This window comes from Myotis nattereri (genome assembly GCF_964212035.1).
Source record: "Myotis nattereri genome assembly, chromosome: 2".
NCBI classification, from domain to species: domain Eukaryota; kingdom Metazoa; phylum Chordata; class Mammalia; order Chiroptera; family Vespertilionidae; genus Myotis; species Myotis nattereri.
In genome coordinates, this window is record NC_138076.1 from 88,762,964 (window position 1) to 89,051,321 (window position 288,358).

General features: G+C 42.3%; 4 protein-coding genes across 5 annotated transcripts; 1 reads left to right on the forward strand and 3 right to left on the reverse strand.

Annotated features, from left to right (window-relative positions):
- The first annotated feature begins 219 nt into the window (after positions 1-219).
- Positions 220-2,725, forward strand: ARL11 (ARF like GTPase 11). The gene is made up of 2 exons (XM_081115383.1): positions 220-446; positions 1,199-2,725. The coding sequence occupies exon 2, from the start codon at positions 1,217-1,219 to the stop codon at positions 1,763-1,765; it is 549 nt and encodes a 182-aa protein (XP_080971509.1). The 5' UTR covers positions 220-446; positions 1,199-1,216; the 3' UTR covers positions 1,766-2,725.
- Positions 2,726-20,971: 18,246 nt separating this feature from the next.
- Positions 20,972-38,606, reverse strand: EBPL (EBP like). Its single transcript, XM_081082806.1, has 4 exons — positions 38,435-38,606; positions 31,713-31,782; positions 23,036-23,174; positions 20,972-21,288 (listed from the first exon to the last, which is right to left on the reverse strand). Exons 1-4 carry the CDS (start codon positions 38,603-38,605, stop codon positions 21,048-21,050), a joined length of 621 nt encoding a protein of 206 aa, XP_080938932.1. The 5' UTR covers position 38,606; the 3' UTR covers positions 20,972-21,047.
- A 7,310-nt stretch (positions 38,607-45,916) lies between these two features.
- KPNA3 (karyopherin subunit alpha 3) lies at positions 45,917-156,804 on the reverse strand. The gene is made up of 17 exons (XM_081082791.1): positions 156,549-156,804; positions 93,638-93,682; positions 72,895-72,984; positions 72,682-72,711; positions 72,542-72,594; positions 72,315-72,410; positions 67,389-67,474; positions 65,098-65,184; positions 64,294-64,463; positions 63,059-63,103; positions 56,912-57,043; positions 55,488-55,616; positions 53,011-53,115; positions 52,842-52,913; positions 52,220-52,382; positions 49,515-49,609; positions 45,917-48,428 (listed from the first exon to the last, which is right to left on the reverse strand). Exons 1-17 carry the CDS (start codon positions 156,615-156,617, stop codon positions 48,330-48,332), a joined length of 1,566 nt encoding a protein of 521 aa, XP_080938917.1. The 5' UTR covers positions 156,618-156,804; the 3' UTR covers positions 45,917-48,329.
- Positions 156,805-235,003: 78,199 nt separating this feature from the next.
- Positions 235,004-261,999, reverse strand: SPRYD7 (SPRY domain containing 7). 2 transcript variants are annotated; one of them, XM_081082807.1, is made up of 5 exons: positions 261,696-261,999; positions 248,633-248,749; positions 246,952-247,118; positions 242,312-242,414; positions 235,004-235,901 (listed from the first exon to the last, which is right to left on the reverse strand). In XM_081082807.1, exons 1-5 carry the CDS (start codon positions 261,799-261,801, stop codon positions 235,804-235,806), a joined length of 591 nt encoding a protein of 196 aa, XP_080938933.1. In that variant the 5' UTR covers positions 261,802-261,999; the 3' UTR covers positions 235,004-235,803. The 2 variants fall into 2 exon arrangements, with proteins under 2 accessions (XP_080938933.1, XP_080938934.1); XM_081082808.1 differs by lacking the exon at positions 242,312-242,414 and having other exon boundaries at positions 235,048-235,901; positions 261,696-261,892.
- Positions 262,000-288,358: the final 26,359 nt, after the last annotated feature.

Genomic DNA, 288,358 nt, shown 5'->3' on the forward strand with positions numbered 1-288,358 from the left:
AGGCTGATGCTCAACCACTGAGCCACGCTAGCCGGGCTGAAGGAAAAACTCTGATTCTCAGACTTCTCCACTGAGGAGGTCACAGGATTATGAGAGGAAGAGCAGAAGAAAGTGGCTGGACTTGGGCACAGCTGTGACCGTGGCCCCTTCCTTCTGCAAGGAGTCCACGCTGCCGCAACACTGAGGTGGTGCTGGGCCTCGCTCAGGAAGGGCGGGAGCGCTGGGGTGTATTTGTGGCACATCCCCGGCGGCAGAACTGCTGGCAGCTCCAGAGCTGGCAGACGGGCTTCACAGCCCTCCCACCCCACAGCCACCTGGGAAAAGGAAGCAGAAAAAGGAGAAACAGCAACTTACCTCACAGCTCGATCTTGGGACATTACCGACGAGCAGCTGCGGGGGAGAAGACGCTGCCGGAGGAGCTGCGGCCTCCGGCTCACAGCACCGAGGTAACCGCAATTTTCATTCTTCTCCCTGGCACGAGGAACGAACAGGCTGTCTTATTTTCCTCCTCCAGGGGCAGCTGAAATATATTCCTCGGGTGAGGTGTCCCTTCACTGTCCCAGCCAAGGTTTACCCTGACTGAACTAGGATCAGGTCTTAGTCTTCAAATGTGTGATTTTTGAAAAAGGGAGTTGTGATAAACGGGAGAGGTAATTTACTTTGGTAAGACAGTGGAGGGAACCACTCTGCCCTGACTGATAAGGTTGTCCCCAGCCAACAGTATTATAAATAGCCCCTGTGTCCAGGACGCGGTGCTGGCCTGCGGGGTGTTCCAAAGGCAGCGAAGCCACCAGGAGCCGCTGTCCCCTTCACTCGTGCACTGAGCCCAAGGCCGCTCCCTTTCAGGGCTTAGGCTTACCAGGAGGAAACAGGCTAGCCGCACAGGCTACCAAGACTTGCAGACACCTTCCAGTCATTTCTGTTGAACTGGGCTTGTCTAACTGGGACTTTGTTTTGCCTCCCACATTCCTTGTCTCCCAGAGTCCTGAGCTCTCCTCTGAAGGAGGCTGCCCAGCTAGGGCCAGCTGAGGGTGACTCACACCCTCACTTCCTGGCCGTCAGAGCCCAGGCCTGTGTTTGAAACTGTCAAGACACTTCCTATTTTTGAAATAGAACCTCCTCTTCCACGTGCCTGCATGGATCTGTGTGTTCCTTCAGAAAAGAATGGCTGATGTGTGCACCTGGCCTTTCTCCCCAGAATCTGCCAGGGGCCACCATGGGCTCTGTGAAGTCCCGAGGTCACAAGGCGGAAGCGCAGGTGGTGATGATGGGCCTGGACTCAGCAGGCAAGACCACGCTCCTGTACAAACTGAAGGGCTACCAGTTGGTGGAGACCCTGCCCACCATTGGCTTCAATGTGGAGCCTCTGGAAGCCCCGGGGCATGTGTCTCTGACTCTCTGGGATGTCGGGGGGCAGGCCCAGCTCAGGGCCAGCTGGAAAAACTACCTGGAAGGAGCCGACGTCCTTGTGTATGTGCTGGATAGCACAGACAAAGCCCGCTTGCCCGAGGCAGGGGCTGAGCTCGCGGAAGTCTTGGACCGCCCCAGCATGGCCAGCGTCCCTTTCTTGGTGCTGGCCAACAAGCAGGAGATGCCTGGTGCTCTGCCTCTGCTGGAGATCAGAGACAAGCTGGGCTTGGAGAGGTTCCAGGGCCGCTGCTGGGAGCTCCGCGCCTGCAGTGCCCTCACCGGAGAGGGGCTGCCCCAGGCGCTGCAGAGCCTAGGGAGCCTCCTGAAATCCCGCAGCCACTGTGTTTCCTGGTGAGCACCGAGGGGCAGTGAGTGCAGAGAGCAAGAAGTCTTGACTCAGAGCAGCTTATCTTTGCTCATGGGAATTGGGAGAACCAGCTTATCCCTGAGAATTATAAGCTCAGTTTATCAAATAAGAAATCCTTCTATGCTTGGACAGGATTTTTTTTTCCCTTGGGACTTGGTGTCACTGTTGAAAATCAACTGTTTTTGAATCATGATACTCTAAAGAAAAAAAAATAATACCTTAATGCACTTCATTTAATAACTCATTGCCACCCTGGGCAGTGTCTGAACATTGACTGAACATTGTCCCATGCACCAAAAGGTTGCCAGTTTGACTCATGGCCAGGGCATATGCCAGGTTGTGGGTTCAGTCCCCAGCCAGAGTCTGTGTTGGAGGCAAGTGATGGATCTCTCTCTTTCTCTCCCTCTCCCTTCCTCTCTAAAAAAAAAAAAATCAATAAATCATATTTTTGAAAAACTCATTACCAAGTGTGAACTAAGCAATTGTAGTAACAGAGCAACAAGTAATAATTGTAATAATAGAGGATAATAATTAAGACCTAAATTCATGGGGGGGAAAAGGCGTTTCAAAATCAAATCATAATATCATCTAGACATGATCAAGATCTTATGAGTGATTTCCCTGGTGTCGCCGGGTATGTGCCATGATCACTCTGATCAGCCAGCATGAGCAGAATCGAGCAGGTGAGTCACATCTTGGGTTTAGAAGGGCACGGTGCTCGGCCCTGGGCAAGGGAGTTCCAGCCTTCCCAACGTGATCCTCTTCTCTGACCCTGACCCACTGTTCTCTGCCCTTTGGTCACCCTGTGCTGGTCTTTTTCTAAACCCTTCATGTTTTTCCTTCTTTTTTTTTTTTCTCCTCGTGGCACATATCTTTCCTTAAAAATAAGATTGATCAATGATTTCATTTATTTATTCATTTAATAAAAAATATGTAGAGCCTTGAATTTGTGGCAAAAAAAAAAAAAAAAGCACTGAGCTTTTAGCTATGAACCAAGCCCTCTAGGTGGGAGGTGTGTATTTTGAAGATCAGTATGACAGCAATCAGCCTCCTGCATGCCCCATACTAGCAAATACTTCCTATAATCTGAGGGTTTTTTATGGCACACAACTTACATTTGGTACCTGCTCTCATATTAAACAGCTCTAAAGGTTGGCGATTCCTTCCTACCCTGGCTAGCATCAGCCTCCTTGTGGCTCCTGGTGGTGGTTCTGCCCTCTCTGGAGTGACGCAGTATATATTGGCGCTCAATACCCCTCCAACATCTGGACCCTCTACGCAAAATCTCCCCTTCTAGTTTCAGGTTAGGCATGCCTCGTTCTTTCACTACTTGTCAATTGACGTGTTTCAAGATTTCCTATGCTAGTCACAGGAAAGTGCAAAGATGCAAAGACAAAGATGACAAGGCCTCAGGCATCATGGAGCTCTGGCTGGGGAAGCAGTGAAGACATAGCTTCCATAAAAATGTGAAGATAGAGATTCAATTCAGCAACTGTTTATTGAGCACTTTTGGGGGCCAGGTTCTCTGTTGAGCGCTTTACTAGTATGTAGATTATCTCTAATCCTCCCAATTCTGCAAAGTAGGTATAATTCCCATCTTACATGGTTAGAAACTGAGGGTCAGAGAGGTTGTGACTTTCTCGAGCTATTAAGCGACATACCTGGGACTTGAAACCAGATGTGTCTAGCTGTAATGATGCCTTCATTCTTTCACATCATGCTTCTAAAGGTTTAAGCTAAGGTTCACTTTCAGTCAGCAGATGTGATGAGGGAGCAGTCTAGTCAGAAGGAGGAGACTGCTTGGAAGCATGAGAGAAAGGGTAGGAAGATAAGTAAGCCAGAATGGCTGAAATAGCAGGTTGGAGTGATTATATTATAATAGGGAACAAAACAGGAAAAAATGTTTAGATTCAAGTTGGGGAAGGTATTAACTTTCATAATCAACTAGAGGCCCGGTGCACGAATTCATGCACCAGTGGGATCCCATGGTCTGGCCTGCGAGATCAGGCCAAAACCAGCTCTCTGACATCCCCCAAGGGGTCCTGGATTGTGAGAGGGTGCAGGCCAGGCCAAAGGACCTCATCAGTGCACAATTGGGGCTGGGGAGGGACACGGGAGATTGGCCAGCCCGGGAGGGACTGTGGGAGGGCTCCACGGCCAGACCCCAGCAGCAAGCTACCCTACTGGTCAGAGCGTCTGCCTCCTGGTGGTCAGTGCATGTCATAGCGAGTGGTTGAGCAGCCTTAGCATATTATTAGCATATTCCACTTTGATTGGTTGAATGAACAACTGGACACTTAGCATATTAGGCTTTTATTATATAGGATAATTTGGCTTTGGCCCAAGCCAGTTTGGCTCAGTGGATAAAGTGTCGGCCTGCAGACTGAAGGGTCCCAGGTTCGATTCCAGTCAAGGGCACATGCTCAGGTTGTGGACTCAATCCCCAGTAAGCGGCATGCAGGAGGCAGCCAATCAATGATTCTCTCTCATCATTGATGTTTCAATATCTCTCTCTCCCTTCCTCTCTGAAGTCAATAAAAATATATTTTAAAAAAAGAATTTGGCCCTAGCTGGTTTGACTCAGTGGAGAGAGCGTCAGCCTGTGGACTGAAGGGTCCCAGGTTCAATTCTAGTCAAGGGCACATGCCTGGGTTGTGGGCTTGATCCCCAGTAGAGGGCATGCAGGGGCAGCCAATCAATGATGCTCCCTCTCCCTTCCTCTCTGAAATCAATAAAAATATATTTAAAAAATTTATATAAAAAAAAAGAATTTGGCCCTGACCGGTTTGGCTCAGTGGATAGAGCAGCGGCCTGCGGACTCAGGGGTCCCAGGTTCGATTCTGGTCGAGGGCATGTACCTTGGTTGCGGGCACATCCCCAGGGTGGGGCGTGCAGGAGGCAGCTGATCGATGTTTCTCTCTCATCGATGTTTCTGACTCTCTATCCCTCTCCCCTCCTCTCTGTAAAAAATCAATAAAATATATTAAAAACAAAACAAAACAAAACAAAACAAAACAAAAAAAATTTGGCTTTGGCAAGTAAAATCATTGAACTTGGCATTTAGGAGGATAACTTAGGGGCAGTGTTGGGGTGGATTAAAGAGAAGAGGGGACAATGGGGATGGGAATGCAGGGAGATCATCTAAATGGCCATCATGTAACAGAGGAGAGGAGAAGAAGGGGGATGAGAACATTGAGAACCATTTTTAAGGGGAAAAGCTGAGAGAGGGAGAATTTGATGACAGTTCAAGAATTTGAGTCTAGATGGCAGGAAGGATTGGAATGATATGAAAAGGTGGACACAGGAGGAACAGGTTGGGATTAGAACACGGATCAGCACTACCAGGTTCTGCTTTTGAAATTCTGGGTATGAATATGTGCATGGCTTCTTTCAGATGGTTCCATTGTCTGCAGTCCTTGAGAACCAGCTGCACCTGCTGGTTCCCACTCCCGGAGGCTCATTTCCTCACATGAGCTGTCACTTTTTATTGTGAGCTCATTTTTAGTAGGATTTGTTTTTCCTGTGTGACTCTCATGTGCTCTGCTTTGAGACTGTTTCTATACAGAGTGGTTACGCATTATCTAGTAGGATCCTAGAGGCTTCAATTATTTAAACAAATTTTATGTTAATTTCTCTGCTTGGGAATTATGGGCCTCACAGGTAGTATAAATCTGGGCTCTGCACTCTTTCAGGGCACAGGCCTTAGGAATTCAATTTCTGACAGGTAATCTTTTTCTTTTGCACCCAAACTAGACCATTTGCTTCCTCATACTCCCCTGAGCTGGTGGGAAGTGTTTTCTAATCCCTTTCTAAGGAAGGGGCATCTCTTTGATGCTTTTGCTTTTCTGCTGAGCTCAGATTAAAAGCTTCTCTCCTGCCCCAACCGGATTGGCTCAGTGGATAGAGCATTGGCCTGCGGACTCGAGGATCCCGGGTTCGTTTCTGGTCAAGGGCATGTACCTTGGTTGCGGGCACATACCCAGTAGGGAGTGTGCAGGAGGCAGCTGATCGATGTTTCTTTCTCATCGATGTTTCTGGCTCTTTATCCCTCTCCCTTCCTCTCTGTAAAACATCAATAAAATATATTTTTTAAAAAATAAAAAAAGTAAAAGCTTCTCTTCTCCAAGCAAGGCTCAGGCCACAGGTCCCATTCCTTTTCAAGTGTTATTAACTCAGTTCAGTCCCTAGCACCTAAATTTGGCTCCTCTAAGATCCCCACGGACTCCAGGCTTCCAATTTACACCTAAGTGCTTCGGCTGTTGTTTCTCTCTTCATTTCTGCCACTGAGGACTTCCCTTTATTTAGTGCAGGGACAGCATACATGAAATAAATATTTATTTTGTGACAGTTTCCTCAACATTTCTGTGACTCCATAATGGGAAAGGGCCTATTTGCCATGTTGCAGACCGCCTGGTGAATTTTGATATGTGGCATGGAGCCTTCCTGCGGTCCTGGCAGGAGGTTGCTATGCTGAGATCTGTCCTTAGGAACATGTCCTAAAGGCAGGGAGACAAGAGGGTGAGCAGGGTGTCTTTTGAGTGATGTGCATACTCTTGACACCATTGGTCTGAATGGACATCCTATCACCGCAGCAGCCCCACCCTGCTATGGGCATTCTTCCCATCTCTTGATAATCCCCTGCTTTGGCCCAGCCTCCTTGCTGACACCAGCATGGACCAGGCTCTCGTCCAGCTCCAAGTGTGTACTTCTTGCTGGATGAGGCAGAGCGTACAAGGGAACCAGCAGGTAGCTCTGAGAGTGCTAACAGCCCCAAATCCTTGAAGGCAGGTGTCTCTAGTCAAAATAAGCCCCAGAAAGTCTCCTTCTATTATGCCCCTGGATAAGATTTGGGAAGAAGGACAACAAAGCAAAATATCATCAGACCCATGCCCAGTTAGGGTTGGCCACCATTCCCTGACAGTCCATCTTCTACTGGGGGAGAGTGAACATCAAATTAGTCACGTAGAATGACCCGTGGTGAGTTCCGGAAGGTGAAATATACAAGTCTCTGGGTGGAAGGTGGGGTTTGAGAGCCTCAGAGTCCAAGGGCAACTCTGACAGCCTTCCACCTCACTGCTTCTGAGATGTTTGGTTTTCACAGGATGCAAGTTTCCGTGGCCCCGTCCTGGGACTTCTGATGCCCCTACTTTTGTGCTCTGGCCCATCAAGCTTCCATGGGAGCTGGAGGTCCTTGTCGTGATAGTAGGGACCCCAACAGTGGCAGCCGTCCTCCAGGTCACACAAACTTATGGAAGCCTCCCTACACCCTTGCTGTTCCTTAGGCTTAGGATGTTTTCCTGTTCAAATTCTGTCCCCTATTACAGGACCTTCAGCTTTGCGCAGTGGCAGTATCCTAGCCAATGAGGTTTATCTGAGGTGTGATTATTGCTATTAAAAATAAATAAATAATAAATAAATAACCTTCAGATCCCACCTCTGCAGGAAGCTTTACCTGCACACTGAAGCCATGTTTATCCTCCCTCCGAACATCCATGCCTGAACTGGGACACTTCCACGTGTTGGTATGTGGTCTCCCCAGATATGGTGTAAATTCCAAGTGATGAGGCGTCATTCTTACATTCTTTGGGGTCTCTGCAAAGCCTGGAACAATATGAGATACTGAGAGTTACTCATTAAATACCTGGGTGAATAATGAAAACTGATTGAACTATTGAACTGGATGTGTGGCAGAGTCCCCAGATCCTCTGAACTGTCTAGAATAAAATTTTAAAAATGAGAACACCAAGAGGCTCATTGGATTGAGAGCCAAACTGGCAGCACAAACGTATACTTCAGGCATCTTCTGTAGTAAAAACAAAACAAAAAGCCATACATTCTCTTTCTAGAACATGGCACACTCAGAACTACCTTTTAGTTTGTATAGAAGGGGGGTGCTAAGTGGGGACTGAGTGCGGAAGGGCTGGCACAGGTGGGTAGAATATGGTGGGAGCCCTTGGAAAGGTTGAGCCCCAAGAGGGGGCCAAGGAGAACAGGTACAGGGCCCAGAGCCAGTGCCCGGAGGAGGGCAAAGGTGCTCTACTTAGCCAGGCGGTGGCCTGGTCTTGCCCGCTCCAGGGCTCCTGTCCTTATTTCTACTTCCAACCTGACACTGATGGATCTGGAGGGAGGGTGGGACCTCATCCTTTTTCAGAATCTTCCCTGAAGACCACAGGAGAGCTTGCCCTCCAGGGAGCAAAAGCGGCAACAGATCAAAGCTAGTACTTTCTTTTTTATAAAAAAAAATTTTTTTGAATTGATTTTTAGAGAGAGAAACATCAATGATAGAAGAATATCATTGATCGGCTGCCTCCTGCACGCCCCATACTGGGGATGGAGCCCACAACCCTGGCATGTGCCTGACCAGTAATCAAACAAGCGACCTCTTGGTTCCTGGGTCGACACTCAACCACTAAGCCACACCAGCCAGGCAAACCTAGCACTTTCTTTTCTTTTTTTTAAAAGGATAATTGAAACTATCATCTTTACATTTTTTTAAAAAAAGTTTTTATTGATTAGGGTATTACAAATGTGTCTTTATGCCCCCATTGTCCCCTCATGCCCCAGTCTTGCCAGCACCCTCACCCCCTGTTGTCTGCACCCATCGCTTATGCTCATATGCATGCATACAAGTCCTTTGGTCGATCTCTCCCCTTACCCCCACCCTCCCCTCCCTTCCCTCTGACGTTTGAGCATCTCATCGATGCTTCTCTGTCTCCAGATCTGTTTTTGTTCATCAGTTTATGTTGTTCATTATAATCCATAAATGAGTGAGATCATGTGATATTTGTCTTTCTCAGACTGACTTATTTCACTTAGCATAATGCTCTCCAGCTCCATCCAGCACTTTTGACGGGGAATTCCACTCTCCTATCTGCTGCCAACTAAATGAGAGGGCAGTCCTTGAAGACAGCTCCAGCCCTTGTCTCCCCAGTGAGGCAGGTCACAGCACTCCAGGAACATGGAAGTAGGAGGTGGGGGGCCAATGGAGTGGCTTCTGTCCTGCTCCTCTGCTCAGATACACATTTATGTGTACACACATATGTGTATTTCAGAGATGCAACACAAGGAACCTTAGGAAAAAATAAGTGGTGATTTCTGTCTTGTTTTCCAAAATGGTGCTCTCTTTTGTAAACACGGTGTAGAGAAAGAATTGTTCTACTTTGGAGAGCACTTCAATTCTTCAAATAAAAGGAGGCATCATGCATATAAATTGTCTCTGGATTATGACCATATCATTCTGCAATTTTGATTCTTCTTTTCTTTGAATTACTCCTTTGAATTTGAGGCTGAGTTTCTGTTTTCTGAGTCACTGATTTTGAATATTTTTCTCCTTCCCTCTCAATTAGAATCAATCTTTTGGTGAAAGTAGGAACCACGGGGAGTTCCTACTTCCTGTTGAAGATAAAGTTTTGCTTAGATCCTGCTGAGTTTTGATTTTCAGTTATTCATTCTCACAATTCTACACTCACTTCCTGGTGGGGTTGGGCTAGTTGTGTTCTTGAAAGTAGACCAGGCTCCATCCTCAACACGTGGGTGGGCCAGGACCTTGCCTTGCCTTCTGGCCTCAAGTTCCCCAGCCTCAGCCTCAGGAGGGGTGGTGAGGTCACCCTGAACAGGACTTGCACTTTCCTCAGAACCAACATGACTCACAAGGCTGGGGTGCCGCTCCCTTCCAGAAGCCCCAGCCCCGGCTTTCCTACAACTGTTGGGAAATCAACAGGAGTGACATGGTCGTGCATTCTGTGTCCCTTGTCCCAGAGCCTGGATCAAGATGGGACAGTTCCGAGTGAGCAGGAGGTGGAAATGCCCCCCTTTGCTGCCACCTCTTGGGCCTGTAAACACAAATACAAATTAAAAATAGGAGGCTTAGATAGAACCAGAGTGATAGAAGCATTGAACATACAGTCCAGCCTATGAAGGAAGGTGGGGGGTGAGGGGGTAAGAGGGGGTAAGAGATCAATCAAAGGACTTGTATGCATGCATATGAGCATAACCAATGGGCACAGACAAGGGGGGGAGGGGGCAGGGGGAAGGGAAGAGAAGGAGGTGAGGGCATGTGCGAGAGTGGGGGGTGGGGGTGGCCAGGGAGAGGTCAATGGGGGAAAAAGAAGACTTATGTAATACTTTAAACAATAAAGAATTTAAATAAAAAAATAATAAGAGGCTTAAGCCAGAGGGAAGGGGGGGGGGGGCAGGGGCTGGGTGGAGGTGAACAAAGGGGGAGAACTGGGGACATCTGTAATAGTGTCAACAAAATACATACATACATACATACATACATACATACATACATACATAAATAAAAATAAGAGGCTTGATTCTTTCTGTTGAAAATAAAGGAAGACATTTCTCCTCACTGCCTTTTCTTAGAGTATTTACTTAAAAAATCTGTAAGTTATTTTCTCTCTTTGAAATGTATGCAAATCTTTTCAAAAGCTAAATAATCCCTTTGCCAACTTTAGGACTTGGGAATGTCTTCGTCTTTGAAAAGTAATGACCAGTCTTTGCAGGAGAGCAGGAGCTGAGCTTGACAGCCTACCTCCTGTTATAAAGACACTGAGAAGTTTGTTTTTCTTTAGGTTAAAGCCAATTAGATAACACAGGGAGCCCCAGTTGCCAGGTGACTCTAGGACGAACTTTGCGTGAAATATGGTGCCGTCAGGACTAGTTAGTGTTTATTTTGAGAACTTAGGTAACAGTTATGTCTGCCTGGCTATAGAAAAGGGTGAGATTCCTTTCTGTCTTTGCAATCTTAGTGGATTCCCTGTGATGCACATCACATTCTGGCTTTATGCTTATCCTATCTAATAAAAGAGTAATGTGCAAATTAACCGCCACTCCCTCACTCCATCACAAAGATGGCAGCGGCCATGGAGCTGGAGTGAGCAGGAGGCTTGGGTTGCCCCCAGCGATGGAGGAAGCCAAGCTTCCCACCTGCCCTGGCCGGCCCTGAGCTCTGCTCAAGGCTACAAAGTTTCAATTATAGAAGTTAAATAAATCCCAGGTACCTGCTTCTAGCCCGTGGGCATGGCCAGCCTGAAAAGGGCCCTCAGCCCCTCATCCAGGCTGGCCAGGCATCCCACTGGGGACTCCCACCCTGAAGGGGCTTTGGCCAGACTGAAAATGGCCCTCAGCCCCTCACCCAGGCTGGCCAGACACTCCAGTGGGGACCCTCCACCCTGAAGAGGCTGTGTCCAGCCTGAAAACAGCCCTCAGCCCCTCACCCAGGCTTGCTGCACCCCCATGGGGTGAGGATCCCCACTGGGGGACTTGACCAGCCTGCAAACAGCCATCAGCCCCTCATCCGCCAGGCACCCCAGCGGGCCCCCCACCATGATCCGGAGACCCTTCAGGGCAAACCAGCCAGCCCCCACCCGTGCACCAGGCCTCTAGTCCTATATAATAAAAGGGTAATATGCAAATTGACCCTAACAGCAGAACAACTGGGAATGACTGGTCACTATGACACACACTGACCCCCAGGGGGCAGACGCTCAATACAGGAGATGCCCCCTGGTGGTCAGTGCACTCCCACAGGGCGAGCTCTGCTCAGCCATAAGCCAGGCTGATGGCTGCCAGTACTGCGGTGGTGGTGGGAGCCTCTCCCTCCTCCTCAGCAGCACTAAGGATGTCTGACTGCAGCTTAGGCCTGCTCCCTGCTGGCAAGTGGACATCCCCCAAGGTCTCCTGGGCTGCCAGAGGGATGTCTGACTGCCAGCTTAGACCCGATCCCCTGGGGAGCAGGCCTAAGCCAGCAGGTGGACATCCTCCAAGGGGTCCCAGACTTCGAGAGGGCACAGGCTGGGTTGAGGGATCCGCCCCCCACCCCCCCGGAGTGCACAAATTTTTGTGCACCAGGCCTCTAGTTCAATAATAAAACTGTTTTCTTTCTCTGTTACCATTGCAGTGAGGTGTTTTTTTTTGCCAGGGAGGGAGCTGGATATTTTTTTTATTTCCCCAACAGACACAATTGCCCTGTCTCCGTGAGCCTCAAGTTGCACCCATGATTAGTAACAATCATGTAATCAAGTTTGAATGCATCCTAGCTGGCTTTTAAGGGTGAGGAGGAAACTGGTCTTGCAAGGTGTGTCAGGCCATAAAACTGTGAACAATGCATTGCCCTGGGGTGTGGGGAGGAGACGGTCGTTATCGCTGGCCCCAGGACAGATCTTCAACACCTGGGGGCCTTCCTGTAAGCCCATGAAAGGGGGTGGAACCATATCTGCAAGACAAAGACCCCAGAAGGTTATAAAAAGTGAAGCCTCTGCGTGTTACTCACTCTGATTTGGAAATTATTCCCGGAGTCCACCAGTGTTAATAAACGGGTTCCCCCCTTTCTCTAGGAAGCGTGCTTGGTATTTCTTTGCTCTTCTGTAACAAGGGCACTTAATTATGAATGATGAATGCAGTTTAGTAGGGCCTGTAGCACTCCCTCCTGCAAGATTATGGAAACCTCTAAAAAAACAATACAAAAGTTCAATGAACCAAGAGCTAGTTCTTTGAAAAGATAAACAAGATTGATAAACCTTTACCCAGACTCATAAGAAACAAAGAGAGAGGACCCAAATAATCAAAGTCAGAAACAAAAGAGGTGAAATAACAACTGACACCACAGAAATACAAAGGACTGTAAGAAAATACTGTGAATAGCTATATGCCAACAAGCTGGACAACTGGATGAAATGGATAAATTCCTAGAAAAAAACAACCTTCCAAAAGAATAAGAAAACCCAAATAGGCCGATAACAACTGATGAAATTGAAGCAGCAATTAAAAAAACAAAGCAAAACTCCCAGCAAACAAAAGCCCTGATCCAGACAGCTTCACAGGGGAGTTTTATAAAATATTCAAAGAAGAACTAACACCTATCCTCCTCAAACTATTCCCCCAAAAAATCCAGGAGGAAGGAACACTTCCAAGCTCTTTTTATGAGGCCAGCACTACCCTAATTCCAAAACCAGATAAAGATACTGAAAAGAAAGAGAATTACAGGCCAATATCCCTGATGAACATTTTGGTTTCCATCAAGCCTTTCTTTGACAAACTTTTATTTTACAATTTCATATTGTTTATCTCAACTTTTCCCAACATATTTATCAGACCACTTGAACAAGTGGGATGGTGTTTTGAGGAACATCAGGTAGGGAAAAACTACATAACACAATTCAGTATTCATAAGATTAAAAACTAACCAGTAACCAATAAACAATTAAAATAGAATTTTTAAAAATAATTTTTAGAAAGCTACATTAATTAAGGCAATGTAGTATCAGCACAGGAATGGAATAGCCTAGAGAGTCCAGAAACAAACTTTCTCATATTTACGATAGCATCAAAATATTCTAATATTTACAACATCACCCCACTTGTTCAAGTGGTCTGATAAATATGTTGGGAAAAGTTGAGATAATTAGTTAATCTAGTTCTTTATTGCGGGACTTCTACAGTCTTTGATGTGCTAATTTAATATCCCTCAAACTTACTTGGCTACACTTACTAAATTTTCAACAAATATTGTAGTCAGATCTCAATTAGGATAAAAGTGTAGAAAACAGCAATTATTCTAGGTGTTTTAAGCAAGAATATTTATTTAATGCAGGGAATTAAGTGCCTACAGAAGTCACTGGGGACTGCAAGAGCAGGTGCTGGCTATGATTATAGAAATGCCTTCCAGATGACCACGGAATGGACCCTCCCAAGGGCGGCACTACCAATGAGGCCACCACTAGAGCTACTCAGCCCGCCAACTCTTTATTCCTACTGCTCCAACCACAACTGCTTGTCAATATCCAATAAGTTAAATACTTTGTGTTCATGCCAAAACCCTCACATTTCCATGACCTTACTTGTCACCACAAAACAGAAAAGACCGACAAAACAAAACAAAAATCCAGAAACAGTTTCACGCTCCAAATGTCTCTCAAGTACCTCTGAAAGGCAAAACCAATTTTGCACTCAGGACAACAATCTAGTTTTCTGCAGGATAAGAAGGAACCCTAGAAGGAGGGGGAACACAGACTGGCTTTCTGAGCAACAGTATGCACCGCAACTTATCAAGGGCCTGGTGTTAGGAGCCAGTCACTTTTCTAGGCAGAGAATACATGTGTGAGCTTAGTACCTAGTAAAAAAGGCAGGTGTTGAACAAGTTAGTGGGATACATGCTCCCCACCTCTGATGGAACTGCTATGAACATCTCCCAAAACTAGTGTTTTATGAAACACAATGTGGTAATGTTTCCCTCTTGGTAGTGAAGGTAAGTGATACATTTGTGCTTCAGTTCTATGAATGATGTGTCACATTCTGGCATGCATTTGGCATATTAACTTTACCCTCATCTTATTATTTCTCACTCTTATTTCCCCTGTGTTCCTAAGTCCTGATTTAATCCTATCTAATAATAGACAAACATGGTAATTGACTGTACCTTCACTGCGCCTTCCATTGGCTAATCAGCACGATATGCAAATTAACCACCAACAAAGATGGTGGATAATTTGCATACTGCAGGCAGGGCGGGACAGCGCCAGCTGCCAGTGCCAGCCGCCATCCATGCCCCCGTGTGCAACCCCAGAAGCCGCTTGCCTGCCACCTGTGATTGGATCCGGTCCCGGGCCGCAGGCACGCCAGCCCCAGAAGCCCCAGAAGCCGCCTGATATGGCAGTAACTCTATCAGTAAGCACTCCGAAAGTCAGTGGCATAAATGCACCAATTAAAAGACAGATTATGAGGGTGAATCGAAAACAAAACCCACTTTAAATATAAAGACACATATAGATTAAAAGTAAATGAATTAAGCTGCAGCCTGTTTTGCTCAGTGGATAGAGCATTAGCCCATGGACTGAAGGGTCCCAGGTTCGATTCCAGTCAAGGGCATGTACCTCAGTTGCTGGCTTGATCCCCAGTCCCTATCAGAGCATGTGCAGGAGGCAACCAATCAATGTGTCTCTCCCTTTCCCTTCACCCTCTCTAAAATTCAATGGAAAAATATCCTTGAGTGAAGATTAACAAAAACAAAGTAAATGGATTAAGTAACACCAAAGAGATTATAAGAAAAATATATTCCAAATTTTGTTAGTTGTATAATGGTTATGTTTAAATTATTAACATCTAAGAAATTGGGTGAAGGGTAGATATAATATGCTGTAGTATTTTACAGTTTTTTTATATGTATGAGATTATTTCAAATTAAAAAATTAAAAATTAATAAAATATTAATTGAAATGTATCTGCATTACATGAAAAATCTCCTAATTGCTTCTAGCATAATTTATTAAATTGCGCTAAAATTTACAAGGGTTCAATTAAAAAATATCTTTTTTTCTTTTTAATTTATTTTTTTTAAAATATATTTTATTGATTTTCCACAGAAGAAGGGAGAGGGGTAGAGAGTTAGAAACATCCATCCATATATTTTTTAAATATATTTTATTGATTTTCCACAGAGAAGAAGGGAGACGGGTAGAGAGATGGATCAGCTGCCTCCTGCATGCCCCCCAGTGGGGATGTGCCCACAACCAAGGCACATGCCCTTGACGGGAATCAAACCTGGGACCTTTCAGTCCGCAGGCTGACGCTCTATCCACTGAGCCAAACCGGTTTGGCTAAAAAAAATCTTAATTCTAAATGATATAATAGAAAATATATAATAGTGCAGTTACAAGCACTTATCTGAAAATAAAAATTTAAAGAAGTGAATTTAAAGAAGGGATTAGCCAAAGAAAATATATGCACAACCCATGGACACAGACAACAGTATGGTGATGGCCAGAGAGAAGTGGGGGGCAAGAGCTGGGTAGAGGGGGCCAAAGGGGGGAAATAGGGACATCCTATATAATAATAATAAAAGGCTAATATGCAAATTGACTGAATGGCAGAATGGCTGGTTGCTATGATGCCCCTGGTGGTCAGTGCACTTCCATATGGGGAGTGCCACTCAGCCTGAAGCTGGCTCATGGCTGGCCAGCACAGAGGTGGTGGCAGGAGCCTCTCCCACCTCCGTGGCAGCACTAAGAATGTCCAACTAACAGTTTAGGCCCGATCCTTTGGCGGCTTAAGCTTTTAGTTGGACATCCCCCGAGGGCTGACTGCAAGGATGTCTGATTGCAAGCTTAGGCCTGATCCCCCGGGGAGTGGGCCCAAGTCAACAGGTGGACATCCCCCAAGGGGTCCTGGACTGCAAATGGGCGCAGGCCGGGCTGAGGGACCCCCCGCCCTGAGTGCACAAATTTTTGTGCACCAGGCCTCTAGTTTTTATAATAATGCGCTATGTATTTTTTTGTTAATCCTCACCCAAGGCTATTTTTTCCATTGATTTTTTAGAGAGAATGAAAGGGAAGGGGAGAGACACACAGAGGGAAACATCGATGTGAGAGAGGCACATCAACTGGTTGCCTCTGGCATGTGTCCCGCCCAGGGTCAGGGATAGAGCCTACAGCAGTGATGGCGAAGCTATGACATGCGTGTCAGAGGTGACACGCGAACTCATTTTTTTTGTTTTTTTCTTTGTTAAATGGCATTTAAATATATAAAATAAATATCAAACATATAAGTCTTTGTTTTACTATGGTTGGAAATATCAAAAATTGCTATATGTGACACGGCACCAGAGTTAAGTTAGGGTTTTTCAAAATGCTGACACGCTGAGCTCAAAAGGTTTGCCATCACTGGCCTACAACCAAGGTACATGCCCTTGACCAGAACTGAACCTGTGATCCTTCAGTCCACAGGTCAAACCAAAATATATAATCCACTGAGCCAAACCAGCTGGGGCATGTATTTTTTTAATTGTAGACAGTATTACAAATGTCCCCCATTCCCCGATCTTGCCCCCTTGCACTCAACCCCTACCCACCCCAGGCCTTCATCACACTATTGTCTGTATCCATGGGCTATGCATATATGCATATGTTCTTTTGTTAATCTCTTCCCTTCCACCCCAACTTCTTCCCCTCTGAGACCTGTCATTCTGTTACATGCATCAGCAACAGATGCATGTTCATCAGTTTATTTTGTTCATTAGATTCCACATATAGTGAGATCAAGTGATATTTTATTTTATCTGACTGGATTATTTTGCTTAGCAGAATACTCCCCAGTCCCTTCCATGTTGTCTCAAAGGGTAAGAGATCCTTCTTTTTTATAGCTGCATAGTACTCTATTGTGTAAATATACACAGTTTTTTAATCCATTTATCTATCGATGGGCACTTGGGCTGTTTCTAGATCTTAGCTATTGTAAATAATGCTTCTATGAACATAGGGGTGCATATATATTTTCAGATTGGTGTTTCTGGCTTCTTAGGATATTGGAATCACTAGGTCAAATGGCAGTACAATGGGCAGAGGACCTGAATGGACACTTCTCCAAAGAGGACATACAAATGGCCAAGAGAACCCTTCTAGGGTTCCTTCTTATTTATTGCCATTTTTATTCTCTATGCCTCTGTTCCTTTCTCTCTTTCAATTTCTTCTTCTTACAGCAGTCCCTTTAATATTTCTTGCAATGCTGGTTTGGTGATAATAAACTCTTTTAGCCTTTTTCTGTCTGCAGAGCTCTTTATTTCACCTTCAATTTTGAATGATAGCCTTGCTGGATAGAGTAGTCTTGGTTTCAGATCCTTGCTTTTCATTACTTTGAATACTTCATGCCATTCCCTTTGGCCTGTAGTGTCCGTTGAGAAATCAGCTGACAGTCTAATGGGATCTGCGTTTTAGGTAACTGACTGCTCTCTCTCTTGCTGGCCGTAAGATTCTCCTGGTCTTTAACATGTGCCATTTTTATTATGATGTGTCTTGGTTCATCTTAATTGGGACTCTCTGTGCTTCCTGAACCTGTATGGCTTTTTCCTTCACCAGATTAGGGAAGTTTTCTGTCATTATTTCTTCAAACAGGTTCTCTATCCTTTGCTCACTTGTTCTCCCTCTGTTACTCCTATGATGCAGATGTTGTTATGTTTCATGCTGCCCCAAAGTTTCCTTAAATTATCCTTATGCTTTTAAATTATTTCTTCTCTTTGCTGCTCTGATTTTTTTTCTACACTGTTTTCTAATTTGCTGATTCAATCTTCAGCTTCCTCTTATTCTTTATGTCTTCCAGCTGTGCCATTCTTCATTTCTGATTGGTTGTTTTTCATGGTTTCTATGTCCCTTTTCATGCTGTTGGGTATTCTTAAAACTATTAATTTGAACTCTGTTTCTGATAAATTGCTTGCCTCTATTTCCTTTAGCTCTTTTTCTGGTGATTCCTCCTGTGCTTTCATTTGGGTCATGTTTCTTTGTCTCCCCATTGCTGTGTATTGGATAGGACTGCTATAACTCCCCATCTTGGTGTGGTGGCCTTCTGTAGTGGGTGTCTTGTGGGACCCAGTGGTGTAGTCTCCTTAATCTTCTGAGATGAGTACTCATGGAATGTCCCTTGTATGGGTTATGTGGGCCCTCCTGTTGTATTTGGGTCTTAATTGCTGTTGACACATTCAGGCTGGCTGACTGTGAGGCTCAACACTGACCACTCTGTGACAACTGTTATACAAGTGCTGACAGAACAAAACCAGGCAAAACAAGACCAAACTGAAAACAATGTGAAAACAAACAAACAAACACAAACACCACCAACAAAAACAACCACAAATAATAATAATAAATAGAATACTAAAAGACAAAAGAGCAAAAGAATTAGAGATGAAAAAAAAGAAACCAAAACGGAGAATATGAAAGAAGGAAGAGGAAAGAGAAAGAATACGAAGATAAAAAAGAAAACAATAACTACAATAATAATAATTTTAAAATTAATAATAATAAATAAAATATACAATAGGAACAGAAAAATAGGGAGAAAAAAACAAAGGTAAAAAATGAAAAAAGGAAAAAACCAGAGCATATGGAAAGAGAAATCAAAGACATGAAAGAAAAAGAAGAAAAAACTAAAGAAAATGAAATACAAAAGAAAAAAATAAAAAGTTAAAAAGATAAAATAATAAAAATAAGTGGAGTTAGTCTCCGCTGATTTGGGGGCTCACTGTGATTACCCTTTGGGTCTGCTATTTGTGGAACTCGCTGGATTTTACTCCAATGCTGTCTCAGTCTGGCCTCTTGGTGTGCGTGCCTGGGCCTCCCAGAGGTTCTCTGGTGCAAGCCAATGTGAGTTGCTGTCTCTTCCTGGCCCTTGGCAACCTGTCTGAAGCTCATCAGTGCAGCCCCAACTAGTCTGGTGGGCAGGGCTTCCATAGCCCAGAGGCTGGGTCTCCTTGGCGTCTCATACATTGAATGCCCCTGTGGCAGCTTCTCTCCCTTCTCCCACAGAACTGGGCTCTGCGGTGGTTTCCAAGACCTGGCCGGTTTGGTAAACAGACGTGCACTGCGGGTGGTGCCCATAGCTTGTAGCAGGGGGGAAGGGCACTTTCTCTCCTTCCTAGGACTGTACTGGCTGAACTCCCTGGGGAGCTCAGCTCGGTTCCCCCTAACGCAGCTGAAGGGCCCAGGACATGCCCGTCTATCTCCCAGTCCACAGCCCATTCCGGTTGCAATGCCTCAGCTCTGTTTGGCTTCCTGGTACCTCCTCGCTGCCACACCAAGTAGGAGGGGATGAAAAAATAAAATCAGCCTAGCATGGCACTCCAGTCTTTCAGCGTGTCTGACCCTCGCTCGGAGGGGCCTCCACCCAGTTTCCCACCGGCCAAATAGCAGAGTCCTTTGCACCCTCAGACCCAGTCGTAGGAGTACAAATTTTCAGCCCAGAGGCCTCCCCTTTGCCGGGTCGCAGAAGAATGGGGAAGGCCCAGCTGTTCTGCAGGTGGGGGTAGGTTTGCTACCCGTGTGCTCAAGTTGCGCAAGACTGATCGTCTTTCCCAAGCCACGGTGTCCAGGCCCCTTCCAGTTTGCCCAAAGTCCTCCCAGAGAGAAAAGGGCTGCTCAGATTCACTGCTGGGTGTACCAAATAGATCCCTCCGCCAGCCCCAATCTTTGCCACGTGGTCCCTCCCTCACACGTGAATTGCAAGGATCTTCCCAGGCTGATGTTATAAGAAAGAAATCCTTTGTTTCTTTCTGGGATGGTGTGGTCTGAGACTTCCAGGTGGACCGGACCGAATCCCCACTGATTCCCACTGCCCAATCTACATGGGCCCCCCTTTCCTTCTCTGTTGCTCTGGATTGGGGATCCCTGTGTAGGGCCGAGAATCCACCTCCCGGAGGATGGGGAGGTGGAGGTGGTGGTGGTGGTGGCTCTGCTGCTGCACCCACCCCCCCCCGCCCCGCCCTGCCTGCCCCACATTGCGGCCCCCCCCCCCGCCCCCCCTGCCTGCCCCACACTGCACAGGTGTGCGAGCTGGCTCACCCTCTCCATGTTTCCTCCTGTCCTTTCTCCACATTCCCTGCCTACAATATTTCAGACCAGCTACACTTCAGCTGTTTTTTTTTTTTTTAAGCCAAGTTTAGCTGCAAGACTGGTCTGATGTTGGGAGCAAGTGGACGGGCTGTACTATGTACTTTTGTAAGGTAACTCAAATCTTCCTTCTTGAAAATCAATCATTTGTCTATGTGAAACTCCAATGTCACTCATAAGGAGTTGGCCCCCTCACCAATTCGAACTGCTGTCATTTTTGTTGGCTTCACAAGTTTGATAAAATATAAATTAGAAGCATTTATTTCATTTCTGGTTTCATTTTGGAAACAAAGACTAATAAGATTAAAAGTTGAAGCAACAGCCGAAACTGGTTTGGCTCAGTGGATAGAGCGTCGGCCTGCGGACTGAAGGGTCCCAGGTTCGATTCCGGTCAAGGGCATGTACCTGGGTTGCGGGCATATCCCCAGTGGGATATGTGCAGGAGGCAGCTGATCGATGTTTCTCTCTCATCGATGTTTCTAACTCTCTGTCTCTCTCCCTTTCTCTCTGTAAAAAATCAATAAAATATATTTAAAAAAAAAGTTGAAGCAACAACATGTTCTTTGGAAAAAAATTAATATAACATGCTCTACAGTATTCTGTGATTATTGGCTTTATTAACATAGCACAATTAATCTTAGATATAAAAATGTATAATTAACTATGTGATTATGACAAGTTAAAATTTATTCTCTGTTCCCTATATTGCCATTTAACTGGAAAAATAAATCAACAATGAAATCTTGTCATCTTACAATCAATTTGAAGTCGGTTGTTCAGGAATAACAATATGAAAGAAATTGTAGACTGGCATGTATTAAACTTTATCAAAACAAAAAGGTTTAATCCAGTCTGGCTCATAAAGCTAGAAAATGTTTATGATTTTTGAAAATTCATTGGAACTTTTTCCCTAAGCTGGTTCCTTTGCGATACATTTTCTTGAGTTCTACCCACGACTGCCACAGCAACAGTCCTGGGACCAGAACCCACACACTATTGAAGAACACCAGGTAGACCCAAAAGTACAGCCGATTGTTGGTGTGCAGGTTGGGGCTTCCCATAAGCCACTCCGGGGAGAAGGTCATCCACCCGCCGTACAATTCACACACGCACAGAGTGATCTGTACGAAGTGCCTGTTAAAGAGAAAGAAACCAGGGATGAAACCGCCAGCTCGGCGCCCTGAGTGATGACAGCATCAACGCAGTCTCCCAGGACAGAAACCCTCTGAAGGTGGCCTTCAGCTTCCATGTGGTGCTCCTTTACAGGGCAAGTCAATCTGATCAATGAAGACCCGAGTTTTCCTTGAAGAAGCGGCACTGTCCTCTCTAGAAGACTATTCTCTGAGTTGAATAAGGTCTCTCGGGCATCCTCTTCTATTCTTAGGGGGATTTACTGAGACCTGGATGTGAATCTCTTTGTGAGCTACAATTTCACCTGTTGTAAAAGGGATAACAGTCCCTTTCTCAAATAACCTTTTGGAGACATATGAGATATGGTCCAGCCAGTGTGGCTCAGTGGTCCAGCATCGACCTGTGAACCAGGAGATCACGGTTCAATTCCCAATCAGGGCACATGCCTGGGTTGCAGGCTTGATCCCCAGTGTGGGGTACGCAGGAGGCAGCCAAGCAATGATTCTCTCTTATCATTGATGTTTCTATTTCTCTCTCCTTCTCCCTTCCTCTCTGAAATAATAAATATACATATATATTTTTTAAAATATGAGTATTATTAAAAAATGAGACATGTAGATAAAAGGCTGAGCACCTTGCCTGGCACAAAGTAAATACTCAACAATGCAGATATTACAAATGTTTGAAATAATAAACAAATGGGTGCATGTATTAAGTCTACAATCAAGACTCTGGAGTCAAAGACATGTCAAGGTACCGAGGAGAAATTTAATTTTTACTGCTGAGAATCCATGTAAAATTGGGTGGGGGAATAGTGGATTAAATGACCCTTGAGGTCTCTTTCAAATCTGAAATTTTATGATGAAGCTTTAAATAAATAAAACTTATTCAATACAAGATAGTAGAACACTGAATGTAACTGCACCTACCTGACATTGTTTCAGGGAATCATCCCCAGGTTAGCAATCTATTTACCCCAGGTCACTTTGTCCTTAAGGAGGAAAGGAAGGAAAAGGGAGGAAGGGTAGTTGAAAGTCTCAGAGTCTGACTGATGGATGGTGAGTCATCCACCTTACTCCTTCCTCTCCCCATGCTTCTGCCTTCCTCATATCCTCAATACCAGGGGTCCTCAAACTACGGCCCGCAGGCCATGTGTAAATACAAATATTGTATTTGTTCCCGTTTTGTTTTTTTACTTCAAAATAAGACATGTGCAGTGTGCATAAGAATTTGTTCATAGTTTTTTTTTAAACTATAGTCCGGCCCTCCAATGGTCTGAGGGACAGTGAACTGGCCCCCTGTTTAAAAAGTTTGAGGACCCCTGCACAATACCCTAGAAAGATTTCTTACTTATCTGGCATGTCTAACTCAGAATCACACAAGAGAATGTACTTTGTAGCAAGTGGAACAGGAGTTTTCTAGTGTGATTTGGGGGTGGGGGAGAGGATGGAAATACTACCCTTTTATCCTCCAGAATATCGGTGCAAATCATCCAGTGCTGTTAACACCAGGCTTGCCTATACACTGCCTAGGTTGTTACCTCAATCATATTTCTCAGATGTTTTATTTTGAACTGTTTGAAATGGTCCTACTGGCACCATGATCCTTATCTAATAAGAAACAATTTTTGTTTCTACTCTACTTTTTGTCTAACAAAGAAATGTGATCATAATCTCCTTCAAATGTCATGTAAGCACTGGGACTGCTAATGTTTCTCCTCTTTTCAGCAGGATAGGAGCAGAGCACTTACCTATAATATTTCTCTTTGACTATGGCGTACATGAGGACCAGTGCCAGAGACCCATCCAGGACAACAGTCAGAATTTCCACAGACACAATGGTTGGGTCAAAATTAACCCATCTTGCATCAGCTTTGCCATATTCTTTCCCTAAAAACAAAGCACACTTTGTTACTTATCCTTTTTATGACAGTCAATGGAAATGACCCTTTCCCCCCCCTTTAGGATGAGATAAAAGGAATAGCTACCATTCTCTCTGCATTCTTCAGAATTCCTTAGTGGAAGGCAAGAGAAGCCCTGAGACAAAATGCATTTGCCACCTAACACAAGTAACAATAACAATATTATGTTATACTAGAGGCCCGGTGCACAAAATCCGTGCACTGGGGGTGGGGGGTGGGGTCCCTCAGCCCGGCCTGTGCCCTCTCACAGTCTGGGACCCCTCGCTCCTTACCACCCACCTGCTTGCTGCTCCCTACCACTCAGCTCGCTGCTCCTTAGTGCTGCTGCGGAGGTTCCCGCCACCTCCACTGCACTCGCCAGCCATGAGCCCGGCTTCTGGCTGAGTGGTGCTCCCCCTGTGGGAGCACACTGACCACCAGGGGGCAGCTCCTACGTTGAGCATCTGCCCCCTGGTGGTCAGTTCATAGCGACCAGTCATTGCACCGTTTGGTCGATTTGCATATTAGGGTTTTATTATATAGGATTGGTAAAATAATTTAGTCTGCAAAGTGTTTTCACATGTGTGCCCTCTTCACCCCCCTTTCCATTATAAGTAGCAGAATTCTCTATTAATTCAACATAATCAGATTTTACAAAGACAATCCTATATAATAAAGAGGTAATATGCAAATTGACCATCACTCCAACACACAAGATGGCCACCACAAGATGGCCAGCAGGGGAGGGCGATCAGGCCTGCAGAGGAGGTCAGTTGGGGGTGATCAGGCCTGCAGAGGAGGTCAGTTGGGGGGGACCCAGGCCTGCAAGGGAGGGCAATTGGGGGCAATCAGGCCTGTAGGGGAGGACAGTTGGGGGAGACCCAGGCCTGCAGGGGTGGGCAATTGGGAGGGGCCAGGCCTGCAGGGGAGGGCAGTTGGGGGGACCAGGCCTTCAGGGGAGGAAAGTTGGGGGCGACCAGGCCTGCAGGTGAGGACAGTTAGGGGCAACCAGGCTGGCAGGGGAGTGGTTAGGGGGTAATCAGGCTGGCAGGTAGAAGCGGTTAGGAGCAATCAGGCAGGCACGCAGACGAGCGTTTGGGAGCCAGCAGTCCCGGACTGTGAGAGGGATCTCAGATTGGAGAGGGTGCAGGCTGGGCTGAGGGACACACCCCACCATGCACAAATTTCGTGCACCGGGCCTCTAGTCTTTGATACTTATCTTGTAAATACAATATAATTCCTTACTTTAAAATTTCAATATAAAGTCTGTAAGTATAATTTAAATATCGGAAAATTATTATTAAGGATATGTTTATTAATAATTAAAGGAAATTAAGTGCTGAAGTGGACAGAAGGAAAGGGAGGGGAATAATATAGCCTAGACTACAGAATGAATCCAAAATGGACAAAAGAGGCATTTCAGTTTGCTACAGGGACAGATTCACTAATAACTACCACCAAATCCTCAGTTGTGCAGATGGGGGAGTGGGCATGCCCTAAGAAATTTTCCAGATCCTTCTGTCAAGATGGTTCTTTAGAAATCACCATGAGGTGTGCAAGTCCTTAGAGTCGGACTGAGAGCCAGGCACAGGGTGAGGCCATACTCCCCTTCCTCCCTCCTTTCTTTTTTTACCTTCCTTCTTTCTTTCTCTCTTTCCCTCCCTCCTCCCTCTCCCTCCTTCTCCCCTCTGTTCCTCTCTCCTTTCTTGTCTCTCTCTCTCTCTCTCTCTCTCTCTCTCTCTCTCTCTCTAATATATTCTGGTCCTAAGATCTCAAATAATCAAAGTAAAAAAACCAAACGTTCCCACTTCTCTCCATTTAAATCTGTTCTCGCATTATTTAAAAAAGGTATGAATGGTCATGAAAGGTATGAATTAGCAGCATGTTCTGATTGGGCTGAGCTGCACAAAGCCCTAGCCCAGTGGTTCTCAACCTTCCTGATGCCGCGGCCCTGTCATACAGTTCCTCACGTTGTGGTGACCCCCAACCATAAAATTATTTTCGTTGCTACCTCATAACTGTAATTTTGCTACTGCTATGAATCGTAATGTAAATATCTGATATGCAGGATGTATTTTCATTGTTACAGATTGAACATAATTAAAGCATAGTGATTAATCACAAAAACAATATGTAATTATATATGTGTTTTCCGATGGTCTTAGGCGACCCCTGTGAAAGGGTCGTTCGACCCCCAAGGGACCAAAGGGGTCGCGACCCACAGATTGAGAACCGCTGCCCTAGTGTCTTACCGGCCAGAGTTAGGATCCATTGGGGGCCAGGGACAAAAGGGTTCTAATGAAGGGCTATTCTGAGAGAAGGGATGGCCAGTAAACAGGATTAGCTATTTAATGGAATAACACACAGACACAGTAGGCCAGGCAGAGCCTGCCAGCTTGTCCTCAGCCAACTGCCAGCTATGAACTAACTGGAAAACAACATAATAGTGAAAGCAAAAAATTTTCCTCTAAATTTAAACATATATACAATAGGCAAAATGTACCCTCTATGCATCCAAAAATCTAAGAAAACATCACAAGTAAAATGTCAATGCTTTAGGAACTAAGAGGTTAGTGGGTGTTTAGACATTCAGAAATATAACACCATTCATTCATTCTTTAATTCAACAAATCTTTTGGAGCACACGAGGGTTCTGTGCTAGCAACGACTAGGACACAACGTCTGCTGCAAGTGGCTCACATTTTAGTGAGGTCAGACCATGCAATGGGTGATGGTGACAGAGTATGGGGACATGGAGGAAGTGGCAGCTAAGCCAGACGCGGGAGGTGAGGTGTTTCGATCCCTCCCTCTCACCTTGTGGGCGAGGGAAGGATTCCCCGCTAGCGTCATGGGGACGACACAGTACACTACACACGACGCTGGGCAGGTGAGACTGGTGGCAGATTCTTAGCCACATGCACTCCCAGGCTGGGGAGGAGGGCACTGCGCCATGCGGGCCATGTGGGGCTGCACTTGGAAATGGAATGACAAGGAGGGGCTGGGAGAGGCCGACTGTGTGGTAACAAGAGGATGGGGTGACCTCTGGTCCCTGTGGCAGGAGGTGACTGCCCGTTTGAATAATTCCGAGGGCTGGCAGGGAACTGAAGCCCCACTACTCAGGGATGGTAGGCACTGTGCCTGGTCCCTGCCACATAGAAGGTCGTTTGGCTGAGGGACCTGATATGAGGAAGCAGGGTGGGGAAGGGACTTGCAGGTAGGCCATCTGGGCCCTCTGGATTTTACCAGATGTCAAGGCACACATGACACCGGACCTTCATTTCAGGCCTTACACCACACGGGGTGACTCCTGAACTGGGCGAAGGGGAAGGGTATGTCAGGGAGAAGCATGTGCAAAAGCCTGGAGCTGAGAGAACATGGTGTATCTAAACCTATATTTAATTCAGCAAAACTGAAGAATACTTCGGGAAGGGGGCGGAAGAAGGGGGGACCCAAGGTTAATGCTGAGAAGAAGGCAGGGGGTTGGACAGTAATAGCAGGCATTGCTACCTATCTGTCCCAGCATATCAAGCCTCTGGTATCTCATCATCTACTGCTTAATCTTAACCATGTCTTTGCTGGTTAATTACAGCATTAACAAGCCTAATGCTGTGATCATTATCACTTGCTTTGTGACTGACTGCCAGGTTTAGAGGGACGATGCACACGAAAGGCTGGAGTAGGTCTCCAGGACCCAAGCCACAGCCGTGCCCTTCCCACAGAGCGGAGGTTGGGAGGTGATGGGGCAGCAAAGACTTTCCAACTCCTCTGAGCTTCTTCTCAACAGGACCTCGAACTTGGCCTTTGTCCTTGGCCTTAGCCCAGTTTTAGCGAGAGCGGCAGAGTCAGTTTAGTAAAAGTCCCCCTTCTTGGTATCTCTTTTCCAGTTTTATTGAGATACGGTTGGCATACAGCACTGTAAAAGTGTAAGTGTACAGCATAATGACTTGACTTACATATATTGTGAGGTGATTAGCATCCCTCATCTCATATAGATTTAAAAAAAGAAAAAAATGATTTTTTGTTTTTTCCCTGTGATGAGAACTCTTAGGATTGATTTGCTGTCTTAACAACTTACAGCAGTGTTAACTATAGACATCGCATTGTACATTACATACTTAGTACTATTTAACTTGTAACTGGAAGTCTGTATCTTTTGATCACCTTCGTCCAATTCTCCCACCCTCTACCCCCTGCCCCTGGTAACCACAAATGTGATCTCTTTTCCTGTGAGTTTGGATTTGTTTGTTTGTTTTTTAGATTCCACGTAAAAGTGAGATCATACAGTATGTGTCTTTTTCTGTCTGACTTATTTCACTCAGCATAACTCCCTCAAGGTCCATCCACGTTGTCACAAACGGCAGGTTTTCCTTCTTCCTAAATGGCTGAGAAATATTCCATAGACACCACATTTTCTTGACCCACTCACCAGTGGTGAGCATTTAGGCTGCTTGCATGTCCTGGCTATTGTAAACAATGCTGCAATAAACATGGGGATGCAGACATCTGATCAAATTTCTTATCCCCCACCCTCTATATCTTCTCCCCCCGCCTGCCTTCAGCAAGAATCCTATTAGTGGGGCTACCATGAATCCTCCTAGGCTTGATGTTTCTTCTTAGTAATTTTCCATCCACTAACCCCACCTTGGCCATAAATCTCCACCTCTCCTTGCTGTATTTGGAGTTGAGCCTGATCTCTCTCCTAATGCAAAGCTCCCCCCCTCCCCACCCCGCCCCACGGTGGTCCCTCTTTTTTCTTTTTTTAGTGCTGATTTTATTATTTATTTATTTATTTATTTATTTATTTATTTATTTTATTGTTGAGATTATTACAGATGTCCCTCTTTTTTGCCCCCATAGCTCCCTTCTAGCCGGTTCCCACCCCACCCCAGGCCCTTGCCACCCTATTGTCTGTGTCCACAGGTAATGCATACATGCATATAAGATCTTTGTCTAATCTCTTCCCGCACCCCCACCCCCTTCCCTCTGAGAATAAACAATATGAACAGCAAAGTGACAACAAATACATATCAATAAACTGCTGAATCTAAAAATCAAATGAATAAAAAAATGATGAACAGAATAAACTGGTGAATGGAATAGAATCAGGGGCATGGAAATGGAACAGACGGATGGTCCCTCTTGAATAGTCTTTCTTGCCATTTTTTAACAAGTGTCATGAATAAGATTTTCTTTACAGCATCTACATAGTGTTAACAGCCCAGATCTACATTCTGCTGAATCAAAAGAGTCCACAGATCAACATGGGAGGCTTTCCCCCAGACCCTCTGAATCAGGATCTGTATTTTAAAAGTCTCAGGCAATTAGTGCTTTTTAAAGCCCAAGATGCACTACTTTATATAATACCTATTGGATTTTCACATTCTCCAGAATAAAGGCACCCCTATGAGATGAATTTTCACTTTTTATAGGTGAAAATGTAAATTGAAGATGACTGATAAAGACTGAGTTAGACTTTACATTTCATGGGATTGAGCCAAATCTGGGCTGTTCCCTTTCTCTGATGCCAGCCAGAGCAGCCAGAATGGGAGGACAAGGACAGGCCGGGGTCCTCCAGCCCCGGGGCTTCCCGGCAGTTTATCCCAGCTCACCCATCGAAAAGGTGCACAGCTACACTTTGCTCAGTGCTGGACCTGAAGGAGCTGGACTCCAGGCGTGGGGCTCAGGCTCCTTGAGCTACTACTACTGGCTGGGACCTGAGAGGCATCAAAGATGATCCTGCAAGAGGCAGCCAATCAATGATTCTCATCACTGATGTTTCTCTCTCTCTCTCCCTCTCCCTTCCTCTCTGAAATCGATGTTTGGCTTTAAGAAGCACTACCTGTGGCTCCATTATCTAGCAGAGTTTCCTAACACTAGTGATAAATAGTTGTTCCAACACAGATCCTGGCTGGGGGATATGATTTCAGAATCATAGAAGAAATGAGATAAACAGTGAGGTATTTCAGGCACAAAATCTGGAAGAAGTTATCCTGAGCAAGGCAGCTGCATGATAGTGGCAAAGGACCCTGTTGTCGCACAGCTCATGTATTTGTCAGTGTTGACATAGTACATGGGAGGTAGTCAGTATTAGCTCATTGAATGCTGACTAATAGTGAGCATGAGGAATATAAGAAAACTAGTTAATATCTCTGTAGAACAAGAAGATTTTTGGAAATTACCTATAAGACATATTTGAAAGTTGATATTAAAAGTGTAAAAAACACCCAGTTTAAATACTGCAAACTCTTCAACTTGCACTCACTATAAACATTTAAAATATACGTTTATTAAGATATAATTCAATGTGTAATACAATTTACCTATTTAAAGTGTGCAATTCACCCAGCATGGTGACTCAGTGGTTGAGCATCAACCTATGAATCAGGAGGTCACGGTCCGATTCCTGGTCAGGGCATATACCCGGGTTGTGGGCTTGATCCCGTGCAGGAGGCAGCCAATCAACGATTCTCATCATTGATGTGTGTGTGTGTCTCTCTCTCTCTCTCTCTCCTCCTTCCTCTCTGAAATAAAAATATATTTAAAAATAGAGTGTTACCTACAACAATCAAGGCTTAACTACAACAAGACTGTGCACAAAGACCACTAGGGGGTGCACCAAGAAAGCATAAAAAATGCGGAGACAAAGAAACAGGACACAAATGACAGAAATGGAGGAAAGCAAACTGCTGGATATTGAGTTCAAAACCACACTTTTAAGGTGTTTCAAGAACTGTCTAGAAGCCGCCGATAAACTTAGTAAGGCCCTCAAAAAGACTGGTGAGATCGCTGATAAATGTAGTGAGATCCTCAAGAAATCTAGTGAGACCCTCGATGTTGTGATAAAGGACCAACTAGAAATTAAGCATACACTGACTGAAATAGAGGATATTATACAGACTCCCAACAGCAGACCAGAGAATCGCAAGAATCAAGTCAATGATTTGAAATACGAAGAAGCAAAACACCCAACTGGAAAAGCAAAATGACAAAAGAATCCAAAAATACGAAGATAGTGTAAGGAGCATCTGGGACAGCTTCAAGCGTACCAACATCCGAATTATAGGGGTGCCAGAAGAAGAGAGAGAGCAAGATATTGAAAACCTATTTGAAGAAATAATGACAGAAAACTTCCCCTACCTGGTGAAAGAAATAGACTTACAAGTCCAACAAGCGCAGAGAACCCCAAACAAAAGGAATCCAAAGAGGACCACACCAAGACACATCATAATTAAAATGCCAAGAGCAAAAGACAAAGAGAGAATCTTAAAAGCAGCAAGAGAAAAACATTTAGTTACCTACAAGGGATACCCATACGACTGTCAGCTGATTTCTCAACAGAAACTTTGCAGGCCAGAAAGGAGTGGCAAGAAATATTCAAAGTGATGAATGCCAAGAACCTAAACCTTTACTTTATCCAGCAAAGCTATCATTCAGAATTGAAGGTCAGATAAAGAGCTTCACAGATAAGAAAAAGCTAAAGGAGTGCATCACCACCAAACCAGTATTATATGAAATGCTGAAGGTATCCTTTAAGAAGAGGAAGAAGAAGAAAAAGGTAAAGATACAAATTATGAACAACAAATATGCATCTATCAACAAGTGAATCTAAAAATCAAGGGAATACATAATCTGATAAACAGAATGAACTGGTGATTATAATAGAATCAGGGGCATAGAAAGGGAATGGACTGACTATTCTTGGGGGTGGGGAAAGGGGTGTGGGGGATTTGGGAAGAGACTGGACAAAAATCGTGCACCTATGGATGAGGACAGTGGGTGGGGAGTGAGGGCAGAGGGTGGGGTGGGAACTGGGAGGAGGGGAGTTATGGGGGGAAAAAAGAGGAACAAATGTAATAATCTGAACAATAAAGATTTAATTAAAAAAATATTCTTTTTAAATTAAAAAATAAAAATAAAAATAAAAATAAAAAGTGTACAATTAAATGGATTTTAGTAAATTCACAGATTTGAATCACCACAATCTAATTTTAGAGTATTTCATTACCCACCAGAAGAAATCTGTATCTTTTATCAGTCACTCTCCATTTCTCTCCAACATCCGTTCCCCACCCTCTCCTAGGAAGCCACTATTTATAATCTGTCTCCCATAGATTCACCTACTTTGGACATCTATAATAATAAAAGGGTAATATGCTAATTAGACCGGACGTCTTCCGGACATCATTCCGGATGTCCTTCCTGACGAAGCCGGGGTCGGAGGGAAGCCAGCCAGGGTCCCGGTGGCTGCGGGTGGACCGAGGGAAGCCAGACCAGGTTCCGGGTGCCTGCGGGCAGCCGGAGGAGGGAAGCAGCCCAGGTCCCGGGTGCCAGAGGGAAGCCAGTACCAGAGGGAAGCTGGTGCTGGCAGCCGGGGGAAGGAAGGCCTACTCTTGCACGAATTTTCATGCATTGGGCCTCTAGTTTTAAATAAATGGAATCATACAAGATGGGATACAGGTACTAATACAGTCACACTTGGAATAAATCTCCTCAAACATTTCAAAGGTAAATATTTGAAATTACTTACACAAGGAAGCAATGAAGCTATCAGAATCAGCAATGTTTCCCATGAAAGACAAGTAGACAAAAGAGCCTTCCTAGAGAGAAGAAAATAAAATAAAAAATGCTCTAATTTAGCATCACAACCCCAGGATGGCACCGCAAGTACATGGCACTGCCTGGGAGCATCCCTTCCCCTCCTCCCCCGGTTGGTACCTTCAGAGCACTACACTTACATAACCCCATGGGGTGTTATCCTGGAGTGAGGGTCCCTGACCTTGGAAATGGATGAATCCAAAGCTAATGTTCATATAATAAATGCTATTTGTCAATGATTGGCATTATAAAATAAGGGGTGTATTCTTTGGGGGAAAATAAGTTGAAATTTTTCCACAAGGAAAGAGCTTAAATGTTATGTTAAATAGGCTAAATTCTGGATTAGTCTAACAAATTTATTAAACTTTTGAGAAGTACCTCACAGCAGTTCATTTTGTCTCACTTCACAAAAAAGTCCAAGATCTCTCTTAGCAAAAATGGCATTCAAATACCTATATCATAGTTAAATTAGTTATTTTTCCTGCCTAAGGGCAGACTTAGGAACGTTTTAAATGCTTACAGGCTACATTTTAAATTTTAAGTAATGAAATATTTGCAATTACACCGAGCATTTCCCAATTGCTGATGTATTTCTTCGCACTAAAGTTTCAAAAACCAATAAACTAGAATTCACTGGGATATTTGATTGTCATGTTGCTTCTTGGAACAAATTCTGTTGCTGGTCAATACTACTACTTTTTTTCTCACTTCTTTTTACCAAAGCAATCACTTATATGACATTAAAATTGTGTCTCTGACTAATCCTTGCTCATTTCCAGTACCACTTCCCAGAGATTAGCACTTATAACCACTTCTGTCTGTAGTTCTGGGGATTATCTCCATAACTTACACTATTTCTTTCTTTTCTTTTTTGGTTAATCCTCACTGGAGGATTTTTCCAGCAATTTTTTGTTTTGTTTTTTGGTTATTCCTCATCTGAGGATTACAGGCGAGGTGATCACCCCAATAAGTCTAGTACCCATCTGTGAGAGAGACACATCAATTGGTTGCCTCCTGCATGCACCCTAACCGGGCCGGGGATCCAACCTGCAATCCAGGTACCTGCTCTTGCCTGGGATCAAACCCCTGACCCTTCTGTGCACAGGCCGACTCTAACCACTTAACAACACTGTTATTTCTTTAGGTATTATCTACAACTGCACATCCTGGAAAATTATGACTTAGTTTATATTGCTTCCCTTCCCTTCCCTATGCCTTCCAGTATTTGATAGTATAGTGAAGGAAAAAACTTCTTTCTACCTTCTTAGGCTCTGGAGCTGACATAAGAATCAACCCACATAAGACAGAATAACAGGAGAACAGCATGCAAATTTTATTTAATATTTTACCCCACAAAGCAGGACTTACTTCAGCAGAGCTCTGGTGCCTGCTGAGTCTGCCCCTGAGTGTGTTACTTGAGGAGGAGGTTGGGTGGTGGTGCTTTCACACGGTCTGAAGCTGTCCACAGGGTGTGCTGGCTTTGGGTCCTCCCAGGGCCAACCAGCATGAATTGCAAAGTGATCTGCAGATGGCTGCTACTTGTGCTGAGCTTGGAGGCGCCCAGGCGAGGCCAAGCTGTGAACCAAGGCTAGACAACTCAGTTTCTCCCCATATGTCTCTGCAGACGGCTGCGGCCCCAGCACTAGAGCTCAGAGGGAATGAGTCCAACTAAGTCTATACACAGGTTCTTTAAGAGGAAGTGCCTGAGACTCCAGCAGCGCTCTGTCTCGCTCAGCCTCAATCTCCCTGGTTTTTACAGCCAGAAGTTATGGTGACTTCTCTTCCTGGCACTGGAATCCTGGGATGGGGTCCTGGGATGGGGCTGGTATCCCTTGCACCTCAGGGATATCCCTCCCAATTTTTATCCACCACATGTGGGTGTGAAATGAGCCTGTTCCATATCTTCATCCCTCCTACCAGTCTCTGTCTGGCTTATTCTTTAATTCTCTAGTTCTAAGAGTTCTATTCGGCCAGATTTCAGGTGGTTCTGAAGGACGGTTATTGGAGGATGGGAATACTATGTTTACCTAAATCACCATCTTGCCCAGAAGTCCTAAATGTCTGTGTGTTTTCTTTTCTTTTCTTTTTTCCCACCTGTTCTATGGTATTTTTGTTATAGCAGCCCAAGCTGGCTGAGAGAGCAAGTGCTGGTGAGGATGTGGAACAACTGGAACCTCAAGTATTGTTGGTGGAAATGGAAAATTGTAGAGCCACTTTGGAAAACAATTTGGCAGTTCCTACTCTAGTTAAAGAATCCCACTCCTAGGCACTTACCCAGGATAAATAAATGTCCACAACAAAGATTTGTAAGCAAATACTCATAACAGCATAATTTATAACAGTAAAAAACTAGAAACAACCCAATTGCTGATGAACTGGAAAACAGAAAAATAAATTGGTATATATCCATATATCGGGATACTATTAAGTAAATTATGCTAAATAAAAGACTACATACTTTATAGTTTCATTTATATGAAATTCTAGAAACAGCATACCTTTAATAACAAGAAAGCAGATCAGTGTTTCTTGTCTTTGTTAACATTATCAATATTACATACATCAGCCAGATTCTAAACCTCATGATCATCTCCACTCCCAATGTATAAGCCATCACTTTGACTTACACAGTTCTCCCCTTGAGAGTCTCTTAGACGTAGCTTTCTTCCCCACGTTAACTTTCACCACACCTTAGAGCAGCTCTTTTTCATCTCACTCCTAAAATACTGCAATTGCTGATCTTTTTGCTCCTTTTAACTAGCTTTTCCAATCCACCCTGCACCATGTTGGGAGAGAATACTCCATAAATATACTCTACTCCTGCACTGTCTGGGGTCTCTGGGCACAGGCGTTTACACCAACTGAGGAGACATTATATGAGGAGACATTCCAGATTAGTAAAGCTTAGAGACCTCTCCTCCTAAAATATTCCAGGGCGATAGACGTAAAGATCTTGCCCCCTCCTCCCCAGAGAAGATCTGTTTACATTCTGGAGTAAAGGTCTTTCTCCAGAGAGAAGTATGAGCAGGTCACCAGCAGCTACGTAAGATGGGAGCCTAATTTGGGGTTCCTCCCCTGTCATGCACCCACTGTATGTGCAGGTACCATCTGGCCCGCCCTGCATTGCCCAGTGGTACTTGAAGAATTAATCTGGTTAACTTGTAAAAAGGTTGAAATCTCAGACCCTTTACAGTTTCTGATTTAACACATTACCACCAAATTATCTTTAGAAAGATCTGCTTTGGCCATACTACTCCCTTGGCTGAAACTCATCAACAGCTTCCTACTACAGAATAAAATTCAAAGTCTCACATATCATTCCAGGTCCCTTACCTGTTCCCCAAATTTATTCCGTAGGTAAACCCTGTGTTCTAGTCAATTTGGACTTCAAGGTCCTGCCCAAACACATGAATACACATCCGCCTTTATGCTGTGTCCACACCTAGAATGCTGTACTTAGGTTGCAGATGAGGAAAAAACCATGAAGCCCCAGTGCACGAAATGCCCACAGCAACCTTTGAGGAATAGTGAACCACACCATTGGTTTTTTATGTACTAGTTAGTATATCGTCATGGCTCTTACCAGTGTACTACTGGTGGGAAATTGGCCTGCCTTCACCCTAGGCCTACCCAACTTCCCTGAAGACCAGTGCAGTAGCCTGAGGTAACCACATTCTGATTGGACATCAGGGAGCTGAACTACCTCTGGGAACGCTGGGCTTGGAACTCTGGGGACAGGGGAGCTCTGCATTTGATGGCGGCCATTAATCCCAACATCTACCATTTGAGAAGTGAAGTTTACAGGGATAAGGAGAGAGAGCCCAGGCTCTAGTGTGAACAAGTGAATTGTGGCTTCAGCTTTCCACCAAGCTTTATATTCCAGTCTTAGCTCAGGCCACATTTCTGGGTCTTCTGGCAATAAGCTCCCAACCAAAGATAATACAGGTCTGCATTTTTTTGCAGGCCTCAACCACTTAATTCAAGTGCTTAATTCAATCTCTAGAATATGTGTACAAAGATGCTGGTTGAAGCACTGTGTGTAAGTAGCTAAATAAAAATATTCCTATTAAGCCCTAGCTGGTTTGGTTCAGTTGATAGAGCATCGGCCTGCAGACTGAAGGGTCCCAGGTTCGATTCCGGTCAAGGGCACATGCCCCGGGTTGTGGGCTTGGTCCCCAGTGGGGGTGTGCAGGAGGCAGCCAATCATGAGTCTCTTTCATCATTGATGTTTCTATCTCTCTCCCTCTCCTTTTCTCTCTGAAATCAATAAAAATATATTTTAAAAAATATGCCTATTAATATTAGCTGATTAACTTTTCATGTTTCCTCAACTATAAGATATAGCCCAATTTCAGAGATATAAGATATCAATAAATGGACCACAGTGGTTATGTCATTGATTGTTTTAATATGTTAAAAATGTGCATTTTAGAATTAAAGAATTAAGGCATGGTGCATCATAAAGCGGAACATTTTGTAGCTAGGACAGGTAATGGCACAAGGTAGGGTTGGGTAGGGGACATTTCCTTTGGAACAGGGAGGAGGAAAAACAGGGCAATGACTCCACACCTCAAGGTGCCGCAGGTGGAGACGTGTCTGGTGTTACCTGTAACAGTCTGTGCTTGAAAAGTAGACTAAATTTTAAGCTAGGTGGACATATGGGTATATGTTTTAGTATTTTAACACATTGTTTGCGGGTAGTTTTTATCGCGCGCTAGCAGGTGGCGCGGGCCATTTTTGCTAATTTTTTGTGCAAATGGCAATGTTCAGTAAAATTACGATAACTTTAGTTTACGTATTTATACGTTACCCGCATTCTACCGCTAGTCTATAAAAAACGTATTAATATGTGTCCCACGCTCTACTACCAGTCAACGTAAAACGTATAAGTAAAACGTATAAATACGTTTCCCGCATACAATGTGTTAATACATTTTTGTATGTCTAAAAGCCTATATAATAAAAGGGTAATATGCAAATGACTGAACCGCAGAACAACCAGTGCTATGATGTGCACTGACCACCAGGGGGCAGACATTCAACATAGGCGCTAACCCCTGTTGGTCAGTGCACTCCCACAGGGGGAGCGCTGCTCAGCCACAAGCTGGGCTGCAGCTCTAAGGATGTCTGACTAGCGGGCCTAAGCCATCAGTCCCCAAGGACTCCTGAACTGCTAAAGGGTGCAGGCTGGGCAGAGGGACCCCCCCTCCAGTGCACAAATGTTGTGCACTGAGCCTCTAGTATGTAATAATATTTTCTTCTCTCAGTGGGCCTAGCAACCTATTTTACTGCCCCTGTTCTTTGGAAGAATTTGTGTCCAATGACAGCTAAAAAGCCAATTCTATAAATAAAGGAGTTAAGGACAATATTCACTCTCTTAGCTCGACATGTTAACTATTAGGAAGAAGGAATTTCATCATTCCAGAAACACCTGATTTGTACACATATCCAACTAACATACAGACCTAGATGATTATTGAAAATTTTGCTTTCTATTTCTTTCTCAATACTATAGACCAACCATTTTCAATCTTTTTCATCTCATGGCACATATAAAATAATTACTAAAATTCTGTGGCACACCAAAAATATATATATTTTTGGCTGGCCTGACAAAAAATAGGTATAATTTTGATTCATTCACACCGGGTAGCTATTGTGTTGGATGTTGTCATGTTTTTATTTGATAACCTAAGGGGCAAGAGGTCAGTGCCCTTGACTAAACAGATTGCATGTTTTAAAAGTTCTTGTGGCACATGGGTTGAAAATCACTGCTATAGATGTTGGCTTCACATTAGCCACGGGCTTGCCTAGATTTACGCAAGGTCAAATTTGCAAAAAAGATATTTTGGCATAATTAAAATAACTTTAAGAAAAAGTGTGTGCATGGGGGAGGGGTATTTTAATAGAATTCCCTTAACTACAACCCTCCTGGCCATTTATAAAATGAGTTCAATTTTTAGGGGCACACTTCCTAAAGCCTGGTGTAATACAGAGTCTTTGCAGCCAGACTAAACAAACGCAGAACCACGCAAGCGTGTGGCATTGCAGTCACCTAACTTTGCAGGGCCTGATTTCTCCTCTGTAAAATGGGGACAATAATAACTGTTTTATGGGGTGTTGTAAAGATACAAAAATTTAATACACAGTATTATGCATGGCACACATTCGTCACCAATAAATGCCATTACTATTAAGGCACGTGGGGGGGGGGGGGGTCTGACACAGCGCTGTGCGCCCAAGTTCTCCAGCTCCCACTGGGGCACTGAAAAACTCAATTTTCAGTTCAACTTTTAGTGTAAGTTACGAAGTCGAGTAAGCCAAGACCCTGAGTAGCTTACACTCAAACTAATATAACAGAGCCCAGAAATCACTATTTTCAGGTTTTTATTTGGCTTTAAAAAAGGGGGGGGCACCCACTAAGGAAGCTGCGCTCTTTAGGGACTTGGGGACGCGGAGAGGTGCAGCCTCCGGCCAAGGCCAGGGCCACCGCGGCTCCCGGGCCTCCCGCGGCTCCGCAGACCTCCCGCCCCGGGATGGGGCTGCCCCCCCTCGTCCCCGTCCTTTTCGGGGACCCCCTGGGACGGCGGAGGGAGGCGCCCCTAGAGAGGCGCTGTCCGCTCGCGCTGCGGCGCCGGAGGCGACAGCACTTACCAGAGCGCCGTGCACCAGGGCGTCGGAGCAGAGCCAGGCGAGCGCCGCGCGGTCCGCCGCCCCCCGCCCGCGGCCCAGGCGCAGGCCCAGCGCGCAGCCCGCGGCCAGCAGCGCGGCGCACAGCAGCAGCGGGCCGCCCGCCGCGGTCCCCAGCCCCGACCCCACGCCCATGCTGCCTGCTAATGGGAGGGAGAGCCGAGAAAAGGGGGTGGGGGTGGCGGCGGGAGGCCGGGTCCCCCGATGGGGCGGAGCTTCTGGTCGGGGCGGGGGCGGGCCGAGGCTTCGCTTCCCGCCTGCTTCCTGGCTACCCAACCAGCTGAGCCTGAGGTTTTCTGGAGTCGGATCCTGCTCAAGGACTCCCATAACTGCCTGTCCAAACCTGTTCCCAGACCAAACCCAAAGGGCTGGAAATAGAGGGCTACACTTTTTGTTGTTGTTAATCCTCATCCCAGGATATTTTTTCATTGGTGTTTGGAGAGAATGGAAGGGAGGGGGAGAGACACACAGAGAGATACATCTATTTGTCTCAGACTGATTTGGTTGCCTCCTGCAGGAGCCTGTCCAGGGCCTGTGATGGAGTCTACAACCCAGGCACCTGCCCTTGACCGGAATGGAACCCGGGATCCTGCAGCCCGCGGGTGGATGCTTTATCCACTGAACCAAACTAGCCACACTTTTTTATGCAGTTTTATTTCTAACCAGGTTCAAAACCATAAGCTACAAAGTGAGGCTCAAATGAGTGTAAATTTTGCCAACAGACTGGGTAGAATTTTGGGGACAAAAGGTTCTAATTAGGCCCTTGCAAGTCTTGCAGGAGAGGTGATGGCCAAGGGAGTTTTCAGCCACCAGCCACCCATTTCTTTAAAATCCAGAAAAGCATTGAAAGTATGGGGGAGAGGAGCAATAGGTCAAATCAGCGTGGCACTAGATGCTTTCATCTCCGTTATCTAACATCCCAACAACTCTGGGAGATCATTGGTTTCCTATTTTACAGTATGAAAACAGGCCCAGGCAGGCCCAGGACTGAATCTCCATCATGTTAACCATCCTCTTTACTTTTGCTAACATCTTATTTTTCTTCTTTTTAAAATTTGCTCTTAACTGTTTTCCCTGCTCCTTTCCTTAGGCCTCTGCCATGTAGATACTTAACCCTGGATAAAGGAGTCAGAGTTTAAAAAGATTGCAACCCTTATTGACCATGCCTGTGTTTTTAATTTTGGGTAGCCAGGTGAAATACAGGATGCTCAGATAGATTTTAATTTTAGATTAAAAATGAATTACTTTTAAAGTATATCGTTGTACTAAAGTATCACTAGGGCACTTACGCTAAAAAGATTTGTTGTTTTAAAATGTGGTATATACACACAATGGAATATTATTCAGCCATAAAAAGGAATGAAATTCTGACACATGCTACTACATGGAAGTGCCTTGAGGACATTATGCTAAGTGAAATAAGCTAGTCACAAAAAAAGTCACACTTAATGAGGTATCTAAAGTAGTCACATTTCTAGAAAATAGAATGGTGATTGCCAGTGACTGGGGAGAAAGGTAATTGTTTAATGGCTATAGAGTTTCAGTTTTGCAAGATGAAAAGGTTCTGGAGTGTTGGTTCACAATGTAAAAATACTCAGCATACTGCACTGTACACTTAAAAATGGTTAAGATGGTAAATTTTTTGTTATGTGTGTTTTACCACAATCAAAAACATACTTCTGGGACTGAACACAAGTTCAGTAACTTTCTCCTCTAGTTACTCCCTATATCATTTTTTTATCTACACTAATAAAAGAGAAAGATGCAAATTGACCATACCTTTGTGACACCCACCAGCCAATCAGGAGTGATTATGCAAATTAACTCAACAAAGATGGTGGGTTAATTTGCATATGCAGGTGCCAAGTGGTTGGGGGGCAGGATGCTTGCGTCATTGCCATGGCAACAACGCAGGTGTTCCGCACCGCCCCAGCTGCTCAGAGCTTCTGAGCAGCTGAAGGCGGGAAGGCGGGAAGGCGGCTCCAGGCTGGAGCAAAGGTGGTGCTGGCAGCCAGGGGAAGGAACTCCCATTCTTGCATGAATCTTCGTGCATTGGGCCTCTAGTTTATTTATATTTTTAAAAAATATTTTTATTGATTTCAGAGAGGAAGGGAGAGGGAGAGATAGAAACATCAATGGTGAGAATCATTGATTAGCTGCCTCCTGCATGTCCCCCACTGGTGATCGAGTCCACAACCCAGGCATGTGCCCCCACTGGGAACCATGTGACCTCCTAGTTTATATAGCAGATAAAATCATCTTATTTATTTACACATTTATTGCTAGTCTCTTGCCATTAGAATATATGCCCCACAAGGCCAGGGGTTGAGTCTGGCTTGTTTACTGTTGTGTCCCTTGCATCTATTAGGTAACTGATGCCTGAAGGAGTATGGTCAATTCTGTTAACTTAGAAAACTTATGATCCCTTTTTTGTATATTCAACATCTTTCTCAACTGTATTTCCCCACCCACTACTCCATATCACCCTTTAGTGACTACCCTGCACTCCCCTTCAGAGTAAAATAAAAACCCAAGAAACTAATTAGATTTACTCTTTTCACATTCTGTTCTTGATCTTTAGTCCTTCCTACTCTAGTTTCCACCTTCTTTACTGCAGTGATGCAGCTGTAAGGTGACCAGTGACCTGCAACCTCACCCTCCACGACATCCCTATGGGATGTTGGAACTCCAGAGCAATTAGTCCCAAACCCTGTCCTCACTCCAAATGCTGAACCAAGACAGTCTCATCCTTACCCCCTGCTTTCATAACTACCAGAAATAGGCAGAGGATTCAAATGTCTAGCCTGGCCCTCTCTGAGCTCCAGACCAGTATTTCCAACTGCCCCACTTGAGTGTTACAAAAAAGCTTATGAATGAAATCGCTTCTATTCCCTGTGAGTCTCTCCCAGTGTTCCCTTTCTTATGCTACTTCCATTTATCCATTATGGCAATCCAGAAACCTATAAATCATCTTAGATACTTCCCTCTCCCCAAACTCCAGATCCAAGGCATTGTTAATTCCTGTCTGTTTAGTTGCCAAGTATCTCTTGATACCATTCGCTTTATGGACCAAGCTGTTCACCATCTCTTGCTTCAGTGCTTTACTCTCACTAATGTGATCTTTACACATCACTAAACACAGAGCACATTTCCTGTTCTTATCTTACCAGCTAGTGATTTTATTAAAGACAATTCTTCTATCATCACTCTTTTTAAATAATGTCTACCATTGCTCGTAGAATACCAAAATCCTTTATGTGACTTACCAGGCTGTGGGGGCTGACTGCTACTTACTCTTTAGCCCTCCCTTGCTCCCAGTAAGCCTCTCCATTATTTTTGCTGTAGTGATACTTGCTTTCTTTCATTTCCTGAACTCCCCATGGTGCTTCCTAGTTGGCCTTTGTACAGCCTGTCTCCTCTGCCAGAAAGCATTCCCAGTGACTGTGCCCACTGAACTGCTTTTTCTTCACCATCATCAGCTGTGTCATTCTGAGAAAACTTCTCTCTGCCTGGTAACAACCTTCACAGAATTGTTGAAAGGATTGGTTGGTACTTCTAAAGTGCCCATACCGGTGGCTGGCACTTAATAAGGGCTCACTGACAGTCTGATTATTAACTTCCTAACTAGGCCAGTTCCCCCTATTTTATAGCATTGTATTCCTTTTCCCCCCTAACATGTGTCATAACTCTCATTTGTGTCTGTAAGCATCTTGTGCCCTAGCGTAGTACCTGGCATGGGATATGGTGTTCAAGAAATACTTGAATGTTTCTACAGGTTTAGTCAAAATCATTATTTATAAAAGACTAAAGACATGGAAAGGATACAATTGATAAAAGAATCTGATGTTGTTTTTAGGAAAACTAGGCTAAAATCAGTATGACATTTATAACTTCTTATATTTAGGTTTGAAAGTGTAAATGCCTAACTACTGAGTGGTCAGAGAGTTGATGACAAACAGAGCCCAGGCTGACTTGATCACAAATCTAATTATGATGAAGCTGGTAAAATAACTGAAACACTCTCCTTCACATTAATTGAATTGTGTCCAGATAATGGAATATTCCCATCCATTGTACCCAGAAACTAGCCACATCACGCTCAGTTCTTAGGGTTGTTGGAATGCATGAAGCGGACAGGAAGAAGATCCAGGAATGACTTTAATCAGGATGGGGAAAGGCATGGGCGTTAAGGTTGAGGAAGAGAGCCGAAAAAAACCAATCTGTCTTCTGCTATCTGGGAACAGCAAAACATCTACTCTGAACCGTGAGTAGTTAATTTACAATGATGGCCATTTCAGAGCAGTGACTTTGTTCAATATTAAGAAGTCTTGGTAACAACTAAACCGATTCAACAAAGAACAGGCTCCCCTGGGGTGAGTGCCTCATCATTTGCTTCTCAGACTCCTGACTTGCTCCTGCAGGGATCTCTCCATAAGATGGCATGCCTCAAAAATCTGCTTTTATCTTGAAAATGTTATGCGAAATGTGTCCTTGACTCTGTAACTCTTAAACTTGTATCACCATAAAACTGTTTCACTTAGCATCAGGTAAGGTAACACTGCTGTCCCGTTAGTCTTGTGCCAAGTCTTCACACATTACTTAGAACAAGGCCCAATTTATTTTCAGGTACCAGTTTGAAAAAAACAAAATTACCCAACCAAGTGGATGGTAATTGGTTAGGGTAGAGAAGAGGGATGTTGTAGAAGAAATTCCTGCAGGAAACACATCCTTTATAGTCTGGCTCAGATATGGTACCTCTGCTTTTAATCTTATTTTATCTATCTATCTATCTATCTATCTATCTATCTATCATCTATTTATTTTTGTTAATCCTCACCAGGGGGTATTTTTTCCATTGGTTTTTAGAGAGAGTAGAAGGGAGGGGGAAGAGAGACAGAAACATTGAATGTAAGAGATACATCAATTGGTTGCCTCCCACACGTGCCCAACTAGGGCTTGGGACCGAGCCTATAACCCAGGTATGTGTGCTCTTGACAGGGAATCCAACCAGAGACCCTATAGTCCATGGACTGACGCACTAACCACTAAGAAAAACCAGCTAGGGCTGCTTTTATTTATTTATTTATTAAATATATTTTTATTGATTTCAGAGAGGAAGGCAGAGGGAGAGATAGAAACATCAATGGTGAGAATCAATGGTCGGCTTCCTCCTGCATGCCCCACACTGGGGACTGAGCCTGCAACCCGGGTATGTGACCTGACCGGGAATTGAACCGTGACCTACTGATTCACAGGTTGATGCTCAACCAAAGCTATTCCAGCCGGGCGGTTACGGTTGCATTTAATCATTTCAAATAAACTTACAAGTTTCCTGATGAAGCCAATCTCTCACAATGCTTCAAAAAATGTTTTTCCAAGTATGCTGTGATTTTTCTGGTCCTACTCAGCTTTCCCAGAGAACTTAAAGAACTTCAACTAAAAATGTCTGAAAACCACTGTTCCAAGACAGTGTTGGGAAGACTGTAGTCAATCAGCAGTCTTCACATGCCTTGTTTTTTAGCTACAGAATAAGTTTATGGGTAACTAGTTACCCCCTATTCCCATTTCTACCCCAAGTCCTTTGCAATAGATGAGGCTCAATACTACCAGGAGTTCCCACAGATGAGGGATTTGGGAAATATGGTTAGGGCTGGCCCTGATCTCTCTCTCTCTCTTTTTTTTTTTTAAATATATTTTATTGATTTTTTACAGAGAGGAAGGGAGAGAGATAGAAAGTTAGAAACATCGATGAGAGAGAAACATCGATCAGCCGCCTCCTGCACATCCCCCACTGGGGATATGCCCGCAACCCAGGTACATGCCCTTGACCGGAATCGAACCCGGGACCTTTCAGTCCGCAGGCCGATGCTCAATCCACTGAGCCAAACCGGTTTCGGCCCCTGATCTCTCTTGAAACTGAGAAGACAAGGCACATTTTTGTCTCCTCTCTCTGTCTTCTGCACCTGAGGAAAGATGGGACTGTTCATAATACAAAAAGGCATGACTTAGGCTGTCTAATTTGAGTGGAGTTTTGTACAGGAATTGTTTCAAGTTAATGGTTCACACCAAAGGCAATTTAGACCCCCAGGGGACATCTGGCAATGCCTGTAGACATTTTTGTTAAGAGTGGGGAGTGGAGAGGTGCTACCCGACATCTAGTCAGTAGAACCTAAGGATGCTGCTAAATATCTTATAATGCACAGGGCAGTCCCCCATAGCAAAGAATTAGCCAGCTTAAAATATCAGTAGTTCAGGGTTTGCGACACCCTGATTTAAGCCAGTTTGTTGAGACATTTCATGGGCAAATAAAAAAGACTAAGAATGTGAAAATATTGCAACCCCTTTCCCAAACACTTTCTCTTGATATTGTACTGAGCCCCATTATCTCTATTTATCTAAATCTATATATCCCCTTCTCTATATAATACTTTTCGAGACTCATTCTACCACTATTTTTTCAGCTAATAAAGTACAAGATTTACATGAAAAGTTCCTTTTAAACTTCAAATGAGTGATGGGTTACACAAAGTACTCCTTGGTTTATATGCCTTAAGACTTACAGCTTAATGTACAGAAATTATACTATACTTCCTTTCTCCAAATAGATTTAATTAAAACCCCCCAGTTCAACTAGGTTAAAAAATTCATAGCCATCACTATAAGACAACTGACATTCATAAATTTTCACCTGTAGTAATTAGATAATTAATCCCCTCAAAAGGACAACCCTTCTGAAGGAAATTATGGCAAATTCTATAGGAGTACTACAATCACATTTATTTACTTATACACTGCCTTCCTTCATAAATAATCTGAAGTTGCACTTTACAAAAGTAAAAATACTTGTATACGCACATTTTCGCTGTTCCTTTGTTCTTTTAATTAATCCAAAATTTCATTTAAAGATACCACCTATATTTTAACAGGTTAAAAATTTCAAATGATCTTTCTTTAAGTTATGGTATTTAAACCTGAGATATGTAGAGGAAGGCCATGTTAATGATGAAAGCAGAGACTGGAGTGAAGCAGCTATAAGCCCAAGAAGCCAACAACCACCAGAAGCCAGGAAAAGGCAAGGAAGGATCCTCCCTGGAGCCTAGAGAGAGCGAGCCCCAGCCATCACCTTGACTTCAAACTGCTAGCCTCCAGAACAGTGCAAACATAAGTTCTGGAGCCACCTTATTTGAGCTCCTTTGTTATGGCACCTTAGGAAATTAATAAAGATTTTGGTACTTATTTGTCACAAAATACTCTTAAATCTAGGATTGTTACTGGTCTTGTTTGTCACAGTTGAAAGGAGATAAAATACAATGAAAGAGTAAGTCATAATTCACCTCCACTGTGGTTGATGTTTGAAAAATAGTTCCAAATTTAATTTAACCATGCAGGAAACAGAACTAGAAAATGAAGATACTTTTAGAATAAGTTCTTCAATGTTTTATCGTATTTGATAGCAGCTTTTTTTTATTGGTTACAAAACCTAAGCCCATATACAAAATTAGGAACACATTTAGATGCCTCTTTTGAAAGAACAGTTTAGTCTTTTAACTGAGTTTAAAAAAAATAAAAACAATGCAATTTTTCAACACTGTTTTGAAAACTTAAAAGTGCAACAATATACTTAGCTTTCTTTATCAACGAAATGGCGCAATTCCAATTCAAAACTGATAAGGTCACAACAAACTGAATCAAGCAAATGCACACATACGTTGCACTACTTGATGCTAATGTTCACTTGTTAGTTTGCACTTAAAACACAAGAGGAAACAGGAATCGGCACAATGGAGGCCCAATTTAATCTCAATGTGTGCAAAATTTAAAAGGTAACTGTCAGTAAGTATGGAAAGTCCAGGAGAAACTAAACTGGAAAGGGGTACAATTCACAATATCAAGAAGATTTGGACTTTAAGGGTTTCACCGAAATTTGTGACCTTAACTAGCTTTGACTCTGTTATTTCCTACTTGTAGGGAACACCACACATTTTCAAAAATTTAGACTACAGTGTCTGAACAGGATGCAGTTACCATATGAAGCTTTAACTCAAAATTTGGATAAAGAAAAAAGGCACAATGAACTTCAACTCAATTTTATGTGCACAAGAGTTGAAAAGTCTGAGCCACCTTAAAGAGAAATTGATTTTAAAATTTATAAAACCTATAAATAATCAGAGGCGAAACCACTATATTAAAACAGATTCTCTAGCAAGTAAAAATCTTGCAGTTTAAACATACACTTGTATCCACTTTAGATACAAGACAAAATTCACTCTTTAAAGTGGCTCCACCTTGGCAGATACATATATTTGTAACGAATGCACGCCTGCTATGTGTTGCTTACCAGTGAAAACACCCCAGCTGGTTCACAAAGTCCTGATGGCATCTATTTCATCTTCCTCACAGTAAATATACACTCCCCCCCATTGGATAACTAAATTAGTTTAGGTTTTCTATCTCTTCACATCAATGCATTGAAAATCAATACCCAGTAAACAATAGCAATAAAACCATTTAGGTGACAGCACAAATTATTCAGTTTTAAAAATTTCAAATTCATATTTTTTCATTAATAATGGGGTCAAACAATTTACCAAAAGCAGTGACTGGTATAGTAATACCATATTTTCCATAAGTACTTAAAGATCACTGCAAATCAGGTTTATGTTAAATAACTGCAGATTATTCTTCTACACAGATCGTGTCTGAATCTTTTAATATGTGAATATGCTTAGAGTAAGATCTGAATTAACTTTCCCAATACTCAAAGAATGAAGTTTGATGACACTCCTTAATAGTTGCTGGTCTGTTGCCAACCACATTATCAAAAGCACGGGTTACTGAGTAAAAAATGTTTTAAGACTAAATTACAGTAAACATGAAAGCTCCACAGTTTAAACCCAAAACAAACCAACCATATTCAATCATCAACTGAAAATGAAAATATTAACTCCTGAAAGCTAAAAGCAAGATTTTCTTTTTTTAACACCACCAATGTGTACTTTAGACCTTTGTTTTTTTCTTTATAGTCAGGGACTCTTGCTTTCAACTTAAACAGAAGTTCAAGTCCATAACAGGTTGCAGCTCAGGTAAAATACCATGCACAGCATTTGATTACTTCAAAACAGCAGGAACACACAGGCTGAAGTAAGTGGTCAAATAGGGCTTGCTGTTCTCAAAAATTAGGTATAATGGCGAAAGCCATCCATAGCTAAAGTTCTTCCTCCAACCCTGGCTTCTGAGGCAGATAACAAACACATCAATTACTGGTAGATGAAGTACAGTTTTTCAAAACTTATCTGTTTAATCAATAATTTCTTTTTTTTAAGTTACTTTTTGTGTGTCAGTTCCACCAATGAAAATCATTTGGCTTGTACTTTAAAATCTATTTTTCCACATAAAGAATATGAAAATATGTTTGTGGAGGACAATGATGGAGGCTCAGATCAGGCTGCACCTCTTTAAAGTCTTCCAACGTGTATATACATCATACCAAAGTGTCTTGATCCACAGCGCACCATTTTCCAAAGGAATATCAAGTGGACAGCTGACGTGCCACCACTATGGAATATTCTAAACTGGAGATTGCAGTTGTCAGCGTGTGGCACCAGGGAACAGGGAATAATAGGGTAGTTGAAATTGTTAAGGAGAATTCTAAAACAGTTTAGGAAATCATGCATATGCATTTACAGTCCATGTGATAGTGACTTTTGGCAACTGCAAAGTGACTGAGACATGGCTTGCTTTAGAAGCATCAAAACGAAGAGGCATTTGTGTTTTGGAGCCTTTTGTTGTTCTTCTCATTTGGTAGCCATCTGGTGGTGCTTCATACTGAATGTGGGAAAGATGCTGCACTCAATTGAACTCAAAAATTAAATTCTTTTGTTTGAAGGTTGGCTGTCGGGTCAAAATTGTAAGTACCTCCTTGTGTTGCTTCAGGAATGAGGCTAGGATCTTCATCAATCTATAAAAAGCGAGAAAAAATCCCGATTATATTAAGATACTATACATTATGGTATAAGCAGAACTGATTTACTTCTTAAGAGAAAATTCTGTACAGATGTTTTAACCACCTAAAAATATTTATCAATAATATTATTAAGAACTTTAACAATATAAAACTGAACACATATTTAAAAATTGCCTTGCTCTTAAGTTCCCGTAGCTTTAGATTTATTGTACCTATCTAAACATACCTAATTTCTATAATTACTCTCTCTTCCCATTTAACAGATTACAAATGCAACAAGAACTGTTTTTACAAATTTACTATAATGAAGTTTCAGACACAGTATTTAGGAAAACAGATTGGTGGAAAATAATCATTAATTTTTTTAATTTAGAGTTTTATAAATAATTGGAAAAATACAACCTCAGGAGTATCTGATAGAAATATAGTATAACTTAATTCATAATAATAAAAGAAAAACTCTTAGTAAATTTATATATGTATTAGAGGCCCAGTGCACAGATTCATGCACACTGAGAGGAAATTAATTATAAGAAATATGTTAATATTGCTATTTGCCCTTTTTCTATAACAGAAGTGTCAGAGATGAAAGAAAATTAGTAAAATGTATACGAAAGTAATATATAAATTGATTAATAAACAATAACATGATATAACAACAAAGGCATGATATAAAAAAAATGATGATAAATTGATTAAACTACTTCTAATATCTCCGTTTACCACATTAAGAGTAAAAACACTTTCAGAGTGCTTGACTAATTTCCCTTGTGATGAAGTATTTATAACTTTAACTTTGTCACACACTTTTCAAACTTGAGAAAAAGCAACATATAACTGACCATATCTGAAAATGGGTTCAGGTAGGAATAGTCCTACTCTGTCTAGATTGGCGCCAGCGAGAGCTTTACTAGTATATGTATCGTACTTGCGCGAGTCAACGTTTATTTTTAAATTGCCAGTGAGCATCATATGTACTGGTTGGTTGGTCGGATGGACATACAGTCAGTCATTTAGCCTTTTATATATAGATAGGTTTTAACGTGCATGCAGACATACCATACTTTAATATATACTTACATCATCGCCAGAGAAATACTGATCTATGATTTCAAATGCTAATTTATATATGTCTTCATTTTCATGTTGCTGTAAAGCTTCAATTTTCTCCAAACCTACCCCCCCCAATTAAGCAGATAATAATTAAGCAGATGCAATAAAATTAACTGTGCTCATTTTAATCATGAAAATTCCTAAAGAATTCAGACCACTCTCCCACAGCCCCCCAAAGATAACAGTTTTTCTAAAAAACAGATAAAAACTTGAAGTGCTCTGGTTGGAGGACCAGTATCCCACTAATTTCTTCCTCTTTAGAAGCCCTTGAGGTACCCTGGTCCTTAAGGCAGGCAGTTATAAAAACATCTGAACACTCCATCTGATAGATGAGGCAGCTGTGGCACACAGATGTAAAAGCATTTACTTCAGGTTGTGTGGCATGTTAGTGCCAGAACCAGAACCAAGATCTTCCCGGATTGCTTTAATATAATCATACAGTCCCTTATAATAATTTTTATCTTTTTCTTTGTTTTCCAAATGTTACTACTTTTATATAACTACAAAAAATAAGTTTTCAGAAACTTAGGGATTAACCGAGAAAAATAAGAAATAAATCTTTAAATTTTGAAGTATTTTCTTTTAAAAAATGAATAGGGGCTTATATCCTATGGTCACAATGAACTTTGGAAATAATTTTTCAGAATAGTAACTGTACAAGGCCTTCATTTATATTCCCAATATATTTACTCCACATATCAGGTGCACAAATCTATAATGATTTTTTTTTTTAAGAGAGCAGGAGGAGGGGAGAGAGAGAAAGAGAAACATACATCGATTTGTTCTACTTATTTATGCATTCATTAGTTGATTCTTAAATGTGCCCCGATGAGGGATCGAATCTGCACCTTGACTTGCTAATTATGCTTTTATAACTACTAGAGACCTGGTGCACGAATTCATGCACAGGTAGGGTCCCTCAGCCTGGCTGGTGTTCGGGGCCTATTGTGGCCGATCAGGGCAGGCCAGCCAGGGGAGGGACCGCGGGAGGTTGGCCAGCTGCAGGTTGGCTGTGGGAGTGCACTGACCACCAGGGGGCAGCTCTTGCATTGAGCATCTGCCCCCTGGTGGTCAGTGCACATCACAGCTACCAGCCGGTTGTCCGGTCATAACAGGTGCTTAGGCTTTTATATATATAGATTATACTTCTATGACCACTGACAAGACTCCTTAATTTCTAGAATAATTTCTTCTTGTTATTAATAACTAGAGGCCCGGTGCACAAAATTTGTGCACTCGGGGGGGGGGGGGGAAATTCCTCAGCCCGGCCTGTGCCCTCTCGCAGTCTGGGAACCCTTGAGGTTGACCAGTTGCTGGCTTAGGCCTGCTCCCCGGGGGATTGGGCCTAAGCTGGGAATCAGGCATCCCTCTGGCAGCCCGGCAGCCCTCGGGGGATGCCCACTTGCCAGCAGGGAGCAGACCTAAGCTGCAGTTGGACATCCTTAGCGCTGCTGAGGAGGCGGGAGAGGGTCCCACCACTACCGCTGTACTGGCAGCCATCAGCCTGGCTTGTGGCTGAGCAGAGCTCCCTGCTGTGAGAGCACACTGACCACCAGAGGGCAGCTCCTGCATTGAGCATCTGCCCCCTGGTGGTCAGTGTGTGTCATAGTGACCAGTCATTCCCAGTCTTTCTGCTGTTAGGGTCAGTTTGCATATTACCCTTTTACTATATAGGATAGAGGCCTGGTGCACGGGTGGGGGCTGGCTGGTTTGTCCTAAATGGTGACCCGGATCAGGGTGGAGGTCCCGCTTGGGTGCCTGGCCAGCCTGGATGAGGGGATGATGGCTGTTTGCAGCTGGTCACAGCCCCTTCAGGGTGGGGGTCCCCACTGGGGTGCCTGGCCAGTCTGGGTGAGGGGCTGAGGGCTGTTTTCAGACTGGCGGGTGACTGAAGCTCCCAACCTCTTCTTTTTTTCTTTTTCTTTTTTTTATTTTTTATTCTGGGATTTATTTACCTTCTATGGCTGTCACTGGAACTGAGAGCCGGCTTTAGCTCTGAGGCTCGGCTCCAGCTCTGAGACCTCAGCTGCTGAAAGCAGGTATCTGGGTTTGCTTGGCTTCTATAATTGAAACACTGTTGCAACTCCAGCTCTGAAGCCCGGCTGGCTGAAAGCAGGTTTCTGGGGATGGTTTAGCTTCTATAATTGCAACATTGTTTCTTAGACTGCAGCTCAGAGGCCGGCAGTGGCAGGCGGGTAACCTTGGCTTCCTCCATCACTGGAGCAAGCAAGCCTCCTGTTCACTTCAGCTGCCTGGCTGCTGGCCACCATCTTGGTTGGCAGTTAATTTGCATATCTCGCTGATTAGCCAATGGGAAGGGTAGCGAAGTTACGGTTAATTACAATTACCATGTTTCTCTATTATTAGATAGGGTATTTCCAGTCTAATGTGTCAACACTGTGACTTTAAGAGGAGTATTTGTGTTTCCTCAAAAACAAGGTGAATCTCTAGGAAGGTTATGGAGTGACCATCACAACCAGTTTTTCCAGAGTATAAACTGTTTCCTGGAAAATCCTCTTGGAATGCTAATGTTGTGAATAAAGAACAGCAACATATTCCAATATGTAACAGCAATGTATCCTAAGTTTTCTTTCTAATTAGTTGTCTTTTAAGGAACTAATGTCTCAGAGTTCCATGGCTCAACTATTTTTCTTTAGTAAATCCACTCTTACCTCCACATTCTTCTATTATTTCAGCTATTGTGCTTGCTTCATCACCAGCCATTATCAGAATGTTTTTCAGACCATCTAGAACCACCTGAACAACTTGAGAATCTTTTACTGACAGTAAATTACAGAACGGTGGTATTACATTCTGCTGTACAAGGTACTCAACCTAGACATAAAAAAAGAAAAATATTTTTATTTACATAATTATCTTTTCCTCAAAAGAACACAGTACAGGGTTTATAAAAAATCAACAATTCTTTTTTATTTATTTTTTTGTTCTTTTAATTTTTTTTTTAATCCTCAACCAAGGATATTTTTCCATTGATTTTTAGAGAGAGAGAGAGTGGAAGAGAGAGGGAAAGACAGAGAAATATCAATGTGAGAGAAACACATCGATTGGTTGCCTCCTGCACAAGCCCTGACTAGAGCCCTGACAGGCCAGGGAGGAGCCTGCAACCAAGGTACATGCCCTTGACCGGAATCAAACCCAGGACCCTTCAGTCCACAGGCCGATGCTCTATCCACTGAGCCAAACTGGTTAGGGCCAATCAATAATTCTTAATCATGATACAGCAGTATACTTTCCAGTATTAACAATCATAACAGTTAGTTTCTCAAAACTCACTTGATCTTTTCTGCCACTTATTGTTAAGTTGCTAATTGCCCAAGCAGCTTCTTTTTGTGTTCCAAAGTCCCCCTGAAGATTAAAAAAGAAATGATAAAATGAATTTTTTATTAAAAACGTCTTGGTTATAAGATATTAACATACATGATGAACTCATAGTATGACTGACCTTAGCAAGCTGATGAATAATCATAGGGATTAATCCAGCATCTATTACAGCTTGAACTTGTTGTTGGTTGCCTGCTGTTATGTTGGAAAGGAACCACACTGCTTCCTATAGTTGAATAAAATACAGGGCATCTTTATTTGAAAAATTGTATCTTTAATGTGTTTATATTGTTATTTTAATGTAGTTTACATACATAAGAAAATCACCTGTGTTGCATAAAGGGGAAAGCATCTAAAAGTGATTAGGTTATACAGAATCTCCCAATTTAAATAAGGCATAAGGAAATTTCTATTAATAATATTTGGGCCCCATTACCTAGCATTTATCCATTCAATAAAACATATGCTACCTACCATAAGCTAGGAACTATTTTGGACAATGGTGACATGGCAGAGAATAAAACAATAAAAAAAACTTTACTCATGCAGCTTATTACATTTTTGGTGCATGAGCTCCCTCTAAAAGACAGATGATAAATAAATAACTGAATTTCCTAATATTTTGTTAAAACGAATTCTAAGAAAGGTGAGTTGCTTTATTATAAAACTATTTACTTACACAGTAGAAATCAACATCTAACTAGGCTAGGATGGGTCTTTATAACTAATCTTATTGCAACCTTAAGGATTTACAAGTCATGAACCAACAGTTTTATTGTAATTTTAGTGTCAAATGTGTACCTTCTCCCTCCTCTGCAATTAAGACTTAATTATAAATTTGTTTTGCCATCCAATCAGTGTTTAGAGTATATGAGCATTCATTACAGTATTGTTGAAAAGTCTTTTTTTAAAAAAAATATATTTTATTGATTTTTTACAGAGAGGAAGGGAGAGGGATAGAGAGTTAGAAACATCGATGAGAGAGAAACATCAATCAGCTGCCTCCTGCACACCCCGCAATGGGGATGTGCCCGCAACCAAGGTACATGCCCTTGACCGGAATCGAACCTGGGACCCTTCATTCCGCAGGCTGACGCTCTATCTACTGAGCCAAACCAGTTAGGGATGAAGTCTTGTATGTTGGAAAATTTTCTAATCAAGATGTTGAGGGAATAAAACCAAGTTGGTAAATTCTACCTCTAAGGTCCCACAATGGTCCCAAGATGCAAATAACACAAACGCTCTAGCTGAAAAATTCTGAAGCAACTACTTGCTGAAGCTGAGTGAGTATCTATGTGAGCCCTTTTTCTTTCCCCCATGATACCTTCCTTCACTTAGAGCGTATTGAATCCTAGGCTGAAACTTCTCTCCACCCATTGCTGTCTGGCTTCCTCACTTCTCAGCTCTGTTTTCAATTATGGAGTACATTTAGCTATAAAAATCACACATATTATTGAAAATTTTGTAACAAAAATATTGGCCCAGAGTCTAAGAAACTCTGGCTTCTTTCCCTTCATCTATAAAATGAGATTTCTGATAACATACTTTTCTATAAGAATCCAACTGTTATAGTCAAGCAACTACATACATATAGCTATGATAGAAGAAATGATTAATTATACTGGCTTGGGGGATGCTGACATTTCAGGCAGCTAAAACTGCATTAAACTAAATACAAATCAAAATCATGAGACACCAGCTCATACCACTAGGTTGGCAATAACAACAACATCAACAACAGCAACAATAACCTTATCATTGCTTGTGGAAATGTAAAATGGTACAGCCACTATGGAAACCAGTTTGGCAGTTTCTCAAAAAGCTAAACATAGAATTATCACATGACTTGGCAAATCTAGTTATATACCCAAAGGAACTGAAAGCAGGGACTAAAACAGATACTAATATGCCCATATTCATAGCAACGTCATTCACAATAGCCAAAAGGTAAGAACAATACAAGTTTCTATCAATAGATGAATGGGTAGACAAAATATGGTATTTATGTCCAACGGAATATTTATTCAATGATAAAAAGAAATGAAGTTTTGATACATGCTTCAACATAAACGAACCTTGAAAACATAGCAATATGAAATAAGCCAGACACAAAAGACTTAAGTACATATTTAACAATTAATTAGTATTAAGCTTGTAACTCAAGCTTGAAATCTTGAAAAGAGCAATTTTTATGATCTTTTAATTTAGGCCCGCATCTTTAGGTCCAATCTAATTTCGTAGGGAGATTATGGTTTTTCTATTTGTTTTTAAGAGATACCAGCCATCTAGTGAGAGATTTTGTATATATTCTCATTGAGTAACTACTAATTTGCTAACTGTTGCTACTACTCAATTTATTTAAATAAAAACCCTAGTTAGTATAAAAGTATTTTTTATTCTGTAGTAATAAGGGTGAGACTTATAGCAAGCAATTAAAAACGGAAACAAAATAATTACAGAAATAATTTGAAATAATTCTCACCTTAACTGCAGTGATTTTGAAGAAAATCACAATCAAATGGCAACAACAGAAACAAAGGAACAGTTAAAAATGAGATACACAAAGAGAAAGAAATGCACTGAGGATATATGCCTTACTTTATTTATCTTCTCCTTTGGGTGTGACAAAAGATTTGGGAAGTGTGACAGGACATCACAGTTGAGAACAACCTGGGTCTGCTCGTCGGTGCCAGTCACTATGTTGCCAACTGCTCTGAGGGCTGCTGTCTGGGATGGGATAAAATATTTTCTATAAATTTATTTGTTTATGATGAAATGGATTCTATATTGTTCATAATCCTGAGAAATGTAAAAATTCAAGGGGTGAATGATTTCCACTTATTGCATCCTTACACAAAGTACTGCACAGAACTGAGAAACAATTTTAAACACTAGCCTGTGAAAAATGGAACTATATGGGAAAATTGTGCAGGAAAAGATTCAAAAATGAAAAGAAAATTAAAATAAAAAAATGTAAAGGCCCATTTTTAACAGCTGTTTTTATCTATTACTAAACTGGTACCACAGAAAGATTGTAATAAAAGCCTGGAATGGGCATACAATTCCATCTAAGCAGTTACTTTGGTGGAAGTGGGATGAACAGAACTATCAGCCATGTACACCTAATTACAGTGAGAAGAAACTGGAGAGAGAGAGAAAGAGAGAGAGGGAGAGAGGGAGAGAGGGAGAGAGGGAGAGAGGGAGAGAGAGAGAGAGAGAGAGAGAGAGAGAGAGAGGAAGGAATGCAGTTAGGATGCTATTGCAATTATCTGGAGGGAAGAAAAGAGGTCTTGAACTAAAGTGGCTCAGACATGAAGCTATATAATCAGAATTGACAGGATTTTGTAATGTAGGGGGAATGAAAGGAGTAATCAAGGTTCCCAGCTTGGACTATGCCGCCTGTCCACTGAAAGGGATATAGGAAGAAGAGCAGTTTTATGGGAGAAAACGATACCTATCATTTTTGTCTGGTTAAAATAACAGTGGAATGCTTTAAGGAGTTCTTAGAGCATATGTCTAAGGCAGCGGTTATCAACCTGTAGGTCGCAACCCCTTTGGGGGTCGAACGACCCTTTCACAGGGGTCGCCTAAGACCATCGGAAAACACATATATAATTACATATTGTTTTTGTGCTTAATCACTATGCTTTAATTATGTTCAATTTGTAACAATGAAAATACATCCTGCATATCAGATATTTACATTACAATTCATAACAGTAGCAAAATTACAGTTATGAAGTAGCAACGAAAATAATTTTATGGTTGGGGGTCACCACAACATGAGGAACTGTATTTAAAGGGCTGCAGCATTAGGAAGGTTGAGAACCACTGGTCTAAGGGCTTAAGGACAATTGGCTAAATGAGTCTAAAACTCAGCGAAGAATCTGGGTGAGATAAAGATTTGGAAGTCAACAAAATCAGGTTCAGCATAAAAAAGCAGAATTATGGAAGACCAGTGCATATAGACAGAACTGAAGCCTAGTTGTTAATACAAGAAAGAAAAATTTTAAAGTACTTACTTGAACTTTCACTTCCTGGTGACTCAGAAGGGGCACAAGAAATGGAACAACCCCTGAATCAATAACCATCTGTATCTGCTCATTACCTCCATCTGTCAGGTATGACAGAGCCCAAACAGTATCTACAAGAATCTATAGGAAGCAAAAAAAGAAAAGAGAGAGCAGTTTATGTATTTGTTTGAATGCTTAAAATACATAATAGACCTCAGGGGTGGTGACATAAAAAGTAATTAAATTTTATGTTTGAACCTGGTTACTTACCTGATAAATTTATTAAGTAGTAGGTACCTCTCTCTCAAAGCCTACCTCAGGATCACTTTTCACAAAAATGAGACAGAAGTCTGGGACAACTTTTACCCCAACTTCTGCAGTTATATATCAGATAGATGAATTTAAAAACAGGCAGAAAAGTAATTCTCCCTGCCCCCACAAATCGAGAATCTAATAATCACAAGGAAGCACTTTATATACAAAATGAAACCAATATACCATGCTGCCTTAAGTCCAGAAGAGACCAAAAAGATAATCTCTCTATATTAGTGGTTTTTAAACATATCTAGCAATATAAATGATTTTTCAGAATATTAAACAAATCAAAGAAATGACAATGAAAATTACATTTTTATTTCATTTTGAAAAAATTAATTTCTTGCAAAGCTCTTGAAAAACGTCCCCATTTAAAGAGGACAGAGTATAAAACAAGCCCTATATGCATCTAATTTTGCAAATAATAAAAAACAAAAATCAGGCTCAGATTTGTTGATTCATTCAAAGTCAAGCAGCCTATATGTAGCTCTCGTTGGTGTCTTCACAGAGGAATATTGCACAGATTTCATCTCATGTGAAATCTACACATGTTCCTATTAGGCTTATCTAAATTAAAGACATTCTTTTGTGCTAAAATAATAGTAGCCACCTGCATTCAAATCTCTCCACTTCTTCAAAAACATATATAGATAAATAAGAGCAAATAAAGCCACATTTTCACCATTACTAAGAGAACACTACGAATTTCAAATTACTTCTAAAATTCAAGCTCTTGTCTGGACCTCCTGCCCCAAGCTTGTGTGAAACTTCATAGAAGAGAGGGGGTGACATATGTTAAAGGTAACATATCCTAGTAAAACCATTCCACATTACTGGGACAGAGACTATGTGGCCCAAAAAGCCTACAATATTTTCTATGTCCTTTACAGAAAAATTTGCTAATACCTTTACTAGAGGATGAGCTTCCTTCAACTAAGATGACTAAGAAAATATTTCATTGGAGATAAAAGACTAATACAAACGTGGGAATAAGAGTGATACAATAATTTATAAATGCTTTTTGTTCTGGAAAAATGGAAATACTGCAACTTCAAAAATGGGAGGACAGACGCTCTGCCTGAGAGCTGACCCCATCTACCATCCCACCATAGATCTACAGATAAGTGTATGGGAAGGCCTGCCTACTACCCAGTCTGGCTGTAACAGCTAATAAGATTAAAATAGAAATCAGAGACTCATAACATAGCCAAAATGTGCAGGCTACAACTGAAAATAACTCCTTATATCAAGAACCAGGATCATCTTAACTCAAAAGGGAAAAAAACGAGTCAAAATAAGCTAATACTTGAGATGACATAGATATTAAAATTATCCACAAGAATTTTAAAGTAACTATCATAAAAATGCTTCTATAAGCAATTATGAACATGTGTGAAACAAATATAGGAAGTCTCAGCAAAGAAATAGAAGACGTTAAAAAGAACCAAAGGAGAATTTAAAACTGAAAAATTCAGTAACTAAATTTTAAAACTCACTAGAAGGACTCAAGGGTAGAATGGAAACAGGAAAAAAACAACAAATTTAAAGACAGATCAATACGAAACATGCAACCGGAATAAGAAAAATAAACAAAAAATAACTGCAAAAAAAATTGAACACTTTCAGGGACTTGTAGGACAATAATGAGAGATCAAACATGTGTGTCATCTCAGTCTCAAAAGGAGAGGTGGAGCTGAAAAAATATTTGAAGAAATAATAGCAGAAAATCTCCCCAATTTAGCAAAAGACATAAACCTACAGATTCAAAAATGGGAGGAGGAGACCAGAGAAAACAGAAAACATAAGCTCATCAATTGTTGTATAGGTAAGAGCTAAGAGTCAAAAAATAACATTTAATGAGAGAGAGAGAAACATTGATGGGTTGCCTCTTAAATGCGCCTCAACCGGGGATCAAACTTGCAACCTAGGTATGTGTCCTGACCAGGAATTGAACTTGCAACCTTTTGGTGTACGGATGATACTCCAACCAACTGAGCCACCCAATCAGGGGTCCACTTCCCTACTTTAAAAAATTCTTTTGCATGTTCCTCTTCTGTTGCTGTTGCTGCTCAAATGCAGATGATTCCTTAAAATTCAATTTTTTGCCCCTTTTCTGAATCATACTCCATGTCCATATTGTTATAAATCCCTTAAATACTGATAAATCTTAAATTTGTATCGCTTGTTCCTTCTTGGAAACATTGCTAATGGAGAAACAAGTAAATCAGAATCGATGTGTTTGTCCTATAATAAACTCATCATCTTCCTCTACCAATCTCATCTTTTTCTTTATTCCTTTTGATGGTTCATGGCATTAATATCTATTCAAATTGCCAAATTAGAGACAAAAGTAATTTTTACTTCTTCTGTTTGATCATTTCTATTTGAAGTTCCTCACTTTATCTCTTTTTCCTAAATGTAGCAAGTGCTATAATTTTCCAAGGAGTACAACAATGGGTAAATTTCATTGAATCTAGAATTGAGTTTAGAATTGATCTGGCTTCTAGTGTTCAAACTAAGATCTCTTTCTGATTTGTTGTATGTTTGTGTTTTTATAATCTTAGTTTACACACACCCATAATGTGTGTTTGTCCCATAATTGTGTGATTTATTATTGGGATGAAGAAAACACATCTTTGCTAACAGTTCTTGAGAGGCAGTGTAGTTTATAAATAAATACTAGACCACATTTCCCTAGTTTGTTTTAGGACATTAAGTTCTTAGGAAGGGATCATTTAAAGGTAACTGAAGTAACTTTTTATTTGTGACGTATTAGTCTCAAATGTCATAAAAATTAAGCTTAACACTTTTAGTTATATGCTATCCTATTTTCAAAATGGATAGAAAAGTGACTTGGCAAAAGACATATATAATAAATATAAAAGAAAGGAGGAAGTAAAATTATACAAAAATGTATATGTTGCTACTGAATGCCAAATTTAGTTCTATGCTTTCTGACAGCAAAGATTAAAAGGCAAAAAAGTAAAATATCTAATATTTTCATCAAGACTTTCCCCCAGGACATTATGAAATTGATTATACGTAAATAAAGCCTTCTACCATCTGTTGGTTGTGTTTATTTGAAAACCAGGGGTATTAAAGTGGCAAAGTACTGTAGTTATAGGGATATTTGTTAAGTTTAACATAAACACTCAGAGATTATTCCCCTAAAGCCAGAATTGTGCCATGAATTATAGGCTCAAAGATAAAGAAGACATAGAGACCCTGCCCTCTAAGACCTCAACATTAGTAGCAGATTAAAAAAAGTGAAAGTAATGAAGTTTTGTCAATGACTATCTATGCTGAACCTATTTCTAGTGTCTCTTTTTATCTTTACTACCACCTTTATGAGGTGTTTTCTTCTATTTTACAAATAAGGATATTGAAACTCAGTAACGTAAACTAATCTAAGTTCATATAATGATGAATAAGAGCCATGGCTGAGACTTGAAACCAGGTCCAAGGCCTATGCTCTTTCACACCATGACCACATAAACACACAATATGGTATAAAAACAAACAAGAAAATAAAGTAAACTGGAGGAATGACCGAAATGCTAGATTATGGAAGCACATATTCTCTCTGGCAACCAGAAAGCTTCAATGAGAAAGTAACACTTGAAATAGGCATTATAAGGAGAATGATGATGGTAGAAGTGGTAACAGAGGTGACAAACATGATTGTTAATAGTTTGTATTTATTGATGGTTTAAAATATGCCACACACTGTTGTTAGCACTTTTCATTTGTTATCCCATTTATTCCTTACAAAAATCCTCTGAGATTGGTACTGACATTATTTCCATCTTACAAATGTGAGAAAAAGCAGCAGCTAGTTAAGTAATTTGTCTTAAGTCATATAATTAGGATAAGAAAAATTTTGTCAAGTTAAAAAAGTAATTTTAGAAAGATGAGGAAAGATATTCAGGACTCGATAATACCTGGAGGATTTGAAGAATATAGGTAGTTAATAACCCAACACATTTGTTAGGGAGTTAAATTGCAGGGTTTTGAATCCTGTGTTAAGGAGTTTGGGCTTTGCCTTGTAGTGAGTACAGAGTCATTGATGATTTTTTTAAACATCGTAGTGATGTGCTCCCATTTGTTACAGACATAACTTACATAACTTGGTGAATTTGGAATAGGGAAAAATGAATGTAGGTAGACCTATTTTGTTATTATGGTAGGGTTAAGGAGATTGATGAAGGTATGCCTAGAAACAGTAATGGTTAAGAAAGACTGTCAGAAAGCACAGAACTAAATTTGACATTCAATAACAACTTATGCGTTTTTGTATAACTTTACTTCCTCCTTTCTTTTATATTATCATATATGTCTTTTGCTAAGTCATTTTTCTATCCATTTTGAAAATAGGATAGCATATAACTAAAAAGGTCAAGCTTAATTTTTATTACATTTCAGGCTAATATGTCACAAAATAAAAAGTTATTTCAGTTAAATGATTCCTTCCTAAGAACCTAAAACAAACTAGGGAAATGTGGTCCAGTGTTTATTTATGAATACACTGCCTCTCAAGAACTGTTAGCAAAGATGTGTTTTCTTCATCCCAATGATAAATCACACAATTCTGGGGCAAGCACACATACGTAGTGTATGTGTGTATAAACCAATTTAAGATGATAAATACACAAACACACAATAAATCAGAAAGAGATCTTAGTTGGAACAACAGAAGCCAGATCAATGCTTAGACTCAATTCTAGATTCCACAAAATTTACTCATTGTTGTACTCCATGGAAGAATAATACTTTGCCTTGCTACATTTAGGAAAATTTTCAGATTGCCTAATAAAAACATTTGTCAGAATATATATAGTAAACACAACTAAATCTCATGTAATAAACTATTCATCTAAAAATGCATTTGCATTTAAAACTAGACTTGCCCTGGCTGGTGTGGCTTAGTTGGTTGAGCGTTGTCCTGTGCAATGAAAGGTCACTGGTTCGATTCCGGTTAGGGTACATGCCTAGGTTTCAGGGTCGATCCCTGGTCAGGATGCATGTGGGAGGCAGTGATTGATGTTTCTCTCTCTCTTTCAAAATCAATAAAAACATATTAAATACATTTATAAAACTAAACTTGTAGTATTGAAGAACTTCAATACTACATACTTCAAAAGGTTGCAGCCCCAGAGGCAGTGTGGTTTCATGTAAAATATACAAGATCTGTTATCAGAAGATCTGTTTTGAATACCAACTTTGACCCTTACAAACTCTGAAACTCTGGATAAGACAGTTAACATTTCCCTGAAGCTCAGTTTCTTATTTTGTAAAATGGGGACATGATATCTAGCCTACCTATTGTAAGAATCAAATGAGGCCCTGGCCAGGTAGCTCAGTTGGTTAGAGTATCATCCAGATACTGTGGGGGGTTTGAACCCGGGTCAGGGCATATACAAGAAACAACCAATGAATGCATAAATAAGTGGAACAACACATTACTGTTTCTCTCTCACTCTCTCTCAAGTCAATAATAAAAGAGAATCAAATGAGATTTTTAAAATATGAATATGCTTTATAAACTTTTTACTGCTTTATAAGTATTAATACTTACTAAAAACACACCTAATAATGATACAGATCAATAAACTACATATGTGATATTTTCTATAAAGTTAGCATTTTGCTGCCTGGATGACTTAAGCTATAAACTTAATTTAACCTTAACTCTATTTCTAAAAACTACTTATATATTGTGGCAGTTTGACAATTTAATAAGATATATTCTGATATTTATTAAAAGCCCAACAAATAAATAAGTAAAACCCTTCTAGCTTCATTAAGAGCAAAACCCCAAGTCTAAGCTTCTACTTTACTTACATTTATGTCCGTATGGTATATAAGGACACATAATGCTGGCAAAATCTGAGGAAAGAAGATAAACAGTAAGTAACACTAGAGAGGATGAATATGTCTTTGTAAACATGAATGACTGATATAAACAAGCAGTAAATACTATTTGCAGGGTAAGAAAGACAACATTAAATTTGTTTGACTCTCTATTAGTAAAATAGAAATTTGATCAATTCAATCTGAAAAACCAAAATCATATTTCAGATGTCCAATTAAAGTATACAAATACATCTGGCAGAGATTAATGCACCTGAAAGGAAAAACGTTTGCTTCAATAACCTTCTTTATGACATAAAATGTCAAGTGGAAAGAATGGAGATGCAAGCATACAGTGTAGCTATTATTTTAAAAAGCTACTCTTAAAATTGCCATCATCTTTTCACTTACTTGCTTAAACTAAAAATAAGATTTTATTTAATAAGTTAGTTGAGTCAAATTAAAGTTTTTGAGCTAATATTTAGTCAAGAAAATTATAACCAGTACAAAGTATAAAGTTTGTTAGTTGAACTCAAGCCTTACAGATCTTCTTTTTTTGTTTTTAAACTGCGAGAGGAATCACATTACATACTTTTTCCATAACAGCAAAAGATGTCAATTATAAAGATTCATAGTCAACATTTCTCTACACAGTGAAGTGATTAAAGGTTAAGTATGATTTCTAAAATTTGAAATACTCAGATCCATTTATTAACTAGATGTAAATAGAAAAGTTTTTACTTTGTTTTAATTGTAGACTTAACACTAAGTATGTCACACATTTAAGAAAAAATTTTTTTTAAGAAATCAGAAAAATTTTAATTTGACTTATTGCAAATTCACTCAAGAACATTTGCATATAACAAGTACACTAGTTTCATCTGTAGTAATTCCTTATTTTTTTAGTGTTAAACCAGCAATGCAATATAATAATAAAACTTTAAGATTTTTTTCTCCTTTTTTCTTTTTCTTTTTGAATTGTTAATATTTTCTTTTAATGAAATAGTCATTAAAAATAAGAATTAGGGTGGCCTGACATTCTTTCAGGTGCCATAAAATACTTTCTCTCACAGGAGTTGAAAATTAAAATTAAATGACACGCTACTTTAAAAACCTCACACCTGCAATGAAATCAGTATATACATTATTGCATTCACTGTACATGAAAATCTAAAGCATAAACATAGGGAAAATATACCATCTGGTCTTTGCAACTCTTCATTTACCTCCTGAACTGTCTCCATAGGCGGTGGGGGGTCCTTATTCCTGCAGAGATTGACAATGACCCATGTGACGTTCCGAAGGAAGGTGATGGGAATGGAGGGATTGATGAAGGACAGAAGAGGTTTGACAACTCCCAGTGATATGACATAATCTCTACATTGAGGACCATCACCTACAGAAATGAAAATTGTATTTAAAAAAAAATTACATTCAGGATGAGAAAGTCTGAAATGTATGCAATGGCTCATGTTGGGACACTGATGTTCTATGTTTCCTCACCATTAGTCAAGGGCATCAAGGGTTGCTGTTTCTCCAGACTTTGATTTGGGGGAAACACAAATTTAACCTACCAATCTTAATAGGAAATTGCATATCTGTTTCAAAGAGGTATCATATATATATTTTTTAATCCTCACCTGAGGATATTTTTCCACTGATTTTTAGAGAGTGGAAGAGAGAGGGAAAAACAGAGAGAAATATTGATGTGAGAGAAATACATCAACTGGTTGCCTCCTGCACATGCCCCGACCAGGGCTCAGGCCAGGGAGGAGCCTGCAACCTTGGTATGTGCCCTTGACCAGAATCAAACCTGGGACCCTTGGGTCCACAGGCCAACGCTCTAGCCACTGAGCCAAACCGGCTAGGTCCGAAGAGGTATCATTTTAAGTTAGTATTTATAAGGCAAGAAGATAGTCAATCCAAGTTAAAAATTAGAGGAAACATAGTGTGTAATGGCTATGCCAATGTAGGAAAAAAGTTAATTAAGATTCTTAATTAAAGTCTTTTGAAACCTAAATGCAACTTACCTATAATGTTTCCCAACGCCCATACTGCTTGTTCACAAACATTCTGATGTGGTGAATGAAGAAGTCTCAGAAAAAGAGGTACGGCATCTATAATTTTTTAAAAAGCTGATATTTAGACTGCAAAATGTTGAAGAGTTTATAGATTTTTAAGCCTAAAGAAACTGATAAAATACACAGAACCTGGCATAATATAGTTGAATTTAAAAATTGGGGCAAATATTTTTACTCTAAAAATAATCAATTTTAGTATTTTCCTTAGTAATATTCAAATAGCACACCTAATTAACAGTACTGTATATAAAAGTTTCTCTTATATCATTAACTAAAAGCAAAAAGCAGCAATTTTTCCTATACTGTATTAAAAATTTTATCTATAATACATTAAAAAAGAGTTCCTACACCAAATGCATAACCTTAGTCAATGTAATCTCAATTGCTGATATGGGATTAATTACAGAACTGATTATTCCTATATCAGGCCTACTTTATATTTTAAAATAAGTTATCATTACAATTCTTACTATTTACATAACTTACATGTTAACCCAAATTCTAAAACACTGGTATTATATTTATCCACATAAAAAACTAAGCATTAAACCAGATCACTTTTTTGTAAATTTCTGTCAGTTGTGTACTACCTCTAAGATTTTTTGCTGTGTCTCTGCGTTTTTTATTTTTCACTTAACATTTAAATTAAAATTTATCACACCTTTAACAGCTTTATTGAGATCTAACTTACATACAATGTAATGTATGTAAGTGTACAATTCAATGGTTTTTAGTATTTATAAAGAGTTGTGCAGCTATCACCACAATCTAATTTTAACACATTTCCATCACCTCCGAAAGAAATCCCTCACCCATAGCAGTCTTGCAGCCTACTCCCCCAGCCCTAGGCAACCATTTCATTTGCTTTCTTTTTCCATAGATTTTCCTATTCTAAACATTTCACAGATAAAATTGTATAATATATGCTTTTTTGTGTGTGTTTGGCTTCTTTAACCTAGCATGAGGTTTTTAAGGTTCATCCATGTTATAGCATGTACCCATATTTCATTCCTTTTTACTGTTGAAGAGTATTCAATTGTGTACCACATTTTGTTTACCCATTACCTAATGTATTTCCATTTGGGGGCTATTATGAGTACTGCTGCAAACACTTGTGTACAAGTCTTTGTGTGAACATGTTTCATATCTCTTGGTTCCATCTAGTAGTGGAACTGCTGGGTCATATGGTAACTCTACAATTAAACTTTTTTTAAAAAAATCCTCACCCGAGGATATTTTTCCATTGATTTTTAGAGAGAGTGGAAGAGAGGGAAAGACAAAGAGAAACACATCGATTGGTTGCCTCCTTCACGAGGCCTGACCAGGGCCTGGGCTGGGGAGGAGCCTGCAACTGAGGTAACGTGCCCCTGACTGGTATCAAACCCAGGACCCTTCGGTCCGCAGGCCGACAATGCTCTATCCACTGAGCCAAACTAGCTAGGGCCAATTAATCTTTTGAGAGAAAGGTTACAACAAATAGAAGGTAACCAAAAGTTAAAAATGAAAACAAAACATTGTTATTAAGTTCCTACTAGTCTATATTGAAAGACATAGTTTAAAATCTGTTCCCTTTCTGTTACAGCTAAAAATCTAACTGGAAACTATCTCCTAGACATTATCAAAATATCTAAAAAGAAAACTTCCAAGATAATCCTATCTCCCAAGTAGCAGACATTATATTCGCACTACAGCAATATAACTTATTACCATATCATACTAGTAGACTACTTAACATCATCTTGAGTAAACCTAAAATCAGGCTAGTGTCCCACATTTTAACAGTACTTGGTGACGTATTTTTTTTTTCTCCCCAAAAAGCTTTCGTCAGTTTGGTCAACACATTAATAACAGCTTTCCTATCTTGAGGTAGGTATACTTTAAAAAATATATATGTTACAAGCTAAAAAGCATTAGCTACTTAAGCACCCTGGAGGTATCAGAAACACAAATTTTAAAACCTGTTATTAGAAGATGGTCTCAAAAAAAAAAAAAAAAAAAGAAGAAGATGGTCTTTACCCAAAAAGATAAAACTTTATTCACATTTTAGTAACCACAATTAAAATTATTTAATAATAGATTAATGATACCTATGGGAAAGAGGTCAATCATAAAAAATAGTTTATAAAATTCACCAGTTTAAAAATGTTACAAAATAAAATTACAATAAAACTCTACTTTCTTGTCTTTATTAAAAATAAATAAATAAAAAGTCCAATAAGTAAGGAAGCTAATTTACTTACTAGACTGTACAACAGCTTGAGTCTGTGCAGAAGTTCCTGATGCTATATTAGTTAATGCCCAAGCAGCTTCAAACTGTAATGAAGGACTGTAAAAAAACAACAATAAATATGTTTAGGCACACAACTCCAACTTAAATTTATGACCTGCAGATCTATATGGTTATCCTTTACCTTGTCCTTGAATTTCACCTTGCTATATATCCAACTGCCTCTTGGATACTTCCACCTGAATGTGTCATTGGCTCCCAAAGTGAGTCACTATAAACACACTTTTTTAATATCCATTGGTAGTTGCAACATTTAGCCAGTCATTATTTTTTTCCTTGACTCCTTCCTCACCCACAAACATCAAATCACTCAGTCCTTTCAATTTTATCTCCTAAATATTTTTCTCTTCTTTTTCACCTCCTAAATATTTCTTATATTTATAGCATTATTCCTAATATCACTGTGCTACTTGAGGCTCTCGTCATCTCACTTGAATCACTGCCAAAGCCTCTAGACTGGTCTAGACTCTTTGTGACTCCCTACATCTGCTTTACATACTGGAGATATTATAAGGCTACACAACTTTGTAAAAGGAAGAGATCATTGTAATTTGAGATAATAATGGAAGACCTCACAAAGAAAGTGAAAACAACTAGTCTTTCAAAGATGGATAAAGACAGATACTATGGAAATGCAATTAAAAGTATCATGGGTGGATGACCACGATGTATATAGATGACTAGGAAAAGATCAAGAAAGCTGAAGCCAAGAAAGTATGCAAAAATATAATAGGGCCATCAGTAGATGAATGGATTAGAAAACTGTGGTACATCTACACGATGGAATACTATGCTGCTCTAAAAAGGAAGGAACTCTTACCATTTGCAACGTCATGGATGGAACTGGAGAGCATTATGCTAAGTGAAATAAGCCAGTCAATGAAGGAAAAATACCACATGATCTCACTCATTCATGGATAATAGAGACCATTATAAACTTTTGAACAATAATAGATTCAGAGGCAGAGCTGCCTCAAACAGATTGTCAAACTGCAGTGGGAAGGCCGGGGAGGGTTGGGGGGCAGGAGGTAGGGGGGTAAGAGATCAACTAAAGGACTTGTATGCATGCGTATAAGCATAACCAATGGACATAAGACACTGGGGGATAGGGGAGGCTGGGGGACTGTCTAGGGCGGGGGGATAAAATGGACACATATGTAATACCCTTTGTAATACTTTAAGCAATAAAAAAATTTAAAAAAAAAAAATATAATAGGGGATGAAATTGAGAGGGTAGGTTATCTAAGAGAGAGAAAGAGAGAGAGAGAGAGAGAAAGAGAGAGAGAGAGAGAGAGAGAGAGAGAGAGAGAGAGAGAGAATGTGTGTGTGTGTTGTTGCTGGAGTGAAGGTGAGACGGAAGACTCAAATCCCAAGCTTCAGAATGTATTGGAATTTATTCTATAGACATACTAAATATAGAGTGCTGATAAAAGGGAAATTTTAAAAAATGCTGGAGGTCATGGTATGCAGAATGAATTTTAAAAGTTTAAAGACTGATGTAGGAGAAACCTGTTAAAAGGGACTCTATATTAAGTTAGTATAAATAGCTGAAAGAATATAAATTCCTTTAAGCATAATACCAAGTTGGGAGTAGGTGGTAGTGAGCAAAAATGAAGGAGAGCCAAAGGATAGGGATGCAGAAAAACATATTATAGATATTTAAGAAAGAGAGTGAAGCTGTTAGCATCAAAAGGTTGATGAGATCCAAGAAGGAAAAAGTTAAAGGAGAATAAATGTCAGAGATATAGCAAGCACTGAGGTTAAAGAGATGGAACAGATTTGCCCTAGCTGGATTGGCTTAGTGGATAGAGCGTTGGCCTGCAGACTGAAGGGTCCCTGGTTCCATTCTGGTAAAGGGCACATGCCTGGGTTGTGGGCTTGATCCCCAGTAGGGGGCATGCAGGAGGCAGCCAATTAAGGATTCTCATCATTGGTGTTTCTATCTCTCCCACCCCCTTCCTTTCTGAAATCAATAAAAAATAATTTTAAAAAAAGAGAGAGATAGAAGCAGATGAGAAAATGGAGTATCAGGTCAAGAACCACATAATGAATTTTAGCAAAAGGCAGGGAATAACAGGGTATCAGAGGCAGAGGGGAAGTAAAAGAACAATAAGATCAAAGAAGAGATAGTATATGCTGCCCCAGAATGGAAGGAGAAAAGGTTATAAAGCTAGATTCGGCGGTGGTTTGGCAAAATACTGAAAATGAGGGCCTTAAATGAGAAAAACAAAAAGACGTAAAAAAATCAAAATTATAAAGCCAGGCAAAGTCTCCTAAGACATCATTTGAAAAAAAGAGAGAGAACATATAGAAAAAATAAATGAGTGCAAGAAGTAATCAATGAATGAACATTTATTATAAGCTTGATATTGTTAGTGTTTTGTACATATCATTTCTTTCTTTTTTTTAAAATATATTTTATTGATTTTTTACAGAGAGGAAGGGAGAGAGATAGAGAGCCAGAAACATCGATGGGAGAGAAACATCGATCAGCCGCCTCCTGCACATCGCCCACTGGGGATGTGCCCGCAACCCAGGTACATGCCCTTGACCGGAATCGAACCCGGGACCCCTCAGTCCGCAGGCCGACGCTCTATCCACTGAGCCAAACCGGTTTTGGCAGTACATATCATTTCCATTCCTCACAACTACTTAATTTTTATTTTAAAAAATTCAACAAATTTTAATTTTTGAAATGTTCCCAAAAGAATTATTTCGAAAAGAATTATCAGAAGCATCCTCCAGTAACAAAACATAGTTGGATAATCCATTTACTCCCCTCAAGGAACTAGCTGTGTGTGCTGTGAGGTAGCTAAGATCTTCTGTGGAGATGGTACTCTCAATGTATAAGCATTCCTTCTTCACATGAAAAGTGTGAATAACAAGAAAGGACAGAGTTATCTTTTTTTCTTTTTTTAAGTAACTCACCTTTTATTATTTCACCAACCATTGGTGTTTTCATAGTATTTTAAATGCCTAATTTCAGTTTAACAACAACATTACCAATACTTTTTAGAAGATAATCCTATCTTCCAAGTAGCAGATATTAACGACTTCCAACCAATCTTTAGGAATAGTCTACAGTTCTGAACCATGCTTAAGAAAAATATTTCCAGCCCTAGCTGGCTTGGCTCAATGTATAGAGCATCAGGCAGCGAACTGAAGGGTCCCAGGTTCAATTCTGGCCAAGGGCACATGCCTGGGTTGTGGGCTCGATCCCTGGTAGGGGGCATGCAGGAGGCAGCCGATCAATGATTCTCATCACTGATGTTTCTATCTCTCTCTCTCTTTCTCCCTTTCTTTATGAAATTAATAAAGAAATATATTTACAAAAACACACATTTCCAGCAGCCTGTGCGAGATTTATTCCTATTCCACCATTAGTAATAATTGCACTTCTTGCTGCAGAAACTTCAAAATTTTCTGCTGCAAACTTTAAGACTGCTGTGTACTTTTAGGAACATTGAGTATTTTGTACAGCAGCCCTGGGTTCAACATCAGTATGATTTTAAAGGAAACCTTCAACAAGGTGGAACTGATCTGCAGAGAGAACCCAAGTCAATTCTGCCCAGTAGCCCCACTTCTCTGTGGTACTGGGGACTGTGCCTGTCATCTAATTTTTATAGATGAGAGTATAAAAATAGATGAGGGTATACAAGCCACTTGGGTTTTGGTCAATAGCAAACCCTGGATTTAAACCAGGGTACAAAGTCTATGGTCTTTTATATTACAAAACAATTTCCAAAGAGAAATCCATAAAGTCAGAAAGAAACCACTGAAAAATTTCTATTTTTGCTTTGGGAAGTAGTTACACAGGAGTGTATACAAATTTTTAGCATTCTTTTCTATATAAAAGTTATGTTTCACAGACACACCCACACAATGAGTCTAAACCAAAAACTGTAAAGGGAGAAATAAAAGAGAAGCTGATCAAAAGAGGACCCTCAAGGTAGAGGTAGACCAGAATGTTTTTTAAACAGCTGAAGCAAAACTTAATTTTTACTTAAATAAATCTTGCTAAAGAAAACATACATGATATTATTAAAATAAAGTGTTAAGGGCTTTTAGAAGTGTGGGTGTGGCACACAATAGAAAATCCTTAGTAGCAACATTTAAATACCATTATTTTTACTTAGTCAACTGAATATTTCTTAGACAACATTTAGCAAAATACTCGACATTTTAGTCTAAATGGTCTAAAATGCAAAATCAGCGTTTGTTCTAAAGTTTTTGGAGTGCAAACTTACATTCTTCCCAGTTAATTCAAATTGATGAGGTTTAAAATACAGCATACCAGGGTATCTCTAAACACTAACAAAAGTGGGGGCAGTACCCCCCAAATACCAAGCGATGTTTTTTCCTTTCTACTAGTATTCTATAAAAGTATGAACAGCCCTTTTATTTTCAATTACACAAATAAAACCATGATGTTGGACAACAAATCATGGTTGAAGTTCTGTTAAAGACTTCGCAGAGGATCAATGGATCAGCTGAAATATTCACAACAAAGAGCTACTCAGTTCTGGAAACCATTCATGCTGACTCAGTCATAAGATTAATCTATATATAGACTCATAAGCAAAGAGTGATTCAAACACTATTTGGGTTGTTTTATAATATTACTTAAAAAATTAAAAATAAACACTCAAAATATTTGAAATAAGTTAGAAAAGACAATAAATAGAAGCTAAAATTTTCCTAGAAAATAAAGAGAAGCACTTTAGGTCTGTTGAATATAATCACACAATAGTTACATACAAATGCATAACAAATAAAAAGTATAATAAATGCAAAACCAAACTGAATCCATTGGTTAAATAACAATCTTAAATTTTTAGTTAACTGAAAAAAGTGGACAGGGAATCAAATCCATACTTACTTATCATCCCTTTCTAGACATTTGACAAGAATTGGTAAAATCCCGGATTTTATTAAATCATCAATTGGTGGGTTTCTGTCACTGGATAATAGTTTTCTAGGAAAAAAAATATAAGAAGTTATCATTTTCAAACTATGAACAGAAATAATAATGTACTCCTTCTAGACTATTAAGTAAGACACCCTACATGTGACATAACTCCTCTGACGGGACAAATTAGTATTTACCTTGCAGCTTGGACAGCACTCAGCTGGACCACTGGGTTATCACTGGTGGCATTCTGCAACACCAAATGTAAATTTCAGAAATAAAAAAAGAAATCAATTTCAAAATATTTCAAAATGAGAATATTAAATTAATAACATACCTGCAATATAGCTTCTAGTGTTACATTTTGCTTAAAAAGAAAAAAAGATAGTTCAGCAAAGAGTTTGTTAGCAAAATCGCATTTATAAAATCATTTACTAAAGTTACTATACCTTAATTATCATTGTACAATTGATCTTAGATTAAAAATGAAGTTATCTGGCCATTACAAAATTTATTTAAATAAATAGTTTATAAGAACAAGGTAACTTACTGCTTTAAAATCAGCATCAACATCTGAATCTTCTAAACTTTCTTCTTGAGGAACATTCCTTTTTTTCAGTAAGTGTTCATCTCTTTTGTTCTGAAAGGCAACCAGTAAATAGTTAAGAAGCCAAAAGGATACTGTTAATAAAAACTCCATTAAAATTATTTAAACTTTTATCAGAGAATTGTGAAACAAATTGGGTCTCTACATAAGAGTAACATGAATTAAGTGTACCTATGCAAATCAACCACAAGGATTAACAGATTACAGTCTAGCTCTCTCTCTCTCTCTCTCTCTCTCTCTCTCTCACACACACACACACACACAGAGACAGACATAAGCTATTTATTAAGCACCAACTGTTTTGACCAATATTATGCTTCCCAATCTTTAGTGAATATTTAAGTTTGGGGATGCATTATTATTATGTCTTTTTCCCCCATTGACCTCTTCCCAGCCACTCCCACCCACCAGCACATGCCCTCACCCCCCTACTGTCTGTGTCCATGGGTTATGCATATATGCATGCATACAAGTCCTTTGGTTGCTCTCTTACCTCCCCCCGTCCCCTGCCTTCCCTGAGATTGGATGGTCTATTCGATGCTTCTATGTCTCTGGCTCCATTTTTGTTTAACAGTTTATGTTGTTCATTATATTTCACAAATGAGTGAGATCATGTGACATTAATCTTTCTCTGACTGACTTATTTTGCTTAGCATAATGCTCTCCAGGATCATCCATGCTGTTGGAAATGCTAGGAGTTCCTTCCTTTTTACAGCAGCATAGTATTCCATTGTGTAGATGTATCACTGTTTTTTAATCCACTCATCTGCTGATGGGCACTTAGGCTGTCTCTAAATCTTATCTATTGTAAATTGTGCTGCTATGAACATAGGGATGCATATACCCTTTCTGATTGGTGTTTCTGATTTCTTGGGATATATTCCTAGAAATGGGATTACTGGTCAAATGGAAGTTTCATTTTTAATTTTTTGAGGAAACTCCATACTGTTTTCCACAGTGGCTGCACCAGTCTGCATTCCTACCAGCAGTGCATGAGGGTTCCTTTTTCTCCACATCCTCGCCAGCACTTGTCGTTTGTCAATTTGTTGATGATAGCCATTCTGACAGGTGTGAGATGGTACCTCACTCTTATTTTTATTTGCATTTCTCGGATAATTAGTTACTTTGAGCATGTTTTCATATGTCTCTGGGTTTTCTGTATGTCCTCTTTCAAAAAGTGTCTAAAGGTCCTTTGCCCATTTTTTGATTGGATTGTTTATTTTCCTTTTGTTAAGATGTATGAGTTCCTTATAAATTTTGGAGATTAAACCCTTATCGGATATAACATTGGCAAATATGTTCTCCCATGCAGTGGGCTTTCTTGTTTTGTTGATGGCTTCTTTTGCTGTGCAGAAGCTTTTTATTTTGATGTAGTCCCATTTGTTTATTTTCTCCTTAGTTTCTATTGTCCTAGGAGCTGTACTGGTAAAGATATTGCTACATGTGTCTGATATTTTGTTGCCTATAGATTCTTCTAAGATTTTTATCTTACGTTTACAAAAAAATGTTTTTGTCTTAAGTTTAAGTTCTTTATCCATTTTGAGTTTATTCTTGTGTATGGTGTAAGTTGGTGGTCTAGTTTCATTTTTTTTGCATGTATCTGTCCAATTTTTTTCAACACTATTTATTGAAGAGACTGTCTTTACTCCATTGTATGCTCTTGCCTCCTCTGTCAAATATTAATTGAGCATAATGGCTTGGGTCTATTTCTGGGTACTCTGTTTTGTTCCATTGGTCTAAATGTCTGTTCTTATGCCAGTACCAGGCAGTTTTGAGAACTATGGCTTTGTAATATAGCTTGATATTTGGTATTGTGATCCCTCCAACTTTGTTCTTCTTTCTCAGGATTACTGCGGCTATTCATTTGGTTTTTTTTAATACCATATAAATTTTTGTAGAGTTTGTTCTAGGTCTGTGAAATATGCTGTTGGTAGTTTAATGGGGATAGCATTGGATCTATAGATTGCTTTGGGTAGTATGGACATTTTAATGGTGTTGATTCTACCAATCCATGAACATGATATATTCTTCCATTTGTTTATGTCTTCCTCTATCTCTTTTTTCAGTGTCCTGTAGTTTTCTGAGTACAGGTCTTTTACCTCCTTAGTTAAGTTTATTCAAAGGTATCTTAATTTTTTGTTGCAATGGTAAACGGGATTGTTTTTTTAGTTTCTCATAAACTCAGATTTAAACTCTTACTCTCTGGCTTTTACAAACAAGAACTCTCTACTAGCAAATATATTTCTACATTTTATGGTATTTCAACTGTTTGTAATAGCAACCTGTGCCATTTCACATAATATATAACTTTGGGTAAGTCATCAATTTTATCTAACTTTTTTAAAAATGTATTTTATTGATTTTTTTACAGAGAGGAAGGAAGATGGAGAGGGATAGACAATTAGAAACATTGATGAGAGAGAAACATCGATCAGCTGCCTCCTGCACACCCCTTACTGGGGATGTGACCGCAACCAAGGTACATGCCCTTGACCGGAATCGAACCTGGGACCCTTCAGTCCGCAGGCCGATGCTCTATCCACTGAGCCAAACCGGTTAGGGCTTCTCTAACTTTTTTAGTGTGTCTATAGAATTAAGCCAAAATGAATTTGATAAAAATTGAACAAATGATTTCTGAGATGCTTTTCAACTTAATATTTCAAAGGGTATACAATACAGTATTTACAGAAGTGTCTGATTATAATAGAAAGTTACCAAAGAGGCACTAATACTGATGTTAAAATGCATTATCAAACAGAAAGTTAAAACTAAAAATACATCTATATCTGAAGCTTACTGGCTTATCTGCATGGCATCTACTTTTATACTATGTTTGAGTAACCATGTTGAAACAAAATGTTGTTGGGGGGGAAGGTAAGAGACTTGTACGCATGCATATAAGCATAACCAATGGACATAAGACACTGGGGGGTAGGGGAGGCCAGGGGATTGTCAAGGGTGGGAAAAAAAGGAGACATATGTAATACTCTTTGTAATACTTTAAGCAATAAAACAATTAAAAAAATAAAAATAAAACATAAAAAAAATAAACAAACTCTTGTTTATATACTAGTATATGCTAATTCAGAGATTAGCAACTTCCATTTATATGATGGCATACTTTAGCAATTTCAAATAATCAACTTTATATTATTTTTAAATTAACATCTCTCACAAATAGTAAGATTCACACATTAGTGTTTTATAGACTAAGTAGCTCCTCAAAAAATACATATTAATTTACGGGGGAAAACTTAGCAGACAGCATCTTGACCAAGTGACAAAGGTTATTATAATCATGAGTAAAGAACAAATCAACACTGTGCCTTCCACTCTGATGCACTAAGGAAATAATATCACTTCTGTGGTATTCCTGACTAAAATAACAACAATCTGAGAAAAGCCAGATAAACCCAAATCTGCCATTTTACAAAAATTTAGTGTGTACTCTTCAAAAGATAAAGTCTGGGAAACTTCTGGTATGAAGGAGACTAAAGAAACATGAGAACTCATTGCAATGCTCAATCCTGATTGGATCTCAGATTTATAAATGACATTATTGGGAACTAGCAATATGAGTTGGGTCTATGGATTAGATAGTAAAAATTTATATACATTTATCTGACAGATGCACTTTGGGTACATAGAAAAGTATGTTTTATGAAATACCAGAAGCCTGGTGCACGAATTCATGCACGAGTGGGGTCCATACTGCCCGCCCCGATCGGGGCCAATCAGGCTGGGCCGGCTGGGAGGAGGGGCCACGGGCGGTTGGCTGGCTAGCCCCACCCCCTGGTCGAACTCCTGGTCGAGGGGACAATTTGCATATTAGCCTTTTATTATATAGGACTAGAGGCCCTGTGCACAAAAAATTGTGCACTTGGGGGGAGGGGGGGGTCCCTCAGCCCGGCCTGTGCCCTCTTGCAGTCTGGGACCCCTCGGGAGATAACGACCTGCTGGCTTAGGCCTGCTCCCAGGTGGCAGAGGGCAGGCCCAATCCCTAGATGCAGCCCCTGGTCCGGCTCAGAGCAGGGCGGATTGGGGAATTGGGGCGCCGCCCCTGTCATGCACAGAGCAGGGCGGATTGGGAGGTTGCGATGCCACCCTCAGTCACGCTCAGGGTAGGGCCGATTGGGGGGTTGGGGTACCACCCCCTGTCACACTCAAGGCAGGGTCGATGGGCAGGTTGCGGCGCCACCCCCTGTCACCCACAGAGCAGGGCAGATCAGGGGGTTGGGCGTTGCCCCCTGTCACGCACAGAGCAGGGCCCATCAGGGTGGTTGGGGTTCCGTACCCTGTCACACACAGAGCAGGGTCGATCAGGGGGTTAGGGAGCTCCCCCGTCACTCACAGAGTAGGGCCGATAGGGGAGTTGGGGCACCGCCCCCTGTCACACACAGAGCAGGGCTGATCAGGGGGTTGGGGCGCCGCCACTGTCACACGCAGGGCAGGGCCGATGGGGAGGTTATGGCTCTACCCCATCACACACAGAGCAGGGCCGATCAGGGGGTTGGGGTGCCGCACCCTGTCACACACAGAGCCGCAGGGCGATCAGGGGGTTGGGGAGCTCCCCCCTATCAGGCACAGAGCAGGGCCGATCAGGGGTTTGGGGTGCCTTCCCCTGTCACGAACAGAGCAGGGCGGATAGGGAGGTTGTGGCCCCGCACCGTCACACACAGAGCTGCAGGACGATCAGGGGGTTTGGGCGCTGACCCCTGTCACGCTGATCCCGGTGCAGGGAGGCCTCGTGGCTCTGCTGATCCCAGTGCTGGGAGGCATATTACCCTTTTACTATATAGGGTAGAGGCCTGGTGCATGGGTGGGGCTGGCTGGTTTGCCCTGAAGGGTGTCCTGGATCAGGGTGGGGGTCCCGACTTGGGTGTCTGGCCAGCCTGGGTGAGGGGCTGATGGCTGTTTGCAGCTGGTCACACACCCTTCAGGGTGGGGGTCCCCAATGGGGTGCCTGGCCAGCCTGGGTGAGGGGCTGATGGCTGTTTGCAGCTGGTCACACACCCTTAAGGGTGGGGGTCCCCACTTGGGTGCCTGGCCAGTCTGGGTGAGGGGCTGAGGGCTGTTTTCAGGCTGGCGGGTGATTGAAGCTTCCAACCGCTCCTTTTTTTCTTTTTTTCTTTTTATTCTGGGCCAGCCTTAGCTCTGAGGCTTGGCTCCAGCTCTTAGGCCTCCGCTGCTGAAAGCAGGTTTCTGGCCTTTGTTTACCTTCTGTATTTGAAACAATGTTGCGATCCTGCTGGCTGAAGCCCGCCGACTAAAGCAGGTTTCTGGGGTTTCGTTTAGCTTCTATATTTGTAACATAGTTGCTTAGAGTTGCAGCTCAGAGGCCGGCAGTGGCAGGAGGGGAACGTTGGAGTCCTCCGTCACTGAAGCAAGCAAGGCTCATGTTAGTTTCAAGCTGCCTGGCTGCCGGCTGCCATCTTGGCTGGCAGTTAATTTGCTTATTTCCCTGATTAGCCAATGGGAAGTGTAGTGGTCGTACGCTAATTACCATGTTTCTCTTTTATTAGATAGGATGAACTGATATATTAAGGGTAATAGACATAATGCCTACAACTTAATGGTTCAAGAAAAATAATGTACATATATATAAAAATTAGAGAGAATAAGGCAAATATGGAGAATGCTAACAAATGAGGAAACTGGGGGGCTAAATACGTGTGCATGGTATTTTCAGCACTATCGTGTAAATCTGAATTTCAAACCACAGGTTTGAAATTGTTTCAAAATTTAAAAAAGTCTATGCACCATACTTTGTGAGTTGTAACAGTTAATTTTTAAATCTATTTTAAATTTTAACATCTCTTGGAATTTTATCCATTTAAAAATTTTCACCAATTAACCTATCAACAGATAAACAAAACAAAAAATTAATCTAATCCTGATCACATTCCATTTTCACTCTGTTTTCCTCTAACTTTTCCAGAGCCTGAACAATCAAGTTTCCAAAGTCCTTTTAGGAATCTTCTTCATTTCTCATACTGTCAAAATATTTCAGGTATAAAAGCAATATAAAACATAAATACAACTAAGCCTCGTATATATAGATGCCCAATCTGAGGATAGCAGTTTATCATTATATAAGATGTTTATTGGCTTATTCTGGTAAGGAAACTATTTATAATTTGCTAGATTTTTTCTTTTATCTTTTAAAGGCACAAATAGGTGCTTAATTTTATTAAATTGCACTTTTTTGCATATATTGAAATGGATGTACAATTTTCCCCTTTCACCTGTAAATATGCTAATTGATTTTCTAATGTTAAACTTAAAACCTTGTGATGTTAAACGTATAATCTTGTAAGTCCCAAGATATACCTTTCTTGGAATTTAAAATATTATATTCACTTTATTTAAAACTTTTTTCACCTATGTTCATAAGTACCCTTTCACATGCTGTCTTAATCTGGTTCCTGGGGGTTATAATTTTGCTAGCCTCATAAAATCAGTTGGGAAGTGTTCCCTCGTTACCTTCTCTGTAATCATTTAATAGTAGCTAAAATGATCTGTTCTTTGAATGCTTGCGAAGTTCAATCTGTAAGGTTACCTTTTTTTTTTCCAGATGGATGAGAGAGGTTAAATTTTCAGCTATTTATATAATCACTTCCATTATTTTTAGATCTATTCAAGTTTTTCATTTCTCCTTAGGGAAACTGGGTAAATTGTTTTTATTTTTTCCACTAGGAAATTGTCTATTTCATACAAGTTTTCCAATTTACTGGCATAAAATTGTTCATATTCAAATTGTGTTAGATTGCAGAAATATCTACAATTCCCCTTCTTATATCCGTGCCTCCAGGTAGTCTGGTTCTGGGTGTGGCTGTGTAACTTGCTCTGGCAATGGGACATAATGCACATGGACTTATACATCTGAGCATATCCTTTCTTGCTGCTCTTACAATTCTAAAACCACCATGTGATCAACACTGTGCTAGCCTGCTGAAGGATGAAGCTATGTGGAGGACAACCAAGGTCCCAGCCAATAGCCAGAAACTTGAGTGAGAGTATCTTAGATCATCTAGTCACCAACTAACCTACCAGCTGACCAGAGATGAAATGAGGGAGCCCACAGAGCTCAGTTAAACTGGCCCAGACCATAAGAACCACTATGCCAACCCACAGAATTATTAGCTTAATAAAATGGCTATAGTTTTAAGCCACTTAGCTTTGGAGTGGTTTATTATGCAGCAAAAACTAAGTGATGTACTAATATTTTAAACTTATGCTACTTATAAATTAACGTGCCTTTTAAATTCCTATTATTTGTTCTCTCTACTTGCTACAAATTGCTTTTGTGAAATAGTACTTTAACTGTATTCCACAGGTTCCAACATGTATTATTTTTCCTATTGTTTTGGGTATTCCTAATTTCTATTAGAATCTCTTTGATGCCCAAGGTACTTAGAAGTGCTTTATTTTTCATAATTATGAAGTTTTTGTAACTATCTCATTCACTGATTTCTAATTTAATTGTACTGTGATCGGAGAAAGCACTACTATAACTGTATTGTTGTCGATCTCTCCCTTAAAGTCCTCTAGAATACTTTTAATATATTTATGTGTTCCTATATTGGGTGCATATATGTTAGCAGGGTATATCCTCTTGTTGGAACAATCCCTTTAGTATTATGCAGTGAACTTTGTTGCCTCTTGTGATGGACTTCATTTGGAAGTCTATTTTTTCAGATATGAGTATTGCTACCCCAGTTTCTTTTTCATCTGCATGGGAAAATATTTTCCCACCCCTTCATGCTCATCCTGTGTGTCTTTTATTTTGAGGTGGGTCTCTTGTAGGCAGCATATAGTTGGGTCATGTTTTTGTATCCATTCAGCCATCCTATATCTTTTGATTGGAGCATTTAATCCATTTACAATTAAGGTTATTATTGATAGGTACTTATTTTTTGCCATTTTAATTCTGCATGCCTAGGTTCTCTATTTCTTCTCTTATTACAGCAGTCCCTTTATCATTTCCTGCAATGCTGCTTAGTGGTGATAAATTTCTTTAACCTTTCTCTAGCAGGGAAGCTCTTTATTTCACCACCTATTTTGAATGATTTCCTTGCTGGATATAGTAATCTTGGCTTCAGATCCTTGCTTTTCATTACCTTGAGTTCTTCATGCCATTCCCTTCTGGCTTGTATAATTCCTGATGAAAAATCTTCTGACAGCCTTATGGGAACTCCTTTGTAGATAACAAATTGCTTTTCTCTTGCTGCCTTTAAGATTCTCTCTTTGTCTTTAATTTTTGGCATTTTAATTATGATGTGTCTGGGCGTGGGTCTATTCTTGCTTGGGACTGTCTGTGCCTCCTAAACTTGTGTGACTTTTTTCTTCACCAGGTTAGGGAAGTTTTCTGTCATATTTCTTCAAACAAGTTCTCTATCCCTCGCTCACTTTCTTTCCTTTCTGGTACACCTATTATGCAAATATTGTTACATTTCATGTTGTCCCATAGCTCCCTTAAGCTGTCCTCTAGTTTTTTAATTGTTCTTTTTCTTTTTGTTTCTCTGATTGATTTTTTTCTACCCGTCTTCTAATTCACTGAACTGATCCTCAGCTTCCCCTAATCTGCTGTGTATTCCTTCCAATGTGTTCTGTATTAGTGCTATGCCATTCTTTATTTCTGACTGTTCTTTTTTCAGTAGAGGCCAGGTGCACGAAATTTGTGCGGGGGGTGGGGGTGAGCCTGGCTTCTGGCTGAGCGGCACTTCTGCTGTGGGAGTGCACTTCACCACCAGGGGGCAGCTCCTGTATTGAGCATCTGCCCCCTGGTGGTCAGTGAATGCCATAGCGACCGGTTGTTCCACTGTAACAGTTGCTGGGCATATATATATATATATTTACTATATCTTTTCTCATGCTGTTGAGCATCTTTGCCATCATTATTCTGAACTCTATTATCAGATGACTTTCTTATCTCCATTTCACTGATCTCTTCTTCTGGAGAATTCTCTTGTTCTTTCATTTGGGGGTTGTATTTTTGTCTCCCCACTTTGGCTACCTGTTTGGGTTTGTGACTGTGTATCACACCTCCCAATCTCTACACCTCCCAATCTCTAGTGTAGGACAGTGTCAAACACTGTTTCTGACTAATATAGATCAGGCAAAGTCTCAAAGACTCCAGAGTCCTGCCTCTGCCTGCAGACTGATTGGATTCAGTCTTGAACAACCCTCAGACAATTGTCCACAGGTGTGTTGAGAGGTTTTCCAACAGGATGGGGAAATTGCTTCTGTCTGGAGGCTAATTGTTATTCTCAGTATCTTAATGGGCCTCAGAAACTCCACACTGTACACCATGGATTTTCCAATAGGGTGGTTCAACTGTCTTCCCCCCAGGCAAAAACTGCCTGGATAGCAATGGTCTACCTGAGAAAGATGACCCCCGCAGTGTGAGGGAATGACTCAGTACAGGAAACCAGGGTGTCTGCCTTCTGAGCTCTAACTCCAGAGCCCCCAATCCTGGCTTCTGCTCACACAGCTCCAGTCTACTCTGCCCTCCTTCTGCAGGAGCTCAAGGTGAATGGCTGCACACTAAGTTTTGTGTGTTGGCCCTTTAAGAGGGTGCCTGCATTTCCAGCTGTCTCTCCCTGGCAGACAGCAACCCTGCTGCTTTTCACACAGAGAAGTTCTATGGGCATCTTTCTCAGTTCTGGTACTCTCTGCTGGGGGACCCATCTTGGGGATTAGACCCCAAATTTTTCAGTGGCAACCCTCTCTCCCCGAGAGCTGAGATCTCTCTCTGGAACTGCAGCTGCTGTCTGAGGGAATCTGGCCAGCCCTTTCACACCCTCACCCTTCCTGCCAGTATCTATGCAGTCTCCACTTTCCATCCTTGGTTATCAGGGTTCTCTCCAGTTATTCTTCAGTTGAGTACTAAGGGTGGTTTTTTTTTTTTTTTTTTTTGTATTTTAGTTGTAATTCCAGCTTGGTCCTGGGAGTAGGTCAGTGTAGCATCCACTTAGTCCCCTGCCATTTTTAATCTCCTCTGAAGGATGTCACTTTACAGAAGCAACGTGTGCTATGCCGTTGTTACAATGGTGGAGTTGTTAGGTGTGCCCAGGCCAAACAGTAGAGCGGGATGCAGGGTTGGTGGCCCAAAAGAAGTGTTGAATTTTTGCTGCATATGCTTAAAAATAGAGAGTAGTCATGAACTTATGGGTTTAGATGTAAATTCTCTGGTCACTGAGCATATCCAGCTGAACAATTCTCCCAACATGAAGAACTTACAGAGCTCACGGGCAAATGGACCCACACCTGAGCTCTCCCTGCCACACTGAGATGGTCCTTACTGAAGAAGAACAGAAGAGGATGTTGTACAGAAGAAAAAACCCAGAAGAAACTGAAGAAACAATAACTTATGACTCAAGAGTAAATTCAGCATAAATAAATGCTAGTAAAAGTTAAAAGGAAAGTATAGCACATGATACAATTACATAATTCCTGATAATAAATGACAAGAAACTGAAGAAACAACTTATGGCTCAATAGTAAATTCAACATAAATAAATGCTAGTAAAAGTTAAAAGAAAAGTATAACACATACAATTACATAATTCCTGATAATAAATGATTGTTATGGCTTATGTATTTACCATACTATACTTTTTAATTGATATTTTAGAGTATCAATTTCTACTCTTTCTACTTATAAAAAGGAAGTTTGCTGTATGCTGTAATATGCAGGCAGTAGCCCAATACATCTCATGCTTACAATGTTTCTTGACCAGATAATTTTCTCTTGTGCTTGATTTATTCTCATGTTGTTTTGCACAGTGACATGCTATACAGTTTTGTAGCCCAAGAGCAATAGGCTCTACCATGAAGCCTAGATGTATATATAGTAGGCTAAGCCATTTAGGTTTTTGTAACTACACTCTACAATGTGCACAAAATGATGAAACTGCCTAAAAATTCATTTCTTAGTATCTGAATAGTTTAGCGAATGATTGTATAAAATCACAAGCAGAACACTGACATTGATACAATCCACTGCCCTTATTTGGATTTACAATCTTACTTAAGATCTACATAATTTTACTATGTGTATACGCTCATGTATCCACCATTATAAAAAAGACTAGGGGCCCAGTGCACGAATTCGTGCACCTTGAAAGGAACTGTGGCCTGTGAGGCTGCGGTGGGCACAGTGGCGGGTCTCGGCCCATCCTCTGTGTTCCTGCCTGGCCCCTCCCATCACAGCCCCCGGTCTCCTGTCTGCTGGCAGCCCTGTTCCGCAGCCACCACTCCCATGTGCTGATGGCACCAGCCCACTCACACCTGCTGATGGTGCAGAGTGATTGGGGCCAGTGCCAGCAGCAGATGTGAGCAGGGCCATCACTGGCAGTGGGTGCAAGAGGCGGCTGCCAGTCCCGATTGCCCCTCAGGAGCAGGGGGAGGTAAAGAAGTCCTGAGGGCTGGTAGCTGCTCCTCACACCTGCTGATGGTACTGAGTGATCGGGGCCGGTGCCAGGCACTGGCAGTGGGTACAAGTGGTGGCTCCGGCAGCATGTGCAAGCGCTAGGTGGGATCATGGTTTGCAGGAGCAAAGTATTTTCAGTAACCACCAGAAGCTTGCCCCAATGACAGTGACCAGTGCCCCGCCTTGGTCTGGAACCCCTGCTCACCTGTTCCACCATCCCGCTACGGGCAAGCTCCATGTTCCGTGCTCTGCTGCCTGCTACTGAAACCCGCCAGGTTCCGCACATGTCCCGTGGTGGTCAGCACACGTCATAGTGATCAGTTGTTCGATTGTTCTACCATTCGGTCTATATGCATATTAGGGTTTTATATCTATACTAGAGGCCCAGTGCACAAAAATTTGTGCACTGGAGGGGTGGGGGGAGGCGGTCCCTCAGCCCGGCCTGTGACCTCTCGCAGTCTGGGACCCCTCCGGAGATAATGCCCTGCTGGCTTAGGCGTGCTCCCAGGTGGCAGAGGGCAGGCCCAATCCCTAGATGCAGCCCCTGGTCCGGCTCAGAGCAGGGCTGATTGGGGAGTTGGGGCACCGCCCCCTGTCATGCACAGAGCAGGGCGGATCGGGAGGTTGCGATGCCACCCTCAGTCACGCTCAGGGTAGGGCCGATTGGGGGGTTGGGGCACCACCCCCTGTCACACTCAAGGCAGGGTAGATGGGGAGGTTGCGGCGCCACCCCCTGTCACGCACAGAGCAGGGCCAATCAGGGGGCTGGGGCACTGCCCTCTGTCACTCACGGAGCAGGGCCCATCAGGGGGGTTGGGGCTCCATACCCTGTCACGCACAGAGCAGGGCCGATCAGGGGGTTGAGGAGCTCCCCCGTCACTCACAGAGTAGGGCCGATAGGGGAGTTGGGGCACTGCCCCCTGTCACACACAGAGCAGGGCTGATCAGGGGGTTGGGGCACCACACCCTGTCACACTCAGGGCAGGGCCAATGGGGAGGTTATGGCTCTACCCCATCACACACAGAGCAGGGCCCGTGGGGGAGGGGGGGTTGGGGCGCCACCCTATATCACCCACAGAGCTGTTTGCAGCTGATCACACCCCCTTCAGGGTGGGGGTCCCCACTGGGGTGCCTGGCCAGTCTGGGTGAGGGGCTGAGGGCTGTTTTCAGGCTGGTGGGTGACTGAAGCTCCCAACCGCTTCTTTTTTTCTTTTTTTATTTTATTCTGGGTCAGCTTTAGCTCTGAGGCTTGGCTCCAGCTCTGAGGCCTCGGCTGCTGAAAGCAGGTATCTGGTTTGTTTGGGTTCTATAATCGAAACACTGTTTCAACTCCAGCTCTGAGATCCTGGCTGGCTGAAAGCAGGTTTCTGGGGTTTTGTTTAGCTTCTATATTTGTAACAATGTTTCAAACTGCAAGCTCAGAGGCCAGCAGCGGCAGGCGGGGAACGTTGCCTTCCTCCATCACTGAAGCAAGAAAGCCTCATGTTCGCTTCAAGCTGCCTGGCTGCCGGCCGCCATCTTGGCTGGCAGTTAATTTGCATATCGCCCTGATTAGCCAATGGGAAGGGTAGCGGAGGTATGGCTAATTACCATGTTTCTCTTTTATTAGATAGAAGATACTAAACAATACCAAAAACAGAAGATGCCCTCCTGTTGCCTTTTAAAAGCAAAACCCCCTCCCTGTCCCCATATTTAACCCTTACAACTATTAATATGTCCTCCATTTCTAAAATTTTATCATTTCAAAACTGTTATATAAATGGAATCATATAGTATATAACTTTTTTTGTATGATGGGCTTCCCCCGCAGCATAATTTCCTGAAAATTCATGCAACTTGTTGCTTCTATCAACAGTTTGTTCCTTTTTATTGTTGAGGAGCATTTCGTCCTACAGACATATCACAGTTTAACCATTTACCCTTTAAAGGACACCTGGGTCATTTTCAGGTTTTAGCTATTACAAATAAAACTGATATAAACATTCATGTACAGGTTTTGTAGGAATACCCAGTTTCACTTCCCCGGGATAAATGCCTAGAATTATCACTGATGGGTTGCATACTTTCCAGAGTGACTGTACCATTTTACATTACTACCAGCAATGTATCAGTGATCCAGTTTCTCTGCATCCTCCCACCAGCATTTGGGGTTGTTATTATTTTTAAATTTTAACCATTCTGATAGATGCTTAATTGATTTTAGTCTATATTTCCCTGATTGGTATGAATAATTATCACCATAATGATGATTTCCATTTGCATAACCCCTTCAATAAAATGTATCTTCATATCTTTTGCCCATTTTCTAATTGGTTTGCTTTTTTATACTGTTGAAGCAAACATTGCTTCCATTTGAAAGCATTATACAGTAAGTACTCCCTTATCATCATCAAAAGGTTCTGCAACTTCAAATAAAAAAACATATAAAAAAACCAATTTTACCATTGGTTAATTGATATAAACCAATTTTACCAATTGAAAAAAACCAATTTTACCACTGGTTAATTGATAAAATTGATATAAAGACTTAAGTTCCTATGGCATCTAATCAATGTTATAATGATATGACATTGAAGAAAATGAGGTTGAACAAAATGATATTATAAGAAGATCTGTTGTACATGCTGGATACCAGCACTATGTTAAATAGGAAGTGTGAGAATGGACATCCTTGCATTGTTCCTGGATCTTAGGGGGAAAGCATTCGGTGTTTCACCCTTAGTATATTAGCTGTAGGTTTTTGCAAATGTTCTGTATCAAGTTGAGGCAATTTCCCTTTCTTTCTTTTTTTTTTTTTTTTTTTAAATATATTTTATTGATTTTTTACAGAGAGGAAGGGAGAGAGATAGAAAGTTAGAAACATCGATCAGCTGCCTCCTGCACATCTCCTACTGGGGATGTGCCCGCAACCCAGGTACATGCCCTTGACCGGGATCAAACCTGGGACCTTTCAGTCTGCAGCCCAACGCTCTATCCACTGAGCCAAACCGGTTTCGGCTCCCCTTTATTTCTAACTTGTTGAGTTTTTAGCAGGAATGGATGTTAGATTTTGTCAAGTGCTTTTTCTGCATCAATTGATATAATCATTTTTTTTTCTTTAGCTTGTTAATGTGGGAAATTTAGGCCATTTTATAAAAGAGACATTTACTAAAAAGTCAAATAACTAAATTAAATGCTGTATCTGATCAGTCAAGTGAGATATTTTGGTCCTTTCTGTTTTTATGTAAGAACTTAACCACCCTCACTCCCACATCTATGCCATAGTAAAGTCCTATGGCATATCTGACTGATCAATCAAGAGAATATTGTATCAAACTAGAGGCCTGGTGCACGAATTCATGCATGGGTGGGGTCCGGCTGGTCCGCCCCAATCAGGGCCAGTCAGGTCAGGCCGGCTGGGGGGAGGGGCCATGAGCAGTTGGTCCGCAGGCCCCACCCCCAGATTGAACTCCTGGTCGAACTTCCAGTCAAGGGGACAATTTGCATATTAGCCTTTTATTATATAGGATTTTAATCTAATGTGTCAAAGTTAAAAATGCCAGTGACAGGTTTTGGACTCATTTCCAACTTATGAGGCATTACTCACTTAACTTTTACATTAAAAGGCATTTATAACAATGGTTAAGAGCTCAGTTCTGCCACTTTATCAGCTGTGTGATTTTAGGCAAGTTATTTAATTCCTATGTAACTATTTACAACATAATATAAAACAGAAGTACTAACTTCTGTATAAGTGTTGATGCATAAAGGCCTACTTAAGTAGGAAAGTAAGAGATCAAAGAGGTAAAAGTAGACAAAAAGGTTAAACAAAAAGAGTTAGATCTTTCGAGTTTTTTTGTTTTCTAGTTTTTGTTGTTGTTGTTAATCCTCACCCGAGGATATTTTTCTATTGATTTTTTTTTTTTTTTTTTTTTTTTTTTAGGTAGAGTGTAAGAGAGAGGGAAAGACAGAGAGAAACATCCTTCCTGCATGCACCCCAGGCCAGGGAGGAGCCTGCAACCAAGGTATGTCCCTTGACCAGAATCAAACCCGGGACCCTTTGGTCTGCAGGCCGATGCTCTGTCCACTGACCCAAACCAGCTAGGGCAATCTTTTCAAGTTTTTATTAAGCAATTGCTCTATATAAGTTACTATGTAAGGTTATATGGTGCAAACATTAACCAAAATTCAATACCAGTCTTCAAGAGTTGCAGAATTTGGTTGTGTGGGAGAAAAAAAGAAATTAAAAAAAAAACCAAAGAGTTTGAGGCCAGTAAAACAGTACATATTAGTAATGAGCTTTACCCTCAATTTGATAAGTCAATTTCAGTGCTATTCAAAGTATTGTCCTTGGACTGACTAAAGGTCTTTGAAATATCTCTTACAGGTCTGCTATAAGATAGGAGTTTGTGCCAGAAATCAACTATGAAACTAAATATACTTTAGTTCTGTGATTTATTTAGGCAGAAAGACTTCCTTGGTAAAGGAAGCAGTGCCTTGTTTAATATTCTGACACAAGTCCCCTAACTTATCCCAGGACTTCTGAGTAGCACTGTTCTATATCTAAGATGTTTTTCATAAAACTTCAATAAATGATTTAAATACAAGCAAAATTTTAAGATATCATCATTCAATTTAATTTCTGAATATTAACATTTAATGAGTGACAATGACATGTCCAGAATCTGACTAAGCATTTTGGGATGACCTGGGAGGGAGACTTGGGAATATCTAGGGTGGGAGTGGGGGGGGGGGGGTGGCGGTGAACTGGTTATTACCTTCATTTTAGAAGTGTGTAATCTAATAGAAATGGGTAGAGCTCATCTATGAAACTATTGGAAGTAGCTCTATTTTCTTGTATTTTCAAGAATCTCAATGTAGTAATGACACTGATTTTCTATTCAACGGAGATACAAAAATAGTAAGGCTGAAGTCAGAGTTAAATGCTCTGATGATAAAGAGTAGAGGAATCTTCTCTTGAAGGGCTCTCCACACCTCTGTAGAATCATATTAAAAGCAATTAAGCATTGTCTGAAATTTAGGCTTTGTTTCAGGAAGGACTGGTTCACTTTTTGCTGCTTATTCAGGGAATCCTGACATGTGAAATAAGGGACTGCTTGAGATTTCTTTAGTAAATTTTATTTTTGGTCGTCCTATAGGATGTTCAGGAACTAACTGTGGTAAGTGAAAAAGAAACAATATTATCCAGAAAAGATAAGAGTCTCTAAATTAACTAACGTGGATATTAAAAATCATGCTCTGCCCTGGCCAGGTTGCTCAGAAGGTTAGTGTGTCATCCCGATATGCCAAGGTTGTGGATTGGATCCTGGGTCAGGGCAAAAACGAGAATCAACCAATGAGTGAAGAACTTATGTAAGAACTTAACTCTCTCTCTCTAAATCAATAAACCCACAACGACAAGCAAGTATTTTTAACTCTATAAATTAACTACAGAAGGTAGTACAGTCATAGAGGGAAGGACAAATAACAAATATAAGTAAATAGTTTAAAAAAATTAGAAGCATACTAAAAGTGCTAAAAAGCTTAAAACAAGGGGAGGAGTCCGAATAATACCAAGACCAATATAAAAGTTTTATAGTTGTATTCCAAGCATGAAATGTTAAGAAAAACCAAAGGCCCACATCTGGGGATAGCTGGTATAATGTTAACAGATGACAATAAATAATTACTTAACTTCAATTTTATTCTTATTGCCTTTCTTAAGGAGAATGATCTTCAAATGATGAACGAAAAGCCAGACAAAAAAGGGCACACACTATTCTATTTATACTAGAGGCCTGGTGCACGGATTCATGCATTGGTGGGGTCCGTTGGCCTGGCCTGTGGGGATTGGGCCAAAACTGGCTCTCTGACATCCCCCAAGGGATCCCGGATTGCGAGAGGGTGCAAGCCAGGCTGAGGGACCCCACCTGTGCACGATCGGGGTGGGGAGGGACTGCGGGAGGGCTCCAGGGCGTGTCTAGCCCATCTCACCAAGTCCCGATTAGCCGGATCCCAGCAGCAAGCTAACCTATCGGTTGGAGCATCTGCCCCCTGGTGGTCAGTGTGCATCATAGTGACTAGTCAAACAAACAGTTGGACACGTAGCATATTAGGCTTTTATTATATGGGATAAAGTTCAAAATATGCAAAATAATTCATAGTGTAAGAAACCAAGATAATAGTCTTTGGGGGAAAGTAGTAATCCATAAGGGGCCTTAGGATTCAGGTAATGTTCTTGATTCAGGAGCTGGTTACACAGATGTGTTCACTTTGTTAAATTCATCAAGTTGTACACTTAAGATGTGTTAACTTTTTATGTATGTATGCTATATGTTAATAAAAAGTTACAAAGAAAAAGAAATGCTAAGACCAAAATGTTAAGATTGGCAAGGAGCTCACTTTACTCACTGTATTAGGTAGGCTAAGGCTTAGTTCACATCTCTGGTACAAATGACCCAAGGATATGAAAAAACTTAAAAATATGACTGCCCAAACACTGTTGTTAATTTATAAGTATCCATGAAGAAGTTAAGTAATTGAAAGAACACTGGAATTAGCAGATACTTTTCTTTTTCTTTTTTATTTAAAAAAAATTTTTATTGTTGAGAGTATTACAGATGTCCCCCTTTTTCCTCCCTATTGCTCCCCTACACCCAATTCCCACCCCACTCCAGGCCTTCACCACCCTACTGTCTGTGTCCAGAGTTAATACATATATGCATATAAGAACTTTGGTTAATCTCTTCCTGCAACCCCCTCACTAACTCCCTCTGAGATTCATCAGTCTGTTCCATGCCTCTGATTCTATTTTATTCATCAGTTTATTTTGTTCATTAGATTTCTTGTTCAGTTATTTTGATTTTTAGATTCAATTGCTGATAGATATGTATTTATTGCCATTTTTATTGTTCATATTTTTTATTTCTTTCCTTTCTCTTTTTCTTCAAGAATACCCTTCAACACTTCATTTAATACTTATTTGATGATGAATTCCTTTAGCTTTTTCTTGTCTGTATAGCCTTTAACTGACCTTCATTCAAAATGATAAGTTTTGCTGGGTAGAGCAATTTTGGTTGTAGATCCTTGCTTTACATGACTGAATATTTCTTGCCACTCCCTTCAGGCCTGCATAGTTTCTGTTGAGAAATCAGCAAACAGTCGTATGGGTGCTCCCTTGTAGGTAACTAATTGCTTTTCTCTGGCTGCTTTTAAGAGTCTCAATCTTTGTCTTTAACCCTTGGCATTTTAATTATGATGTGTCTTGGTGTGGGCCTCTTTGGATTCCTCATGTTTGGGACTCCATGCTTCCTGGACTTGTTAATCTATTTCTATCACTACATAGGGGAAGTTTTCTGCCATTATTTCCTCAAATAGGTTTTCAGTATCTTGCTCTCTCTCTTTTCTTTTTCTGGCACCCCCATAATGCAAATGCTGGTATACTTGAAGTTGTCCCAGAGGCTCTTTACACTATCTTCATATTTTTATGTTTTTTGTTTAAATAATTCTTTATTATTGAAAGTATTACATATGTCCCCCTTTCCCCGCCATTGACCCCCTCCAGCTATCTTGATATTTTTGGATTCTTTTTTCTTTTTGCTCTTCTGATTGGGTTGTTTTTTTTTCCATCTCATATTCCAAATCATTGATTTGATTTTCAGAATCTTCTACTATTGAATTCCTGTAAATTATTCTTTATTTCAGTTAGTGTATGCTTAATTTCTGACTGGTCCTTTTTCATGTCTTTGAAATTCTAAGATTCTTGTGAGTCTCACTAAGTCCCATGAAGCTATCATTAAGATCCTTGAGCAACCTTATAACCATTTTTTTGACTCTGTCCCCAGTAGTTTGCTTGCTTCCATTTCTTTCATTTGTGACATGTTTCTTTGTCTCCCCATGTTGGCTGCTTCCCTGTGATTGTTTCTATGTATTAGGTAGAGCAGTTATGTCTCCTGGAATTGGTAGGGTGGCCTGTGTAGCTTCCCAGTCACCTAAGCTGGGCCCTCTAGGTTCACCCCTGTGTAGGCTGTGTGCAGTCTTGTAGTTGAGACTTGATTGCTGTTGGTGTCACTGGGAGAAGTTGACCTCCAGGCCAATTGACTGTAAGGACCAGCTGCATCTACAATGAAGAGCTGCTGTGCAGGACACACCCCTATGTATCTGATATGGTCTGAAGCTGTCCACCGGGTGCAGTGGCTCTGGGGCTTCCGGGGAGGTGCAAAGCCAGCTATTGCTTGGGGCTGTCCAGCAAGAGCTACAGAGAGATCTGCAGATGGCTGCTATTATATTGGGTTTGGAATTGCCCAGACAAGGCCTCGCTGTGAAGCAAGACAGTCTGGTGCTAGTGCTGGGCCTTCAGTCTCTTATTGATAGGTTTGAGGCATGCTGATACCAGCTGCTGCTTGTTTGAGAGATTTTAGAAAAGTCTGAAGCCCGAACCAGGACAGACCATTCATATGGAAAAGCTGCTGCAAACAGCTTGGGTGGGGCTTCAAATTGAATGGGTCGGGTTCTCAGGGAATCACCAAGGTGGAGTGAACAGTGTGGGGTAAAATGATGAAAATTCAGATATGGCTGCCAGTCAGCACTGCAACAGGGGAGATTCCAGCACAGGAACAATGAACCCTGTCTGGGAGAAAGCCACCCCCGAGTTCTTGCCCTGATGTCAGACAATCTAGTTCTTCCCCATAAGCCACCACCTAGTGCTAGAGCTCAGAGGAAGTGGGACCGTGTAAGTTCATGTGTCAGCCCTTTAAGAGGAACTGCTGGGTCTCTAGGGGTCTCCTTGTCACTCAGCCACAATCCCCGCTGGTTTTAAAGTTATAGGAATGTCTCTTCCCAGCTCTGAAACCCTGAGCTGGGGGTCTGTTGTGGGGCTGGCACCCCTACTTCTCACAGGAGGCCTCAGTAGCCGAGAAAAAAATGTCACACCTGGGTATCAGGCCTATCTCGATATACTTTCTTTACTTCTCTAGTTGTAGGACTTTCATTAAGCCACATTTCAGGCAGTTCTGAATGATGGTTGTTCTGTATTTTACTTGTAATTTTAATGTGATTGTGGGAGGCAGCAAGTACTGGTGTTTACCTATGCTGCCATCTTGGTTCTATCCCAGCTACTTTTAAGATTTTATAAAAAATGGTGTATTTTTATGCTATGTGGTTTTAGAGATGACCACTAATTTGCCATATTATTTTCATTATTCAAGTTATACAGAATTTTAACATCAGAAAAAATATCCTCATTACTTTTCATTACATGTAAATCATCCTTACCTTTCGTAGTTCAACTGTCACTTCATTTCTGTGTCTTCGCATTGTCTAAAAAGAAAAAGATTACATTAAGTATCTAAATATTGATACTGTTCATATATTAATTAAGATCTTAGGCATTTAAAATTTTTTAAATTTTTGAGGTAATTTATTCTTAAGAATTAAGGATTGATCAGTTTTAGACTTTAAATAATAAACTAAAGGAGGGTTAAAAGCCAAAACTGTCTATGTTACTGGATATCTTGGTTAATTTTGTAGGGAGTGAGGAGGTGTGGCTTGGCTGCCTTTCCATTCCCCTGTCCTAACTGCATCCAGGCTACTATAGAGAACTGTATACTCTCCCTTGTGTAGTCATGATAGAACTGCCTATTAATGAATCTCTACTAGGTTAAGTAGGGCATGAGACTCAAACAATGAACAGAACTCTATTCCCCATAACTCTGAACCCTGAGCTAAGTGGGAAGAAAAAAAAAGCAGCACTGGACCAGGCATAATGATGCCTATGTCCTGGACTTGCTCTATTTCTAGTTATCTGGTGTGCCTATTCATAATTATGAACTACCCCATATTTCCCCAATAAATTATGGGTTTGCTTAAGTCAGCAGGACTGGTTTTTGATGTTTGCAACCAAAGAAATCTATCTCAAACAATTCACGTTTTTAAAAAGAAAACAACTCACTATTATGGCCTTAAAACCACATGAAAATGAAAATAAGTTTGGGAAGATATTTTGTATCAAAAGGTAAAAAGTACCCTTCTAATTCTCTGTCTTTACCAGGCACATCTTATCAGCAATTATTGAAATGATTAAATATCCTCTCTCCCCTTGATGTACTGATATAATGAACTAGAGGCCCAGTGCAAGGATTTGTTCACATTGACAGGAAATTAAAAGAAATATTTTAATAATGCTATTCGCCCTTTTTCAATAGAAGTGTCAACCAAATTACGATTGACGATGACAGATCAAAACACACATGTGTGACTGGCGCCAGGGAGAGCTTTATATATATACTAGAGACCCGGTGCACAAAAATTTGTGCCCCCGGGGGAAGGAGGGGTCCCTCAGCCTGGCCTGTGCCCTCTCGCAGTCTGGGACCCCTCGGGAGATAACGACCTGCTGGCTTAGGCCTGCTCCCAGGTGGCAGAGGGCAGGCCCAATCCCTAGGTGCAGCCCCTGGTTGGGCTCAGAGGAGGGCCGATTGGGGTGTTGGGGTGCCACCCCGTCATGCACAGAGCAGGGCGGATCGGGAGGTTGCGATGCCACTCCCAGTCACGCTCAGGGTAGGGCCGATCGGGTGGTTGGGGCACCGCCGCCTGTCACACTCAAGGCAGGGTAGATGGGGAGGTTGCGGCGCCACCCCCTGTCACGCACAGAGCAGGGCCGATCAGGGGGTTGGGGCGCTGCCCCCTGTCACACACAGAGCAGGGCCCATCAGGGGGGTTGGGGCTCCTTACCCTGTCATGCACAGAGCAGGGTCGATCAGGGGGTTGGGGAGCTCCAACCTGTCACGCACAGAGCAGGGACCATTAGGGGGTTGAGGAGCTCCCCCGTCACTCAGAGAGTAGGGCCGATAGGGGAGTTGGGGCACCGCCCCCTGTCACACACAGAGCAGGGCGGATCAGGGGTTGGGACGCCGCCACTGTCACACTCAGGGCAGGACCAAAGGGGAGGTTATGTCTCTACCCCATCACACACAGAGCAGGGCCCGTGGGGGGGGAGGGGTTGTGGCGTCGCCCTCTATCACCCACAGAGCAGGGCCGATCAGGGGGTTGGGGTGCCGCCACTCTCACACTCAGGGCAGGGCCGATGGGGAGGTTATGGCTCTACCCTGTCACACACAGAGCAGGGCCCGTGGGGGCGGGGGCGGGTTGGGGCGCCGCACCCTGTCACACACAGAGCAGGGCCGATCAGGGGGTTGGGGTGCCGCACCCTATCACACACAGAGCCACAGGGCGATCAGAGGTTGGGGAGCTCCCCCGTATCAGGCACAGAGCAGGGCTGATCAGGAGGTTGGGGTGCCTTCCCGTCACAAACAGAGCAGGGTGGATAGGGAGGTTGTGGCCCCGCCCCCTGTCACACACAGAGCTGCAGGGCTATCAGGGGGTTTGGGCGCTGCCCCCTGTCACGCTGATCCCAGTGCCGGGAGGCATATTACCCTTTTACTATATAGGGTAGAGGCCTGGTGCATGGGTGGGGCTGGCTGGTTTGCCCTGAAGGGTGTCCTGGATCAGGGTGGTGGTCCCCAATGGGGTGCCTGGCCAGCCTGGGTGAGGGGATGATGGCTGTTTGCAGCTGGTCACACACCCTTCAGGGTGGGGGTCCCCACTGGGGTGCCTGGCCAGTCTGGGTGAGGGGCTGAGGGCTGTTTTCAGGCTGGCGGGTGACGGAAGCTCCCAACCGCTCCTTTTTTTCTTTTTCTTTTTTTTAATTCTGGGCCAGCTTTAGCTCTGAGGCTCCAGCTCTTAGGCCTCCGCTGCTGAAAGTAGGTATCTGGTTTGTTTCGGTTCGAAACAATGTATAACTCCAGCTCTGACTCCAGCTCTAAGATCCCAGCTCGCTGAAAGGTGGTTTCTGGGGTTTTTTTTAGCTTCTATATTTGTTAAAATGTTTCAAACTGCAGGCTGAGAGGCCTGCAAGGCAGGCGGGGAACGTTGGTTTCCTCCGTCACTGAAGCAATTAAGCCTCATGTTAGTTTCAAGCTGCCTGGCTGCCGGCCGCCATCTTGGCTGGCAGTTAATTTGCATATCGCCCTGATTAGCCAATGGAAGGGTAGCAGTTGTACGCCAATTACCATGTTTCTCTTTTATTAGATAGGATAGTATAGGTAAACTTGTTTAATTAGACCTGCTTTCTGACTTAGTTAAAATTTTTCCAGCCCAGTGAAGTACCCCAACTTCTCTTTCAGGTAATTGTCAGCAACACTGCAATAAATGTCAACACAAAGCAGATTATTACTGTAGATCATGCAGGGAGAACAAAGGGTAAAATATTTAACTGCAGCAGTGTCTGACTATATTCTGCAGAGTGAGAAAACCTGAAGTCATTTTCAAGGTCCACCATTTCTTACTGCTTTTCAGTCGGGTCAAGTTTCTAAACTTTCTAAATCTCTGTTTTCCGGCTAATGAAAATAGGATTTCAGCAAGTCTACTATCTACCTACTCCACAACTTCTGTGAGGATCAAATGAGATGAGGCATGGGAAAACACCTCACAGACATTTGGTTAAAGTGTGAAATGTTTGCACCTGGCTATAAAGCAAGTCGTGTTCCTGGGTTGAAGAAACTGCAAGGAGGCTAGTCATCGCTAGGGAGAGGAAGCTGGGCATTGCTATGTGACATCATTACCCAGTGTTCCAGCCACCATTTCTGGGTTAGGCTAGGCTGTGGGCTGCATATTGCACCAAGGGGTCTCAGCACCATTGGCTGCGACTTGGTGGGCTCCAGGGTGGTGGTGGGGCCTGTGTCCCACTTGGGGGAAGCCAAGTGTTGCTTTGTGGGTGCAGGTTCACAGTGCTGTTTCTCTGTAAATGACCAGTGCGCATCACGGCAGCTCCTGCATTGAGCGTCTGCCCCCAGGTGATCACTGTTCATCACAGCATCTGGTTGGACGGTTGGGCACTTAGCATATTAGTCTTTTACATAGATATATAGATTATTTCATTACATATACTAGAAGCCCAGTGCACAGATTCGTCCATGGGTGGGGTCCCTTGGCCTGGCTGGCGATCAGGGCCATGGAAGGTTGGCTGGGGTCGGGGGGGCGGAGAGTGGAAGAGAGGCCATGGGAGGTTGGCCGGCTGCCCTAATTGGGGTCATTGGAGCTGGGAGGCTGGGACCACAGGAGGTTGGCCGGCTGGGGGGAGGGACCACGAGGTTGGCCAGCTGGCCTATCAGGGCCTATCAGGGCAGGCCAGCCAGGGGGAGGGACCACAGGAGATTAGCCACCGATGGGAGGCTGGCTGTGGGAGTGCACTGACCACCAGGGGGAAGCTCCTGCACTGAGTGTCTGCCCCCTGTTGGTCCGTGCACGTCATAGTGACCAGTCGACCGGTCATTCGGCCACTTAGACTTTTATAAATATAGATAAGTATGGTAAAATTATATTTTTGGAATAAAGACTACATAAAGGTTACATGCTCACGGTATATTATTTTAATACTAGTGGCCCCATGCACGATGCACATTGAAAGGAAATCAGGAGCCCATGCCTGCGTGCCCGGGGAGGTTCCACATTCCTGTGAAACACCGGGAAGTCGTGTGGAGAGTCTGTCCTCCTCTATGCACCTTCCTGAAAAAATATTTCCAAATGTCCCTTCTGCAGCCAGGGTCACACCTTGCCAGCCAGGAGGTCCCCAGTGGACACCTTGGGCCATGCTGGACGCTTTCCACAGCTCGGAGCCAGATAAGAGGCACTCTGAGGTGAACAAATTTGGGGGTCTTGGAGGGGGAGAGGGGTGCTCTGTTGCCTATGCCCCCACCCTTCAGATCCATCTCTCTCTGACTTTTACCCCAATTGTCAGCCACTACCTTGTGGCCAATGTTATATTGCTGCCTTCCTCTGTAGCTCCAGGGCAATCAGCAAGGGATTAGATTCCATGCCCAAGGCAGAGTACCAGGAGCCTGGTGGCAATATCAGGCTCATCCTGGTTATCCTGAGTGTCCTCGCTTCAATCATTCTCTGGAGATTGTAACTGCAGGCTTATGAGGTTCAAGGGATGTAGCAGTGCACTAAGCAGCAGACGGCCAGGGAGGAGCCTGAGCCAGGGTCGGGCACTGCACCACTCCCGCATACCCCAGCCACACTGGACTTGCCGCCGGCGCTCGGTAGCGCTGCTGCGGAGGTGGAAGAGGCTCCCACCTCTGCAGCTGCACTTGCCAGCCGTGAGCCCAGCTTCTGGCTGAGCGGCGTTCCTGCATTGAGTGTCTGCCCCCTGGTGGTTAGTGTGTGTCATAGTGACTGGCCGTGCGGTTGTAACAGTCGCTTAGGCTTTTATATATATACTAGTGGCCCGGTGTACAAAATTCGTGCACTGGCAGGGGGTGTCCCTCAGCCCAGGCTGCCCCCTCTCACATACTGGGAGCCCTCAGGGGATGTCCTAGTGACGGCTTAGGCCCGCTCCCCGCTCCCCTTGGGGAGCGGGCCTAAGCCACAGTCTGGTCTCCCTTTGTGGGAGGCGACCGGGCTGATCAGGGGAAGGCACCGGCCCCATCACCCCGCTGCTGCAGCCACTGCCAGTCACTGCAGCCACCAAGGTGTTTTCATCAACATGGACTCCAGTCCCTTCACCATGAAAATATGACAACTTTCTTTAGGCATTTTCAAGATGTGTCTTTCATAGGCTATGACATTTCTTTATTATTTTTCTTATCCTCACATGAGGATATGTTTCCATTGATTTTTAGAGAATGTGGAAGAGAAAGGGAAAGACAGAGAGAAACATCAAAGAGAGAGGAACACTTTGATTGGTTGACTCCTGCATGAGCCCTGACCTGGGCCCCAGCCAGGGAAGAGCCTGCAACCTAGGTACATGCCCTTGGTCAGAACTGAACCCAAACCCTGTGGTAGGCAGGCCGAGGCATTATCCACTGAGCCAAACCGCCTAGGGCAGAATATGACATTTCTTAGTCCTCCAGTAGCGGATCTTCGTTTTTTTCGCCAGGAATGTGGTGAAAAACCCTAGATCACCTTTCTGAATTCTTATTACCCAGGTTACTAAGAATATTACCAGTGGCATACAGGGAGCTTAGCAATGAGCGGTCAGAAAAGATGTTTCCTCTATAGTTCACACCGATCTCTGGCTCGGCCCCCCCCGCCCCTGCCTGACGCCTTGGCCAGAGGCATCGACACCCATCACCCTCTGATCGCCGGACCGGCCCCTTGCCCAGGCCTGACACCTCTGGCCAAGGCATCAGGCCTGGGCAGGGGACCCCCAGACCCCTCCAATCACCAGCTCCGCCACTTGCCCAGACCTGACCCCTCTGGCCCAGGCTTTAGGCCTGGGCAGGGGACCCTCATCTCCCCCTGATCGCCGGCTTCACCCCCTGCCCAGGCCTAACGCCTCTGGCCGAGACTTTAGGCTTGGGCAGCCCCCCTCCCCCTGGCAGCTCAGATGGCTGGCCCCACCCCTGCCCAGGAGCCCCCTGGCTCAGGCCCTTTCTATGCTGCTCAGGGCCCACACAGGGCCTACCTCGGAGTGACCTGGGTGCTGATGATGTTCCCGGGACCCAGGCCGTTGGGTGCCTATGTATGCAAATTAACCACCATCTTTGTTGGGTTAATTTGCATACTCATCTGACTGGCTGGTGAGCACTGCAGAGTGACACCAATTTGCATGTTTCTCTTTTATTAGTGTAGATAGATACTGCCAGATTCAGTATGCTACTATTTTATTTAATAACTAGAGGCTCAATGCATGGATTTGTGCACCAGTGGGGTCCTTTGGCCTGGCATGCAGGGATCGGGCTGAAACCGACAATCTGACATCCTCCGAGGGGTCCTGGATTGTGAGAACGTGCAGGCCAGGCCGAGGGATTCCACCGGTGCACAAGTCCGTGCACTGGGCCTCTAGTATGCATATAAGATCTTTGGTTAAACTCTTCCTGCCCTACCCCCTTCCCTCTGAGATTCATCAGTCTGTTCCATGTTTCCCTGCCTGTGCACTGACCGTCTGCCCCTTTGTGGTCAGTGCACATCACAGCTACCGGTCAAATGGTCAAATGGTCGCTTAGGCATATATATATATACATATCCTTTTGTTATGGTATCTCTGTAAAGTTTTATTAAACTTCAGTGATAAATTAACACCCTTTTAGGGAAATAAATCCCATGGAAACTAAATTATGCTAAAGTATTAATACAGATATAAACTTAAATATAGACCAGTGATGGCAAACCTTTTGAGCTCGGCATGTCAGCATTTTGAAAAACCCTAACTTAACTCTGGTGCCATGTCACATATAGAAATTTTTTGATATTTGCAACATAGTAAAACAAAGATTTAGATTTCTGATATTTATTTTATATATTTAAATGCCATTTAACAAAGAAAAATCAACCAAAAAAATGAGTTCGCATGTCACCTCTGACACGCGTGTCATAGGTTCGCCACCACTGATATAGATATATATCAAATGTAAATAAAACTGCCAAACAGCCCTGGCCAGTGTGGTCCAGTTGGTTGGAGCAATGTCCAGTACACCAAAAGGTGATGGGTTCAATTGGCACGTGCCCAGGTTGCGGGTTCGAGCCCTAGTCAGGGCAGCAACCTATCGATGTTTCTTTCTGTCCCTCCCCCTCCCTCTCTCTCTCTAAAATCAATGTAAACATTTCCTCATGTAAGGATTAAAAACAAAAACAAGCAAAACCCTGCCAAACAAAATTCAAATTAGTAGCATTCATTTAATGTGATGGGATGATGCATTGATAAAACTATTATCATTAATATGTTTCAACAGTAGAAAGAAAGAGCTTTGAATCTAATTTTATATGTAATATGTTTTTGTGTTTTGACTTCAATACTATTGATACAGAATATTTTCTGTATAAATTCATCATATAAAATGGTAATAAATGTTGAGCAATCTTCAAATACCAATATTAATGAAGTATTACTTGATAACTCTGTAAACTGTCTTTATTCACTTGAAGATTATAACTGCACCATTATTAAAATTTGCCTATATGAATAGCCAATCCAACTGTTACTAGAACTGAGAAGAAAAAACATGTTCATTGGAATAACTACTACATTTAATTATTTATGAATTGTTATAAGATGGTACATAACAACAACAAAAAGATCCTTGTGGCATATCCTTTCCAAAATATGACCAAATTATTGCTATACTGTACATCACATTCAAATTCTTCAGCAAAGCCCTACCTGGTTTGGCTCAGCGGTTAGAGTGCTGGCCCACAGACTGAAGCATCTTGCTCGGGTTCAGTTCCACTCAGGGACATGTACCTTGGTCACAGGCTCAGTCCCCAGCCTGGGTTGGGCGCATGTAGGAGGCAACCAATCAATATATCTCTCTCACACAGATGTTTTTCTCTCTGTCTCTCCCCCTCCCTTCCATTCTCAATGGAAAAATATCCTCGGGTGAGGATAAACAACAACAAAAACCCTTCAGCATGGATATAGTTGAGTTAACTTTTAAAGTACCCTAATATTAGGAATCCACACTTCAGAAGTTGTTAGCATTTTAAGCATCTATATCAGGAATTAGCTCCCAGTTAGTAAGTGCTTTGCGTATCAACATCTGAATTTAGACACTAGTTTGTTAATTAGTAAAGATATGTTGATACCCTTTTACTGTGGAACAGAATTGTTCAAGATACATGGACTGACGAGGAATATTGTACAGGTGCCTTGCACCGTACCTATTTGCAGTCTACTTCAGAGAAGTGTTTGAGTCTAGGTTTCCCTTTGATAGCGTGTCCCACCCCTTCTTGGAGGATTCTGGCACCTAATCCTAGTCAGATCTTTGTGGTATCTGCTTATGGCTGAAGTTTTATTGCAAGGTAGTAGACTAGAGTCTAAAAGGGCTAAACTCATAGAACAAGCTGCATGGCGTTTTGTGATTGCTTGCTAATACGTTTGTATAAGTAGCAGAATTTTGTCTATGGCTTGTTTTATTATAACTCATTGGTAATAAAAATTCTAAGGAAAAAACATCTATTATCCTCACTTATCTCTAATAGTTAAAGGTATCCTATTCATCCAAAATGAATGTAAATGAAAACCAGATGAGTGTAAATGGCCAAATGGCTTAGGTCTGTTAGCAGCAAATACTTCTGAGTTAGTCATGACTTATTCTGTTCTCTGAATCATAGCAAAAGGCTCCATCGTAGGCCCTTTCCTGCCTTACATTCTTCCCAACGGATCTCATCTACTCTCATGTCTTCAATTACTGTTTGATGACTACTCCCAAATACCTATCTTTAGTTTACCCCTCTTACCTGAGCTCCAAATCTGTAAGTACAATATGCATTCACTCAACAAAAATTTATTGAATTCATCTAAAATTCAACAGGCAATATGCCTGCAATTAGGAGACAAGTAGATGAGTCTAGGACAGTGGTCAGACAACTGCAACTTGTGGGTCAAATCTGGCAAGCAGTTTCTGTAGGATCTGCCCAGAATGGTTTTTATATTTTTAAGTGATTACATTATACATATTAAGTATCTACATAATACCTTATTTTTGTTTCTTGGTTACTGAAGCCTAAAATATTTACTATCTGTACTTTTAAGTAAAAGTATACCAATCTGCACTCATGCAGTTGTGGACAAACTGATTGAGGAGTCTGTCTGGGCATGGCAGCAGACTTGGAAGGGTTGGCCCACCAGCTCTCTTGAACAACTGCCTTCTTTGCAGTGGGAGGGTGAATGGGAAGTGAAGGAGCCAATGTAAAGGGCGTAGGGTCAACTCTGCTTCTGGCAGTGTTAAGAGGGGTAATCGTCAATCAACTTATTGAGCACTATTGTGTGTCAGATGCTGCCAAGGCACTTTGGAATGGTGACCTCTGCTTCTATGGGAGCTTGCAGTGTAGACTGGAAGGAAGCAACTGAGGCATGGAGAGAGCTGACATTTCACAAGACTATCAGACAGAAGAATACCACGAGAAAGATACAAAGGATCTGTCCAGAAATGGAGTGGGCTTCTTGGCCAGTCTAGTCCAAGGGATGTGCAGCAGGAACGTGTGAACTGAGCCTGGAAAAAAGGATCCCTCCTATGGCTCCTAACAGGACAACTCTCCCTAGTCCTGGGGCTGGGGAGCACCTGGAAGAAATTCTCACCCAAAACCACCTACTCTTCCACAAGTATTCCCAATATTAGGAAACAGTATAACCAGGGTAACAGTTGCAAAATCCCAATCCTGGGACATCATCCAATTCTACTCACACTCTCATTCTTTGACATGCATCTAGTCACCAAAATAGGACCCACTGCCATGGTCCTAGACTAAGGCCACCATTATCTCACCTGAATAACTACCAAAACCTCCTAACCTATCTCCTTCTATGCACTGAATCAATTTCCCACAATGCAGAGTGTTCTTTTTAAAATGCAAATCCCTGTTGTCTCTCAATAAAATTTTTAATGTCTCAGATTCACCCCTTCCAAAGTCACCTGGACAGCCAAACCAGAACCCCATGGACAAAATCTGTAAGACTGGGTGACAAAGTATCCCCCAAAGTTCTCAAATACAATCAGGGCCTGGTTAAATCACCAACTATAGACTCACGTGGTATCAGCATGTATGAAGAAGGAAGCAGAAAGGCAAAAGTAATAGGGCAACTAAAGGGCTTGAGGACAGGAGAGCTCAAAATCATGAATCACTAGAGGTTAGAAGGGTTATGTATCCTATCTAATAATAGACAAACATGGTAATTAACCGTAACTTTGATACCCTTCCCATTGGCTAATCAGGGTGATATGCAAATTAACTGCCAACAAAGATGGCGGTTAACTTGCATACATAGGCGCAATGATGGGAGGCCACAGGGGAGGGATGGTGACTGGAAACACAGGCGGCAGGCAAGAGCTGGGAGGCACTGCCCCTGGCCCTGGATCGGAGAACCGGCCGCCTTTGCCCGCCCCCATGCCAGTGATCGGAGAAGCTGGAGGGGGGCAGGGAAGAGGCGGGTTCTTCCCTGGCCGCCCCTGCCAGGGATGAGCAACCGGAGATCCCACAGCAGGAAAGGGCGGCCTGCAGCCAGCCTCTGTGTGCGCCTGCCCCTGGGTCGCAGCTGCGATCTCACAGCAGGATAGGGCAGCCTGCAGCCAGCCCCCCTGTGCGCCTGCCCCTGGGTCGCAGCTGCGATCCCACAGCAGGATAGGGCATCCTGCAGCCAGCCCCTGTGTGCGCCTGTCCCTGGGTTGCCACGGGGATCCCACAGCAGGAAAGGGCGGCCTGCAGCCAGCCTCCGTGTGCACCTGCCCGTGGGATGGCTGCGGCGATCACAGAGCAGGAAAGGGCGGCCTACAGCCAGCCCCTGTGTGCACTTGCCCATGGGATCGCCCCGGAGATCATGGAGCAGGAAAGGGCGGCCTCTAGCCAGCCCCACTGTGTGCCTGCCTGTGGGATCACCGTGGCGATCATGGAGCAGGAAAGGGGGGCCTGCAGCCAGCCCCCGTGTGCGCCTGCCCCTGGGTAGCCATGGCGATCCCACAGCAGGAAAGAGTGGCCTCTAGCCAGTCCCTGTGTGCTCCTGCCCACGGGATCGCCCCGGAGATCATGGAGAAGGAAAGGGCGGCCTCTAGCCAGCCCCCCTGTGCGTCAGCCCATGGGGTCGCCGTGGTGATCACGGAGCAGGAAAGGGCGGCCTGCAGCCAGCCCCTGTGTGCGCCTGCCCCTGAGTCACAACTGCGATCCCACAGCAGGATAGGGCAGCCTGCAGCCAGCCCCGTGTGCACCTCTTCCTGGGTCGCCGCTGCGATCCCAGAGCAGGAAAGGGCGGCCAACAGCCAGCCCCTGTGTGCACCTGCCTGCCCATGAAATCGCCGATGCGATCCCACAGCAGGATAGGGCGGCCTGCAGCCAGCCCCCGTGTGCACCTGCCTGCCCATGGGATCGCTGATGTGATCCCACAGCAGGATAGGGTGGCCTCCAGCCAGCCCCCTGTGCGCCTGTCCCTGGCGATCCCACAGCAGGAAAGGGCTCCCCAACCTGGCCACAGCTCAAGGGAGAGTACAACATGCAGTGGAGACCAGGAGCCTGAGAGATCAACAGAGAGGGGCGCATGCTCCTAGCCTCCAAGGTGAGGCTGGGGGCAGGCCCCCAGCACACACACACACACACACACACACACACACACAAACAAACACACAGCGCCTACTCTGAGCTTCCAATGTGGCTGGGAGCAGACCACCACTGGGCACACACACACAAGGCAACTGCTCGGAGCCTATGTGGCGCGGCTGGGGGCAGGCCCCAGCAGACACACACACACACACACAAACACATACACATGGGACGCCTGCACCAAGCCTCTGCTGCCAGACTATGGCCATCAGTAGGACATCCACAGAGGGCTCCCGGACTGTGAGACGGGCAGGGTGGGCTGAGGGAACCCCACCCCCAGTGCACGCATTACGTGCACCAGGCCTCTAGTCCTATCTAATAAAAGAGAAACATGGTAATTAGCGTACGGGCGCTACCCTTCCCATTGGCTAATCAGGGCAATATGCAAATTAACTGCCAGCCAAGATGGTGACCGGTAGCCAGGCAGCTTAAAGCGAACATGAGGCTTCCTTGCTTCAGTGATGGAGGACTCCAACGTTCCCCTCCTGCCACTGCGGGCCTCTGAGCTGCAACTCTAAGCAACTATGTTACAAATACAGAAGCTAAACAAAACCCCAGAAACCTGCTTTAGTCCGCCGGGCTTCAGCCAGCAGGATCGCAACATTGTTTCAAATACAGAAGGTAAACAAAGGCCAGAAACCTGCTTTCAGAAGCGGAGCCTAAGAGCTGGAGCCAAGCCTAAGAGCTAAAGCTGGCCTAGAATAAAAAAAAAAAAAAAAAAAAAAAAAAAAAAAAAAAACAAGAAAAAAAGGGGTGGTTGGGAGCTTCAGTCACCCGCCAGCCTGAAAACAGCCCTCAGCCCCTCACCCAGACTGGCCAGGCACCCCAGTGGGGACTCCCACCCTGATCCAGGACACCCTTCAGGCCAAACCAGCGGGCCCCACCCGTGCACAAGGCCTCTATCCTATATAGTAAAAGGGTAATATGCCTCCCAGCACCGGGATCAGCGGAGCCGAGAGGCCTCCCGGCACTGGGATCAGTGTGACGGGGGCAGCGCCCAAACCCCCTGATCGCCCTGCGGCTCTGTGTGTGACGGGGGCGGGGCCACAACCTCCCTATCCGCCCTGCTCTGTTTGTGACAGGAGAAGGCGCCCCAACCCCCTGATCAGCCCTGCTCTGTGCCTGATAGGGGGAGCTCCCCAACCCCCTGATCGCCCTGCGGCTCTGTGTATGACAGGGTGTGGCGCCCCAACCCCCCTGATCGGCTATGCTCTGTGTGTGACAGGGGGCAGCGCCCCAACCCCCTGATCGGCCCTGCTCTGTGTGTGACGGGGTAGAGCCATAACCTCCCCATCTGCCCTGGCCTGAGTGTGAGAGTGGCAGTGCCCCAACCCCCTGATCGGCCCTGCTCTGTGGGTGATAGAGGGCGGCGCCCCAACCCCCACCCCACGGGCCCTGCTCTGTGTGTGATGGGGTAGAGCCATAACCTCCCCATAGGCCCTGCTCTGAGTGTGACAGTGGCAGCGCCACAACCCCCTGATCGGCCCTGCTCTGTGGGTGATAGCGGGCGGTGCCCCAACCCCCTGATCCGCCCTGCTCTGTGTGTGACGGGGGCAGTGCCCCAACTCTCCTATTGGCCCTACTCTGTGAGTGACGGGGGGAGCTCCTCAAACCCCTGATCGGCCCTGCTCTGTGCGTGACAGGGGTCAGAGCCCCAACCCCTGATTGGCCCTGCTCTGTGCGTGACAGGGGGTGGAGCCGCAACCTCATCGACCCTGCCTTGAGTGTGACAGGGGGCAGTGCTCCAAACCCCCAATTGGCCCTACCCTGAGCATGACTGAGGGTGGCATCACAACCTCCCAATCCGCACTGCTCTGTGCATGACAGGGGGTGGCGCCCCAACTCCCCAATCGGCCCTGCTCTAAGCCCGACGAGGGGCTGCACATAGGGATTGGGCCTGCCCTCTGCCACCCGGGAGCAGGCCTAAGCCAGCAGGGCGTTATCTCCCGAGGGATCCCAGACTGCGAGAGGGCACAGGCCGGGCTGAGGGACCCCCCTCCCCTCTGAGTGCACAAATTTTTGTGGACCGGGCCTCTAGTCCTATCTAATAAAAGAGAAACATGATAATTAGCCGTAACTCCGCTACCCTTCCCATTGGCTACTTGAGATATGCAAATTAACTGCCAACCAAGATGGCGGCCGGCAGCCAGGCAGCTGATGTGAACATGGAGGCTTGCTTGCTCCAGTGATGGATGATGCCAGGTTCCCCATCTGCCTGCTGGGCTCTGAGCTGCTCTCTAAGAAACATTGTTACAAATATAGAAGCTAAACAAAACCCCAGAAACCTGCTGCGATCTCAGAGCTGGAGTCGCAACAAAGTTTCAAATACAGAAGGTAAACAAAGTCCAGAAACCTGCTTTCAGCAGCCGAGGTCTCAGAGCTGGAGCCAAGCCTCAGAGCTAAAAACGACTCTCAGCTCCAGTGACAGCCATAGAAGGTAAATAAAATCCCAGAATATAAAAGAAAAAAGAAATAAAAGAGAGGTTGGGAGCTTCAGTCACCCGCCAGCCTGAAAACAGCCCTCAGCCCCTCACCCAGACTGGCCAGGCACCCCAGTGGGGACCCCCACCCTGAAGGGGGTGTGACTAGCTGCAAACAGCCATCATCCCCTCATGCAGGCAGGCCAGGCACCCCAGTGGGGACCCTCACCCTGATCCAGGACACCCCTCAGGGCAAACCAGCCGGCCCCCACCTGTGCACCAGGCCTCTATCCTATACAGTAAAAGGGTAATATGCCTCCCAGCACCGGGATCAGCGGAGCCGCAAGGCCTCCTGGCATCGGTATCAGCGGAGCCGCGAGGCCTCACTGCCCCTGTGTCAAATGGAGCCACAAGGCCTCCTGGCATCGGGATCAGTGGAACTGCGAGACCTCCTGGCCTGGGATAAGCAGAGCCATGAGGCCTCCCGAACCCGGGATCAAAGGAGCTGCGATGCCTCCTGGCACCGGAATCAGTGGAGCTGCGAGGCCTCCCAGCATTGGGATCAGCGGAGCCGCGAGGCCTCCTGGCCCCTGGAGCAGCGTGACGGGGCAGCGCCCAAACCCCCTGATCGCCCTGCGGCTCTGTGTGTGACAGAGGACGGGGTCACAACCTCCCTATCCGCCCTGCTCTAATCGTGACAGGGGAAGGCGCCCCAACCCCCTGATCGGCCCTGCTCTGTGCCTGATAGGGGGGAGCTCCCCAACCTCCTGATTGGCCCTGCTCTGTGTGTGACAGGGTGGAGCCGCAACCTCCCCATCGGCCCTGCCTTGAGTGTGACAGGGAGTGGCGCCCCAACGCCCCAATCGGCCCTACCCTGAGCGTGACTGAGGGTGGCATCGCAACCTCCCGATCTGCCCTGCTCTGTGCATGACAGGGGGCAGCTCCCCAATCAGCCCTGCTCTGAGCCGGACCAGGGGCTGCATCTAGGGATTGGGCCTGCCCTCTGCCACCCGGGAGCAGGCCTAAGCCAGCAGGTCGTTATCTCCCGAGGGGTCCCAGACTGTGAGAGGGCACAAGTGGGGCTGAGGGATATCCCCCCCTGCCAGTGCACAAATTTTTGTGAACTGGGCCTCTAGTCTACACTAATAAAAGAGAAAAATGGTAATTGGCGTACAACGCTAGCCTTTTCATTGGCTAATCAGGGCTATATGCAAATTAACTGCCAACTAAGATTGGCAGTTAACTGCCAACAAAGATGGCGGTTAATTTGCATATGTAGGCACAATGCAGGGAGGCCAAAGGGAAAGCAGGAAGAAGCCCCCTGCCACTGACAGTGATCGGAAACCCAGGGGGCAGTTAAGAGCTGAGAGGCAGGGCCAAGGCGGCCCTGGGGCCATGATCGGAGAATCAGGCGCCTTTGCTGCCCTGGCCAGTGATAGCAGGAAGTAGGGGTGGAGCCAGCGATGGGAGCTGGGCACGGTCGAAGCTGGCAGTCCCAGGAGCTAGGGGTCCCTTGCCTGGGCCTAAAGCGAAGCCCACGATCGCGGGGCCGCTGCCGCTGCGGGTCCCCGCTGCCCGGGCCGGACGCCTAGGCCAGAGGCGTTAGGCCTGGGCAGGGGTGGAGCCTGTAACTGCGGGGAGCTGGGGGTCCCCTGCCCAGGCCTGACTCCTCTGCCGGAGGCCTCAGGCCTGGTCAAGGGGATGATCCAGTGATTGGTGATTGGAGGGTGATGAGGGTCAACTCCTCTGGCCGAGGCATCAGGCCTGGGTGGGGGGCAGAGCCGGGGATTGGGGGGATATGATGGTCCCCTTGCCCAGGCCTGAAGCCTGGGTCAGAGGCGTCAGGCTTGGGCGGGGGGTGGAGCAAGCGATCAGAGGGAGATGGGGGTCCCCTGCCCAGGCATGATTCCTGGGCCAGAGGCCTCAGGCCTGGGCAGGGGTCAGAGCCAGTGATCGGGGGGAGATGGAGGCGTCAGGCCTGGGCAAGGGGCCGATCAGGCGATCGGGGGGTGATGGGGGTCTACGCCTCTGGCCGAGGCATCAGGCCTGGGCAAGGGGCAGAGCCAGCAATCGGAGGGGCCTGGGCAAGGGGCCGATCCTGCGATTGGAGGGTGATGGGGGTCAACGCCTGAGGGCTCCCAGAATGTGAGAGGGGGCAGGCTGGACTGAGGGGCACTCCCCCCACCCCACACCCAGTGCACGAATTTCGTGCACCGGGCCCCTAGTATATATATAAAAGCCTAAGCTACTGAACGACTGAACGATCGGAATGACCAGTCACTATGATGCACACTGACCACCAGGGGGCAGATGCTCAATGCAGGAGCTATCCCTTGGTGGTCAGTGCGTTCCCACAGCAGGAGCACTGCTCAGCTGAGACCAGTCCCAGAGGCCCTCCAGCCTGGCGGCAGCCACTCACACCCTCAGTAGTCTTGAAGGTCCAATCTCCAGAGAACAGGCCAGGCACTGACGGACCAGTGCCGCCAGCATGATCCCAACAGCGCTGCCGGCCTCCTGGAAGTCGGCCTAGGGCACCGTGGCCACTTACCCTCCCTAGATGCTCTGCAAGTAAGAAACAATATAAAAGTGACCACCAGATGGCTCCCCACAACCGGCAGGAAAGTCAGGGGGACAGATCCGGATCCCAGGCCAGCAAGAGCATCCCACTGCCTGCCCGGAGGGCTGATTGCATCCTGGTCCCCCCCACCCCACTCGGGACCCCACCTGTGCAAGATATGCACCAGGCTCTAGTGTAATAGCTGCAAATGGAAAGGACCTTTTGCACATGCCAACACTGTAAGGTATGATGAACCTAGACTCAAAAATAAAGTTCCCCTTCCTGGACAGTGTTCAACTGAAAAGAAACTTCTGGGAGTAAGCAAGACAGGCACACTGTGGCAAAGGAAACAGAGGGTCTAGGTAAAAGTGGGTTAGTGAGACAAAGCCAAATCTCAAAAAACAGGAAGCCATCTTTCCTTTTATCACTTTGCAATAAACAACAGAAGGAGGTCTATAGTGGTAAAGCTACAGAAACTCTCCTGACCCATCCATTGCTCTGGAAAGTTCAGGAAAGCCTATTATAAAATGAGTAACAGTGAAGAACTAGGGTCAAATCCCATGCATAAGAAAACCTTGTTGCACTACAACAGCATCTAATGGAAAACAAAAGAAATGTTTCCACTTAACCTACTAAATGGTTAAAAACATCAAGTACTGAAGAAAAATTTCAATCCCTCAAATGCCCAGGTTGAGAAATAACCCATCAACTACCATGAATAAGCAAGGTAGCAAGGTAGTTTAGAAAGAAAATTAAAAATCTCCAGAAAATAAACGTAAAGATATGGAAGACTGACAATTAAATGACAAAGAATTCAAGATTGCAGTTCTGAAAAAAGCCTCAGTGAGATACAAGAAAATTCTGGCAGTCCAACAAGCTTGGAACTTTATCAAAGAGATTAACATAACACCATAGAAAAGAATGAAACAGAAATTCTGAAGAACTCAATAAATGAGATGAAGAATGAGTGAGAGAGTTTAGGAAATAGAGCAGACTTAGATGGAAAAAAGAATTACTGATCTTCAAGATAGAAATCTACAAATCTACAAATGACTCAAGTAGAAGAGAGAAAACTGAGAGTAAAAAAAAATCCAAAAAACTCTACAGGAACATTCTGACTCCATTACAAAGAAAAATATAAGAATAATGGTATACCAGAAGAAGAGAGGGAGAAAGCAACAGAGAGCCCATTTAAGCAAATAATAGATGAGAACTTCCCATACCTATAAAAAGAGCTGGACCCTCCAATCCAAGATACTAACAGAGCACCTAATTACCTCAATGCAAAAAGACCTGCTCCAAGGCACACTATATTAAAGCTGTCAAAAGTTAATAACAGCCAAAGCAGCCAAGGAAAACTATAAGCTATAAAGGAACCCTCATTAAAATATCATCAGGTTATTCAGCAGAAACACTACAAACTAGGAGAGTGGGGAATCAAATCTATATATATAAAGAGCCAGGGTCCGTAACAACCGCAGGCTCCACCAAACACTTGAACAAACATCGGAAGTCAGTGCTGGGCTGCTGTGGCAACCCAGCACTGACTGCAGCTGGTGCTGGCGCAGTTACCCAGCACTGACTGCTGAAGGGGCTGCGGATCAGGCCCGGAGAGAGGCATGCAGAGAGAGAGGCAGGGTCTGATCTGCAGCCTCTGTCACAGCCGTTGATCAGCTGTTGCCTTTCTCTTTCTCTCCTAGCTTCGCCAGCAGCCCGCCTCTGTTTCTCTCCAGGCCTCAGCAGGGGCTGCTGATCAGCCCCGACTCTTTAATCAGGCCTAGAGATAGGCCCAGAGATGCTGACTGGCATCGAAACTGACCAATCAGAACCAAATCTGGGTGAAGTGCCAGGAGCCAATGGCTGCCTAGGCGGTGGAGCTTTTGACAGTGACTGGCACCGAAACTGACCAATCAGAACCTAATCTGGGACCACTTTGGCAGAATAGTGCATATGGCTGGCTATCAGTCCAGGTTTAGGGATTATGTGTTTTTGTCTGCCAAGAGCATCTCCTCCTGCTGAAAAAGGCTTTCCCCTCCCATTTAAGCAATCCTATCCTCTACAATCTATCTATACTAATAAAAGGGTAATATGCTAATTAGATTGGGTCGACCAGCCATCTTCCGGACGTCCGACTTCCTCCCAGACAAAGCCATCTTGGTGGGGGCCAAGGCAGAGGCTGTTAGGGACAATCAGGCCAGCAGGGGAGGGCAGCTGGGGATATCAGGCTGGCAGGGAGGGCAGTTGGGGGCAATCAGGCTGGCAGGGGAGTGGTTAGGGGATGATCAGGGTGGCAGGCAGAAGTGGTTAGGGACAATCAGGCAGGCAAGCAGTTGGGAGCCAGCAGTCCCGGATTGTGAGAGGGATATCCGACTGCTGGTTAAGGCCCGATCCTGCGGGACATTCCCCAAGGATTCCCAGATTGGAGAGGGTGCAGGCTGGGCTGAGGGACATCCCCCCCCCCCCCCAGTGCACAACTTTCGTGCACCGGGCCTCTAGTATTGTAATATTTATGTATGGTGTCAGACATCCCTCTCGCAATCCGGAACTGCTGGCTCCTAACCACTGGCCTGCTTGCTTGCCTGATCACCCCTAACTGCCTTTGCCTGCCTGAATGATTGCACCTAACTACTCTCCTGCCTGCTTGATCACCCCTAACCACTCACCTGCCTGCCTGATTGCCCCCAATCACCTCTGCCTGCCTCATTGCCCCTAACCACTGGCCTGCCTGCCTGATCACCCCTAATTGCTCGCTTGCCTGCTTGATAGCCCCTAACGACTCTACCTTGGCCCCTGCTGCTGAGGCTTCATCCGGAAGGACGTCCGGAATGATATCCAGAAGATCGTTCAGCTGTCTGGTCTAATTAGCATACTACACTTTTATTATTATAGATTTTTGAAATAACAAAATTATAGAAATAGGGATTAGTGGTTGCCAGAGGTTGAGGAAGTGAGTATGTCTACAAAATGGCAACATAAAAGATCCTTGTGGTGACAGAAATGTTTTATATCTTGACTGTATAAATATCAACATTTTACTATAGTGGCTCTAGATGTTACCATTGGGGGAAACTGAGTAACGGGTACATAGAATCTCTCTGTATTATATTTTACAATTGCATATGACTCTACAATCATTGTAAAATAAAGGCCAGTTTTAAATTAATATATTTATTTTGTTAATCCCCATCTGAGGATATTTTTTCCATTGATTTTAGAGAGAGTGGAAGGGAGGGAGGAAGAGAAAAACATCTATGTGAGAAAGACACATGCCTCCTGCACATGCCCTGACTGGGCTGGGGATGTAACCTGCAACTCAGGTTCTTGCCCTTGACTGGGACTCAAACATGGGACCCTTCAGTGTGCAGGTTGGGCAAACACTCTAACCACTGAGAAACACTGGCCAGGGTCAAGCCAATTTTTTTTTTAAAGGATATACTTCACACCAGATGCTAAGGAAGAGGGGAAGAAGAAGTCACAACCAATTTTAATAATGCACATAATAGGGAATCAATAGATAATAATTAAAAGAGAGGGTACAAAATACCCTCTACAAAATACCCTTTACAAAATACCAAACTAAAAAAACAAATCGCATAAAACTATTTTACACATAAATATACATGAATAGGGAGGAAAAAGGATGAAGAGCTTAGAACACTGTAACTGGCTTTATTTATTTTTTTTAAAAATATATTTTATTGATTTTTTACAGAGAGGAAGGGAGAGGGATAGAGAGTTAGAAACATCGATGAGAGAGAAACATCGATCAGCTGCCTCCTGCACATCTCCTACTGGGGATATGCCCGCAACCCAGGTACATGCCCCTGACCGGAATCGAACCTGGGACCTTTCAGTCCACAGGCCGACGCTCTATCCACTGAGCCAAACCGGTTTCGGCTGTAACTGGCTTTAGAACCATATGACAATGAAATATATATATATACATACACACACATACACACACACACACACACACACACTCTAGTAACCCGGTTCATGAAATTCGTGCACATTAAAAGGGAATTAATTGCCCTATCTGGTTTGGCTCAGTGGATAGAGCATAGGCCTGCGGACCCAAGGGTCACAGGTTCGATTCCGGTCAAGGGCATGTACCTTGGTTGCGGGCACAGCCCCAGTGGGGAGTGTGCAGGAGGCAGCTGATCGATGTTTCTCTCTTATCAATGTTTCTAACTCTCTATCCCTCTTTCTTCCTCTCTGTAAAAAATCAATAAAATATATTTTTTTAAAAAGGGAATTAATTAGCAGAGATATTTTAATATTGCTATTTGCCCTTTCTCTATAATAGTGTGAGAGATGAAAGGAAATTAGTAAAATGTATATGAAAATAATATATAAATTTATTAATGAACAGTAACAAAAGGATATAACAGAGGCATGATATAAAAATGACAAAAACATGATATGAAAACAACAAAAACATGATATAAAAATAACAATGATGCAAACAATGGCTGATAAAGTGATTAAACTTTATCTAATATCTCCCTGTATACCACATTAAGAGTGAAAACACTTTCAGAGTGTTTGACTAATTTCCCTTGTGATAAAATACTTAGAACTTTAACTGTAACATCACATGCTCTTCAAACTCAAGAGAAAGCAACATATAACTGACCATGTGCAAAAACGGGTTCAGGTAGGAATAGGCCTACCTTGTCTAGAGTTTGTCCTTGTGATTTATCAATAGTCATCACAAATGCTGGCATCACGGGAAACCGTCGTTGAATCAATTTAAATGGGAGGCCAGTGTCAGATGGGGACAAATTAATTCTTGGAATCAGAACAGCCTCTCCCTCTGCAGATCCTGTTAATATTTTAGCTTCGATAATGCTAGGTCGTAATCTTTTGATAATAAATCTGGTACCATTTCAAAGAACCCATTTACTATTGAGATTTCTCAATAGCATGATGATTGCACCCACTTTCAATTTTAATTTATGACACAGCATTCCCGAAGGAGTAATACTATTAAGAAATTCGATGGGAAAATTTTCCTTTTCAGCATCATCTGTGGAATCAATGGAATCATCACTCAAGTATGTGTGAAAATCTCCATCGAGTATATCCAAATGTTCTTCATTTAATTTTTGAACATGCTCATTTTTTGGACAAAGAATTGCATGGTTAGATATATGTTTAATATTATCTATAGCAGTGGATCTCAACCTTGGCTGCACATTAGAATCACCTGGGAATCTTTTTAAAATCCTGATTCCTGGGCCTCATCCTCCAGAAATTGTTTCTTTGTTATGGGGTGGGGCCACAACATCAGTAACAAAGAAACAGAATTAAAACTTTATTGTGGGGAGCTGCTACAATGTTTTGGACAGGTTCAAGCTTTGGACTGATGAGAGGGCACAGGATATATAGTCAATAATATTGTAGTAACTATGTATGGGGTCAGATGGGTACTAGACTTATTGGTTGATCACTATGTAACTTATATATAAAAAATAGGAATCCAAGAGGACCACACCAAGACACATCATAATTAAAATGCCAAGGGCAAAAGACAAAGAGAGAATCTTAAAAGCAGCAAGAGCAAAACAGTTAGTTACCTACAAGGGAGTACCCATACGACTGTCAGCTGATTTCTCAACAGAAACTATGCAGGCCAGAAGGGAGGGGCAAGAAATATACAAAGTGATGAATAGCAAAAACTACAACCAAGATTACTTTACCCAGCAAAGCTATCATTTAGAATCCAAGGTTAGGTAAAAAGCTTCACAGACAAGAAAAAGCTAAAGAAGTTCATCACCACCAAACCAGTATTGTATGAAGTGTTGAAGGGTATTCTCTAAGAAGTGGAAGAAGAAGAAAATGGTAAAGATAAAAAATTATGAACAACAAAGTGGCAACAAATCTATCAACAAGTATCTATCAACAAGTGAACCTGAAAATCAAATGAATAAAAAACCTGATGAACAGAACAGACTGGTGAATGTAATAGAATCAGGGGCATAGAAAGGAAGTGGACTGACAATTCTCAGGGGGAAGAGGGTATGGGGATTGCAGAAAGAGACTGGACAAAAATCTAACACCTATGGACGAGGACATTGGGGAAGGGGGTAAAGGTATGGGGTGTGGTGGGAACTGGATAGAGGGGAGCTATGGAGAGAAAAAAGAGGAACTGTAATAATCTAAAAATAAAGACTTATTTTAAAAAAACTAACATAATATGAAAACAGTAACTGAATAATAAAAATTACTTTTAAAAATTCTCTACTGATTTCATTTGCTATAGTTGGGCCTTATAAATGTGTATTTTATAGGTCTCTAACTTTATTAACAAATTATAAAGTACAGATTTTAATATTTTAAAAGCATCTTATCCCCATAGTTCTCCTTCCTAAAACTTTTCAGTGATAGAAACAATTACAGCAACACTTTCACTAAATATTCTCAAAGGTTTTGGTTTTGAGTGCATTTTATGTAACTGACACTTTAGTAATACTTTGCATTTTAAAAAAGGTCCTATAGAACATATTGTTGACAATTTCAGGTGGCTCTAGATCAGTGGTTCTCAACCTTGGCTGCACATTAGAATCACCTGGGAATCTTTTTAAAATCCTGATTTCTGGGCCTCATCCTCCGGAAATTCTGTTTCTTTGTTACTAACGTTGTGGACCCACCTCATAACAAAGAAAAAGAATTTCCGGAGGGTGAGGCCCAGAAATCAGGATTTTAAAAAGATTTTCAGGTGATTCTAATGTGCAGCCAAGGTTGAGAACACTGCTCTAGATCCATCAGAAGCCTTTGTCAACTCCAGGTTAAGAATATCTATAGTAAAAATAATTTCAGGAAAGGACACAATTTAGGATGATGGAAAACTGGATAGGTGATGATTGCACAACTATAAAAATTTACTAAAATTAAACTAACAATGAGTGAGTAGTATGGTATACAAACTATACCTCAATAAACCTGTTTCAAAAAAATTATCTGGAATGCAGATATATATATATATATACTTCTTCCCAGGGCTACTAACTATGTTTTTCTAAGTATACTAACTAAAGCAAATGTATAGATATTTTGTGGGGAGGAGGTAGGAGATTATCCTATATAATAAAAGGCTAAAATACAAACTGTCCCCTCGACTAGGAGATCAACTGGGAGTTTGACCAGGGGGTGGGGCCAGATGGCCAATCGCCCGCAGCCCCTCCTCCCGGCCCTGATCGAGGCAAGCCGGCTGGACCACACACGTGCACGAATTCATGCACTGGGCCTCTAGCTGAAATATAAAATTGCTCTTTCAAGTTGTGACATAGTCAGAAAACTATAGCTCTGTGTCAAAAAAACAAGACAAAACAAAAAACTCCTAAAGTGTATTGTGCTGCTACTCGAGATGGCCACCAACAGGTAATCATGTTTCAAGGTATTAATGATGAAGCTGACCTGTAAAAAGCAATGGAAGCCACAAGGCAGTGAGAAATATCTTCAATATACTGAAAAAATATTAACTTCAAACTCAGAAGTCTAATAAAGGAATGATAGATTTTAAATACCGCCATTTTACAAAAGTTAATAAGTTAATGGATCTAGGCCAGGGGTGGGCAAACTTTTTGACTCGAGGGCCACAATGGGTTCTTAAACTGGACCGGAGGGCCGGAACAAAAGCATGGATGGAGTGTTTGTGTGAACTAATATAAATTCAAAGTAAACATCATTCCATAAAAGGGTACGGTCTTTTTTTTTTTTTTTTTTTAGTTTTATTCATTTCAAACGGGCCAGATCCGGCCCGCGGGCCGTAGTTTGCCCACAGCTGATCTAGGCAATGATCACAAATGGTTGTTAATATCACACACAGAAAAGATAACTGGACATTATGTACCACCTAACAGAAATATAAAATATTAAAAAAGTGAAAAGCTAACGCATGGAATGGGAAAAAAGATCTGCAAATCAAAGGATCGGGGATTTGTATCTAGTATAAATAATGGGCCCTTACAATTCAATAATAATCTGAATAGATCATTCATCTTATCCAAAGACAAACAAATGGCCAATACACACATGAAAAGATGTTCAACATAATTAACCATCAGAGAAATGGAAATCTAAACAATGAGACCAGGGGAGAAACAAAGATGGTGGCATAGGTAAACACCGGAAATTGCTGCCTCGCACAACCACTTCAAAAATACAACTAAAAGACAAAACGGACATCATCCAGAACCACAGGAAGGCTGGCTGAGTGGAAATTCTACAACTAGAAGGAAAGAGAAGCACACTGAGACTCAGAGGAGGTACGGAAGTGCAGAGGTACGGAGGCGCACGTGGAAAGGGCTGGCAACTGAGGACACGGTTATCTTTTCCAGTCGGGAGGGAGACTCAAGCTTCCGACGACGCTGAACTGCAGTTCCGGGGGAGTCTCAGGGGACCCAGACTCATACGGGGAGAAACTGGACTGTCTGGCATCGGTTGGAACTCGAGGGCAGCTTTCTCTCAGAGGTGCTTGCAGCGATTACCAGGACACTGAGACTCAGGGCCTCTTAGGGTAGGAATGAGGAGCAGCCACAGCTGCTTGCTCTGCCCTGTTGATCCCGAGACCCCGCCCCACCCAAGCTGTGCGCAGAGGCTTTTGCATATGAAAGGCCTGGCTCTTTGCAATCTGAAAATAACCTAACTAATTGCAGCTGGGTCAGAGAGACCCAGAACTTCCAAGAGAAGGCCCAAGGCCCCACAGCAGCTTGCATTGCTTCACAGCTGGGTCTCATCTGGGCACCTCCAAACCCCAAACAAAGAAGAGGAATCTGCAGATCTCTTCATAGCTTCTGCTGATTAGCCTCAGGCAGAGGCTAAATTAGCACCTCCTTAGAGATCCAAGAGCCAGTGTACCCAGTGGTCAGAGTGGGACCATCCAGATTGCAACTCCTCAGATCCATAAGGGACACACTCAGGGGGCAGACTCAGTGAGCACCAAAGCCCCACAGAAGCAAGTCTTGCCCCAGAAGGGTGTCTCCAGCACAGAAGTTCTCCCACTGTAGACACAGCTGATCCTCACAGCCAATTGGCCTGGAGGTCAATTCCTCCCAGTGATACCTACAACAATGAAGGCTTAACTACAACAAGACTGTGCACAAAGCCCACAAGGGGGTGCACCAAGAGTGTCCACCTCAGGTAATGGGGAGGCTGAGCCACTGGGCCCTATAGGACACCTAGCACAGAAAGCCACTCTATCAACACAGGGAAGCATAAAAAATGCGGAGACAAAGAAACAGGTCACAAATGACAGGAATGGAGGAAAGCAAACTACAGGATATAGAGTTCAAAACCACACTTCTAAGGTTTTTCAAGAATTTTCTAGAAACCGCCGATAAACTTAGTGAGACCCTCAAGAAATCTAGTGAGACCCTCGAGGATATGAAACAGGACCAACTAGAAATTAAGCATACACTGACTGAAATAAAGAATATTATACAGAGTTTCAACAGCAGACCAGAGGATCGAAAGAATCAAATCAAAGATTTGAAATACGAAGAAGCAAAAAACACCCAACCAGAAAAACAAAAAGAAAAAAGAATCCAAAAATATGAAGATAGTGTAAGGAGCCTCTGGGACAGCTTTAAGCGTACCAACATCCGAATTATAGGGGTGCAGAAGAAGAGAGAGAGCAAGATATTGAAAACGTATTTGAAGAAATAATGACAGAAAACTTCCCCTACCTAGTGAAAGAAATAGACTTACAAGTCCAGGAAGCTCAGAGAACCCCAAACAAAAGGAATCCAAAGAGGACCACACTAAGACACATCATAATTAAAATGCCAAGAGCAAAAGACAAAGAGAGAATCTTAAAAGCAGCAAGAGAAAACAGTCAGTTACTACAAGGCAGTACCCATACGACTGTCAGCTGAATTTTCAACAGAAACTATGCAGGCCAGAAGGAAGTTGCAAGAAATATTCAAAGTGCGGAATAGCAAGAACCTACAACCAAGAGGTTAGGTTCTGACACAGAACCTACAACCAAAGCTTTACTTTACCCAGGAAAGCTATCATTCAGAATTGAAGGTCAGATAAAGAGCTTCACAGACAAGAAAAAGCTAAAGGAGTTCATCACCACTAAACCAGTATTATATGAAATGCTGAAAGGTATCCATTAAGAAGAGGAAGAAGAAAAAGGTAAAGATACAAATTATGAACAACAAATACACATCTATCAACAAGTGAATCTAAAAATCAAGTGAATAAATAATGTGATGAACAGAATAAACTGGTGAATATAATAGAATCAGGGGCATAGAAAGGGAGTGGACTGACTATTCTCCGGGGGAAAAGGTGTGTGGGGGGTGCAGAAAGAGACTGGACAAAAATCGTGCACCTATGGATGAGGACAGTGGAGGGAGAGGGGTAATGGCAGAGGGTGGGGAGGAAATTGGGTGGAGGGGAGCTATGGGGGGGAAAAAGAGGAACAACTGTAATAATCTGAACAATAAAGATTTAATTAAAAAAAAGTGAGACCCACTAGGATGTATAAAACAGATAAAGTACTTGTGAGAATGTGAAGAGATTGAAATTACCATACATTGCTTTTAGGATTATAAAATGAAGTAACCACCATGAAAAAGTCTGACAGTTCCTCAAAAGGTTAAACATTGAATTACCATATGATCCGGCAATTCTACTCCTAGGTTTATATCCAAGAAATATGAAAACATTTATGTGCACAAAACTTACACATGAAATGTTTATAGCAATGCTATCCACAACAGGCCAAAAATAAACAATATAAATGTCCACCAACTGATGAATGGATAAATACAATATAGTATATCCATGTGATGCAATATCATCTTACCTAATAATAGACAAACGTGGTAACTGACCATACCTTCGCTACACCTTCCACTGGCTAATCAGCGTGATATGCAAATTAACCAACAAAGATGGCGGCTAATTTGCATACTGCAAGGAGGGCGGGACAGCGCAGCCACCAGCAGGAGAGCTGCCATTCAGGCCCCCGTGTGTGACCCCAGAAGCTGCCCAGAAGGCAGTGATCAGGGGGAGGTGGGGGTCCCCTGCCCAGGCCTGACACCTCTGGCGGAGGCGTCAGGCCTAGGCAAGGGGCCGATCAGCGATCGGAGGGTGATGAAGGTCGACGCCTCTAGCCGAGGCGCCAGGCCTGGGCGGGGAGGGGGTCCGAGCTGGCAATCAGAGGGAGAGAAGGGTCCCCTGCCCAGGCCTGACGCCTGGGCCAGAGGCATCAGGCCTGAGCTGGGAGCGGAGCCAGTGATCAGGGGGGAGATGGGGGTGCCCTGCCCAGGCCTGACGCCTGCGCCAGAGGCATCAGGCCTGGGTGGGGGGGCAGAGCCAGTGATCGGGGGGAGATGAGGGTTCCCTTCTCAGGCTTGACTTCTCGGGCGTAGGTGTCAGGCCTGGGCAAGTGGCCGATTCAGCGATGGGAGGATGATGGGGGTCACACCTCTAGCTGAGGCGTCAGGCCTGAGTGGGGTGTGGAGCCAGTGATCAGGGGGAGATGGTGGTCCCCTGCCCAGGCCTGAAGCGTGGGCCAGAGGCATCAGGCCTGGGCCGGGGGTCCAAGCCAGCCATTAGTATGAACAATAGTGGAAACACCTTTTCTGACCGCTCATTGGCTAAGCTCCCTGTATGCCACTGGTAATATTCTTAGTAACTTTCACTACACTCCTGGCAAAAAGAAACGAAGGTCCGCTGCTGGAGGGTCTGGGTTCAATTCTGACCAAGGGCCGGGGCCCAGGTCAGGGCTCATGCAGGAGGCAACCAATCAAAGTGTTCCTCTCACTTTGATGTTTCTCTCTAGCTTTCCCTTTCTCTTCCACATTCTCTAAAAATCAATGGAAACATATCCTCAGGTGAGGATTAAAAAAAAAATAATAAAGAAATTATTATTATATGAAAGACACATCTTGAAAATGCCTAAAGAAAGTTGTCATTTTTTCATGGTGAAGGGACTGGAGTCCGTGTTGATGAAAACACCTTGGTGGCTGCGGTGACTGGTAGCGGCTGCAGCAACGGGGTGATGGGGCTGGTGCTTTCCCCTGATCAGCCCGGTCAGCTCCCAAAAAGGGAGGCCAGACTGCAGCTTAGGCCCTATCCCCAAGGGGAGCAGGGAGCGGGCCTAAGCCGTCACTAGGACATCCCCTGAGGGCTCCCAGTATGTGAGAGGGGGCAGCCTGGGCTGAGGGACACCACCCCCCACCCAGTGCACGAATTTCGTGCACCGGGCCCCTAGTCTATATAATAAAGAGCTAATATGCAAATAGTTATCGTGCCCTTGTGCTCTTGTACCGGGCTGGGGAACCTTAGGCTGGGCCAGGGGACCTGAGGCCATGCCCTCCACCCTGGCGCCAGGGCCGGGGGACCTGAGGCCAGGTCTGGGGACCTGAGGCTGCGCCCCCCGCCCTGCGGGGCTTGACGGGAGGGAGGCCGGCCGGGTCTGGGTCTCGTGCAATTTCAAGGTGGCGCAGGTGGGCGGGGACTTGACTTTGGTTCCTGTGGCATGCCCTAGACTCTGACAGGAGGGAGATTTTCATAAGCATTTTACTAATATTCTTTCATCTCTGACACTTCTTTTATAGAGAACGGGCAAATAGCAATATTAAAATATTTCCTCTAATTAATTCCCTTTTAATGTGCACGAATTTCGTGCAGCAGGCCACTAGTTCAGCAATACAAAGGAATGAAGAACTGATACATACTAGTAATATGCAGGTACCTTAAAAACATTATGCTAAGTGAAAGAAGGCAGTCACAAAACCCTACATATAAGATTCTATTTACATAAATGTCATAAGCAGGCAAATTAAAGAGAAAGAAAGTAGGCTAGTTGTTGCTCAGGTCTGGTTGTATAGTTGGGAAGGATGAACGAATGGGATGGACTACTAAAAGGGCATACAGTTTCTTTCTGTGGTGATGAAAACATTCTAAAATTTATTGTGATGATAGCTGCACAACTCTATGAATATACTAAAAACCACTGAGTACACTTTAAATGAGTGAACTGTATGGCATGTGGAAATGTATGTGAATTATATCTTAACAAATTTTAAAAAAGAAATATAAAATACAACCTAGAAATCAGTTTGGGCAAATTAAATAATTAACCATATCATGCCTCTATAACAACCAATTCACAAAAAAATACAGAGAACATACTGAACACCATGGTGCTGCAACCAGCAAAACCCAGGATAAACAACCCTATTTCTCTAACAAAAAGCAACAAAGCAAAAATAGAGGGAAGGGTGGTTTAGGAAATGGAGTGGGAGCCAATAGATTTAAAGAGATTTAAGAGATATGTCAACCAATCACAATAAATGGACCTTATTTGGATACTGACCCCAAACAAACAATAATGTGTTTTATACACTCATGTGTGTGTATGTGTTATGTGTAATTGGGGAAACCTGAGTAATGACTGGATATTTAACAGTAAGTTACTACTATTAATTATGTTTAGCTGTAAGCACATATATGAAATTTGATGGAGATGGTATTGCGGACCATTGGAGAAAAGACAGAGCTGGGCCAAATAACTAACCATGTGTGTGTGGGAGGAATGAAAAAGGATACCTACCATATTACCATACATAAAAATCAATTCCAGATTGTTTGAAAACTCATAAAAGCAACACTTTAAATTTTTAAAGAAAAATATCACTTTGATGGAGTGGAGAAAGATTTCTTAAGTACGACATAATGCTAAAACCAAAAGAATAACTCCATTAAATTTAGAATTTCTGTTCTTTTCACAGAAAGTGAAAAGACAAAGATATCTGAAGCAGGGATAGTGAATAATAATTACCCAGAATATATTAAGTACTTACACATCAATAAGACAATAGAAAAAAAATAGGAGGAAGACAACAAAAGGCATTTGATAGAAAATAAAACAATAAATAGTCACCATGAAAAGGTGGGCCACCTTATTAATCAGGAAAATGCAAATTGAGACAATGAGATACCACTTTGCATTTAAGACTGCCAAACATTAATAGGTCTATCATCAAGTATTCAGGAAGATGAAGAACAACTGGTAAAAAGGTCAGTTAGTACAACCATTTTTTGGAAACAACTTAGCAAAATCTAGTAAAGTGCAAAATACCCAAGGACACAACAATTCTACTTCAAGGTGTAAATCCCACATAAACTGTTGCTTATATGCACCATGAGACATATACAAGTGGTTTCTGGCACTATTGGTTCACAAGCAAAAAACAAAAAAATTTGAAAGCAACTAAAATGTTCATTCAAAAGAAAATAAACGAATTGTGATATATAACAATTATTACTCAGCAACGTAGATGAGGCAGAGCTATATGAATGAATCCAGAAATGTCATGTAACATGAACAAAATTTAAAACTTCATTTTGTATATTATAAACTAGGGGCCCAGTGCACAAACTCGTGCACCTTGTAAGGAACTGTGGGCCACAAGGCTGTGGTAGGCACAGGGGCAGGTCTTGGCATATCCTCTGCGCCTCCACCTGGCCCCTCCTGCTGCCGCCCCCGGTCCTGTCTGCCAGCAGCCCCACTCCCGTCGCCGCTGCTCTCACGCGCTGACGGCGCAGAGCAATCCAGACCGGCACTGGGCACCAGCAGCGGGTGCGAGTAGCGGCTCTGGTGCTGGCAGCAGGTGCAAGTGCCAGCAGGACTGAGGCGCGCAGGAGCAAAGAATTTTCAGTAACCACCAGAGGCTCACCCAGATGACAGCGACCAACGCTTGTTCACCTGCTCCACCATCCCACTGCAGCTGACGCCCGCCATATTCCGTGCACGGCCCCTGGTGGCCAGTGGACGTCAGAGCAACCGGTTGTTCAGTTGTTCTGCGATTTGGCCTATTTGCATATTAGCCTTTTATTATATAGGGTATTACTATTTCATATTATTTTTATCAAACAACCAAGCAAAACTAAATCTATATAATAAAAACCCAGTGGTTGTAACGCTGTAATGACCAATGGCCAGTCACAAGGAGGTGCACTGATGGATCCCGCAGCCCACAGGCTCTGATCGCAGCAAGGCGGGCAGGCAGGGCTGCATGGCGAAGAGAGTGTGGGGGATGGACGCTGGGCGGGCGGGGAGCGCGGTGCAGGTCCCCAGGTGGCGAGCGGATGGGCGCCCACCGCAGGGACAGGAATGCACAAGTCCGGCAGCGGGAGGAGGCGGCACACAGGGGAAGGGCCCAAGCTGCGAGAGGAACTGAGGCAAAAGGTAAAAGCTGTTACTAAGGGAAAGAGCCAAATGGTTCGGAGCAGCCAACAGCTCAGACACTCAACACTGGGGAGAAAGGAATGGGGACCAGACAGGCACAAATGAGCTCGCGAGGCCTGTGGCGGCGGCGAGGTCTGGGGTCCAGCTCGCATGCACGGCAAAACTGGGATCCCACTGGCGCACGCAACGGAGTCTGAGTCCTGCCCTCCCCCGACCCCTACCCCTGGGGTGCTGGCAGATCATTGTGGGGCACTGGCAGCATCCACGGAGCGTCACAGGTTGCCAGCAGCATCCCCGTAGCATTGCCGGGCACCAGCAGCATCCACAGAGTGTGCAAGGCATTGCGGAACGGTGAACATGGACCCTACATGCACTGAGCCTCTAGTATTATATAATATTTCAGGATACAAACAAGTATGGTAAATCTAGAAAAGCAAAGTAATGATTTACACATAATTGTGACAGTGGATTTCAATTCTGGAAAGAAACAAGGGATGGGATCAGAAAGGGAAACACAGGCAGCTTTGGTTCTGGTTCTTAACTGGACTGGATTAATGAATATTTGTTTTATTATTGCTTCAAAACTTGTATCTACATCAACTATTTTTGTATACCAAATTACATAATTTATAAATGTTTAAAGGAAAGAAAGTAACACTACTTAGCCTTTGGAGGTTGAAGCCCCTATAATGTGGAAGGTGCTGCATTTGTGGTTGATGGAGTCACCCTACCTTGCCTGCCTGCTCACCAAGCAAATCTTGCAGCAGGAATCTCAGGGGCTGTGACAAGAGAATGGGCAAAGTGAGGGACTACCCCAGGTTCTGGGGGCTCTGGAGGTAGAACTGCCTGCAGACTCCTGGTTCCCCTAGACCACATGTGCTGTGGGAGTGGCACTGAGGACAGAGTCTCGCCAAGTTTTTTTCTTCTCCTAACGACACAATGTATTTATTCATCTGCCTGATCTGCAGTGAAAGGCAAGTGGACAGATGGGGCAAATATCCCTGCACGCACTGGGAGGCTCTCTCCATGTGTGGGTGGCCTCTTGGACTACTGACAGGCCAGAGAGCTGGGTGAAGGGGACCGCTGTTTCTGATTGTCCGGCCCCTAACCCCAGACTTTCTCCAGGACCAGTGGGACCTCACAGTCAGCTTGATGTGCTTGATGATCCGAGTGCGACCAACAAATGGCAGGGCTGAGCCACACTAGTAGCCATGGACAGTTAGAGATGTGGCAAGTGGCCCTGGTTTTCTCCTGGGATTTCTATGGGTGAAGGAATGTACTTTCCTGGGGCGGGAAGTCGGCCCTGAGTTATCAACACTGGATTTATTGTCACCTGTAAGGAGTTACTGTGAAGTTAATGCAAAGAGAAGTAGTTTTTAATTTGATATGCAATTCAGCTCAGATGATACATATATACATACTATATAATAAAGAGGTAATATGCAAATTGACCATCAGTCCAACACACAAGATGGCCGGCAGGGGAGGGCAGTTGAGGGGGATCGGGCTGGCAGGGGAGCAGTTAGGCATCAATCAGGCTGGCAGGGGAGTAGTTAGGGGGTGATCAGGCAGGCAGGCGAGCGGTTGGGAGCCAGCAGTCCTGGATTGTGAGAGGGATGTCCGACTTCCCGTTTAGGCCCAATCCCACAGGGATCGGCAGTCGGACATCCCCCGAGGGGTCCCAGATTGGAGAGGGTGCAGGCTAGGCTGAGAGACACTGCCCCTCCCCGCCCCATGCACGAATTTCATGCACCGGGTCTCTAATACACACACACACACACACATACACACACACACACACACATATGCACTGAGTGGCCAGATTATTATGACCACCCCATCAGTACTTCGTTGGGCCACCTTTTGCCTTCAGTACTGTGGCGATTCTTCTTGGCATTGACTCCACAAGATGTTGAAAGGTGATGCGAGGAATCTGACACCTGATGAATAGCAAGCACTGTCCAGTTCTGTGAGATTTGATGGTTGTGGAACCAGCTGCCTGATGGCTCTTTTAACTTCGTCCCACAAATGCTCAATTGGATTGAGATGTGGTGATTGTGGGGGCCACCTAAGCAAGGTATAGTCTCCCTCATGTTCTTGAAACCACTCCTGCACAATACGAGCACCAAGACAATGGCATGGCGCGTTGTCTTGTTGGAAGAAGCCATCTCCATTGGGATATGCCATCAACATGATAGGATGAACTTGATCAGCAACAATACTTAGGTATGTTGTGCTATTCAGACGTTGCTCCACACGAATTAAAGGGCCCAAATCATGCCAGGAAAACATGCCCCAAACCATAACACTGCCCCCACCAGCTTGAAGGGTTGTACTCATGCATGTGGGGTGCATGCTTTCATGCTGTTTCTGCCAAATTCTCACTCTGCCATCTGCATGATGCAACTGGAAATGTGATTCATCGGACCACATGACTTTTTCCCAATGCTCGACTGTCCAATCCTTGTGTTCCTGTGCGAACTGGAGACGTTTTATCTTGGTAACTGCAGACAGCAAAGGTGTTCGAACAAGCCTTCAGCTTCCATATCCCATACGATGCAGTATACGGCGAATAGTGCATTCAGAGATCATTTGAGAGGATCCCTGATTAAGATCTGCAGTAATGATGCACTGTTGCCCTTCTGTTGTCTTGTACCAGTGTTGCCGCTCTCCATTCTGCCCTAACATTGACTAGTCGCTGGCGGCCACAATTCGCATGTTCAGACCCAGATTTTTGGCTGACAGTCTAGTCTTTAAACACTTGAACAACAGCTACTCTTGAACATTTAACGAATTCAGCTGTTTTGCTGATACTTGCTCCATGGCTCCAAGCGCCAACAATCATCCCATGTTCAAAGGCTGTTAAATCGTGTTGTTTACCCATATCTTCAGAAAAAAATCACTTCTACTGTCGTGGCAAACAACCTGCTTCCCTATTTATAATGGTCTGGCCCTCTAGCAACTTCAGTGTGAAATTATAGCTAATTTCCCTACAAACGTCAGGTGGTCATAATAATCTGGCCACTCAGTATATAATAAAAAGGAAACATGTAAATTGACCATCCCCCTGCTACGCTCACCAGCCAATCAGGAGTGAATATGCAAATTATCCTGCCAAAGATGGTGGGTTAATTTGCATACAGAGGCGTGGGGGGGGCGGGGGAGAGAGCCGGCAGCTTCGGGGGACGTGGCTTCCTCAGTCGCCGGGTGGAGAGCAGAGTAGGAGAGCTGGGAGGTTGGGGGGGCCATGGCTCCCTCGGCCACTCCCAGTGTGGGAAGCACCAGGAATTCTGGGAATAGTAGTTCTGATGGCAGCGCCAGGACCGGAAGCGGAAGCCCAGAGCGCAGGGAGCACCAAGAATGCTGGGAATCGTAGTTCTGGTGGCAGACGGATCTCCTCGACCAGTGGTCGGCAAACTGCGGCTTGTGAGCCACATGCGGCTCTTTGGCCCCTTGAGTGTGGCTCTTTCACAAAATACCGACTTCTGAGCATGGGCCACAAAGTTTCAATTGCACTGTATGTGCGTGCCCGCACGTAGCATCAGCATACTAAACTGCTACCATGCAAAGGATAAACTAATGCTACTAATTCCCCATCAGATTTCAATTCACACATCAGGATCCAAAAAGCACTGATAATCCCAATAACACTCCAGTGTCTAATTCAAATTCTCACTCACCTTCTCACACTACTTTACTTGGGTTAGTGGTTGTCAAACTTTCACCTGCATCAGAATAACCTGGCTTGTTATAACACAATCTGCTGGGCTTCATTCCCAGAGTCTCTCAAGTAGCAGGTCTGGGGTGAAGATTAAGAATTTGTTTTAAACGAGATCCCAGATGATATTGATAGTGATGTCTCTGGTCCAGGAATCACACTTTGAAGAATCACCACTCTAAGGCTGACACTTACATAAAATATGTAATAATACAGTCACCATCAAATTAGAAAGCATCAAAAAATCCTAATGAACAATTTTCCTCTAAGGTACTTATAAATGATGTAAACTATCACAGACATATCAAATACATATATATTGGACAAATTACTTTAGTGTACTGTTGATGGCACAGCATTATAATTAGAACATCTGCTCTGGAGTCAGCAGTCTAGTTTTAAACCCTGGTTTCCCCACATGAAAACTTTATGATAGTTAGTGGTCCCTCTACCTCACCTTCTTTATTTACAAAATAAAGATAATGCCTCAGAGGGTTACTGAGACAAATGAATCAAATTCATGCTAAGTGTTTACAAAAGGGGCAGTGCCTGGCATAGAAAGCCCTCAATAAACATTAGCTATCTTCATCACCATTGTTAACGATGCTCCCATATTCTGCATGTGTCAGGGTCAACGTCTCACTGATCTCTGTACCACCTCAACACCATCGCCATCTAACCAGATCACCTTGTGTCATTCTCATTTCTGTCACCATCTCCCTTATACTCACTGAAGACTCAGGCAGCTGGCTCCATCTTCCTCTCCAAACCAAGTCCTGACAACATCCCTGGTGTCTTCAACAACTCCTTCAAACAACCCAGTTCAAGAGGCTGATCAGTCTAACTAGGATAAATTTTGAATGCTTTACATCTCATTCAAAAACTTTGAAATGTTCAACATTTTAATATGAAATGGGTAGATTTTCCCTTAAACAATATGTATCAGCGTTCTCTAATTTTAGGAATCTGACTCTAACAGCAAAACTCTCCCTAGAGGACACAGACAACAGGGGGATGAGAGTATGAGTGCCGGGCTGGGGGGGGGGGGAGGGAGAGGGAGGTTGGGGGTTAATGGGGGGATGAGGATACATTTGTAATACCTTAACCAATAAAGAAATTTAAAAAAAAACAAACCTCTCCCTAGATCCAATTACGGCGTAAACAATTTCCCAATAATTAGCCATTCCACAGATTGACTTCAGTCTACAAAGATTACTTTAATACCTTACCTCCTTGATTTTCTCTCAATTTATCAACCCCTTCTTGTTTTTGTTTCCTTCTTACATAGTCCTCATGCTTCAACACTTCTGCCTCCTGTGCTTCTATCGTATTGCCCTAGCAATAGCTAACCTTGGGTCACTTCAATTCTCATTCCAAAACCGGGGCTGCTAAATGCTGCAAGAGGGGGAAAAAAAAAGAAGAAAGATAACCTCTATTATAGGTATTATCTGATTCTAGGTCTCTAATGTCAAGTAATACTGTTCGGAAATCTTTCCAGGCTTCCCTAGATTTTGTATCAAAGGCTGCGGCTCTCAAGCTTCCTATTTATTAAGAAAACAGAAAGCATCAGATAGTAGCAAATCCCTCAACTTCCTATCATTTTTCCAAATCTCCCCAATCACCTGCAGCCTCAAACATCCCGTCTTCTTCCATTCTATCACAAAGGCAGTGCAAGAGATGGCAATCTTTGCTCTCACCTTCTCTGGGGTCCTGCTTCTTGTGTTCCCTCTCCCATTTTCAACCTCTATTTCTATTCATCATAAGTAACCTCAATTCTCATTTAGCTTATTTTTTTGAAGCCTTTCCTCAACCTACATTTTCTTCTATTGTCCTCCTTAGCCAAAATGATTGAAAGAGTAGTCTACCCTGTCTTTACTTCCATTCATTTAGTCCACTCCAAGCCAAAATTCCATTGACATTGATTGCTCTTCCCAAGATCATCAGCAACCTTCTATTCAGTGAACACTATCCTCATGCGGCATCTTTACCAGGAAACACTATTAACCATTCATTCTCACCTCCATGACTTCCATACCATCCTCTTTGGCCTTCTTCCTTCATACATGCATGTTGTTCTTCTCTGTGTTCTGTCTATAGCCCTAGAGGCCTATTCATTTCTCACTCTACAAACCCTTTCTAAGATATCATATAACTTTCCATGGCTTCAATTGATAACTACATATTAAAAACTGGATCATTTGGATTTGTTTCTAATGAATTCTGAAACATGCAATGATGTGTAATTTTTCAGTAAGGTTACAAACAATACATGTATATTTAGTATCTAGTTAATCTTTAAATATAGGGAAATGGAACCTCATGTTTAAAATAGTACAGTATATTGTTTTGCCTACCTGTACATAGTCTAGTTTGTGATTAGTCAATATATCACAGTAGAACCATTACTCTCATATATTTTTTTTGGTATTATAACAGCTTTAAGACATAATTTACATGCTATACAATTTACCCATTCTAAGTGTATGATTCAATAGTGCTTAGCATATTTACAGAGATATGCAACCATCATCAAAATCAGTTTTAGAATATTTTCATTAAAAAAACACAAAAAACCTTGTATCCTTTAGCAGTCACCCCTCCCCCATTCTTGCCATGCTCCCATAGATTTGCCTCTTCTGGAGTCATATAAATGGGATCATACTATATATGTTTTTTGTGATTGTATGATCTTAGCAGTTATTCAAGGTTCATCCATGTTGTTATCTTTTATCAGTACTTCATTTTTATTACTGAATACATTTTATTATCCATTTATCAAATGAGAGACATCTGGATCATTTCTACTTATTGACTATTACAAATAATGTTACTATGAATAAATTTTGTGGGCACAAATGCTTTTATTTCTTTTGGGTATGTACCTAGGTATGAAATTACTGGGTCATATGGTAATTCAAATGTTTAACTTTTTGAGGCTGCCAAACTGTTTTACCAAGTGGCTTTACCATTTTACAATCCCACCAACAATGCTGGGGGTTTTACTTTCACCACATACTTCCTCACCAATACTTGTTGTTATTATCTGTTTTTATTATTTTAGCCATCCTAATGGGTTTCGTGAAGGGGCATCTCATTGTGTTTTTGATTTGCATTTCCTTAATGATCAATAATATTCAGCATCTTTCCATGTGCTTACTGGCCATTTGTGTGTCTTCTCCAGAGAAATGTCTTTTCAAGTCAATTGCTCATTTTTGAATTGTCTTTTTATTACTGAGTTTTAAGAGTCCTTTATATATTCTGAATACAACTCCCTTATCAAATATGATTTGAAAGTACTTCCTTCAATTCTATGAGTTTCTTTTCACTTTCTTGGTGATGTCCTTTGAAGCAAAAACATATTTAAGTTTAATGAAATCCAGTATGTCTATTTTTATGTGGATGCTTGTGCGTTTGATGTTGTCCCTAAGAAACTACTGCTTACTCCAAGGTCATAAAGATTTACACTTTTTTTTTTTTTTTGTCTACTCACATTTTTAATATGTTAGCTCTTACATTTAGTTCTTTGATCCATTTTGAATTAATATTATATAGTGTAAGGTACAGGCCCAACTTTATTCCTTTGCATGAAGATATCCACCAGTTCAGTTGTCCCAATACCATTTGTTAAAGATATTTTTTTCCTGTTGAAAAAAGTTGCTTTGGCACCCTTGTTGCAAATCAATTTACTGTAAATGTAAAAGTTTATTTCAGTATTCTCAATTCTACTCCATTGATCTATATATGCCTATCCTTATGCCAGTACCATAGTCCTGATTAATGAACTATTTCTTTTTGTGATAAACTATTACAACAGTACTAACTGTATGTGAAGACTTCAATCAAGCATAAACCTTCAAGTAAATATCAAATTAATTAATTGAGTTAAATTATACACACCAGCTGATGATAGACTATGGCATGCCTAAAAAAAACTGTAAGCTGCTACCCATAAAAATGAATAAGATGTGTGATGCGGGCAGGGAGGGAATATGCAAGGAAGCTTAGTTTCTGAGAAGAAAAGGCAGCAAATGTAGACAGTAACTTTCAAATATTAGACTGAATCATCCCTTCTACTATAGCTCCCCTTAGTCAGCATCTTTTAAATAAACTGCTGTATTTGTAAATAAACAGATTTTGGCATATTCGGCAAGTCCAACCACCCTGGAAATTTAAGTAAGTTAAAACTTTAGGCCCAGATCACTTCCCTGAGCTGAAGTGTCTCCTGGATTACTCCCCAGAAAATTCCACAAATTTCTTAACATATTCAAAACTCGGCTCATCATTTTCCTCACAGATTTTGATTCATCTATTGTTTTTACTCTATCTGTAGATAATAGCACTCTTTAAAAGTAGGATATTAAACTACACAAAAAGTGACTCTGAGAATTAAGTGAGATAAACCTTAAAAAAAGCACCTAGCACAATTTGTATAACAAAGTAGGTAGTCATCAATGTTCATTTTTCTTTTCAATAGATTTCAACCTGCATTTTAAATTTTAAATTCTATTACTACTCCTGTCCATTGAGTTTTTATGATGGAAGGCCATTAATAGCCAGCCTCTTGCTTGTATACTAAGTCAAGAACAACTTTCAGGCTTAGTATAGACCAAAGAGGGCTTTATATCTGCATGGGAACCAGAAATTCTAGATGTTATCCAACTAAAAGACATAATCCAATTTAGACCACTGCTGGCTATAGTTCTATTTTTTTTTAATTAAATCTTTATTGTTCAGATTATTACAGTTGTTCCTTTTTGTTCACCCATAGCTCCCCCCAAAACCCAGTTCCCACCCCACCCTCTGCCCTTACCAACCCCCCAACCCCCACTATCCTCATCCATTGGTGTACGGTTTTTGTCCAGTCTCTTCCCGCACCCCCCACACCACTTGCCCCCCCGAGAATACTCAGTCCACTCCCTTTCTATGCCCCTGATTCTATTATATTCACCAGTTTATTCTGTTCATCAGATATTTTATTCACTTGATTTTTAGATTCCTTGTTGATAGGTGTATTTGTTGTTCATAATTTGTATCTTTACCTTTTTCTTCTTCCTCTTCTTAAAGAATACCTTTCAGCATTTCATATAATACTGGTTTGGTGGTGATGCACTCCTTTAGCTTTTTCTTATCTGTGAAGCTCTTTATCTGACCTTCAATTCTGAATGATAGCTTTGCTGAGTAAAGTAATCTTGGTTGTAGGTTCTTGGTATTCATCACTTTGAATATTTCTTGCCACTCCCTTCTGGCCTGCATAGTTTCTGTTGAAAAATCAGCTGACAGTCATATGGGTACTCCCTTGTAGGTAACTGACTTTTTTCTCTTGCTGCTTTTAAGATTCTCTCTTTGTCTTTTGCTCTTGGCATTTTAATTATGATGTGTCTTGGTGTGGTCCTCTTTGGATTCCTTTTGTTTGGGGTTCTCAGCACTTCCTGGACTTGTAAGTCTATTTCTTTCACTAGGTAGGGGAAGTTTTCTGTCATTATTTCTTCAAATACGTTTTCAATATCTTGCTCTCTCTCTTCTTCTGGCACCCGCATAAGTCGGATGTTGGTACGCTTGAAGTTGTCCCAGAGGCTCCTTATACTATCTTCATATTTTTGGATTCTTTTTTCTTTTTGTTTTTCCAGTTGGGTGTTTTTTGCTTCTTCGTATTTCAAATCTTTGACTTGATTCTTGCGATCCTCTAGTCTGCTGTTGGATCTCTGTATAATATTCTTTATTTCAGTCAGTGTATGCTTAATTTCTAGTTGGTCCTTTTTCATAACCTTGAGGGGTCTCACTAGATTTCTTGAGGGTCTCACTAAATTTATCGGCGGTTTCTAGAAAATTCTTGAAAAACCTTAGAAGTGTGGTTTTGAACTCTATATCCTGTAGTTTGCTTTCCTCCATTCCTGTCATTTGTGACCTGTTTCTTTGTCTCCGCATTTTTTATGTTTCCCTGTGTTGATAGAGTGGCTTTCTGTGCTAAGTGTCCTATAGGGCCCAGTGGCCCAGCCTCCCCAATTACCTGAGGTGGACACTCTTGGTGCACCCCCTTTTGGGATTTGTGCATAGTCTTGTTGTAGTTAAGCCTTCATTGTTGTACGTATCACTGGGAGGAATTGACCTCCAGGCCAACTGGCTGTGAGAATCAGCTGTGTCTGCAGTGGGAGAACTTCTGTGCTGGAGACACCCTTCTGGGGCAAGACTTGCTTCAGTGGGGCTTTGGTGCTCACTGAGTCTGCCCCCTGAGTGTGTCCCTTATGGATCTGAGGAGTTGCAATCTGGATGGTCCCACTCTGACCACTGGGTACACTGGCTCTTGGATCTCTAAGGAGGTGCTAATTTAGCCTCTACCTGAGGCCACCCAGCCGGAGTTACGGAGAGATCTGCAGATTCCTCTTCTTTGTTTGGGGTTTGGAGGTGCCCAGATGAGACCCAGCTGTGAAGCAATGCAAGCTACTGTGGGGCCTTGGGCCTTCTCTTGGAAGTTCTGGGTCTCTCTGACCCAGCTGCAGTTAGTTAGGTAATTTTCAGATTGCAAAAAGCCAGGCCTTTCATATGCAAAAGCCTCTGCGCACAGCTTGGGTAGGGCAGGGTCTCAGGGGATCAACAGGGCAGAGCAAGCAGCTGTGGCTGCTCCTCAGTCCTACCCTAAGAGGCCCTGAGTCTCAGTGTCCTGGTAATCGCTGCAAGCACCTCTGAGAGAAAGCTGCCCTCGAGTTCCAACCGATGCCAGACAGTCTAGTTCTCCCTGTATTAGTTTGGGTCCCCAGAGACTCACTTGGAACTGGAGTTCAGGGCAGTCGGGAGCTTGAGACTCCCTCCCGATTGAAAAAGACAACCGTGTCCTCAGTTGCCAGCCCTTTCCACGTGCGCCTCTGTACCTCTGCACTTTACTTCCGCACCTCCTCTGTATCTCAGTATGCTTTTCTCTTTCCTTCTAGTTGTAGAATTTCCACTCAGCCAGCCTTCCTGTGGTTCTGGATGATGTCCGTTTTGTCTTTTAGTTGTAGTTGTGTAGAGGTTGTATGAGGCAGCAATTTCCGGTGTTTACCTATGCCGCCATCTTGGTTTCTCCCTATAGTTTGTTCTTTAATCTTTTCTATACTTTAAGTATCGGTTCAATTGTGTGTAATCACTGGAAGCACCAACTAGTTCTGCCTCTGAGAATATCAGAGGGATTTCCCAGAAGAGATGACATTTCTTAAGTGACTTTTTTTCTCACAAATATAGCTTATGAGCTTGAAACTTACAAATATTGGTCTTTCAAAAACACAAACAACGTAGAATCTAAATAGCAGAACATTAAATTATATTAAATTTGCTATTTGAATGGAAGCCAGGCATTATTTTGATGTAAAAGTTCTTGCCTAGTATGGGAAATTAAGAATGAATAGAAACATTTAAACCTCCTTTTCTGTAAGTCCCACTGGTCTTCTAGCTATAATTTAAAATATATAGCAGGGGTGGGAAAGTTTAATAGTAAACCTAATAGAAAAAAAATGGAAATTTCTTTTACCTCCTCAAAAAATATATTCCAATACCATTGCATCTATAGTTCTAGATATCAATTAGAATTTTAAAAAGTGAGGAGGGATGTGAGATTTTTCACTTTATAAATAACTTTACAACGGGATTCCTTTAAAAAACTTAAAGGAGTTTTAAACACATACCTCTCTATCACCACCACCACTGCCACCAGTTAAGGCACAGTATATCAGACTGCCAAACATTTAGGCAGATCTTACATGCGAATTTTAAGACTCACTCCCTTTGCAGCTCCTAATCTTCCTGGATTTCTCCCCTAGTTTGTCAGCCTGGAACTCTGTACTCTGATAAGCAAGCCAATAAGGCTATAGCATTCTGTCCCACGAAGTGGGAGGATTGAGAAATATCCTCAGACAAAAACTCTTCAACTCATGAATTTTATTAGTTATAAGAATAGGCTCCCCCTCTAGTTCCTGCCTGCTTTTGATCATTTCCCAGTGCCTTTCAATGAAAAATTTAATATATTTTGTCCAGGTCTTAGAATTGTTATGTAATTCTGTGTAAGGTACTGCGCATCACGACTAGAAGCCAGAACTCTTATTGTATGGTTTTCCATTCTGAAAATTCTTTCATTAGGTAATTTTTGCTGGTATTAGGTATAATTTACCTTTTTCTTTTAATAACAGTTTTATTCGGATATAATTCACTACCATAAAATTCATTCATTTAAAGTACAAATTCATTGGTTTTTAATACAGAGTGGTGTACCTACTACTATTTCCTAATTTGTTTTTAATGATGAATAATACACTTGACCCTTGTCCACTTAAACATGGATTCCCCCCCCAAATAAATACACAGTCAGCCCTCTGTATCCCATCCATGGATTCAAACTGCGAATGAAAACAGTCTTTTCCACCAGGGCTGAGAACCTGTGATACAGAGAGCCAACTATATGCATTGATTTATATCCTTTATATAAGGGACTTGAGCATCTTCGAATTTTGGTATCTACCGGGGGGGGGGGGGGGGGAGTGAGGTGGTCCTAGAACCAATCCCCAGCAGATACCGAAGGATGAACAAAGTTTTTGGGAAGTCGAAAGTTATAAATGAATTATCAATTGTGTGGGATATCAGCACCATTAGCCCTTGCATTGTTCAAGGGTCAACTGTATTCCATTGTAAGGATATACCACATTTTATTTATCCATTAATCAACTGATGGATACTTGGGCTATTTCCACTTTTTGGCTATTATGAACAATACAACTATAAACATTTGTGTACATGTTTCATATCTCTTGAGTATACACATAGGAGTAAAACTGCTGGATCATATGGCAACTCTATAATTAATATTTGAGAGAACTACCAAACTATTTTCCAAAGTGGCTACACTATTTTACATCCCTCCAGTGTAGAAAGGTTCCAATCTCTACATATCCTCCCCAACACCAGTTATTACCTGTCTGTTTGTTTTTATGTTGTTTTAGCATTAAGTGATATCTCATTGTGCTTTTGATCTGCATTTCCCTAGTGATCAATAATGTTAGGGGTCTTTTCATGTGCTTAATGACTATTTGCATAATTTCTTTAGAGAGCTATCTGTTCAAGTCCTTTGTCTATTTTTAAATGGAATCATTTGTCTTTTTTTACTTTTGAGTTATAGTTCTTTATGTATACTAGATACAAATCCTTTATGAAATACTAGAGGCCTGGTGCACAACATTCAACATTTGTGCACTGGGCACAGGAAGCGGGCCTAAGCCGGCAGTCGGATATCCTTAGCACTGTTGCGGAGGCAGGAGAGGCTCCTGCCACCGCCACTGCGCTCACCAGCCGTGAGCCCAGCTCAGGGCTTCTGGCGGAGCAGCGCTCCCCCTGTGGGAGTGCACTGACCACTAGGGGGCAGCTCCTGCATTGAGTGTCTGCCCCTGGTGGTCAGTGCATGTCATAGTGACCAGTCGTTCTGCCATTTGGTTGACTTGCATGTTAGCCTTTTATTATATAGGATATGATTTGCAAATATTTTCTTCCATTTGTAGGTTGCCTTTTCACTTTCTTGGTGATATCTTTTGAAACAAAAAAGATTTTAATTTTGATGAAGTCCAATTTAGACATTTTCTTTTGTCACTTGGGCTTTTACTGTCATACTAAGAAAACACTGCCTAATCTGAGGTAATGAAGATCTACACCTCTGTTTTTTTCTGAGACTTTTATAATTTTAGCTCTTATAGTCAGGTCTTTGATCAATTTTATACAAGGTAGAAATCCAGTTGTCCCAGCACCATTTATTGAAAAGACTATTTTTTCCTTGTTGCTCTGTTTGGGCACCTTCATTGAAAATCAACTGACCTACAAAAAAATCTATTGTAAATATAAGAATTTATTTCTAGATTTTTAAGTCTACTCCATTGGCCTATACGTCTATTGTTATGCCAGTACTGGGCAGTCTTGATTACTGTCGGTTTGTAGTAACTTTTGAAATTGTTAAGTATGAGTTCTCCACCTTTGTTCTTTCTCAATAATGTTTTGGCAATCTGAGGGATCTCTTGCAAGTCCATATGAATTTTAGAATCATGTTAGCAGTATCTGTAAAAAAACAACAAAACAAAAGGAAAGGAAAGGAAAAAAGCAAGCCCCATTAGATTAAATGCCCCTCAAAGGCAGAGATCAGAATCACAGCCTATAGCCCATGTACTTTCCCCTTTGTATTCCAAAACTGGATTAACTTAACTCCAAGTCTCTCAAACATTCCACTTTCCCAAAATTTCAAAAGCTCAAAAAGATACATAAAGATGTTTGTTTGTATTAGCCCACATTCACTAAATTTAGAGAACAAAAGCAAATGTCCAGCCCTATAAAACTTTAACATCCAAGTATCAATTCCTTTATTTCAAGCAAAACCAGTGTTTCCAGAACTCAATGCATAACTGAAAACCACACTATTGCTACCAAGCATAGTTCATGACAGTAACTTTAAACTGTGCAAGGGGAGTGAGGAAACATTTTAAATTACTGTCACTTCTATGAAGGATTTAAGTCAGTAAGAAGTTATGCTCAAAAGGACACATATGTAATACCCTTTGTAATACTTTAAGCAATAAAATAAAAAAAAAATTAAAAAAAACATTAAAAAAAAAAGAAGTTATGCTCATTCAGAAGTATATTTGCGTTTCATCATTAAATAGTATAATAGCCTTAATTGGGAATTACCAGTTTATAAACGTTCTCTAAAACTTATATCTGAATGCTGAAATTAACTTATTTAGAATCATGATTTATATTTTCATCTTCTCTTCCCTTTAAAAATATATTTAACTTTTAAATTAAAGTAGAATAGAAAACTAATAAGTGAAGAGATAGACATAATCTGTTTCACTTTCCCTACCCTACTGCAGCCCATCCTCACATCTGTCTGTACTTCTCCAAGCCTTTTCCCCGAGACTCCTTCAAAACTAACCAGAACTTTTATCTCTTCAATTCCCTAACAGTTCCTTAGTTACCCTAGGTTCAATCATTTATTCCTTTTCTAGCCAGGTCCTTAAGGCACTTTTGCTCTGGTTTCTTCAATTTAGCCTACAAACAGCAGTTAATCCCAGCCTTCTAAAGAAATAAGAAACAACAAAAATCCTCCTTTTCACCCTACCTCCTTCTCAAGCTAACCAGTGGTCTCTCCTTCCTATAATTATCAGTTTTTAAATTCAGTGTCCACTGACTGGTTTCCTCAACTCCAACTTACTCCTTACCCCATCATAATCTAGCTTCCAGCCTCGACCACTTTCTGGGTTTCCCACTTCTCATTGGTCCCCAAGTGCCAGATTTCTTGAACTATTTTTCAAATCTTTACTAATGTCCACAACATCCTAGAACAGGGTAAGCAAACTATAGACTGAGCCAAATCCAGATTGTAAGCCAAATCTAGCCCTCTTCCTGAATTTGTAAATAAAGCTTATTGCAATAGTCACACCATTTGTTTGCCTATTATCTATGGCTGCTTTCATCCTCACCAACCCATCTGCTATGATACAACCAGAGCAATAGCTCACACACACACACACACACACACACACACACACACACACATCCTATCTAATAAAAGAGAAACATGGTAATTGGTGTACGACCGCTACCCTTCCTATTGGCTAATCAGGGCAATATGCAAATTAACTGCCAGCCAAGATGGCGGCCGGCAGCCAGGCAGCTTGAAACTAACATGAGGCTTACTTGCTTCAGTGACAGAGGACTCCAACGTTCCCCTCCTGCCACCTGCCAGCTGCAGGCCTCTGACCTGCAACTCTAAGCAACTATGTAACAAATATAGAAGCTAAACAAAACCCCAGAAACCCGCTTTAGTCCGAGGGCTTCAGCCAGCAGGATCGCAACATTGTAAACAAAGGCCAGAAATCACTTTCAACAGCAGAGGCCTGAGAGCTGGAGCCAAGCTTCAAAGCTAAAGCTGGCCCTGAATAAAAAAAAAGAAAAGAAAAAAAGGAGCGGTTGGGAGCTTCTGTCACCCGCCAGCCTGAAAACAGCCCTCAGCCCCTCACGCAGACTGGCCAGGCACCCCAGTGGGGACCCCCACCCTGAAGGGTGTGTGACCAGCTGCAAACAGCCATCATCCCCTCATCCAGGCTGGCCAGGCACCCCGTGGGGACCCCCACCCTGATCCAGGACACCCTTCAGGGCAAACCAGCCAGCCCCACCCATGCACCAGGCCTCTATCCTATATAGTAAAAGGGTAATATGCCTCCCAGCACTGGGATCAGCAGAGCCGTGAGGCCTCCCAGCACCGGGATCAGTGTGACAGGGGGCAGCGCCCAAACCCCATGATCACCCTGCAGCTCTGTGTATGACAGGGGGCGGGGCCACAACCTCCCTATCCGCCCTGCTCTGTTCGTGACAGGGGAAGGCACCCCAAACCCCTGATCAGCCCTTCTCTGTGCCTGATAGGGGGGAGCTCCCCCACCCCCTGATCGCCCTGTGGCTCTGTGTGTGACAGGGTGCGGCGCCCCAACCCCCTGATCGGCCCCGCTCTGTGTGAGACAGGGTGCGACGCCCCAACCCCCACACCCCACGGGCCCTGCTCTGTGTGTGATGGAGTAGAGCCATAACCTCCACATTGGCCCTGCCCTGAGTGTGAGAGTGGCGGCACCCCAACCCCCTGATCGGCCCTGCTCTGTGGGTGATAGAGGGCGGCGCCCCAACCCCCACCCCACGGGCCCTGCTCTGTGCGTGACAGGGGGCAGTGCCCCAACCCCCTGGTTGGCCCTGCTCTGTGCATGACAGGGTACAGAGCCCCAACCCCCCTGATAGGCCCTGCTCTGTGAGTGACAGGGAGCAGTGCCCCAACCCCCTGATTGGCCCTGCTCTGTGCATGACAGGGGGTGGGGCCACAACCTCCCCATCGACTCTGCCTTGAGTGTGACAGGGGACGGTGCCCCAAACCCCCCAATCGGCCCTACCCTGAGCGTGACTGAGGGTGGCATCGCAACCTCCCGATCCGCCCTGCTCTGTGCATGACAGGAGGCGGTGCCCCAACTCCCCAATCGGCCCTGCTCTGAGCCCGACCAGGGGCTGCACCTAGAGATTGGGCCTGCCCTCTGCCACCCGGGAGCAGGCCTAAGCCAGCAGGTCATTATCTCCCGAGGGGTCCCAGACTGCGAGAGGGCACAGGCCGGGCTGAGGGACCCCCCTTCCCCCAGAGTGCACAAATTTTTGTGCACCGTGCCTCTAGTGTGTGTGTGTATATATATATATATACACACACACACACACATACATATATATGTTTTAATTGATTACAGAGAGGAAGGGAGAGGGAGAGAGAAACATCAATGATGAGAGAGAATCACTGATTGGCTGCCTCCTGCATGCCCCCCTAGTGGGGATCAAACCGGCAATCCAGGCATGTGCCCTTGACCGCAATTGAACCCAGGATCTTTTGGTCCACAGGCCAATGCTCTATCCACTGAGCCAAATCGGCCAGGTCCAAAGCAATAGTGAACAAAATGAACAAAACTCACTTCCCTATCTAAAATTTTCCCCAGAGAAGAGATTTTTCACAACCTGGCCCCTGCCTATCCTATCCAACTTTCCAATTACTCCACCTGTAGTAGACACTAAATTACTTTAGTTCCCCAGAACTTATCATGCTGTCTCTTACTTCCAGGCCCCCACCTAAGACTTACTACTGAAGAAATATCTAGACATTTTTCTACTTTCAGCTTAAACACAACCATCTCCATGAAGCCTTCCTTGACTCACCCTTGCTGAGTCTCTCTCTATGTGCCCACTGTACTCTCTACATACTTCCATTATAGTAAGTATTTCTTTGCTTTCACATCATTTCTGTACTAGTCTAGCGAATACTTGAGAAGAAACCCTGAGGCAGAGTAGGAGAATGGTTATTAAGGGCACAGGGTTTTAAAGGAGGAAATCTAGGACTAAATGTCAGTTCTACCTTTTCCTAGTTTATGTTCTTAATAAGCAAATTAATTAACTCATTTTCTTCATCTGTATAATGGCAATATTTGTGAGGATTATTAAACATCCTATCTAATAAAAGACAAAAAGGGTAATTGACCATACCTTCGCTACACTTCTCATTGGCTAATCAGGGTGATATGCAAATTAACTGCCAACCAAGATGGCGGCCGGCAGCTGAAGTGAGCAGGAGGCTTGCTTGCTCCAGTGATGGAGTAAGCCAACGTTCCCCGCCTGCCGCGGCCCGACTCTGAGCTCCGAAAGCAGCAAAGTTTCAATTATAAAAGCTAAACAAACCCCAGGTACCAGCTTTCAGCCAGCCGTGGCCACTGAGCTGGCGCCGGCTCTTAGCTCCAGTGACGGCAACAAAGTTTCAATTATAGGAGCTAAACAAACCCCAGATACCTGCTTTCAGCAGGCCGTGGCCTCAGAGCTGGAGCAAGCAAGAGCCCGGCTCTCAGCTCCAGTGACAGCAACAGAGTTTCAATTATAGAAAGTAAATAAATTCCAGAATAAAAAAAAGAAAAAAAGAAAAAAAGGAGAGGCTGGGAGCTTCAGTCACCAGCCAGCCTGAAAACGGCCCTCAGTCCCTCACCCAGACTGGCCAGGCACCCCAGTGGGGACCCCCACCCTGAAGGGGGTGTGACCAGCTGCAAACAGCCATCAACCCCTCACCCAGGCTGGCCAGGCACCCAAGTGGGATCCCCACCCTGATCCGGGACACCATTCAGGGCAAACCAGCTGGCCCCCTCCCGTGCACCAGGCCACTATCCTATATAGTAAAAGGGTAATATGCAAACTGACCCTAACTGCAGAAAGACTGGGAATGACTGATCACTATGACACACACTGACCACCAGGGGGTAGACGCTCAATGCAGGAGCTGCACTCTGGTGGTCAGTGCACTCCCACATGGGGGAGCTCTGCTCAGCCACAAGCCAGGCTGATGGCTGCCAGTACAACGATGGTGGTGGGAGCCTCTCCTGCCTCCTCAGCAGCGCTATGGATGTCCAACTGCAACTTAGGTCTGCTCCCCGCTGGCAAGTGGACATCCCCCAAGGGCTGCCAGGCTGCCAGAGGATGTTTGATTGCCAGCTTAGGCCCAATCCCCCGGGGAGCAGGCCTACGCCAGCAGGTGGTCATCCCCCAAGGGGTCCCACACTGTGAGAGGGCACAGGCTGGGCTGAGGGAACCCCTACCCCCCGAGTGCACAAATTTTTGTGCACCGGGCCTCTAGTTATTCTTATAAGCAGAGTGCCTTGCACATATTAAGTGTTCGACAATTACTGGTTATCATTTTCACTTTTTACCCCCACGCTTAGTTCAGAATTCAATTAACTGCTGATTGAAATAACAAATTAGTTCTGTACACATTATTTTCAGCTGTGTACTGAATATTTCCATGTGAACATTTGGTTCCCAAAATTCATTATCTTTACTCCCAAACTGTTTCAATTACACTAGAGTGACCAACTTGTTAAGGTTTGCCCAGGATTTCTTGGTTTGGACACTGAAACCAGTGGGCAAAATAGGACAATCACCTCAGTTATGTTGCAAACAATAAAAAAAACTTCAATTAATTTAAGAAATAAGGGGAGGGGGGGGCAGGAAGGTTTTTTGGAAGAATATAGAGCAATTCAAAGAACCAAAGGAAAAGCTAAAGAATCAGTTCTATGAAAAAAATCAGGATGAAGGCAACTCCACAGGTCTAGATATCAGGAATTAATGGAAGATTTCTTCATAGCACTTCTGCCAAGATAAATCACTTAGTTCCCAGCATTAGCTCACTCAAGATTAAAAGGGCAGGTTCAGCATTTGATTGATCTAATTTGTGTTATCCAGAAAGGATGAGACACCTTAACTAACCAGATGCAGGAGTACTAAGATTAAAAATCCCACCAAGAGCCCTGGCCAGTGTGGCTCAGTTGGTTGGAGCACTGTCCTATACACCAAAAGGTGGTGGATTCAATTCCCAGTCAGAGCACATACCCAAGTTACGGTTCAATTCCTGGTCAGGGTGCATGTGGAAGGCAACCCACCAATGTCTCTCTCTCTCTTCCTCTCTCTAAAAATCAATAAAATAAAATAAATGCCACCAAGAGTTATCCAATGGCAGAAGAGCAGCTTCCAAAGACCAAATCAGAATGCTGTTTCTCAAAGAAGTGAGAACGGATGTAATGTCACCATATTAACTTTTGCTTGAACACACCATGCCTTTAAGACTCCATGACAGCCCAGTCAGTGTGGCTAAGAGGTTGAGCCCTATGAACCAGGAGGTCATGGTTCAATTCCCGGTCAGGGCATATGCCTGGGTTGCAGGCTCGATCCCCAGTGTGGGGCATGCAGGAGGCAGCCAATCAATGATTCTCTCATCATTGATGTTTCTATCTTTCCCTCTCCCTTCTTCTTTGAAATCAATTAAAAATGTATATTTTTTAAAAAAAAAAAGAAAGGAAAAAAAAAGACTCCATAACATATTTACTGTTATTCATGCTATTTTTCTTTTTGTCTTGGCAAACTCCTACACATCCTTCAAGACCTAGCTCACGCTCAGCCAGTGTTGCTCAGTGGTTGATCATGGACCTATGAATCTGAAGGTCACGGTTTGATTTCGAGTCAGGGAACATGCTGGGGGGAGTGGGGAGGGGGCTCGATTCCCAGTAGAGGGCATGCAGGAGGCAGACAATCAATGATTCCTATCATTGATGTTGCTATCTTTCTCTCCCTTCCTCTCTGAAGTCAATAAAAATATCTTTTAAAAATACCTACTTCAAGTGTGATCTGTGTAACCTTTCTCAATTTCTCCAGGTACAGTTAGTCGCTCCCTTTCTCCAATCTCTCATAGTACTCTGCAAATTATATAACTGTATTACAGAACTTACGCTGTACACTAAGTATATGCTTAGGTATCAGTCTCTTCCACTAAATGAATTTCCCTAGAGCAGTGGTTCTCAACCTTCTGGCCCTTTAAATACAGTTCCTCATGTTGTGACCCAACCATAAAATTATTTTCGTTGCTACTTCATAACTGTAATGTTGCTACTGGTATGAATTGTAATGTAAATATCTGATATGCAGGATGGTATTAGGTGACCCCTGTGAAAGGGTCGTTCAACCGCCAAAGAGGTCGAGACCCACAGGCTGAGAACCGCTGCCCTAGAGGAAGGACAATATTATTCATATTTCTAATCTTTGGCATTAACAATGACTGCCTGACACATAACAAATGCTAAATAAGCGTTTAATAAATCTGTTATCAAGGATACTAGGATACATGAAGCATCAAATTAAAATAAAAGAGAGGAGCTACTACAAGTAAACATGCTGACAGTAACAAAGAGAACACTGACAGACTAAGAGCAAGGGAAGAACAGGCAAAAAAAACTGTGAAGAGTAAAAACTCCACAAGCATAGAAATTAAGGACAAAATTCTGACAAATCTAAAATCCTGAAGGCATGACTTAAGTAAAAGCAAAAACCAACATCTATATGCATATGGTGATTCTCTTCTTAAATAGAATATAATTGTTATTTTCTAAATTATATTCTATTTAAGAAGGCAGAGAAATGTATAGGACATTTTCAGAAACATTGGCATTTCAAAATAAAATTTGTTATATAAACAAGTAAACTTATAACCCAGAAAACTCAACCATTCAGAATACATTTCAAGTAAATATAGTCATGATTTATTTTTAACTTTTTTTCCAAATATATTTTTATTGATTTCAGAGAGGAAGGGAGTGGGAGAGATAGAAACATCAATGATGAGAGAGAATCATTGATTGGCTGCCTCCTGTATGCCCCACACTGGGGATCAAGCCCGAAACCCAGGAATGTGCCCTGACTGGGAATCAAACTGTTATCTCTTGGTTCTTAGGTCGATGCTCAACCGCTGAGCCATGGTGGCTGGGCATATCATATTTCAACTGTTAAGGTTGGGATCTGACAAAATTTTCAAAACTGCCCTGAAGTACAGCTACATCCTCCTTATATTTTTAATGTTGCTTTACCTTCAAATTAAAGAAATAGGGACTTGGAAATGAGAATATTAGCCAAATCTTACACTACGAAAACAAAAAGTCAATTTAGGAATTGTGTCAGTCATGGAAAGAGAATGCCATTTACTTTGAAGTTACATTTTCTAACTCCTTTACTGGATACCAAGAAGTCAGGTTACTTTTTCTTTTTCACTTCAGATGTTAGCCTGTCTATATCACATCTCAACAAATAATTCAAATACATTCCATCAAATACAGTAACTTTGACATCATGACTGTTAAACTATTCTTTATCATCTGAACCCTCTGATCAATCTTAGCATCACTATTGGGATATATTCTGAAGTGCACTGCATCACCAATTGAAGTATTTAACTAAAGATAGTCCAGCTTTTAAAACTAACCTCCTGTATACAGAAAATCAGGAGGGTGATAAGAAATAGGAGAAACAAGTTAAGACACACCACAAAGAAATGGACAGATTCAGTAATTAGGACATTCATTCCATTTGGTTGAACCATATGAAATTGCTGATACTTGCCTGTTTTGAACCTCAAAAATGGTAACATCATGTGATTCAACTTCATTTAAGAACACTGACCTCATCACAAATTGATGGCATTTGAAAAAAAAAGCGAGCCAAAAGGTGGAAGCAACCCAATTATCCATCAATGGATGAATAGATAAATAAAATGTGGTTTATACATGCAATCAAATAAGTTCATCCATAAAAAGGAAACTTTGACACATGCTACAACATGGATGAACCTGAAAGACATTACGGTAAGTGAAATAAGCGAGTCAAAAAAAGACAAATATTATGTGATTCCACTTATATGAGGTTCCTAAGTAGTTAAATTCATAAAGACAAAAAAAAAAAAAAATAGAAGGGAAGCTGCCTGGGGCGAAGGGGAAGAAGAATGCAATTACTTTTTAATGGAAACAGTTTTAGTTGGAGAAGATGAAAAAGTTCTGTAGATGGGAAGTGATGCTGGTTACACAACAATGTGAATGTACTTAATGCCACAGAACTGTACCCTTAAAATACATAAAACGGTAAATTTTGTATTTTACTACAATTAAAGAAATGATGGGAGCCTGTTCTATATTAAACAACATAAACAAATGTGATCTGATCTTGTTTAATTATGCTTCTAAAGACAAAATGTAAAAAACCAACAATAATAATTAAGGGTCAACTGGAGAAATTTAAATATGGACTGGATTAGATGTTATTAAAAAATAGGGGCCCAGTGCACAAATTCGTGCACCTTGAAAGTAACTGTGGGTCGCGAGGCTGTGTGTAGGCACAGGGGCGGGTCTCAGCCCATCCTCCATGCCCCTGCCGAGCCCACGCCCAGGCCCTCCAGCCATGGCCCCCAGTCCCCTGCCTGCCAGCAGCCCCGCTCCCGCCGCCGCCACTCCCACGCACTGATGGTGCCGGCCCCACTTGCACCCACTGACAGTGTGGAGTGATTGGGGCCAGTGCCAGCAGTGGGTGCGAGTGGGGCCAGTTATCAGAGAGTGCGAGCTGCTGCCCCAATCGCCCCTCAGGAGCAGGGGGAAGTAGAGAAACCTTCATGGGTGATCAGGGCCAGCAGCCGCCACTTGCACCCACTAATAGTGCCAAGTGATCGGGACTGGTGCCGGCACCAGCAGCGGGTACGAGCAGTAGCTCTGGCACTGGCTGTGGGTGTGAGCAGGGCCAGTGCTGGCAGTGGATGCGAGCGGGGCCAGCGCCGGCAGCAGGTGCGAGCGCCAGGTGGGACTGTGGTGCGTGGGAGCAAAGAATTTTCAGTAACCACCAGAAGCTCGCCCTGATGACAGCGACTGGAGCCCCACCTTGGCGACCGCTCACCTGCTCCACTATCCTGCTGCAGCCAACACCCGCCATGTTCCACACACGTCCCCTGGTGGTCAGCACACATCATAGCGACCAGTTGTTTGGTTGTTCGGTTATGCCAATTGTTCCACCATTCAGTCTATTTGCATATTAGCCTTTTATTACATAGGATTATTGTGTCAAGGTAATGTGATATTTATGCAAGAACACATTCTTATAATTTAGAGAAGCCTTAAGTCTTCAGAAATAAAATGCCATATCTGCTATATTCAGATGAACAAATGATAAGCAAATACAGCAAATTGTGACTTATTAAATCTAAGTGATATGTATATGGGCCTAATATATTATTCTCCTTTTTCTACATATTAGAACATTTTTATGATTAAGAACAAGAACATTTTAAAAATTATTTCACTATGCATGTGTTTTAATCTAATACCTTACCTATCATAATAAAAAGTTTAGACTAGATTTGGGAAGCAGTAGGAAAAGGCACTAAAAGATTAAATGTGTCACTTCAAAAATATAGTTTAGAAAAATTACTGGGCGGTGATATCTGGTCTGGATTTATTTCTTCAAGAAATATTTTAGTCCAACCGGCATGGCTCAGTGGTTGAGCGTCGACCTATGAACCAGGAGGCCCTCATTCAATTACTGGTCAGGGCACATGCCCGGGTTGCGGGCTCAATCCCCAGTGTGGGGTGTGCAGGAGGCAGCTGATCAATGATTCTCTCATCGATATTTCTATCTCTCTCTCCCTTCCTCTCTGAAGTCAATAAAAAAAAATTAAAAATATATTTTAGTGCTTACTTTGTTCCAGCCACTGTACTAGGAAATAAGCAACGAGGATGTATAGCTTTTGTCTTCAAAAAGCTCACAATGTAGGAGGAGCAACAGGTAAAACATAATTAACACATATTATCACAACTATAATGAGGAAGATATACTCAAGAGTTCTTTCAGGAATGAAGAAGGGTACCTAACTCAACCTGGGAGAATGAAGGGGGCTCAGAAAGATTTCTCAGAGTTTAGTATTTAAGAGGGGTAGGAAATTAGCCAGGCAACAAGAGGCAGGGAAGGATATTCAGTCAGCAGAATAGCTCTGAGAATAGAAATAGCATTGGCAAGCAGAGGAGGACAGGATTCCAGATTATATATAAGCATATAAGAAGTTCAGTGTTGCCAGAGCTTAAAGGGGTATGGAGGGTGGGGGGAGGAAGTTGACTCTGGAGAAATAATCAGGTATCAGGCTCACTGAAAAATCTTATAAATTGGAGGGAAAATACCATTTTGGAGGCAACTTTTAAACTGCCCGGTGATAAAGGTTGAAAGTAGGCTGGAGGCAGTGGAATACAGAGGCAGGGCCAAAATCCAGAGACAGCACAGAGATTCAAGATACATGACTAGCATCTGACTGAATGTGGAAGATGAGGAAGGAGTCCAAGAAACCTCTCAAGTTTCAAGTTCAGTTCACAGTGCAAATGATGCCATAAACAACAAAAAAAAAAAAAAAGAGAGAAGCAGAACGTAACTTTAAACACTTTGCGCTTGACAAACTGATGTGATGCTCGTGATTAATTTACAGCAGATTAAAACAGATTTAAACCCAGAAATAATGGTTAAAACTAAGGGAGCTGCTAATGTGGGCAAGAAAAACGGTCTATACAGGGAGTCACAGACAAGAATCCCAAGAATCCCACACTCAATGCACAGGAAGAAGAGTTGGCAAAACCAACTAAAAAAGAGTAATCAATGAGATACAAAAAACAGAAAAGATTATATGCTGTTAATACATCATAGTGTACCTGCTACATGGCATATAGATTCCTAAAAATTTTCATGTTCTGCAAAATCAGGAATAAAGAGAAAATACATAAGAGAAAATACAAAAGACAGCTGCGGCAATAAGCACCTTTAGACGGAACATATGGTTAAATGAAGCCAAGAGGTAGAACATGAGTGAATGGGCAATGTGTTCATACTGCTGGGCTTGCTGTGTGCAACTGTGTGTTCCTGTACTTCAACTGTTTGTGTTCAAGCGCTCTTACTTGGTTGGGAGTGCTAAACAATCAATGTGCTGGTAAGAATCAAATAGGAATCAAAATGAATTTTGCATTAACCAACATCATTCCTCTTAACCATTCAAGTATGAATTGGTTCATGTTACAGAAATACATCACAGCAGGAGAGTCTGTCAAAGGAGAGCTTGGCAACAATATCACTCACTGCCATGAAATCAACACCCAAAAAATTAGTATCTTAGAACAATAGTGTGCTTTTCACTCCCAAATGTAGAGTGTTTTCAAGTATACTATCTAGTTTCTCTTCTCAAAGAATATTTATTAAATTTTATATACTGGTCATTAACATCAGTCACAGCCCAAGGTCCCTACCCTCAGTGAGCTTAACAGTGCCCACATACTTTTAAAAAATTTGTTGTACATCACAGAGATTTATCCCAAAGAGGCAAAGGAAAATTTACTGAGGAAATTATTAGAGAGAAGGAAAAGAAAAGGAACTAATAGTAATAGGTATGTTATTAGTCAACTAGGAAAGGTCCTATGGAGAACTTAAGAGTTGTGAACTAGAATGGCATGATGTGGCAGAATTGTGATCTTGGTGTTTCAGAGATATATGAGGGAATCTGAGTTTGCCAGAATGAGCCCCACTAAAGAGATGGCAAAAGAAGGTATATAGGTGAATAGCATGTACAGAGGCATGGAGAGGAAACTGTGCTGGTTACTTCACCATCTCAAATACTACTAGTATATCATGGTTGGCACAAAGGAGCTATAAGGAAAAGTGGTAGGGGTAGGTGAGGTAGAAAAAATAGGGCCTTTTGTGGAATTCTGTGTGGCATGCTAAGGACTTTTAATTTTATCCTGAAGGCAATGGGAATAATCTTACCAGGAAAATTATGCAAAGAAAGATCAATCCACAAGATACACTGAGGCAGGAAGATATCAGAGGCAAGAAAACCAGGTGTACTATCACACTTTTATGAGTGAGAACGACAGGGGCTAAATTAGGGCAGTGGTAGTAAGGTTGGCAATAAAAGTAAAAATACGAGGGCTAGTCAGATGACTAATTCAGAAAAGTGAAGGAAGGGAGTCAAGGATAAAGTTTTAAGCTTGAACTATTAGATAGTACCCTCTACCAACAGAGGTTCCAGAGAGAGAAGCAGGTTTGCTAGTGCCAGTTGAATCTGCAAATGAGAAAATATATACATATATATACAGCTAGTATTAGAAACTATAGGATAAAGTTTATGTGTTAAGCCCAAGAAAATGGGTTACTATTTTTCATTGAAACCAACCAACTGGCTCCTAAGTAATAAGGAACGTTTGCAAGAGTAAAAAGAAAAAAAAAAGGCAAATAAATCAAATGATAAATAGGATGTCAAACATTTTTATTAGCAAGGTTTTAAAATGCCAAAATTGGAATTTCTGTGATATATTCAAACTCTCTTACATATTTTCTCCTTAAATTAACTTTCACATAGGTCAAGTCTTAGGTTCCACTCAATGGAGAGACAGTTTAACACAGTGAGCAAGAGTTCTGACTTTAGCGTCATGCTACTTCACTTTAAGTCTAGGCTCTGCTACTTACTACCCTGTGATTTAGGGCTAGTTACTTAAGAATTGCAGGCCTCAAGTTTCCTTCTAAATGTAAATAACAATAGTATATACTTCAGAGGATTGTTGCGAAGACTAAACACAATAACACATATAAAGCACATGGTGTAGGTGCATTGTAAACAGTCAATAAATGTTAAGATTTTAAAAATTATTATTATTTATCATTACTTATGAAAATATCACAACCTTGTATACACAGGTAAAAGAAAGAAAAAGTTGACCTAGATGGTGGTTATCTAAATGTGTGAGTTACAAGTGAATACTTAAGTCTTAAATGGAACACTTGTTTTGTGTACTTTTCTATAAATATATTTTAAAGTTTAAATATTTTTTAAAAAAGAAAAAAGCCTAAGAACCAATGCCTTACATGAAAATGTCTGGTATTAAAATACACATTCCAGACCAAATAAAAGTAATTATTTTCACTATGTGTTTCCTAGTTTTAGCTACAAAATCCATTCTCCCTATCTAAGTTTCAAACTGCTATCAGTGATAATTACTCCCTCCCCTATAAATTTCAGGATAATCTTTATTCTCTTCATCTTCTGTGCACTTTACACAGAAGAGGAAGAGACAGGAGAAACAGTAGGAGGAGATGCAAATCTTCATTCCATGTTATGACCATGACCATCCCCCACCTCAATTTTTTAGGAAATTCCTCATTGTATTCAGGATAACAGCACTATGACTCCAGAATTCTTGATATGACTGCACCACCTTTTCCCATTGTTCTAATCATATTATACCCTCTACTCTAAAATAAATTCCTTCAGATCTCCCTATCAAGAAGTTTCTAAGCAGCTCTTTGCCATGGACATATTCTCAGACCACCAGTCTCATCTCTTCACTCTCTTCTTTTTTCATCTGAACTATCTAATAGTTCAACAGATCTTTATTCACTAATTTCTCATGTGCCCTGTGCAAGTTTAGGGCATATTTCCTACAAAAGTCACCAACCTCTCTTCTATGAAGCCATTCCTGAGTGAATGAAATTACCTCTCCCCACTCACAACTCCTTGGTATAACTCTACACTTTTATTTTCTTTAGAAAATATGTCTTTTATTCTTGCACCTAGCATCTTTTTTTGTGTATCCGCTCGTTGTATTATTTACAATGTTTTATCTTTCATCTATGCTATACATGAAAAAGTAGGAATGATATCTCATCAAAGCGTATTTCACTATTTTGAAACAAGCCTGATAATCTCAACTACTTAGTCACGGAGCTACAGTATAGTATGTTTTGAATGTAATATAATTTCTAATGGATAAGACTAAATTAGATATGGTGTCTAGTTTAGTTATACCTAAATCCACAATAAAGGCATTTGATCAGATCTGACTCCAGATTACCCTTTAGTTACATCTCCAGCACTCCCTTCTCTCTCAGCAGTCTTACTGCAATCTCCCAGGACACTTCAATTACTGTTTCCTTAAGTCTGGAATGCTTCTTGTTGGCCCTCTCCCTTTCCGGGCCAACATCCTTTCACTGTTCAGGATCTACTCACTTCCATTCATCCACTAGGAATCAACTAGAACACCTCCCTTGACCATTCAGCTCCAAGTTAGGTTCTTATGCATTCTCAGAATACACATATTGATGAACTGCATTGTAATTATCAGTTTACTTTTCTATCATTCCTACTGAACTGTAAACTCCTTGAGATACAGGCTCAATTTTATTCCCTTTTCCTTCCACAAGACTTGACATTGTTAGATACCCAAGACAATTAGTGAATGAATGTCCACACTCTGTGACCTTGTGCAGGGTGCATACTTACTTGAGTTTCCCCATCTAAAGTAATTTCATCCTGTAAAGTGGGGATAATGCTATACCTAGCTCATAAAGTTGTTATAGGATTAAATGAGGTATCATAAAGCCTTAGTATAGTGTCTACCACATAGAACTACCATTTGAATACCTGTTATTTCATGCCTTAGTTACCCTAATGTATGTATCCTGGGAAATGTAATGTTGTTGTGACTAATATTTTCAGACTGAAAGGCTTAGTTAGCAGTCATTAATCTAGAAGTCACTGGTTACATTCTGGTCATCAGTAAGTATGTATTATGTATCTATTATGTGCAGGAGTTTTTACAAGGTATTACTGAGCTCCCAGAACAAAGTAGGGGCAAATAATAAGACAAAAACCTGTCTCAATATTCAAGAAGAAAGAGTTCTGTATAAACAATATGGGTATTTTTCAAACTATGTAAGTTTTGCTTTATAATAGGGGTAAGCTTCAAGAACAATTACAGACAGAGAAAGTTCAAAATTAATTCCTATCATCAAGTGGACCAATAACAGGAGGCAGTTTCAAAATTTCTTGCTGCTATTCATAACTGTCCTTTTGCTTAGGAGTATTTCTCACAAAAGTAACAACCATGACCAGGACAGAGACAGATGACCTATATTTGTCTCATTCAAATGTGAATTCCACAGTATTTCCTTAGTTGTTTTCCAATTAGTATGTAAATTTATAGCTCTGAAAAATGGCCTGAGTTTTGCCTGTTTTCTACACTAAATGGTATATTTCCTTCTTTAAGAGAGAATAAAATGCATTTCTTATTCACCTGGCCCTTAGCAAGAATGAAACTGCAAATCATGTCACCTAGTATTAGGAAAGGAGGCTGTGGACTTAAAACTACTTCCCCCCTAACAAATCCGGAGGCCACAGTCCCAATGAAGTTTGTGCATTATATTACATTGCTTCTAGTAGCTGCAAAGAGACCTCTAGCGCTGCCTTAATAAATCGAGTTTGCAAATAGTACCTGCTTATGTCACCTGAATGAGACAATGGCAACATGCTGTGTAGCAACGAACTGAGTGACCACATTAATGTTTACAGTTTTGTAACCACATCGAAATTCTACCAGCTTGGAGCAAGAGGCATATCCAAGGCCGTATAAACCTATGTATTCCATTTATTCCAGTAAAACATGTCAAAGAAATAATCCTACGTGCACCCCCATTACAAACAAGAAATGCTAAGAAAACAGGTCCTGTGAACGGGGGTCGGAACAATGTCTCTTCTAAAGCCTCAACACAATAGATGGCCAACTATTGTCCACCTTCAGCTTGCTCCAAATGCCAGCAGTCACAGGAGCATGAGCTGGAACAGCTCAGCACGACTGGTCCAAAGGACAGCTCTGGAATAGAAGAAAATGGTCCTGGCGCATCCTCCCCTCCCCCGCCCCCCACCCTCAAACCAGTCGGCTACCCGGCTGGTCCCCACCCCCCGCTGCGGGCGCCGCCGCCCGCCTGGGCCCAGCTCGCAGAAGGTAGGCGCGGGGACCCGCAGAGCCGAGGCTCCATGTGCGGCAGCGCAGGAGGCAGCGAGGGGGCTGCGCCGGCGGGAGGGAGCGCCGGCCACGGGCGCGAGCCGCGGCCACCCCCTCGGCGGGGCGGCGGACCGACCCGCGCGGCAGCATCCCGGACCCGCGAGGCCCCAGCCGGCGGACCCGCCTCAGCTCCGCATCCCTTCCTCGCGGACAGCAGGCCGCGCCCGCATGACGGGGCCGAAAACCACGGCATTTCCCGGCCCGCGCGCCCGCGGCTCCGGAGGGGAGGCTGCAGCCGGCCCCCGTGCCGGCGCCTGCTCCGCCCAGCCCTGGGCCCGGTGACGGGAGGCGGCGGCCAACTCTGACCCACCGCGAGCCGGCGAGCGCTCTCCCGGCGCCGGCCCCCCGCCCTTCCCCGCCGCCGCGGGGCCGGCGCGGCCAGGCGGACCCAGATCGAGGGGGTGCACTCACTTCCACATCGCGGCCCTTGTTCTTAAAGCTCTTGATGCGGTGGTTCTCCAGGCCAGGGTTCTCGGCCATGGCTGCGCGCGGCTCCGGCGGCGGCTACTCCTGCGGCGGCGGCGGCGGCGGCGAGTCTCGGTGCGGGAGGGGGAGGTGGAGGAGCGCGGGAGGGGAAGGGGGAGGGGGGGGAAGAGAGCACGTTCCGTGACGCCTCCGAGCGCGAGGTGGCAGCAGCGCCAGGGCCGGCGCAGGCCGACTGCCGGGTGGGGCGGGGCCGGGCGGGACCGGCGCTGAGAAACCGAGCGCGCCTCGGGAGGCTGTTGTCACGTGCCCGGGGCGGCTCCAGGGCCTGGACGCTTTCCTGGCAGGATGTGCCTGGCCTTACGGGGTGACCCCAACCCGCCGCCCCAGGGCCTCGGTGCTGCTAGTTATGGCCCAGCAATGGAGCCAGCGGCTTTTACTGCTCCCCGGCGACGCTGAGCTGCAGAAGGGTACTACAGTTCCCAGCATGCCACGTCCGGCGGGGGAGATTCCGGGCTTGACAGCACGAGGGGATGCCGGGAAACCCAAGCGCGCGCTTCTGGATGCTGGGCTCGAAGCTCCGCCCCCGAGACCGCCTCTGGGCGGGGACGTGGGAGGAGCTTCCCCGGAGGTGGCATCTTGTACGGGATTGGCAAGAGGCGGGAGAGGTCTCCAGTCTCCCAAAATAGCAGCCACCCTTAGTGGCTGTTCCTGGCTGCGCTTTGGTTTTATAAATAGCATCTATTTCCACCTGACATGTATATGTATGTAATATATGTGTGTGTTATTTGGTTTACTACACGAGAATTAAGCTCAATGAAAGCAGGGACATTGGCTGGTTTATTGTTGAATCCCTTGTGTCAAAACAGTGCTAGGCACACTCAATAAATACTTGAACAAATTAGTGCTCTAGCATCTCTCAGTTTCTTCATCATTCATCAAAGCCCGATTCTGCAACTTTCACTCTGGCAGTTCCTGTATTTCAGTGTCCCCAGCCCTGAATCACCATCCTTAATCTTTAGCTTTCAGGAAGCAGTCAAGCATCTCCCCTTAGGATTATTGGAATGATCAAGGGAAATTTGGATCCGTAACACTAATAGAAAGTTGCTTTCTAGAATAGGCGAGCTTCTTTGATTATATGTAAAATAATTCAGTTTCAGAATCTCTGGCAGATATAAGCAGATATGCAATGTTATAGTACAATCTAGATGACTGGGGCCATTCAAAAGTTGGTAGAAATAAAACTATAAAGAGATTAAAGAAGACATTCTCTCAAAACAAACGGGCCTTATAAAGCCAGAGGTTCAGGGGTCATGAATTCAGAGACCTTTGGTGGCCAGGCTATGTCTGGGGCATTTGTTTTGTGAGTGGTGAGGTGTGGCCTGTTCATAAACACAGGCCCATTTAAAGGCTTCAGACCACTGTGGCCATATTGGACTGTGAGCCAGTCTTGCCAAAGGTCCAATTATTCAAGAAAAATCCATTCATTTTTATATGTAGATTTACATTTTTTAATGCACTTCAGTGAATCAGTAGCTTAAAGACTCTAGGCCCTCACTATGAAATAGCTGATCCCAGTCCAATTATGTAAAAGGGAAGAAACACACACACACCTAAAGCTTAGAATGAATAGATTACTTCAGTTGTAGTTCTTATGGCAATAGAAGTTGTGGGTTTGCTGCTCTCCCCAACTGGAAGAAAAACTTATATATGGGCTGTGCTCAATCTCTGTCATAATTTATCCAGGCAGTCTCTTTTCAGGTTACTTCACTCCCTTCTAACACTTCTCTTTTTTCTACTTGCTGTCCTCAAATGTGTAAGTCATGTATCATTTTAGAGTTTTAGACATATTTAGTGAGCACTAAATATGTGTCAATCATTGCCCTAATATAAAAATATATTTGTAAACAAGACAGCCTGGTTCCTACTTCGCATAGCTTTGTGTCAATCAGAGTAGACAGATAATAAAACAAGTTAATTATCACCCAAGAAGTGCAGTGAGTGTCAAGAAACAGGAGGGAAGCTCAAGACTCACAGCAGGGAGATCTTTATAACCTACTCCTAATGTGTGAGGGCAAGATTGCAAATGGAAGTCTACATAGCACATATCTAAATATTTAGAAGTTATAAATCAAGCTTACAAACTTAAATAAAACATAGTCTAATCTTTGACATTGACAAATGCACTTTCTTTACCACCTGAAAATCTCCATTTGAATTTAAATTACCTGACTTCTTGGACATCTGCTTCAGAATGTGGTGGAACAAAGAGACCTGGAAGCCAGTCCGCAGCCCACTTTTTGTTCCCATTCTCTTCCATCTCAGCTGCATCCCTCACTAGAGTAGACCTTAAGAACATTTGCATATCCATATTCACAAGAATCAAGTCCAGCCTCACACCACCAAAACTCTGTCTAGTAGGTGTCCTGTGGGACCCCATGGCACAGTCTCCTTGATCATCTGTGCTGGTTGCTCCAGGAATGATCCCCTTGAGGGTTATGTGGGCCCTCCTGTTGTAATTTAGTTTTGATTGCTGTTGGCCCATTCATGTGTGGGGTAAATCCTCAGGCTCACTAACTATAAGAATTAACTTCAGGAGGATTCCAATATGGCAGCTGGCAGGACTGGAGTGATGGAGAGAGTGCGAGTAAATAAGGGAGTGGGAGGGAAGTGTGTAGACAGGAGAGAGAGAGAGAGAGAGAGAGAGAGAGAGAGAGAGAGAGAGAGTCAAATCTTGCAGGAGTCTCAGGGGCAGGTGGTTCAGGCTCCCCAGCTAGGACCACAGGCACTCCCTGGGCAGGCGCACTCTGGCTCAAAAGCCATACCATCTTGAAGCAGGGAGCTGAAGCGGCTAGGAGCCCAGCCTCACACCACCCAGACTAGCCTTGGTCACTGCCACAGACCACTTGGTGAGTCAAACGCCAGTGAGACCCTTGCGCTTGCAACTGATACCTGCGAGACCAGCCCCGTGGGGGAAAGGAGCACAGCACAGAACAAGGACGATCAAGGTGTGAGACAAAAGGCATACCCAGCCTCTGGGCTAAGGAGTCCCCAACCACTGGATTACTAGGGGCTTGAACCTCTCTGACCTCAATCAGGTTGCCCAGGGCCAGAGAGGGACAGTGACTCACATTCATCTGAATTAGAGCAGCTGCCAGGAGGCCCAGGGTAGATACACCAAGGGACCAGATTCAACAACATCATAGCAAAATCCAGTGCCCCACAAATAGCAAACCCAAAAGTCTTTGAGTGTGTAAATGTGTGTGTGGTTTTGTTTTTTGGTGTGTGTGTGTGTGTATTTTTGTTTGTTTTGTTTTGGTTGTTTGTTCACCCCCTTTTTTTCTTTCTTCTTCTTTCTTGCATATCTCTAATTTCTCTCTTTGATTCTATTCTACTTTAGCCTATTCTTACTGTTGTGACTAATTTTTTCTTATTTTATTTTGTTTTTCTCTTTACTCACATTTCTTTTCTGTTTTACTTTTTCTATCTATATCTTTTTTTAAAATATATTTTATTGATTTTTTACAGAGAGGAAGTGAGAGGGATAGAGAGTTAGAAACATTGATGAGAGAGAAACATCGATCAGCTGCCTCCTGCATGCCCCCCACCGGGGATGTGCTCGCAACCAAGGTACATGCCCTTGACCGGAATCGAACCTGGGACCCTTGAGTCCGCAGGCCGATGCTCTATCCACTGAGCCAAACCGGTCAGGGCTATCTATATCTTAATATACCTATTATTACTATATTTTCATTACATTATTATTATTTCATTTATTTTGTTTTCTCTTCTTTTTCCTCCTATGTTAATGCTTTTAGCTTCCTCCTTACTTCTATATAGCCATTTTTCTGTCTTCTTCTTTCTCCCTTTTTTATATCCCCTCTGAGTCTTTGCACGTGTCTTTTAGTATTCTTTTTATTTTTTCTTTGCTTTTCTTTGCCTTTTTTTCCCTTCTTAGTCTTTCCTGTTGTTGCTGCATTGAGTAGCTTGATTTTCATGGTGTTTCTGGTTTGGCCCTGTTGTGTCTTATTCTGTTCTGTCAGCATCTGTATAACAGCTGGCACAATGATATTGGGGTTGAATCTCACTGGCAACAAGTTGGACGGGAGATCCTTCCGACAAATGGGGCATCAACAATCAAGTTTCAATTACAACAAGAGAGCCATAATAACACACACAGGGGGCATTTCTATAGCATCCAGCTCAGATGAACAAAAAGACTGCACCACTGAACCCTCAAGACACTTTCTACATTAAGCCATCCCACAAAGACTGGAAGACATAACAGTTCTATATAATACATAAAGCATATACAGAGAGACAGTTAAAATGGGGAGACAAAAAAACAACCCCAAATGAGAAAAAAGAAGGACTCTCCAGAAAAAGAATGAAATGAAGTGGAGGCAATAACCTACTAGACATAGAGTTCAAAGCGATGGTTATAAAGATGCTTAAGGAACTTAGTATAAATTATAACAGCATGAAAAGGGAATAGAGGCCATGAACAAGTACCAGACAGAAATGAAGAATGATATATCTGACATCAAGAACACACTGGGAGGTATTCAAAGTAGATTGGGTGAAGCAGAGGATAAAATCAGCAATTTGGAAGAAAAGGTAGAAATAAATACTCAATTAGAGCAGCAAATGGAAAAGAGAATTAAAAAGCAGAAAGATAGTTTAAGGGAGCTCTGGGACAGCATGAAATGTAACATCATTCACATTATAGGGATACCAGAAGGGGAAGAGGGTGAGCAAGGAAAAGAGAACCTGTTTAAAGGAATAATGACAGAAAACTTCTCCAACCTGGTGAAGAAAAATGTCACACAAATTCAAGAGTCACAGAGAGTCCCAATCAAGATGAACCCAAAGAGACCCACACCTAGACACATCAGAATTAAAATTGCAAATGTTAAGACAAAGAAAGAGTCTTAAAGGCAGCAAGAGAGAGACAGAAAATTACCTACAAAGGAGTGCCCATCAGAATGTCAGCTGACTTATCAATAGATACACTTCAGACAAGAAAGGATTGGCATAAAGTAATCAAAGTAATGAAAAGCAAGGGCCTAAATCCAAGCCTACAGTATCCAGCAAGGCTATTATTCAAAATTGAAGAAGAAATAAAAAACTTTCCAGATAAAATGAGGTTATAGGAATACACTTCCAAACCAGCAATGCAAGAAATGTGAAAGGCACTGCTTTAAGAAGAAGAAGAGAAGGAGAGAGACAGGATCATGCGCGTAAAGAAAATTGAAGTGGCAATAAATAAATACCTATAATAATAATAACCTTAAATGTAAATGGATTAAATGCTCTAGTCAAAAGACATAGGATGACTGGCTGGTAAAGAAAACATGACCCAAATATATGCTGTCTACAAAAGATCCACCATAGAACTAAAGCTGTACACAGATTGAGAGTGAAGGAATGGAAAAATATATTTCATGCAAACGGAAAGGGAAAAAAAGCTGGGGTAGCAATACTCATATGAGACAAAATAGTCTTCAAAACAAAGACCATAGCAAGAGATAAAGAAGGTCACTTCATACATGTAAAGGAAATTATTTAACAAGAAAATATAACCGTTGTAAACCTACATGCACTTAATATAGGAGCACCCAAGTACATAAAAAAACCTCTTGATGGTCTTTAAGTAGGAGATTGACTGCAATGCAGTCATAGTAGAGGACTTTAACATCCCACTGATATCACTGAATAAGATCATCCAGACAAAAAAATGTACAAGGAAACAGAGGCATTAAATGACACATTAGATCAGATGGACCTAACTGATATTTACAAAACATTTCACCCCAAAGCAACAGACTATACATTCTTCTCAAGTGCACATGGAACTTAGATAGACTACATGTTAGGGTACAAAACAGGTCTATACAAATTCGAGAAGATTGATATAATACCAAGCATCTTCTCGTATCACCATGGCATGAAGTTAGAAATTAACTACAATAAAAAACTGAAAAACACTCAAATAGCTGGAAGCTAAATAGCATGTTATTAAACAATGAATGGGTTACCAATATGATCAAACAAGAAATTAAAAACTTCCTGGAAATAAATGAAAGTGAACCCAAACCACCCAAACCTATGTGACATGGCGAAAACAGTCCTGAGAGAGAAGTTCATAGCACTCTATGCCTGCCTTAAGAAATAAGAAAAAGCACTAATAAACTATCTAACCGTACAACTAAATGAATTAGCAAGAGAATAGCAAGAAAAGATCAGAGCAAGTAAAAGGAAGGAATAATAAAGATCAGAGGGGAAATAAATGACATAGAGACTAAAACAAACAAACAAACAAAAAACAGTACAAAAGATCAGTAAATCCAAGAGCTGGTTCTTTGAAAAGATAAACAAGATTGATGAACCACTAGCCAGGCTCATCAAGAAACAAAGAGAGAAGACCCAAATAAATAAAATCAGAAATGAAAGAGGCAATATAACAATGGACATCACTGAAATACAAGGGTAGTAAGCAAATACTATGAACAACTATATGCCAACAAACTGGACAACTGGGGCAACATGGACAAATGCCTAGAAATATACAATCTTCCAAGACTGAATCAGGAAGAATCAGAAAACTTGAATAGGCTAATAACAACTGATGGCATCGAAGCAGTAATTTAAAAACTTCCAGCAAACAAAAGTCCTGGACCTGCTGGACTTACAGGAGAATTTTATCAAACATTTAAAGAGGAACTAATACCTATACTCCACAAACTATTTTAAAAATGTGAAGAAAAAAGGGATATTTCCCAGCTTTTTTTTTTTTTACAAAGCCAGCATTATACTAATTCCAAAACCAGATAAAGACACTACAAAGAAAGAATTACAGGCCAGTATCCTTGATGAACACAGATGCTAAATCCTCAACAAAATATTAGCAAATAGGATCCAGCATTATATTAAAAATATCATACACCATGATCAAGTGGGATTCATTCCTGGGGTTCAAGGCTGGTACAATATTTGCAAATCATTAAACGTGATACATCACATAGACAAATTGAAATACAAAAACCACATGATCATATCAATAGACGCAGGAAAAGCATTCAACAAAATCCAACACCCCCTTTTGATAAAAACTCTCAGTAAAGTGGGAATAGAGAGATCATACCACAACATAATAAAGGCCATATATGACAAACCTATAGCCAACATCAAACTCAATGGGCAAAAACTAAAAGTGTTTCCCTTAAGAACAGGAACAAGACCAGGATGTCTGCTTTCACAAATTTTATTCAACATAATACTGGAGTTCTAGCCACAACAATCAGACAAGAAGAAGAGACAAAAGGCATTCAAATTGGAAAGGAGGAAGTAAAACTGTCATTACTTGCAGATGATATGATATTTATTGTACATAGAATACCCTAAAGACTCCACTAGGAAACTACTAGACTTAATTAATGAACTTGGCAAGGTAGCAGGATACAAAATCAACATCTACAAATTGATGGCATTTTTATACACCAATAATGAACTCTCAAAAAGAGAAACTAAAAAGCAATCCTATTTACCATTGCAACAACAAAAAAAAGAAGATACCAAGGAATAAGCTTAACCAAGGAGGTAAAAGACCTGTACTTAGGAAACTATAGGACATTGAAAAAAGAAATAGAGGAAGATACAAACAAATGGAAATGTATACCATCTTCATGGATTGGAAAAATTAACATCATTAACATGTCTATACTACCCAAAGCAATCTGTAGATTCAATGCAATCCCTATTCAAGGTTAGATCTTGGCAGGCACCAGAAGTAGAGCAAGTAGTCCAAAAATTTATATGGACCAAAAAAAGACCCTGATCTAGAGCAAGTAGTCCAAAAATTTATATAGGACCAAAAAAGACCCTGAATAGCTGCAGCAATCTTAAGAAAGAAGAACAAAGTAGAAGGGATCACAAGACTGTATATCAAACTATACTATGAAGCCATTATAACCAAAACATCCTGATACTGGCACAAGAATAGGCATATAGACCAATAAATCAAAACAGAGACCCCAGAAATTGACCCACAACATTATAGTCAATTAATATTTGACAAAGGAGACGAGAATACATAATGGAATAAAGACAGTCTCTTCGCAACAAATGGTGTTGGGAAAATTGGACAGGCACATGCAAAAAAATGAAACTAGACCACCAACTTATACCATACACGAGAATAAACTCAAGATGAATAAAAAACATAAATGTAAGGTATGAAATCATAAAAATCTTAGATGAGAACATAGGCAGTAAAATCTCAGACATCTCCCATAGCAATCAGTATATGAATACATCTCCTCTAGGGCAAAGGGAACTAAGCAGAAAATAAACAAATGGGACTACATCAAAATAAAAAGATTCTTCACAGCAAAAGAAATCACCATCAAAATGAAAAGGGAACCCACTGTATGAGAGAACATATTTGCTAATGATATATCTGATAAGAGTTTAATATCCAAAATATGTAAAGTACTCATGCAGTTCAACAAAAGGAAGACAAACAATCGAATTGAAAAATGGGCAGAAGACCTGAATAGACATTTCTCCAAAAAGGACATACAAATGGCCAAGAGACACATGAAAAAATGCCCAAACTCACTAATCACTAGAGAAATGCAAATTAAAACCACAATAAGATATCACCTCACACATGTCAGAATGACTACCATCAAAAAAATCAACAAACAAGTGCTGGCGAGGATGTGGAGAAAAGGGAACAGTAGTTCACTACTGGTGGGAATGCAGATTGGTGCAGCCACTATGGAAAACAGCATGGAGTTTCCTCAAATGCTTAAAAATGGAACTTCCTTCTGACCCAGTGATTCCATTTCTGGGAATATATCCTAAACCCCCAAAACAGCAATAAGAAAGAATATATACACCCCTATGCAACCTCATAGCAGCATTGTTTACAATAGCTAAGATTTGGAAACAGCTCAAGTGCTCATCATGAATGGATAAAAAAGCTGTGGGACATTTATCACATGATCTCACTTATTTGTGGAATCTAATGAACAAAATGAATTGACCAGCAAAATAAGACTGGAAGCGTGGAGGCATGGGACAGGCTGACATGCCTCGATGTGAGTGTTGGGGGATGAGAAGAGATAAACCAAAGAACTTATATACTTACTAGAGGCCCGGTGCATGAAATTCATGCATGGGTGGGGGGGAGTGTCCCCTCAGCCCAGCCTGCACCCTCTCCAATCTGGGATCCCTCAGGGGATGTTCGATCCTGGGGCCTAAACTGGCAGTCAGACATCCCTCTCACAGTCCAGGACCACTGGCTCCTAACTGCTCACCATCCTGCCTGCCTGATCGCCCCTAACCGCCTCTGCCTGCCAACCTGACCGTGCCTAACTGCCCGCCCCTGCTGTCCTGGTCACCCCCAGCTGCCCCCCTGCCAAACTAGCCACCCCCAACTGTCTCCCGGCCAGCCTGGTTGCCCCTAACCCCAACAGCCCCCCTCTGCTGGCCTGGTTGCTTCTAACTGCCCCCCCTGCCAGTCTGATTGCCCCTTACTGCCCCCCCCCCGCCAGCCTGGTTGCCCCCAACTGCCCCCCCCTGCCAACTTGGTCACCCCTCATAGCCCCCCCTGCTGGCCTGGTCGCCCCCAACTGCCCTCCCACTGGCCTGGTCACCCCTCACTGTCCCCCCTGCCAGCCTGGTTGCCCCATGCAGCCTGCTGTCCGGTCATTTGGTTGTCCCTCACTAACCCCCCTGCCGGCCTGGTTAACCCATGCAGCCTGCTGCTCAGTTGTTTGGTTGCCCCTCACTAACTCCCCTGCCGGCCTTGTCACCCCACTCAGCCTGTTTGGTTGTCCATTCAGTTGTTTCGGATGTGAATGGCCCCTGGCTCGTTATATATATAGATATACATAGCCCATGGACATGGGGTGTGAGTGTGTGTCTGTGTGTGTGTGTGTGTGTGTAGGGGCTGAAAGGAGGAGGGTTAAAGGGGGGGGGAGATATCTCTAATACTATGAACAATAAAATATATACTTTTTTTAAAAAAAAAAAGAATTAACTTCAACCACACTGTATGAGGTTCTGTGCAGGTGCTAACCACACAATGCAAGTTTGCCTCAGCAGGTTCTGGTGCCTGCCAAGATCTCCCCTTGGATATGTCACTTGTGAAGCTAATTTAATTCTGTTCTGATGTTATCTGAAGCTGGCTACTGGGTGTGTTGTTTCTGGGGCCTCTTTGGAGGGACTCTGGTGCAGCCCAACGTCAGACGCTGCCTATAACTGGCCCTGGGCAACCTGCTAGAAACTGCAAAGCAATTCCACAGTTTCTGGCTGGCTCTGCTGGGCCTGGGTCCGTGCAGGAAGGATCAAACTGCACACCAAGGCTGGCTTTTACCCCCTTGAGCATCTTTAAAACCAGCACCATGCCCAGGGTCAGGTCAGCCAAAGTCCCAAGGAACCCCAATGTCCGCTTTCGCCTGACTCTGCCTGCTAGCTCCTGTTATGGTCAGTCACTGAAAGAGCCTCTGGAGGTACTCAAGTTGCATGCCATAGGTTCTCAGTAAGTCACCCTGTAGGGGAAAGCGGTGTTCACCAGATTTTTACAGGTTCAAAATTGGTGCCAGTGCTGCCGTGGTCCGCAAATCGCTGATCGCGAGCCACATGCGGCTCTTTGGCCCCTTGAGTGTGACTCTTCCACAAAATACCACATTCGGGCACGCATGTACAGTGCGATTGAAATTTCGTGGCCCATGCGCAGAAGTCGGTATTTTGTGGAAGAGCTGGTATTTTGTGGAAGAGCCACACTCAAGGGGCCAAAGAGCCGCATGTGGCTCGAGAGCCGTGGTTTGCCGAGCCGCAGTTTGCCGACCACTGGTTTAAACCATTCTGCAAATGTCCCTAGGCATACCAAGTCTGGTGTCATGTGCCAGGTGCCTGCACACCCTCATGGCTGTGTGTGGGTCTCATGGGGTGGCTTCAGAATGATGCCAGCAGAGTTTTTCAGGTCCAAACAGACAAACATTTGGCCCCCTTGAAAGGAAGGCTCTGTACAGGTTGGGTATGCAAAGGAGACATTTTCCCCATTTTGCAGCCACACAACTCAGTCTGTCCCATATTCTGACAGGAGCCCAATCTCAGCAGGGTGAGTCCTCTTGGAGTTGGGAGCCGGTACGGTGCCTGTCATGCTTGGGGGAGTTGGGGAGTGTGGCCCTTGCCCCAGAGCCACACTACTCAGTCTGTCCTGGATTCTGCCACCAAGAATCTAGAGCAGCGGTTCTCAACCTGTGGGTCACCTAAGACCATCGGAAAACACATATATAATTACATATTGTTTTGTGATTAATCACTATGCATTAATTATGTTCAATTTGTAACAATGAAAATACATCCTTCATATCAGATATTTACATTATGATTCATAACAGTAGCAAAATTACAGTTATGAAGTAGCAATGAAAATAATTTTATGGTTGGGGGTCACCACAACATGAGGAACTGTATTAAAGGTTCGCGGCATCAGGAAGGTTGATAACCACTGATCTAGAGGGTGGGCCGACTGGGTGCCTAAGGGTGGGGCTAGCAAATATCCCATTTCGGGGAGGTGCCTGTCAGTTTCACAAGAAAGTGGGGAGAATGGTCCCCTCCCCAAAGCCAGACAACTCAGTCACTGACACCTTGAGTCCACCCAGACCTCTATACCTCAGCCCAGGCAGGATGTAAGCTCCACAGTGTAGGGTGACAGGAGTCTAGTGCTATTGCATTCCCCCAGGCTGACGCTGTATGGAGGGAAGTGCTCCACCCATGAAAGATGGTGTCTGCAGTGCGGTAGAGTAACTCAGCACAGAGGGTCTTGGCGGTTGTCCCCTCAGCTCTCTCCCCACAGCTACAAACCCCAGTATCTCCGCACACAACTGTTAACGTCAAAACATTGAAACCTATCAAGATTTTCTGTGAGTTTATTTGAGCTAAACTGTCAACAATTGCCGGGAAGCAGAACCTCAATGGATTGTGATAATGCTCCGGAGAATGGCAGGTTTTCATCTATTTTTATACATTGCAATCAAAGGAGGGGACTTAGGAGGGTTACGTGAAATCCATTGGTGATAGATTAGAGAGGTGGGAGAAAGCAAAGCGGGGACTGGGGGTCGGGGGATCCCTAGGATTGGCTAAAAAGTAAAATGATAGACACATACTTAGGTGGGTGCAGGATAGTCAAAGTCAACAATTAACATAATAACAATGAAGGACCCCAAGGAGTCCTGAAAAAGGGAAGTTACAAGTTACCCACACATTTCAAGGGTGTGTTATCATGGATGCAAAAAGACAGATAGGCTCAGTTAAGGTAAAGGTTGACCTTGTCAGTGAAGATACCAGCCTAGGACGTGACTACCCACCATAACTGCTTTTAGTTAAAGTTTAATTTCAGACCATCCTTTGTGGTTACTTTAGGTCTCTGAGTTTGCAAGACTGCCATGCAGGCCTCGCCTGAGCTTGTCAGGTTAGCATGTGGCCCCGTGCGTCCACACAACTCTAGTTGGTTTTGCCCTCCCTCTGCTGGGGCCCGGTTGAGTGGATGCAAATTAGATTTTGTGTGTTGGTTCTTTAAGAGGGTAGCAGTCTCCTGTCTCTCTCTCTGGTGGACAGACTGCCTGCTGATTTTCACAGTCAGAGGTTATGAGGACACTTCTTCCCTACTCTGGTGCTCTGAGCTGCGGAGCCCTGCTTGGGTTGACACCCCACACCTTTCAGGAGGAACCTTTGCAGCCACTACCCCTGGGAGGGAGGCCAGCCCTTTTCGCGTCTCTCTACTTCCTACCAGGGTCGCTTCTTCTATAAATTCTTTGCTATAAGACATCGCTTCAGCTAGTCTTCAGTTGGTTATCCAGGCTGATTACTGCATATTTTAGTTGTAATTCCAGTTTGGTCCTGGAAGGAAGTGAGGGTAGCTTCCACCTACTCCACCCTTGGATTGCTCCATTAAGTCCAATTTTTTTAAATATATATATTATGAATACTCAATAAATCTTTCTGGCTACCCAAAAAGATTAAATTAACTTTAAAACATCATAGGACATTTTCACATTTTTATTTCTTCATTTATGACATCTTTAAGAGAAAAACAATTTGAATTGCCTCAGGAAAAGCTTAGACTCAGAAAATTGTTTAAACCCAGAAATTGACCAGGGAGATTTCTGATTCCCAAACCATCTCTGAAATTTAATTCAGGGACATGTTCAGCAAATGTTTGTATTTGTATAAGAAGTCTATTTGCTGCCTGACTGGCATGGTTCAGTGTTTGAGCATTGAACTATGAACCAGGAAGTCACAGTTTGATTCTTGGTCAGGGTATGTGCCCAGGTTTTGGGCTCAGTCCCCAGTGTAGGGCATGCAGGAGGCAGCCAGTCAATAACTCTCTCTCATCATTGATGTTTCTATCTCTCTCTCCCTCTCCCTTTTAAATACACACACACACACACACACACACACACACACACACACACATAAACATATACATATATACGTATATATATTTAAAAGAAGTCTATTTGCTATCTAGGTTTGACTTGCCAGAACAATGAGGCAAAATTCACACCCTCCCACCCCTGACTCCCCAGCATTTAGCTTGGAGATAAAACCCCAGGAAGTTACACATACCAGCACTTTGGAAAAGTACTTCTACTTATCTAAATATCTCTCCTGCCCCACCCATACTCCCCCCTTTCAGATCAATATGGAGCATCCAAAACCTAGAGAGCTGTGGATCATGTGCCCACAGAGCTTAATCCCTGCCACTCTCACAGAGGGACACATTATATTAGGAATGCTAGCAGCCAGAGCCAAGATAATTCCAAACTCACAGAACAGTTGTTCTATCAACCACAACTACATAAAACAACCCAAACAAAAATAATCGAGAGAAGGTACAAGTAACCTACAACTTATCATGATATGAATGGCTAATATCACACCAGATTTTCTAAGCTTCTCAAAGGAAAAAAAAAAAAGGAATAAGAAGGAAGGTTATGCAATGTGATGACAAAAAGATAGAAGACAATACTTTATCCTTACTATTCAAAGCCAAATTGCAAAATGTACTAATTAAAGAAACATTTAGTTTGTCCCCTCCTTACACCTTTAATTGAGCTACTTGGATTTTCTTTCATGCCAAATTTTTCTTTCATACAAAATAATTACAAATAAAGAGAGTTATTTCTCTTTGAAAAACACAGCCCAGTAACTGTCAGGAACACGGCTGGGGCAGGTATACATAAAGTCATATGAGTAAATATATTCCCCTTTAAAAAATGTGTTTGAGCCCTAGACGGTTTGGTTCAGTGGATAGAGCATCGGCCTGTGCACCAAAGGGACCTGGGTTCGATTCTGGTCAAGGGCAAGTACCTTGGTTGCAGGTTCCTCCTCAGCCAAGGCCTGGTCAGGGCTTGTGCAGGAGGCAACCAATCAATGTGTTTCTCTCACATTGATGTTTCTCTCTGTCTTTCCCTCTCTCTTCCACTCTCTCTAAAAATCAATGGAAAAATATCCTTGGGTGAGGATTAAAACAACAACCAAAACATGTTTGAGTTTCAGCAGAAAGACCCATAACTGATACACCATCTTCCCTAGCCATGGCTATCTCCACCTGGTGGAGAGATTGTCTCAGGGGTGGGTCTGTGACATAAGCCATAAGCCACTTTCCAGAGTGAGTCTCGGGGTCTCTGTAGGCATTACCAGAAAAGCAGGTTTCTTTCTATTGGACTTGAACTTGGGAGGACATGAGCCTGGAGATGCTTTTCCCAAGGCAGCTGGAATCCACTGCATGGAGTCTAGAGTAACAACCCAATTAAGGGGAAGGTAGAATCAAGATATTTAGAAAAACTGAATCTTGGTAACATCATTTGTGTCCTGAATCCTTTTCAATGCTGTAAGTGAAAAAATTTCCACTTTTTGCTTAAGTTCTATCATTAGTGATTGAAGGAGTTCTAATATACCTCTTTGCTATTTTTCAAATTCATCTCCCCTCTTTCTCTACCCTGACTTGGTTCAATCAAACATTCCTTCTTTATAGGATGCTTCAGTTATCTGTTCTTGCCTAACAGAGACCCTAAAATATAACAGTTTAAAACAACAATGATTTATTATTTTTCCAGAGTCTGTGTGCTGACCATGGATGACTGTCAGGGTTTATGTGTCGGCTTTACTGCCATTACAAATGACTCCCAGTGGCTTGTAGGAACCATTGTTCCTCGTTCTGCCATTACATGTCTACTACCACATGGATGAAGGCTCTGCTTCCACTCCATGTATTTTCACATTCTAGGGCCACAGCTGCAGGAGTAGCCCCTACTTGAGACAGGTCATTCCTACGGTAGAATAAAAAAGGCAAGAAAATAGGTGGAAACATTCACAATGGCCCTTTAAGCCTCAGTTAAAGTATGGTATCTATGGTATATCTTTTCACATCCTATCGACCACAGCAAGTCCCTGACTTTGAGAGTTCCCCATGGATTTTAGGGTAAATTAGGTTGATATCGAAGGATTTTTATCAAAGGTTAAGTTAAATAAGGAGATATACACATGCACGCACACACAAAATGCCAAGAAAAGGGAATTTTATATGTATAAATGTATAAACACACACACAATACATATATTACTCCTGAGGTAACTTGACTACTATGCAGAAGTTTGAGGGTTAGTCTCAACTTGAGATCTGGGACCGGTTCTTTTCTAATCAGGGAAAATTCAGGAAGCCCCACCCCCAACAATTAAGTCAGGCTTCTGTTGAGATTATTCTAATTGTAGGCCTTAGTTATTATCTAAATGTTAAAAAATGTAGTAAAAAACACATAACATAAAATGTATTATTTTAACAACTGATAAGTATGGAATACGGTAGCATTAACTACATGCTCATCGTTGGGCAGCAGTTCTCCAGAACTTCTTTATCTTGCATAACTGAAACTCTAGGTCAGTGGTTCTCAACCTTCTGGCCCTTTAAATACAGTTCCTCATGTTGTGACCCAACCATAAAATTATTTTCATTGCTACTTCATAACTGTAATGTTGCTACTGTTATGAATCGTAATGTAAATATCTGATATGCAGGATGGTCTTAGGCGACCCTTGTGAAAAGGCCGTTCGACCGCCAAAGGGGTCGCGACCCACAGGTTGAGAACCGCTGCTACCCATTGAACAACTCCCCATTTCCCTCTCCTCTAGTCCCTGGATCCAGCCTTTTGTCCCATCTGTAGAAATTTTTCTGGCACCAACTGCCCACCTACCTGCCAGAGCTGCTGCTGAGTGATGCTTGCTCCTTGTTGTCTTCATACAGCCTTGGCACAGAGTTTCTTCTCAGAGCTTACTGCTACTGAGCCTGCCCTGGACTGTGTCCCACCCATGAGCATCTCATTTCTGCCTCCTTTCTGGCTACCAATCAGGAACTTTCAACGTTAGTGTTAGTGTTCTGCAATGGAGGCTTGTTCATTTAACTGGAATAAGGAAGGCATTGCTACCTCAGGTAGTGTGGCTAGACTAGCTGGTTATTTTTTTTAACTTTAACATTTTATTATCTTCTACTTCAATTGTATAATAATATGTATGTGTAAAAGAATTCAAATTTATTGAAAAGCTTTGCTTATGATTTATAAAGCAATAACAAAATAAGTTGTTGAAGGGGTTGCAGCTAGTGAATTAAATAATACAGTTCAGGGGGATCTGTGATTGATGTACATTTGATTGACAAAGAAATTGTATTAGGTTACCATGCAGATTTATACATCAGCCTAATGTAGAAAAAAACAAGAAAGTAAAGTTCTATGTGATGACAACAAAGTGACCTCTCCTTGATCATAAGAGAATCAAATATTTTTAGAAGCTAAAGCTATTAAGTTTATAGACATGCAAAACACTAAACAAAAACTCTTTGCTTTTAAGAAAAAAAGTATGTTTTCTCATTTCATATCCTTGGCATAAATTTTAATTCTTTCCAGTGGACCAAAACCTTCTGAAACCCTTTTAAGGTCATCCAAAATTTGAAATTCCCCACCAGGCTGGAGTGGCTCAGTTGGCTGAGCATGGCCCTATGCACGAGAAAGTTTGCTGGTTCTGCTGATTTGATTTGGATTCCTGGTCAGAGCACATACCTGGGTTCTGGGTTTGATCCCCTTTTGGGGAAACCAATCTATATGTTTCTCTCTCACATTGACATTTCTATCTATCATCTATCTATCTATCTATCTATCTATCTATCTATCTATCTATCTATCTATCTATCTATATCTATCTATCATCTACCTACCTACCTACCTACCTATTTATCTCTCTCTTTCTAAGCATGTCCTCCAGTGAGGATTAAAACAAACAAACAAACAAACACTTGAACTTCCTCTATTTCTGGATGAAAAATCCATTCACAAATGAGTTACTTCAAATTGTTCTTTGCCAAAATGAAACAGTACAACACCAATATTTCCTCTGTAATCTTCATCTACAACACCAGCTTCTACATCTATGAAGTGTTTTGCAGCCAAGCCAGAACGTGGAGCTACTCGCCCATAGCACCCAGAAGGAGGAGCCATCTGAGTGTCGGTTTACACAGGGTTTTCTCCGTAGTTGTTACTGTATAAGCGTAGACACTCCACAGGTTGCAGCCCAGGCCTGAGCAGAGCCCTTGGACGGGGTGGTGGCACACTCTGAGAGCCCAGCAAAGCGGAGTGGCTGGCCACCCTCCTGTGCAGGCCGGGTCCTCTTGCTAGGGGAGATGGCGGTGTCTCTTCAGAGCACAGTGTGACAGGGCAGAACATGGGCAGAGGTGGGAGCAGAGGGAATGAGAGGGCACAGGATGAGCCCAGCTACCAGCAACGCTGGCTGGTTATTCTTAAACATCACCATTGCTTTCCTTGGCACTCTCCTTTTAGCTTGTTCTTGTTGACGGAATGTGACTCAAGGTTATTGTGTCACCTCCGTGTTGGACGCCGTTCAGATGAAGATAGCTTTCCATGCTTTCTTCTCTTGCAGCAGACCCAGTGAAGGACTTCTTGGAGACCCCAGATTAAGCATATCAAACTCAGTGACTGAGTTGTCTGGCTTTGGGGAGGGGACCATTCTCCCCACTTTCCCATGAAACTGACAGGCACCTCCCCCAAATGGGATATCTGCTAGCTCCACCCTTAGGCACCCAGTCGTCCCATCTCTAGATCAAGCATGTCAAACTCAAAGACTAACACGGCCAACTAAACAAGGTTTAAGTTTATGTGGGCTGCAAAAAACCAAAAGCTTCAATTTTCATAGAAATGTAGCTTTATTTCGATAGAGACATGTTGAATAAAAAGGGCTGAAAGAAATGAGTAATTGTTAACATGCTGGAAGCCAATTCCAGCATGTCAGCAGGGCTGAATCATCTGGAAATGACTGAGGGCATTTCCCCAAACCTGAAAAGGATGCATTAAATGATTGCTTGCTGCCAGACAGCTGAGGGCATCTCAATCTACATGTTATTGCCTCCTACTGGCCAAAAACCTGAACAACCATAGACAGTTTCTCCAATCTGACAATGGATTCTGTATACCCTTTGATGTGTAGGACAATTTGTGTTACTACAAAGCAAGGGGTCCTGAGACAAGGAGAACTAAGTTCCTTAAGCTAAGTCTTCTCTGACTCCCCATAACGCCTTTCAAAATTATGTTTCATCTCTGGACTCTTGATTAATTTACACACAGCTCTTCTCCAGATTCCTGAACCCTTCTAGATGCTGGAACAAGGCCACCGGCATTAACATAAAATAATAGAACATTTTAATAAAAATTAATATTTTTTTCTTGAGTATTAACTTACCAACCACTGAATAACTGCACAGATTAGTAAGTGTAACACAAATAAACCTATTTTTCTTGTTCTCCGAAAGAGAAATATTTCCTGTTGCACACACCAAACAAGTCAGTCCAAGACTAATGACGTGGCAATCGACTGCTAAAATATCCACTGCTAATATTAGTGGAGAGAAATGGTGCACCTGTGCATAAGGTGCATAAGGGAAATGAATGCAACATGATTATAGTAATCAGTTATTAGTGAATGTTGTAGTTTGTTATTAATAACTAGAGGCCCGGTGCACAAAATTTGTGCACTGGGGGCGGGGGTATCCCTCAGCCTGGCCTGTGCCCTCTCGCAGTCTGGGACCCCTCGGGGGATGACCATCTGCTGGCTGAGGCCTGCTCCCTGGGGGATTGGGTCTAAGATGGCAATCAAACATTCCTCTGGCAGCCTGGCAGCCCTCGGGGGATGTCCACTTGCCAGTGGGGAGCAGACCTAAGCTGCAATCGGACATCCTTAGTGCTGCTGAGGAGGCAGGAGAGGCTCCCACCACCACCACTGTACTGGCAGCCCTCAGCCTGGCTTGTGGCTGAGCAGAGCTCCCCCATGTGGGAGCACACTGACCACCAGAGGGCAGCTCCTGCATTGAGCGTCTGCCCCCTGGTGGTCAGTGTGTGTCATAGTGACCAGTCATTCCCAGTCTTTCTGCTGTTAAGGTCAGTTTGCATATTACCCTTTTACTATATAGGATAGAGGCCTGGTGCATGGGTGGGGGCCAGCTGGGTTGCCCTGAAGGGTGTCCCGGATCAGGGGGGGGGGTCCCGTTTGGGTGCCTGGCCAGCCTGGGTGAGGGGCTGAGGGCTGTTTCTAGGCTACCCGCACCCCCTTCAGGATGGGGGTCCTCATCCAGGTCCTCAGCCTGGCCCCTCATCCAGGCACCCCAGTGGAGACCCCCAACCTGAAGGGGGTGAGGGTAGCCTGGAAACAGCCCTCAGCTCCTCATCCAGTGGGGTTGTGCAGCACACAGCCTTCCCTCAGTAGCCCTATTTCTGGGAGTAGAAATCAGTACAAAAGAGCAGGAGGAACTGATTGGCAGTAGGACGGTGATGCAGAAGCTCTATGTCTGTCTCATTATTTCAATCTCCAGGCAAATACTGGCCTGGTCATTGCTGAGGTACCTGGAAGGTCTACCCATACCCCAATAAATCACATTCTAGGACACAAGAGCTGACATATAAGCCCCTCTGTGCATGAAAGGAAACATATTTTCCCTGAAATTCTTCAGGGTCTACTATAAGTTATTGGTTACTAAAGGAGAAACTGTGCTAAAGGGTATAGCCCTGCATTTAGAAAATAGGGATTATTATTCCCAATTGTCATAGAAAATCTTTCTTTATGTATGTGATTTCCCTCCTCCCACTCCCTTAAACTTTATAGAACATTTCAAACATAAAACAGAGAAAATAGTGTAATGGACCATCACCAAGCTTCAACAAGTATCAACATGTGGAAATCTCATTTCACCTTTCCTCTTCACACACACACAACTCCACTGCACTGACAGGTTCCAAACTTCATATTATTACATCCATGCATATTTTAGTATTGTATCTCTAAAAGATAAAGACTATATTTTTATAAAGACTCTTTAAAGAAACACATAACCATAATATTATTATAATACCTTAAATGCATTAATATTATCCAATACTCAGTGTTCAAATTTCCCCAGTTTTCTTATAATTATTTTGCAGTTTAAAGAAATTAGTATCCAAGGCTTCCCAGCAAGATAGCAGCATACCAATATGCTCAATTAATATTTGACAAAGGAGGCAAGAACATAAAATGGAGCCAAGATAGTCTCTTCAATAAATGGTGTTGGGAAAATTGGACAGATATATGCAAGAAAATGAAACTAGGCCACCAACTTACACCATACACAAGAATAAATCAAAATGGATAAAGGACTTAAATGTACGACAGGAAACCATAAAAATTCTAGAAGAATTCAAAGGCAACAAAATCTCAGACATATGCCGAAGCAATTTCTTCACTGATACAGCTCCTAGGGCACTTGAAACTAAAGAGAAAATGAACAAATGGGACTTCATCAAAATAAAAAGCTTCTGCACAGCAAAAGAAACCATCAACAAAACAACAAGAAAACCCACTGTGTGGGAAAACATATTTGCCAATGTCACATCTGATAAGGGCCTAATCTCCAAAATTTATAGGGAACTCATACAACTTAACAAAAGGAAGATAAACAATCCAATCAAAAAATGGGCAAAGGACCTAAATAGACACCTTTCAAAAGAGGACATTCAGAAAGCCAAGAGACATATGAAAACATGCTCAAAGTCACTAATCATCCGAGAGATGCAAATCAAAACAACAATGAGGTACCATCTCACACCTGTCAGACTGGCTATCATCAACAAATCAACAAACGACAAGTGCTGGAGAGGATGTGGAGAAAAAGGAACACTCGTGCACTGCTGGTGGGAATGCAGACTGGTGCAGCCACTATGGAAGACAGTATGGAGTTTCCTCAAAAAACTAAAAATGGAACTCCCATTTGACCCTGTGATCCCACTCCTAGGAATATATCCCAGGAAACCAGAAACACCAATCAGAACGGATATGTGCACCCCTATGTTCATAGCAGCACAATTTACAATAGCTAAGATCTGGAAACAGCCTAAGTGCCCATCAGTAGATGAATGGATTAGAAAACTGTGGTACATCTACATGATGAAATACTATGCTGCTCTAAAAAGGAAGGAACTCTTACCATTTGCAATAGCATGGATGGAACTGGAGAGCATTATGCTAAGTGAAATAAGCCAGTCAATGAAGGAAAAATACCACATGATCTCACTCATTCATGGATAATAGAGACCATTATAAGCTTATGAACAATAATAGATACAGAGGCAGAGCTGCCTCAAACAGATTGTCAAACTGCAGCGGGAAGGCCAGAGAGGGTTGGGGGCAGGAGGGAGGGGGGTAAGAGATCAATCGAAGGACTTGTATGCATGCATATAAGCATAACCAATGGACATAAGACACTGGGGGGTAGGGGGGGCCAGGGGATTGTCAAGGGCGGGGGGGAAAAAAAGGACACATATGTAATACCCTTTGTAATACTTTAAGCAATAAAAAAAAAACACATAGCAGCATAGATAAACACAGTACATGCCACCTCCTAAAACCACATCAAAATTTACAACTAAAAGACAAAAAAAACCTCTTTCCAAACCACCTGAAATCTAGCTGAACAGAAGTCCTACAACTAGGAAATTAAAGAAGAAGTACATTGAGACTGGTAGGAGGGGGTGCCTCTCCTACCAGCCAGGATTGTGGCTGCGTGATACAGAGTCCCAGGAAGTTCCTCTTAAAGGGCCCATACACAGACTTACTTGACACACTCCCTCTGAGTTCCAGCTTGAAAGGAACCTGAGACATTCAGGGAGGAATTAACTTGTCTGGAATCAGGACAAAAGCTGGAGGGGCAGCTTTCTCCCAGACAGAATGCTGGCAGAGGCAAGTATTCCCTTTGCTGAGCCCTCCCTGCTACAGAGCTGACAGGCTGGGCCATATCTGAATCTCCATCAGTCTGGCTCACACTTTTCACCCTGCCCTGGTGAAGCTCTGAGACCCTGCCCCTCCCGGCTTGTACGTTCATCCAAGCCATTTTCAGTGACTTTTCCATACAACTGACCTCTCTTGCCTCATGCTTTGGACTTTCCTAAAATCAAACAAGCAGCGGCTGGCATCAGTTCACCCCATACTTCCCAATATGTGGCCCAGGCCCATCACTAGTGACAGCTCACCTTGGTTCACAGCTTGGCTTCTCCTGGGCACCTCCAAGCTCAACACAAGAGGCAGCCATCTGCTGATTGCATTGTAGCTTCTGCTGGGTAGCCCAAGACAGGGCACAGGCAGAGGCTGACTTTGCATCTCCAGAGGCTTCAGAGCCAGTGTGCCCAATGGTCAAATTTGACCATGCCAGATTATAATTCTACCACGTCCACAATCAACACACTCAAGGGGCAGACTTGGAGAGCACCAGAGCCCCACTAAAGCAAATCTTGCTCCATGGGGTCAGCTCCCACACAGCAGCTCTTCAGCGGTAGTTGCAGCCAATCCTTGCAACCGATTGGCCTGGGGGTCAATCCCTCCCAGAGATGCCAACATATATCAAGGCTCAACTACAATAGGACAGTGCACACAGCTCACACATGGGTGCACCTGAAGTGCCCAGCTCAGGTAACTGGAGAGGCTGAGCCACTGGGTCCTACAGGACACCTACAAGGTGACACTACCAAGTCTGGGAGACATAGCAGATCTACCTAATACATAGAAACAAACATAGGGTACAGCTAAAATTCAGAGACAAAGAAACATATCCCAAATGAAAAAATAGAGACATTTCCAGAAAAAGAACTAAATGAAATGGAAGCAAGAAAACTAACAGATACAGAGTTCAAAACAATGGTTGTAAGGTGCTCAAGGAACTTAATAAGAACTTCAAGGAACTTAGTGAGAATTCCAAGGAAAGTAGTGAGAACATCAACAACATAGGAAAGGACCAGTCAGAAATGAAGGATATACTAATTGAAATAAAAAATAATTTACAGGGGATAAATAGTAGAGTAGAGGATACCAAGAGTAAAATAAAGAATTTGGAATATAATGAAGCAAAAATCACCCAATCAGAACAGCAAAAATAATCCAAAAATATGAAGATAATGTAAGGAGGCTCTGAGACAACTTCAAGCATACCAATATTCACATCATGGGGGTGCCAGAAGATGTGACCAAGAAATTGAAAGAGGCAGACTTAAGAAATTGAAAACATATTTATCTATCTACCTATCATCTACTTACCTACCTATTTATCTCTCTCTTTCTAAGCACAAACCCAAACAGGCAGCCAAAATGGGGAGACAAAAAACAACCCCCAAATGAAAGAACAAGAGAATTCTTCAGAAGAAGAGCTAAATGCAATAGAAATAAGAACTTATAAGAGATAGAGTTCAGAATAATGGCAAGGATGCTCAACAGCATGAGAAAAGATGTAGTAACTATGAAGAATGACATAGCACTAATAAAGAAAACAGTGGAGAGAATACACAACAGATTAGGGGAAGCCGAGGATTGAATCAGTGAATTAGAAGACAGAATTGAAAAAAATCACTCAATCAGAGAATCAAAAAGAAAAAAGCATTAAAAAAACAGCAGGACAGCTTAAGGGAGCTATGGGAAAACATGAACCATAACAATATCCGAATAGCAGGTGTGCCAGAATAGGCAGAAAGGGAGAAAGGGATAGAGAATGTGTTTGAAGAAATAATGGCAGAAAACTTCCCTAACCAGGTAAAGGAAAAAGTAACACAAGTTCAGGAGGCACAGAGAACCTCAAGCAAAAAGAACCCAAACAACTGCATGCCCAGACACATCATAATTAAAATGCCAGAAATTAAAGGTAAAGAGAGAATCTTAAAGGCAGCAAGAGAAAAGCAATCTATTATCTACAAAGGAGCCCCCAAAAGGTTGTCAGCTGATTTTTCATCAGAGACTCTACAGGTCAGAGGGGAATGGCATGAAGTATTCAAAGTAATGAAAAGCAAGGATCTGAAACCAAGATTACTACATCCAGCAAGGCTATCATTCAAAATAGATGGTGAGGAGAAAACAAGATGGCGACATAGGTAAACACCGGAGATTGCTGCCTCGCACAACCACTTCAAAAATACAACTAAAAGACGGAACGGACATCACCCAGAACCACAGGATGGCTGCCTGAGTGGAAATTCCACAACTAGAAGGAAAGAGAAAAGCATACCGAGACTCAGAGGAGGCGCAGTGCGGAAGTGAAATACTAAGGTGTGGAGGTGCGCGCGGAGCAGGCTGGCGGCTGAGGGCGCGGTTGTCTGTTTCAATTGGGAGGGAGTCTCAGGCTTCTGAGCTCCAGTTCCGGGCGAGTCTCTAGGGACCCAGACTCATACGGGAGAAGCGGGACTGTCTGGCAGCAGTTGGAACTCGAGGGCCGCTTTCTCTCCGAGGTTTGCAGCGGTTGCTGGGACACTGAGAGGCAGAGCCTCTGGGGACGGGACTGAGAGCAGCCATAACTGCTCGCTCCGCCTGCCCTGTCTGATCCCCTGGGACCCGCCCCGCCCAAGCCTTGCACAGAGGCATTTGTGGGATAGCCTCAGGCAAAGGCTAGATTAGCACCTCCCTCGAGGACAGAAGTTTTCCCACTGCAGACACAGCTGATTCTCAAAGCCAGTTGGCCTGGAGGTCAAATCCCTCCCAGTGTTACCTACAACAATCAAGGCTTAGCTACAACAAGACTGCACACAAAGACCACAAGGGGGTGCACCAAGAGTGTCTACCTCAGGTAATTGGGACACTTAGCACAGAAAGCCACTCTATCGACACAGCGAAGAATAAAAAATGCCAAGACAAAGAAACAGGACACAAATGACACAACTGGAGGAAAGCAGGCTGCTGGATATAGAATTCAAAACCACACTTTTGAGGTCTTTCAAGAGTCTTCTAGAGGCTGCCGATAAACTTAATGAGAAGTACAAGAAATCTAATGAGACCCTCAGTGTTGTGATAAAGGACCAACTAGAAATTAAGCATGCACTGACTGAAATAAAGAATATTATACAGACTCCCAACAGCAGACCAGAGGAGTGCAAGAATCAAGTCAAAGATTTGAAATACGAAGAAGAAAAAACACCCAACCAGAAAAGCAAAATGAAAAAAGAATCCGAAAATACGAAGATAGTGTTAAGAGCCTCTGGGACAACTTCAAGCGTACCAACATCAGAATTATAGGGGTGCCAGAAGATGAGAGAGAGCAAGATATTGAAAACCTATTTGAAGAAATAATGACAGAAAACTTCCTCTACCTGGTGAAAGAAATAGACTTACAAGTCCAGGAAGCCCAGAGAACCCCAAACAAAAGGAGTCCAAAGAGGACCACACCAAGACACATCATAATTAAAATGCCAAGAGCAAAAGAGAGAATCTTAAAAGCAGCAAGAGAAAGAAACTCAGTTACCTACAAGGAAATACCCATACGACTGTCAGCTGATTTCTCAACAGAAACTTTGCAGGCCAGAAGGGAGTGGCAAGAAATATTCAAAGTGATGAATGCCAAGAACCTACAACCAAGATTACTTTATCCAGCAAAGCTATCATTCAGAATTGAAGGTCAGATAAAGAGCTTCACAGATAAGGAAAGCTAAAGGAGTTCATCACCACCAAACCAGTATTATATGTAATGCTGAAAGGTATCCTTTAAGAAGAGGAAGAGGAAGAAAAAGGTAAAGATACAAATTATGAACAACAAATACGCATCTATCAACAAGTGAATCTAAAAATCAAGTGAATAAATAATCTGATGAACAGAATGAACTGGTGATTATAATAGAATCAGGGACATAGAAAGGGAATGGACTGACTATTCTTGGGGGGGAAAGGGGTGTGGGAGATGCGGCAAGAGACTGGACAAAAATCATGCACCTATGGATGAGGACAGTGGGTGGGGAGTGAGGGCGGAGGGTGGGGCGGGAACTGGGAGGAGGGGAGTTATGGGGGGAAAAAGAGGAACAACTGTAATAATCTGAACAATAAAGATTTAATTAAAAAAAAATAGATGGTGAAATAAATAGGCTAAAAAAAAAAGGCTAAAGGAGTTTATCACCACTAAACCAGCACTGCAAGAAATGTTAAAGGGACTACTCTAATGAGAAGAAGAAATAGAGAAAAACATAGGCATATAGAATTAAAATGGCAATAAATAAGTACCTATCAATAAAACCATAAACGTAAAAATAATAAAAAAAAATACATAGACGAAAAAAAAAAAAATCAATCCAAGATGGATCATAGACATAAAATGTGAAAAGTAAAACAAACTCTGGGAGCAAATTTCAGAATATCATTATGATCTTGGAGTAGGCAGAGATTTTTCTTAAATAGAACAATAAAAGTGCTAAAACAAACAAACAAACAAAAATAATAAAACCATAAACGTAAATAGATTAAATGCTCCAATCAAAAGACATAAGGTAGCTGAATAGATATGAAAACATGACCCAACTATATGCTGTCTACAAGAGACCCACATCATAACAAAAGACACACAGGATAAAAGTGAAGGGATGGCAAATATTGTATTTGTCCCCGTTTTCTTTTTTTACTTCAAAATAAGATATGTGCAGTGTGCACAGGAATTTGTTCATAGTTTTTTTTTAAAACTATAGTCCGGCCCTCCAACGGTCTGAGGGACAATGAACAGGCCCCCTGTTTAAAAAGTTTGAGGACCCCTGCTCTAGATATAATAGCTAAAATTTATTAAATGCTTACTATTGCTAAATACTGACCTGAGTGCTTTTCACGGATTATTTCATTTAATCCCTATGAGATAGGTTCTATTATTTTCTTCATTTTACAAATGAGGAAACTGAGGCCCAGAGAGACAATAACTTGCTCAAGTTTCTTGGGGCAAAAAAAAAAAAAAAAAAAAAAGAATCTAAGTCAAAGCCAAAAGCTAATGCTCTTGGGAAGTACAATTCCAAGACAGCAAAAGTGAAGGAAAAGAGAAGTGAGGCAGGGAAGTTTGGGAAGCAAATGCAAGGTAATGTGTTACCACACTAGCTACCACTTTACTATGAGCCAGAAGCAATCCAACCAGTCTCACGGCAGGAGCAGGTCCTGGCCTCATGGAATATCCCCACACGGCTGCGTGGGAAAACTGCACTGTGAAGGGTCCATTGGAAAGAAAGGGGAGAGGGAGTTTGCTGCTAGCTCGCCCCTGACTTTCCCCAATAGCTCAAGTTTGCCCCGAGGGAAGTCAATAATCCCACCTTTCTGGGGCCATCATCTGGCCTCTTTGGAGAAGCTAGATTCCATGCCCTGTGGGTTGGCACTTCATCTGAATCTGGAAATGGTGGGAGAAGCCATACACTAGTTATGTAGCAGGTGGCAGACCTGTGTGGGCCACACGCAGGAGCTGAGTGAGACTGGTGAGGCTGAGAGATGAGGCTGGACAGCACGTGGCGATCTAAATCTAGGCAACCTGACTCTAGGACTGAAGATCGCTATGCTACAGATCTCTGACAGGCCTTAAGTGTTTTCATTTTTACGGGTAGGTGTATATATGGGACCAATCTCCTCCCAGTGTTTAAGACTTACTTAACACTATCCCCTCTGTTATCTTCCTAGTGAAATCTTATATTCAGATAACAAATTATACAAATCACAATCACTCCTCTAAATTGTTTTTGTGCATGTATATGTTTCTATTGCTGCATATGTGTTATGTATTGGTATAGACCTGTATCACACCAGGCTACATGCTGACTGAAGGCAGGACCCTGTTGTCTTTTCAGATCCTATAGCCCAGGTCTGTCTAGAGAAGGCATTCAATAAATGTCTGTTAGGCTGAATGATACACAGTTTTACACCAGAGTAGACTTTTACTTTTAATTTTTCAAGTTATAAAAATACTGCAAACATAGTACAAAAAGTTCCTATGTGGCCCACACCCACTTTCCCCTATTATTAATATCTAACATTAGTATGGTACCTTTGTCACAATTAATGAACGAATTTTGATACATTATTATGAAATAAAGTCCTTACTTGTTATGGAAAATTTCCCCAAGTGGAGAGACCAGAGACAGAGCCTGACAACTCCAGCATTACGTCAAGTTTATTAAGGGAATTTACATACAATGTGTATTTTTTTAAAAATATATTTTATTGATTTTCTACAGAGAGAAAGGGAGAAGGATGGAGAGCTAGAAACATCGATGAGAGAGAAACATCTATCAGCCACTTCCTGCACACCCCCCACTGGGGATGCACTCATAACCAAGATACATGTCCCCGACAGGAATCGAACCTGGAACCCTTCAGTCCACAGGTCGATGCTCTATCCACTGAGCCAAACTGGTCAGGGCTACAGGGTGTATCTTGAGTGATAGAAAGATGACGTGGATATCCTCCCTGCCACGTGGCAGGCACTAAGGGGTTACATAGAACGGGGCACGATGGAGAGGGATACTGGGGCCTGACCCACACCAGAGAAGGGGAAAATGCCTCACATCCTTGCTCAGGGCCGGGCCGGGGCCTATTCCAGGATCCAGCACATCTGGGCATAGGGGAGTGTTCACACCGTCTCTGAAGGGGTTTAGAAAAACAATCGCTGCTCTGGCCTGGATCTAGCACAAGGGGCTGGCAGCGGTCCTGTCATGGAGCAGTCTCTCCTCCACAATACTTTATTCGGATTTTCTTTGTTTTTACCAAATGTCTTTTTTTTTCTGTTCCAGGGCCTCACATTTCATTTAGTTGTCCCCTTAGGCTTTTGGCCGGGACAGTTTCCCAGACTTTCCCTGTATTGAACAACCTTGACAGTTTTAAGAGTGCTAGTCAGCTGTTTTGTAGGATGTACTTCAAAGTGTCTGATACTTTTCTTCTGATTTGACAGGGGTTAAGCGTCCTGGCGGTGAAGATCACAGGACAAAGTGACATTCTTGTCACACCATATAAGGGTGCACACTCTCTGTATGTCCTGTCACTGTGGATTTTGACCGTGATCACCTGCTCAAGTAGGGTTTGTCAGGTTTCTTCACTCTAAAGTCACTATTTCCCTCCCCCTGCCCCCTTACCACACGATACTCCTGGGAAAAAAGTCAGCATGTGCCGCCCACATTTAAGGGGTGGGAGTTGTGTGCCACCTCCCGAGGACTGAGTTACATAAATTACTTGAAATTCTTCTTGGGGGAGGTTTGTCTATCCTTTCCCACTTATTTATTTATGTCAGTCTGGACTCCTGGATATTTATTCCATAGTTTGGATTCTACTCCGTTATTGCTTTATTTTGTTGCTCAAATGTTCCACCTTTGGCCACTGGGGGCTCTTTTATTTGGCTCCTTTGTCCCTTTCACATACTTCCATCGTTGTGCAGGTGTTTTTGTTTTGTTTGTTTTAGCACTTCTTTACTGTCTGCTTTTACAGATGCTCCAGGCTCATCCTCTATATCCCCTAACCTACTGCTAGAATCAGCCATTTTTCCAAGCAGCCCTAGTTCCTTTTATGGAAGAACTAGAGGCCCAGTGCACTAAATGCGTGCATTGGTGCAGTCCCTAGGCCTGGCCAGCGATCGAAGTGCAAGCATCTGGCATAGAAGGGCAGGTCCCAGCCAACCTCTGGGCCCTGGGCAGCACCTGGGCCCCTGGGCTCCCACATGCCCCCCTCCGCCTGAGTCATTGGCCCCCACCCAGCTCCCTCACCGCTGGTCACCATCTGCAGGGCAATCGGCAGGGCAGTTGGGCCCTGCTCACACCCGCCTTGGCCTGGCGCCGCCCACTCACCTGCTCCACCATCCTGCTGCAGTCCCACTCTTGCTGGGACCCATCAGGGCTGGCAGCACCTCCACTGCCGCTTGCTGCCAGCACCCCCACTGCCGCTTGCTGCCAGCACCCCATCACCAACGCCTGCTATATTCCGTGCCACACCCTCGTGGTCAGCGCACATCATAGCGAGTGGTTGAACTCCTGGTCGAGGGGACAATTTGCATATTAGGCTTTTATTATATAGGAGGAACTATTATAAACCATAATTGGGGCATTCAGTGTGCTCATTGCTACTGGTGTTCCTGCTATCAAGCCCTCTCAGAGACATAGGGAAATATATGGGTATACACTAATTGGGACAGTTCTTTAATCTCACATGTTTGAAAAAATTAGAGCATTTAGACTTCTCTGGTCATTCACTCTCAGTCTCTTGCTTTCTTTCCCCCTTCCTGTTCCTTTGTGCCAGTCCAGACCAGTTTGTCTTGTCCCTTCCTTGGCCTGTTCCTGTCTCCACCCTCTGCTGCCGCATGCTGACCCCTACAGGCTGCATTTCCTAGGCTCCCATGTCAGCTGGCTTCTGGCTGAGTTCTGCCAGTGGCAGGTGGAGGGCAGCACCTCCAGCTGCAAAGCCATCTCTTGCTCCAGCTCCTGCCTGACAGGCCCACTGTGACTCTTACGTCTTCTAGGCTCTGCTGACATCAGCCTTGTCCTTCCTCCCTCCTGCCTAGATGTGTCAGTGACTTCTGACTGTGGGCTTCTCAGGTTTTTCTGCCACATGTTACCATTTCTCTGAATACATACCCTCTCAATGCTTTAAAATACTCAATGCTTTCTACTTTACTGGTTGGACCCTGAGACAAGACTTGTGTGTAGGTAGTTTATTTAGGAAGTGACCCCAAGGAATGGGAGTTGGGTCTGGATAGAAGCAGAAAGGAGGGAGACTGAATCCAAGGCTGTATTGTCAGCCAGTTACTGCTCTGGGCAACTAGGACTTGATCCCGCTGGGGACTCTGAGTTGCTGGGGGGAACGGACCTCAAAATTGTCTCGCTGCCCCTAACCTCTCAAGGGTTGCCCCAAAGGTGGGTAACTCCCTAGTACTTCTGGGGTTTCACACATGTCAGAATTTCTCAGTGGGTCCCTCAGGCATGTCATGGTGTGGTGGTAGAGAAGTCCCTGCCCCATCCCAGTGGCAAGCTAGAGATTTAACAGGCTGCTGACCAGAGGAGCTGGTAGGGTATACTTGCCTATTGTTGCCACAGCAATTGCTAGACCTAAAAAAACTGGGCCAGGAGATAATGAAGCAGGCACAGGGGTGTCTGATACACTCATACATCTTCAGTGCTGCTCCTCATGGCTCTGTTCACCTCTCATTTATCATTCCTCCTAAGCAGTCTTTCACCAACTATATACATTGATACGGAAGAATCAGAGTTTGGTTCTTTCAAAATAATCTATTAGAACCACTGACTTACTTTACTTGCAGAAATTCCCTTCTAGGAAGGAAAGGCATTGAGATACTTTCCCTAACTAATTAAGAAAACAGTTTATACACTTGTTAAATTGCAGCTGGTATTCAATATTATTTTATATATCATTTTCAGGTGGTTAGTCAATTATATAATTTACAAAGTGATCCTCCTGATAATTCTGGTACCATATATAGTGATTACAATATTATTAACTATATTCCCTATGGAGACTCAATTTAGATCCAAAGACACAAATGGACTGAAAGTGATGGGATGGAAAAAGATAATCCATGTAAATAATAACGAAAAGAGATCAGGAGTGCATATACTAATATCTGACCAAATAGATTTTAAATTAAAAAGTTTAAAAGAGACAAAAAGGATATTATATAGTAATAAAAGTTTCAATACAGCAAGATCTAATAATTATGAACATTTTCAACCTAATGGCAATCCCTAAAATATATGGACCAAAAAACTGAAAGAAGTGAAAAGAAAAAATAGACAGTTTTCCAGTAATAGAGACTTCAGTACCACACTCTTAATAATGGATAGAAGAACCAGGCAGAAGATAAGTAAGGAAATAGAGAATTTTTAAAACACAGTAAATGAACTAGGCCTAACAGACATATACAGAACACTCTACCCATCAACAATAGCATATGCATTCTTCTCAAGTGCACAGGGGACATTCCCAGGAGAGACCATATGCTAAGCCACACATTAAGTTTCAAGAGATTTTAAAAGGTAGATATCATACAAAGTATGTGTTTTTGTTTTGTGTGTTTTTTGTTTTTGTTTTTTTACCACAAAAGGGTGACGTTAGAAATCAATAATAAAAAGAACATTGGAAAATTCACAAATTTAGGGAATTAAACAACACATTTTAAACAACCAATGGATCAAAAAGAAACCACAAGAAGAATAAGAAAACACTTAGAGACAAATGAAAAATAAAACACAACATACCAAAATTTATGAGACACAGTAAAAGCAATGATAAAGTGAAATTTTATAGCTATAAATGCTTACATAAAAAACAAGAAAGATCTCCATTTCACAACCTAACTATACAACTTAAACACACACACACACACACACACACACACAACAAATGAACAAACTAAACCCAAAATTAGTAGAAGGAAGTAAATAATTATAATGAGAGCACTAGCTGATGTAGCTCAGTTGGGTGGGCATCATCTCATACACTGAAAGAGCATATGCCCAGGATTCAGGCTCAATCCCCGGTAGGGGGCGTGCAGAGGCGGACAATATGTGTCTCCTCACATAGATCTCTCTCTCTCTCTCTCTCTCTCTCTCTCTCTCTCTCTCTCTTTCTCTCTCTCTCAGTGGTTCTCAACCTTGGCTGCACATTAGAATCACCTGGGAATCTTTTTAAAATCCTGATTTCTGGGACTCATCCTCCGGAAATTCTGTTTCTTTGTTATGGGGTGAGGCCACAACATTAGTAACAAAGAAACAGAATTTCCGGAGGATGAGGCCCAGAAATCAGGATTTTAAAAAGATTCCCAGGTGATTCTAATGTGCAGCCAAGATTGAGAACCACTGCTCTAAAACAAACAAAAAATAATAAAAAAAATCTTTAAAATAATTAGAGCAGAGATAAATGACATAAGAATAGAAAAACAATAGAGAAAATCAATGAAACCAAAAGTTGGCTCTTTCAAAAGGTTAACAATAATGATAAACTGTTAGCAAAATGAAATTTTAAAAAAAGAGAAAACTCAAATGACTAAAATTAGAAATAAAATTTGGGAAAATACTACCAGTTCTACAGAAATAACAAAGAAAATAAGAGTACTGTGAACAGCTGTATGCCACAAATTGAATAACCTAGATGAAATGAGCAACTTCCTAGAAACACAAAAACTACCAAGACTAAATTATGAAGAAATAGAAAATCTGAACAAGCCTATAAATAGCCAGAAGATTGAATCAGTAATAAAAAATTTCCTGACAAAGTAAAGATTTGGACCTGATAGTTTCACTGATGAATTCTACCAAACATTTAAAGAACTAACAAAATTCTTCTCAAACTTAAAAAAAAAAAGAGATGGTGACACTTTCTTAATTCATTTGATAAGGCCAGCATTACCCTGATACTAAAGCCAAATGCAAAAATCCTCAACAAACTATTAGCAAACCGAATTCAGCAGCATATTAAAGGAATCATACAGACTTCTGGTCAAGATGGCAGAGTAGGTAAATGCTTTTCTTGCCTTCTCCCACGACCACATCAATATTACAACTAAATCACAGAACAGCCATCATTGAGAACCATCTGAAGTCTAGATAAAGAGAAGGCCTATAACTAAGGATATGAAGAAGCCACCTCAAGACTGGTAGGAGGCATAGAGACTCGGAAGGTGCTGATCCCACACCCATGCGCAGTCATTAAAAACTGGGAGGAATAGCTCGGTTGTGGAGGTTGGCCTGGAGGAGTGAGGGGTCTCAGCCCCACACCAGGATCCCCATCCCAGGGTTCCAGTGCCAAGAAGAGAAGTCCCCTCATCTTCTGGCTGTGAAAACCCCTGGGGATTGTGGCTGAACAAGACAGAGAGCTTCTGGAGTCCCAGGAGTTCCTTTTAAAGGGCCCAGTCATGGATTTACTCCAGGACAGACTCATTCACTGTGAACTCCAGTGCTGGAGCAGCAGCTTAAAAAGTGTGAGGGGGCGACCCTAACTGGTTTGGCTCAGTGGATACAGCATCGGCCTGCGAACTCAAGGGTCCCAGGTTCGATTCCGGTCAAGGGCATGTACCTTGGTTGCGAGCACATCCCCAGTAGGGGGTGTGCAGGAGGCAGCTGATTGATGTTTCTCTCTCATCGATGTATCTAACTCTCTATCCCTTTCCCTTCCTCTCTGTAAAAAAATCAGTAAAAATAAAAATAAAAAGTGTGAGGGGGGAAAAAAAGTGCGAGGGCCCTGGCTGGTTTGGCTCAGTGGATAGAGTGTCAGCCTGTGGACTGAAGGGTCCCAGGTTTGATTCTGGTCAAAGGTACATGCCTGGGTTGCACACTTGTTCCCCAATTGGGGGCATGCAGAAGGCAGCCAATCCATGATTCTCTCTCATCATTGATGTTTCTATCTATCTCTCCCTCTCCCTTCCTTTCGGAAATCACTACAATTTTTTTTATTATTATTAAAAAGTGCGAGGAACATATGAGTAGCAACTGAATTGTCTAGTTTTAAGGTGGGGCTGGATGGATAGTTTTCTCCCAGACAGAAGTACAATATTGGCAGAAGAAGCCACTGTTACTTGGCTGAGCCCTCCCACTTCAGGCACAAGTGGATGCCATATTTGAGCCTTCATCAACCTGGCTAACACTGTTTGCTCCCTCCTGGTCATTCCTGAGACTCCGCCCCACCCAACTTTCAGACCCGCCCAAGCCACTTCTATTGGCTTTTCAATACAAAGGACCTGTCTTGGCTCATGCTGCAGACTTTCCTAAAATTTCTCAAAGGTTTACAAACCCCAAATGAGCAGCATCTGGCTTCAGCATGCTCTGTACCTCTTGCTGAGCAGCCCCAAACCTGGCATTAGTAACAGCTAGTCTTGATTTACATGTTAGCCTCTTCCGGGCACCTCCAAGCCCAGCACAAGTGGAAACTATCTGCAGATCACTTTCTAGTCCAGTGGTTCTAAACCTTGGCTGCACATTAGAATCACCTGGGAATCTTTTTAAAATCCTGATTTCTGGGCCTCATCCTCCAGAAATTCTGTTTCTTTGTTACTAATGTTGTGGCCCCACCCCATAACAAAGAAACAGAATTTCTGGAGGATGAGGCCCAGAAATCAGGATTTTAAAAAGATTCCCAGGTGATTCTAATGTGCAGCCAGGGTTGAGAACCACTGTTCTAGCTCATACCAGTGGCCATGGGAAGAACAAAGGCAATGTCTGAACTTCACTTGCACCAGAGCCCTGCCCAAGAGGCCCAGAACCAATACACCTGGTAAACAGGTTCAGAGAACTACCCAACCACCTCCACAAGCATCACACCCAAGAGTGGACTTGGCAGCCACCTGAGCCCTTCTAAAGCAAATCCTGCTTCACAGGGTCAGCCCCTGCAAAGCAGCTCCTCTGCTATAGTCACAGTCAGTCCTCACAGCCAATCAGCTTCAGAGTCAATCCCTCCCACTGATGTGTCAATAGCAATCAAGGGTCAACTACAACAGGGGGGCACACACAACCCACACAAGGGACATACCTGAAGCACCTGGCTCAGATGACCAGGAAAACTGTGCTACTGGGCCCCACAGGACACCATACGACCACTGTACCAAGACTGGGAGATGTAGCAGGTCTACCTAATATATGTATAGAAACAAACACAGAGAGGTAGCCAAAATGAGGAGACAAAGAAACAAATCCAAAATAAAATAACAGAACAATACTTCAGAAAAAGAACTAAACAAAATGGAGATAAGCAATCTACTAGATGCAGAGTTTAAAACATTGGTTATAAGGATGCTCAATGAACTCAGTGAGAACTTTTAACAAACACATAGGAAACAATCTATAGAAATAGGAGATAGAAAACATTAAAAAGAACCAGTCTGAAATGAAGAATACCAGAAAGAATATGTAATGAAATAAAGAATACAGTAGTGGGAATCAACAGTAGATTCCATGAAGTAGATAATTCAATCAGTTATTTGGAAGACAAGTGGCAGAAAACACCCAAACAGAGCAGCAAAAAGCAAAAGAATCCAAGAAAATGAAGATGGCTACAGGGTCTCTGAAACAACATCAAACATATAAACATTCACATCATAATGGTATCAGAAGGAGAAGACAGAGAGCAAGGAATTGAAATCCTATTTGAAGAAATAATTACTGAAAACTTCCTTAACCTGGTGAAGAAAATAAACATATAAATCCAGGAAATGTGGAAAGTCCCGACAAGATGAACCCAACTGGCCCACAACAAGACATATACTAATTAGAGTTCCAAAGGTTAAAGACAAAGAAAGAAATTTAAAAGCAGCAAGAAAAAAATAACAACAATTAGTTACCTAACAAGGGAACTCCCATAAGACTGTCAGCTGATTTCTCAATAGAAACTTTGCAGGTCAGAAGGAATTGACACAAAATATTGAAAGTGATGAAAGGCAAGGACCTGCGACAGATAGAGAACTTCCTAGACAAGAAAAAGATGAAAGTGTTTATCACCAAAAAAATAAAAATAAAAAGAAGGAAAAAGATAAAAATGTGAATAATAAAATGGCAATACCTACATACCTATCAATAATTACTTTAAATGTAAACAGCTTAAATGCTCTAATCAAAAGACAAGAGTGGCTGAATGGATAAGAAAACAAGATCCACTTCAGATCAGAAAACATACACAGACTGAAAGTAAAGGGTTAAGAAAGATATTTCATTAAAATGGAAACAAACAAACAAAAAAGCTGTGCTAGCAATACTATATTGGACAAAATACATTTTAAAAGAAAGTCTATAAAAGAGACAAAGCAATTCTACTTCTGAGTATTTATTTGAAGAAACACAAAACACTAATTCCAAAAGACATGCATCTCTATGTTCATTGCAGCATTATTTACAATAGTGAATAAATGGAAGCAATGTCCATTGATAGATGAATTGATAAAGAAGAGGTGGTATATGTACATATAATGGAATATTATTCAGCCATAGGAAAAATAAATAAATCTTACCATCTGCAACAATGTGGATGGACATAGAAGGTATTGTGCTAAGTGAAATAGGTCAGAAGAAGAAAGAAAAATACCATATGATTTCACTAATATGTGTACTAATAATCTAACAAACAAAACAAATTCATAGATACATGAGAACATTTTGATGGTTGTCAGATGGGAGGAGGCTTGAGGGTGTTTATAAAAGGGGCATCGATCATCTGATGGCAAAAGGGGAATCAGGGGTGGGTGGTGGCGGGGGGCGGGGCCATCTGCAGGCAGCCAGGAAAGATGGCCCTGATTGCAGGCCAGGCCTAGGGACCTACCTGCCCACAGTGTGTCGGGCCTCTAGTCCTATCTAATAAAAGAGAGACATGGTAATTGGTGTACGACCGCTACCCTTCCCATTGGCTAATCAGGGCAATATGCAAATTAACTGCCAGCCAAGATGGTGGCCGGCAGCCAGGCAGCTTGAAACTAACATGAGGCTTGCTTGCTTCAGTGACGGAGGACTCCAACGTTCCCTGCCTGCCGCTGCAGGCCTACGAGCTGCAAGCAACTATGTAACAAACATAGAAGCTAAACAAAACCCCAGAAACCTGCTGGGCTTTAGCCAGCAGGATCGCAACATTGTAAGCAAAAGCCAGAAACCTACTTTCAGCAGCGGAGGCCTAAGAGCTGTAGCCAAGCCTCAAAGCTAAAGCTGGCCCAGAATAAAAAAAGAAAAAAAGGAGCGGTTGGGAGCTTCCGTCACCCCCAGCCTGAAAACAGCCCTCAGCTCCTCACCCAGACTGGCCAGGCACCCCAGTGGAGACCCCCACCCTGATCCAGGACACCCTTCAGGGCAAACCAGCCGGCACCCACCCATGCATCAGGCCTCTACCCTATATAGTAAAAGGGTAATATGCCTCCCAGCACCGGGATCAGTGGAGCCGAGATGCCTCCCGGCACCAGGATCAGCATGACAGGGGGCAGCGCCCAAACCCCCTGATCGCCCTGCGGCTCTGTGTGTGACAGGGCGCGGCGCCCCAAACCCCCCCCTCCCCACGGGCCCTGCTCTGTGTGTGACGGGGTAGAGCCATAACCTCCCCATCGGCCCTGCCCTGAGTGTGAGAGTGGCGGCACCCCAACCCCCTGATCAGCCCTGCTCTGTGGGTGATAGAGGGCGGCGCCCCAACCCCCTGATGGGCCCTGCTCTGTGCGTGACAGGGTACACAGCCCCAACCCCCCTGATGGGCCCTGCTCTGTGAGTTACAGGGGGAAATGCCCCAACTCCCTGATTGGCCCTGCTCTGTGCATGACAGGGGGTGGCGCTGCAACCTCCCCATTGACCCTGCCTTGAGTGTGACAGGGGGCGGTGCTCCAACCCCCCCAATCAGCCCTACCCTGAGCGTGACTGAGGGTGGAATCACAACCTCCCGATCACCCTGCTCTGTGTATGACAGGGGGCGGCGTCCCAACTCCCCAATCGGCCCTGCTCTGAGCCCGACCAGGGGCTGCACCTAGGGATTGGGCCTGCCCTCTGCCACCCGGGAGCAGGCCTAAGCCAGCAAGTCATTATCTCCGGAGGGGTCCCAGACTGCGAGAGGGCACAGGCGGGGCTGAGGGGCCCCCCTCCCTCCCGAGTGCACAAATTTTTGTGCACCGGGCCTCTAGTTTAAAATAAACAAACAAACAAAAAACATTTTATTAGGGAAAATTTCAAGTATTTATAAAAAATTAAAAAGAAGAGAGTGAATAATGAATCTCTCATATATGTATCATCTAGCATCAACAAGTATTGGTTTACAGCCAATTTTATTTCATCTACATCCCACCAAACACCTCCACAAACTTATGTCTTCCATCAGATTATTTTAAAATAAATCCAAGAAAATATATAATTTCATGCTTAAATATTTCAGTATGTATCTCTGTATCAGTTATCAATCACCTATATAACAAGCCACCCCAAAACATAGTGGGTAGCAACAACACTTATTTGCTCAACAACAATCACTTCTGCAATTTAGTCTGGGCTCAGCTGGGTCATTTCTTTCTAATGGTCTCCCCTCTGATGATTCATTTGGTGATGCAGTCATCTAGCAGCTTGAGTGGGGTGGGTGGGTCTAGGATGGCCTCGCACACATATGTGGGGTCTTGGTGCTGACAGTCAGTGGGGACTCTCTCTCTCTCTCCATGTCATCTTCCATCATTTTATTAGTCTAATTCTGGCTTCTTTATGTGGCAGTGGCAGTGTTTTACGAGAGTGAAATGGAAACTCTAAGACCCCCTTGAGGTCTGGGCTTCAGAACCCACACAGCTCCACTTCCACGTCGTTTCATTCATCTAAACAAATCATAAGGTCAACCCATATACACAAGCAGGAAAGCAGACTCCTTCCCTTCATGGGGGACTGCAAAGCACTATGGCCAGGTTTTTAACTCAACCACAGCCTCTTCAAGATAGATAAGGCTCTGTTTTTGAAACAGAATCACAATTCAGATCTTAAAAAAATTATAATATTATGACTGTATTTCAGAATTATAAAAGTTCTATTAATACGAATATAATGGTGTTCTGAAATAGGTGTGTGGGTTTTTTTTGTAGACATTGTTAATGGGGATTTGAACCTGAATAGAAACACAGTAATATCCAAGGTTTAAATTCTATTGTGTCTAAAGGGTCCTTGAAAAAGCAAATTAAAATGTGTCACGATTAAATGAATAGGGAACTTCTGGGAAATTCTGTATTTAAGTTACTGCTCTTTCTAATTTTCTGAATAATAATGCAAATAGACTATTAAAATGTTTGTTCACATTTCAGTTTCTGAGAGTTTCAAGAGAGAGAAAGAAACTAACTGGGGCTAAATCCCTGACCTCATCAGCAACAGTCCTAAACGTGCCTTTGCGATAAGCCACAGCAGCTGCAGGTCTATGAGTGGCCCACAAATCCCAACACCAGGAAATTGGCCAGATGCAGCCTCTGTCCAGCTAACAGGGCTCCTTCCAATGTCATTTTTAATTGTAGAGTCACTTTATTAACTACTGAGATCATTGGTACATAACAGATTATCAACTGCAAAAAGACTTTTAGAAAAGGACATCAAACTACTATACAAAAAAATAGAGACTATATAAAACAGTAAAATCTTAGTAGACTATGAGGACAGAAATCCTTAAGGAATCTGGGAGGCAGCATTGAATAGCAGCAGTTATACGGGTGAAGGGCCCTGGCTTTGAAGTAGGCAGCTTGGTCCCTGTTACTGTGTGACCTGAGGCAGGTTACTTTACGCCTTGGAACTTTCATTTCCTCATTGTTGCTTTGAGAGTTAAATGAGATAATGTACATTAAGCACTTTACGGCAAGTTTGGCACATTTAAGCATGAGATTCATGATAGCTACTCTTGGGAAGCATGTGGCTGTTATCTTTATGTTCCCAGATCCTACCAAAGTGCTCAGCACAATGTAGATGGTCAATTGATGTGTGTTTAGTTAACACTCATAAACTTATTAAGTGTGATTGCGCTAAAGATGCATATGATCTCCTTACTGGCCACATTCTTTTCTTGGAGAACCTGCCTGTGCCCCTCCCTTAAGCCAAAGGGTTCCACTGCTGCTGGTGTGGTCAACGTCAGTTCTCCAAGGGTGGGCACCAGCTTCAGACTTAGCTGATCCAACAGTATTGAGCCCTGAGGCTGTGAGGTCCTGGAACCAGAGGTTGCTAAACTATAACCTTCAGGTCAAACCCAGCTCACTACCTGATTTGTTAAATAAAATTTTATTAGTACACAGCCATACCCATTCACTATGCTGTTATCCATGGCTGCTTTTCTACTAGAGTTGAGTTGAGTAGTTACAACAGAAAACATAAAACATTTACTACCTGGCACTTTATAGAAAAAGTTGGCCAAACTCCTGGTGTAGACCCAAACTGGGAACCATTTTTCTTCATTTGCCATATTAAAAAGTAAATAGAAAAGGCCGATCTGCAGAGAGAAGTGGGAGAACAAAACAGACAAAGAGCATTTGATCACAGAAAGCAAGAGAACAGAGAATGGAGTGGCAGAGACTAGAAAGCCTTGATGAGGGCTGCGTAACCCTGTTCCAAGAAGGAAAGCGCTGATGGCTGGGAGGTAGTGCTGGCTGTATTCAGGAAGCCTCAGTCTCTCCCCAGGTGGGTCTCTCCATTGTCCTCAGTGTCCTCAGGAGATGGCAGCTGGCTTTTCCTGGAGCACGTGATCCAAGAGAAAGCAAGGTGGAAACAGCAGTGTCTTTTATGACCTAACTTCAGAAGTCACACATGATTATTCCCACAATCCTATTGATTACACACAGGTCAGGCCCCACCCCAGGGCAAGAGTATGGGGAGGGGAGATGCTCTGGAGACCATCAGGTGACTTTTACATGCCTGCAAGGCCTCTCCGAACTACCCCTAAGTGGCTCAGCAAGATACTCCTTACTCTTATAAGAACCATCTTCCTCTTTTTCATTTGAGATAAGTGCATTTCTATATCCTGGCAACAAATGAACCCTGGCTAAGAAAGCAACGGAAAGAGAAAAAACACTATTATTTGTCCCAACCTTTCATCAAGTGTAGGGATCTCTGAGGTCTTGCACTTCCAGAGGCCTTCTTGGTAGCCTTGAGTCTCTTCCTGGCATGTGGCATTTCACACTAGTCTCTACTCCTCTGTGCAACAAGCGTGCCTGCCAGGCTCTGGGAATATGGCCACAGACAAAATAGAAAAAGACCCTGCTCCCTGGAGCTTACATTCTGGAGAGACACGCACTACAGAAATGGAGACCATACAGGTGGTGATGTGTTAAAAAAATAAAGATATGAAGTGTGTGTGTGTGTGTGTGTGTGTGTGTGTGTGTGTGATATTTTGTAAAAGGTGGTCAGAGAAGCCCTCTCTGCTGAAGAGACATTTGTGCAAAGACCTTAATGGAGAGCAGGAGTGAGCCATGAAAATGTCGGAGAAGAGAAGGCCCAGGAGTTTGCTAGGAAGTCAAGACGTGGGTAGTGGAGTGGGAAGTAGGATTGGGAAGATTCTAAGATGACACTAGAATGTCCTGTAACTATGGAGCAACTCATGATTCAGGGATGCAGGAGAGAGGAGAGACAACAGCCTCTGACAGAGCTGGGCCCTGCTCCCACTGAAACCGGAGGGGAGACGGGATGCAGCACAGGTGAAGCAGGTGGAAGATATGATGAGAAGACAGGGAGTTGGGTATGACTGCTTCTGAATTTTTAATGGGTGTGAAGCTGAGTGATGGGCCACAGGGGCTCACAAGGTTTGAGGAGAAATAAAAAGATGAGGAGTGATTTTTCTGGTGATTCAAAAAGCAAATCACGGGCATTGCTTGTGAACTTTTAATGTGGGAATGAATCCCGAGGGGACTTTGTTCAAATGCAGACCCTGATTCAGTAGGTCTGGGTGGACCCTGAGCTTCTGCATTTGCCAAAACCTCCCTGGCAGTGCCTGTGCTGTCTGTCCAGGACCACCTTTTATGCAGGCTTTGTGGGAAGTGTGTGGGGGCCTCTGAGGTTCATGGCCATCAGTTTAAGTAAGGGCATTTACCCTGGTTGATGTTCTTCTCTCCTGCTTTGGGAGAGGGATGGAGTAAGGGATAGTTGGGTTTAATCGAGGCTAAAGGGAGAGCCAAAGAGTTAGTGGTATTTATGAGGAAGTATTTTTATTGATGCACATTTAACCTAAGCAGAGTCACAAAGGAAGTGAAAAACTAAGATACGACAGATGATGAACAAGTGATAGGGCCAATGAATCGTGGGCCTTGATGAGGTCAAGAAAATGCTGGGGACGTGTGCCAGACGAACTGATCATGGTTACATGATCCAACTGAGATCTTGCAGAGATCTCTCTGACGCCTAAGTGTGGACCTCAGACCAGTAGCATCAGCATCACTGAGAACTTGTTAGAGAAATGCACATTCTCGGCCCCATCCGGACCCACTGGACCAGAAACTCCCAGGCAGGATCCTGAAATCAGTTTTAACAAGCTCTCCCAGGGATTCAATGCAAGTTAAAGTCAGACGGAAGGGTGGGAGCATTAGAGGCAATAAACTAGAAAGAGAGGAAGAGGTGATCCGGAAGTGAAGGGCTTCAAATGGAGATCTAGAGGTGATGACAAGGTCAAGTGTATGACCTCCTGAGTGGAAACTAAAGATCTCTTGAGAAGGTCAAGGAATAGAGAGGCCAAGGTGTTAGGACCACTCCCCAAATAACAACAGAAATGGCTGGTGAAAGTGAAGGTAGTGACAGGGAGGCTGGCAGATAAAAGCAACCAGGAGGGGCTGGGGATGAGATCAGGACATGGGATTAGTGCCTCATAGAAGAGACCTCAGAGCACTTTGCCCTTTCCACCATATGAGGACACTGAGAAGAGACTATGAACTCTCAAGTGGTTCCTAACTAGATCCTGAATCTGCTGGTGCCTTGATATTGGACTTCCCAGTCTTGAGAACCATGAGAAATAAATTTCTGTTGTTTATGAGCCACCCAGTCGGTGGTGTTTTGTTATAGCAGCCTACACTAAGACAGTGAGGAAGTTACATGATCCAACTGAGATCTTGCAGAGATCTCTCTGACGCCTAAGTGTGGACCTCAGACCAGTAGCATCAGCATCACTGAGAACTTGTTAGAGAAATGCACATTCTCGGCCCCATCCGGACCCACTGGACCAGAAACTCCCAGGCAGGATCCTGAAATCAGTTTTAACAAGCTCTCCCAGGGATTCAATGCAAGTTAAAGTCAGACGGAAGAAGATGGTGCTTTGGATTAGGACAGTGAAGAGGGTGTGGACGGGGCTGTATCTCAGTGGAGGAAGGACTAGGACAGGGCAATGGGATGTGTGGGTGAGGGAATGGAAGGCACCAGGTTTTGGGGGAAACGGGAGCATTTTGCATTGGAATGGAAAGGGTGGAGAAGGCGCCGACTTTCAGGGCCAGATCAAGAGTTCAGTTCTGTCCATGGTGCAGGCAAATATGTTCCAGAGAAGTTAGCTGGAAAGTAAAGTTGTGGGTAAGAACCGCATTCCACACCAGTGCCCAGCATGAAACTGGATATGTGCTTCCGCAGGAAGGGGCACTGGCTGCTGTGGGGCGTGGTGTGACACTGTCACCCAGGCTTTCTGTCTGGTGAAGTTTGTCAGTATGTCATGCCTGTAGTTGGGGACACTGTGGAAAGAGCCCTGAGCTTGGATCGCAGAGGAGTCAGACCCTGGGTTTAAGTTGCTTCGTCTCAGGTCATTTTACCTCTGTGAGCTCCAGCCTGTACATCTCTTCAGTGTGAATTACGGTATCTGTCCTAACTGTGTGAAAGGACTATGACTAGAGTCAAATGAGCCAATACAAGTAAAACTTCATCGATAATTCTAAACCATTTTACAAATATAAGTAAGACAGTATTCTAAATATTTCCATAATTATTGTAAGGTTCTAGGGTCAGAAGTCGTTTCTGGCTGGTAGCCGCCCACTTGTTGTGATACGATGGCAGTAGAAAAATGACCAATCCTTCCAAATATAGTTCCCCTCTTGGTCATGACCTGCAACCTACATTACGAGGTCATTCCTTTGGCTGGACTTTGAGCCCTGGCAAAAACGAAGGTACTCCAGGGAAGAAAACACTATTCACAAAAAATATTTACCATTCATTTACCACATGTCACATGCTGGTGTTACACCCATCACTTCATGTGCTCGGCAGGAACCCTGTGCACTGGATAGTACTATCCTCATTTTACCGATGAGGACACTGGGCTCGGAGACCAGGTGACTTGCCTAAATTCACAGAACTTGTGAGGGGCAGAGCCAGCCCTGCCTCTTTTTCTGCCTCCCTCTGAATGCTGAACTCTCCCTGCTCCTGCAACTTGGGATGGGCAGGGTGAGGCCACTGGGCACTAGGCTGGGGTAAGTGTGCTCAGTGGGAGTGGGGAGAAGGAAAGGGTGCCTTGGCCTGAAGATTGGATTCTGTAAGCTCTACGCAAGGCACAAGAATTGTTCTGTAGACTTTCGGCTCTTCTGTCTATGACTATCACTCGCAAGCACCTTTCAAGTGTCTTTGCTTTCTATGACACCCAATGATATTTACTTATATATCGGTGATGACATCTTTGAATAAGGTTGTTAGAAGATCAAAGGGTTCTGGGAGGGACTCAGAGGCCGATCAGCCCATCGCGTCCTCTAACCTATAGAACAGTGATGGCGAACCTATGACACGCGTGTCAGAGGTGATACGCGAACTCATTTTTTGGTTGATTTTTCTTTGTTAAATGGCATTTAAATATATAAAATAAATATCAAAAATATAAGTCTTTGTTTTACTATGGTTGCAAATATAAAAAAATTTCTATATGTGACATGGCACCAGAGTTAAGTTAGGGTTATGCTGACATGCCGAGCTCAAAAGGTTCGCCATCACTGTTATAGAACAAGTAAATGCACTCGGGGTGGGGGCATCGAGGCTGTCTCCGTGCAAGGATCTCTTTTCCAGAGTCCCCAGTACAGTTCGTCTGGCACATGGACAGCATCAGCCTTGTGCCCTGGGCAGGAGAGATGTTAGAGGAGTTTCAAGCTGCTGCAGTTGATGACGCCGACTGGTGACATGAGACACGAGCAGCGCCAGGAAGAAGCCTGTGTTTCACAAGCACAGAAAGGAAGGGCCATGTCACAGGCTCGGGGCTGACTAGTGCAACAGAGAGGACCAGAATTCCAGGCTCCCAGTGGTTCCTCTAATCACCCCATCATTTAAAAAAGAATCGCTACAAAAACAAACAACGAAAACTCCAGAAAGAATTGTCATCTTTTGCATGAGCACGGCCTTCATTAAAAAGTGTTTTCTGAATATTCTCTTGGTGTCTGTTCTCCAATGAGCACTATTCTACTGCATCACAAATGTCCTGTGGGCAGAAACCAAGCCAGGTACACCTTTCCATGGCTTCATGCTGTGGCCTCTGAACTCCTGCAGGACGGATGGAGGAGTGAATGGATGGATAAGTGGATGGATGGATATATGGATGAATGGACGGGTGGATGAATGGGTGGGTGGGTGGATGATTGCAGAAAAGAGTAGGAGGATATCACATGGACAGCCTCAGAGTACAAATTCAGTGACAGGCCATGGACAGCAGACAGTGGGGTGGTGAGGGCCTGGGGTGGGAGGGGGTGGGAGCAAGGGGAGGTAGGGGTGGCCTGGAGGGGGTCGATGGAGGAAAAAAGGGGACATATGTAACACTTTCAACAATAAAGATTTTTTTAAAAAAGCCTACACCATAAAAAAAATGCAGTGACAGGGAACATCAAATTAACAATGGTTGACTTTTCTGGCACAGAGGTTATGTCTTGGAAGAAAAACTCTGTCATTGACAGGCAGTGGGATATGTAGCTACCACTGTTTTTTTATATTCTTTTTTTTCTTTTTAATATACTTTATTGATTTTTTACAGAGAGGAAGGGAGAGGGATAGAGAGTTAGAAACATCGATGAGAGAGAAACATCAATCAGCTGCCTCCTGCACACCTCCTACCAGGGATGTGCCCGCAACCAAGGTACATGCCCTTGACCAGAATCGAACCCAGGACCCTTGAGTCCGCAGGCCGACGCTCTATCCACTGAGCCAAACCGGCTAGGGCCCACTGTTGTTTTTTAATGTTCCCTGACTCCCTCCAAGGAAAGGCAGTAAGCAATTAAAACACTTGCTCATAGACTGTTCTCACGCTCATTGGGAGTGGCTGTGGAAACCAACCTTCCCGAGTGATGGAGAAGGGGAGAAAAGAAAGCAAAAAATTAATCCTCAACACCACTTTGCGAATGAGTCAGGGTAATAAAAAGAATCACCAGTGGACACAATAGCAGCAGCAGCTTTCCTGGAAGAAAGCCCGCGAGGACTTTTGCTGGGCCCTGACGAGGTCTGCGAATCACTGGGCCCTTCCCTGGAGGGCTGGACGCTTAGAGCTGCTTCTGGCCCCAGAGGTGCTTTGCTAGGGTGCGCTCAGCCAAGCACTGGAAGCATTTGCCCGCGCATGTGTGTGTGTGTGTGTGTGTGTGTGTGTGTGTGTGTGTGTGTGTGTGTGTGTAGGGGCGGGGAACGCGCAGGGGAGTGAGAGAGGCTTCCCTCCCTGGAGTTAACACAAGTCCACGGCTGGAAGGGGGAGAGGTGAAGGGAGGAGGCAGTCGGAAGGAAGACAACAAGAGTTGAACCCTCCACCAGGCCTCAAAATCGCATTCTGTTCTTCGCCGGGCGCCTCGGAATCGGGGGCGAATTGTGGAGACAGCGCGCCCTCTAGCGGTCTACCTGAGGAACAAGGGTTGCTTCCAAGACAAGGCTGAATGAAAAGTCTGGAGGCGCCCTAGGCCAATGCAAGGGCGGGAAGGGGTTACAAAGAGTGGGCAATGCTTTTGACTCCGTTTTCTGGAGGCCTGGGACGAATTGTGTCAGTACTAGCTTGCATCCCCGTCAGCTAGCTGACAAAGCGACTTGGTTTGTTCAAGCAGGAAAGATTCAGATTCAAATAACATTGACTAAGCACCTACTTATGTTCCAAACCTTGTGCTGGATACTTTCACTTATGGTTTTTCATTTAAATTTCTCAGCAACATTGTGGGGGAGGGTTTATCTTCTGGGTTTCTGATAAAGTAATTGAAGCAATCAAAGGGAAGTTATTTGCACACAGTTGAAATATGGTTACATCAGGATTTGTATTAGTTGGCTATGGCCGCCATAACAAAGTACCAAACACTAGGTGGCTTAAAATTATTGAACTTCTCTGAGCCTCAGTTTCCTCATCTCAGAAAAGCTTCATAAAGTATTTCTGAGATGTGAAGGCAACGACGTAGACAAAGTACTTGGATAGTTTCCACTACGTGTTGTTAGAGGATCCATGGGAGAATTTTTTTCTCAGCCTGCAGGTCCAGGAATAATTGGGCCTTTCCCTGAGAAATCAGGCCAAAACAAAACCTCAAGAATCATGTAACTAGTGAATTTCTTTCTTTGCATTTGTTACTAGGTGGCTTAGGACCAAATTTGTAGCCTGTCTTTACGCCTGCATTTTAAAACTAAGAATTATCTATGGCTTCATCTGTCTTTCCTAACTGATGTTATTTTCCTTTGGCCTTGATTTCTTTGCAGAATGGTCTTTCTTATTGTATATAATGTATATTTTATTATATCACAGTTTTGGAAGCTACAAGTCTGAAATAAGGTGTTGGAGGCTCAGAGGGAAGTGTCTCGTCCAGGCCTTTCTTCTTGGCTTGTAGATGGCTGTCTTCATGTTGATGCCATGTTTCTCCCAATGCATGTCTGTCTGCAAATTTCCCCTCTTATAGGGACACCAGTCATGTTGGGTTAAAGTTCACTCTAATGACCACATTTTAACTTGATTATCTTTATAAAGAGACTATCTCTAAACAAAGCTATATTCTGAGATAGTGGGGATTAGAAGTTCAACATATGACTTTGGGGGGCACAATCCAACACTTAACAACCCAGAACCCCTGATACTAAGCCTGGTGTTTGCCTGCCTTTTCAAGTAGGCGTACATTGGATTGACTTGAAGAATATTTAAAAAATATTTATGCCTGCATTCCACTCGCACAGATTATGATTTAATTGATACATTGTGAATCAAGACATTAGGGTTTTAAAAAGCTCCTTAGGTGGCTGTAAGAGCAGTCAAGGTTAGAATCACTGCCTTAGAGGGTCTGTTTATCACCATTTCTGAGCTCCACCCCAGAAGAAGACCGCACCCTCTCAGGGGAGGCCACATGTCTGCTCTACCTTTGAACATTATTTAAGCACATTTGCTTCTCACACCTGTAGAATTAGGACTTAGCACAGTTTCTTTCTTTCTTTTAGCATTTGCACATTTGGGTTTATTCTCTTGGAAGTCTCTTTCTTTATAAAAAATCCTTATTGTGTTTTTTCTTTATTGATTAAGGTATTACATATGTGTCCTTCTCCCCCCATTGCCCCCATCCCCCCACTCATGCCCTCACCCCCTGGGTGTCTGTGTCCATTGGTTAGGCTCATTTGCATGCATACAAGTCCTTTGGTTGATCTCTACCCCTTACCCCCACCCTCCCCTATCTGATTGATGCTTCTCTGCCTCTGGATCTGTTTTTGTTCATCAGTTTATGTTGTTCATTATATTCCACAAATGAGTGAGATCATGTGATATTTATCTTTCTCTGACTGGCTTATTTTGCTTAGCATAATGCTCTCCAGTTCCATCCATGCTGTTGCAAATGGTAAGAATTCCTTCTTTTTTATAGCAGTGTAGTATTCCATTGTGTGGATATACCACAGTTTTTAATCCACTCATCTGCTGATGGGCACTTAGGTTGTTTCCAAGTCTTAGCTCTGGTAAATTGTTAGCACAGTTTCTTAATAAATGTCTGAAGAAGTAAGGAAGGCAAAAGAATCACAGTGAAAGAAATGCAAAAGGGTGGGAAAGGAATTGGGAAATTCTGGATGAAGGAGATTACTGGTTCTCATTGAATAGAATGTTAGCACAAATAGAGCCCAATGATGGAGAAGCTGTCAGGGATTTGCCTGCCAGTGATATCAAATAAGATTCACAACTTTAGATTTAATAGTTGTGCTCGAGGTAAGGACTAGCTAACCTTGGGTTACTGCTTCCCCTTCCCTGCTACACTTCTAGGGCTGGCAAATTATAGTCCAAGAAGGTCTCTTCCTAATGCTGACATCCCTGGAAGAAAAAGATTGAAGTGCTGACTTCATTGTTTTGTGAAGTGGGAACTGAGTGACTGGTTTTCCTGTGTCCTGGCTACTGTGTTCCTCACTTGTGGCTAATCCATCCCTACCCTCTGGGTTAACTGGGGCTGACTGGGAGTGACCTAATTAGGACTTCCCATTTATGCATTACCAGACAGAAGAGTCTATATCTCCAGGGGAAAAATGAATTCACATGTCCAGTAAGAGATTTGAGAAGCACAACTATTTGAAATAAAAAACCAACATATTAAATTATAGAATCCAAGTACACATATGAAAACAAATGACTCAATAATTTAATAATGGCCTACTATACATACAAAAAGATAAATGTATAACAGCAATATATATAAGAATAAGAAAACAAAATTTTAAAAGGTTGGGAATGGAAAGTTGAAGTGAACACCTCAGATGGATAAATAACAGAATGACTAGAGCTGCAGAACAAATCAGCAGCTTGAAAGACCAGGTAGAGGAAATCTTTCAGAATGAAGAAGGAAAGAACAAAGACGTATAAAATATAAAGTAAAAGGTAGGCATTTGGAAGGTAGAAGTAGAACTACTGTGTGTATAATAAGAATCCTAGAAAGGGGGGGGGGAATGAAGAGAAATAAATGTTTGAAGAAATATTGAAATAATTTTCTGTAATTATAAAAAGATGGAAGTTTAAAAGGGTCGTAGAAGAAAGATAAATTTTTAAAAAAATCCACACCAGGGCATTTTATAGTAAAATTAAGAATTTCAAAGAAGCAAAGAAAATTCTAAAAGACCGTAAAGAAAAAGAGAAGATCACAGAAACAGCACAGAAGTCACATCGACATCAGGTTCCTAAACAGCAGCAATTGATTTAAAAAAAAATAGTAAGGTGGTATTTTCAAAGGACTAAGAGAAAAAAAACTACAACCAGCCTCTATTCTGTGTCTAGACTGCCATTCAAAAGCAAAGGCATGATAAAAAATTTTCTCGTATGTAGAAGTCCTTAGAAAATTTTTCACACAAAGACTATACTGAAACTCTTTAGGAGAAAATGGCTTAAATAAGGGGTGAGAAAACTAGTAGATGTCATAAGAGATATGTGAAGTAAAAAGGATCAAGTACATTGGTAAACTCGTTGGACTTAAAAGAATAGCTATGACTTAAAAAAAGAAGATACATATCCATAATAAGTTGCATGAAAGTGTAGGTAATAATATGATATAGGTTTGGGGAGTAGAGATTAAGAGATATGAGTGTATAAGAAAGCTTTCTTCTTATTTGGGTGAAGTTACAGCAATTAATTTAAAGAAAAGGTTAATAATAAATACAGAAATGTGGGTCAGATCGAAATTAAGATCACAGAAAGAGGTTCGAATCTATAAATAATTACAATAAATATACACAAACTAAATCCATCCATTAAAGACAAAGATTCATTAATTGGACTTTTAAAAATTGTGCTATTGACAAGAGACAAACTTAAAGCATAAGGAAATGCAAAGGTTGTATAATGAATGGAACCAGATAAATTAGTAAAATACTAATCAAAATAAAGCTGTTTATTTACAGTAATATTAGATAAAATTGACAAAAAGCAAGAAGTACACAACATATATGCAGTTAATAAACAAAATAACTCAAAATTTATGAAGAAAAAATGATGAAATGCCAGACAGAAATGGATAAATCCACCATCTTAATGGGAAACTTCAACATTCCTTTCATGGTTATTAATAGGTTGAGCAGACATCACCCCATCCCCAAATATATTTAAAATTCATTGTAGAAAATAGAGGTAGACATGATTTAGAACTCACAGTAGGGAAATATATTTTAAAGACGACACACAAATGTTGACTGTAAAAGAAAAGATTGATAAATATTACTATATAAAATTAAGAACTTTTGTTTATCAAGGTTACATTAGAGAAAGTGAAAAGTTATATGTAAGAGATATTCAGAATGCATAAATCAGGTAAAGGATTTGTATCAATCTATAAAGAACTCCGACAGATCAGTAAAAGAAAAAAGCATAAGCAGCTCAATATTGAAAAAGAACAATGTTGCCCTAACCGGTTTTGCTCAGTGGATAGAGCATCTACCTGCGGACTGAAAGGTCCCAGGTTCGATTCCAGTCAAGGGCATGTACCTGGGTTGCAGGCACATCCCTAGTAGGAGGTGTGCAGGAAGCAGCTGATTGATGTTTCTCTCTTATCAATGTTTCTAACTCTCTATCCCTCTCTCTTTCTCTCTGTAAAAATATCAATAAAATATATATATATTTTTAAAAATGAACACTGTTTTCATAGAAGAGGAAACACATGGCCAATAAACACATGAAGAGCTATTGGACATAATTACTCATTGGGAACTATAAATCCAGACTGCAATGACATACAATTTTATATTCATACAGTTGATAAAAATTTAAATAGTCTGATAATACTGAGTCTTACTCAATGCTGGTGGGAGTATACATTTTTGTAACTACTTCAGAAAATAATTTGGCATTTTTTTCTGAAATGTGGACATTTATATATTGTTATGGTTGAATTGTGTCCCCCCAAAGAATATATTGAAGTCCTAGCAACTGGAACCTTGTTTGCACTTTGCAGATATAATTAGCTAAGTAATATGATATCATACTGGAGTAAAATCCAATGACTGAAGAGAAGAGACAGAGACAGAAACACACAGGGAAGAAGGCCATGTGAAGATGGCCAAGACTGGGGTGATGAGTCTACAAATCAAGAAATGTCAAGGATGGCCAGCAATCATCAGAAGCTAAGAGGGAGAATTTTTCCTCAGAGCCTCCAGTGGGAACCGATCCTAATGATACCTTAATTTTGGATTTCTATCCTCCAGAATTCTGATGGAATAAATTTCTGTTGCTTTGAGCCTCCCAGTGTGTGATAATTTGTTATAGCAGTCCTGTGAATCTAACACACATACCTAATGACCCAAAAATTCTACTCCTAGGTGTAGGCCCAACAGAAATGTTGTCATGTGTGCAGAAAGTAAACATATGGTACTTTTGTTCACAAGGGCAAAGCTCTGCAAAGAACCTAAAAGTTTAGCTATTGAAGACAGAATAAATAAATTGTAGGACATCTACACAATGAAATATTATTCATCAATCAAAGTGAATGAATTATAGGAACACAAAAATATGGGTGATTCTTAGCAATATAATATTAAGGGAAAAAATTACAAAATGTTACATATGGTATGATAACCTTTTAAATAAAGCTAAAACTGAGTAAGATGAAGATATTTTCTTTTATGAATATAGGCAGATGCAACTAAACTACCTAAAAAGGAAGCTAGGGAAATGGTTAATACAGAATTCAGCATGATGGCTATCTTGAGTGGGAAATGCAGATGGATAGGATGGTTAGATGTAGGTTATTGTCAAGGTCTTAGTTTTAGCTTTAGATGGTGAGTTCATGAGTGCTTATCAATGTCTACATCTATATTTACATCAACATTATCATATCTACTGGAAGAGGATGCAAGGAACATTGAGGAAAGTGTGTCATAAACAGGATTATGATTAATCCTAATACATTCCTGTGTATGTGACCTGGGGTTACCCACTCCCCAAAATAGTTAGGTTTGTCCAGATTGCTTCATGATTTTACAAACTGGTGTCTAGCTCACTTCTAGTTTCGCAAGCATCTGAAAGTCAGACCATTTTTTCCAATTAACTCTATGATTAGCAGTGTGGTTAACCAATCTAAATCAAACATACAGATCTGGCTTGTTCAAGAGTCAGTGTGCGAGTTTAATTAGAAAGCTCAATCAGTTAAAATAAAGGAATCCAGAGATTGAATATTCATTGTGTTCAAATGGAATTAGTTCAGTGGATGGGGGTGAGGGGGGAAATCAGTTCCTATAAAAGGAAGGGTGGCCGAAACCGGTTTGGCTCAGTGGATAGAGCGTCAGCCTGCGGACTGAAGGGTCCCGGTTCGATTCTGGTCGGGGGCATGTGCCTGGGTTGCGGGCGCATCCGCATCCCCGGTGGGGGATGTGCAGGGGGCGGCTGATCGATGTTTCTCTCTCATCGATGTTTCTGACTCTCTGTCTCTCTCCCTTCCTCTCTGTAAAAAATCAATAAAATATATTTTAAAAAAAAGAAAAAAAAGAAAAGGAAGGGTGGGTGGAAGTTGCTGGAGGTGTAGCTTTGGCAGGAAAACATGAAACCACAACCCTGAGAAAATAAGCACCCATCAGGGATTACAGCAGGGATGAAAAGCAAAACACAGGTGGAAGAGAACAGGAAAATCGAATCTTTACTGCCCGTAGGTCAGAATATAAAGTTTTGGCTGTGCTCTTCTTGGCACACTTTCCTATTATCTATTTTTGAAATGACGGAGCTGCTTTTCAGCTTTAAAAATAATATATTTTAAGCACCTCAAGTTGCCCGCATTCTGTAGGCAAAAGTGAAGACAGGGTTAACAAAAAACAACACATCTGTTTTATTTGACTATATGAATGCAGTTTTAAATTTTCTTTAAAGGCCGGGCTAGTGTGTTATGTAGTAGCAGTACTGACACGGGGGTCTGGGAAGCTTCAGGGACACCCGCACCCAGAGAGGTTTGCCAATAAAGAAGCACTGACTGGCCATAGCGTGACTTTGCAAAGCTTGACAGCTTCAGTGACATAGCATTGGTCTTGAATTTCAGTGCACAGTACTTTCCCCCCTTGTGGTAAGGAAAAGGATATGAAAAAAGAGAAGGTATGTTTTACACATTTCTTCCCTCTTCTATCCTGCAAATAAGAGGGCAAAGATATTACTAAACAAAAACAAATTAGAAAAATCTGGTTTCTTCTCAGGCTTAGAAAAGTTGCTATAGGGATAGTCACTGCTACTGTTTACACGAGACATTCCTACTCTGGCAACTAAACTTTGAAGTATTTACTATGCTTAGATAAATCACATATTTTCCCTTGTGAGTACAGCCAGTTCAGGTTTATACAAACTGTTATGCAATTCCCCAAGCTCTCTTTCCAGTTTAAAAGCATGATGTCGGATGCACCTGTATATTGATGTGGAAGGTTTTTGCTCTTTAAAATACTTGTTAACCAGACCAGTTAATAGTTTGCCTTGTTATTGAATTTGGCTTTAATCAATAGAGGCTCCAAGAATATTGACAAAATAGGAGAAAAAGAAACCAGCATTGTTTTCTAAAATTTGAACAGAGATACCGAGGGCTAAAGATGTGAAATTTGTCATAATAATAGCAGAACCCTAAAAAGAAAAGACACAAGTGAATGAAACTGAAAAAAGCAGAGACTTCCCTGGTTTCTGTCACCCTGAGGTTTTGATTCATAAAATACACTTATATCTTTTTATACTTTTTGTCATGATCTGTTTAAAATCTTTAAACAGTCCATTTTACTAGAAAAAATTAGTCAATAGTGAACAGAGTCCAGGAGATGGTGCAAAACATTTCTTTACTGTTCTCATCGTGTCATTGTTCCATCCTGCCCCTCAACTATGCTCCAGGACAAGGCGCAGAACACATCTCCCTCACTAGGGCATTGAGAAATACGTTAATAAGAGGAATCCTGCAAGCTTTCCCAAAGGAGGGCTCTGTGGTTGCTCTCTGTAACAGCTCAGATAGAAGAAACCACCGTTGACATGGTCTCCCCGATTTCGATGGGAATGATGGGATCTCCAAGTGGCAAGGTAGTGGCAGCACTTAATTACCAAAGACAAAGTCGATATGTCTACAATGAAGGGTAATTAGAATGCCTTGGCCTATAAAGCTCTCTGATGGTGATTAACATACCATGGTGTTCATAGAAGTGAAATAGATAAGCAGTCCATTAGAGTATTGCTTGATCCATAAAAGAGGAAAAAACCTCCAAGTCTGGTAACCTAAAACCCGAGTTAAGTCACCATAGTGGACAGTCATGGCCACTTATCCAGTTTCTAGATGTAAGTCACTTCAGTCACTTTAATAAGCTTCTTGATTAAAGAGGAGGCTAGTTCCCCTTGAGCAAGCACCTTGCTGTTTCCCACATAATCAAAACATGAGTCCAGATCAAGGGGTAGAAGTGGAAGTGGCTCTTCTTATATTATATTTAAGAATTCACTTAGAGTAAACTTTTGCTTCTCATCCTGACAACTTTAACTCTGCTGGTTTGGAAGTATTAGTCCCCTGAGAGGGGAAATTACAATGGTTCAATTAAACAGAAGATGAGACTTTCACCTGGCCATTTTGGGATCCTTATGCTACTGAAAAAATGGGCAGGAAAAGGGTTACTCTGTTGGCTGGAGTACTGATCTTAGTTATCAAGGGGAAACTGAGTTGCTGCTACATATGGGGGCAAACAGGATTATGTATGGAATCCAGGGAGGTTTCTGGGATAGCTTTAGTATTTCCATGACCACCATTAAGGGTTCATGGAAACCATGGAGCCACACACACACAAAAAAAAAACAAGGTAATTGCCTAGTAGTCCTGTTGGGAATGAAGGCTTGAGTTATTCCACCAGGGAAAGAACCCCATCAGTTGAGGCTCTGATTGAAGAAAATATAGAATTGGCAGTGGAAAAAAAAAAGCCATAATTATCAATTATGGCCTTATGGTCAATTGAAGAAATGAGGCCTGTATAGGTTTGAATATTTTCTCTTTGTTTATTATATGTATACTAGAGGCCCAGTGCACAAAAATTTGTGCACTCGGGGGGTTCCCTAGCCTGGCCTGTGCCCTCTTGCAGTCTGGGACCTCTCGGGGGATGACCACCTGCTGGCTTAGGGCCGCTCCCTGGGGGATTGGGCCTAAGCTGGAAGTCAGACATCTTTAGCGTTGCTGAGGAGGCGGGAGAGGCTCCCACCACCACGCTATACTGGCAGCCGTCAGCCTGGCTTGTGGCTGAGCAGAGTTCCCCCTGTGGGAGCACATTGACCACCAGGGGCCAGCTCCTGCATTGAGCATCTGCCCCCTGGTGGTCAGTGTGTGTCATAGTGACCAGTCATTCCCAGTCATTCTGCTGTTAGGGTCAATTTGCATATTACTCTTTTATTATATAGGAGTGCCTGGCCAGCCTGGGTGAGGGGCTGATGGCTGTTTGCAGGCTGGCCACAGCCCCTTCAGGGTGGGGGGTCCTGCTGGGGTGCCTGGCCAATCTGGGTGAGGGGCTGAGGGTCGTTTCCAGGCTGGCTATGCCCCCTAGTGGGGACCCTCACCCCATGAGGGTGTGGCCATCCTAGGGGAGGGGCTGATGGCTGTTTGCAGGCTGGCCACAACCTCCAGCCATCCAAGCTCCCAGTGGACGCTGGCTGGAAGCAGGTATCTGGGATTTATTTGTCTTCTATAATTGAAACTTTGTTGCCATGAGCGGAGGCCACAGCTGGCTCAGGGAAGGCAGAAGCTTGGCTTCCTCCATTGCCCGGGCCACCAAGCCTCCTTTTTGCTCCAGCTCCGTGGCTGCCAGCCGCCATCTTGGTTGGGTTAATTTGCATATAGTTGCTCTGATGGGCTGGTGGGCGTGGCTTAGGGCATAGTGAAGGTATGGTCAATTAGCATCTTTGTCTTTTATTAGTGTAGACTAGAGGCCTGGTGCACAAATTAGTGCAAGGGTGGGGTCCGGCCGCCTGCCCCAATGGGGGTCAATTGGGGCTGGGCTGGCAGGGGGGAGGGGACATGGGAGGTTTGCTGGCCACCCCTGCCCCTGATGGGGTGGCTGATCAGAGGTGGGGCCAGCTGGGGGAAGGGTCCACGGAAGGTTGAGGGGGGCCAATTGGGCCCCGATCGGTCCAGTTGGCAGCCTCAGTGCATGTCATAGTGACTGATTATTCCAGTCGTTCCAGTCATTCTGTTATTCTGGTGGCTTGGCTTTTATATATATAGATGCCAAGCCTTTTGTTCATCTCCTTCCTTATTCCATTTTTTATTTTATATATAAGTTGGTGGTGGTTAAGTTTATAACTCAGTCCTTAGGAGGTACTGGGGGTTAGAATTTCAACATGTCTTTTTTTGGGGGACACAATTCAATCCAAGACAGTGTCAGTGTTCATAGCAGTGTTATTTACAATAGCTAAGATCTGGAAACAGTCCAAGTACCCATCAGTAGATGAGTGGATAAAAAAGTGTGGTACACTTGCACCATGGAATACATGCAGCAGTAAAAGAAGGATCTCTTACCCTTTGAGACAACATGAAGGGACCTGGAGAGTTGTATGCTAAGCAAAATAAGCCAGAGAAAGACTAAAACCACATGATCCTATTTATATGTGGAATCTAATGAACAAAATAAATTGACAAACACAATAGGTCCACAGACATGGAAGCATGCAACAGACTGACAATTTTCAAAGGGAGGGTGGGAAGAAATTAACCAAAGAATTTATGTGAATATATGCATAACCCATGGACACAGACAATAGTGTGGTGAGGGCCTGGGGAAAAGATGGAAGTGGGAAGGAGGGGATCAACAGGAAGAAAAAAATGGGACATCTGTAATACGTTCAACAATAAAGATAAATTTTTAAAAAATGAATGAGAAAAAATTATTTACTCAGTCCTTAGTTTTTTTAATGTGGCATTAGTACATCTGCTAATTGGCAGGAAACCACCTCAGCTGGTATTTCAGGATTCTTAGGATATATTCACTGGGTCAAATGGCAGTTCCATATTTAATTTTTTGAGGAAACTCCATACTGTTTCCCATAGTGTCTGCACCAGTCTTCATTCCTACCAATAGTGTACTAGGGTTCCTTTTTTCCACATCCTCACCAGCACTTGTCATTTGTTGACTTATTGATGGTAATCATTCTAGCAGATGTGAGGTAATACTTCATTGCCATTTTAATTTGCATCTCTCTGATGATTAGTGACTGAGCATTTTTTCATATGTCTCTTGGCCATCTGTATATCCTCTTTGGAGAAGTGTCTATTTAGGTCCTTTGCCCATTTTGTAATTTGTTTGTCTTCCTTTTTTTTAAAAAAAAATATATTTTATTGATTTTTTACAGAGAGGAAGGGAGAGAGATAGAGAGTTAGAAACATCGATGAGAGAGAAACATCGATCAGCTGCCTCCTGCACATCTCCTATCGGGGATATGCCTGCAACCCAGGTACATGCCCCTGACCAGAATCGAACCTGGGACCCTTCAGTCCGCAGGCCGACACTCTATCCACTGAGCCAAACCGGTTTTGGCATTGTCTTCCTTTTTTAAGTTGTATGAGTTCTTTATATATTTTGGAAATTAACCCCTTATCAGATGTATCATGAGCAAATATCTTCTTGCCTGAAGGGTTTCTATTGAGAAATCAGCTGACAGTCTAATGGGAGCTCCTTTGCAGCCTTTAAGATTCTTTCTTTGTCTTTAATGTTTGCCATTTTAATTAATATGTGCCTAGGTGTGGGACTTTTGGGGTTCATCTTCATTGGGACTCTCTGTGCTTCCTAAACTTGAGTGACTTTTTCCTTCACCAGTTTAGGGAAATTTTCTACCATTATTTCTTCAAACAAATTCTCTATTCCTTGCTTGGATCCTTCTCCTTCTGGTACCCCTAGAATGTGAATGTTGCTACATTTCATGATGTCCTGAAGCTTCCTTAAAGTATCCTGCTTTTTAATTTTTTCCATTTGAAGAAGTTGGTCCTCAGCTTCTTCTAGTCTACTTTTGAATCCTTCCATGTGTTATTTCAGCTAGGTCATTCCTCATTTTCAATTGATTCTTGTTTATTGTTTCAAGATTTCTTTTCATATTGGTGTAACTCTCATTAACTCCCTTATAATTCTCCTTAAGATGCTTGTAGTTCTCACTGAATTATTTGAGCACCCTTATTACCATTACTATGAATTCTTTACCTGACAAATTTCTTGCTTCCATTACCTTTAGTTCTTTTTCTGGTGATTCCTCCTTTATTTCATTTTAGGGTTATTTCTCTGTATCCCCATTTTTGCTGTGCCTTTGTATTTATTTTTATGAATTAGAACAAACTACTATGCCTCCCAGACTTTGTGGGGTTACCTTATGTAGTAGGTGTTTTGTGAGACCCTGTGGTGCAGTCTCATAGATATCCTGAGCTGGGTGCTTGAGTTATTTGGGTTCTCCTGTTGTAGTTGGGTTTTGAATGTTATTGTCCTATTTGTGGATGGTATCACCTCTCAGTCTTGATGACTATGTCACTCACCCCCGACCGTGTCATGCTAGCTGTTGTGGAGGTGATGACAGAATAGAACAAAATGCAACACCAAAAAATGCAAAACAAAATAAACAAAATTAAAACATACACAAGACCCCTACAGCAACAACAAAAGCAATCATCAGAGAAGATAGAATTAGGAAAGAAAAAAAGAGAGCAAGAATGATAGAAGAAAAGAAAGGTAAACTATGAGAAGAAAAATAACAAAAGAAGCAAACAAAAAAACCACACAAACAAACAACAAAAACTAAAAGGGGGGATAAAAAGAATATGTAGATGCGGAGCTGAAATAAAGAAAATAAGAGTGAAGAATTAGGAGTGTAGGGGAAGAAACCAGTTTAAAATAAAGGAGTAAGAAAAGAAAACAAAAATTGGAAAGGAAAATAGAAGCAAAAGCAGGTAGACCCACAATAAAAATGGGATAAAGGGGGGAAAAGATGAGAAAGCAGGATACTAGTAAAAGAAAATAGATAAAGAAAAAAATTGAGTAGGAAAAGGGAAGAGGAAAATTGGATATGTGAATGAAACAATAGAGAGTGGAATAATAACAAATCAATAAAGCAGATAGATAAAGAAGATAAATTTAAAAGGGGGAAAAATAAAGGAAAGAGAAAAAATTTTAAAAGACAAAGAGAAGAGAAAAACGTGAAGTGGTGCTCATTTCAGCAGAGTTTAGTTCCCCATGGGAGCTCCCTTTGGATCCTACTTTCCTGGTGACCGTGGCTGACTGTTCTGTTTGCCAGTTCTGGGCTTCCTGTGAAGTACTTAGGTGCTAACCACCGTCAACACTGTCCTTTGGCTTTCAACAACTTGTTTGAAGCTCCAAGCAATCCACCGTTTGTATCTGTCTCCACAGGACTTGGCTGCAAGCAGGAGGAGCCAATCTGCCCTCTAAAGCAGGTTTGTTAGCAGCATGGGGCCCAGGGCAGGGTCAGCACACTTCCCCTGGGTCCCCCGCTCTGCCCCGGCCTGCCTGTGCCTGCTAGTCAGCTGTCAATCTTGAAATGTGATTGGTGTGGTTCCCAGGGCTACTCCTCCACAAGTGGCCCGAATTATTACTCTGCCCTCAGATCGGCAGAGATCCTTGTATGCAGTCCAGTGGCATCGGCCAGAAACCTGGAGTCTCTATCAGCTCTACCGTGTGGAGAAAGTACCAGTCTGGTTCCTGGGATAGTGGAACAGTTTCTCCCCCTTCCAGTCACCTATGCTCCCTGAGACTGTTCAAACCCCTTACTTTTATTTCTTCTGAAAAGGTCAAAATGCAGGGTGTGGTGGGCAGGACTCCTGTGTGTGTGTGGGACAGGCTTTATCACCTAGGGCCGGTTTTTTCTTTTCCTGGCCTGAGGCTACTGGGAGCGGCTAGCTTCTCTCAGGAAAGATAGCCTTTTCAGTTTGGGGGCCTCAGACCAAATGCAGGACTCCTGCCCGCTGATTTTCTACATCTCTCCTCAATGCTTCCCACGCCAGCCTCTCCTTAGGCACCTCAAATCTGAGTCTCCATCCTGCACCAAAGCCTCTGGTGCGTAGCTGCAAATGAAAACTCCCGTGCTTTGGGTTTAAACACACACACACACACACACACACACACACACACACACACACACACACTAAAACAGGAACTGTGGCTTTCTGTCCAACCAGCTCCAGTCTACCAGCTCCAGACTCCGCTGAGGCCAATAGACCTGCCACCTTTCACAGCTGGATGTTACACGGGCCATGGGTCTCATCTCTGGTACTCCATGTTTTGGAGCCCAGCCTGGGTTCCAGGCCTCTTTCTTCTGAGGGAACAGAACCTCCTGTAGTTCAGTACCCCCTCCTCACTCTCTGCCTGCCACCCCTGGAAGGTGGGGCAGCTCCTCTGGTGACCTTGTCCTTCCTACCAGCCTCTAGGTGTTTCCTGTCCTTCCTTGGCACAGTTCTCCTCTTCAGCTGGACCTCAGTTGGTAATTATGGGTGTATGTGCCCCACTTTAGTTTGATTTTCTGTATGGCTCTGCGGGGAGATGCAAGAAAAGTCTGCCTGTTCAGCTGCTATTGTCTCTCCTGAGAGAAGTTTTGAGGTACTGGGTCATGTTTTCTTATCCTTCAGCTACCCTATGTCTTTTGACTGGAGCATTTAATCCATTTATATTTAAGGTTATTATTGAAAGGTTATTATTGCCATCTTGATTCTTTATGCCTATGCTCCTCTCTCTCTCTCTCTCTCTCTCTCTCTCTCTCTCTCTCTCTCTCTTTCTCTCTCTCTCCTTATTATTACAGCAGTCCCTTTAACATTTCTTGCAAAGTAGGTTTGATGATAATACACTCCTTTAGCTTTTCCTTTTTTTTCTTTTTATTTTCTTTTTTCTTTCTTTTTTTCTTTTTTTTTTTTTGGTCTGGAAAGCTCTTGATTTTACCTTCAATTTTGAATGATAGCCATGCTGGATATAGTAGTCTTGGTTTTAGATCCTTATTTCTCATTACCTTAAATATTTCATGCCATTACAGGAACTTCTGTCCAGTAGAGTTTTTGTTGAGAAATTAGCTGGCAACCTTATGTAGCTCATTTGTAGGGAACAAATTGCTTTTCTCTTGCTGCTTTTAAGATTCTTTGTCTTTAATTTTGGCATCTTAATTATGATGTGTCTTGCTGTAGTTCTCTTTGTGTTCATTTTGATTGGGATTCTCTGTGCTTCCTCAACTTATGTGACTTTTTTCCTTCACCAGGTTAGGGAAGTTTTCTGCCATTCTTTTTTCAAATAGGTTCTCCAACCCTGGTCACTCCCTTCCCCTTCTGGCACTCCTATGATCCAGATATTGTTATGTTTTATGTTGTCCCACCGCTCCCTTAAATTGTCCTCCTGTTTTGAAATTGTTTTTTTTTCTTTTTGTTTCTCTGATTCAGTGATTTTTTTCTACCATGTCTTTTAATTCACCAATCCAATCCTCAGCTTCCTCTAATCTTCAGTTTATGCCTTCTAGTGTATTCTTTATTTCTGTTATGTCATTCTTTATTTCTTACTGATTGCTTTTCATCATCTCTATATCTCTTTTCATGATGTTAAACATCCTTATAATCATTACTCTGAACTCTATATCTGATAAATTTCTTATCTCCATTTCACTTAGCTCTTCTGGAGAATTCTCTTGTTCTTTCTTTTGGACCTTGTTTTTTTGCCTCCCCATTTTGGCTGCCTGGTTAGGTTTACTTTTTTTTCTTTTCTTTTTTTTTTTAAATTTTATTTTTTATTTTTTATTTTTTTAATTTATTGCTTAAAGTATTACAAAGGGTATTACATATGTGTCCATTTTATGGTTTACTTCTAAGTATTACGTAGATCTGCTATGACTTCCAGTCTTTTTCTAGGGTTTCTGGTGGAGGCCAATGTCAGACACTATTTTTGATTGGCCCAGAGTATCCTGTTTAGAGCTATCAGTGATGCACAGCTTGTGGCTCCCTCTGCTGGGGTTGGGTACATTTGGAAAGGACCAAGAGCACCAAGGTCTGTTTTTCCTAGCTGCAGGTCCAGAAGTAGATCAGGCAAAGACTCAAAGCATCATGAAATCTGCATCTGCCTGGAGGCTGATTGTTATTCTCAGTCCCTTAATGAGCCTCAGGCTATAGACCATAGCAAGTGTAAACTCTGCAGGGTGGAGCAAGAAATTTTCCAACAGGTGGGACAATTGCTCCCTGCCCCAGGCTAAAGCCTCCTGGATGGTAAAGGTCTGCTGAGGAAGATGTCCTCTGCAGTATGGGAGAATGACTCAACACAGGGTGCCAGGCTGCTGTCCTCTGAGCTCTATCCCCAGATTTTTCTCACACAGCTCTAGTGAATTCTGCCCTCCCTCTGTCAGAGTCCAAAGTAAGTGGCTATTCATGGAATTTTCTGCATTGGCAATTTAAGGGGGTATCTGCATTTCCAGCCATCTCTCCCTGTGGACAGAAACCCTGCTGGTTTTCACAGCCAGATGTTATGTTGCCACCTTTCCCAATCCTGGTGCTCGGGGTGGGAAACCCGGTTTTAGACCCCAGGCTTCTCAGGGGGAACCCCCTGCAGCTGAGATATCTGTCTGGAACTTCAGCTGCTGCCTGTGGGAGCCTGGCAAGCCCTCTTGTGCCTCTGCACTTCCTACCAGTCTTGATAGGGCCTCCTCTTTACATACTTGGTTATAAAGATTCTCTCCTGCTAGCCTTCAATTGGTTGTTCAGAATGATTTTTCTATATTTAAGTTCTAATTCCAGTTTGATCCTAAAGAATGTCAAGGTAGCTTCCACTTAATCAGTTGCCATCTTGGAATCTAGAATATTTATTCCCTATGCTGTATTTTACATTCCCATGATTATTCTATAACTACTAATTTGTACTTCTAAATCTCTTCACCTTTGTCATCCATCCCCCTAACCTCTCTCCCACCTGGCAACCATCAAAATGTTCTCTGTATCTATGAGTCTGTTTCTGTTCTGCTTATTTGTTTATTATATTATTTTTTATTTAAAATATGTTTTTATTGATTTTTAGACAGAGAGAAAGGGAGAGGGAGAGAGAGATAGAAACATCAATGACAGAGAAACATTGGCTGGCTGCCTCCTTCACACCTTCTACTGTGGATCAAGCCCAAAACCCAGGCATGTGCCCTGACCAGGAATCAAACCAGTAACCTCGTGGTGTATGGGATGATGTTCATACTCTAGTCTGCTGTTGGATCTCTGTATAATAATCTTTATTTCAGTCAGTGTATGCTTAATTTCTAGTTGGTCCTTTTTCATATCCTCAAGTGTCTCACTAGATTTCTTGAGGGTCTCAATAAATTTATCGGCAGTTTCTAGAAAATTCTTGAAAAACCTTATAAGTTTGGTTTTGAACTCTATATCCAGTGGTTTGCTTTCCTCCATTTCTGTCATTTGTGACCTGTATCTTTGTCTCCACATTTTGGCTGCTTCCCTGTGTTGATAGAGTGGCTTTTTGTGCTAGGTGTCCTATAGGGCCCAGTGGCTCAGCCTCCCCAATTACCTGAGGTGGACACTCTTGGTGCACCCCTTTGTGGGCTTTGTGATCTATGGTGGTAGAACTTCTGTGTTGGAGACACCCTTCTGGGGCAAGACTTGCTTCAGTGGGGCTTTGGTGCTCACTGAGACTGCCCCCTGAGTGTGTCCCTATGGATCTGAGTTGTAATCTGGATGGTCCCACTCTGACCACTGGGTACACTGGTACTTGGATCCCTAAGGAGGTGCTAATTTAGCCTCTGCCTGAGGCTACCCAGCAGGAGCTATGGAGAGATCTGCAGATTCCTCTTCTTTGGGGTTTGGAGGTGCCCAGATGAGGCCCAGCTGTGAAGCAATGCAAGCTGCTGTGGGGCCTTGGGCCTTTTTTGGGTGTTCTGGGTCTCTCTGACCAGCTGCAGTTTGTTAGGTAATTTTAAATTGCAAAGGGCCTAGCCATTCATATGCAAAAGCCTCTGCTAGCAGCTTGGGTGGGATGGGGTCTCAGGGAATCAACAGGGTGGAGAAAACAGCTATGGCTAATCCTCAGTCCTGCCCTAAGAGGTACCAGGTCTCAGTGTCCCACGGTAATCACTGCAAGCACCTCAAGTTCCACCCGCTGCCAGACAGTCCAGTTTCTCCCGAGAGACTCACCGGGAACTGGAGTTCAGAGTCATCGGGAGCTTGTGTCTCCCTTCCAATTGAAAAAGACAACAGTGTCCTCAGTTGCCAACCCTTTCCGCGCACGCCTCCATACCCCTGCACTTTACTTCCGCGCCTCCTCTGAGTCTCAGTGTGCTTTTCTCTTTCCTTCTAGTTGTAGAATTTCCACTCAGCCAGCCTTCCTGTGGTTCTGGATGATGTCCGTTTTATTTTTTAGTTGCATTTTTGAAGTGTGCGAGGCAGCAATTTCCGGTGTTTACCTATGCTGCCATCTTGGTTTCTTCCCTTTATTTTCATTTTTAGATTCAATTGTTGATAGATCTGTATTTATTCTCACTTTATTGCTCATTTTTAATCTCCCCTCCCTTTCTTTTTAAAAAAGACCTTTAAACATTTCATGTAATACTGGTTTGGTGGTGATGAACTCCTTTACCTTTTCCTTGTCTAGGAAGCTCTTTACCTGACTTTGAATTCTAAATGATAGCTTTGCTGGGTAATTTTGGTTGTAGATCTTTGCTTTTGTCGCTTTGAATATTTCTTGCCACTCCCTACTGGCTTTCATAGTTTCTGATAAGAAATCAGCTCACAGTCTTATGGGAGGTCCCTTGTAGGTAACTAACTGCTTTTCTCTTGCTGCTTTTAAGATTCTCCCTTTGTGGATATACAAATGGCCAAGAGACATATGAAAAAATCCTCAAAGTCACTAATAAGAGAAATGCAAACTAAAACCACATGAAATATCACCTCACACCTGTCAGAATGGCTACCATAAAAAAATCAACAAACAAGTGCTGGAGAGGATGTGGAGAAAAGGGAACACTGGTTCACTGCTAGTGAGAATGCAGATTGGTGCAGCCACTATGGAGTTTCCTCAAAAAATTAAAAATGGAATTTCCATTTGATCCAGAGAACCTACTTCTGGGTATACATCCTAAAAACCTTGAAACACAAATCATAAAGAATATATGCATCCCTATGTTCATTGCAGCATTATTTACAATAGCTAAGGTTTGGAAATATCCAAGTGACCATCAGTAGATGAATGGATGACAAAAGCTGTGGGACATTTATACAAGGGAATACTATGCAGCTATTAAAAAGAGGGATCTCTTTACCTTTGGGACAGCATGGATGAACCTGGAAAATATTATGCTAAGTAAAATAAGCGAATATGAGAAAGACAAATATCAAATCATCTCACTTATTTTTGGAATTTAATGAACAAAATGAATTGACCAACAAAATAAGACCCACAGCATGGAGGTATGAACAGACTAACATACCTTGATGAGGATATGGGGGGACAAGAAGAGATAGACCAAAGAACTTATATAATTATATGCATAGTCGCTGGACACGGGTAATAGTGTGGTGAAGACCTGGGATGGGGATTGGGAGGAGGGAAGTAAATGGTGAGGGGTGGGGAGAGGTGGGAGACATCTGTAATACTAGCAACAATTTAAAATCCTATATAATAAAAGCATAGTATGCAAATTATCCCCTGGACCAGGAGTTCAACCAAGGGGTGGGGCTGGCCAGGGAAAGGAAAGGAGTATTCAGCTGGTCGCTGCCAGCTGCTAGGGACCCTACCAGTGTATGAATTTCATGCATTGGGCCTCTAATATATACATATTTTAAAAAGATTCTTTGTCTTTAACCTTTGATATTTTATTATGATATCTTAGTGTGAGCCTCTTTGGGTTCATCTTGTTTGGGACTCTCTGCACTTCCTGGACTTACATGCCTATTTTTTTTCACCAGGTAAGGGAAGTTTTCTGTCATTATTTTCAAATAAGTTTTCAAATTCTTGCTCCCTCTCCTCCTTCTGGCCCCTCCATGATGCAAATGTTGATACGCTTAAAATTTTGCAGAGGTTCCTTTCACTGTTTTAATATTTTTGCATTCTTTTTCTCTATTTGCTGTTCTCATTGGGTGTTTTTTGCTTCTTCCTATTCCAAATCACTGATTTGATTCTCAGTGTTGTCTACTCTACTATTGGTTCCCTGTAAATTATTATTTCAATTAGTGTATATGTCATTCCTGACTCTTTTTATTTGTTTCTTATGTCTTATTTCATGTTGTTGAAGTTCTTACTAAGTTACTTGCTCATCCTTATAAACATTGTTTTGAACTCTATATCGGGTGTTTGTTTGCCTCCATTTCATTTAGTTATTTTTCTGGAGATTTCTCCTTTTCTTTCATTTGGGACATGTTTCTTTATCTCCGCATTTTGACTACTTCCTGTGTTTGTTTCTATGTATTAGGTTGAGCTGCTATATCTCCCAGACTTGGTAGAGTAGCCGTGTGTAGTTGACGTCTTATAAGGCCCAGTCACCTGAAATACACATTCCAGGTGCACCCTTGTGTGGCCTCTGTACATTGCCCTGTTGTAGTTGAGTCTTGGTTGCTGTTGGCATCAATGGAAGTGATTGACTCCCAGGCCAATTGGCTGTGAGGACCAGCTGTGACTAGAGTGGATAAGCTGCTGTGCAGGAGCTGACGCTAGGAGCTGATCCTTGCTTCAGTTGGGCTTTGATGCTCAATTAGTTGGTCCCTTGAGTGTGTTGCTCATGGAGGGGATAGGGTTGTAATCTAGCATGGTCTAAAGCAGGGGTGGGCAAACTTTTTGACTCGAGGGCCACAATGGGTTCTTAAACTGGACCAGAGGGCCGGAACAAAAGCATGAATGGAGTTTTTGTGTGAACTAATATAAATTCAAAGTAAACATCATTACATAAAAGGGTACGGCCTTTTTTTTTTTTTAGTTTTATTCATTTCAAATGGGCCGGATCAGGCCCGCGGGCCATAGTTTGCCCACAGCTGGTCTAAAGCTATATACCTGGTGCACTTGCCCTGGGGCCTCCCAGGAGGTGCAAAGTCAGCTGCCACCTGTGTTCTGCCTTAGGCCACCTGACACAACCTACAAAGCAATCTGAAGATGGATGTTACTTGTGTTTGGAGGCATCCATAAGAGGCCAACTTGTGAATCAAGGTGGGCTGTCACTAGTGCCAGGCCTATGGCCACTTATGGTATGCAGAGGTCAGATGCTGCTTGTTTGAGAGATTTTAGAAAAGTTCAAAGCCTGAGGCAAGAGAGGCTAGTTGTATGAAAAAGGCACTGGAAATGGTTTCGATAAGCCTACAAGTTGGGGCGAAGGGGTCTCAGGGATTCACAAGGGTGGGGAAAACAGTATGAGTCAAGTTGATGGGTACTCAGTTATGGCACCCACCTATCAGCTCTGTGGGGGGAGGTCTAAAGCAGTCTGGCAGAAAGCTATTCCCCCAGCTCTTGTCCTGATGTCCAACAATTTAGTTCCTCCCCATATGTCCCTGGTTCCTTTCCAATTGTTGACCAAGCACTGGAGTTCAGAGGGAGTGAGTCTGAATGAGTCCATGCATGGGCCCTTTAAGAGGGACTCCAAGCTGTTAACCAAGGAACTCCAGCAGCCTCCGTGTCACTCAGCCACAATCCCCGCTGGTTTTTACAGCTAGAAGTTGTGGGGGCTTCTTTTTCCAGCACTGGAACCCTGGGCTGGGGGCCCTGAAATGGAACTGGAAGCCCATGCTCCTCATGTAGGACTTCCATAGTGAAGATATCCCTCCTGATTATAAATCACCACACATGGCTGTGGGACCAGCCCATTCTGCTCCTCTGCCCCTCCTACAAGTCTCCATGTGGCTTCTTTAATCCCCTAGTTGTAGGACTTCCATTCAACTAGATTTCAGGCAGTTTGAAATGATGGTTGTTCTGAAGTTTAGTTGTAATTTGATTTGGTCGTGCGAAGATTTCAGTATCGTGTTTACCTACAACGCCATCTTGACTGGAAGGCCCAGTAATCATTTTTAAACAATCAATATATGAAGAAAAGTGAAGCAGTTACCCTATTTAAATAATTAAAGCAAAGGTAGAGTTTTTGCAATCATTACTCAAGCAATTGTGTTTATATAAAGCTTTTATGGGCTTTAAATCTTCATTTTTCGCATTTTTCATGGCATAAAGACTTCATTGTTCTAAAAATTTAATTCTGCAGAAAGAATGAAAGAACTCTTCAAATTATATATATAGTTTTTAACAATCTAAATTCCCCAAACAAAGGCATGTAAAATAAAATCCCAAGGATTCTATTCTCCTGTTACCATGAAATCTTTTCACTGTGATGCTAGAAAGAAAAAGCCTATATCAAGTTCCTTCTGTTACTGCTGGTGGAGCCAAGTGTTGTGCAGCCATGAGCATAGTCATGCACCGCCTTGAAGGAGAAGACCGTCTCACCCATCTTGGCATGTCTAGCCCAGCCTTGTGCTTGGTACAGAGGAGATGCTAAAAAATATTTGTTGAATACAAAAGTTCAGTCCCTCCAAAAGAATAAAAAATAAAGTATACTGTATAATGTTGGGATTTCAAGAGTTTACTCTGTTTCTATCACTATTTCTCAGAAGAGCTCTGCATAATAATTTATAACAATTAAATATGTCAATCTTATTTTTCAAGATCTCCAGAAAATAGGCAGGAACAGTTTTACAATTAGTGTGACAATTGATTATAGGAAGATACATGCTTCTAATATGTTGGAAAATTGTTCCTGTGATGAGATTAAATATTTTTCCTATAAATTAACTTATATTATTTGCTTTAAAGTGTTCTTCAAAAATAAAGGAGCTTCAGAGTTTGAATCTTCATAAAGTCTAAATTTGTAAAACCCAGAAAATAATGAGCCTTTTTAAAAGATGAGTTTGTTGGAAAAGAGTCTAGAGAAAAATTCAGGAAGACCAACTACAGAGGATATATTGTAGTGTACTTCACTAAAGTATCATGAATTTTCTGAGGCTCAATACATAGTCCAACTCATTTATAAGAATATAACACAAAGCCAAGAAACAAGTGTTTTCTCATTATCTGCCCCATGCCTGCACATAACCCAGGGATGACAGTGAATGAATCATTAACTGCTGTGTATTTGTGCTAATGGAGAGCTGTCACATAGATAACCCAAAAGGTAAGAATTCATTTCATCATTTCTGTCACCAACCACTAACTAAGGGTAATCAACTATGAATATATCTAATGGTCTCTCCTGGCCTTTGTTCTGTCTTCAACATCTTATATGAGGGTAAGTTTTGTAGGACTGCTAAACTGTCATTCGTGCTGTCAGTATTAAAAAGGATATATTCCTAAATTTCTAACTTTCATTAAAAATCATTTAGAAATCTTTAGAAACTGCTAATGGATTTATCTAATCACATGGCAAGTAGAATGAGCAGGGCCTGACAGAGTAAGTGCTTATATTTATTTAATGAACGCTGAATTACCTGGGTTTTGTTATTCATGTCACTTTGGCCAAGACACCTCTTTCTTGGGCCACTTTCCCCATGTGTGAAATGAGGATTTGGACAAATAATTTCCAAAATGCCTTCTTGCTTAACAATCCATTTCAAAACTATGTCTTCCTATACTACCTCTGGGTGGTACAATCACTATTTCTTACACAGCACAAAAATAACAAAGCTTATTGCCTCTAAATAGTTCTGTTTTTAAGTTTCAAGGGTTGTTGCCTTAATTGTTAGCAATCAGGAATTTGATAAGCAAGTCCAACTTCACCATGCACATCCATACTCACCATACTTTTATAGATTTGGATAGTGTTATTGTTCAGCCTTGACTTTTAGACTGAAGGGCCCACATGTCTAGTGGTCTGCCTTTTCTTGATCACGTTTGCTATTCTTCTTTGGGCTTTCTTTACTCACCTTTTCACCTGAAATGCAATAAACAAACTATACATAGATGGAGATAAATTTTGTGTCTTGTTTCTTATAATGGTTGATGAGATTCTCTGCTTAATTTTTAAAACTCTTCCTAAATTCTTAATTTTGAAAAACCCTTCCAAAAGGGTTATACGTTTCACTGTGACCACACACTGGACTGGTACCTACAAATATCTCTTTCTGAGTTTAAATAATACCTAGAAGACCATCATATTAATAGTTTTGACTTTATCCCCAAACCTCACAGTTTCTTGTTCATTACCTATAAGTCACTTCTGTCTACTCACAACACTGTGAGAACTCCAGTTTACCCTGTTGAGCTAGCACTATATTTCTACTTTACTTGAATGTAACCTCCCCTTTCCAGAATTAACACCAATTTTAATATGACAAATCTAGTTTAGATCCCTGGAGATCCTGCATCCTCCATTTCCTTGTTTTCAATTTAAGTTGTTTAGAGAATTGGCGACAGTCTGAATGAATCAGAATCACAGAGTTTTAGAAAGCATCTAGTTCAGCCTCTATCCAAGCAGAAACCATATTTACAAGATCTCTGGGATACTCATCTAGCCTGTGTATCAATTCTATTTTCTTATTTTCTGTATTCTTGATGCTCTGGCATCTGGGGCCTTACCAATAGGGGAGGGGCTGCCCCACGTAGAGTTAGCTAATTCCTAGAGACAGCAAACCACTTGCTTCAGGAGTCTGCCTTTTATTTGCAAACCAACCAATTCAGAGCCCCAACTTCCTCTCTCAGGCTCTCAAACTCCAAGTCAATATTCCCCTATCCTAATCACCTCAGAGCAAAGTACCAAACAATTGGGGACAGCCCCTATACAGTGGGGCCTTGACTTACAAGTGTCCTGACTAACGAGTTTTTCGAGATACGAGCCGTCTCTCGGCCGATTTTTTGCTTTGAGTTGTGAGCTAAAATTCGGGTTATGAGCCAGCTTCAGATACCCCACCGCTAGTTGGCACAGTGAACGTCACAGTGAACGCCACAACATCAGCCCAGCATCACGTGTCATTGTAATGGTGAAAACTGATTTGACATACGAGTAATTTGAGTTACGAGCTCCGTCACGGAACGAATTAAACTTGTAAGTCAAGGCCCCACTGTACTTCAGAGTCTGCTAAAATTATTCAAACTAGCTAATCCCAAGTATGCTTACCCTGCCTTGCACGTGGAAACTACAATAAAGGCGCATCCCCATGCTTTCCCCTTGCTCCTTTTGGCTCCTGACTGACCCCAGTGCTTGTCAGTGTATTCCCGTGTGGCATGAGATGCCCTCTCCTCTTATGAACCCTGATCTTTTTCAGTGGCCGTTGTCTCCTGATATGCTGGCTCACCATACCTGAATAATAATAAAACATATATTTTAAAACCCCTGTTAGAAGAATTCCAGGGACCAGAGGTTCATTCCTTTGTAAGGTAGCAATTTTATCAGTGAACTAATAACAGAAAAGTTTCTTCCTATCTTAAACTGAAATCTGCTTTCCTGTACCTTCCAATAATCCTGCCTCCAGAGCAACTGTGAATTTTCAAGTGATGAACAATCAGATATTTGAAACACATCGATGATTGTCTTTCCTGAAAGACATTTGTGAGAATCACACATGAATCTATAGATTTGGTTTTTTTAAAAATTACTAGTCTCTTTCTTATAATGATTAGCATTTCACAAATCATTTTGGCTTTAATATCTCAGTGGATTGAATATTTTCTTGTAATAATCCCAGTGTCCTTATGGATCATTCATTCATTCATTCATGGATTAAGCAGACCCTCAGCGGCCTGGTAGCCTTTGCTGGTTTAAAGGTGTCCTTTTTAAAGTGTCTACTAGAACTTTCTTCCCCATGTGGCTTACTAGCACTATTACTTCCCTGGGTCAGGGCCAGGTGTATATTGGTGACTGGCATGGCATCAACTAAAGTTTCTGAATTTTTAAAATTAAATTACCATGAAACACATGCATCCTATAATTAACTGATTGAATGTGATTCTACTGCAGCTTTTTAGATTATTTTAGCTATGAATTTAAAATTCACCATTCTCTAATGTACAGAGCTTCCTCCAGAATTAGTCTTTCCTCTTATTTCTTATTTATTTTTTCTTTTTTTTTTGTACCCACCGTCACGCAGCCTCAGACTCTGGGTGGTGCCTGATGATAGCCATGTTTTGCAGATGAAGATGCGACGCCGCCCCCCCCCCCCCCCCCCCCCGGGTGTAGAGCAAAGAGGGGCCCGCCCCTCCCCAGTCCTCGCGGCAGGCAGGGCGCCGCCCACGTGTCGGAGATGAGCCCAGGGCCCGCCAGGGGGTTGCTGGCACCCCTGGGCCGCAGCGGCGGTCCTGGGGGCGCTGGGGGCCGCCTTCCCGCCTGGCAGAACGTGTGTCCTGTTGCCTCTTCGCAGACATGATTAACAAGCAGGACTGTAAGTACGGGGATAACTGCACCTTCGCCTGCCATCAGGAGGAGATCGACGTGTGGACCGAGGAGCGCAAGGGCACCCTCAACCGCGACCTGCTCTTCGACCCGCTGGGGGGCGTCAAGCGCGGCAGCCTCACCATCGCCAAGCTCCTTAAGGAGCACCAGGGCATCTTCACGTTCCTCTGCGAGGTACCTGCCTGCCCGCCCCACCCTCACCCGCCCGCCTCCTCCACAGGCGGTGGCACAGGCAGGGCTGGGGAGGGCTCCCTGGCGCATTCCACTGGAATGGCAGCCCTGGAACAGGTGGTGTTGGAGGCCTGACCCTAGAGTCCGTAGGTCCTTGGACGGTTAGAAAGTTAGGCTCAGAGGCTCGGTCACGCTAGAGCCCCGATCCTGGCCAGCCCCTCACCGAGGGCAGGCGGACACTGAGGCAGAAGAGAAATGATCACACCTGCTCTTCCCTCCGGCCGTCGTGGGCCAGGCGGGAGCCAGGTGCTTTAGGTCTCATTCCACCCCCGCCCCCGCCTTGTCCGGCTGTGCTGACTTCAATGCCTGCTGCACTGTCCTGCCTACTTCTCTGCGTGTGTCCAGCCTGTATCATCTCCCGGGAGCATCCTCAGACCCCCAGGCCCAGCTGCGATCCAGCCCCACCGGCTGCTGTTCACTCCCTCCCCAGAGCTGCCACAGAAGGCCCCTTCCTCTTATTTTTTAAATTATTTTTTATTTTCCAAACAATATGCTTATTATGTGAAATTTATTTGGTAAATATAAAACTGTAATCTTATTCCCAAGATAGATATAATATTTTGGTGTATATCACTTCATACTTTTTCCCCCTATACATATGGGTCTAGTTTTCGTTTTTAATGGATCATACCTATATAATAAAAGCCTAAGCAACAGTTACAGTGGAACAACCAGAGTGACCAGTCGCTATGATGTGCACTGACCACCAGGGGACAGATGCTCAACACAGGAGCTGCCCCCTGGTGGTCAGTGTGCTCCCACAGGGGGAGTGCCGCTCAATGAGAAGCCAGGCTCACGGCTAGTGAGTGCAGCAGTGGTGGTGGGAGCCTCTCCTGCCTCCATGGCAGCACCGAGGACCAGCGAGCTGAGAGGGCACAGGCCCCTCCCCCCCCCCCGCCCCCCGTGCATGAATTTCATGCACCAGGCCTCTAGTTATATATACAAATGTTTAGCAACTTCCTTTTTTCATTTATCAATATATCTTGGAGAGCCATACTTACAAATAAGTTATAATTAGCAGAGTTCTTTGAGGTCAGTGACTATCTTGTTTAAGTATTTATGAAACACATAGATGATTCAATTGGTGAATGACTACATTATAATGATTCCTACATAACTACAGACTATACATTTCAGCTAATGCTGGAATAATTTTTCCTTTAAATTTTTATAGAATTCTTGGATGGTGTGCTTTTATTTATATTTCTAATGACACCTAACATTGCTGTGTTTATACCTATTTAAATAATTTGATCCCAGTTATTTTAAAAGAGCAAGTTTAAGGGGAGTCACATATCCATTAAATGGAAGAACAATAGTCAACTGATTCTACTATTCTGTTTCCATTCATTCACATTAACAGCCCAGTTAGCTCCCAAAGGTAGTTCCCAGCCAACTGCATAAATAATGCAAATTGATAGATGTGGTAATTGATATACCATTTATGACTATGTACCACAAATTCCAGTTTGGATTACAGATTTTCTTCTCATAATCATATCTAATGTTTTGCATTATTTAAAAGAAGTTTTGATTTAATGTGTTTTATCAAGATTTGTCAAAGATTTCACTAACATTTTTAGCTATGCTTTTGCTGTCCTTATCTAGACTTGAAATAAGAAGTAAACATAAAGTAAAAAGAGATGTGAGCAACAATATCATGCATGTGTCTGTTTTTGTTAATGATTTAGAAAAGCCTTAATTCAAATTATATTTTATATTATTCTTAAATGAATTTAGAATAGTTCAGAATCCAAGCTGAAAATATATTCAAATAATCTTAAGTGATAAGCCAAAGGCAGTTAAAAGCCAAATTCTCTTCCTCTAGTTTTTAATATGAAAACTGATGATTGATAAAATTTTCACATATTTAACATTACAAATACTTTGCAATGTGTAAGCCACTTAAATAATAACATGGGTGAATTATTTGCAGTCTGAGTGCACTAGTATGCATAAACGGATTCTGCGATATACAAAATCAAGACAGTGGGCAGTGTTCTCTTCAGCCAGAAACAAATGAAGGTCTTTGTGTGTTAAAATACAAGAATGCTTTATGTCCTATCTACATCTATATCTAGCTATTATTAAATATTTAAGCTATGCATAGAAACCGTACTAATATTCTATTGGCTTCATTTTAAATTTCTCCTAGTTCAATGTAATTTTTTTAATAGACTTTATTTTTTAGTTTAGATTTACAGAAAAATTGAGGTTGTTACAGAATTCCCATATATCCTCTCCTGCTATTAACATCTTACATTAGTGTGATACATTTGCTACAATTAATAAATGAATATTGATACATTATTAACTAAAATCCATAGTTTAAAATTTCCTTAGTTTTTACTTAATATCGTTTTTCTGTTCCCGGATCCCACATTACATTTACTTGTCATGTCCCCTTAGGCTCCTCCTTGGGAGTGACAGTTTTTCTGACTTTTCCTTGCTGTATTTATTTTTTATTGTTGAAAGTATTACAGATATCCCGTTTCCCCGCCCCCCCCCCCCCCCCCCCACTGACCTCCTCCACCCTGCTCCAATCCCCCTTCCCCCCCGCCAGGCCTTCACCACCCTATTGTCTGTGTCCATAGGTTAGGCATATATGCATACAAGTTCTTTGGTTAATCTCCTCCCCACACATTCTTCCTCTGAGAATCCTTAGTCTGTTGCATGCTCCCATATCTCTGGATCTATTTATTCATCAGCTTATTTTGTTCATTAGATTCCACATATAAGTGAGGTCATGTGATACTTGTCTTTTTCTGACTGGCTTATATGACTTGGCATACTACTCTCCAGTTCCCTTGTTTTTTTGTGACCTTGACAGTTCGGGGGGATATTGTTCAAGTATTTTGTAAGCTCTCCCTGGAATGTGTATGATGTTTTTCTCAAGTTTAGACTGAGGTTAGGGTTTTGGGAGGTAATTTTCCTAGATACCTAGAGTTTAAAAACACAACAGTCTTCCTCAAACTGTTCCATTGACATAACTGATGTATCATTTTTGGTACTGTGACTATACTGTATGATCAGAGGCAGAAAAGATAGTCTTGAGAAAAGAATATGATGATAAAAAAAGGTATGCTTTAAAAAATAACTAAGAGGTAGATAACATTATAAAGACAGCAAACAGTCATTTCGGTTTACTTTCTTAAGTAAGCATATTCTCTATTAATTAAAATTACTAAGAAAGTTAGACAAAAATGCATAAATATTATAGTTTGGTTCTATATACAGGGTTGGGCAAAAGTAGGTTTACAGCTGTGAGTACATGAAACAGTTTATTCTTGTATTATTATTTATTAATTATTGCAATATTTTCCATATGAACAACCTTCAGAGGTAAAATTTGGGATTTATGTTAATAAATGTTAATCAAGTATATCAATGTTTTCAAAGCACAATATCATGTGTTTGTCTACCAAATAAGCAAAAGAATAAATACTGTACAGGATTCTCTTATCTACAGGTCAAAAATAGTTTGTCTTAAATCCTTAGAAAATTTATAGTAGACAATCATTCTCAAAGAATTCTCTCTTGAGCAGTGGTTCTCAAACTTTAGTGTGTATTAAAATCCCCTGAAGGGCTGTTCAAACACAGATTCCTGGGCACTATCCCCAGTAGTTTCGGATTCAGTGAGTGGAGCCTGAGAATGTGCATTTCCTACAAGTCCCCAGGTGATGCTGATGACCACACTATGAAAACCACTGTGTTGGAGTCAACAAGCAAGCTACATTCATTAAGTGCCTATGATGATTAAGGTGTTTTACATATATTACCTTATTTAACTAGTTATAAAATGTTATAAAAAATATGATTATCCCTTTCGTAAATGGGGTATCTTGGCTCAGAGAAGCTGAAAAACTCGCCTGAGGAGATAATGGAATTAGGAGGTAAAACTACAATTCAGAGCTTGGATTCTAATGCCCATGTTTTTCTAGTACAACATACGCATCCCTTGTTATCGAAGGAGTGAAATGCATGCATCGTTGCCATGTTCATTTGAAAAGGAAACTCTACCGAGATGTGGACAGTGATTACTTTGGGTTAGTAGGGTATAAACTCAAAGATTCTTGCTGAAAATTATGTAAAGGCTTACGGTCATGAAGAGGATTCATTTATCTTTAAAGTTCTGAAATAATTAAGGGTGAAGTGAATTTACTGTATCATTAACAGAGCAGAAGAAAATGTATTTAATATAGTACTGAATATTCATTAATTACTATTATTTTATTATTCCTTACAGAAAAAAATACATTTAAATAAAAGTCCCTAAAAGAATAATCTCATTTACATTTAAGTTTAAAGCATCCCTATTCTTAGTGTCTGCCAGTGTGTACTCTATCACTAATCACCACTACTTACTCTGGAATTGAAGTAACACAGCATAATGGTCTTCAATACTAGAACACTTATCTCTTTTCACAAAGCAAATTAAAAGCAAAGACATACAAACAAACTAGGCAATTTAAATTTTAAGAAAATGATACATCTCACAGTAAATAAATTGCGAAAAGTGAAATTGCCAATAATATAAATCTCTGTCACTTGTTATGCTCTATAAAAAAGAACATGAGACACAAAATCATTGGACTGAAAACTTAAAATAGTTAATGAGATCTAAACTTCAGAATGACAAAAACCCACCCAACTCTACCAAAACAAATAATTTATATAAGACAGATTCCCTTTTAAATATATATACATATTTCAACTTAATACTGTTAATCATACCCATAGTTACATTTACTTAAATAAGAATTAAATAAACTGCCCAAAATGCTGACTTCATATCACAAAATGTAAGTACTTTAAATCACAATTTTGGGGTGATATATTGAATACATTGGTTCCTGAAACAATATTAACAAGCATATTTTTAATAATATATTTTCATCTATAAGTCAGGTAAAGCTTTATTAAATGGTAAATACTTTTAACAGTGCAGAAGTACAAGTTTCAAAAACAAATACATTCAGAAGATCTGCTGTTCAAATAGTATTTTTTCAAAACCAGGTGGAGGAGTATGATAAAATTCACTGAACTGGCAATCCAAAATTGCACTGTCATCAACTAGAGATAGAAAAAGACAAAATAAATTAGAAGCAAACACCTTAATTTGTATGAATACATAATTATAAAATAAACTGTTTCCAGAATACCATAATATCAATAGGCAAAAAGAATAAACACATCTACTGTTCAGGTTACAAAACATGATCCTATTGGGTAAAAATAGCCACAACAAAAAGCAAAATCTATCAAAAACACTGAAAGGCTATACATCAAAATATTATTAATAATTATCTCTAAAGGGTGTGATTATGGGTAATTTTTTTAAAAAAGATTTTTTATTGATTTTTTTTTTTTTTAGAGAGAGAGGAAAGGAGAAGAAGAGAGAGAAACATTGGTGTGAGAGAGAAACATTGATTGGCTGTCTACCAGGGATCAAATCTACAACCTAGGCACGTGCCCTGACTGAATTGAACTGGCAACCTCTTGGTGAACAGGATGACTCCCAACCAACTGAGCCATACTGGCCAGGGCAGACTAGGGGTAATTTTAATTTTTCCTTATTTTCCAACTTGTATTTTCTAAACTTTCTACAATTAACATTGTTTTAAAATTTCGTTTTGAAAAAAATTATAGCTTCACAGGAAGTTGCAAAAATAATATAAAGTCCTCAGGGGAAACATCTTACATAACTACAGTACAATATTAAATCTAGAAAACTGACATTGATAAAATACTGTTAACTAGTCTCCAGGCCTTATTTAGCATGTACATGTTTTTACCAACATTTACCCAAAATAAATGAATGCATATAGCCATATAAAGACTTATACATGAATGTTTGTAAAAGCTTTATTTTATTTTTTCAATCCTCACCTGAGAACATGCTCATTCATTTCAAAGAGAAGGGAACAGAGAGAGGGAGAGAAAGAGAGAAGGAGAGAAGAGAGGGAGAGAGGGAGAGAGAGAGAGATGGAAAGAGAGAGAGACATCCATGGGTTGCCACCTGTATGTAACCTGACTGGGGATCGAACCCACATCCTAGGTGTGTGCTCTGACTGAGAAATCGAACCTGCAACCACACTGGCCAGGGCAGTAACAGCTTTTATTTTTAATAGCCAAAACTACAAATAACCTAAATATCCATTAACAGATGAAAGGAAATACAAATTGTGATACTTCCACATAATGAACTATACTACTTGGCAAAAAATAAATCCTATCTAATAAAAGACAAAAAGGGTAATTAACCATACCTCCAACACATTTCCCATTGGCTAATCAGGGCGATATGCAAATTAACTGCCAACCAAGATGGCGGCCGGCAGCCACGCAGCTGAAGTGAGCAGGAGGTTTGCTTGCTCCAGTGATGGAGGAAGCCAAGGTTCCCCACCTGCTGCGGCCGGGCTCTGAGCTCTGAAAGCAACAGCTCCAAAAGCAACAAAGTTTCAATTATAGAAGCTAAACAAACCCCAGATACCTGCTTTCAGCCGGCTGCGGCCTCAGAGCTGGGAGTACCAGTGACGGCAACAATGTTTCAATTATAGAAGGTAAATAAATCTCAGAATAAAAAAAGAAAGAAAAAAAGGAAAGGCTGGGAGCTTCAGTCGCTGGCCAGCCTGAAAATGGCCCTCAGCCCCTCACCCAGATTGACCAGGCACCCAAGTAGGGACCCACACCCTGAAGGGGGTGTGACCAGATGCAAACCCCCATCAGCCCCTCTCCCAGGCTGGCCAGGCACCCCAGCGGGACCCCCACTCTGATCTGGGGCACCCTTCAGATCAAACCAGCTGGCCCCCACCTGTGCACCAGGCCTCTATCCTATATAGTAAAAGGGTAATATGCAGACTGACCCTAACAGCAGAAAGACTGGGAATGACTGGTCACTACGACACACACTGACCACCAGGGAGGGGGCAGACGCTCAATGCAGGAGCTGCACTCTGGTGGTCAGGGTGCTCCCACATGGGAGGAGCTCTGCTCAGCCACAAGCCAGGCTGATGGCTGCCAGTACAGTGGTGGTGGTGGGAGCCTCTCCTGCCTCCTCAGCACCGCTAAGGATGTCAGACTGCAGCTTTGGCCTGCTCCCCGCTGGCAAGTGGACATCCCCCGAGGGCTGCCAGGCTGCCAGAGGGATGTCTGATTGCCATCTTAGGCCCAATCCCTGGGGGAGCAGGCCTAAGCCAGCAGGTGGTCATCCCCCGAGGGTTCCCAGACTGCGAGAGGGCACAGGCTGGGCTGAGGGACCCCCCACCCCCATGTGCACAAATTTTTGTTCACCAGGCCTCTAGTAAATAAATAAACAAAGCAGAATTATTAATGCTATAACACGAATCAATCATAAAATAATTATGCTGAGTGAAAGAAGCCAGACAAAATAATAATAAAAACTGAATAATTCTGTTTATATAATACTCTAAAAATGCAAGATAACCTACAGTGACAGAAAGCAGATCAATGGTTACCTGGTTGGGGCTGTGATGGGGAGAAGCAAAGGATTATACGGGAGCAGGAGGAAATTTTTAAGGGTGATAAATATGTTGGCTACCTTGACTATGGTAATGACATGGATGATCACTTTATAGCTCTTGTCAAACTGCACCGATATATTTAATGAACATTACTAAATATTTTATATTTCATAATAAATGCTGAAGAAAAGGTAAGTACTGGATTTGACATTCTTGAAGTCATAAGTGATTTTAACAAGGGCGGTTTCAGTGAAGTGGTGGTAAAGGCAGCCAAACTGGATTGAACAACAAATGAGTGATACAATGAAGACAGTGGTATAGGCTATCCAGTGGTCGGCAAGCTGTGGCTTGCGAGCCACATGCGGATCTTTGGCCCCTTGAGTGTGGCTCTTCCACAAAATACCATGTACGGGCGCGCACGTACAGTGCAATTGAAAGTTTGTGGCCCATGCGCAGAAGTCGGTTTTCGGTCTGGGCGAGTCTATTTTGAAGAAGTACTGTGATATTTGGCTCTGTTGACTAATGAGTATGCTGACCACTGAACTATTCTATAAAAAATGCGGCCATGTCGGGAAGGATAAACATAGGACTAGTGGGGGGTAGAGTTTAAGAAAGAGTTGTTCAGATGGCAATGATTCAGAATGCTTATAGGCACTGAAGAGAGAGGTTGATGACATGAGATACAGATGAAGAGCTGAAAAAGTGAAGTCCCAGAGTTGGGGAGTTTTAAGTCTAGATTACAGAATGAGTTTTCCAAACATGAAGGGCACCACTTCCTCTGAGAAGGGATGAAAGGAGGCAAGATTGGAGTCGATCCAGAAAAGCTTCAGGAGGGTAGGGAGGGAAGGTGGAACTCTTGATAGCCTGTTTCTTTATAAAGTACCAGAGGCCTGTTGCACGAAGAGATTCGTGCAATAGGCCTTCCCTTCTCCTGGCTGCGGGCACAGGTTTTCCTCCGGCACCCGGGACCCAGGCCTTCGCTCTGGCCAGAGCTGCCTTCCGTTTTCCGTCTTCGCGGCCCCGGCCGAGCCACCTTCCGTCTTCCATCTTCACTGCTCCGGCTCGCCTTCAGTCTTCGCTCTGCCGCTTGGAACCTATGTATGCAAATTAACTGCCATCTTTGTTGGCGGTTACTTTGCATTATCGTGCTGATTAGCCAATGGGAGGCGTAGCGAAGGTATGGTCAATTACCCTGTTTGTCTATTATTAGATAGGATAGGGTAAGGTCATCTGCAGAGAATTGAGTAGGAAATTCAAGAAGCATAGTGAAGGTCTGGGATGTTTAGAGATGTAAAGGAACTGCCACAATGACACTTTTCTTCAGTGTTATACAATTTTTCTCTCCCCAGTGATTAAATGTAAGAACAGATGAAATGAATGGCTGGACTGATCTAGAATTAGGAATGGGATAGAGGACAAAGGGTAAGGAAACTTAAGTTTTACATTTATATGTGATAGTATCAGACTACTAAAATATTTAATTGCACTGATTTACCAATTCCAATTTATAAAACACTAGAGGCCCAGTGCACAAATATTTGTGCACTTGGTGGGGAGGTCCCTCAGCCTGGCCTGTGCCCTCTCGCAGTCTGGGACCCCTTGGGGGATGACCACCTGCTGCTGGCTTAGGCCTGCTCCCCGGGGGACTGGGTCTAAGATGGCAATCAGACATCCCTCTGGCAGCCCGGCAGCCCTCAGGGGATGTCCACTTGCCAGCGGGGAGCAGACCTAAGCTGCAGTCGGACATCCTTAGCGCTGCTGAGGAGGCGGGAGAGGCTCCCACCACCACTGCTGTGCTGGCAGCCATCAGCCTGGCTTGTGGCTGAGCAGAGTTCCCCCTGTGGGAGCGCAATGACCACAAGGGGGCAGCTCTTGCATTGAGCGTCTGCCCCCTGGTGGTCAGTTTGTGTCATAGTGACCAGTCATTCCTAGTCATTCTGCTGTTAGGGTCAGTTTGCATATTACCCTTTTATTATATAGGATAAAGGCCTGATGCATGGATGGAGGCCCGTTGGTTTGATCTGAAGGGTGTCCCAGATCAGAGTGGGGGTCCCGCTGGGGTGCCTGGCCAGCCTGGGTGAGGGGCTGATGGGTGTTTGCAGCTGGTCACACCCCCCTTTAGGGTGGGGGTCCCCACTGGGGTTCCTGGCCAGCCTGGGTGAGGGGTTGATGGCTGTTTTCAGGCTGGCTACACCCCCTTTAGGGTCGGGGAGTCCCCACTGGGTTGCCTGGCCAGTCTGGGTGAGGGGCTGAGGGCCGTTTTCAGGCTGGCGAAGCCCCCCCGGCGACGGAAGCTCCCAGCCTCTCCTTTTTTTCTTTTTTTTTTATTCTGAGATTTATTTACCTTCCATAATTGAAACTTTGTTGCCTTCAGTGGAGCTCAGAGCCGGCCGTGGCAGGTGGGAAGCTTGGCTTCCTCCATCACTGAAGCAACCAAGCCTCCTGTTCACTCCAGCTCTGTGGCTGGCAGCCACCATCTTGGTTGGGTTAATTTGCATATAGTCGCTCTGACTGGCTGGTGGGCGTGGCTTAAGGCTTAGCAAAGGAACAGTCAATTTGCATGTTTGTCTCTTATTAGATTAGATACCTTACTATATATAATTTATTACCTACAACTTTATTATAAAAATAATGCTGAGCCAAACCGGTTTGGCTCAGTGGATAGAGCGTTGGCCTGAGGACTGAAAGGTCCTGGGTTCGATTCTGGTCAAGGGCATGTACCTTGGTTGTGAGCACATCCCCAGTGGGAGGTGTGCAGGAGGCAGCTGGTCGATTTTTCTCTCTCATCGATGTTTCTGACTCTCTATCCCTCTCCCTTCCTCTCTGTAAAAAATCAATAAAATATATTTTAAAAAAATGCTGAATCACAGAAACAATTTACAGTAATAATTTTATTTGCCACTCGTTTATATAATTCAGTCATTCTAGTGATATTTATTTCATTTCTCAGGCTAAATGATTTTTAATATTAAGCTACATTTCCATTTATTTAAGTAAATGAAGGAATTGCTTTTAGGTGTACCCAATATAGAAAGAAAACTAACCTACATAGAGTTTAAAAGTATACCTTTGCCCTGGCTGGGTGGCTCAGCTGGAATGTCAACCCATACACTAAAAGGTTGTGGGATCAATTCCCAGTCAGGGCCCCCGGAGACAACCAATAGATGTTTTTCTCACATCAATGTTTTTCTCTCTCTCCCTTCTCTCTAAAATCAATAAACATATCCTTAGGTGAGAATTAAAAAAAAAAACCACCACACTTTTACATGCAAAGATACAGAAGGTAAAATCACTGAAAAATAATTAGAGAAAAGAAGACTAATAAAAAACTTAATTAAAAAGTAAAGCACAGGCTCTGATAGTTATTACCATATTGTTAAATATTTGTATTTGTTATTATTTTTCTGACATCCAAACATTGTTAATTTTCTAGGCAATTACTGCAAAAAGTTAATAATTAGTTTTCATTATGGCTCAATTCTAAGAACTTAAGTAAGGGAGTTAAATGATAAAATACTTTTAGGTCTACTAAAACCATGCACCTGTTGATTTTAAAGTTGTTAATATAAAAAAAATAAAGCAGAATAGAATGATAAAAGCATTCTGGCTTTTTTTTTTTTTAAAAAGAGATACCTTATTTTTTTGGCATTTGTCTCAAAATAATGAAGAGAGAGAGATGAAAAACAATAGGTGTTGGGGTTAGATGAAATCTAATTGGCTACAATAATTGTTTGAAGATAGGTGGTGGGTACATGAGGGTTCATTATATTATTCTCTTTATTTCCAAACATGTTTAATATTTTCCATTATAAAAATTAAAGTAATTAAGTGGTATAGGGTTATCTCTTAAGTACCCCAATTCTTGCAGGACACACTTATACAGAAACTATAATACTTATACAGGAAAACCTTCCTTATCCTACTGAATACATTTCCTATAAAAAGCCCTTAGCAAAAGTTAACATATATCTAATAATATTTAGAAATATTTTAGCTTACCATAAACAACTGGATACACTGTCCCTCGTATACCTGATGCTGGACAATGCATGTTTTTTCCATTCAAATATACATTTAATTCTACATGGTCATATGTAATACCCTAGGAACAAAAGAAAATATTAAAAATGGTAAAAATATAAATCACAATTATTAACAATTATTATTAAAATGCTGGAAAACACTTAGATACCAAGCACTATTCTAGGCACTTCATATTTACTCATTTAATTCTCACAACAAGATAGGTATTATTATCATCTCCATGTTACAGATGAAGTAGCTAAAGCACACCAAGTTTAAATAATTCACCTAAGGCTGCACAGCTGGAAAGTAGAAGAGATGAGATTTAAACCTATGCAGAATGGTTTTGCAATACTTATTTTTAATTTGCATATAATTTTAAACTTTTAAAACACTCTTTAAAAGTTTGCACAGTAGTTACTGACTGATGACAGAAAGAGAGCTTTCTTTGGAAGAATTAAGAATAGACAGCAGAGATTCTTCAACAGAGAAATCATTACAGACTAAGAAGCAACCACTTCTGACTGTGGATAAATTGTACCAATTTAAAAGCTTCTTAGAGGTAGAAAAAGATCTCATAGATAATGTAGTCTTTACTCCCTCACTTTCCAGTTAAGACAGCAAAGGCTCAGATAAGTCATGGTGTTAAAGGCTATGAAATATTTTCTTCAAATCTTTGCAAAACCAAGGTTAAACAATGATTTATTAAAAGTTAAGGAATATTGAGAAAGATAAACAAGCTACCTTTGTTTCATTTCAGTTTAGGTATCCTATCTAATAATAGACAAACATGTAATTGACCGTACCTTCACTATGCCTCCCATTGGCTAATCAGCGCGATATGCAAATTAATCAACAAAGATGGCGGCAAATTTGCATACTGCAGGCAGGGCGGGACAGTGCAGCCGCCAGCGCAAGCCGCCATCCCTGGCTTCAGGCCGGCCCCAGAAGCCCCAGAAGCTGGTGATCAGGGGAGATGGGGGTCCCCTGCCCAGGCCTGACACCCCTGGCCGAGGCATCAGGCCTGGGCAGGGGGCAGAGCCAACAATCAGAGGGGTCTGGGGGTCCCCTGCCCAGGCCTGACGCCTGGGCCAGAGACATCAGGCCCGGGCGGGGGGCAGAGTCGGCAATCGGAGGGGTCTGGAGGTCCCCTACCCAGGCCTCACGCCTAGGCCAGAGGCATCAGGCCTGGGCTGGGGGTGGAGCCAGTGATCTGGGGAAGATGGGGGTCCTCTGCCCAGGCCTGACACCTCTAGTGGAGATGTCAGGCCTGGGCAAGGGGCCGATCTGGCGATCAGAGGGTGATGGGGGTTGACGCCTCTGGCTGAGGCGTCAGGCCTGGGTGGGGGGGCCAAGCCGGAGATTGGTGTGAACTACAGGGGAAACACCTTTTCTGATCGCTCATTGGCTAAGCTCCCTGTATGCCACTGGTAATATTCTTAGTAACTTGGGTAATAAGAATCCAAAAAGGTGATCTAGGGTTTTTCACCACACTCCTGGCAAAAAAAACGAAGGTCTGCTGCTGGAGGACTAAGAAATGTAATATCCTTCCCTAGCCAGTTTGGCTCAGTGGATAATGCCTTGGCCTGCCTACCGCAGGGCCTGGGTTCAATTCTGACCAAGGGCATGTACCTAGGTTGCAGGCTCCTCCCTGGCCGGGGCTCAGGTCAGGACTCATGCAGGAGGCAACCAATCAAAGTGTTCCTCTCACTTTGATGTTTCTCTCTGTCTTTCCCTTTCTCTTCCACATTCTCTAAAAATCAACGAAAACATATCCTCAGGTGAGGATAAAAAAAAAGTAATAAAGAAATGTCATATCCTATGAAAGACACATCTTGAAAATGCCTAAAGAAAGTTGTCATTTTTTCATGGTGAAATGACTGGAGTCCATGTTGATGAAAAAACCTTGGTGGCTGCAGTGACTGGCAGTGGCTGCAGCAGCGGGGTGATGGGGCTGGTGCCTTCCCCTGATCAGCCCGGTCGCCTCCCACAAAGGGAGGCCAGACTGAGGCTTAGGCCTGCTCCCCAAGGGGAGCAGGGAGCTGGCCTAAGCCATCACGAGGACATCCCCTGAGGGCTCCCAGTATGTGAGAGGGGGCAGGCTGGGCTGAGGGACAACCCCCCCAGTGCATGAATTTCGTGCAACAGGCCCCTAGTCCTATATAATAAAAGGGTATGATGGAAATTGACCTTAATGGTGGAATGACTGGTCACTGTGATGCACATTGCCCACCAGGGGGCAGATGCTCAACGCAGGAGCTGCCCCCTGGTGGTCAGTGCGCTTCCACAAGGGGAGCGCCGCTCAGCCAGAAGCCAGCTTATGGCTGGCCAGCGCAGCGGCGGTGGCGGGAGCCTCTCCCACGTCTGCTGCAACACTAAGCCATTAGTCAGAAATCCCCCGAGGGCTCCCGGGCTGCCAGAGGGATGTCTGACTGCCAGCTTAGGCCCAATCTTCTGGGGAGCGGGCCTAAGCTGGCAGGTGGACATCTCCTGAGGGGTCCTGGACTGTGAGAGAGTGCAGCCTGGGCTGAGGGAACCCCTCCCCCCAGGGTACTAATTTTTGTGCACCAGGCCTCTAATTTAAATAATAATAATAATAATAATAATAAAGCAAATTGATAATTGGGATTAGCATTTTTAATGAAAAGGTCTGTTTTCACTTTTTAAAAAAAATCCTATACAATAAAAGCATAGTATGCAAATTGTCCCCTTGACCGGGAGTTCGACCAGGGGGCGTGGCTGGCCAGGGGAAGGGAGGGCGTACCAGGCCGGCAGCTGGCAGCCGCTAGGGACCCTAGTGCACGGGGCCTCCAGAAATTACATAAAAAGCAGTAACTCTCTTTAGGGCAAGCATGTCAAACTTGTGGCCCATGGACTGCATACAGCCCACAATGAATATTTTTGTGGCCCAGCCAATATAACAGTATGTAAGAAATGTTTTAATAAAGATTTTATAACTTAATTTTCACAAAATCCTATTATACATAATTATTAATAACAAACTATAATGTTTGCTAATGACTGATTACTATAACTGTGTTGCATTCATTTCTCTTATGCACCTTACTCACAGGTGCACCAATTCTCTCCACTAATACTAGCAGTGAATATTTTAGCAGCCGATTGCCACGTCATCAGTCTTGGACTGACTTGTTTGGTGTGCGCAACAGGAAATATTTCACTTTCAGAGAACAAGAAAAATAGGTTTATTTGTGTTACATTTATTTGTGCAGTTATTCAGTGTCTGGTAAGTTAATGTTTAAGAAAAAATATTAATTTTTATTAAGATGTTCTATTATTTTATGTTAATGATTACTCATTTATCTCAGCCCTTTGTATTCAGCATGTCTCTATCGAAATAAACCTATGTTTCTATGAAAATTGAAGCTTTTGTTTTTTTGCGGCCCACATAAACTTAAACCTTGTTTATTTGGCCCGTGTTAGCCTTTGAGTTTGACATGCTTGATTTAGAGGACTACAGGAAATTTAGCAACTCAGATCGGGTGGTAATCCAGGCACCCTTCACCACCTGGTGGCAGCATAACCTATAGTATAAGGGCAAAATCTCAATACATACCAATACCAAAGAAAGAAGTGAAGCAGCAAGTGAGAACCCCACACCTCATCAGCAGCATTTGGTTCAAATATTTTCAAACTTAACCTGTCCTTTTACATGATCTAGAAATTAGGTTTGATTTTGACATAATGGTGCATTTATCAATAATTGTTTGCAGGTTTAGCAAACAGACTCATATTAAACTGTCTTCTGTATTATAACCCTGGAATCACCTTGTACAAGAAGTTACTTAACTTCTCCTAATCTATAAAATGGTGATAACAATACTACCTATTTCATAGGATCATTATGAGGATTAAACAATTTAATCCCTGAGAGGCACTTAAAACAGTAACTGTCTCATAATTATTCTTTAACAGAAATTCATAACAAATCTTACCTAATAGACAAACATGTAAATTGACTGTACCTTTGCTACACTAACCAGCCAATCAGGAGAGTATGCAAATTAACCTAACAAAGATGGTGGTTAATTTGCATATGTAGGCTCCAAGCGGTGGAGCAAAGCCAGACGGTCCCGGGGCAGGAGCAGCAAAGCCGTATGGCCAGAGTGAAGAAGACCTGGGTCCTGGGTGCCAGAAGCAAACCAGTGCCAGCAGTCAAGGGAAGGGAAGGCCTATTGCACGAATCTCTTCGTGTAACAGGCCTCTAGTTAAGTAATAAATGTCAAAATTTTCTCTGAGATCTCCAGCTGCAAAAATGCCTACTCCAGGAGAGTGAACTTTTAAAATTGTGGGCCAAGATTTCTCTGATGTTAGAGAAGCAGGAAATGTTGATCAGCAGCCAGTCAGTCATTAACTCTCCTGAATGGAAATAAGGGCTCACTGATATCCTTCACCAGCAACCGCTGTAGAAAGCAGACAGTTCGGTAAGGCGGCAGCATCTTCACCAAGTGCTCTTTTTGGAAAATGTGCCACCTCATTAGATGTATCCCTGTGCTTTGGAATTCAAACCACAAACTCCCAGGCAAAGTACATATACTAAAAGCAGTTCAAGTTGAATAATATACAATGGAAGACAACTCCTCAAGAAAACTCACCACCACGTCTCCCTCCTGTGGAAGGCTGTTGGCTGGCAGCCTGTTTTTCTCCTCGTTGTTGTGGTATAGAGCTCCATCATTTCTCATCACCAGACTGTGCACATCTCGGCCGAGAGGAATCTGATTCAAATTAACTTTCTGAGTTGCAACACCAATACCCCAGATTCCTAAAAATATAATGATATTCCTAAAAATATAATGGACTATTGTTTTGAATCTTTATTTTTAAAAAAAATCTTTTAAAAGTAGTTTGCAAGTTATAGTAGGTTCTGCAGACATAGCATAGCCTAGGAGATAAGAGTGGGCCTTGGAGTTGTACCTAGGTTTAAATCCTGATGTAGCTATGTCATCTTGGGTAAGTTGCTTAACCTCTCTCTGCTTACTCACTTGTGAATTATGGATCCCAACATTACTTACCTCACAAAGGTATTATAAGATAATAGAGGCCCAATGCACAAAATTCATGCACGGGGGTGGGGGTGGGGTCCCTCAGCCCAGCCTGCGCCCTCTCACAATCCAGGACCCCTCAGGGGATGTCTGACTGCTGGTTTAGGCCCACTTACACACTAAAATAATGTGTAAGTAAAGCACAGAGTAAATATTAAAAAATATATGAGCTATTTTCATTCTTCTTCTCTAAAATGATTTTTTTAAGAAGCTACACATTGAATTTAAAGGGCTTGGGTGTTCTATTTCTAGCACTATCTCTGAGAAGTAGGAAATTACTATCTTTCATTTTTTCATCTATATATAGTAATATGTGACAAATAACATATGACTCAGTCAATATCATGGAGAGAAAATTATTCATAAAGTATAAAATCATTTTGTTATCCAATACTTAAATCAGTGAATTAAAAACCTTTTGGGCTTAGGCTGACTATTATAATACTCATGTAAAATTGTTATACAATTCAAGAAACTATAAATTTTTAAAGAAAGCATAGACTTTAGACTTCTATCAGAATTCTCTATCTGATTGCTTCAGATAATACTGAATCAGGGTATCTTAATAGGAGTTAAGAGAAAAACTCAGGATCATAAGATTGATTTTATCCTAAAATAAACAGTAAGAGTCTATATCTATACCTTATATGCTTGACCAAAGGAAATGGTGCACCTAGCTGCAAATTAATAATTAATTATATTAATAATAATGCTAGTGCCTCACAATGATCTAGTATGTCCTGTTGTTAAAACACTTTCATAGCCCACCCTGTGTAGCTCAGTGGTTGAACATTAACCCAGGAACCAAGAGGCCACTGGTTCGATTCCCGGTCAGGGCATATGCCTGAGTTGTGGGCTCAATCCCCTGGGGGAGGGGGAGGGCATGCAGGAGGCAGCCAATCGATGATGTTTCTCTCTCATCAATGTTTCTATCTCTCTATCCCTCTCCCTTCCTCTCTCTCTAAAAAATCAATAAAAAAACACTTTCTAGCTCATGTAAAGAAGGAAAGGAAGGAAAGCTCCATTAATCCCATTTTATAGAGGTGAAAACTAAATCTAATTAAACTAAATTAACTAATTAAACCAGAATCACAAAGAAGAGATGGAAGAAAATGTCTTCTAAGTAAGAGTTTAGAGCTTTTTTACTACCTCATTAATCTTTTTCATATATTGAAAATTACTCCTAATATTTAAAACAATTAGGACTATACTAGTAAAGTACCATTATACCAACCTGTGGACTGGATTTTGAATTCAAAGTAGCTTTTGTTTTGATGTAAAGGTGCACTGGCTAAACAACCTCCTGTTCCACATATTCTTCTTCCATTTTTTACAATAACAACATCTGTTCCTAAATAAAAAATGCAGACAATGTGTAAAGTTTTGTATTTTCTTATCCAACAATCAAGGTTAATTTCTGTTTCACTTTTAGCTCTTGGTCAACAACAAAAAAGTACACTATATATACTTTAAGATATGGAAATAATGTAAATATTTAATTCACTATTTTTTTCCTGAGAGAACATTTATATTTAATATTCATTTGTAGCTACAAATCTTGTTTAATTAGGCAGGTCCAAACCCTGAATTATGCTGAATATTTAAAATACTTTAAATAAAAATAAAAAAACTAACTTTCTTTCATTTTTAGCCAACAAATCAATTTGATTTCTTAAATCTCTTAATTTAAATAAAAGCATAAACACCTAGAAACTGGTAAATTAGTATAATTTTCAATTCAATCCAGATGAATTAAAACAATCTACTAACAGCTGGCTGAATATCTACTAAGTACAAAGTACTATGCTAGTGCATTAGTCAAGGAAGAACTTAAGAGTACATGGAATATGGAAAGAAACATACATCTTTGTTCTTGAAATAGGTAACACTGAAAAATGCTAACTTTAGGATTTTAAAAATGTTTATAAGATAGCTACTATAAATCATATTGCAAATATGTAATAAAGGTTTTAACATCATTAAAAGCACTTTATTTTCATGGAAATTTTTAGTTTAGCTCAAATAACATTTGATAGATGAGACTGTGAGAAAAAAACTGCAGTGTGACCTCAATACCAATTCTTTTCCAAATCTCAATTAAGAATGTATATAAGAGAACATGAAGGGACTTAATTTAATTCTAATATGTAAGAAATAGACTATAACACTGAAGCATGTGACTCCCAAGTTCTGTGGCCAGTAGTAAGTGTAAAAGCCAAGAAGATTTGGCTATTGGAATTATATAGGACTCTTTCTAAGGGCGTTAAATAAAACTAGGGCATAGTAACAAGAGGTATTAGCAGGGTGGCAATGATCACATTAACTCACTATTGGATTCATGTTTAAACAAAAATTATTTGAGATAAATATGTAATAGAAATGCAAAATTTTCAACCTCAATCACAATTCTAAATTTTCAGACACTCTCCTAAATAAGGTAAAACTAAGATCCTATTATATGATTATTAAAAATTCACTAGCATCCATTTGTTTCTAATCATGAATGTTAAACTCCAAATTCTGAGTAACTTTATAAATAATTTACATCTGGCTGCAAAATATACCACCAGCAATTTCAACTGGAGAGCACCCAGGACCCAGCTTCTCCTTGAGGTAGAGACCATTTAGTGCTTGGCATCTAGCAGATGCTCAGCAAATAACTAATATAGAAATGAATGAATAAATATGCTCTGCTAAGCACTTTGCGGTGGACATGTAGCATCTGTTTTCCCTTTCCCAACAGCCTTCCCTCTGGAGTTCAAAACAGTTCCAAGGAAGCTGACTCAATCTCTGGCTTCAGGGGTACAGCTTTGACCTAGGTTAAGTCAATCAATGCATTCCATATTTCTTGGCCACAGTGATTAAGTGAAAAATGGTTATATGACCTAAGCCAGTAAAATCAAAGATAGTCTCAGGACTTCTACAGAAAACAAAGGGATAAAGACACTCTCTCATTCTTGCTGGACCTAAATGAGGAAGCCCAGGGAGCTGCTGCAAGTTATCATGGAAGCCGCCCTCCAGAAGAGGAGAAAAGAAACCCAGTCCTTGGCAACAGTCTTTCCTGATGCTTGTGCTGCCTTTGTACTTTTTTCAGTTACATGTACCAATTAATTTCCTTGATTGTTTAAACAACTCTGAGTTATAATTTTTACTACTTGTAACTAAAAGCATTTTAAGTAAAACACATTTCAAAGAATTATGTGAATGAATGGCATTTTTTCTTAACCAGCAATGCTCTGTGGTTCCCATACATACTACAATCATCTAATATCAAGCTCCTCTAGTAGATAGCTTACTGTCTTGTATATCATCCTAAGGTGCTAAGTTAATAGAAATATCAGAAGACCCTCAATACAATATAGTCTACTGTCAGAACTACAGAACCAACTCTGAACATGGTATTATTCTCTAACTTCAATATCATTTATCTCCAAGGCATTCTGCTAGGTACTGAGATATTTTATATAAAAAGATAAATATATTCAAGGAACACGCTGGAGTGTTGTGAATAATTAGGGAATTATATTTTAGATGTATTCCATTTCTTTTAGTACAAAGATTAGGATCTATGTAATTTGTACAGTTTTATTAATTAGAAAGTCAAGGCCAATTTGAATACAGTCAGAGCATGTAAAAACATAATCAGAGTATGTTTTAAGGAGGGAGGTCAAGAAGGCTGCAGTCTAAGGAAGTTCCATCTGCTTGCTTTGAGCACTGGACCAGACTTGTAGCTAAAATGCAGAATGTTCAACTTGAAAAGCCAGCTGAAAAGTAGCTGATCTGAAATACTGTGAGTGGGGAGTGCAGAGAGGGGACAGAAGGTGAGTGGGTGAGCCAACTTGTGCAGCTGTGCAGTACAGCTGGGAAGCTGGAGGGAAGGTGTGGCAGCACAGCTCCTGCCACTGGGAGCATGGCGTCTCAGACCCACACAGGGATCCCCAAACCAGAGCAACAGAGAAGGGAAGGGGAGCCCACGTAGCATCCGACTGGGAATCAGTGGTGATGTGATCCACCTGGAGGTGGCTGGGTGGGGAGGACTCGGCACTGTCCCAGGCAAAAAGCGAGTGCTTGGTTACACCACCAGCCAGGAGGGCTCACCCTAATCTGTGTCCATGGAAGGGGCCACTCAGCAGAACTATGACTGGCAGAGGGGTCTGAGCCCATCACTCAGCAGTGAATTTGAGGGGCTGATTATTCTCTGAAAGAACTTTCAGCAGAGAGCAGGACAAGGGCCAGTAAGAGTACTCTGGGAAAGAGGTGTAATCCTCCACACCTCCAGCAAAGAGGAGGTCCTTCCCCCACCTGTGGAACAGCTCTGGGCTGGAAATATGCACCCACGTGGCTGGGCCTGGTGGCGCAGGGGACTTGGATATCTGGACTGGTGGAAGCCTGGGCAGAAGCCCTGCCCAGCAAGAGCATTGAGCCAGCCATGCTGAAAGATTAGAGATAAGCAGGGCTGGTTCCTTTTTTTTTTATTCCCTCCTGCTTGGGGTGGCAACAAGGGACACCAGTGACTCAGGCAGAGCTGAGGGGTTGGAAGCAGAGGAAGCACCTGCCCGCCCCTTCTACAAGCTGCAGGCATCGCCCCAAATGTAAATCTGTCTAACCATCCAGACCGTGACTGGATACCCCCACAGAGCCCAGTTCTGTGGGGGAAGGAAAAGCAGCTCAGAAAGTACTATTCAAGGGCCAAGTCCCAAAGCAGAAGCAACTTCTGGGTTAGAGAGGCCCTGTCCACCAGACTATTTGGGGATCTGCCCAGGCAGGTTGCTCAGGGCCAGGCTGGGACAGCAACTCACATTGGCCTGCACCAGAGAACTGCCCTGGAGGCCTGGCACCTACACACCAAAGGACTAGATCCAACAATATTGGAGCAAAATCCAGCAAGCTCCACAAGTAGCAGATCCAAACGTTTTTGTTTGGTTTGGTTTTCTCTTTCTCCTCTTTTTTTTTTCTTCTTCTATATTCTCTTATTGCTAGCTTTCATTTTAATCTATTTTTCTCACTCTCTTTATTTTTTTAATCTTTATTTTTAATTCAGTTTTTTCTTTTCTTTTCCCATTTTTCTTTTCCTAGTCTATATTTTATTTTGTTCAGTATTATTACTTTCCAAAATTATTATTTCATTCATTTTTTTCCTATCTTTTATTGTTTCTACTTATCCTATTTCTGGTCTCTTCCTTCTTTGCTTTCATATTCTCTTTTTTGTTTTAGTTTCTCCTCTAATTTTTTTGGTCCTGTGTCTTCTGATATCCTTTCATGTGTGTGTGTGTGTGTGTGTGTATTGTTTGTTTTTTAGACTTTTTGTTGGGGCTGTTTGTTTTCATGTTGTTTTTGGCTAGCTCTGGTTTTGTCTTTTTTGTTTTGTCTTGTTTTATCACCTGTATAACAGTTGGCATGATGTAGCTGGGTTGAGACTTACAGTCAACAAACCTGAGGGCTGGGCCCACCAACAAATGGGACAACAACAACAATCAAGACCCAAATTCCACAGGATACCCCACATAATCCATACAAGGGTCATTCCTAGAGCACCCAGCTCAGAAGATCAAAGAGAATACTAGGTGTACCGGTTAATAATGGCAGATTTTGTAATCGAAGAAAACACGATAATTTCAAGAGAAACATCAAAAGTGCTTTATTCAAATAATGTCCATCGCTAGCTACACATTTCCCCCATCTTTTAGGAGATACCATCCCAAAAGAACTTTTCTTGTTTTGAGGCAAACTATTCAGAGACCCAATTTTCCACTTCTTTGTATGTTTTGAAGTGCTGCTCAGAAAGTGTGTGTGCCATCGATCAGAACAAGTGGTAATCTGAAGGAGCAAGGTCTGGTAAATATAGCAGGTGGGTTAATACTTCCCAGGCAAGATCTTTTAACGTGTCTTTAACTGGTTTTGAAGTGTTTGTTGGTGCGTCATCATGAAGCAAAATTACTTTGCTGTGTCTTCTGGCACATTCTGGTCATTTCACGATCAAAGCGTGGTTCAAATTGATTATTTGTTGTCAGTAGCAATAAGTATTAACCGTTTCACCTGGTTTTAGAAGCTCATAATACACCACACTTTCCTGATCCCACCAAACACAGAGCATTGTCTTCTTTCTGAAGGATTTGGCCTTGTAGTCGATGTTGATGGTTGACCTGGATCAACCCATGATTTTGTGCATTTGGGATTCTCAAAATAAATCCACTTTTCATCGCCAGTCACAATTCGATGCAAAAAAGACTTTCTTTCGTGCTGTTGAAGCAACATTTTACTGTTGACTTTTCGGTTTTCCATTTGTCTTTCATTCAGTTGATGTGGCACCCATTTTCCTTCCTTTAAAATCTTTCCCATTGCTTATAAATGATCGGAAATTGATTGCTGAGCAACGTTTAATCTTTCTGCAAGTTGTTTTTGAGTTTGACACGCATCTTCATCCAGTAATGCTTGTAACTGTTGGTCTTCAAACTTTTCCGGTTGACCTGGACATTCTTTGTCTTTCACATTGAAGTCATCACTTTAAAAGCGTTTAAACCAGCGTTCACAAGTATTTGGAGATGGAGCACATAAAGCTTCCCAAAGTATACAATTACTTTTTCTTCAAAATAAAGTAATGAATTTAAACTTCCAGCAAATGCTCGTTTTTTTTGGGGGGGGGGCACAAAATTAGACATATTTAAGCATAAAATATCTATGCTGTTAACACCTTCAGCAAATTTGACATATGAAGTTTTGAAGCTTGCTGTCAATACAACAAAATAGCATACATATCAAATTGCATACATATCAACATATGTGTAACTCCATCTATTGAAAAAAATCCACATTATTAACTGGTACACCTAGTACATCACTGGGTCCCACAAGAAGGCCACCCCACCAAAACAGGGAGACATAGCACTCTTATCAGATACACAGAAAACACACACAAAGAAATGGCAAAAATGGGGAAACAAAGAAATAGGTCCAAAATAAAAGAACAGGAGGAATTGCCATAAAAACAGCTAAGTAAAACAGCGGCAAGCAATTTATCAGATAGAGTTCAAAGTAATGGTTATAAAGATATTCAAACAATTTAGTGAGAACTACAAGCAACTTAATGAGATCTATATGAGCATGAAAACAGATACAGACATCATGAATAAGACCCCAACTGAAAATGAAGAATGACATAGCTAAAATAAAGACTACCCTGGAAAGAATCAACAGATTAGAAGAAGCTGAGGATCAAATCAGTGAATTAGAAGACAAGGTAGAAGAAAAACCACTCAATTAGAGCAGCAAAAGGAAAAATTACTTAAAACGCATGATAACAGTGTAAGGGAACTGTGGGACAACATGAAACTGAGGAACATCTGTATCATAAGGGTATCAGAAGGAGAAGAAAGTAAGCATGGGATTGAGAACCTATTTGAAGAAATATTGACAGAAAACTTCCTTAACCTGGCAAAGATAAAAGTTATACAAGTTCAGGAAGCACAGAGCATCCCAATTAAAATGAACACAAAGAGAACCACAGCAAAACACATCATAATTAAAATGGCAAATATTAAAGACAAAGAAAGAATTTTAAGGGCAACAAGAGAGAGACAGTCAGTTACATAAAAGGCAGTTCCCATGAGACTGTCAGCTGATTTCTCAACAGAAACACTATAGACCAGAAGGAAATGGCATGAATACTTCAAAGTAATGAAAAGCAAAAATCTGAAACCAAGACTACTCTATCCAGCAAGGCTATCATTCAAAAGTGAAGGGGAAATCAGGAGCTTCCCAGACAATAAAAGGCTAAAAGGAGTTTAGTACCATCACACCAGCACACCAAGAAATGCTAACAGGACTGCTGGGAGAAAAAGAAGAAGAAATAGAAAGAAACAGAGGAACATAGGCATAAAGAATAAAAATGGTAATAAATAAGTTCCTATCCAGAATAACCTTAAATGTAAATGGATTAAATGCTCCAATGGAAAGACATAGGTAGCTGAATGGATACGAAAACATGACCCATATATATGCTGTCTACAAGAGCCCACCTCAGAACAAAAGACTCACACAGGATGAAAGTGAAGGGATAGGAAAAAAATTTCCTTGCAAATAGAAACAAGTAAATAAAAAAGCTGGGGTAGCAATGCTCCTATCTGACAAAATAGACTTTAAAACAAAGGTCATAGCAAGAGACAAAGAAGGACACTATATAATAAAGGGATTGATCCAACAAGAGGATATAAACCTGGTAAACATATATGCACCCAATATAGGAGCACCTAAATATATAAAATAAACTTCTGGAGAACTCCGAAGGGAGAGATCGACAGCAATACTATTGCAACAAAAAAACTTAACCAGGGAGGTGAAATAAAAAGCCTGTACTTAGAAAACTACAAGATGTTAAAAAAGAGATAGAGGAATACAAAAAAGTGGAAGTATATACTGTGTTCATGTATTGGTAGAATTAACATGATTAAAATGTTCACACTATCCAAAGCAATCCATAGATTCAATGCAATCCCTATTAAAATACCAAAGGCATATTTCACAGATCTAGAACAAATACTCCAAAAATTTGCAGCAAATTCTCAGACATCTCACATAACAGAATTTTCATTGACACATTATCTAGGAGGACAAGAGAAATAAAGGAAAAATAAATAAACAAATTTACTCAAACTAAAAAGCTTCTGCACAGCAAAAGAAACCAACATTAAAATGAAAAGGAAACCCACTGTATATAAGAACATATTTGCCAATGATACATCTGATAAGGGGTTAATTTCCAAAGTAAATAACATACTCATACAACTCAACAAAAGGAAGCAAACAATCCAATTAAAAATGGGCAGAGGACCTGAATAGATACTTCTCCAAAGAGGACATACAAATGGTTCTTAATAAAGAGACTTATTAAAAATGCTCAACATCACTAATCATCAGAGAGATACAAATTAAAGTGACAATGAGGTATCACCTCACACCTGCCAGAATAAGGCATCAATAAATCAATAAACAAGTGCTGGTGAGGATATGGAGAAAAAGGAACCCTAGAACACTGCTGATGGAAATGCAGACTGGTACAGCCACTATGGAAAACAGTGTGGAGTTTCCTTACAAAATTAAAAATGGAACTGCCATTTGACCCAGTGATTCAACTTCTAGGAATATATCCTTAGAATCCCAAAACACCAACCAGAAAGAAAATATGCACCCCTATGTTCATGGCAGTGTTATTCACAATACTAAGATCTGGAAACAGCTCAAGTGTCCATCAATAGATGAGTGGATAAAAAAGCTGTGGAACCTTTACTCAATGGAATACTATGCAGCTATAAAAAAAGAAGGGTCTATTACCCTTAAGACAGCACGGAGGGACCTGTAGATTATTATGCTAAGCGAAATAAACCAGTCAGAGAAAGACAAATATCACATGATCTCACTTATATGTGGAATGTAATGAACAAAATAAACTGATGAATAAAATAGAACCAGAGGGGAGAAACCAAGATGGCGGCATAGGTAAACACTGGAAAGTGCTGCCTCCCACAACAACTTCAAAAATACAACGAAAAGACAAAATGGACATCATCCAGAACTACAGGAAGGCTGGCTGAGTGGAAATTCTACAACTAGAAGGAAAGGAAAAATCACAATGAGACTCAGAGGAACTGCAGAAGTAAAGTGCAGAGGTATGGAGGCTCAAGCGCGGGCGGAAAGGGGCTGGCACGTGAGGACGGGGCTGTCTTTTTGAATTGGGAGGGAGTCACAAGCTCCCGAATGCTCTGAACTCCAGTTCCGGGAAGTCTCTGGGGACCCAGACTCATACAGGGAGAAACTGGACTGTCTGGCAGCAGGCAGAACTCAGAACTCGAGGGCGGCTTTCCCTCAGAGGTGCTTGCAGCAATTACCGGGACACTGAGATGTGGGGCCTCTTAGGGCAGGGCTGAGGATCAGCCAAAGCTACTTGATCTGCCCTGTTGATTCCCTGAGACCCTGCCACACCCAGGCTGCAGCAGAGGCTTTTGCATATGAATGCCCTGGCCTTTACAATCTGAAAATTACCTAACAAATTACAGCTGGGCCAGACAGACGCAGAACTTCCAAGAGAAGGCCCAAGGCCCCACAGCAGCGTGCATTGCTTCACAGCTGGGCCTCATCTGGGCACCTCCAAACCCCCCAAAAAGAAAGGGGAATCTGCAGATCTCTTTGTAGCTCTGCTGAGTAGCCTCAGGCAGAGGCTAAATTAGCACCTCCTTAGAGATCCAAGAGCCAGTGTACCCAGTGGTCAGAGTGGGACCATCCAGATTACAACTCAGATCCATAAGGGACACACTCAGGGGGCAGTCTCAGTGAGCACCAAAGCCCCACTGAAGCAAGTCTTGCCCCAGAAGGGTGTCTTCAGCACAGAAGTTCTCCCACTGCAGACACAGCTGATTCTCACAGACAATTGGCCTGGAGGTCAATTCCTCACAGTGATACCTACAACAATCAAGGCTTAACTACAACAACACTGTGCACAAAGCCCACAAAGGGGTGCACCAAGAGTGTCCACCTCAGGTAACTGGGGAGGCTGAGCCACTGGGCCCTATAGGACACCTAGCACAGAAAGCCATTCTATCAACACAGGGAAGCATAAAAAATGCGGAAACAAAGAAACAGGTCACAAATGACAGAAATGAAGGAAAGCAAACGACTGGATATAGAGTTCAAAACCATGGTTATAAGGTTTTTCAAGAATTTTCTGGAAACCACCGATAAATTTAGTGAGACCCTCGAGGATATGAAAAAGGACCAACTAGAAATTAAGCATACACTGAATTAAGCATACACTGACTGAAATAAAGAATACTATACAGAGATCCAACATCAGACAAGAGGATTTCAAGAATCACGTCAAATATTTGAAATACAAAGAAACAAAAAATACCCAACCGGAAAAGCAAAATGAAAAAAGAATCCAAAAATATGAAGATAGTGTAAGGAGCCTCTGGGACAACTTCAAGCATACCAACATCAGAATTATGGGTGTGCCAGAAGAAGAGAGAGAGCAAGATATTAAAAACGTATTTGAAGAAATAATGACAGAAAACTTCCCCTACCTGGTGAAAGAAATAGACTTACAAGTCCAGGAAGTCCAGAGAACCCCAAACAAAAGGAACCCAAAGAGGACCACACCAAGACACATCATCATTAAAATGCCAAGAGCAAAAGACAAAGAGAGAATCTTAAAAGCAGCAAGAGAAAAAAGTCAGTTACCTACAAGGGAGTACCCATCCGACTGTCAGCTGATTTCTCAACAGAAACTATGCAGGCCAGAAGAGAGTGGCAAGAAATATTCAAAGTGATGAACAGCAAGAACCTACAACCAAGATTACTTTATCCAGCAAAGCTATCATTCAGAATTGAAGGTCAGATAAAGAGCTTCACAGATAAGGAAAAGCTAAAGGAGTTCATCACCACCAAACCAGCATTATATGAAATGCTGAAAGGTATTCTTTAAGAAGAGGAAGAAGAAAAAGGTAAAGATAAAAATTATGAACAGCAAATACACATCTATCAACAAGTGAATCTAAAAATCAAGTGAATAAAAAATCTGATGAACAGAGTAAACTGGTGAATATAATAGAACCAGGGGCATGGAAAGGGAGTGTACTGACAATTCTTGGGGGGAAAAGGGTGTGGGGGTGCAGGAGGAGACTGGACAAAAATCGTACACCTATGGATGAGGACAGTGGGAGGGGTAAGGGTGGAGGGTGGGGTGGGAAGTGGGTGGAGGAGAGCTATGGGGGGAAAAAAGAGGAACAACTGTAATAATCTGAACAATAAAGATTTAATTTAAAAAAAAAAAACCCAAAACTACAGCTACATATAATAATAGTAAAAAAAAAAAAAAAAAGAACCAGAGGCATGGAAACATGGAACAGACTGACAAATCTCAGAGAAAATGGGGAGGGAGGGAGCGGTTAACCAAAGAACTTATATGCATACTAGAGGCCTGATGCACAAAATTCATGCAGGAGGGGGTCCCTCAGCCAGGCCTGTACCCTCTCCTATCTGGGAGCCCTCGGGGAATGTCTGTTGCCAGTTTAGGCCCAATCCCTGTGGGACATCCCTCTCTGAATCCGGGACCGCTGGCTCCTAACCGCTTGCCTGCCTGCCTGCCTGCCTGATCGCCCCTAACCCCTCTGCCTGCCTGATTGCCCCTACCTTGCCCCCCTGCCGGCCTGATCAACCCTAACTTGCCCCCCCTGCCGGCCTAATCGCCCCAAACCACCTCTGCCTCAGCCCCCAGCCTAAGCCACAGTCTGGTCTCCCTCTGTGGGAGGCGACCTGGTGGATCAGGGGAAGGCACCACCCTCATTACCCCGCAGCTGCTGCCACTGCCGGCCTGAGCCTGGGCCCTTCGCAGCCTCGCCTTAGCTCTCATGGCAGCTGCGGCTTTGTCTGGAAGGACGTCCGAAAGGTCATCCGGAAGACGTCTGCTCTAATTAGCATATTATTCTTTTATTAGTATAGATATGCATTGCACATGAACACAGACAATAGGATGGTGAAAGCCTGGGGCAGGTTGGGGACTGAGTGGAGGAAGGCAATAGGGGAATAACAAGGGAACATCTGTAATATTCTCAATAATAAAGATTTTTTAAAGAGAGTATGTTTTAAGAAACATGGAACATTTTCAAATATATGGCATCTTTTTCAAAGTAGCTACCTTAGATACCTTAGAAAACAGTTCTTACTAAAAAGTCAATTCACAATTAATGCAAAAGATATGGCAAAAAATGCAAACATTTACAAAAACTATGCCACAGAAAATTCCAATAGAGGAATTCAAAATGGCTTTAAGCAATGCAATATCACCAAAATAAGTGACAACTTTGAAAGAGAAAACATTCATTTGGATGTGAAATATACAGGCTATTTTGTTAAAGAAAAAAAAAAGCAATCATCTTCTTTAGGTTATCTAATACAACCTTTCACATACCCAAATACACTCATACTTCTCAGTGTGCTTCTCATATTTTCAATGGAAGATGAATTTATGCTTGAAATGTACTCTTAACACAGCATGCCTTTCCTCTCTTTCATGTTATTCAGTTTCTAAAATCCAATGTCTTTTGTGATTGAAGAATTTGAACCTAATGGAAGAAAGATTAACAGAAAATCTCCATGCAGGTAGAAAATTTGGGGATGACATTATTCTACTGAAATTGCTGGGCAGATGTTGAAAAGGTCAGTGGAATGAGTATAACTGACCAGCTCTTCATAGAGAAGAGACCAGAGAAAAGGAATGCTCCCAGGAGCAACCTGCAGTAAATCAGGAGTTTAGCAGTAGATAAAAAGAGCTAAAGCTGATTGATCCTAAGTTCCAGGAACTACATATGGTTATCCTTTACTGTGTTCCCAGCACCTAAGAATCACCTTTGTTATGTCAATGCAATGTCCTTTAGCCAATGAGAGATGTGGGGAAAATAGAAAGTGCGTAAGTACACTTGGAATACAATAATACACAAAAAGACACTACTCTGAAATAATTATAGTGGGAAATACCTGCTTCTAGAACCCAACTCCAGAAGCATGGACTATGTGGGAAAAGTCCAAGGACAGAAATAATGTGGAGGGAGAGGAAGAATATTAGATAAGAAGTTATACGCCCATTTGAAATTGGGAGGAAAACACATAGATGCAAAGGAGCGAAGTGCTATTTTATTTTGCAACAGCCTGACCTGTTGGGAGCAGGCCAGTCTGGTGAGATTACACCACCTTGAACCGTGACTAAGGAGCCAGGTAAGAGAGGTGTTGGCTGAAATGGCAGAGTGTGACCCCAGATGCGGTCAGGCTCCGGCAATTTGCCTCGTTTTGACTTTAGATGAAAGGAAAATCACTTCCAAGAGATCAAGCTCCAACCTATAAATGACGGCTGAAGAGAAGGCAGGGCCGGAGCGGGGTGAGACCTAGAGCACCCTGAAAACGTCCGGGTTTTGACTGGAGCTCGGCAGCAGGGCGCTGCAGCAGCCCACGCCGCTCTCCGCGCCCTCGCCAGGGGACCTCCGGAGGGCCTCCAGGCGGCAGCTCCAGGAGGTTCCTGTGAAATCCCAGTGAAAATGGGTAGGTCCACGCACCCACCTCCCGACGACAGGAGCTGCGGAGGGAGGAGGTCCGAGACACCAAACCGGGTCGGGGCGACGTCGCCGGGGGAGGAGCGGGGGCGGCGCCCGGCGGGGCTGGGCCGAAGGTGGTCCTTCCGACCCCGCAGCCCCGGACCTGTCAGCGGCGCCCGACCCCGAGTGGGCCGTTGGGTCTGGCGAAGGGAGGGTCCTTACCCATGTGCTGCGTGTCCAACTGCACGGCCGGCATCTCCTTCAGAGGAATGTGCCCCGTTCCGCCGTCTCTGCAGCACCGCAGGCAGCAGAACACCGAGGCGGCCATCACGCAGGGACCACTGACTCCTCTGCTGCCTGTCGCTCTTAGACCGCGGCGACCCCTCCCTCACCCCTCCTCTCTGCCTCGCGCCCCGCCCGAAAGCCGGAGGTGTCGGTGTGGAGCGCGCGGAGGCCCAGACAGCGACGCCCCTGGCTGGGAGGGCGCAGCGCAGGCTGAGGTGAAGGCCTAGTAGGCGGAAGAGCCAGGAATGCAGGCGGGGCGGGGCGGAGCTACAGTCAGGGCGGAGCTGGCCGGGGAGGGCGGGGCTAGAGTCAGGGCGGGGCTGGCCGGGGAGGGCGGGGCTGGCCGGGGAGGGCGGGGCTGGCCGGGGAGGGCGGGGCTGGCCGGGGAGGGCGGGGCTGGCCGGGGAGGGCGGGGCTGGCCGGGGAGGGCGGGGCTGGCCGGGGAGGGCGGGGCTGGCCGGGGAGGGCGGGGCTGGCCGGGACAGAGGACGTGAACGTCAGGCGGCGGGAAGGGCACGGCTGGCGCCTGCGCAGGGGGTTTTCTCCCTTGGGGCGGCCTCACGAGTGCAAACCAGTTCTTAGGGTGCGCGAGGGTGTCTGCGTCCTCTGAACACCGAGGAGTCATCGATGCTGTGCTTTTAAAACTGCACCTCCCACGTCGACATTATCTTTAAAGATGAATTGACAAAGGCAAATCAGGCTGGGGGAGTGGGAGTTGATGAGAGCCCGGAGGTAACCACTCCGCGCGCCCGGGGCTGAGAGAATTTTGCCTCCACAGAGAGCCTCGGTCCCCCCACCAGGGCTGGTTTCTGAAGAATTTCCTCAAATCCTGAACAGACGCACAGGCCCCTGGAGTAATTGCACCCGGATGAGCACCCGAGTAGGCCCTGCTGCATTTTAGGTGCAGAGATAACGCATTTCTTGGCCCTTGATGCCTGCTGTCACGAGCGCGCTGGAGGCCACTCCAGGGGTGCACGGGGGAGCCCTCGGTTCTCTCTGCCTATTCCTTTCTGCTTCCACGTAAAAGGCTCACGTGGCGGTCACCTGTCATCTTCTTGCCTGTTTTGTCATCCGTCCCTGGTCAATTTAACATCTTCAGATACCACCTGGCGTCTAAAATGGACAAACTCGAGAATTAACCTAGCTCAAACCTCTGTTCCTAAATAAGGTTTTCATCCTGAAGGCTTTCCCAGGCTTCAAGTCTTGGAAAACCAGACATAAAATGCCCATTTAATATGTAATGGGTTTCTGTATGTAAATTTTTAGTGACTTGAGTACATATTCTTTATGAAGGATATTTCTCTGCGGAATAAGAGAATTTCTTCAGGGTCTCTTTGCTGTCTACAGATACTGTTTTGTACTTTGAGATTTAGTAAACATAGAATTAATAATCAAGGCGATTATTGAACTGGTTCACAGTAGACCTCCCTCACTGTTGTAAAGTAATGTCTTGGTAATTATTTTACACATGGAAGTTTCTCTTACTGAAATCCTTGACTATTATTCGGGGAGGGTTCGTGTTCTGCTTTTCTTTCCACTGGGAAGGAAGGGAAAGTTGATATAGAATGTTGTAGAGAAATTTTTTCTGCCTGTCTGTGAGGTAAGCACTCTTTCACATATGTATCTAATTGGATTCTTAGAAGGTTTCAGGGTGGATATTGTTCCTCCCACCCCCATTTTATAGATGAAGAAATAGACTTAGAGGGATTAAATAATTTGTGTAGCTTCAGATGACTAGGAAATAAACAAGGTAGGATTCAAAGACATCAGTATGACTCCTAAGCTTGTGTTTGCTCCACCAGATCATGCTGCTTCTCAAATTCTGAATTTATCTTGTAATTAATGCTACAATCCTCTAAAAATGTCCTCTCAGCAAAATAAAGATTTGCAATTTATTTTTGTATGGCTCATTAATCTCCATATTGGCTACAAACTGTCATAACTTATATAGACAATAAAATAAAATTAGTTTTTATAAGGTACAATATTTGCTCAGAAATATTATTTAATTCATAACCTTTGGACACAGAAAATAGGGTGCTGAGGACCTGGGGCAGGGGGCGGGGGCAGGCTGGAAGAGTCAAAGGGGGGAAAAAGAGGACATATGTAATACTTTCAACAATAGAGAATTTTAAAAAAAGAAAAAAAGCAACATCAATGATGAGAGAGAATCATTAATTGGATACCTCCTGTGAGCCCCCTATTGGGGCATGTTCCCTGACCAGGAATAGAACCGTGACTTCCTGATTCATGGGTCGACCCTCAACCACTGAGCCACACCAGCCAGGTTCAATTTACCATTTTTAAAGTATAGTATTTCTTGCCCAGTTGGCATGTCTCAGTGGTTGAACATCGACCTATGAACTGAGGAGTCATGGTTCCATTCCTGGTCAGGGCACATGCCTGGGTTTTGGGCTTGATTCCCCAGTGGGGGGCATGCAGGAGACAGCCGATCAATGATTCTCTTTCATCATTGATGTTTCTATGTCTCTCTTCCTCTCCCTTTCTCTCTGAAATCAATAAAAAAATACATTTTTAAAAATAAATATTATTGATAGCCAGTTAGCCTGGAGGTCAAATCACCCCCACTATTGCCGACAACAATCAAGGCTTAACTACAACAAGACTTCGCACAAAGACCACTAGGGGGTGCACCAAGAAAAGATTAAAAAATGCGGAGACAAAGAAACAGGACGCAAATGTCAGAAATGGAAAATATAGAGCTCAAAACCACACTTTTAAGGTCTCTCAAGAACTGTCTAGAAGCTGCCGATAAACTTAGTAAGGCCCTCGAAAAGACTGGTGAGACCGCCGATAAATGTAGTGAGATCCTCAAGAAATCTAATGAGACCCTCGATATTATGATAAAGAACCAACTAGAAATTAAGCATACACTGACTGAAATAAAGAATATTGTACAGACACCCAACAGCAGACCAGAGGAGCGCAAGAATCAAGTCAAAGATTCGAAATGCGAAGAAGCAAAAAACACCCAACTGGAAAAGCAAAATGAAAAAAGAATCCGAAAATACGAAGATAGTGTAAGGAGCCTCTGGGACAGCTTCAAGCGTACCAACATCAGAATTATAGGGGTGCCAGAAGATGAGAGAGAGCAAGATATTGAAAACCTGTTTGAAGAAATAATGACAGAAAACTTCCCCTACCTGCTGAAAGAAATAGACTTACAGGTCCAGGAAGCGCAGAGAACCCCAAACAAAAGGAACCCAAAGAGGACCACACCAAGACACATCATAATTAAAATGCCAAGAGCAAAAGACAAAGAGAAAATCCTAAAAGCAGCAAGAGAAAGAAACTCAGTTACCTACAAGGGAATACCCATACGAATGTCAGCTGATTTCTCAACAGAAACTTTGCAGGCCAGAAGGGAATGGCAAGAAATATTCAAAGTGATGAATACCAAGAACCTACAACCAAGATTACTTTATCCAGCAAAGCTATCATTCAGAATTGAAGGTCAGATAAAGAGCTTCACAGATAAGGAAAAGCTAAAGGAGTTCATCACCACCAAACCAGTATTATATGAAATGCTGAAAGGTATCCTTTAAGAAGAGGAAGAGGAAGAAAAAGGTAAAGATACAAATTATGAACAACAAACATGCATCTATCAACAAGTGAATCTAAGAATCAAGTGAACAAGTAATCTGGTGATCATAATAGAATCAGGGACATAGAAAGGGAATGGACTGACTATTATTGGGGGGGGAAAGGGGTGTGGGAGATGCGGGAAGAGACTAGACAAAAATCGTGCACCTATGGATGAGGACAGTGGGTGGGGAGTAAGGGCGGAGGGTGAGGTGGGAACTGGGAGGAGGGGAGTTATGGGGGGGAAAAGAGGAACAAATGTAATAATCTGAACAATAAAGATTTAATTATCAGAAAAAAAGAAATATTATTTAAAGTAGTACATGTATTAAATATATAATAAACATTCAGGTCATTTAAGTAGGTCACATCTTCAATGAAAGCCAGCTCTTAGATGACTGTGAATTGACCATTACTATACAGGCAGAATTGCCATAGTCTTTCCTGGCTAGAAAAATAATCGGCTGGAGCATTGCCCAGTGCACTTTGCCCCCATGGTAGCAATTCAAGTGTGCTCAGCATATGAAGCCAGCAAAACCCATTAGCTCCTAAAACGGACTTACCTGTCTTGGCAGATGAATGCCATTCATGAGCTCGCAGACCTTACTTCTTCTTATATCTGGGATTCTATTATTCTTTCATTATTCTTTTCAAAGGAATTATCCTTTCTTTTTGAAAAGCACAGTGCTAAAGATTTTTTGACAGTCTTTGACAGTTATCACTTTAAATAACAACCACAAATAAAGCCTACAAAAAGTTTTCCAGAGTAGCAACATTACGGAGAAACTAAGATGGCGGCATAGATAAAAACCGGGAAATAGTCGCCCCACACAACAATTGAAAATTAGCCCAAAGGACGGAGCAAACATCGTCCAAAACAACAGGAAGGCTGGCTGAGTGTAATTTCTACAACTAGAAGAAAAGAAAAGCACGCTGAGAGCCAGAGGAGCTGCGGAGGCTGAGTGCAGAGGTACGCGGCGGCTCGCGCGCGCAGAAACGGGGTGGCACCTGAGGACGCAGCTGTCTTTTTGAATCACAAGCTCCCGACTGCTCTGATCTCCGGCTCAGGGAAGTCTCTGGGGACCCAGGTCTCATACGGGGAGAGGCTGCTCTCTCAGGCGGCAGCGGGCGAACTTGGGGGCAGATTTCCCTCGGAGGTGCTTGCAGCCATTGCCGGGACACTGAGACGCGCGACTCCGGGCGCGGAGAATCAGCCATTGCTTCTTTCTACGCCCTTTGACTCCCTGAGACCCCGCCCCACCCGGGCTGCGGCAGAGGCTTTTGCATGTGAATGCCCCAGAATTTTGCAACCTGATAATTACCTAACTGCAGCCGGGCCAGCCAGACCCGGAACTTCCAAGAGAAGGCCCAAGGCCCCGCAGCGGCTTGCATTGCTTCACAGCTGAGCCTCTTCGTAGTTCCTGTTGTGTGGCCTCAGGCAGGGGCTGAATTAGCACCTCCTTAGATCCAGGAGCCACTGTACCCAGTGGTCAGAGGGGGTCCATTCTCCCACTTCAGACACAGCTGCTTCCCACAGCCAATTGGCCTGGAGGTCAATTCCTCCCAGTGATCCTACAACAAGCGAGGCACCAAGAGTGCACCAAGAGTGTCCACCCCAGGTAACTGGGGAGGCTGAGCCACTGGGCCCTACAGGACACCTGGCGCACAGGCCACTCTATCAACACAGGGAAGCAGCCAAAATGCGGAGACAAAGAAACAGGTCACAATTGGCAGAAACGGAGGAGGCCAGACGACTGGATATAGAGTTCAAGGCCACGTTTATAAGGTTTGTCAAGAATTTTATGGAAACCGCCGATAAATTTAATGAATCCCTCAAGGAGTATGGTGAGACCATGGAGGTCATGAAAAAGGACCAATTAGAAATTATGCATACACTGACTGAAATAAAGAATACTTTACAGAGCTCCAACAGCAGACAAGAGGATCCCAAGAATCAAGTCAAAGATTTGAAATGCAAAGAAACAAAAAATACCCAACCGAAAAAGAAAAAAGAAAAGAGATTCAAAAAATATGAAGATAGTGTAAGGAACCTCTGGGACAACTTCAAGCGTACCAACATCAGAATTATAGGGGTACCAGAAGGAGAGAGAGGGCAAGATATTGAAAACCTTTTTGAAGAAATAATGACAGAAAACTTCCCCCACCTGGTGAAAGAAATGGACTTACAAGTCCAGGAAGCGCAGAGAACCCCAAACAAAAGGAATCCAAAGAGGACCACACCAAGACACATCATAATTAAAATGCCAAGAGCAAAAGATAAAGAGAGAATCTTAAAAGCAGCAAGAGAAAAAAGTCAGTTACCTACAAGGGAGTACCCATCCGACTGTCAGCTGATTTCTCAACAGAAACCATGCAGGCCAGAAGAGAGTGGCAAGAAATATTCAAAGAGATGAATAGCAAGAACCTGCAACCAAGATTACTTTATCCAGCAAAGCTATCATTCAGAATGGAAGGTCTGATAAAGAGCTTCACGGATAAGAAAAAGCTAAAGGAGTTCATCACCACCAAACCAGCATTATATGAAAAGCTGAAAGGTATTCTTTAAGAAGAGGAAGAAGAAAAAGGAACTCTTACCATTTGCCACAGCATGGATGGAACTGGAGAGCGGATAAATACCACAAGATCTCACTTATTTGTGGAATATAATGAACAACATAAACTGATGAACAAGGACTGATCCAGAGACGGAGAGGCATTGATTGGACTGTCGGGCCTTAGAGGGAAGGTAGGGGAGGGTGGGGGCAAGGGGGAAAGATCAACCAAAGGACTTATATGCAAGCATATAGGCCTAACCAATGGACACGGACAACGGGGGGGTGAGGGGGGGAGCGGGGAGAGGGGGGGTAGAGGGTACACATATGTAATATCTTAATCAATAAAAAATATTAAAAAAAAAAAAGTTTTCCAATAGTTAGAAGGTTGTTTATCTAAGTCAAAAGCAATTACAGAGAATTACTATTTTTTTTAAAAAAAAGTCTATTTGCTTCAACAACATATGCTAGGAACTCTAAAACTGATGGGACAGTAATGTAAAGCATGTATTTCCAAGTTGAGTGTACTATTTAATCCTGTCACCTTTTTCACCTAGTCCCCCAAAACCCCTCCCAACTGGCAACTACCAGTTTGTTCTCTGTATCTAGAGTCTGTTTCTGTTTTGTTTCTTCATTTATTATGCTTTTTAGAGTCCATATAGGTGAAAACCATATGGTATTTGTCTTTCTCTATCTGACTTATTTCACTATTACGGTATAGATCCATTCATGTTGTTGCAAATGGTAGGATTTCTTTTTTACAGCAGAGCAATATTCCATTTTATAATGTACCACTTTTTCTTTATCCAGTAATTCTTTGATGGAACCTTAGATTGCTTCCGTATCTTGACTATTGTAAATAATGTTGCAATGAACATAGGAATGCATATATCTTTTCATATTAGTGTTTTGGATTTCTTTGGATAAATACCCACAAGTGGAATTGCTGAGTCAATATTTTTTGTATTTATTTATTACTTTTTTTTCTTTCCCTTTAATATTCTCTATCCTCCTTCCCTCTGGTAACCACCATCCTGTTGTCTGTGTCTGAGTTTTTGTTTGTCCTGTTTGTTCATTTGTTGCTTTCAGTTTTATATCCCACATGAGTGAAGTCATATGGTTCTTAACTTTTTCTGTCTGACTTATTTCACTTAGCATGATAGTCTCAAGATCCACCCATGTTGTTGTTGCTGGTGAGAATGCAAACTGGTACAGCCACAATGGAAAACAGTATGGAGGAAACTTAATTTTTGAGGAAACTTCATACTGCTTTCCACAGTGGGTGCACTAATCTGCATTCCCCCACCCCCAAGAATAGTCAGTCCATTCCCTTTCTATGTCACTGATTCTATTATAATCACCAGTTCATTCTGTTCATCATTATTTATTCACTTGATTTAGAGTCACTTGTTGATAGATGCATATTTGTTGTTCATAATTTGTATCTTTACCTTTTTCTTCTTCTTCCTCTTCTTAAAGGATACCTTTCAGCATTTCATATAATACTGGTTTGGTGGTGATGAACTCCTTTAGCTTTTTCTTATCTGTGAAGCTCTTTATCTGACCTTCAATTCTGAATGATAGCTTTGCTGGATAAAGTAATCTTGGTTGTAGGTTCTCGGTATTCATCACTTTGAATATTTCTTGCCACTCCCTTCTGGCCTGCAAAGTTTCTGTTGAGAAATCAGCTGACAGTCGTATGGGTACTCCCGTGTAGGTAACTGTGTTTTGTTCTCTTGCTGCTTTTAAGATTCTCTCTTTGTCTTTTGCTCTTGGCATTTTAATTATGATGTGTCTTGGTGTGGTCCTCTTTGGATTCCTTTTGTTTGGGGTTCTCTGCGCTTCCTGGACCTGTAAGTCTATTTCTTTCAGCAGGTAGGGGAAGTTTTCTGTCATTATTTCTTCAAATAGGTTTTCAATATCTTGCTCTCTCTCATCTTCTGGCACCCCTATAATTCTGATGTTGGTACGCTTGAAGCTGTCCCAGAGGCTCCTTACACTACTTCGTATTTTCGGATTCTTTTTTCATTTTGCTTTTCCAGTTGGGTGTTTTTTGCTTCTTCGCATTTCAAACCTTTGACTTGATTCTTGTGCTCCTCTGGTCTGCTGTTGGGAGTCTGTATAATATTCTTTATTTCAGTCAGTGTATGCTTAATTTCTAGTTGGTTCTTTATCACAACATCGAGGGTCTCATTAGATTTCTTGCAGATCTCATTAAGTTTATCGGCAGTTTCTAGAAGATTATTGAAAGACCTTAAAAGTGTGGTTCTGAATTCTATATCCTCCATCGACATTTGTGTCCTGCTTCTTTGTCTCCGCATTTTTTATGCTTTCTTGGTGCACCCCCTAGTGGTCTTTGTGCGCAGTCTTGTTGTAGTTAAGCCTTGATTGTTGTAGGAAATACTGGGGGTGATTTGACCTCCAGGCCAACTGGCTGTGAGAATCAGCTGTGTCTGCAGTGGGAGAACTTTTGTCCTCTGGGGAGGTGCTAATCTGGCCCTTGCCTGAGGCTATCCAGAAAATGGCTCTGTGCAGGGGTTGGGCGGGGTGGGGTCCCAGGAGATCAACAGGGCAGGGGGAGCAAGCAGTTATGGCTGGGCTGCTGTCAGTCCCGTTCCCAGAGGCTCTGCCTCTCAGAGTCCCAGCAACCGCTGCAAACCTCGGAGAGAAAGCTGCCCTCGAGTTCCAGACAGTTCCGCTTCTCCCGTTTGAGTCTGGGTCCCTAGAGACTCGCCCAGAACTGGAGCTCAGAGCCTGAGACTCCCTCCCGATTGAAACAGACAACCGCGCCCTCTGTGCGCACCTCCGCACCTTTGTATTTTCCGCACTGCGCCTCCTCTGAGTCTCGGTATGCTGTTCTCTTTCCTTCTAGTTGAAGAATTTCCCCTCAGCCAGGCTTCCTGTGGTTCTGGGTGATGTCCGTTCCGTCTTTAGTTGTATTTTTGAAGTGGTTGTGCGAGGCAGCAATCTCTAGTGTTTACCTATGCCGCCATCTTGGTTCCTCTCTGGATCTATTCTTGTTCATCAAATTATGCTGATCATTATATCCCACATATGAGTGAGATCATGTGATATTTATCTTTCTCTGACTGGCTTATTTCACTTAGCATAATACTCTCCAGTTCCATCCATGCTGTTGTAAGTGGTAAAAGTTCCTTCTTTTTTATAGCAGCATAGTGTTCCATTGTGTAGATGTACTACCATTTTTTAATCCACTCATCTGCTGATGGGCACTTAGGTTGTTTCCAAATCTTAGGTATTTTAAATTGTGCTGCTATGAACATAGAGGTGCATATATCCTTTCTGATTAGTGTTTCTGGTTTCTTGGGATATAGTCCTAGAAATGGAATTACTGGGTCAAATGGGAGTTCCATTTTTAACTTTTTGAGGAAACTCCATACTGTCTTCCACAGTGGCTGCACCAATCTGCATTCCCACCAGCAGTGCAGGAAGGTTACTTTTTCTCCACATCCTTGCCAGCACTTGTCGTTTGTTGATTTGTTGATGATAGCCGTTCTGACAGGTATGAGATGGTATCTCATTGTTTTGATTTGCATCTCTTGGATGATTAGTGACTTCGAGCATGTTTTCATATGTCTCTGGGCCTTCTGGATGTCCCCCACCCCCCGCCCCATAGTATATTCTTGCCTCCTCTGTCATTTATTAATTGACCATATATAGGTGTGACTTTATTTCTGGACTCTCAATTCTGTTCCAATGATCTATGTGTCTGATTTTATGCCAGTCTCAGGCTGTTTTGATTACTCTAGCCTATAGTATAGTTTGATGTTTGGTAGCATGATACCTCCAACCCTTTGGGTATGTTGTTGATGGAGCTATTTGGGTGGTACTCTGGTGTGGTCTGAAGGTGGCTATGGGGTATGTTGGTTCTGGGGCCTCTTGGGATGGGCTTTTTCAGGCAAAGGTCAGCCGCTGCCGATGCCTGGCCCCGGGGTCACCTGGTAGGAGCTACAAAGCAATCCACGCTTGGTAGCTGCCTGTGCTTGGTCTAGACGAGACAAGTGGGAAAGGCCATGCTGTGAACCAAAGCTGCCTGCCATTAGCGCCAGACCTGGGCCATTCAGCAAGAGGCACAGAGCGTCAAGAGGCCAGCCACAGTCCTGTGAGAGCTTTCAGGAAAGTGTGCAGCACAGGCTGAGGCCAGCTGCCTGTCAGGAACAGCTACTGAAAGAGGCTCAGGGAGTCACCAAGATGGGGCGATTCATGTTCACCTGATTAATGCAGATTCAGACCTGGTGCCCACCTGTGTTTATAGGCTGTGTGGGAGGAGGGCTCAACATAGGAACAGTAGTGGCTGCCCCTCTAACCCTACTCCTGAAGCCACACAATCCCGTTTCTCCCCATATGTCCCTGGCACCTTTCGAACTGCCGTCCCTTTGCTGGAGCTTTGGTTGAGTGTTCGTGAGTGAGTCTGTACACAGACCCTTTAAGAGGACACCTTGGTTTCCAGCTGCCTTTCATCTCACCCAGACTGAAACCCCGCTGATTTTCACATATTATGGGGACTCCTCTTCCCACCACTGGAAGCCTGGTGTGGGGCTGGGACGCCTTGCCCCTGGGGGGACCTCCACACTGAGATATCCAGAATCTCAAATGCTATGTCTGGGTGTGGGACCAGCTTGTTTCTAGGCTCCACCTCCTCCTAGCAGTCTCCACATGGGTTCTTCTTTATTTATTTTTAAAAATTTATTGTTGTATATAAGTATAGTTGGTATAAAATCTTATACTGGCTATATTAGTTTTAGGTGTATAATATAGTGATTTGACATTTTAATAACTTTAATAGTTAGTGATCACCCCACTAATTCTAGTAATCATCTGTCACTGTGCAAACTTATCACAATATTATTGACTGTATTACCTTCCCCTTTCACCAATCTCCCCTACTCTTTTCCTTTGGGTAACCATCCCTTTGGTCTCTATCCCTTTGGTAACTATCCCTTACCTGTTTTTATTTTTTTGGTTTTTAGATTCCACATATAAGTGAAATCATATGGTATTTGTCTTTCTCTGTCTGACTTTTTTCACTTAGCATAATACCCTCTACATGCATCCCTCCATGTTTTCAGAAATGGCAAGGTTTCATTCTTTTTTTATTATATATATATATATATATATCTCAATTCTTTTATCCATTCATCTACTGATGGACACCTAGGTTGCTTGCATATCTTGGCTATTGTAACTAATGCTGCAATGAACATAGGAATATATATATTCTAATTATTGTTTTTGTTTTCTCTGGATAAATACCCAGAAATGGAATTGGTAGGTCATTTTCAGTTTTTTGAGTAATCTTCATGTTGTTTTCTATAGGGACTGTACCAGTTTGAAGTCCCTCCAATAGTACACAAAGGTTCCCTTTTCTTCACATCCTCGCCAACACCTTGTTACTGTTCGTTTTTTTATAAAAGCCATTCTGACTGGTTTGAGGTGATATCTCATTGTGGTTTTCATTTGCATTTCCCTGATGATTAGTGATGTTGAGCATTTTTCATATGTTGGTTGACCATCTATATCCATTCTTTGGAGAAATATTTTTTCATGTTCTCTGGCCATTTTTCGATTGGATTGGTTATTTTTTTCTTATTGAGTTGTATGAGTTCCTTAGATATTTTGGATATATCATTTGTAATTATATTCTCCCATTCAGTGGGTTGCCATTTGGTTTTGTTGAAGTTTTTCCTCATTGTACAGAAGCTTTTTAGTTTGCTGTAGTGCCATTTGTTTATTTTTGCTTTTGTTTCCCTTGCTCAAGGGATGTTTTTTAAAAGATATTACTCAGACTGATGTCAAGTAATTTTCCTCCTTTGTTTTCTTCTAGGAGTTTTATGGTTTCAGGCCTTAATTTAAATATTTAACCATTTTGAGTTTATTTTTTAAATGGTATAAGAGAGTGGTCCAGTTTCATTCTTTTGCATGTACCTGTCCGGTGCTATCAACACCACTTGTTGAAGAAACTGTTGTTACTCCAGTGCTTATTTCTACCACCTTTGTCATAGATAAGTTGACCATATAAATGAGGGTTTATTTCTGGACTCTATTCTTTTCCATTGATCTGTGTGTCTGTTTTTGTGCCAGTACCATACTGTTTTGAAATCTCCATTGTTCTTCTTTCTCAAGAATTTTTTGCAATTTGGAATTTTTTGTCATTCCATATAAGATTTAGAATTATTTGTTCTACTTCTGAAAAGAATTACATTGCTATTTTGATAGAAATTAACATTTAATCTATAAATTGCTCTGGGTAGTATGGTCATTTTAACAATATTAATCCTTCCAACCCATGAGCACCGTATATGCTTTAAATCATTTATTTGTATTTTCTTCACTTTCTTTATTCTATGTATTATAGTTTTCAGTGTACACGTATTTAACCTCATTGATTAAGTTTATTCTGAGGTATTTTATTCTTTTTTATGCAATTGTGAATGAAATTATTTTTTCATTTCTCCTTATGGTTATTTATTTTTAGGAATGCAACATATCTGTATATTAATTTTGTGTACTGCTACTTTACTGAATTCTTTTATTAAATAGATTCATTTTTTGGTGAATTATGTAGGATTTTCTAAATATAGTATTCCATCTGCAAATAGTGACAACTTTACTTTTTTTTAAATTTGGGTACCTTTTATTTCTTATCTGATTGCTTTGAGGAGGACTTCAAGTACTATCCTATATAATAAAAGCCTAATATGCTAAGTGTCCGACTGTTCATTTGACCAGTTGCTATGATGCGCACTGACCACCAGGGGGCAGACACTCCGACCGGTAGGTTAGCTTGCTGCTGGGGTCTGGCCCTATCGGGAATGGGTGAGAGGGGCCAGACACACCCTGGAGCCCTCCAGTGGCCCCTCCCTGGCCTCTAAAATATTTCTTCTAATTAATTTCCTTTCAATGTGCACAAATCTGTGTACTGGACCTCTAGTGTTGAATAAAAGTGGTGAAAGTGGACATCCTTGTCTTCTTCCTGACCTTAGAGAAAAATATTTCAGCTTTTTACCATTCCGTATGACATTAGCTATGGGCTTGTCATAGATAGCCTTTATGAAATTGAGTAAGTTTCCGCTATACCCACTTTGTTGAGAGTTTTTATTCTAAATGAACATTGAATTTTGTCAAATGCTTTTGCTGCATCTATTGAGATAATCATATGATTTTTATTCTTGGTTTGTTGATATGATGATCACATTAATTGTTTTGTAGATGTTGAACACCCGTACATCCCTCATATAAATCCCACTTGATCATGGTGTATAATTCTTTTCATGTACTGCTGAATTGTTTTAATGTAGTATTCTAGTATTTTGTTGAGCACTTTGGCATCTATGTTCATCAGGGATATTGGCCTTTCCCTCTTTGAAGTGTCTTTGTTTGGTTTTGCCTCATAGAATGAATTGAAAATGTTCCTTCCTTTTCAATTTTTTTTTGAATAGTTTGAGGATAGTACTAATTCTTCTTTAAATGTTTGATGAAATTCAACTATGAAGCCATCTGGTCCTGGACTTTTGTTTGGTGAGAGTTTTGTTTTTTCATTACTGCTTCAATTTCATTGCTAGTAATTGGTCTGTTCATATTCTCTGTTTCTTCCTGGTTTAGTCTTGGAATTATGTATGTTTCTAAAATTTACCCATTTCTTCTAAATTGTCAAATTTGTTAGCATATAATTGTTCATAGTATTCTTTAATGATCCTTTGTAATTATGTGGTGTCTGTTGTAACCTTTCCTCTTTCATTTCTGGTTCTACTTGTGTTCTCTCTCTTTTCTGCTTAATGAGTCTTGCTAGAGGCTTATCCTCTCAGAGAATTATCTCTTCGTTTCATTGATCTTTTCTATTGTTTCCTTTTTATTTACTCCCACTCTAATTTAATTTTTATTATTTTCTTCCTTCTGCATGCTATGGGTTTTCTTTGTTCCTTTTTTATTAGTTGCTTTAGGTCAGTGATAGCGAACCTATGACATGCGTGTCAGAGGTGACACGGGAACTCATTTTGGATGACACGCATTGACAGAGACAAAAAAATGCATAATTCAAATATTTGTCTCTTGCAACAGCCAGAGTTGGGCATCACTCAAGTAATATTATTACTCACGTTACTCATGATCAATAATGCAATTCTAAAACCAGATGTAAACATGTACATTGGTGTTGCGTAGCAAAGATACATATTGAAAACATCCAAGATACATTGTTCCAATATTGGCATTAATATAAAAAGGTTAAGAATTGCACTATAAAGAGATTAATCTTTACTCATGAGATTTTATTTTTACTCGAGTGACAAAATGCCCAATTCTGGAAACAGCCTCGTTACTGTCAACATGTGCCTCGGGTAAGCTTCCTGTGCGTTCGGGTGCATTCGGCAAATGGACGCATTTGATCTCCATGTTCATTAGGAGACAGGAGTGGGAAGGTTAGAAGAAAAAGATATACAGTGCAACAGTGCTCGACGAGACATTCTGCGTGTCAGATAATTGATTACAGCACCATATATTTGTTGGTTATACATACTATCTTTGAATTGTTTTGCACCAGGAGTCAGTGCAACAACACTGCAAAAAGTTAATAGGTAAGAAACCTATCAACCTTTTATAAAAAACGCCGTGATTTATATTTATTTATTTTTGCAGCCTTGTGATGGAGAATCAAAAATATTAAAAGGCAAGATTGAGTGATAAAGGAAGTGGAAGTTGCAGTAGCCGACCCTCTCAAGACATATGGACTGAGATGTACGGGATTGTCAACAGAAACAACAGATCATTGTGCATACCGTGTAATGAAACAGTAGTAAGCAGAACGTGGAATGTAAAGAGACATTTTAAAATTAATCATTGTCAGCTCTTGAAAGAAAAAAAGTATCGATGAAAGGAAGGAATACATTTCTAGGCAGCTACACCTCTATAAAAGTCAATCAAATTCCATCATTAAATTTGTAAGATGCTCTACAAATTTAACATCAGCTAGTTACTGTATTGCTCACTCCATAGCTCAGCATGGAAAAGCCCTCAGTGACGGAGAATTTATTAAGGAAACATTTCTAAGATGTGCACCAGCTCTATTTCACGATATGAAAAATAAAGATGATATTATTAAAAGAATTTCTGAGTTACCACTCAGTAGGAATACTATCAAAGACAGAATAATAGATCTTAACAAAAATGTACAACATCAATTAAAAAAAAGACTTAAATAGTTGTAAATATTTTTTGATTTCTCTTGATGAAACTACTGATGTCACATCAAATGCTTGGTTGGCCATTATTGCTAGATATTCTGATGGTCTCACAATGAGAGAAGAGTTGATAAAGTTAGAATCAGTGCCAATAAGTACATCAGGAAACAAAATATGTAAGGTTGTTATAAAAACATTCAGTGACCTAAACATTGATATCTCTAAAATTGTGTCATTCATGATAGAGGGGCACCAAATATGGTGGGGATTCCTGAAATTGTTTATGGAAGCTATTAGACATCCACTTGTACCTTTTCATTGCATTATCCATCAGGAGGTGTTGTGTGCCAAATCGGGATTCTCAGAATTGAATGATTTAATATCAGTTGTAACAAAAATTGTGAATTTTATAGCTTCTCGACCCCTTCACAAGTGAGAATTTTCTGCACTTTTACAGGAAGTTGATTCAACCTACAGTGGACTACTGATGTTCAATAATGTGAGATGGCTGAGTCGAGGTAAAGTACTTGAGCGATTTGTGGAGGGCTTTGAAGAAATTACGGTATTTATTGAGAATAAGGATCTGGCAAACTTTCCTCAGATCAATGATCATAAGTGGGTCAGCAATTTGATGTTTTTTACAGATCTCTCTGTTCATATGAATGAACTGAACTTAAAATTACAAGGTTTTGGCAAAAGTATTGACGTTGTGTTTGGATACATCAAATCTTTTGAAAGTAAACTTAAAATTTTCAAGCGAGATATTGAAACTAAAACTTATAAATATTTTCCTCGGATAAAAAAGTATTTGAGAAGGCCACTACAACGCGTGTAATGGAGTCCACACTTATGCACCAGAATATAGTAAACTTGTTATTTGAAGAGTTCAGTGAAAGATTCAACCAATTTAGAAGCCTAGAACAGACCATTAAAATAATCAAGTATCTGGATGTAGTTGTTTATACAGTACTTTGGAATTAAAAGATTTCTAATGCATGCAAATTGACGATTTAGAGATGCAACTTGCAGATTTTCAAGGTAGCATTTGGACTCATGTGTTTGTCAACTTAAGGTCAAAACTTGAAAATCTGGAACGAAATCGTTTGAATAATGAAGAAGAGTGCAACTATGAACAAGAAATTTTGAGTGCTTGGAACAGAGTACCTGACACTTTTAGCGACATAAAAAATCTAGCGATGGCTTTGTTAACAATTTTTTCATCAACATATTTTTGTGAGACTTTGTTCTCAGCATTAAATAATATTAAAACGAACAAAAGAAACCGGCTAACAGATGAAGTTAGTGGCACTTGCTTGGCCTGAAAGTGCACCAAGTATGAACCTGCAATCAAAGAATTAGCAGACAAACTTCAGCACCAAAAAAGTCACTAATTTCTAGTTTTCTTACCATTTGATTATCATTGTTTTTATTATTTTTTCCTAAGTGTACATTGTTTTTCTGTTTTTGTTCATTTTATACGTATTTTTTGGTTGATTTTTCTTTGTTAAATGGCATTTAAATATATAAAATAAATATCAAAAATATAAATCTTTTTTACTATGGTTGCAAATATAAAAAAAAATTATGAATATTTCTATATGTGACACGGCACCAGAGTTAAGTTAGAGTTTTTCAAAATTTTGACATGCCGAGCTCAAAAGGTTTGCCATCACTGCGCTAAAACAAAATAAAGCCAAACATAAAACTGAAACAAATGAACCCAAATTTTCATATATGAAGTTTAACTTTATCCTGGGCTTGGAGCCCTGCTACCCTGCCTGGTTTCAGGTGCCAGAGACAGACTTAGAAAATTTTGGAGAAGGCACTCTTAAATGTGGGGGCCGCTGAAACAAGGGGCCCAGAGAAGAAGCCATTGCTGTCTGCGTCAAAGGTTAAACTGATTTTAGGGCAAACAAATAGTTGATGATAGAAAGTTCTCCTTTACCAAAGAATTACAGTAGATAAACGCATGATTTTGAAATTGTCCCTTTAAGAAAACCATTAATGAAATAAGAGATCTAGGCAATGATCATCAATGAATGCTAAACCTATTAGGTAAAATGTTGATGGGAACTTTATAATTACTGAAACCAACTGAATGCACTGAATAAACTTAGTATCACTAAAACCGGGAGGCCTGACATTATGCAATAGGAAGAACTCAGGACCAATGCAAAGTCTTTCCACCTTAAAAGCCAAACCTGAATCTGATGAAACTTCTAGATTAGGTTTCCAGTTTATAGAAAATAAAGGCACAGAGAACAAGTGAAATTATTTAATTAGAGCACAATCAGCCAAATCCAGATGTAGGGTTGTCAAGGTCTGTGCAAAGCCTGGCATTTCACCCTGCTTACAAGCTAGTAAGTTAGCCTGTTCCTTTTTGTGGATACTGGCAGAAGAGACAACATTTCTGAGTCAGAGACAAAGGACTTTATTGCTCACAGAAAGTAGTGTTCAGAGCTTCATGTTCCTTTGTGTTGGCTCCCCATACCTCACAAACCCCCTGAAGGTGACACAAAGGGTCCATGATGGATACCTGGGGATGCAGTGGGCTGCACTAAAGGAAAGAAACACGGACTTGAGAGATTCATTGTTTGTATAGCAAGTGAAAGCCAGCCTGCCCTTTGTCTGGGGGAGACATTACCCCATTCTTCAAGATTGCTTGCTACAAACGCAGCCCTGAGAAATGGCCCCAGTAAAGAATGGCCAGAGCTTTGCATTCATGGCATACCCAGAAGGAACATGCAGGCACACTCAGCACCCATGGCAGACTGCCTCTCTCAACAATCCGTCCCTCAGCCCACAATAACACATTCTTGGCTGAACTTGGGTTTTTATAGGAGTATGCCACTCTGATTAGCCACTCTGATTAATCTGACTACAGAGACTGGGAGAAAATTCATTTAATTAGTCTCATTAGCATTTAATCAAATCTAGTATCAACAGGACTCCAAGCAGCAGGATGAGGTCACCTTGCAATCTACCTCAATCATACCCCTTCTTGCCAAGGGCACAGACTCAGCTATCTATGAATAAGTCCCAAAGGGGTTCCGTAGATCTAATTTCAGACCGCCAAGATAAGGTCCAAAACAAAGCTATAATCCATTAAGACCCACACAAGGGAGTTCAGACTAACATGCTGATCTACAGAGTGCAATCGCTGGGCCATAAAGCAACCCCATCCCCAACAAAGAGAGACTGCATGGCCCACACTTTCCCGCACACAAAAACATAACCTGAGGAGCATGGGTCACTCCGCTTTGAGATTTGTTGTCCAGCTTGATTGGGATCCCCATTCCCCGGTTAGGCCACACAGGCAGTGTCGCCACGTAGTTACAGCCTCGATCACCGTGTGGTTTAACCAAAACCACTTGGGCTTCAGGAGAAGCATATGATTGGTTATTTATTTATTTGGTTTGTTGGCAGCTAACCACTGCGTTCCTCAATTACAATGGAGTAAAAAGAGGTCATAGTTCATTTTACCTACTTTTTATTAATTTGGTGCCACTTGTCTTCTCAGTATTTTAACAATCTCTCATGGGAAAATAGGGACACTTCCTGAAAGAAATAAAAGTAGAGTCATCTTGCTCCACTTTATTCATCAGGTTGTTTTAGTGCACAAATTAATTCATTCAACTGAGGCTGGGAATGGAGGTTCCTGATGCCTAAGTAATGTAATGGAATTAGGAAAGAAAAATTCTCTATCCCAAACCAGTTGGACTAAGCTGTTCAAGTCGTATACAAGATTGAGTGTGTTGCAAGTGGCCTGGAGATTGAAGAGGCAAATCACTATCACCATTTTTTTTTTTTTTTTGAGGACTGCTAAGCACAGTGCTGAGGGCTCCATAGGCCTTGTCCCCCTTTTCCCACCAATTCTGTAAAGGGAGGTACCAGTATCTCCATTTACAGATGGATTTCAGTGGCTGTCTAAAGTCAAACAGATAGAGAGTGGAAGTGGCAGGCTTGTAGCTCCCAGAACCTCACCTCAGTGCCTCTCATTTCTCATATACATGTGAGAGATCATTTGTTTTACAGTCCCCAAAGATGCACTGAGTCATGGTAGAAATACTATGCTTTTGGGATATTGAGTGAGGAATTATGACAACTGCTTCATAGCAGTACTCTTCAGGAGTATTCTCTTAATCATAAGGCTTTCAGGTTAAAACACTTTTGCCTAGTGACTTCATCTGTTTATCTATAATAATAAAAGCGTAATATGCTAATTAGGCCAGACAGCCGAACAACCTGCCTGATGTCATTCCAGATGTCCTTCGGGACGAAGCCGCCGCAGCAGGGACTGAGGCAGAGGCTGTTAGGGGCGAGGCAGGTAGGTGAGCAGTTAGGAGCCAGCAGTCCCAGATTGTGAGGGATCCCAGATTGCAAGAGGGTGCAGGCCGGGCTGAGGGACCACCCCCCCCCTCCAGTGCATGAAATTCGTACAAAATATGTTTTGATAAATTTGTACCTTGAGCATCCTCCAAGTAACCACTTCTGTCCAAACCCAGTTCCTAGGTACCACCATATATAAAAACACATAATGGAAAATTTATCATCTTAAACATTCTTAAATGTACAGCTTAGTGTTAACTGCACTTTGCAACACATCTCTGAAACTTTTTCATCACGCAAAACTGAAACTCTATATCCATTGAACAACACCTTCCCTTTTCCCCTCCCCCAGCCTCTGACAATCACCATTCCACTTTCTGTTTCCAAGAGTGTGACTGCTTTAGATACCTCATATAAGTGGATGTATTATTTGTCTTTTTGTGACTGGTTTATTTCTTTTTTTCTTAATTAAATCTTTATTGTTCAGATTATTACATTTGTTCCTCTTTTTTTCCCCCCCATAACTCCCCTCCTCCCAGTTCCCGCCCCACCCTCCGCCCTCACTCCCCACCCACTGTCCTCATCCATAGGTGCACTATTTTTGTCCAGTCTCTTCCCGCATCTCCCACACCCTTTCCCCTCCATGAATAGTCAGTCCATTCCCTTTCTATGTCACTGATTCTATTATAATCACCAGTTCATTCTGTTCATCAGATTATTTATTCACTTGATTCTTAGATTCACTTGTTGATAGATGCATATTTGTTGTTCATAATTTGTATCTTTACCTTTTTCTTCCTCTTCCTCTTCTTAAAGGATACCTTTCAGCATCTCATATAATACTGGTTTGGTGGTGATGAACTCCTTTAGCTTTTCCTTATCTGTGAAGCTCTTTATCTGACCTTCAATTCTGAATGATAGCTTTGCTGGATAAAGTAATCTTGGTTGTAGGTTCTCGGTATTCATCACTTTGAATATTTCTTGCCACTCCCTTCTGGCCTGCAAAGTTTCTGTTGAGAAATCAGCTGACAGTCATATGGGTATTCCCTTGTAGGTAACTGAGTTTCTTTCTCTTGCTGCTTTTAAGATTCTCTCTTTATCTTTTGCTCTTGGCATTTTAATTATGATGTGTCTTGGTGTGGTCCTCTTTGGATTCCTTTTGTTTGGGGTTCTCTGCACTTCTTGGACCTGTAAGTCCATTTCTTTCACCAGGTGGGGGAAGTTTTCTGTCATTATTTCTTCAAATAGGTTTTCAATATCTTGCTCTCTCTCATCTTCTGGCACCCCTATAATTCTGATGTTGGTACGCTTGAAGCTGTCCCAGAGGCTCCTTACACTATCCTCGCATTTTTGGATTCTTTTTTCATTTTGCTTTTCCGGTTGGGTGTTTTTTGCTTCCTCACATTTCAAATCTTTGACTTGATTCTTGCGCTCCTCTGGTCTGCTGTCGGGAGTCTGTATAATATTCGTTATTTCAGTCCGTGTATGCTTAATTTCTAGTTGGTTCCCCAATATAACATCGAGGGTCTCATTAGTTTTCTTGTAGATCTCATTAAGTTTATCGGCGGCTTCTAAACAGTTCTTGAGAGACCTTAAAAGTGTGGTTCTGAACTCTATATCTTCCATTGACAATTTTGTCCTGTTTCTTTGTCTCCGCATTTTGTTATGCTTCCTTGGTGCACCCCCTAGTGGTCTTTGTGCGCAGTCTTATAGTTAAACCTTGATTGTTGTAGCTAATACCAGGGAGGGTTTGACCTCCAGGCCAAGTGGCTATGAGAATCAGCTGTGTCTGCAGTGAGAGAACTTCTGTCCTCTAGGGAGGTGCTAATCTAGCCTTTGCCTGAGGCTATCCGGCAAATGCCTCTGTGCAGGGCTTGGGCGGGGCGGGTCGCACAGGATCAACAGGGTGGGCCGGAGAGAGCAGTTATGGCAGCTCTCAGTCCTGTCCCCAGGGGCTCTGCCTCTCTGAGTCCCAGCACCCGCTGCAAAGCTCGGAGAGAAAGCTGCACTCGCTCTGACCGAAGCCAGACAGTCCCGCTTCTCCCGTTTGAGTCTGGGTCCCTAAAGACTCGCCTGTATCTGGAGCTCAGAGTCTGCGACTCCCTCCCGATTGAAAATGCCAACCGCACCCTCCGCCACCAGCCCGCTCCACGCACTCCGCACCTCAGAATTTGACTTCAGCACTGCACCTCCTCTGAGTGTCCGTATGCGTTTCTCTTTCCTCCTAGTTGTAGGACTTCCACTCAGCCAGCATTCCTGTGATTCTGGGTGATGTCCGTTCCTTTTTTTAGTTTCACTTTTGAAGTAGTTGTTCAAGGCAGCAAACTCCGGCGTTAACCTATGCCGCCATCTTGATTCTCCCTGACTGGTTTATTTCATTTAGTGTAATTTCTTCAAGGTTCATCCATGTTGTAGAATATGACAGGATTTCCTTCCTTTTTTAGGCTGAATATATTCCTACACACACACACACACACACACATTTTTTTTTATCCATTCATCTATTGATGGACATTTAGGTTGCTTTTACCTCTTGGCTGTTGTGAATAATGCTTCAAGGAACATGAATGTGCAAATATCTCTTTGAGATCCTGCTTTAGTTATTTTGGATATATACCCAGAAGTGGGATTGCTGGATCATATGGCAATACTATTTTTAATTTTTTGAGGCATCTCCATATTGTTTTCTATAGTAGCTGCACCCTTTTACATTCCACTAACAATGCACAAGTTTTCCAATTTTTCTGCATCCTCACCAGCACTTGCTATTTTCTGTCTTTGATAGTGGCCATTTTAATGGATCTAAGTCGATATCTCATTATTTTAATTTGCAATTCCCTCATGATTAGTGATGTTAAGTATCTTTTCATATGTTTGTTGGCCATTTGTATATTTTCTTCAGAGAACTGTCCAAGTCCTTTGCCCATATTTTAATTGGATTTTGTTTTTGTTACGTTGTGGGAGTTCTTTATATACTCAGGATATTAACCCCTTGTCAGGTATATGGTTTGCAAATATTTTCTCATACTCCATAGTTGCCTTGTGATTCTATTGATGGTTTTCTTTGCTTTACAGAGGTTTTCAATTTTGATATAGTCCCATTTGTCTATTCTTGCTTTTGGTGGTTGTGTTCTTGGTGTCCTAGTCAATAAAGTACTGCCAAATCCACTGTAATGACACTTTTCCTCTATGTTTTCTTCTAGTATGTCATTTGGCATCCTATTGATACTGTGTTCTTTGTAGTATATTTTGAAATTAGAAAGTATGAGGCCTCCAGTTTTCATTTTATTTATTAAGATTGCTTTGACTATTTGGGACCCTTTGAGGGTCTATATATGGATTTTAGGATGTTTTTTTTCTATTTCTGAAAAAAAGTGGAATTCAAATTTTGATGGGAATTGTATTGAATCTGTAGATTAGTTTGGGTAGCATGGATATTTTAACAATATTAAGTCTTCCAATCCTAAATCTAGCATCATGCTTAATGATGAGAAACTGGAAGCTTTCCTAATAAGATCAGGAAAAATGCAAGGATGTCTTCTCTCACCACAAGAATATTCTGACACATTTTGTCATCCACAGCTTTAGTTTTGAACTGTTCTAGTTAATTTAGGGTTCATGAAGCCTTGCTTTATATTTTTTCAACTTTCAGGTTCTAATGCACTGAAAGTGTCCTCCCACTGTTGACTTTACTTGTTCTCTGACCCTAAGCAAGGTCCACCTTACCAGGTGAGACCTTGGCTTCTGTGTCTCTACCTTTAGTTATGTTATTTCAGGGCCCTTTGAGTAAAGCCCAGTCAACTAGCTCTTAGGGCCCTTGAGTCACAATGATGCTCCCGTGTGTTGTGCTCACAGCACACCTGGCTGGTACCTAGACAGTTTTTTGCACATAAAATTCCATGATTATTAAGATTTCCATCTAGTACATACTGAAAGATATGGGATATTAATTTTAAAGACTTTGTTTTAACCAAAGCCAACAATAGAACAATGCCTTATGAATCAATATGTAATGAAAATGAGAGCATTATGAAATGTTTTACTTTTATTGGTTGGTAATTATGCCTAATGGTTCACTAAATTATGTGACATTCTTGATTTTATTGCTCCCCCAGGAAATCCTATTTTAAATAAAGTGTGTTGTAGCTATTAAGTGCACCCTCACCTGCACCTCTCTCACTTGTTAGTGGGTATGTATTTGTGAGGGTGGGGCTGGGGGTAGAGGCTTTCACTGTTTACCGTACGCACTTCCGTATTGCCTGAATTTTGACATATTTATTTTTTTGGAGGAGGGTAAAAACACTGAAGTTCTACTTTCTCCCGCCTGCATTTCTTAAGACATGCATTTCTTAATTTTAACTTAAATATAAGATGTTCACTATGGTGCAGCCGCTGCTGCATGGCAACCCACACTCAATTCTTTTCCTCTGTTTCCCCACACTTCTTTCTTTCTCAGCTTTTGCTTTTTCTCTACTTTCATGAAGTTCCAGTTTTGTCTTTCCTTTCTTTCTTCTTCCTTTGCATAGTTTTCTGAGCCTGCACCCTCTATAGGTACTGTTTTAGAGATTTGTCAAAGGTTCTCACTTGTAATTATATCCACCTTTGGTTGCTATGATGGCTGTTCCTTTAGGCCATGGTTCCAAGAAATTTGTCTAGAATGACTACTGCACTGAGTGGCATATTTCTTCACTTCTTATATCTCTCCCCTCACATATTTTGAAAAGAAACTAAAACATGTGCTCTTCCTCCTTCTTCAGGTTTTTTTTTCCTCCTGGCTTGTATAGCAGTTTTGGGTTTTTTGTTTTTTTTTACCAGCAAAACTTTCTCTAAAGTGAAAGGAAATCATTAGTATGCAGCAGTTAAAACAGAAGGATCTCTTACCTTTGAGACAGCATGGAGGGACCTGGAGAGTATTATGCTAAACAAAACAAGCCAGTCAGAGAAAGACAAGTATCTCACTTATATGTGGAATCTAATGAATAAACTAAACTGATGAACAAAATAAATCCAGAGACATAGAAGCACGCAAAGACTGACAGATCTCAGAAGTAGGGGTGAGAGGATAGCAAGAGATCAACTAAAGAACATATATGCATATATACATAACCCATGGACACAGACAATAGTGCGGTGAAGGCAGGTTGGGGGAGGAATACGGGGTGCAAGGGGGGTAACATCTGTAATATTTTCGATAATAAAGATACTTTTTTTTAAAAAAGGAAAGAAAAAGAACTAACTAAAAGGCACGCTAGTTGCTGGGTGTATCTAGAATCTGATTAGATTTAAGAAGAGCAGAAAGATTTGTATTTTAAAAATTGAAAAACATGACCAAATAATATTCTATTAAAAAATGAGATCCAACAAAATCTAGTTAGGAATATAGGCTAGTTGTTACTAAAGGTATCAGAAATCTTGGTTGTATATTTTAAATGCACTTATTACTTATTAATTTAACATAAAAATGCAAAGACATCTTCCTGGCCCTGTTCTTAATCTTCCCCCTTTCCCTGTTAAGTCCTGACCTCCCTCTGCAGCCCCTTCTGTGCCCACTCTAGAGAGCTGGCTGTTAGGACCACTGCCAGGTAGCCTGTCTCCAGGGAAGCACTAATTAGCCAGGTTGCTCCTATTCAGGTCATCTCTGTGCACAGAACAAAGTGAGTCATAGTCCTCCTCTCCTAACAAAAGGGCATTGTGCTGTATTGTTTGATTTGGGCTCTTGTGTACAACTTGTGGTTGCAAACTTATGGGACACGAGGCACAGCTCCAGTGAGTGACACGCCTCTCAAGCTGTGCTATAATGATCTGATCAGCGTGTGCCCCAATGGACTGTGAGATCCTTTAAGGCTGCCATGCTTTTCTTTATTTTTGATCCCCAGCCATAAGCACACTTGTGCTTAGCTCAGGGTTCATGTTAAACAGATATTGCTCAGAATGCTGCAGGAGGAGGGGAGGGGCAAAAGTTTGTGCTGTACCCCGGGCCGGCACAGAAGAGGCCCCTTTATGAGGGTGGATTTTTTTTCACGGGCCGGCAGAGGGCGGCTTGCATCAGCAGACTGGACTGGTTTCTTCCCCCGCTCCCCACCTTGTTAACTTTGGGCATTACTTTTTCCGTGAACCTGAAGGCCTGAGGCTAGAAATTTAAATGTAAGCCTGTACCAGCATTAGGACATCACCAGCTAGTTGTACAGAAGAAACCCATGCTACGTTTAGTCCAACAGGCACAAAAACAGTCCAGAATTAGTTAAAGAATACTAAACCGTGACAGCTCCGGCTGACACAAAGCTAAAGAAGAAAAGCTACCTGGTCAGTCTTTCAGGATATTTTAGTAATTTCAAAGTTGGAAAGCTCCTTACACTCACTTGAAGAAATAGTTTATCTAATCCAACGGCCTCATTTCTTAGACGAGGGAGCTAAGGTTCATGAAACCAGTCCTCTGGACTCTTCAAGACGATATAGCTACAGAAAAGTATACACGATCCTCAAACTTTGGTTTTAGGCACATGTTGAAAACATGTGGAAAGATGACCATTTGGAAAAATTGCACCTAGAATCCTGTATCTCCCATAGTCTCGCATACATATTTACATATGTATATAATGTACATACATAAAACATGTAATATTTATATATAATAAGTATGCTACATATAAAAATATATATTTATTTTTCCAGTGTAGAGAGGCAGCGTAGTCTACTGGTTCAACATATGGACCACCCAGGCTGTCTGGGTTTGAATTCTAGTTCTGTCACTTATTAGTTGTGTAACCCTGAGCAAGTTACTTAAATTCTATATATCCTCATCTATAAATGAGGTTCTTAACAGTACCTGTTTCATTAGAATATTTTAAGGATTCAATTAGTTAACATTTATAACACAGTTAGAGCAGTGCTTGGTATATTAAAGGCACTATAATCTATA

Excerpts from the sequence above, each read along its gene's own strand:
- ARL11 (XM_081115383.1), top strand. The coding sequence starts at position 1,217 with ATGGGCTCTGTGAAGTCCCGAGGTCACAAGGCGGAAGCGCAGGTGGTG.
- EBPL (XM_081082806.1), bottom strand. The coding sequence starts at position 38,605 with ATGGGCGTGGGGTCGGGGCTGGGGACCGCGGCGGGCGGCCCGCTGCTG. Across the intron at positions 31,783-38,434 it reads CCCTGGTGCACGGCGCTCTG|GAAGGCTCTTTTGTCTACTT; the intron begins GTAAGTGCTGTC and ends TCTTCTCTCTAG. Across the intron at positions 23,175-31,712 it reads TAGCTTCATTGCTTCCTTGT|GGAAAGAATATGGCAAAGCT; the intron begins GTAAGTAATTTC and ends CTTTGTTTTTAG.
- KPNA3 (XM_081082791.1), bottom strand. The coding sequence starts at position 156,617 with ATGGCCGAGAACCCTGGCCTGGAGAACCACCGCATCAAGAGCTTTAAG. Across the intron at positions 64,464-65,097 it reads GGCGTTGGGAAACATTATAG|GTGATGGTCCTCAATGTAGA; the intron begins GTAAGTTGCATT and ends TCATTTCTGTAG. Across the intron at positions 53,116-55,487 it reads CAAAGGAGAAGATAAATAAA|GAAGCAGTGTGGTTCCTTTC; the intron begins GTAAGGCATATA and ends ATTCAACTATAG.
- SPRYD7 (XM_081082807.1), bottom strand. The coding sequence starts at position 261,801 with ATGGCCGCCTCGGTGTTCTGCTGCCTGCGGTGCTGCAGAGACGGCGGA. Across the intron at positions 247,119-248,632 it reads ATTCAAAATCCAGTCCACAG|GAATCTGGGGTATTGGTGTT; the intron begins GTTGGTATAATG and ends TTATATTTTTAG. Across the intron at positions 242,415-246,951 it reads CACAGGAGGGAGACGTGGTG|GGTATTACATATGACCATGT; the intron begins GTGAGTTTTCTT and ends TTTTGTTCCTAG.